Source organism: Mesoplodon densirostris, chromosome 6 (assembly GCF_025265405.1).
Source record: "Mesoplodon densirostris isolate mMesDen1 chromosome 6, mMesDen1 primary haplotype, whole genome shotgun sequence".
In the NCBI taxonomy this organism is placed as follows: domain Eukaryota; kingdom Metazoa; phylum Chordata; class Mammalia; order Artiodactyla; family Ziphiidae; genus Mesoplodon; species Mesoplodon densirostris.
In genome coordinates, this window is record NC_082666.1 from 30428446 (window position 1) to 30716803 (window position 288358).

The following is a 288358-nucleotide window of genomic DNA, read 5'->3' on the forward strand; positions in this document are numbered from 1 at the left end:
CAAACCCCTTCAGGCTGAAGGGGGAAGGAGGAAAAGGTCAACCAGCAGCTAGCAACAGAACTGGCCTCCCCCTTTTTAACGAAATACGCAACCTCCCAGCATTTTGCAGACAGAGAACCTTAAAGAGGGGCCCAGGGTGCCGGTGGTGAAGCAGCCTCCCAGCTGCTACTGTCTCCTGAGGTCAGTGCCCAAGTCAGGCAGGTAGGGTAAGGAACCTCACAGTACATAGGACGACAGCCTCATTTAAACTTAATGAGAAATGTACAAATAGACAGCTTTAACTGACGGGAATTGGTCTAATATGCGCATCTAACCAAAGATTTTTCTCCTTTTGTTGTTTAGGTTTGTACTCCTTTCTCAAGGGATAGGCCAGGAAGGGGATTTACGTACAGACTGACTTTCTGTAAAGACTAAAGAGGAGCCATAATGGCTCCATCACTCAAGATTAGCAATACAGCCTTTATACTGATTCTCTCTACCGGGGCAGGACCAAAATTATTCCTTACAACTTTATTCTGAACTTTGACTTTACTAAATGTCGATCAAATGCTCTCTTATAGGTGACTTGGAAGTTACTGCTGCTGAAAATGAGCCCTGACACGAGTATAAGGGAGCTTGAAGTACTCATGATTCTTCTCCCAGCACAGTTCTAGTTTCTGCCCTGCAACAAAAATCACCTCCCCCCAGCACACACATTCTTATCTCAACTGCTGTTTAACCTTTCCCTGGGCTTCCTTTGTTACTTGTTTCTTTCTCTTATGGAAGATAACAAAATTATGTGCCTTGACCACATACTTGTTTCCAAGTATCAATACAAATTCCTGAAAAATCAACTAAAAAAGCAACTGTTACAAATACCCCACTGGCTCATTTTCTGATATATATTATTTATAATACTTATTAAACTATTATACCAGGCAGTTGTTTATTTGTGTAATATTGTCTTATTAGAATTTGGTTAAAATGACACAAAAAAACATGTCCACCAAAAGTAGGAGTAGCTGCAGTTGTTTTTGGTGGGAATACCTGCTTTCATTGTAAGCTTAGACACTTGGGCAATAGGAATATAACTCATAGGGGACATGAGTGGAATGAACTCAAGTAGATAATTATAAATATGACATTATGCACAATTAAATCACATACATAGGCAACTGTGTGTTATAACCAAAAATATGTCAGAGAAAGGAGCCTACTGGTTTCATTTGACATACCAGCTGGTCAACATAAGCCCCAAATTTGTCCATAGCTTTGTTTGTACCAACATTTGTATTAGATAATTCTGATTAATCAGCTTCAGGAATTGGCACATGATATCCAAAACTACAATAACATGAAATTGTAAACACAAATGCCATATGAGTGTGTGTGTATACATGTGTGCATATACGTATTTACATACACACACATTTGCATTCACGGGATAATTTCTGGCAGGTAATTTCCTACCTAAAGTTAAGTTCACTAAGACTCAGAAGATTAAACACAGCAAAAATTTATATAGTGACCATACCTCTAATACAAAAAGAACTAATGGTTCTTAAGGGATATTTCCATCAACATTCCATTTATGTGTGTGTGTGTGTGTGTGTGTATGAATGACATGAGAAAAAGGAGACCAAAATGTCATATATTTATGTGTATGTATGTACATGTACATATATGTGTGTATATGTATATTAGAAATAATGCATGTGCATGATTAACAATTACTTCCTAACACTCTAGTCAAGTATACACAGCAGACAGATAATTATACATAACTTAACTTATTTAATAAACACTTATTTGGGGCATTTAACTTTTAAAGTTGAAAGTGATTGCAGTCAGAATTTCAGAGCATTTTTTGTGGCAAACTAAAAAAATGTATGTAAAGTTTACCTGGAAGGATAAATGACTAAGAATAGCTAATAAAATAGTTGAAAGACACATTATATCCATCTGCCTCCTCAACTTCCTTACTTGAATGTCCAGTGGACATCTCACACCTAACATATTCAAAGCTGAGCTTCTGATCTTTACCAAGAAATTTAACTTCTAATAATACATCCTAAGAAAATTATCAGAATATACAGAAAAATTTATTTTCAAATTGGAAAATACATGAAGAGGAGAAAAATTATGAAAATTATTAGATGTCCATCTCATACCATATGCTAAAAAATAAAATTCAAATGGGTTACAGATTTCAGTGTAGAAAAAAGTTATAGAATTACTAATAAAATATAGATGAATTTATTTAATAATATGAATGACAACTATATGTCTTAAGCCAAACTAACAAACAAATGAAGAAACAATGAAGGAAAAACAATGAATTGATGATTTTATTATAAAAAAGCTCAATTTTTCTGCATGCCCCAAAACACCGTGAATAAAATCCAAAAGCAAAGAGAAACATAAAAACTTATGCAAAGGTAGATGTACAGATGCCTACTGAATATATATTAAAGAAGATGCAGATTAAGACAATAATGAGAGCCATTTTCACCTAATAAAGACATACTTTTATAAATATAGTACTAAATAGGCTGGGGAAAAATAAGTACCCCTACTGTGTAGGGTACACTGGCTTAACCTTTCCCCTCCACAAAATTTGGTGATATAAATTAAAAGCCTTAATTTTTAAATTATTTTCCCCAATATTCTAGGAAATATGCATAGTTGTATAGGTGTGTTCAGTTACACAGGAAGGAAATTTGAAAGATTGTAAAACATATAGTGGTCATTTGAATGATGAAATTAATATTTATTAAGTAGTATTTTAATTTTTATAATTGACATATATAACTTTTATAAGAAAAAATTGAAAATGAGTAGGCACATTTTTTAATCTTAAATTCATTGTCAGTGGAGAAAAGGGAAGAGTAATATGTGGAGTATAAATCAGTGCATCGTTTCTGCGTGACAATTTATAATATGTACACCGTACATATGTAAGTATATATAAGATATTCCCTTTGGTTCTCTCAGTTTTCATTTTAAGAGATTATACTGAGGAAATAATGAGATCCAGACTGCCTGGGTTTGAATCCCAGCTCCATCGCTTACTAACTGTGACTTGGAGTGAGTTACTTAACCTTTCTGTGCCTTACATTGCTCATTGATAAAATAATGATAATCATAACCTACCACCTAGGATTCTTGTGAAGACTAAATGAGTTAATACATGAAAAACGCTTAGAGCCAGGCCTAGCACATAGGAAGCACCCAATAAATATAAGTAGTGATTTGTCTTTGACATTGTTATTTTTATAAATATACATGATAGGTGCTGCTCTAAGGAAGTTTTTTGTCAGCATTGTTTATGATAAGGAAACTTTAGAAACAATGTGATATGACCCTATGTATATAATATACTTGTAATACACAAATAGACACACATAAATCATATACATCATGTATCTTATATAAGCATAAACATATATTCTGTGTGTATATAAATATTTAAACATATAAAAATAAATACATATATACATAAATATGGAAAAGATACACCAAAATTGAAAAGTAGTTATTTCAGGTTGGTAGGATTAGAAATGATTATTGTTTTCTCTTTTTGTTTAACTGCATTTTCCAAAATCTATACAGCTAACACATATTACTTATAATTACTTTTTAAAAATTTAAATAAGTACAAGAACACTTATTTGAGTATTTTGTAGAATACCACACTATTTTGAATATAACAACAATATATATTTTGAATATAACAACAATAATGTGTTGGGATAAAAAGTTGCTATATCTATAAGGAGGAATTCACAGAGCCATTAAAACTTAATATCACTGCCAAAGAAAATACTCATTGTTGATTTTTAAAAATCTATTTCTAAGCATAATATACAGTAAGACCCTAATTTTATTTTACTCATATTTTTTGAAGGAACTATACTAAATATTAATATTAAAAGAGGTTTTCTCTAGGTGGTTAAGATTATGGCACTTTTTATATTCTTTGTATCAGCCAAATTTTCAGTAGAAAACACAATTTTTTTATAGTCTTGTTTTTTAAAGTAAAGTAAAAGCCTTCTGTTTCTTCTATAAAACCAGTTTGACTAATTATCTTATAACTTTCTCTCCCAAATCTCTGACCCCTCTGAAATCTTATCACTAACATACTTAGTGTTACCTTGTTGATACTCACTATTTTGATTTAAAGAATAGGACTTTCAGTTTCTGATGAATATTTCTGTCTTTCTTATTTGTAGTAATGCCACAGTTTTTAGAATCTATTTCTGGTTTATTTATTTCTGCAGTTCATGTTCTATGGTGGAACGAGAGTGCAGATGGCCGAGCAGCTGGGAGACATCAGTCTCATGAGGATCCCAGAGTTGTAGCAGCTGGTAGGCTATTTCAGTAGGCACAAGTTATTCTTAGAACAAATTTGATTTAGTCAATAACTTTATATACCTTATGAACTTTTTTCAGTTCGAGAAAGTGTCAATTACCTAGTGTCTCAGAAGAATATGCTTCTGATTCCTATATCATTTTCACTGTTGAAATAGTTTTTCCACAGAAATATGAAGCATTTCATGAACTGCCATAAGATGTGTCTGCTAATGGTTAGCATTTTAAAAGCCAGTTCTGTCCATTGTCACTACCACCTCAGGATAGTTCTGTTCATTTTCCCCTTGGCATTTCAGTATCTATTATACTTTAGAAATATGTAGTTGCCACTACTGCTTGATCTTGATTTTTCATTTGTTTCAGAATATCTCTTCTTCTCTATTTTAACAATATTTTGCTCTATAGCATTTCTTATATTCATATAATGATTTTACATTTCTGTGACTGACAATATCTTTAAATTATTTATATACAGTGTCTATCTTTTAATCATGTCTGTGTTATCTGAGATTTTAAAAACATTTTTGCCCAGTAAAGTTTATTTTGTGATATCAAATGGAATTCAGAAGAATATTATATCAAATATATTTCTTTACCTTAGGAAAGTACAGTATAACCTGTGTCACCTGTTTTAATTATGGTTTTCACATTAATTACTTATAACTTTCACTTGGAAAATAATTTTTTAAAAACTTCAGAAGATTTGTTTTGTGTTTACACAAAGACTTGAAATGTGTTTACAGTTTTATTAACTTTTGTTCATTTTGGATCACTATTTAACGAAGATCCTTGGGACATCTATTTGTTTTAAGGAGAGCTTTATGTTTATGGAAATGCTTGCCCTAATAAAAGCCTACATATCCATTTTGTTTTTTTCTTAATTTGCATTTTATATTTATAATCGTATCTGGAGCTTTTACTGTGTTACTATAGGATGGTGACACAGTAATAATTTACCAACTTTATTGTAAACATTATGTTATATCAAGAAAATAGCATGATAGTAATCCCAGAAGGAAGGTTTCTTCAGTACCACCACAGATACGCTAGGGTTTTCCTTGAAACACCTTTAATTTCCATTTTAGTTGTATACCTCTGCTTTCTAACACTAGGTTTTGTATTTCCAAGCTCTTTTGATAGTCTATATTTTACGTTTCTAAGACATATTATAAATTTATAGCTGTATTATTTTACGTTTCTAAAACATACTGTAGTCTATACTTATATATTATTTTACATTTCTAAAACATATAGTAAATTATGAATTAGTTGTCTAAAGGGAATTTGGAAAACAAGGTACAGTGTGTTAGGCTCCTGATACAAGAAATGTCTAAAGGATTAAAAAACAAACAAACAAAAAGTCAGAAGGGAAAGGTGAGATGGTGCTCAGGTGCAGCCTATACTATTAACAGGCAAGAAAAGAATCCAAATAGAAGTTTTGTAATCCAGCTATTGTTGTGTTTTCTGTTTCCCTTCAAAGCAAAACTCTCTGTAGAGTTGTGTATACTCACCGTCTTCCCTTCCTTACCTCTTATTCTTCCCTGAAACCAATCCAGATAGGCCTGCAACTTTGTCAGTCTGCTGAAATGATTCTTCTGAAGGTCACCAAGGATCTCTGTTACCAAAATCAATGGTCTTCTGCTGCCTTTACCTTGCTCATCTTCTCAGCCATGTTGGACACAATCGACCACTTCTTACCTTCCCAAATACACTTGATTCTGAGCTTTAATACAAGGCATCTCACTCTTAGATTTCCCTCCTCCCCACTGGCCAGTCCTTTTTTTCTTTGCTGGTGTGTCTTCTAAATGTGGGTAGCGTCTCAGGCCTCAAGAATATTCTCTCTTCCCTCTCTCTAGGTAAGCTCATTCAGTCCAAAGGCTTAAGTACCATATATGTGCCGATGATTCACGCATTTTTATCTTTTTTCCCATCCTTGCCTCTGAGCTGCAGACTGAAATACTAACTGCCTTTTGAACACAACCATCTTCCTAGTTTGGGTCACAAATTAGAAGTCACCTAGATATCTCTCTTTCCCTCATCCCCTCTGCAGCCCATCAGCAGGTCCTGTTGGCTGTATCTCTAAAATAGATCCTCAGCATTACAATTCCTTCCTATGTCTGTTGCTACCATCCTGGCCCAATCTACCATCCTCTCCTACTTAGCCTCCCTACTGTCCTTTCTCCCCATATAACCAGCAAAGTTCTTTCTGAAACATAGATCAAGCCACTTCCTTGTTTAAAACTCTCCAGCAGCTCCTTATTGCACTAACAATAAAATCCAGGTACCTTACACTGGACTACGAGGCTCCACAAGTTCTGGTTCCTGCCATCTCTGATTCCATTCCCTACAACTCCAGAGACACTGGAAGTCTCTCCTTGCTCCCCAACTTGCCAAGATTTTTCCCACTTGGGGCTTTTGCACCGAGTGTTCTTTCTTCCAGGAACATTCTTCCTACCCACCTTCAAATGTTGGCTTCTGTTCATTTTATTCACATCTGAGCTCATATGTCACTCCGCAGAGGCCTGACACCTCTCTGTGGTTATTGTTACTGTGCTGTATTTTCTTCTTAGCACTTAGTGCTGTCTGAATTTATTATATTTCTTTACCCACACATCTGTTGTGAATATGAATATAACTTCTCCATTGAAATTCAAGTTCATTAGAGCAGGAATTCAGCCTTCTTCAACACTGTATCCCCAGAACCTAGAAGAGTATCTGGTGCATGAGAGAGTTCAAGAAGTATTTGTTACATTGTTGCATAATGATGCCAAACTGATTTTATAAAGACAATTTTAACTGATACCCAACTTCACCAAAAGAACCCTCTGCCAGTCACTAGCTGTGTCACTTTGAACAAGTTCCTTATTCTCTGAGTCAGTTTACTCATATGTCAAATGGTACTACTTACCTCATACGGCAGGTTCTGAGGATTAAATGAAATACCTGACAACACAGTTAAACCCTTGAAAAAGGTAGCTCATCTTCTCAAGCTTTTTCTTATTCAATGTATACATTAGCATTCCAAAGTTTCCAGGGTTTTTTTGAACCTGTAAATGTTTATACAGGCTTTTTTCCTAGACAGAAGAATATTTTGGTCAAGACTCATAAGTAACATATTATCTTAACTAACTGCCTTTTATTTTTTAGTATTTTTTTCTCTCCCTCAATTGTCATTTTTCACAAACACAATTTTCTGTCGTTTCCTTGAAGTGACTATAATGTGAACTTCAAGGGGGAGAGACATAACTGTGATGCTGATACTGGGCAGTCAACCAGGCTCAGTCGCAAAGCCACAATCCTTCCGCCCGCAAAGTTCAGATCCACACCTTAGCAAAGGACTGCTCTCTACCTGTCGCGGCCATCAGGAGGTCACAAGTAGAGCCACGACTCCACTGTGCTGCCTAAGAGGGCCTGTTTGACAGGGGTTCTTCAAGGACCGAGATAGCAGTCAGTCTCAGAAACAATGCTTATGAGCTATGACAAATGTACCCACATATCATAGCACTACATAATCTTGGGTGCAGACTGCACAGCACTTTTGACAGAAGAAAGGGAAGGCCCCTCCAACATTAGTATCGTTTCTCCTCCCACGTTTGCCTATTTTTCCTGCATGCTCACTCTTGCCAGCATCTTGCGGGTACACCTGCCACACTGTGTCCTTGTATTTTGGTTGAATAAACAAAAGAGCACTGAAGGCTGCCTTTGAGCTTCCTCAGTGCCAAATGAAGTAATGAGGTTTTTATTAAATGGCTTAGCTACAGAGTATTTGCAGAGATCTCTACAGCTTCATAATCATTAAGCAAAATAAGTTTATCTAAAACCTCTTAAACTTAGTATCAGTTACTACCAAAACTGAACCATGAAAGTGCAAAACACCCTTTATTTTCAAGTAGTCCCCTCGATTTTCTTTTGTGATTAACAGGACATTTAGTTTTTTCTAAATTTCTACTTTGGGTCCAAGCGTCTTCCCTTCTATAAGCAGACATTTCTTACTTCTGTAATGACTTTATAAGCTCCAACAGTAGGTGGTGCTATGAATGCACGAAAATAAATTAGTACAGACCACAACAGAACTGTCACAGGTTTATTTCGTGACTTATTACAACATAGAAATATGCCTTTTTAATACTTCATATAAAGTTATTGACAATACAAAATTTTTTTCTTTTTTTTCTTTTAATGAAAATGATTTAACTTAGAAATCTATTGTGAAACTTTTGTCTAGTTTTGCAATTCTCAGATATTCCAGTGCAAAAATAGATCCCATTACAGACAGCATAAAGTGCTTGGAATGAAGGGCCAATGATAAAAGAAAAAGCACAAAAACATAGCTTCATCGTAGGGTGTAAGACGGGAGAACAGAATACTTAAACCTTATGGAAGGTTAAACATTCTATAAAAAGGGATGCAACAATTCTGAAGAGAATTACAACAATATGACTATAGCACTATATTATTACTAGTAAATAGGAACAAGGGTAGAAATTAATATCTCAGCGTCAAAGTGGTTCAATATAATATGACACATGGCTCTTTGGAAAAAATTTTTACCTGATATATACAACCACGAGAAGAAAACAGACACATCCCTTTAGTCAATGATTAGTATACAGTGAATGCTGTGCAACATTTAATAGTCACAATGCATATGCCTTCAGTACAGGTATTGAAATACAGTAGTTTGAGGTTTGGTTATTTGTTTTTTAACAGTGACCTATGCTGGCATTTACATATAGAGGGCTTTGTTATTGTTTTCTTTTGTATTTTTCACATTCACAGTTAATAAGGTTTAAGGTGTCCAAAAGAAGCAAAAGCCAAAATCTTTAAACACTTTTGAAAATTTCTGAAACTCACATGGTTACATTTCCACAGGGATTATATAGAAATTTTACCTGACTGAGCAGAAGGTTGTAAAAATTTCTACTATAATTAGGCTTACACAGAAAAATTTAAAAGACTGCTGTTTGGATAGTCTAAAAGGTAACAATATTAATGAAGTAGATAGGTAGCTGTAGACTTTTTCTAGCTTAAGAGAACCTTTAAATCTATATTGAAATGTTGCATTTTTTTCAAAGTAGTTCACAGTATCTTTTGATTTTTTAAAATATGGCCTTGAAGTAATCAAATAAAGGAGCTACTCATGGTTTTAATATAATACAGATTTAGAACATGATTCTAGTGAAATGGGAAAACAGAAGTTTGATTTTGAAAAATACTGAACAAGGAGAAACAATTATTCTATGAATTTTATATCATTAAAGATAGCATAAAATATGAGCTCATGCCAATAGTTATTGGGAAAATGCCTTCATTACTGGTTTATCATTTTAGAAAATATCAGCATTCATTTCTTTTTTTTTAAAGATTTTTTGATGTGGGCCATTTTTAAAGTCTTTATTGAATTTGTTACAATATTGCTTCTGTTTTCTGTTTTGGTTTTTTGGCCGTGAGGCATGTGGGATCTTGGCTCCCCGACCAGTGATCGAACCCGCACCCCCTGCGTTGGAAGGTAAAGTCTTAACCACTGGGCCGCCAGGGAAGTCCCCTAAAGGTCATTTTCTTTTTCCAAGCAACAAGTTGCATGATAACATACAGTAAATTTTAAAAGAAAAAAATACAGATTTGGATAGATCTGAAATCTTGCACCTTTAGAGTTAATATCTAAAATTTTTTAAAAGGAGAAGACACTAGTAATGATATTAAAAGATGACTTTACCAAACAGTATTTCTCTCATAATTTTGTTGCCTCAAGACAGATGACATTAAGCATTAGTGCAATATTATTTTTAACAAGTATTTACTGACTAAAAAAATTAAACTGGGCTAGAAAAGTCTGAGATAATCTTCACGTGGGGGCATTTGCTGTTTTTTGTTTGTTTGTTTGTTTTCATGATAGGTTAGTGATTGAAGAGATGAAAAATTTGGGATTGTCACAATGGGGTATCTGAGATTTTCAAAGTCAATTATTCAAAGGTACTAAATGCCATAAGCACAGTTTTATGTTATTCAACAAGCTTTGAAGCCAGCCGTCTTCTCTGTGAAAGTATTCATTATATAGTCTTGTGATCCTTATGACATTTAAACTTTCTTGGCTTTTGCATTGTTGCTATTTTCAAAAAGTGGGCTGCCCAATATTCTTTCAGTGGGTTCCCACAACCACAACAAAACCTGTATTTGTAAACCAGCTAGCTGACAAACATGGCACGGGAAATCTACTGAGAGTTAATATCTCCTCACCGCATCCATCCACACTCAGTTATAGCATACACTCGAAAAATACTTGATTAATGCACTGATACTAAAAGTATTCTAAACGATCTTAAAGAAACTTAAATACAATGTTGTCATGAGATCTTGGCCATCACACTGTTTTCTAGTCACTAGGCATTAGATGATCCATTCGCAAACTTACATGAAAAAATAAAGCTAGCGCGGCAGTGTGGCTGTACTCCTCTGTGCCACAGGGTTCTACAAAGAGGCCATTCTAAGGTTTCAGAAGTCACTGACAGAACTTACAATTCCAAATAACATTAAAAGTACAAAGATTTTTTTTCTCAAAATACAACTCCATCTTTTCATATTCTAGATTAATCCAAAAAGCCAGAAATAATACTATGCTTGTATCAAACAACAAGATCTTGAGATGCACTGTACCGTGTTAGCAGACAATCAGGACAAATGGACACAGGCCTCCCTTGGTTTGAACGCATCATCTCCTTCATGCCACGCCCTGGCTTCCACAGCCTGCGGCCCCAACAATGCGGTTGCTGATTCTTTGCTTCTTAACCAGGATCCAAGTATACTTAAAGAGTCCCAGAAAGATAACCTTGGAGACTCATGGTTCCAAGCAAGGACAACAACGAAACCAAGCCTCACTCTTGCACGTTACCATGCAATTTGCATGTTGCAATTTGTATGTCACCACCATCAGAGCAGCTCATCAAAGAGGGAATCAAAGCAGGTCTTTCCCCACACATGGAACCATTTTGTCACCTGATATTTGATTATGTCAACAGACTCTGAGTAGAGCAGCTTTCACAAAAGTGTGCATGACACACCATGGTGCTTCGGGCTTTCTGAGCAACTTGGCATTAGTCATTCCAGTGCACTCACTGCCGGTACAGGCTGTGTCACAGGGAAACCAGTCTCCTGGCTTGGCACGGCTTAATGAATGAGGATGCCTTTTGATTTTGATAAACAATCACTGGCCATGATTACTTGATGAATTATTGTTGCAACCCCAGTTAGAATACAAAGGAACAAAAAAGTATGTCAAACCCATATGTCCACTGGGTTCCATACTAGAGTTTCACATAAGTATAAGGTAAAAAACTAAATTCAAGTCTTTCTCACTCGAGAGCCATACAAGACATAGGCTACAAAGGCACTGCCCTTGTAATGGAATTTTGTTTTCATTGCATTGAATTGCATTGCATTGAATAGTATCAGTACAGTATCCAGTTTACCTCTTCCCACAAAATCTTCCAGCTCTTTCCTCTGGAACACTTCACATAGTGCAAAGGAAGGTCTAGTTCCTCCTTTCTTGTAGCCACCCTGTATGAACAGGATTCTTCATACATAACTTTCTTTCACTTTCTCATCCTGCAGAAAAGATGTGAGAACTGCAACATCCACTACTGTCTGGTTTTTGTGTAATGACAGGTCCTTTAAGTGGTCATCATCACTTTGGTCCTTGGCAAAGTTTACAAATACCTGTCAAAATAAAGGTGGACCTTTATAAATAGCTCTAACTTCCTCTCATTATTCTAGTTGCATTTTTCCCCACGTGAAAATTAGAGAATACGAGATTGAATAAATAGAATAAATAGATTAACTAGAAAATTTTGTGTGGGAGGGAGAGGGGAATACTTAACAAAGCATTAACCTAAAAAACTCACTTTCTATTATTGCCCCCCAAATCACCAACTGCTCAATCATCTATTTACTTTGACTCATACAGGCCTGATTAAAGGGAAGAGGGTTGAAAACTAACATTTACTGAACACCTACTAAGTGCCAGGATCTATTTGGTACCTGATGTTATCTAATTTAAATGGGATAAGGCACCTGGCATAATACCTGCCCATGGCAGATACTCAATAAAAAACTACAGTTTTTATGATTATTATGACAATTTATTCTCACATTAACCCTATGAAGTTGGTAGTATCATCTCCCTTTTCAGATTCAGGGAGGTTAGGTAAAAAGCATAACTAGTAGTAGAAGATCAGGAGTTCATGCTCAGCTCATCTATACTGTGCTAGGGCCCACAATGGGCAGGGGGTGGAGAAGTGGCAGGAAGCCTCACCCTGAAAAGCAAATCTATTTTTGACACTCTAAGCTTACTTGGTCAAGTGTTGTCTGAGAGACAGAGTAGTCTTCTATGTGGAGTCGCTTTTTGCTCTGGGAAAGGATGCTGAAAATCCTGGCCAGGGAAGACAGTGAAGAGGGAAGCTGGTACTGCAGCATGTTCCGGTGCTTCTCCTTCAGCACGCTTCCTGGGAAGGCGAGTTCAAAGAACTCCTGGACAGGCTTCAGGTCAGGGTTGGACCCTGCTATTCGTACGACTATTGTATAACCATCTCCAAACCTGAAAGCAGGAAAAAGAAAGTCCAAATGGAAGACCCTCGGGAAACTTCTCAAAAGATATTTAACTCAGAATCCCACTTGGGCCATGAAAGAGAGAGGTCCCTGCCAGAACCAGAAATAAGTTTCAGAGAGCAGGAACCAGTGGTCATGTACTGAATACCTATTCTATGTGAGCTGCCTTGCTGAGGGCTTTAGACATGACTTCATTTAATCCTCACCTAGACCTATGAGGTCTGTCAGATGTTACAGAGAAATTGAAACCGAGAGTGTTAGTCACTTGCTCGTGGTACGTAGCTCAGAAATGGTAGGGCCAGGGTGTGGACCCAACTTGTGCTTGAGCCTATGCTCTAACCTTACTGACACATATAAATCTTCCCATTACACCTCTATAACAAAGCTAGAAAGTAGATACTTCTAGAACACTGCCTCTCAGAGAGGTTAAATAACTCGCCGAAGTGCATACAACCCATAAAAGGTAAAGATAGAATTTGCACGCAGCTCTGCTTGACCTCAAAGTCCTCATTCTTTCCACTATACCATCTTGTTCAGTTTATTTCCCTCTATTTTAGAGCCACCATGTATACACTCACAAAAGAATAAATACACAATTTCTCAGTATGTGGGATCCCAAAGATATCATCTTTGTTACCTATTTTTCAGATGTTGGACACTGCCAAGGCACCTGAACCGCCCATTGACCATAATTGCCATCCTAGTGCAAAGAGCTTCACATTCTTCCATACTGTGGGAAAACAGAATGAGGCTTAGTTTTAGAGAGATGCTCCTATAACCATCAGAACATCACCATGACATTTGGCATTTCAAAGAAACAGATCCCCGGCTTCCTAGGGCGTAACTGCATCCTGTTACAAATACATGAAGATGTAGGGAAAATGCTGTTCACTGCTGTGCCGTTTATAATCGTGAAAAAAGTTGGAAATGATCCAAATGTCTACACAAAAGGGGAATGGTTAAATAAGTTAGGGTATATCCTAATGGAATACTATTCACTAATAGCTATAAGAAATGATGACACATCTAAATTAACTGACTTGGAATAATGTTCTCAGTATTGTTAAGGGAAAAAGAACTTAGTATATATGCTAAAGCTTGCATTTTTGTTTGTAAAAAACATACACTGTGTATAGATTTGCATAGGGAAACTCTGCAAAGATATATTGCTCGATGACAGTAATAGTTGTCTACTAGTGATGCAATGTCAGGTGATCATGATTTTTTTTTCTATTTGCCTTTCTGTGTTTTCTATTTTTTATACAATGATCATATATAGTACTTGGAAAACTTAAAAGTTACACAACAAAAAAGCCAAGCTAAGTCTTCACTACAGACCTATGAGACGTAAGCACTACTGATCTCCCTTCCTTGATGATACTTAAGGCACAATTCCACAAGAATCGCCGGGCTTTGGGGTCCATGCCTGTGGTCGGTTCATCCTGTAATTAGAATAAAATAAGCCCTATTATGTGCTGGGAAAAAAAAAATCAAAGATAGGTTTGGTTTTAAATTCAGAAGCATCTCTGAAATAGCCTAAGTTTTAACTTACCATTCTATTTATTTCTTGATGGATCAAAGAACCAGACCTTACATACAAGAATATTTCATACTGTTTGCAACCAGTTCACTTTTACACATGTGTCACTGAAGTAGAAAACTCAAATTTAATTTTTTATGAAATGAAATTTCTCCAAATAAACAGAAAGGGAAGGGGAAAAGTCATTTAGTTTCAACCATCTTTTCATGACTGACAAGTATATACTAAAAATTATTTTTGTCTGATACTGAAGTCAGTTTAAGGTTTGGGTAGAATTCCTTTTCTTTTCTTTTTTTTAAATTCCAGTTCACTCTGGCTTAGCCAGTTATACTGTACTTGCTAGTTTTAGAGAAACAAATTCCAAATCCAAATAGTCTGGATAACTTTAAAGTCTCAGCCCAAGGCTTCTTCCTGTAATAACTTCAGTGCTAGTCTCCTCTACAGAAGAAAAAGGGTCAAGGGCCACTGTCAGTCTGACCTTCTGTTTTCCATTTATCTGTATGTAAGGAACTATGACCCAGGTGCTACCTTGGGGATCCTGAAGCTGTATCCACACTCTCAGTCTTCAGGGGATGAACACATAGATGGCATATAGAATGGTCCAGAGAAAGGTCAAATCACACACCCAGCCTCAGCTGCACCTGTTGGGGTTCTCCATGCTAGAGAAACAAGGTGTCTGGAGTATCTCCTCCTTTGGAGCATCTGAGGGCATGTCAGAGCCACCCCAATGTGTGTCAAGGAGAGGGGAGAGGGAGCTTTCCTCTGGTTCTCTGAGGCTGCCCTGCTGTTCCTCGTCGGGGGAGGGGGGCTTGCCATTGCCAAGCCAGTCATGCATGGCCTGGACATCGAGGACTTTAGAAAAGAGGTGTCTTCCATTCAGTCCAGAACAAAGTTTTCCATTCACAGTCACACTCACCAGAAACACCACGGGAGGTCCGCCAATCAAAGCCATGGCCGTCGAGAGCTTGCGCTTGTTGCCTCCGCTATAGTCCCCAGCATATTTTTCTCCATACTTCACGAGGCCCAGTTTCCGAATTGCCCACTCACCAACCTAAGGGTGATAAAAAGCATCTTGACCTTTGTTGGGTTTGGGAATTTTATCATGCTTTCTTACACTTGCGTATGAAAACTCTTTCACTGAGTAGGACCAGGTTCTATACAATCACGACCTGGCAAGTGTGGAGGAACCAACAGCAGGGGGGCAGGGACTCGCGTGGGTAGGAGCGGCACACTCCCTCTCTGCCCGCCGGTGTGAGCCAGTTCACCTATCCCTGTCCTACCGCCACCACGGCTTCCCACCCTGAAAGGAGCTGCGAAGAGCCAGCACTTCATATTGCTGCATCCACAAGGAAGAACAGCCTGAAGCCGATGGTCATGTGTGAAGGTCACAGCCGTAAGGTACCCTGTTAGGATGCCAAGGGAGACAGCCTGGCTTTCCGGTGCCCATGGTACCTTGCCGACTTCTCTCTCCGGGACGCCTCTCAAGAGTGCAAAGAACTCCACGTGTTCTCTTCCAGTCAGCAGCTCTGTGATGGCATCGAACTGAGGGCAATAGCCCATGTTCTGATGTACTTCGTGGATGTTTGATAAGATACTGCAAAGAAAAACAAAACTGGTCAGGTTTTTAAGCATTTAGATACTCTGATCAGACCATCTTGCCTAATATTCCTATAAAGAGTGCTTGTGCATGACCAACATACCAGCGAGCATACCTGCTATAGCTTGAAGGAACAGCCTTTCTGCCCCCAGGATGCCAGCCCCTCCTGGAAGTCAGGGTTCTGGCCTACACTCTGCCCAGTCCTTGCACCTGGCTCCCCCAGCACCTCAATCTGCAGGCTCAGTCCCATTTCAGAATTCCCAAGTCCATCCCAGCTGCGGCACCATCTTTATCAACAGCCTTAGTCACACTATCCTGGGACTTTAACACTAAGTGTCCATCCCTGACTTGATTCTGTGGCCCAGTCATATGCACCATGTGCTCTGTTGCTCCATTCATGTCAGAGGAGGCTCAGCAACTCGCTGTGACTTCCTCTGCTTTTTGCTGCCCATACATTGACTTGCACATAACATGATCCAGACCCCTTGGTCCCACTAAATACTCAACCCAGGAATCTTCCTGGTTTTGAAGGTTTTTTTGATCACAGACCCTCTGAGAATCTGATGACAACAAAAAATATACCTACAGACGCACTTTTACATATATTGGTGGGGGTAGTTTTTAGGCCCTATGAAGCCATTCTCGGGTTAAGGATCCCTAATGTAGGAGAAAGCTCAGTGTCACATCCAGTCTGATAGCTGCAGATTAGCCACCTCTGGACAACCACGAGTTTGGCCTATCAGCAGTATTCATTCCTCTCTGCATATAAATTAGTACTCCCAGATCCAGCCTTTTCCAGAATTATGATTGAGGCGCTCACAGACCCTGTGCCTGGACCTCACAGCTACACTGCCCACACCAGCTCTCAGAGCCAGGCACTGTGACGCACCTTAGTCTGGGCCAGTTATTGCTGCCATTGCTATGTGCCCCAGGAGCCTGGTACTAGGAACAAGACGGGGAAAGCAGGTGTGTACCCTTAGGCCAACTATTCTAGAAATTCTGTCCTCTTAAACCTCCTTTACACTGCTACTGAAAAAACGTGTAAGATGCAGAGGAGAGCCATGAGTACATTAAGTTCCTTGCTCTTTTCAATTTTATTGGCTAGCATCCCCTTGTCCAAATTGTGAGTCACCACCCATTAGTACATTGTGAAATAAATTTAGTGGGTCACAACCAGTATTTTTTAAATAGTGTGGTAGAGAGTAGAATAAGAAATATCAGAGTGCATGGCAAGCAGGAAAAGTAGGTAATGTTTTACAAAACTTTTATTTAAGCTACATGCCTGTTTATGTGTTTTTGTGTATTTACTCGGTTGAGAGGTAAAATGTATTGATTTTGGTATTATGGATCATGATCAAGAGTTTGAAAGCCACTGCCTTGTACCGTCTCTCCATATAAAAAGTCCAGAGAAGTCCCACATATTTCGAGTGCTCGAGCGTAACATTGCCTAACAGGACTCTAAAGTGTACTGTACCCCTTATGATCAGACTGCTTAGTGATCTGTGCACTCTCGGATAACAGCCCATGGTGACACCAACAGCTGGCACACCCTTTAGCAAGGGCAACTTGGCAAGTATATAGATAACCTTTTATCTTGTAGGAATTTTCCCTGAGGAAACAATCAAGATGAATACAAGGACATATTTAATGAAAAACAGGAACAAATGTCTAACAATAAGGAATTGGTGAAATAAACTATAGGTACATGTACATAGATGCATTTTATGCAGCAAAAATTCTACATCTTAGACTATGTAACCCATTGGGAAATATAATACAGTCATTAACAACAAAAGAACTAATTTAAAAATCTAGATGTAGTATGATATCAATTTTATAATATATTTATATGTGTATATAAAGTAGAGAGATTTGGGGTGATGGGAATGTTCTAAAGTTGTATTGTGATAATGGTTGCACAATTCTGTAAATTGCCTAAAAGTCATTTGTTGTACTCTTAAAACAAGTAAATTGTACGGCATGTAAATCATACCTGAATAAAACTGTTAAAAAACAACAGAGTGACACTAAAATGAAATGTAAATAGTAGTTATCTCTAGGTACTGGGACTATGGATGACTTTTATTTTCTTATTTACAGTTTACTATATTTCAACATTTTTAGAAACTACACAGTACTGTTATAATCAGAAAAATAACAACATATTCATTTAAATAAGGTTTAAAAAAAGTCTGTGGCAAAACAAAGACTTCTTTTCTCACCTATTTTTGTTAAGAAAAGCATCTCCTCTGGTAACAGTGGTATCTCCCGTTAACATCTTGAAAGTTGATGATTTCCCAGCCCCATTGACACCTAGAAGTCCAAAGCACTGAAAAAGATTGGGTAAGTTGTATAAGTAAACTACTAAAAATCTGAATATAAATGACCCTTATAAAATAGTCACCTCAGCTTCATTTTCATGTAACATGATCCTAAAACATCCTTCTTAATGAAGAGTCAACTATTTTCTTGGTTTTAAGAACTCATATAGATATTTAAACATATGTTTTATAATGAAACCATTTAAAGTGTGGGTGTATTTGTAAATATTATTTGAGTCATCAGGTTAAGACCAAAGTTAATGTGTGAAAAACAGTAACGAAAGCCAACAAGTCAAATTTCACCATCTAATCTGGCTAAAGGGCATGCAAGAATACCCACATAAACGAGAAAGGAGAAAATCTATCTTTTAAAATCTATTTGAATTTCATTATCACCTGAAATGGATCACAAAATCACATTTTGGATGTGCATACTTTTCTTACATTGCCTGAGATTATCCCAAATTGCTGATATATGGGGCCCCCATCCTTTCAATGACTGATTGCTCCACACAGATATAAATGGAGAAGCCTTTTAAAACCACTTTTAACCCCTTACGGACATTATTGTTTGATTGCAGTAGAGACAGTCTGAATTAATAGGGGCAAACACAAGGTAGACAAAGTGTCTTTACCTCGCCAGGAGGAATGCCAATGCAAATCCTGTCCACCGCAGGTTTCCTCTTCCTTCTATATACCTGCAACAAACAAAATGCAAAAATTCATGAGCTGCAGTGACTCACAGCTGTCCTAGGCAACTGTGGAAGAGGGAATTATGACCTAAACACACCACAAAATAAGACTCATCGATAAGACTAAGTCACACATGTGATGTGCTAAAGCCTTGGTCTGTCTCTGTGGCAACTGGCTTCTGAACGACCTTGAAGCTCAAAATACAAGTGAATTTCTTTTTATTTTTTAATCTAATGTCAGACTTTTAAAAAATATATTGGTCATTAATATTTATGTAATTTTCATTTAATATGTAAAGACATTGTAGATATTTTAAAAACTAAATTTTACAGGGTAATAATTTGTTATCAAAACATTGCAAATATTGAACAGATTACAAAAAAGTGAATTTGTTGGGATTCTGGCACCTAGAAAGGGCTGAAACAGACCCTCTTCTTAAGCAATGGAGATCTACCAGCTTTTTGGACCATGAAACTCAAAATCAATCATTATTCTATCAACTTCAGCTTTGCCTCGATACACAATATTAGATGTTTTAATAACTAATGCATAAATGTGTGAAAAACAAATATACTCAAGAATGAGAATTCACAGTATAATTATGTTCAGTAGGATTTCTTTAATTAAGAAGTCCCCATGGTGTATTTTAAATAAAATTTAATTGACAGAAACTTGGTACAGATGCACATTTTAGGAAGCATGCTCTTTTTATTGAGTCAGCAAAATGCTAGTTTCCAACAGATAAAGCTGAAAACATTGAAGACAAGTTGTTACAGCCTGTCCTCACTGCCTCACCTTAGTCAGCTCCTTGACTTCCAAGATGTCATTCTGTCCTCCGCCATCAAGAATTCTCTGTCTCTCCCTCCTCACATCTTCATCCTCATCATTCAGAGGAGGAAGCTTTGCCTTTACAGGTCTTAGGGGGGAAAGATTAAGAAAAAAAAAAATAAACTTTTCAAGTTATTTTCTAAGTCAAAGACCCAGTTTCTAAAGCAGTCCTGTAAAATCCATACTCCAGAGTTGTCGGCAGTGCTGGGGGCCGGGAGATGCCCACGTTAGGAAAATCAGTTTGATTATCTGCTTTGAGTTCAAGTCAATCCAACCACCACCGGCGAGTGTTTCCCTGTGTTCCTCCTCCGTGACCATCAACCAGGTACTCTGTGAGTTCTGAGAGAAAGCTCACCTGGGCCTGATGAAGAATCGGTACTGGATCAACACAGTGATGAGGAAAAACACCACTCCTTCCACGGCCATGGCAAAGAGGTTTCGTCCCACCAAGTCCCAAGACAGTGGCGAGACAAAGCGATTCTCCCCTGGTAGACATAATGCAGAGATCCAGTCAGAATGGAGGCACCAGAGACCATGGCCCTTCCTCAAATTCAGGCCTGCATTCCTAGAAATACCAATGTTTATGGCCCGTGGTCAGGAGGAAAAAATAAGGGAGTCACCACTTTCCAAATCCGATTTAGGGTAAGGTTTTGGGGAAACATACTGTGAAACAGTATCAATCAGAATTTCAGAGATAACATGTATTTGAACTGTAACTTCATCTAAGAAATCTAATGTTTCCATTTTTCTTAAAAGATTTATTTATTTACTTATTTATTATTATTATTATTTTTTTTTTGGCTGCGTTGGGTCTTCATTGCTGTGCACAGGCTATCTCTAGTTGTGGCGAGCGGGGGCTACTATTTGTTGCAGTGCACGGGCTTCTCATTGCGGTGGCTTCTCGTTGTGGAGCATGGGCTCTAGGCACGTGGGCTTCAGTAGTTGCAGCACGCAGACTCAGTAGTGGCAGGCGGATTCTTAACCACTGCACCACCAGGGAAGTCCCTAATGTTTCCATTTTAATGAGATATGCCAAAAATCCTTTGTAAAAAGGCAAACAATCCAGGGTAATTTTTAGGGTAATTTTTAGGGTCAGTATTTTAACAAATTATAAGCTTCACTAAGAAAGATTAGAAAGCACATTTAAAAGATGCCCCTTTCAATAGCATATAATGTAACCTGGTGACTCAACTCATCTGGTTTTATGTAAATATTCCTTAAAATCCTTATATATCTCCTTGTACCTCCAAGTTTAAAAAAAGTCCCTCTTCTATGCCCATTAAATAACATGGCCCATCTAACTATATGAGCCAGTCAATAAAGAACAGTAATGTGGCCACAGGAGAAATAAATTTAAAGACTCTAAATGTAGAAAGAGCTGCAGTAAATTACCTTTTTATAGACTGTGTAAAAGGTAATATATGACCCCATCTGCAGGTCCATGATTTTCCCAATAGAGCCGAAGTTTGCATCTTTCCTTCTGATTCTCTGGCCTGTATCTAATTCTCAAAGCTGTGGTTTGACTTTTCCAATGACTCTGGCAAACCCCACCAGTGGTATCAGGCACTGGGTCCAAGCTTAAGCCAATATTTTCCTCACCTCCAAAATTACTGTCTCATCTTTCAGACAAATGGTTGTGTCACATGACCCATGTCACAACCAGCTGTACTGACATGAGCCCTATCAGTGAAGTCCTGTGCCCAGTCACCACCCTCTTTCCAAAACAAAGGCCAAAGTACCAAGGCCCATGCAAACTGCCATCTCTATTAAAACATCCTACAGCCACTACTGTCACTCACCAAACCTTTCCAAGGCATCAGCCATTGCCTGGTTTTTCACCATGTCAATGAGCCCCCGTCCCAGGCAAAAATGTGGGAAGATCAAGAACACTGACTTCAGGATATCATTGATGTTATTCAGCTTCTAAAAAATAAGACAGAGAGAGACTGTCTTTCATGATTCAGGCTAAAAATTTACCAAAGTCTAAAATATGGAAGTGAAAAAAATTTTGATTCCCTGAGGTCAAACTGAATCTTTGAATTCAGATACCAATAAATAGCGGTAGCCATAGAGGATGATATATAACGTAATAAAATTCTGCTCTTTAGAAAATTTGGAATAATGCTATGAGTATGGGAGAAATATGAGCAAAGTTTAGAAACATGATTATATTTAATCAGAAGCTAATCCATCATAAAATATTTGCTTAGCATTTTAAAAGCAAATTGCTCATATCTGGGTCAATACTTCAGTTTCACGATTTTGTTGGAGTTAAAAAAATTCTTCTCGAATACATCAATCCAGCAGTGGCCAAATACCCAACAACTGAGTAAGTTGCTATGTGCTGGATGCACTGTGGCAGGGCACAGGAGAGGCAGAGATTAATAAGAAATAGTCTCGTCTCTACTCTGAGGAAAAGAAACATGGAAACAGGAAATTACTACATAATTGGATGTGTTGTACTGGAGGCATGAACTGTGTGGGCTTTGGGAGCACAGGGAAGAGAGAGCACCTCCCATAAGGCAGGTGTGGAAAGCTTCACATTCAAGCTCAGTCATGAAGGGTTAGTGAGATACTACCCGATTCTGTGACAGAGGAGTCACAGAATCGGGTAGTATCTCACATTGTTGGTGCAGAGCTCCAGCGCCAAAGTGCCACACTGCCATTGACGCCCATGAAGAGGTTCATGCAAGTAAGGACCACGTCGGCTGTGCTGGGGATCTTGAACCAGGCCTACAGGAGCATGGAGGGTTGAAGGAACTGCTCGGCCACAGCTTACCATGTCTTGGGAAAGAATGTGGTGGGAACTGTCAAGGAAGGGTTGTACACCTCTGAAAGGCTTTGTGGGCTAAGTTAAGATGTCTGGGTGAAGGCAATGACAACAAGAATGGACAAGGAACCTTGTTTAAGAGATCTGTAATGGGAGGAACTGGCAAGGTAACCATCTGAATGTAGGAAATAAGCAAAAGCAAAGCATATAAAATGGCTCTAATATTGCCCCAGCTGGGGTGACTGGGCGGATGGTAACGCCATCCAGCATAACAGGAATGGCAAGAGAAATACTGGGTTCTGAGGGGAAGATGACTCAGGACATGGCCAGTCTGGGGTGTCCTTCCGTTAATCTAAATGGAGCCATCCACTGGGCAAGAGAGGACATAGAGTTCAAAAGGAGAGTCGGGGCTAAAGGTATGCATGGATGCGAGAGAGAACAACATGGGGCACTAAGTGGTGGTGGTGAAATCTTGCAGCATGAATGCCATCGCCCAGAGAGAGCTCCTGAAGTGGGAAACAAGATGCCAGAGAACTGAATACTGGGGAAAGCAACATTTAAACAGAAAGGAGTATACAAGAACATGTCAAAGGAAACAGAAAAATGTGATCAGAGACATATAAGGAAAAGGATAAGCGAGAGATGGTATGCAAACCCATCTCTCTGCAGACTCTGCAAAAGGACAGAGTGGTCCCTGGTGTCAACACCGCAGGCAAGCAAAATAAGATCATGACTAAGCACTACGCTCATCCCAGCATCCCTTTCTGCAGAACTCACATTGTTGGTGAAGAGCTCCAGCACAAAAGTGGCCACGCTGCCATTGATGCCGATGAAGAGGTTCACGCTGGTGAGGACCACGTAGGCTGTGCTGGGGATCTTGAACACGAAGGAGGCTGGGTACATGAGAGGTGTGATGGACCACCTGGTGAGGCACAGAAACACAGGTCCACTGGGGGTCCCCTGCCTTCCCCCTGACATCTGATACCATAGGCCCCATCCAGAGGTGCCTTACCCATACAGCAACAGTAGAAGGGCTAGCACAGGCAGGTTGGTGGAGGACACGTAGGACTTCTGCTGGAAGCAGATGAAGATGATAATGACCAGCGTGGCAGGGACCACATAGTTGCACTAAAAGTGAAACGAGGAAATCAAGGTCACCCCTAAGTCAAAGGTACAACACATCTCAGGTCTTCATCATCATCAGACAAGAAAGGGCAGATAAACGTATTGAAGAAGAACTTTGAATTAATGAAGCCACAAGAACTATTAATCAAAATACTGGACAATACGTGTTGACAAGCATTTTACCCCCGGCTGATTTTATAAACTGCACATCCTTTCTGTCTTTCCAACAGATAAGCCAAGGTGCCACGTTCAGTAAACTTACTGAACGGTGGATTCCCAGTCAGAGTAATTTCCATTTCCCAGGTAGCAAGTAAGCTGCTGTTATTCTTCCCAAAGACGACTGTGTCTCTTTCATCATTAATGCTGTATTATCGTCTGCCCAAGTTCAAGCTCATTTGTGATCTATTTATGAGGTAAGCACTCATAACATGAATGTCAGAACTGTTTCATCACACTGAGACTAATTTTAAAGTCTGTCTTGACAGTGTCTCAAGCATTAAAATGCAGAAATAAAGACTTGACCACAGGACAATTACAGGAATTCATAGCTGGCAGAGCAGAGCAGAGGCAGGGAGGTGGTAGTGGGCTTGTCAGCTATTAGAAGTATTTGTAGCTTCAGACTACAGGGCTCTCCATCTCAGTCTCATCCTACTCAAATGTGCTTTTCAAACAACTTAGATGAAGACAGGCTTACAGCAAATTTCAGAGGTTCTAAAGCAGTGAGGGACAGATAATACACAGGAAGATAAGTGATATTCTTGAGTCAGGGACTTGATCTTTTCATCTCTGAATCTGCAATGCCTGGCAGAGTCAGACACGTAGTGAGCAGTCAGTATGTATGTGCTTACTCAATAAAGCAATTACTGGATCAAGATAAAACCAAAACAAATGGACACTACATAAAATTCAGTTTAATGGGGATTAATATAAAATTTTATATATGTTTTTAACAACCTTTATATTTATATACAAAGCTATATATAAAGTTTGATGTATATATATCAAGTTTTAGATTCGTACATAAATATAAAGGTTCAAAAAAGTCAATTGCATTAGTATACAGTGAAAGAGACCCCATAAAAAATACCTGTGAAACGGTTCACTGCCAAGTTGCCAACAAGACAGTGCTGCTTCCAAGATGAAATACCCTTGGGCTGAGTAACAGGAATATGGGATAAAGATCAACTCCCTCTAGACTCATAAACATTCAGACCACAGCCTGAATATAATGTTAATTCTGGGCTTTGCTTTTCAAATGGCTCATTAACAATATGGAGCATGGCCACAGAGAGGCAATCAGGTCAGAACAATGACAAGTCTGAGAGGCTTGCTATAATCAACACAGACATCATCATCATCACTCACATTTGTACAGTGATTTAGAGATTACAAAGTATGTTCTCATATATCATCTTATCTGGGGAAGACTTAGGATAAATGACAGGTGTCTTCAAATGTCTGAGGGGCTGTCCAGTGGGAGAAGAATTAAATTTCCTTTGTGTGGCCTACAAATTAATGGACCTCACAGGGAGATACATTTCAACTCCACTTTATAAAAATTAGAACTTCAGAATTCTTTGAAGTCCTCCGTATTGGTCCAAATAGAAGTAATATATTACAGCTGGCATGAAAACAGATTTGCAATGGATGGATAAGCTTCCAGTAAAACATATAAAGTTTTCAAATGACAGACTGAGTTCCTAGTAAGACAAAGAACACCCTGACTCTGGAGGTTAAAGCTCTATCAGACAAGTTAGAGGCACTGGCTTTGAGTTTTGACTAAGTCTTCCACCTCAGTTTCTTTGAAAAGTTGTCACTTAGGGAATGAGGTGGTGGTGGTATGAATTGCAGTCCATGTGGACAGATTTCCTCTGGTGTGAGATCAGTCCTGGGCTTAAGGCTGTGTTTGGTCACATGAAAGTGTAAAACTGTGCCTGCCTTTTCCTCTTTTGCTCATCTTTGGACTAGCTAGAACACCTCCTGCTGATGGCCAGGAGCTCTTTCATCCACCCAATCCAGAGCCCTGATGGAGGTTTATATAGCAGCAGCAGACCGGCATTCTTACCATGTCCCAGACAAAATTGGAGAGCCAGTAGATGACAGGCTTCACTCCGCTGATGAACTGCAGGTGCTTTGCTTTGCTGACTCGCTCCTGGATCAGGAACACGACAAAGCTGGCCGGGACGAAGGACATCGCAAAGATGACACAGATGGACACGAGGACGTCCACTGATGTGGTCATCCTGAAACAGACAGACAGTGCAGCTGAGGACTCAATCAGGGACATATACACACACAAATATTTGAAGCATAGCCCAGGGGAAAAAAATCTCTTCACCACATATATTTTATTCAGGGTTAAAGATGATTATTTTCAAGAAAAAAAAAACAAAAACTCGATAATTCAGATGCAAAACTGATTCTACTGAGGTCAAAAGGGTCTACTGCCAAAATGAAACTATTAAAGGGAGTCTAACAGTGGCCTAACGGCATTCACTTTGTTCCACTATTATTGACCTTCTATGAGCAACAAGTTGTAAATTTTCACACATAAGGGAGTAGTGTAGCTTGAAAACTTAATAAAGCAGAAATATTAGTTTGAAACTATTCAAACAACAATTTTTGGCTGTAAATAAGTTTGACAACAAAAGCTCGTGGCATATCAACCTAACACATACAAAAATTCCATCAGATCCTTATTATAAGAATAGTCTTATAAGTCCATTAAATGGGGTATAATATCAACTATTTCTCTGCATAAATGTTATATAAGCTTGGTATAAAGATCCTAGTGACATATATTGATATTCTATATGAGTAAAGCAGAAGTAATAACTGTTCCATGCTCCACATACAGAAAAGGAACCTAACGTGTGTTGAATATCAACCATGTGTTGAAGGCCGGACTTGGCAATTTACATGAATTGCCTCACTTAATACCATACATCTGGAAAGTTTAGAAACCAGATTCAAACCCAGATCTCTATGATTTCAAAGGCTATACACTCTGAACTAGATTATACGGGTTTTAACTTCACACTCACACACACAGACACACACACACACAGACACACACACACACACACACTCAAGGAATTAAACACAAGCCGACAAAAGCATGTTTCGCCAAGTTTAAAAATAGTGATTTCAAAACAAATGAAACTGATTTTTTTATTAAACATTGTGTTAAGGGTGAGTTAAAATATTTTAGAATTATATTAACAATTTAACTTACTTTATGTGAATTCACTAAATGTAATAATGGCTTTAATATATCAGAGTCATATATCTTCTGCAGTTTAATCCCTGCCCAGCCAATTCATAAACTGATCATTTTCTGTCCAGAGCCTGGACCAACCCAAACACACCATAACAAACCTGTTTCCCCAGCTGTTACTCTACAACCAGCTTCATACTTCCTTCCCCTGCTCCATGATTCCTCCAAACACCCTCTCCCTCTCCCGATTCAGACACAGTGATACTTACAGAGCCACTTCCGAGAGCTGCTGCTTGGTGAGGTTCAGGGGGTGATTGAAGGCAGTAATCCCATACTCGCTAGGGTTCTCTCCCTTCTGCAGGTTGGCCCGGAGAATGGCATTGTTGATGACATTCAAGAAAGAGCTGATGGCGTGCCAGCCCTTGTTGTTGAACCACACCTGAAACAAAACATACCAGGTGCAAGGTACTGCTCCCAAACCCTGCTCCCAGAAGTAGGTGCACACACACAAAACATGCATGTGCACTCCAGAATTCCAGTCATACCACGAGACAAAACATGATCAGAGAACATGGCAAAGAGGTAACAGCGGCCAGGGTGTGCCCAGAACTGACCGTGTGGCCAGGCACTGTGCTATCTTTAACTCATTTAACCCTCACACCATAGATTTGCGGTAGCCACGATTACTGCCTGCATTTTATAGATTAGGAAACTGAGGCTTAAATAGGTTAAGTAACTCGGTCAAGTTCATAATAGTTCCCCTGGTGTGAATGGTGGCAAAGTAAGTTCTCTTCATCATCATATTGTACAGCCTCACTAGTAAAATTAAGAGATATTTCTGTCATGAATCAATGTTATCATGAGCTGAAAGTACTTCAGGGGAACATAGGGATTATTGTTCATCAAAAAGCTATTGGAGGGGGCTTCCCTGGTGGCGCAGTGGTTGGGAGTCTGCCTGCTGATGCAGGGGACACGGGTTCGTGCCCCGGTCCGGGAGGATCCCACGTGCCGCAGAGCGGCTGGGCCCGTGAGCCATGGCTGCTGAGCCTGCGCGTCCGGAGCCTGTGCTCCACAACGGGAGAGGCCACAACAGTGAGAGGCCCACGTACCGCAAAAAAAAAAGCTATTGGAGGGAATTCCCTGGTCCAGTGGTTAGGACTCGGTGCTATCACTGCCCTGGGACTGGGGTCAATCCCTGGTTGGGTAACTAAGATCCCTCAAGCACCAAGGAGCGGCAAAAAAAAAAAAAAAAAAAAAAAAGCTATTGGAACAAAGGGCTTTACCTTGACATTATTTTTCGTGTCCAGTCCTGTCATGAACCTTCCCAAGCTGCTGAGAAATCGATCTGCAGAACTGTCCTGTGAATGATAGAAAGCTGCCTCAGCGGGATGGTTCACAGGGGAGGGCAACAGGAAGTCTGGAGTCTGTGGACAATGGGACCTTGTGAAGGGCAACACTGCCACTGCATTGTTCATTGAAATGAACCTTGAAGCCACTGAATAACTGGCTCCTGAGAAACAAGGGACCAGAAGTCTAAAGCAGCGTTGTTGCCATGAGCCACAGGTCTTAAAAGAACTAGAGGGAAACCCTGTGACTCAAAGTCCCAAGATGTAGATGTCTGGCTGTAACTGGTGGTGAGGATTCTTCACGGTGCTCCCTTGACATCCTCCTAAGACCCAGAACTACACTCAATATGCAGATGCATCAGACATGGGGTCTGTGCCTCAAGGGCAGAGATTCAGACTCTAAGACAATCCCTGCTGTCTGTGACCCTAGAGGCCATATCATCTGACCCCCACCAATTCAAACTTAGAAATGGGGAACTTGAGATACAGATAAATGAAGTGAATGCTTATTAGGTACTAAAACTAGCTGCCAGCTTAAAGAAAATGATTCATTTCCTGTTTAACCAGAGATTGTTTCAGAGAAGTATGTTTGATGCCCAGTTTATTTATCCACTGGCTATGCTTAAGTTATTGAGAGATTTAAAATCTCTGCATTTGTTTTTCATCTGCACTTTCAGATAGTAAATAACATACTGAGTAGCTCAGTCTTGGCTGGCCCAAGATCACTAAATGCCCAGTGATGGTTTTGTATTTGAAAGTCTTAAACAATAAGCTGCCAGGTGATCATCTACCTGCCAACTACTCCCATGTACTAGCAACTCATTTTCTGTCTGACATGTCTTGGGATGGATACTGTACCTTGGCCACCTTCAAGTGTTTCTTCATTTGCTTGATGGCATCATTAACTTCTTCACTTGGAGGAAGTGATTGATAATTACTGGCACCCAGGGAAAATCCACCGTACCTAAAAGAACAGCCTGATATTAAAACACAGGTGGTGTGGGGTCCAATAACATTCAGCAGCAGACACCACCTAAGTATGTAATGCCTGTTCAAAGTAGGACCCGAGTAAGGCTCAGAGAAAGTTTCACCTTGGCCTCCTCTAATGGATTCTGGTAATCTCTTAACTCTTCTGTCTCCTGCCCAAGAGGGAGGGACCTGGGTCTGATTACACATAGAGTGAGACATCTGAGATGTTGAGGAAAGAATGTTCATTCATCTCACAGATGCTCCTCTCACCCCTGGTGGCTCAGGCCTGAACTTGGGTCTCGAAGCAAGCAGATATGAAGTCAGAATGAGCAGTGAAGACACTGACCAGAGAGGCCTAAAAGGGTTTAGAGACAGGCCGTGGCTCTTCCATAGCAGGAGAACCAGGAAAAGTCCTGCATCCGCCCTGCTCAGTTACTCAGTAAGTCCTGGCTCTTGGAGAAAAGGCAAAGAAGGAAGATGGGAGGCAGGGACAAAGAGCCAAGTTTTGAGGCAACCATGTAAGGTATCTCATTTCTCATGAGAACTGATGGACTTCAAGGATCCTTCCTTCTTTTCTTCCCCAGTCCCATCTGCTCCTTCAAAACTTAGAGGGATACGGGCAGGCGTGGAGGTGGAGGGTGGGTCAGAGACAGCCTGATTGCAGCAGAGGAGAGAATGATTCTTGCTATCCTGATGGAACTCTGGTTTTATTTTCTAATAGAAACATTGTTATTTTAAAAAAACTCAGAAGGGGCTTCCCTGGTGGCGCAGTGGTTGAGAGTCTGCCTGCCGATGCAGGGGACACGGGTTCGTGCCCCGGTCTGGGAAGATCCCACATGCCGCGCGGAGCGGCTGGGCCTGTGAGCCATGGCCGCTGAGCCTGCGCGTCCGGAGCCTGTGCTCCGCAATGGGAGAGACCACAACAGTGAAAAGCCCGCGTACCGCAAAAAAAAAAAAAAAAAAAAAAAAAACCTCAGAGGGATAAATGAGTTGAAATACAATGAACATAGATGGTTTTGATGCCTCTTATTTCATCTAAGACCTCCTTGGTTATTCCAATGACCTGAAAAATTGTCCTTGAGTCACTAGGACTCCTAGGAATTTGATTTGGTAAGTTTAACTAGCATAGGTTTTCCCTCAAAACATCGTGCTTCCTGTCAAGTCCCTAGAGACCCACAAGGAACTTCTAAATCTCTTCAAGGACACCAGTGTGCCAAATATTCCAAAGCCCTCTGAATTGGCAGCTGGGCACTGAGCAGAAATGCTAACGGCAAAACAATCCCTAAACTAACAACTTCCCGGGATCCAAGAAAACTACATCAAATTCATCCTCCTGAACTTTAGGAGTCAAGGAAAATGAAAAGAAGGCACAGCGAAGTCAACTTACCTAAACTCATTCACCCAAATCTTGTTCTTTAAGCTGCAGAAGGCCAAAGACAAAGAAACCAGAAATCAGTCCAAAGAAACACTGATCCTATGCCTGATGATGCAAAAGGAGTAAATATCTACTTGAGGATACAACAAAGGGACAGAAATAACCCTGCGGTCGGGCTGGTGCTGTAGGGTCTTGCCAATGGAAAGAAGTCCTAATCAGCATGTCTTTCCTTCTCCCCATATTAAAACCTTATGATTTATATGAAGGTCATGCCTTATATTAAAAACCGCTCAAAAACCAACAGAGGTGATCAAACTAGAAACTTTTAAAAATTCAAAATAATAGGTCAATTATGGATGACACATGGAGAGGTTATGCCTCTTTCTTGGAAACTCACAGTAACTGTCATTCAAGCATACCCTTGTCATTAAAAGTCACTAGAACTCCTAACGTAGGGGCCCAACTAACCAAGCTGATAGGAAGGAATCTAGAACAAACATTTTCTGAGCATCAACTAAATACAGCAGTCCCCCTTTATCTGGAGGGGATACATTCCAAGACCCCCAGCAGATGCCTGAAACCATGGATAATACCGACCCCTACATATACTATGTTTTTTCCTATGTCTCCTGTTAATTTCTTTGAAGGTCAATAGGGCCACTATTATGTAAAATAAGGGTTACATGAACACAAGTACTGTAATACAGTGACAGTCAATCTGATAACCAAGAGGGCGTGTGCAGGTAGCATTTGTGGCACGGATATGCTGGACAAAGGAATGATTCCCATCCCAGGCCCCAGGAAGCTATATGGCTCTTCCAAGGCTCACAGCCAAGAGAGGCCGTTAAGTTGGGCCAGGGCTCTCTTTATAATGCCATGTAGTATTATTCATTCCATCCATGAGAGGTACTTCACATGTATCGTTTCATTTAATCCTCATGACAAACTAATAAGAGCAACATTATTATCACATTTTATACAACCTAAGGCTTTAATGGGATAACTGGCTGCCCGTGGTCAGAAACGCTAATAAGCAGCAGAATTAGAATTTGAATCCAGATTTATTTTCATCCTGGAACCACGCAACCTCAGTCTTGAAGCTGAATGTTCATAATACTTCCCATCATCTTTTCTAGTTTGAAAGAATATCCTAAACTTCCAAAAGACAATATCAGGTCAAAATGTGATGTTCTCCCCCACTACTCAATCTACTATTTTTTTTTTTGGCTTTTACGTTCTCTGATCAGTAATGATTAAGCAGGCGCCAAGTTTAGTAAATAATGACCTTTTGGCTATGATCTGCACATATGTCTTCACCAGATAATCCGAAATGTTTCTTCCCGTCAGGTTCTGAAGGATGTCCGCAGTGTTCTGTTTTCTCTGTTATCACAGAAAAACCAAGTGCATGTGTCTTTATGGACCAGAATTGGAATAGAAAACAAATCAAGGACAACAATGACACATGTCCCTCAAACATGTACCACAGTGTGACCAGACTCTGCCCACAGGGTCCAGGCTCTGCCATCAGCCAGCCACCAAGGTCTGGTCCATTCTGCTCTCAGCAGGGCCATTTATTTATGGCAAGCCAAGGAGAGCCCCAGCAAATTATTCTGAACAACTAAGCGTTGGACCGTGAAGTATCATTCTTTATGGTTACAGAAGGTTTCTAGGGAGCAGCACCATTGACTATGCCTAGTGAATTCTTTTGTTCATTGGAGTTATACTGATGAAGAGATGAGCTCTTATTTTAAAGAAATGTAATTAGGAAGGACTGTTTTAAGTTTTCAACACCATTTGAAATTCCTTCTCCTAACCCTGCAACCTGGATGCTGATAAGGCAGCAGAGAGACATCAAAAGCAAGCCTTTTCCTGAAATCATTCTCAGAAAAAATGGCTCAGAACTGTTTCCCACACTCAGAGTTTCAGAGGATGTCAGAATTGTAAGACCCACAGAAGTTTTATGGATGAGCCTCCCTAATTCAGCAGTGAGGAAACAGGCCCAGGGACTCAGCGTGACCTGTCCAAGGTCACCAGCTCATCTGTGGCAGAGGCAGAGATGAAGCTGAGCTTGTCAGTCTGCCCTGTGACACCAGAGAGTCCACAGCGTGCCTTCCACAGCTCATTGATCCAGAGTGTTGTATTCTGGTTGTACCTCGAACCAGTAAGGAAACTAGGCTGACTTCAAAAGAGAGAAGCAGGCTAAGCTCCCTCAGATACAGGAACAATGTGCTCCAAGCCCCCTCCTCTCAAAACTCACATGCTTTTCCCTATGACAAGAATCAAGACTGAAAGAGACCCTCCTGACACGGCAGGTCACCCATTCCTTCTCTCCAAGCCCACCCTGTACCTCACCTGAACGATCACACCCTGAAAATGACTCACTTGTGGAGGAGGCAGTCCCCCAGCCCCCAGGGGACACACGGGCAGCATCTTCTTGATTTTGTCGCTGCTGCACTGGCAGGTGGGGGAGGGGTTCTCCATCGTCCAGTTCCCATTTCTGAAGAGGTCCGTGATGGTCTGGGGGACTGGGGTGGTGGTCCACTCCTCCTCCCCCACCGAGCAGGGCATGTCTCTGCAAAGGGACGTTAAAGGTAGGATCACCCAAGAGGGCCTGGCCTCTCCTGTTGCCTCAGAGCACAGGACCAATTAATAACAACGGCAAACATGCATCTACCACCTCATCACTTGGTTATCTGATCCGCCCCACAGACTTGTAAGCTACAAACTCATTTACAGTGAAGGATGATGGAACACAAAGAGGGCCTAAACACTCATATACTGAACTCAAGTCAATCCAATCTACCGCCCATGTCTTCACTCAACAAACATTCACTGAGCATCTACTATGTGCCAGATACTGTCCTGCATATTTGAGAATTTGGGGTGAGATGACAAAGTCTCTGCCTTCATGGAGTTTGTATTCCCAGGAAAGAGTTCGATAACAAACAATTAAACCATATGATCTTAGATAGCCAAAAGTGAAGCAAAATAAAGGCAGAGTGACTGGTGAGAAAGGACCATGTGAAGAGGGAGTATACTTCAGCCAAAACCTAAATGTTGGGAGAGAACAAGCTAGGTAGGGATTCAGGGGGAAAATATTACAAGCAGAAGCAACCGAGCACAGGTGAAAAGGTCCCGAGTGTTCTACGTTTAAGGAACAACAGGAAGGCAGTGGGGCTGGAATGTGATGAGCTACGAGGGAGAGTGATGGGAGATGAGGAGGAGAGGGAGGCAGGAGCCACAGGACACAGGCTTGGAAGGAGTCTGCATTTTATGCTCAATATGCTGAAACCTGGTGGAGAGTGTCAGGATTCACTTTACGTTTCAAAATGAGTAGAGAATTTGGGGGAATGAATAGGGGTGACAGTTGTTGGCCCATGAAGAGCTAGGTTGTTTGCAAGCATCTCAGGTAACTAAAGACAGGCCTTTACGTCTGACTTGAGCTCTGAATTACTGTGATACCATCAGTAAGTCACTTGCCCTCTCAGGGCCTATTTTCTCCACTAGTGAAACAAAAGTATGAAATGACTTGTCTCAATAAGTCACATTTCAACAAGGCATTTCTAACATCCCTTCCATTTCAACAAGGCATTTCTAACATCCCTTTCCTTTCAAAACTCTACAATTTGAAGCAGAGCCACAGTCTTTAGACGATTCTTCTATCAAATGAACAGTTTTGTGGATTGCCCGCTAGTTCTCTCTTTAAAGCACCTGGACTAAATGGAAAAGTCAGACTAAGATGGTGCCGTCCTGAAGCTCACGCTCTAAAACCTTCACAAGATCACTGGCTGAGATCAGTTTCACTACTTTCTGAAAAACCTAAAAGTCTCCACGGTGGGGCCCTTACATCAGACGGGCCCCAGTACACGTCAGTGGGCGCTCTGCCCCCAGGCCGCGAGCCTGTGATGTCAGGCCTGCACCTCTCAATGCAGACCTGGCTCCTACAGATCCTTCCTCGGCTGGCATCCATCTATGAGTCCATACTGTTGAGCTGCCATGTGATGAATCCACCTACCTGTGTTATTACCTCATCTCACTCTCCTCTCTAGCCTACAGAGAACTTCCAAGTGGAATCTCATCAAAAGTCCTGTGAAATCTCTGACCGCCTCCACCTTGGTCACCTTGTTTTTCAGGAACTGATACTGTCAGGATTTATCACTTAGCAAGTATTAAATGCTAACAAATGTTCAGTAAGTACTCAACTGATAAGAGCTAACAAGTACATAATGGCTATCCATTTAGCAATCTGTTCTAAAACCTTGCACACACAGGTGGTATGCTCACTGGTCTGTCTTCTGCAGGCTCACTATCTTCCCTTTAAAACCTGGAATTCAAGTTAGGACTTCTCCAATCTTTCCACACCTTCCCACTCTCTCCATAATTCCTCAGTCTGTGGTTAACAACCTACTTGAGCCTGGAAGCTTGAACCTGTCTCTACCATCACTGGGTTCTCTCGGAAGCTCATCACCTCTCTTCATTGTCTTTACTCACAAAGATCTCTGGCCATGCCTTCCTCCCATATACACTTAGAGTCGTATGGGTATTTCACTGAATTTATTTATACACTGCCTACTTTTTTTTAAAGGACTTTGAAGGAGAATATGATAAAAATATGCAACTCTGAAAGGAGAAAATGTCCATTTTTATAAAAATGATGCCATCTTTTCAGGCTTTTAGAGCGAAGAAGCTGATAAACAAAACTGCAAATTATACATAATGGGAGCCTGTCTCTGCACTTAGGTATAGGAGCTGGAGAAAAGGGATCAGTATAAAGTACTATTTAAATTAAATATTCATTTCTAAAGCAGTAAACAAATGTCTATAGTCATTTGCCTGGCAAGATGCTAGACGACTCTCCTAGTCTGTTATGTTTGTTCCTAGATGGTCTGATTAAATCACTATATTAACTTTTTTAAAATAAAAAATGTTTCAAAGGGCAAATGATGGTAGTCATCATGTGGCATACATATGATAAAAGCAGTGTAGAGATCAAACCAAGTGACAGGCACAAGAAGCCAGCGCGGAGGGGCTCACAGATCAAGTGGCACTCACGGGATTGGGTTTCCTTCCATACATCGGGTCCCAAAGCCAGGCTTTCCGGTGAGAGCGCTCAAGAGTTCCTGGGTGCTCACGTCCTCAGGAGCATCATTACTGTAGGTACATGAGAGGCAGCCAGCTCAGCAACTCATTAAAACCATGAATCAGGAGGAGGAAGGTGATTTTTTTTTAATTAAACACTTTATTAAGTACTTCCTGTGTGCCAAACTCTTGAAACACAAATGAATAAAACACAGAACCCACCCACAAGGAACTCAGCCTCTGGCCATATATTTGTTATCAAGGTAAAATACAGCACTCCAAAGTGGAGTTCGTGTAAATAAGTTATATGTATAGAGATGTGCACACGCATGTGTACACACCCACCCATATATATACACACATTTACGTATATATTTTAATGTGAAGTACATGAATTCATTAAAGATCAGTATTTCAAAAGTACTTTCACAATTATCCATTAGGCATAGACAACAGGGATTTTCTAGGAAAGGGCAGGCTGATTTTATGGGCTGAATGTTTGCACGGATAACTGGAATACACAAACAATGATGGGTACAGGTTACAAACACAAAACAAGCCCATGTGTTCCACAGCCCCGGGCAATACAAGGTCAGCAGCTTGGAAAGGAAAGAAGAAAGTAAACCTGCACTAAATAGGAAGGAAGCATGGGATTAGACAAAAAGAGATTGATTCACATGTTCACATATATATTTTTTTTTTTCTTTAAAGCTTCCCTTTGACATCACTGACACACTTCCCCGATCGAAAGATCTGCAAATACTATGAGACTGAGGAAAACTCCTGCATAACGTGATGCAGAAATTTCTTTGTCCTTTTGTTTGAAGCGCTGGATTGTTACAGAGTAGCTGGTATTTTGGTCTAAAAAACAAACGCTAGCTAGCTATTATCTATAAGCTAAAAGACTAAATAATAAATACACGAATTGCATCATGCAGAAAACAAGAACCTGGAGGTGCGATGCTCTGAGTGTATGGAAGCCATGTGTTCAACTACAGAATAAAGACATAGCTATGAAAATCCAAATATATTATAGCTCAATCATAGATTTTTTTGCAAGGGCAGATTACTTACATAAAACACATATATGTTCCTCACAACAGCGTATAAAGAGGAATGGAGTTTAAATGCGGTAAGAGGACTGGCCTGTTAGTTCAGGTTTTGTTCACCGCGGTCCGTTGCATCTAACATGAGTTTGTGTGAGGGCTGTAGCCACAGCTGATAAATCCATGCCCCTGTGTAACTCTCGAGTCCCCCTCCCCTTGGCCCTCAGCACAGTAAACCTGGTCGGCCTGAGGTCTCCTCCCACCTTGGGCGCAGAAGGCAAACGCATACCTGACAAATGTGTACTGTTCGTTGTACATCCAGGGCTGAAGTTCCAGGCTGGGGTACTTGCCAAAGGGTGGCACGATCAAGCTGAACACCAGGGCAATGCAGACAAACACAGCCGGCAGGACAATCTATAACCAGGGGGTAGGAGGGAAGAGAAATTGCAGGCGAAGGACAAGGGTTAGAAAGAAGGCCACAGGGCAAGGCCCTGTGAGTCCAGCCAGCCTCTCAGACCAGCCATCACTCTAGTGTGCACAGGGCGCAGCTCCACCAAGGCATTCTTGGCAGGCTGGAAGCAATGGAGACTGAAATCTAAACCTCTTCCCTCCGGGGCATTTCTGGAAGCTGGCAACAAAAGGCCAGAGGCTGTGGCCCCCTGACAGGGGCACCGAGCTGAGAACTTCAGAGTAAACAGTGGTCACATGTCAGGGTGACTTAGAACACCAGGTCCCTCTTCTCCCTGAAAACCTGAGAAAGACCACACTGGCCATGAGCCCAGCTCAGCTCAGACGAAAGCTGAGAGCCGAAGCCTGGACCAGAAGCCAGAAGACCTGCAGTTTTGTTCTGTCTCTACTACAAGTGTATCCATGTGAAGTCACATCCCCTATGGCTTCAGTCTTCTCATTTGTAATCTGCAGACAGACTAGGTGACCCATTCAGATCCCATACTTTGATAAAACCACTCTACAGCACTGTCTCCATGGAAAGGGAACAGCAGCTATTTCTTCCCCCGATGGCCTCAAAAAGCATGATTAATCTAAATCCTTACTAAACCACCTTAAACTTTACACCTGTACCTTCTCTGAAAACAATGACTTGTACATACTTTATAAGCAAACTCTAAGCTCCTTCCATTTATTCCTGAGTAATTTATCCGTTTAAAAAAAAAAAGATCCAAATGATGCCCCTGGTTCTAATGTTCTCGCATTTCAATGCAGAAAATTAATCACTAGGTGATTAATTCCATGGGGAAAAAACTGTATGAGCATTATCTCATTTAATTATCAGTACAACCCTAAGTAGTAATATCATTATCACCAATCAACGAACAAGGTAACTGGGGCACAGGGAGACCAAGTAACTTGCCCAAGGCCAAAGAGACAATAAGTAGCAGAACCAGAATTCAAACCTAAGCCTATACGCTCCAAACTCATATTCTGTGCATTACTCACATAGTCTGTAGAGAAGAATCTCTGTAACTTCTTTATACTTCTTGATTTTATAGAGTGGAATAATTTCATCCCTCCTAACCCAGCAAGTTAGCGTGCAAACACTGACATGCAGGCAAGAGTGTAATGAGTCTTCTCTGTTTATCATTTTTTTTTTTTGTCTGACCTCTGGTTATCTTTTCTATCAGTTTTCAGATAAACATCAGCTTAGAGAAAAATCAAGTTTCCAATAAGTTCATATGTTGAGTGCATCTGGGCATATCATCTCTGAGGTTATGAAAGTTTAATTTGCCCAGACAGTTTTTCTAAACTTTGTCCTTGTTATACTCTCCTTTACGATAAAACTAACACACAAGGTAATCACTAATGTGAGGTCCATTCTAAGCACTTACTCATTTTAATCTTCATAACAATTATATCATAGGAACTATTATTATTCCCATTTTACAGATAAGGACACTGAGGCTCCGAAAAGTAACCTGCAACAGACACGTGAGTGCAAGAAGCAGAACTGGGATTGAAATACAGATAATCTGGCTCCAGTGTCCATCTTATAACAATGATGCTACCCTGTCTTCACTGGTCAGGGAGCCTGCAGCCCATCAAGGAAGCCTGAGTCCTTGGCCTGGAACAGCACTTCTCACCTGAGCAAAGAATCCCTTCCGACTCCGTCTGGCAATCAGCAGCCTCTTCCACAAAAGGGCCCCAAACTGCTGCTGTGTGAGTTTCCAGCCCTTCACCTGGTAGGAGCCTTTGCCGTCCATCCCGCTGAGCAGGTCTGTTTCTCTGGATTCTGCAGAAAGCCAACACTGAAGGTCACCTATTATATCAGGCATCTTTGACATCCCATGCTCCTCCCTCCAGCATCTTCAGCAACCACCTTGGAGGCTTGCGTTTGAAGGTAAAAGTAAAGGAGTAAAGGGCCTTGGTGACAAATTCACATCCAAGGAAAAGTGATGACCCCAAACGTATGACAGCAGCAGTCCCTGCCTTTGGGTTCTTATCTGAGGAGCACAGAAAAATGAAGGTGCCTTGAGACAGCTGGATAGAGATGTTCACACATAATGGTGCTACATCAAGCCATTCAGATGAATCAAGTCATCCTCAATTTCTTACAGAACATTCTACAAAATAGGCCATGTAAGTAGGCTGACATACTTGTGAACACACAATAGCAATTTGTCTCCCATTTATTGTATTTTTGGTAAAAGGTGGACACATTCCAGTGATCTAAGCACTAACGATGTATGAAGTTAGGGAGAACATGAGAGTCACACACTCACGTGGCACAGGGATGGGAGAGTCAGGAAGGTTTCTGTTCCGAAAAATTTTTATAGAAATCCTTGTCTTAAACAAACCATTTCTAACTGCGGTGGCTTGACATCTTACCAATATTTGCTTCATTTTCTGCCTCCCCCTTCTCCATCCCAGTCAAATAGACAGGGACACACTCATCCAAAATAGCTAAGTCTAAGGGTCCAATTAACTCTAAAAGCAAATTCACCTCGCTCTTTCAAAATCTTCCGTCCATTCAGAGAACATTTATTCAACAATTAAACACCTAATGAATGCAAGAAAAGATAAGAAATGGATTCAGAGGATTGAGGGGCCATCTTTTGACGTGTGTGTATCTTTTTTTTTTTTTTTTTCCAGTGCGCAGGCCTCTCACTGTTGTGGCCTCTCCCGTTGCGGAGCACAGGCTCCGGATGCACAGGCCCAGCAGCCATGGCTCACGGGCCCAGCCGCTCCGCGGCACGTGGAATCCTCCCAGACCGGGGCACGAACCCATGTCCCCTGCATTGGCAGGCAGACTCTCAACCACTGCGCCACCAGGGAAGCCCGATGTGTGTGTATCTTGAGAGAGTGATCTCAGTGCAGTGAAGGAAGTGGTGAGGACAGGCTCTTTCAGGTTTGACTGTATGCACAACCCTGAAAAGGGGAAAGTGGCTTTTCCCATTCTCTCTCTTCCCTTTGGACCCTGTAGGCATCTATCATCCTGGTTCAAGGACCTCGAAAGATAACACCGGAGAAGAACATAAGAGAGAAATTCACTTTCTAGCAACGGAATGAAGATCTTGCCCAAACGGACCTGGATCTATGTCGGAATCATTTGGATCAACAGCATCATCTTCAGTAAATGGGCGAAGACAGCTCTGCTTGTCCCCGAAGACCCGTCTGTTTCGTCTTGCCGGTAGGGTGCCATCTGAAGGCAAAAGGAAGGAATCCTATGTTTCATTTTATTTGTAACAAAACAAACTCTGAATCTGTAACAAATCTATACACTAAAAGTAAGAATGTCATAAAACAATTTGAAGGGAAAGGCACAAGCCTGGTGAGCTAAGACAGCCTACAGGGGGCAGAGCCCAGAGAATGTGCAGCCCCCCTGGAGGGTCACCTGAGGTCTCAGCATCCACCCCACTCTCTTCAGCCACTTTGAGAAATATCTGAAAAACAAGAGTGAGTGAGAGTGTCATAAGCACCACATTGTGAGAGCAACTGCCATGATGATTACATGACTGAATGGTACGCTAGCCCCTAAAGACAAAACGTAGAAGACTCATTTATTGCTAACACTTTGTCAGAGTCACTTGGGAGAGAAGCCGTTTTTACCAGAGAACATTTCCCCAGTGGTGAGAGCTATCAATCCAGACAATCATTCAAATTAAAGCTATGACATGAGGACACTGCGGAAGGAGGAATTTGCTCTGAACCTACAGGGAATGAGCCAACTGGCTTCTTCCAAGTCTATGGCCCCAAATCCTTGAGTAGGCTAGCACTGTGGTAGGTTATCCGAGACAGGATGATCAAGAGAGGAGGGGTTCCCATCACTAGAAATGCTATGGCAGGGATTCCAACATCAGAAAACAATCTGAACTAGACCAATGATTCCCAAACTCTGATCTGTCCAGACGCTGCCCAGGAAGCATGCAATAAAAGCACAGACATCAAGGCCTTACCTCCAGAAATTCTGATTCAAAGACCCTGGAGCTGAGCCTTGGAAGTTTTATTGTCAATAATATTCTCAGATGATTCTGTTGCACAATCAAACCTGGAGACTACTGGGCCAGACAATTTTATACCCCTTCCAGCCCCTGAGGTCTCTCTAAAGAGAGGCACTGCTTACACAGTAATAGAGTATGAGCTTTGAAGCCCAAACCCCTGATTCTGAATCCTTGCTTGGCGTCCCTGAATGTCAACTTTCTCATCTTGTTATGAGGATTAAATGAAGTTACAATGATTGAAAAAAACAAAACACACCAAGGTTAGCACATGGCACAAGTAGATTTTCCATAAATGTTGGCCATTTCCGATGCATGGTCATGACACAGTCATACCAGGGAGCAATCCTAATACTTCTTTCCTACATCTCCCACTACAACCTTAAAGGGCTAACTGGAACCAACATAACCCAGATGCCAACAACCTAAGCACTCAGTGCCTAGGTCCATGGTGATCCTATTCCCAGTGGGCACGCAGGCTGCCTGTCTGGCGCTGGGATCGTTGGCCCTGCTCTATTCTGACAGCCAGCCACCGAACTTACTTCTTCCAGGGTAGTCTCTGAGATTCCATAACTGGAGATGCCCAGGTCTGAGAGCCGGTCATCAATCTCATGGAAGAGTTCCACAAAGGCTCCCTCTTTGGCGGCTTCATAGGGCAGCACGTAGGTCAGCTCATGCCCAATGTCTTCCACCAGCCGGGCCTCGGCCACATGCTTCCTGATGAGGTTGGAGATCGCGGAGACATCTGTAGGGACCAAAGAACAGACGCGGCTCAGCCAACTCCGAGGCCCCCCCATTAGGGGCCGGCCACTCTCCACCTTCTCCCTTGCCTACTCCTTAGGAGCCCGCTTGCCCACACAACACACATGGCCCAGACACTGAAGTCATTCCACGTGTTCATCTCTGGCCTGAGAGTTCCTGGGGGCGGGGGCGGGGTCTTCTTCACCTTTGTATCACCAAAGCCAGGCACAGTGTAGGTCCTCAGTGCGTGGTGGGTAGCCGGCTGGCTGGACGGCCTTCTGAGGTTGAAAGCCTGGTGGCTATTGCCTAAGTGTTAGGATTCTTCAATGGAAAGTTTGACTAAAGGAACTGTAAACGAGTCTTCACCTTTCTCTAACCTTTTAAAGGAGGCTCCTTCTATTTACCTCAATAGAGGGTTAATCAAACAGGGCATGGAAGGAGAGCCAGAGCCTTCCTGGGAACAGCCAGCTGTTAGGATGGGGAAGACATGGCCAGGGTAAAGGCTTCTGTTCCATATGTGTAATTGGTGACACTGGCCTCCTATACACATCTCCTGAGGGAAATCCAGCGGGCTGCTCCTCTCCTGGGCACTCACCCTCCCTAGGCACTGAACCCCAATCCCTCCACCATCAGCTCGGCTACTCAGCTCCTCACCCCTTGTCTCCAGTGTCCAGTGTGCGGCCAGACCCACTCCCCTAAGGGATTCCCCAACCCCCTATCATCTCAGCGCTCTGGGACACTGCCCTGTCAGCTCCCAGACCAAGCCCCAGGCTCCCCGGCAAGCGTTAGGCCGATCCGCCACCAAGCTGCACCCTCTCCCGCAGCCGCCCAGCCCCAGCCCAGCAGCAAACCTTGAGTCAGCGCCACCAGCCTCTGCACCTCTCCTCCTCTGCCTCCACTCTGCCCAGCTGGGGGAAGCTCAGGCACCACCTGAATAAGAAACCCCAGAGTCCTTACCGATGGTCAGCGTGTCACTTTCATGGTCGCTGCCCAGGCCAGCATCAGAACTGCTCTGAGAAACACTGTCCTCCTGATGGCAAAGAAGGAGGTAAGAATGGGTCAGGGACCTAGCAAGGTGCAGCTCCACCACCTTCACCTGGGGGCTTCTGAGAAGCTCTATTGTGTGAGAACTGGAGCAAAGAGCTTCTTCTGGGAGGCATGCAACTGGGCTGCCTTGGCTTCTGAGGCCACTGTCTGATCTGACACGTGGGCTGTGTGCACGGGAAGCAGAGCTCTCAAAAGAGCTGTGGCCTGCCAGTGAGTGCCGTAACCAGGCCCTCCTCAACCATCTTGGGCATGGGATTTACCTGCCTGGTTATCTAGCTCGGTGCTTCTCAAGCTTTAATTTGTGTTTCCTCACCAGAGGACCTTGTTAAAATGCAGATTCTGATTTAGTAAGTCTGCGTTGGGCCCAGGTTTCTGCATTTCTAATGAGCTCCCAAGTGATCCTGATGCTGTTCGTCTCAGACTGAACTTTGACTCACAAGACACTAGTTAAAAGGTAAATAAGTGGACAGGAGGTCAAGGTTGGGATGTAAGTGTTTTGGGTGCCAGTGTTTGAACACACAAATAAATCTCAGCCTTGTACTGCAGCACGGGGGAAAATGTACCTGGTTATTGGGCTCTGGTACCACCTCTGTTATTCACTTGCTGGGTGACCTTGAATAAACTAAATCCCTACAAGCTTCACTTCTCTCATCTGGTATAATAATTGCAATACCTTCTTCCCAGGGTTGCTCTGTACTTTGAGGTGATAGATTAAAAAAAAAAAAGTTTGCAAATGACAACAATGCTGCAACTATTATCATGATTTTCTTTTATGGCCAGAGTCTGCCAGATTGAGTGTCTGGCATGAAATCGGTGCTCAATATACATTTGCTGTTTTGTAGTTTAAAAGTTAAGGTCAATAAGATTTAAAGGTAGTGAGCAGGCACAGCAGGGCATTCTTCAGCTAAGGCTCTTAACTCTTGGTAAGTCTTTCTTCTTCAACAAAATTAAGTCCTCTAAGGGCCTTCTCCATCACTCACTGTGTCTCCATAGGAAAAAGGAAATGGGATTCAACAGAGCTAGCACGACGGGAACAGAAGTCTCCAGAGATTTCCACGTAGGAGGTACGACGTGACTCCAAAGGGACACAGAGCAGGGAGATGGTGGCGTCAAGGTGGCAGAATGGGGCAGATGTGGACAAGCCACTCACAGCCAATGAGTCCCGACTCCCCGGACCCGGCACCAGCCCAGCAATGAGGCTGCAACTCACCTTTTTCAGGTACGACACAGTGCTACTGCTATTTCTGCACGAGCTGAGGGAGGACTCCACGTCCTTCTTGACCAGGGTCAGGTAGTAACCTGTCCCCAGCTGGTTCTTCAGGAACAGGGAGGAGCCCACGCAGCACAGCTTCCCATGGGAAATGATGGCAATCCTGTCCCCCAGGATGTCCGCTTCATCCATGTGGTGTGTGGAGAGAATAATGGTGCGGCCTGCCGGGAACAAACACAGGGACGAGGCACAGGTGAGGCCTGCTGTCCTCGCTCATTGCAGTGGCCAGAACTACAGAAATACGAGCAGGGGAAAGCCTGGGATAAAGACCCCGAGGCCTGTGTGCTCATGAGCCCCAGGACGGCAGTGCTGTGAGGACGGCTGCTGCACCCTCACAGAATGAAGGATGGGAATGTTTATTTGGGAACTTGCTACATACCAGCAGTGTGCTACGTGGTCTAGGCGCATTCTCATTTAACTTTATCCTCCATAAGGTGGGCACTCCCACCATTATAGATAAAGAAGCTGAGGCAAGTTAAATGACTTTTCCAAGGTCTCGAGCCAGCTTGAGCTGACTTCAAACCCGTGCCCCTCGTACTGTACCACCTTGCATACCTTCTACCCCTCTAAGCTGACTGCACCTCTCCCATGCATTCATGTATTCATCCACTCTGTCAGCACACAAGTTTAGTGCACCACGTGGGGCCAGAGATGAAGGACAACACAGCCTCAGCTCTTGGGAATCTCAGCCTATAGGAGACCATAATTATACTATACGTGTGAGAGTTCTAGGCTGGAGGGAGCCCTGGGGGCCCACAGAGGATGCCCTTTATCCCCATTTCTCTTCTCCTTGCAGGCCCCTAGGGAATGAAGTGTAAACTTGAAGGGTCTTGGAAACCAGGCCTCCCACTTGCACACCAGGGCGGAGCTCAGAGCTCAGCTCCACGTTTTCCTGGAAAGCAATTCTGTTGCTCTAGCAGGAACAGCCACGAGATACTCTTCCAGAGGCCCTCCCTCCCTCTCTCCCTCCTTTCCTCCCTCCCTCCCCCTCCCAGCCCAGAAGGCAGAGTAAATACACATCAGTTACCATGTCGATATTTCAGCAGCAGCTCCCATATTCCCCTGCGGGAGTACGGGTCCACGCCAGCTGTGGGCTCATCCAGAATGACAACCTTGGATCCCCCAACAAAGGCCAAGGCCACAGACAGCTTCCTCTGCATTCCACCTATGGGAGAGAGGAGACAGGATCCAGGGCCAGCCCCAGTGAGTGACAGCAGAGGTGGCAAAAGAGGGATGGAGGTGCCCACCTGGGGACAAGCCCGGAACACATTTCTGACCCACCCTCCCACTCCCCCAGGAAGCCGGGGACACAGCAGTAGCTGTATTTCTTGTGTGTGTGTAGTCGGGGGCGGGGGGGTGCGCTGGAGGAGGAAGGCAGCTCTGGGTCTCACCTGACAGCTGACTTGTTTTGCTTTTCAGTTTGCTTGGCGGCAAACCAACATCCAGGGCCATCTGCTCCATGTCTGCTTTCACGTGCTTCTCCGAGAGCCCTTTCAGGCGGGCGTAAAACCAGATGTGCTCTTCAACAGTCAGCCTGGGGACAGAGGGGCAGGTCGGCTCCGGGCCCCCAGGACACACAGAACACAGTGCCTCCTCCCCCAGAACACGACAGGCACATTTTTCTTTCTCCACTTTTTTTTTTCTAACTTTATCAATTTCTGAAAAATAATCTCCAGGAAGGATTCAAGGTAGAACAGCAGTGAGCAGTCACATGAGCTACTTGAGAAGCCAAAGCAGCAAGGCGACAGGTCACGTCCACCCGATTCCCCGCTGGCCTGGCCCCCGCGCATCAGGCAGTGGCAGGTCCTCAAAGGGCGCCCTCCCCAAGGCCCCACCAACCAAGAAGCTGCCTCGGCCTTAGCCTGGAGCAGCCCTCCTGAACCTCGAAGGACTTCAGCCCTGAGAGAAGGGGGGGCCCCTGTGGAGGACACAAGCCCGGGCTGCTCACTGTAGATGAGAGGAAACTGGGGCCCAGAAGGGGGATGCCCTCGCCCAAGGTCACAGAGCTCATGTCTCTCTCTGCTCACCATGGCAGCTCCCTGCTTGGTGATGGGCAGGCTGAACGGGGGCAAAAGTTCTGAGCAGGAAACATGGGACCCATGTATCAAGGGCCCTGAGGTACTGCCAGGTGAGAACTGTGGTGGTCTCAGGGAGGGTGTGCGGGGAGAGAGGATGTCCTTACTCCAGAAGGACAGGAACGGAGAGCACCGTTTCCCAGGCCTCCATCCACCAGCTGGACTGATATAACATCCCCCACCCCACAATTCTCTTACTTTTCCAACGTCAAAGGACGACCTGGTCTCAACACATCCAGGAAGGTGAGGCCTGCTACCCCCAAAGGTGGTAAAAGGCTGAAGCCTCACTCTACCCGTGACTCATGACACACCTCCAAAGAGGGTGTGCTGGTACTCACATGTCAAACAGCACGTTATGCTGGGGACAGACCCCCAGGTTCTGCCGGATGGTGCTCATCTCGGAGCGAATGTCTTTCCCCAGGATGTAGGCAGTGCCCGAGGTGGGAGGGAACAACCCGGTCAGGATCGACCTAAGGACAAAAACGTTAAGGTACAGGAGTCAGCATTGGCCCTCCTGCCCTGAAGCTCCACTCCAGGCTGCAGCGTCCGGGCAGACGGCAGAGGCAGCAACCCTCCAGCCCCTTTCCTTCCTAATGGACTCCAGCAGACCCCGACACAGCGAAGGAGTCTCTGCTTCATTGAACAGCTAGGAGTGGGCCTATGTGTTGGAAATGGCAGTTTCAGCACAAGCATTTTTTAAATGAAGATTCCAATTTACAATGGGAAGTACACTTTAAAGCATATATACTTTTTATGCTTAAAATCATGTCCAAGTAAAAGGGACAAAGCAGAACAAATGATTCAAAGATAAAAGTAATTTGTGTGTTTGGCAGTTAGGATTTTTGTGCACCTTTTAAAGAGTTTCTGCAATGTTCATAATATATTGATTTTGTGTGTTAAAAATATATAAAAGAAAAACAGGAGGAAGAGATTACCTCCTCCCCCACCAAAATGCCCTCTGCAATGGCTGATGGACCTCACTGAAAGCCACTGAGGTAACTCTGGTGTGTTTATAGCCTGTGCTCCCTTCTGAAGCTGTCCATTATAAGGTCCTTATAGGCCCCAGAGAAGGCAATCATACAGCCAACCAGCTGCCCAGCTGTTGCTCACATCTGCTTAGAGACAGAGTTCCTGGAAATCACTTCCTCCCACCAGTAGAGCCAAGCTTTCTTCCCACATTCTTGCCTCACAGTTCTGACCAAACCAACTCCAAAGGAGACCCTTTCTCAGACTTGTCACAGTCTTAGGTTCCAAAAACACTGCAGAATTCTGAGAACCGAAGGGGAAAGGTCATCTAAAGGCCCCCAGCCTATTTTAACCTGAAGAAATAATATCTAGAGAAAAACCAGCATTTGGAAAGCACTCTCGTGATTAGATAATATTTTTACATTCATCAATTCCTCATATGCTCTGCCCTCGGCCCGGTAACCAAGGCAGTGTTCTTAGGTATGAATTTCTAACTGTAGGACAGAAGCTTCCTGTGGCTGATTCTGAGAAAGCCACACCCTCTTCTTACATGGTGGTGGTCTTCCCAGCTCCATTGTGGCCCAGGAAGGAGGTGATCTGGCCCTCATAGAAATTCAAGGCCAGGCCATCAACTGCCACCTTCATGCCATCTCGGTAAACCTTCATCAGGTTCTGAATGGACACGCCCAGCTTCAGGTGGGTGGGTTCCTCCTCCATGCAGACTGTGAGAAGACACAGGATGGAAATGAGCCCACAGAAGACACTGACGAGTGGAGTGTCAAGACTCAGGGGGCGGTGCTTGCACTTTTACAAGTGTCCTCTCTCCACGGCTATTTCTGGTTTCTCAGGCAGACAGGCAACAAATATTTATCTAGGGCCTATCTGGGCACTAGTGTTGGTGATGGGAATACAGTGATAAAGGTGCAGAGAGGAGGCTGGGGAAGAAGAGAAGGAACAGCAGGAGAAGCAGCTGGCACAGCGGGCAAGGGAGGGTGGTAAGGAAACTCGTGAGCTATGCTAAGGAACATCATACTGCACCACTGGCAACTGGGGGAAGGGCACAGAAGAGATCAGCAGGGGAGCGACTTATGAACGACTTAGGAAGCTATACTGAACACAAAGAGTTCCCCTCGTCAGGGCTTCCCTGGTGGCGCAGTAGTTGAGAGTCCTCCTGCCAATGCAGGGGACACGGGTTCGTGCCCCAGTCTGGGAAGATCCCACATGCCGCGGAGCGGCTGGGCCCGTGAGCCATGGCCGCTGAGCCTGCGCGTCCGGAGCCTGTGCTCCGCAGCGGGAGAGGCCACAACAGTGAGAGGCCCACATACCACAAAAAAAAAAAAAAAAAAAAAGAGTTCCCCTCCAAGAACTTGAGCAAACAAGCCCAGAAGGCAGAGCCTTTGCTGAACTGTGAGCATCACTACCTACAGTCAGAAGCCAGGAGAGGATGTGCGCTCTGGGTAATGCAGGGTGAGAACATTAAGAAGCACAGAACGAGCTCTGTGGCAGCCACTTGGTGTCAGCCTGCACAGGCTCGTGAGTCTGTCATCAGGACAAGGCAGGCAGAAAGGTTATGGCTCCATAACCACGGCTGTCTTTACCTCTTCTTTCTAGCTGTCAGGATAGTATGAAAAGAATGTGTATATGTGTTTGGGGGGATGGGGTGGGCGGAGGTGAAGGCAGAGATCAAGAGCCACTTTATTTAGAAGCCAAGAGAACAAAGGAAATGCCCCTTAGAAACCCAGATAGTGACTCCCCGGTAAGTCAACAGCACTGGACACAAATGCATGGGAGGATTTGGAAAGGGTCACTTCAGGGGCTTTCTCCACCCCTAAGGTGGTTTTAGGCTCTCCAGGCCGAGAGCCACCCCTTGCCCCCCACAGCCAGCAGGGGCAGCAGCACTGCAGTTAAGGGGAGGGCGGGTCAGCAGAACTTACTTTCTGATGTTCCCTTTTGGCTGAAACCAGGCTGGCTCTTCTCATTGCTTTCCTCGCCAAACCAGTAGGACTTAGTACAAGGGAAATACCAGGGCCTGGGGATTCCATATTGGCCTGAAAGCAAAGCACAGGTGTAAACAAAGCTCAGCAACGCCCCAGCATCCCCGAGGTGTCCCAGCCAGACATAGCCTCCTTGACTCTCTCCTTGACACAGCCTTTGGAGACAGGACAAAATGGACTGGAGGTGGGGGAGGAGAGGCACTAACATTTGCTGAGATCTCCTGTGTATGACAAACATCTTGCACTTCTCTGAATCTTTCCAGCAACCCCACAAGGCAGGTATCATCCCCACTTTAGAGATGAAGAAACTGAGGGATAAGTAGCCTACTCAAGATCACTCAGCCAGTAAAGTGGAGGACCCAGAATTTGAACCCAGATCTGTATGATACAAAGTTGCATATCCAATGTGGGAAGTTCAGGTAGGGTACGTAAAAAACATTTCACATACACTGCCTTAGAGAAAAATCAGTAGGTGAAACCAGAAAGAGTTAAACTTCACTCTCTCAGAATTTGATCTTCTATGAAAATGTATCCAAGGCAGGTCTTGGTCAAGGAGATTTATTAAGGGAAGTATAAAAATGAATTTTTATGAATAATAATTCGATTAAAGCACAGGCAAGGGCTGAGAGCCAGTGTATCTTATTATTCGCAAGCTGTACTCAGGAAGCAGAACCTTTGCTGGTGTAATTCAGGGGATACAGAATTAGAGACCTGGGTCAGCATTGGGAGGACTCTCCTGGGCTGGCCGACCCAGTGTGACCCACCTGGGTTCACCTCCAAGCACCTACTCTTACCAGCTTTGTGGCCACAGGCAAGTTGTTTAACTTCTTTGGGTCATAGTTCTCTTATTTGCAAAAACTGGCTAGAACAGTAACTCCCTCAGAGTAGTCTTCTGAGGATTAAATGAACCAAAGTATATAAAACACTTTGCACAGTGCCTGGCACACAGTGCTCAAGAAACAAGAGCTAGGGCTTCCCTGGTGGCACAGTGGTTGAGAGTCCGCCTGCTGATGCAGGGGACACGGGTTCGTGCCCTGGTCCGGGAGGATCCCACATGCCGCGGAGCGGCTGGGCCCGTGAGCCATGGCCGCTGAGCCTGCGCGTCCGGAGCCTGTGCTCCGCAACGGGAGAGGCCACAACAGTGAGAGGCCCGCGTACCGCAAAAAAAAAAAAAAAGAAACGAGCTATGTCAGTACTAAGAACTGTACATTTAACATCAACTGCTTCTCCTTGGAGACTATGTGTTTGCCATAGGTCTAAAGCCCTAACCACCTTCCAAGGAGACCCAGGCCCTGCAGAAATTCCAGCACAAAGGAAGGAAAGCACTACAGCTAGAAATTTCATTTCCCTGGCTGATGTCTAAAGCAGTGTGGAAGCTCAGTGTACCTGGAAACACAGCCTCGGTGTACCACGTCATCACCCCGTAGAGGAAGGTGTCAAAGAGCATCATGGAGACCGAGGTGGTGAGGTTGAAGCCATCTTCCTCCACGGGGCTCTCAAAAAGGTTGTCCCATTGCACCCCAATGCCCTGCTCCTCAAAAAGGGCAAAGTACTCACAGCCAAACCCAAAAGCCACAGGAGACAGCAGGCTCTGTGAGAAAGATGCAGAAGTCACTCATCCATCTCCTTGTTTCTCATTTTCCTACCACTGCTAATGTAAACGTCACCTGGAGAAAGGTGAATTTGCCAAATGGATCAATTGCAAGATATGGAAATATTTATCTACAGAGTCCCTTTAGGGGAGTGGGCTCCCTGGCAGGATATAAGGTGATTCTATTTATAAGCACTCATTATGCTCACACATTTCAGAAATGCATGTATGATGGAATGTAAAACTTTTAGAATTCTATGCTTCCAAAGATGCCTCAAGGGCTCAGCAATCCTGTACCTTTTACACACACACACGGTCCTCTCAAGCTCCCTGCTCGGCCAGTGATGGCTCAGTGTCATAGGAGCCTGTCTGGGGCTGCTGATGTCTAACGGGTCCAGACAGAGGCACCTAGAGCATCCTGCAAAAAACTCAGGACAACTCAGTCTTATAAGGACTTGCACACCCTCAAAGGCCTCTCCTCCTCTGTACAAGGGAGGGGAGTGAAGTCCGGGATTTGCAGGGAGATGGAGCACCTGCTCCTCAGTCTTGAAATTCAGAAAATATTACTCAAGTGAAACCCCATACTGGACACGAGGGAGACAAGAGTCCAGAAGGAGCCATCTCTGATCTCAAGAGCTTTCAGTTCTATCTGTGGCTGTGACTTTGTGGCGAGCTTAACATGGCCAACAGAGCTGGGAGACAAAAGGTAGAGCTGGCCTCTATTGTCTAAAGGCATTCCCCAGTGCCACTGACCGCATGCAGCGCAGTCTGGCTCCCTAAAAAATACCATTTGATTCAATTCAACCAGTGTTCACTCAGAGGACTAAAAATAAACAATTGAATGAGACACAGTCCCTGCCTTCAAGGAGCATAGAATCCAGAACTGAGGTTCAAGTCCCGTTGGAAAGAGAATCTCCTATCTTTTGTTCTCAGCTTGGACTATAAAGCAGAAGTGAAATAACAGGTGCGGCTGTGACTGCAGCTACTGCATAAGGGCCAGAGTTACTCACCGCAAAGATCTTGAGTGTGAAGCCCACGTAGTCTTGCCACGCCACGCACAGGACGTAGGGCAGGTACAGCATGAAGTAAATGATGCCTCCACAGGCTGCCGCCAGGTTGGCTCTGGAGAAGAGCGTGCTGATCAGAAAGCACTGCAGGATGGTCACCACGGCGAACACGGACAGAAAGATAAACACCACACTGGGGTCGCTGTAGGGCAGCAGGTTTCCTAACTGGGAAGGAAGAGACCCAATAAGACTGTCAATAAGCAATGATCTATGGGAAGCAGCCAGGGCTTATTCCTGCTCATCTTAAAGACAATACAGAGGAACAGTGCTGTTCATTTTTCTGATGAGTGAACTGAAATCTACTGAAGGGAAATGACTAGCCCAAGACCACACATCAAAGTCATGGTAGAGCCAGAAACAAAACAAAGTCCAGGCTTGATATTCACCAAGGTTCATCTCAACAGACAATTTTATTCTTTGTTTTTCCAAGAAATAGTATCATCTGGATTCTCCTTCTTCTATAAGGACTAGGACTCTTGGCACCAAGAAAGAATTGTGGGAGAAAACATCCCACATGGCTTCTCCCTCCGAAAGCCATGGAAAATGGTCAGGCCATCTTAACATCCCCCATGAGAACCTGCTATGGATTCTGGATCCCCACAATCATCCAAACTCTGTGGACTCTTCAAGTGTCTCTCTAGCAGTTGGTTCTATTTCAGCAGGACCCACCAGCACTCAGCTGTCACAGAGTGGCTCTCACCCACCAGCCACAGGACCTCCACCCCAGCCACATAGCTCAGCCCTGGCAGTCAGACATCAGAGCGTGAGGGGGGCTTGACTTGAGCAAGAACTGCTCTGCCACAGTGTCGGGTGACCCCAGTGAAGTCCTTAACCTTCCTTGGCCTCATTTCCTTGTATGTTAAATGGGTTATTTAGTGAGGATATCACAAGACAGCACACGTATGTGCTTTACACAGTGCTTGGCAATCAGTAAGTGCTCATTTGTAATGAATAGTAGCTGGTATTAAATTAAATGTTACTTCCTTTCCCTTTGTACCCCTCCGCTTTTAAAAACATTTATTTTTTTAAACAATGCATCCTTAAATGAAACGATTGTGGAAAAAAATGGCATTTAAACCTATTAACGTAAGGGGTGGACACAGAACTGCACTGTACAGAGTCCCCTTCAAGGAAGGACTTGTTGCCTGGCTGTCAGCAGACAGCCTCAGGTGTCAACCCCTCTAGGTTTGTCCCAGCTGCCGACAGCTGCCTGGCCCTGGGGCATACCCTTCCAATGACTAATTGAAGGGCCTGGGTCTATGGGGTGTCAGGGAGGGAGGCCTTGGGGTAACCTAAAGGGCTGGATGTTTCAGCTCCGCGGGAAGAGTGCCCGGGGGGTTGGCCATGCGTCACAGTTCAACTCCTCCCTCTGCTCAATCCTGTATCCTCCCCATCCCTTCTAGAGGTGTGGATCCCTAAGAAATACCCATACCCAAACTCTGCCTCAGCCTCTGCTTCCAGAGAAACCTAACGTGCAACAATATGCTATGCTTCTGAGTATGGTTTTTAGAAATTCTGGCAGAATTACCACCTAATACATCTAGGAAAATGAGTAACTCTCAGATGCTGCCATGAACCATTGCCTACAGCATGGCGTAGTTACGCTTGTGCTCACCTGGGACACAAGACCCCTAGGTTCAGTCCTGCTTAGCTGCTAACCAGCTGGGTTGACGCTGGACAAGTTGCTGCCCTTCTCTCAGTCTCCCCTTCCTCAACTATAAAATGAGGGAATTGCAGGGAACAGCACATATGACCCCTTCCCTTCCAAAGAATCCGTGCCTTTCTTCTGCTCACATAGCCCACGGCGGGCAGGGAGGGACCGGTGAGGCAGCCTTACTTTCAGGATGACCACCAGCAGGCCGGCGCTCACGAGCAGGGGGATGAGGCTGCTGATGAACCAGCTGAACCAGAGGATGCTGTTGTCTAGGCCCATGATGCGCATGGTCTCCTTCAGCCGCGCCTCCTTCTCGTACACGATGCCCTTGATGATCACAGCCACAGAGTAAATCCAGGCCAACGTCATGAAGAGGGGCATTGACCGGCTCATGACCCGCAGGAAGCTGGAAGGGCGGCGGGGAGGAGTAAAGGTGAGTGTAAGTCAGGCTCCTGGGCCAACACCTCTGGGTCTGCGTGCAAGAGAAAGCACCAGTACTGCACCCGAGACGGGCAGACCTGTGCACCCTGACAGTTACGCTTCGTGAGTGGGGTAACGCAGTGATGAAACTACTAACAAAGTGATGCCAAAGAAAACTTCTTTGAGGGCTGGCTTTAGTAACCAGATAGCTCTCAGATGTCACTAAGCTAAATGGGGGTGATTTTAAAGTACTAACACAAACCCAACAAAACCAAAAAACTGACTCATTCTGTCATGAAAGTTCAACATCTTCAAGGTCACCTCACTATCAGCTTGCCTTGCATAACTGTTAACGACAGATGGTGCAGAAATACACTTCAGGCAGCTCTTGTCAGTAATATTTCAGATTTCCAAAGTAGAACAGGAAATGCAGTGAAGTAGAAGGAACACAGAATCTGGACTCTGAAACTCAAGGTTCAAGTCCCAGCTTTACCACTTATGCACTTACTGGCTACGTGACAACAGGCAAAGGCTCTGAATGCCTCTGACCTCTCATCGTGTTCCCATCTTAATATATCCTTTCTAGAGTAAATCTTGGTTTAGGGGGTCTTTGGAAAAGTCTTCCTTTGGAAAATACTGGCTAATCTTTCTGAAGGTGAAAAACAAGATAAATCCAGGTGACCTAGAAGAGCTAGAGTGAGCTTTGCAAGGAAATGGGTTGTTCAATGCAAAGCAGGGAGAAATACAAGGAGAGGAACCCTGCTCCTTCTGCACTCTGATCTCTACATACACACTCTCCCTCACACAACAGAGAATAAGAGAGTTTCCAGAATTCAGAAGAGACATGACATATTTCAGATGCTTGCAATAACTACACCTCTGCCTATTCTCTCTCTCTCACAAGAAATCACTGGCTCCAAAGGCACAGTCCCCACAGTGAGAACCTGGCAGCACAGTGACTAAGCACTAAAAGATTATCTAGGGCTTCCCTGGTGGCGCAGTGGTTGAGAGTCCGCCTGCCGATGCAGGGGACACGGGTTCGTGCCCCGATCCCGGAAGATCCCACATGCCGCGGAGCGGCTGGGCCCGCGAGCCATGGCCGCAGAGCCTGTGTGTCCGGAGCCTGTGCTCCGCAACGGGAGAGGCCACAGCAGTGAGAGGCCCGCGTACAGCAAAAAAAAAAAAAAAAAAAGATTATCTAAAATGTCTAAGATAAAAAGGCCTTGTTCGGTTTTATTTGCATTGTTTGAAAATGTGGTTTACCACTTATAGAGAGGAAGAAGAAAAACTGACACAAAGTCTGCTTGTATAGGTCTAGAACGCTGTGCCTCTGTGTCTGGGGGACGTGAGGATGTGAGGATGTGTGGATGTGTTTGGCATGTGCTCGTCATGACACATTTTAAACTTGCAGATTGGGCTGATTTTGACTGAAAGGATAGAGTATAGAAAAATAAAAGTTCTGGTAACCATGGACTAGAAAGGAGTGAGGATTACTGGTGATGGGGCTCAAACTGTCAGCTACCTACATCTGGCACCTTATTTCCTGAAATTTGCACAGAATTTCAAAAACATTTTTTTTTTTGCAGTAGCTGCAATCTTGTTTTAACCAATTTTTTGACCCGTGTCAATACACATATAAAATAAATATAATCATTCTGTTTCCTCCCTTGACGTGTGTGTGTGTGTACACACCACCTGGGGACAGTGTTAACCAGTTAAGCAAAGGTGGTGGCTCGCTGGTAACTTACATGTCATCAACGTAACAGGGGTAAGGCATCTGCTGCATGTAGATGCCAGTTTTCTTCTCTGTGCCCGTCAGCACCCGGATGATTGCCTGCTCCACCACATCCTGCAAGTACGCGAAGCCCCCCCAGACGTACCGCATGTCCTCAAAGGGGTCAGCCCGAGGACCGGGGTCCCAGTACCTTAAATCAAACCACAGGCGATCAAGCATTCCTTAGAACCATACAATAAAAAAATTCAGTCACCCACAATCCTACCACCATTACGGAGCCACTTTTCTTATTTCTGTGTCTTACTTTCTGGTCTCAGCTGACACGTACACATGTTTTTAAATATAATCAGAATGAGCAAACCACTTGCTGGTTTGGGTTTTCACCCCCCTCCATTAGCTCCCTAACATTGCAACAAGTAGATGGGCCAAAATTTACTTAACCATTCCCTTTTATCTTGCTTATTTGCTCCCTTTTATAGAAAGGGATAGTGCTAGCACAGAGAACCTAATGTCTTTTTTTCCTGTTGATTTAATTCCTCAGGACTAATTCCCTTGAATGGAAATGCTGAACCAAAAGATAATAATATCTTAAGACCTTTGAAATAGTTGTCTCCACAATGAATGAGCCAGTTACACCAAAATCATGCCACCAATTTGAGTTATACTTTGTTGGAAATTTTTACCAAATTATTAGTTAAAATGAAGTACCTCCACTCACATTAGCTGCTCTTGACTTTCCCAAGACTGGCTGGTATGATGGGGGGATTCAACTTACCCATCCTTGATCTTATTCGTCCTCTCCACATTGTCGATATCCATCCGGATCTTGTACTTGACGTGATGGGGCAGCTCAACGCTGCCAGGAGCAATTCCAGTGAACACGATCCCAGCCCAGAACTTCCGCTCATCCAGTAGCTCCATGGACTTGTTGATGAGCAGAACCTCTGTTGCCACTGGTTCCAGCTTGTTCAGGTTCACACACTGAAGGAAGAACAACCATCATGAGAACGCCGATGGCCAGGAAAACAAGTGGTGGCTAAGGCAGAATCCATGCTAAGAGAGAAGCGCTAAGTGCATGACTTTTTTTATCCTCACTCTCTACTCCTCTCTCAAGTCATTCTCCAATACTCAATTGAAAATGGGTTGTTTTGGTTTTTAACTGCAATTTAAGGGAAATGTTGGAAGTATTTAGAGGTAAGTTACCTATACTGATTTTTGTGGAGGGAAAGGGGTTTAAACCTCATTTTCGCTTCTGTTTTCTTAGTTAATTTTGACTCATAACAACTAAACAAACAGAACAAAAAAACCTTTCATTTGTCCCTATTAAGTCACATCATTTTTAGAACTCAATTTTTAAAGTGTAATCGGTCCTATTAGGTTTTAGATAAGTTTCGTAAGTAATGCTTTTTTAAGGGAATGCTTTGTTGCCATTAGGTATTGGGATATCAAAACACAGGAAAACCTAGAAAACGATGGATAGAGACATTCTTGAGTCAGATAGAATAAAGCTAGAGGTTAGGTCTGTTGATTTACTCATTCAGTCATTTAACTAACATTCATTGAGTACCTTTTTGTACATTACACCCTGTGTTAGGTGGAGGGATACTACTGTAAATAAGATGACACATTATTTCTAAACTTTACTCCAATCCAAACCTTATTGCACCATCTCAGAGAAAGAAGCCAAAGCCTTTTCTAAGTGGTCCGCAGAACAGTTCCTCACCTCCATGAAGCGAGAGATGGTCTGGATTGCCTGGTTGGTCTCATTGAAGGCTTCTCTCCAGGTGTACACAGAGCCATTAGTGGACTGCACTTCCTCTGGGTGCTGGGCCAGAAATGCCACGATATCTTTGGCTGTCCAATCTAAGCCTTCCAATCGCTGTTCCCAAAAGTGGTCATTGCCTCTGCTGTCCAATAGCGTCTGCCATTCCAATGACAAAGTACAAGTAGTAAACACCAACTAAGTTTTGATGAGCACTATATGGTTTACAAAACCTTTTCACATACATTGTCTTTCTTTAAAATCTCCATAGAAAACTGTGAGATAGGTAACCCATTTTACAGGTGAGAATACTGGGCTCTCGGATTCTACTGCACCTTCCCACTGCATTATATCTTCTTCCTCTTTTGAGACCCAGGCTGATGACTCCTCATAAAGACCCTAATCTCTAGATTGAATTAAGACACACCTACTTTTGCTGTTTAGTTTGGGAAAAGAATTCTGCTGTTAAACCAATATGATCTTTTCCAGTTGCAGGATGCATGGGTCATGATGCAAAGGAGGCCTGTCTTCCATTTCTTATTCCCTAGCTGGCTGGCTCTCCACGTGGGTCAACATGGAAGAGAAGGAAAACCAATCTGGTGCTCAACCAGCAGGTGCAGAGGACCAGGGCAGAGGCCTGCACAGATGTGCTGCCAGAAAAATGGGTCTGTTTCAACCTCAGCTCATGGAAAGGAGAATCAGCTGCAACTCCTTTCACACCTTTGAGAATGTACATGAAGCTCTGGCTCTACTGAAATGGAATCCCTAAGGGGCCAAACTCTGCTATTTTTAAAATCAGTCTTATTTCTACTAACATGTAAGTTTTTTCCCCATGTGGCTTTATATTTATTATTACAATGGGAGCATAATAGTTTTTATAGAGTATATAAACTATAATTTCATTAACTATTCCCATACCACAGCATTTAGTCTAATTTCTCACAATAACAATTATTATAGCAATAACATTCTCTCTCATATGGTGACTTCTTTCTTTAAAATTATTTCTGTATGGGATACATCCCTGAGGGTGTGTGAAATGCAGATACACAGGATAGCACATTTTTTATGGCTCTTACAATTTTCATTCCAAATTGTTTTCCTATAGGGAATAACAATTTATACTGTCATCAGTTAAGATATGTGTTTTTGTTAACAAAATAGGTATAAAACTGTACCTCACAAAGGTTCACAGGGGTATGGGTTAGTGATTCTGAAATGACTTATTTGGGACTTGAACTGAGCAAATAAGACCTGAGTGAAGACACGTGGCATTTGGGGTGAGGCCCTCCCTGGCCAGTGTGGCTTCTCAGCAATATGGCCTCTCAGCAATATGGCCAAGGAGGGCAGCAAGGCTGGAGTGACATGCCCAGTGAGATCACTGATCACACGGCTGTTCTAGGGCACGAGAGGGGCCGGGAGACCAAAGATCCCCCTCAGGAGCAGTGGCCAGGGAGAAAGCAGAGGCTTGGGATGAAGGAGACAAACAGCAGCTCAGAAAGGAGAACAGTTTAATATCGGTGGGTTACATGACTCAATGGAGAAGCGCCTCCAGATATGTGGGGTGATGCGACGGGTATAGACAGAGCCAGAGACAGCAGAAGATAAGAGCTACCACAGAGTAGAATGGTAGCTGCCGGGGGCTGGGGGAAACAGGGAGGTCAAAGGGTATGAAGTTTCAGTTTTGCAGTACAAAGAGTTCTGAGGCCCTAATGTACAGTGTGGTAACTATAGTTAATGATACTGTCCTGTATACTTGACACTTGCTGAGAGGTAACTGTGTGAAGTGAGGGACGTGTTACTCACCTCCATTATGGAGGTCATTTCACAATGCATACATGTATCAAAACACCAAGCTGTACACCTTAAATACATACACTTTTAATTTGTCAATTACACCTCAATAAAGCTAAAAAAATTTAAAAAAAAAAAAAGAAAGAGCTACCCCAACAGACGCAGAAGTCTCAAGCATTGCCTTGTGTACCAGACACAAGACTGCAGGGGGTACAGAGGACTGAGTGGCCCAAGCTTGTGGGGTGAACAGTAGAGAAGAGAAAGCAGCTGGAGGAGGCTCCTTCGACTTCCGCCCACAGGCTGATGAGTCCCCATTTGGTGTCTCAGCCTAACCAGCCCCCTACACTCCAGGCCCCAATACCCACTGGCCTGTTGGACATCCCCACCGTCCACCAGCTAGAAATCAAGAATCATCCTGAAGCTGCCCTCTCTTTCACCCCTCCACAATCAAGCAGTCACCAGGCTTTGCCTCCAGCCAATGCCTTGGCCAGCTACTTGGAGAGCCTCCGCCCTGGACTCTGCCTTCCACCTTTCCCCTCTTCAATCTACCTGTCAAACCAGAGTAATAGCTCCCCTTGCCTAGCACCTTTTCATGGTGCTCCAGAGCTTAAAGTAAAGGTCCTTGGCTTCACGCCCAAGGCTCTCCAAACCACATGCCATGCTTTTCTCCCCAGCCACAGCTCCTCCATTTCCTGTCACACATCCTGTGTTCTCCAGCAGGATTCCTAATGAATGCCACGGCCATGTTGGCAAGCGCCTTGTCCCAGAAGAACTGAGAGCCTGTGAGCTGCTGGAGCATCCAAACCAAACCCTCTATTTAAGAGTAGGGGAAGCATCTATCTGCCTACAGACTAAAACTCATGGAGTTCCTTCAACAGGGACCCTCACCATCCTCTGAGACGCAGAAGGAGAGAAGTCCAACAAGTAGAAATGTACATTCTAAGGAGAGGACCAAGAAGAAGACACCTGAGACCACACCTAAGTCTATGGCACTGTCTGTGGCTGGACCACTTGAATCCCTTTTGGAGGAGAGACTGGAGTCCAACAGAGATCCATCCTTGAAGGGCATAAGTTGTTTTTATCATTATTAGTCAGAAGTATTCAGTCAATCCATACAAATTATTGTTCATGTTTTTCTGACTAAAGTCCCTTGGTTTTTAAAGGCTCCCAATTTAAGAATTAAATTGCAAGACTAGCGCAACAAAGATGACTCCAGCTTTCCCCTCATTGGAAGACCACCTGCGTATCGTCCCTCCCAGGGCATCAAGGGACAGTCCTCAGCCTGGGAGAGCACCTCTCAGGGTAGATACCTCCTCTAATACCTAGCTGCCCCTCCCATCAATGAGGTGTCAAGAAAAGAAACCTGGCAAAATCCATTCGTGCTTCTTAATAGCAGCAGGAAAAAAAGGAAGAGGCCTCTCTCACCATGGAGAGAGGAAATAGTCTAATGATTCTCTGACTCAGCCCAAGGCAGGATGATGCAATTAAATGGCACTCAGGCTCAGGCAAAGGAGACATTCCATTCTTGCTCAGACTCCTCTGCTTTTGAATCCAATTGTCTCTAGAGCATTTATCCCTTTTCAAGTGGTTCTGAAGCACTAAGTGCAATTCCCCTCCATGCAGCAGCTCTACACTCACACGGTGCCTCGGGGAATGAGTATCTCAGGTCAGACCAGACCTTTGCTCACATACACCTCTGTCCGAGACCCACTAGGACATAGTAGGGCTAAGTAAGATGCTGTGGCTCTAGAGTCAGAAATGAAAATAATCAAGGTCCTGTAATCACCAAACTCTTGCTCCAAATACCAGCCCTAGGTTTCTTGGAAATCTGATTTTGACTATCAGATGCATTGATACTGATGTGCATGAAATGGTGTGATTTGTGCACCGTCACCTGTAGCTCTGCCAAGTGATGGGCCTGTGGCTTGAGCGATGCTCAGTACGCCTGCACTGGTTCAATGTAAAGAATCCTCATCTCAGTGACTTCTGGGAAAGTAAAGAGCATCAATCAGGTACACGGTAATCAGAGGGACACTCACCCGGACAAGGTCCATTTCTGGGCTGCTCTCCATGAAGGTCCAGATCTTGGGGCTGAGCTCTTGCCACATGCCTTCCAGATCATGAAACACAGCCAGTTCCTGGAAGGTCTTATTCACCTGGAATCAAACGGGGAGCCAAGGGCAGCAAAAAAAAAAAAAAAAGAAAAAAAAAAAGAGAGAGAGGGAGGTAGAGACATGAGAACTCAGCTGCTCCCTGCAAAGATGTTCCATCACAGAAGCCCTTTTCCAGTCCTTCCCATTCCCAAGAAGTGTCTGCCTGCAGCAGTGATTCAAATACCCAAGAGAGAGAGCTGGCCCTCAACAGTCAGCTTGGGCCTGAGTCAAACTGGAGGTTCTCACTCTGGAAATCCCAGAAGAGCCATGAGTATACTCAACACACGCCATCTGAAGCCACCTTTATATTTTGTCCATAATTCTAGGAGGATTCTGTAGAGCGCCTCTTGGGCCCAGGCAGCTTACCTCAGCCATAACCTGCCTTGTGACTGGAGTGTCAGGTGTATACAGGATCTTCCCAACAAGCAGGGGCTTGAGAGCTTTCCATATGATGCGGGAAAGAGGACTGGACTCCAGATTCTTCATCAAATCATTGCAATAAGGAGCTATGAAGAGGATGAAAGGCAAATATTTGTATGCATGCTCATGTACTTGTAGGAACTAACAAGAGCTTTGGAGCCAGCTGGTCAGTCATGGGTTCAAATCTCAGCTCTGCCACTTAATGGCTATGTAACAACATCACTTGTCTAAGCCTCAGTTGGCTACTCTGTAAAAATAAAGTTAATGACATCTACTTGGCAGAGATGCAGAGAGGATTAACTGAGATGCTATCTGTGGAGCCCCTAGAACAATACTTGATAAATAATCATAGCTCATTGTAACACTGATGATGGATAACTCACAACTGAGACAATATGGAAGACTGTTTTTTATTATGCACAATCCTTTATAACTCTAGATTTATAACTCTAGATAGCTTGCACCAGTCCTCACCACTTTGTTTTTATTGGAAACAAAGAGCTGAACTCAGACTTTAGTTTTCAAGCAGAAATTTTAAATGTCCCTTTAATTAATAGGTCTTATCACAAGTATATGTAATAAATGTAATAAACATCCCAAACTGAAAAATCCAAATTTATAACAGACAGTAGGGTTTGATTATCCAGGAGGATTCCTGATTTTTAAAAAATTTTCATTCTGGGGCTTCCCTGGTGGCACAGTGGTTGAGAGTCCGCCTGCCAATGCAAGGGACATGGGTTCGTGCCCCGGTCCGGGAAGATACCACGTGCCGCTGAGTGGCTGGGCCCGTGAGCCATGGCCGCTGAGCCTGTGCGTCCAGAGCCTGTGCTCCGCAACGGGAGAGGCCACAGCAGTGAGAGGCCCGCGTACCGCAAAAAAAAAAAAAAAAAAAAACTTCATTCTGGGTTCTTTTAGATACTAAGTATCCTCTACATGCTACAAACAATTTTTTTTTAAAGAGGATTTTCTCACAGTTATATCTGTTGTGAAAATGAAGATTCCCTTGGGTTGACTCACAAAGTGAGGGAGCAGAGGGGATGGCATTTCAGAAAACTGCCTACAGTTCCCTTCCCTTCAGGCTCACAAAGTAACCTGCCATGTCTGGAGTGCTTCACTCCAGACAAGAATAAAAGGTTCTTGTGTCACAATAACGCACAAAAAGCCACCTCACTCAGTGTCTGAAAGGCACACCTGCAGTTAGAAATGGAGAAAGGCTCACTTGCATCATATTTTCAATGAAAACGATGCCCTTGTCTAAAACTGTAACACTGGCTCCTGGCTGCCACCAGGCACAGGACACACATGCCCACAAAACTGCCCGAGTGTGGGAAACAAATATGGAGTTACAAGGTTCTTCAATGTCACCTTGCAGCTAAGAACCACAAACAGCAGATCACATGTCCCAGTCTGATGGCACACACACACCACCATGAACAGGTATTTTGGAGGCCACGTGGTTTACTGAAAAAAAGCATGGAGCCAGGCAGATCTGGCTTAATCCTGGCTCTTGCCGATTAACTATGGTGTGGCTTTGACCAAGTCACTGAAACTCTCTGAGCCTATAAAATGTGGGGTTATAAAACCTTCCTCGCAGGGTTATTGTAAGGGTTAAATGAGATAAGTTAAATAAAATGCGTAGTACATAGGAAATGTTCCCTAAATGTTATCTTTTAGTATTGCTGTTGTTATTGTTAAGTATTGTAAAGCATACCTCAAGGAGAGCGAGGGGAGAGGGGAGGGGCAAAGGAGAGGAGGAGAAGAAGGAGAAGATACTTGATCACTTTGGGAACCACCCTCCGACAACCCCCAGAAAACTGAGGAGACTGGCTTTCAGTCATCCATTCACTTGATAAACACACTGTATGCCAGGGATGTGCCAGGCCCCGTTCACACAAGCGGGGACAGTTCACTGATTAGGAGAAGATTCCCTCCTCTAGGAGCTCAGTCTGGGGGGCAAACAGACAGGTAAATACACACCCACCGCTGCTATGTAGGGTGAGGATAAGCACGAGGAAGCAGGTGCCACAGGGGAGGCGGGGCTGAGCCTGGAACCGAGGCGGGCCGGGCCCAGGGCTTGGGTCGGCACAGACACTCACTGGTAGAGTTGTCATAGAAGGTGACTCACTGGTAGAGTTGTCATAGAAGGTGCCAGCGTCGTCCTCAGTGCCGTTGCTTCCAAAGAGGGCTTTGTAGTTGTTGTCCTCATACCAGTTCAGGGACTTGATCTTCAGGCCCCCACCCTCGGGATGGCCGCAGACGATGCGGGACACGGCCTGGTAGATCTGGGTGGGGGAGCTGGAGCTGTTGGCGTTGGTCAGAAACATCACCTCCTGCCGCATGTCAGTCCAGCTTCTCATGCTGAAGAGCTGGTGGGCAGATCAGGAGGAAGAGCAGAGGGAAGAGCAGGGCGGGTTGAAGACACAGAAGAGGAATGAACAGGTTAATGTCTTGACCTCACCAAAGCCTCAGCCCAGAACATATCTCGTCTGGTGTCGCCTCTCAGAGGGGCATCGCTCTGTGATGGGATTGCCAGAGCCTTGCTACTCCTCTGTGGTCCAGGGACCAGTGGCATCAGCGTGACCAGAGAGGCCGTTGAGGTGCAGATTCTGGTCTATCTATCTACAGTTCAAATCTGCGTTTTCACGCGGTGCCCGGGTGACTCCTAGACACATTATTAGAGACTGAGAAGCACCACTTAGCAGTCAGGGGAGCCCCTGGTGATGGGCTTTATCTCATTTGGATGATCACTGACTTCACAGAAGAGGATGCCTTCTTTGAACGACTGTGTGTTCATAGGCGTACATCAGGAACCGCTCACACCCTCGGTCACTGCCTCATTTCTAAAACACCTCAAACTTCAGTGAGGAAACTGAGGGGCCCTCTGCCCCCAGGCAGAAGAGGTGCTGTGTGTGAAGTCCCATCCTCATCTCGGCTGAGTGTCGGGCAATGGAAAGAGCGCACGGTGGGGGACCGAACGGTGGGGGACCGAGTTTGAATCCCACTTATGTCTCTCATTAGCTCACAGCCTTCGGAAAGTCACTTCTCTGAGGGCCCAAATTCCCATCAAGATGGTGAAGCTAAAACAGTGTGGCGAGGAGAAAATCACACGATATCTGACATCCCAGACAGAGAGGGCCCAACACCGAACAGTCACTGCCAGAAGACCCAGATGCCCCAGGCAGCGGGGTGCTGAGTCTGGGACTCACACGACGTGACCAGCTCTTTGTCTCACACACCAACGTACTCCAGCGCCATGCGGACTTCTTGGCCCAGTGGCTCTTATAACTCAATATTTATAGAGCACTTTGTATTTCCACGCATTTCACAATAAATCATTAAAAAAACCCTACATTCCTTGACATGTCACTACATGTCCTCACCGCCTGGAGGGCTGAGGCGTGGTGAGCAGAGGGGAGTGCCTGAGGAACCCTGCACTTGCCCCGGGGGTGGAGTAGGTTCGGACTCCGAGGGCCCAGTTTTCCATCTCACAGAGCCTGCTGGCTCCAGTGAGTGACAAGGTCCTGGGCGCCACAGAGCCCGCCTTTGCCTCCTGCCTGCAAGGGGAACCAGGCGCCCCAGAGGCGGGCAGAGGTCACAAAGATGCCTCCCTCCAGAGGGAGCACCTAACACCGGGAGAACACAGTTAGGCGGCCCGCTTTTCCTGACTTTATTTTCTCAACACCTGTATGAGGTATACAGACGGGGAGGGGAGAGGTAGTCAGACCACCTCTCCTTTCGTTGGTGGGTGCAACAGCCCTAGAGATTTTTTTTTTTTTTTTTTTGTGGTACGTGGGCCTCTCACTGTTGTGGCCTCTCCCGTTGCAGAGCACAGGCTCCAGACGCGCAGGCTCAGTGGTCATGGCTCACGGGCCCAGCCGCTCCGCGGCATGTGGGATCCTCCCGGACCGGGACATGAACCCGTGTCCCCTGCATTGGCAGGCGGACTCTCAACCACTGCGCCACCAGGGAAGCCCCCTAGAGATTTTTAAACGACAGCAAGAGCCACTCACTTCTCTTTCTCACCACCACCATCCCCCAATCAAAAGGACAAATTGCTCCCCACCTAAAGCCAGCACATCTTTGGACAGAAGCACCAGAAATGACTGAGTTATTCCAAGCTCTGGGCTCTTCCCGGAACCTGTCTCAGGGGCAAACTCTTACTCGTTCTTCTACACCTCAAATCCCACTCCACACCTCCTCCGTGAAGCGCTCCCCCTCACAGGGAAGGGGGCCGCTCACCCTCCAGCCCACAGAAGGTGGCGTCTGATCGTCATCTGTGGAGTGAAGAACCGCTGACTCACTTTCTCAATCCGCAGCAATGGCCTCCTCCTGCCCTCACCCCCATCACAGTCTCCTAGCCTAACAGCCGAACCATAAACGACCCTCATCCTCTAGGTCACACCAGGTGCCCCTGCTCCGGACCCTCCACTGGCCTCCCATCTTACTCAGTGTAAACCCAGCCTTGGCAGCCCTGCACGGCACTCAACTCCTGCTGTGACCTTACCTCTGACTCCCCTCTCACTTGCTCTCTTTGCTCTGGCCACGGCTGGGCTCCTCCCTGGTCTTTATTTTATTTTATTTTTTTAACATCTTTACTGGAGTATAATTACTTTACAATGGTGTGTTAGTTTCTGCTGTATAACAAAGTGAATCGTCTATACATAGACATATAACCCCATATCCCCTCCCTCTTGCATCTCTCTCCCCACCTCCCTATCCCACCCCTCTAGGTGGACACAAAGCACCAAGCTGATCTCCCTGTGCTATGTGGCTGCTTCCCACTAGCTATCTAGTTTACGTTTGGTAGTGTATATAAGTCCATGCCTCTCTCTCACTTTGTCCCAGCTTCTCCCTGGTCTTTACATACATCTCTTCATCATGCCCTACATCAGTGTCTTTGGATTTACGGTTCCTCCTGCTTGGAGTGGAGGCCCTAGTGTCACTCCCTTCAGGCTTAGATGTCACCTGACCAGAGAGGACTTCACAAGTCAGCCCCCTTTAAAACACCACCTCATTGCCCTCCAGCCTCTTACCCGGCTTTATTTTTCTTCATGGCAGGCATCCCTGCTGTCACATGATATACAGACCTGCTTATTTCTGTCTCTCGCCCCATGTCAGTCCCACGAGAACAGGGAAGTTAGTGCGCTCGCTGCTGAGTCCCCAGCACCCGGCTGTGGCAGGCACCTGGTGGGTGCTGGGCAGATAACGGAGACACTGTTTCCTGCCCTGCCTCCCCAGGCTCACCTTCCCGTCACCCAGATGTGAAGCTCATGTCCGTTCTCACTCATCTGGCTCCAGAAGTCCCCATTCCCAGCCAACTGCCAGCCCTGTTAATCCATATTTTCTTTCTTTGAAGAGTCTCCTTTTTATTCTATTTATTTATTTATTTATTTATTATCTATTTATTTATCTATTATTTTATTTATTCCAGTTACCATCAGGGTTCAGACAAAAAGAGGGCTTAAGTAGCAAGAACATGGGCTTTCGAGGCCAACGGTCCTGGGTTCGAATCCCAGTTTTGCCAATTAACTTACTAGGTGACTGTGGGCAAGTTGTCTAGCTTTTCTGAGCCTCAGTGTCACCTGTAAAATGGGCACAGGAGGACCCACTCACATCTGTCATGTGGATTACACAGGGAAATTGGGTGAAACTGCATGAACCAGGGCAGCTTAGCTCCCTTTTCCTTTTCCTTTTAAGGGTTGTGCTTTGGTCAAACAACCAACCTTCTTTCCAAACATGGAGCAGATCAACAAGTGCACTTATTTACTTATCTTCTCCCATTTGTCCCAGAGAAACGGCAAGTTAGACAATGAGTCACTCGTGGCAAAAGTGACTTGACTTAGTGTTCCATTGAGAGGAACAGGTGGCCCTTGCTGTCCAGGACGAGGGAACAAGCAGGGCACAAGGAAGCAGCTGCCAGGAAAAATGTATATTGTTCAGTTGGAGAGGTTCTACCACATGAGTAATAGAAGCATCACATGCTTTCAATTTTTCTTTTTATCCCAGACAAAAGGCAGGCCAGTGACGTAAGAGGAAACAGCTGCAACCAGACCGTGAGTTTAGAGGCAGCCTTCCATGTTAGAGTCCCTGTTTTGCTTTCTCTAAGGCTGGCAGGGACCTCAGAGTAGTACGGGGCATATCAGTGTCAGCTAACGGGGCCCAGGAGAAATGACTTGCAGGGCAGGTTCTGTTTCTCATTCTGCCTCCTGGAAGAACCCTGGGAGACCCAGCTTCTCCACCTACAGAGCGGTCACATAACCAGAAGAACAGATGGCAGCCTGGAACAGGGCTTCTCCTCCTGAAAGGGACCCAAAAGCCAGGCCTCTCCAGTCAGACACACATGAGCAGAATTGAAAAACAGAACAGACCCAAAAGTAAAACACTAATAAATCAACAGTGTTGAATCTCGGTGTTTTCTGTATTTTCCAAACGTTCTGCATTTCCCATGGTGACCATGCAAGCCTTTACTCTTAGGAGACATAAGTGAGCTTTGATATTTGAAGAAAATGATACAAACCCCAAAAAATGACTTAGAGAAGCAACTCATAATAAGACTGGACCAAGTCTGAGAGAATTTCACCATGAATTATTCCTACCCAGTGTCTTAAACATTAAGGCCTGCATGGTTTCTGACCACCATCCCTCAAGCTTAGCTCTTTACACACCTGGCTCCAAATGGTTCCCCCTTTCCAAGTCTAATGTGAAACAAGGCTGGGTGTCAGAAATGTGAGCACATGCTGACTGGGAGGCAGAGGAATGGTTAATTGCTTTTTGTAAGTTAGGCCCCCTGATCCTGTGACAAAGGTTATTCTAATACGCTTGTAAACATGTGGACCCGAAAGGTAAACTCAACTTTTATCAGGAGACTACATTCCCATAGTTGAACTGAGGGCCCATATATTTATAAGGGAAAGATCTGAATTAGGGGTACCATGTTCTTCCCTTCAGGTAGCAAACAAATGTTTTGGTAAAAAGACTGTCTTGCTTTGCTTCTGAAAAAGAAATAAGGATGGGCTTCCCTGATAGCACAGTGGTTGAGAGTCCTGCGGGGGACATGGGATTGAGCCCTGGTCCGGGAACATCCCACATGCCACAGAGCAACTGAGCCCGTGAGCCACAACTATTGAGCCTGCGCTCTAGAGCCCGCAAGCCACAATTGCTGAGGCCCGCATGCCTACAGTCTGTGCTCCGCAACAAGAGAAGCCACTGCAATGGGGAGCCCATGCTCCGCAACAAGAGAAGCCACCGCAATGAGAAGCCCACGCACTGCAATGGAGAGTAGCCCCTGCTCACTGCAACTAGAGAAAGCCCGCACACAGCAACGAAGACCCAACTCAGCCACAAATAAATACATAAATTTATTTTAAAAGATAAATAAATACGGAGAAGTTGCTGGTAAGACAAATACAGTACACAAAGGATGAGGAGGAATCATCCTCTTTACAAATGGGTCACTAACTAGGGGCCAAGAGTAAGTATGAGAGAAAGTTCTAGGCTAGATATCAGGCCTTCAGCCCCTAGCTAATTAACCTTGAGACATCTATGAGTCTTGGTTTCCTCATCTCTAAAGTAAGGAGATCAAATCAGGTAATTTTAAGATCACGGATATAAAGCTGATTTTACAGTTCCTATGATATTCAAATCAAAAAGACCCTCTGAGCCAAACTCAGGGTGGAAAAAAGTGATAGTGGATGATATGCCTTCTGGGGCTGAAAAGAAATGACTTACCTCTTGAGCCACAATCCCAAGGCTATCCAGCAAAGCTTTTGTGGCTTCAGCCAGCTCCTTGCTGGGGAAGGGAGATGTGGAGTTTAGTTCTGTCTGCAATGAGAAAAAAAAATACTTTGTTTCTAAGGTCAATGTAAACCTGAAATCTGTATTTAAAAATAAACAAGTTAATTAAAACTATTCACAATCTTGAGTTTAAAACACAAGAAACCCACTCCTAATCAAAATAAGACACTAAAATTATTCTAACTGTATGTTTGCAGGTTGTTCATCTCAGATAAGAATTACTAATTCTTTGATGGATGCTTTTAAAGGGTATAGAAATGTGTATTTTAAACTAGTTGATATGCAAGAGATAAAAATATCTTGTGTGTGTGTGTGTGTGTGTGTGTCCAATGCAAAGTTGACCATAAATTCCCAACTCTGTCTATGATTCTGCAAGAAAGACAACATAGGAATGGCCTTGAGAAATGTGTGTGATGGCTCACAAAAAATGAAGACAGTACAAAGTTGCCAAAAGCATGGAAAGAAGGAATTCTCTTTCATTCCACTCAAGTCAGCACTGTTTCTAACACTGGAAATTAACTTATTTTTAATATATTAAAGTTAATTTTAAATAATTTAAAAATACTTGTTTTTATGTCTAGTTTGAGTCAAATCGTAATATGCCGCCTAGCTGCATGGCAAATATAAGCAAATAACTGAGGCCCAAGGAAAAGCTAGGTTAGGGCAGAAAGCCTAAGCTAGAGAAGAAATAGAGCAATGATGCACAGGCTCTGAGGCCAGAACTGCTTCTGAGTTTTCAGGCTTCCAAAGAAAAAAAGACACAGGGTCAGTTTCATCACTCCTATTTGTCAAATAGGGGGAAAAAGTCTCCAGGGAAAAACCCATCTTTCCTTGTTGCTTCTATGGGCATCATTTTATTCAATATCAGACCCTCAGAAATCTAGAGAAGGCTGAACCATTTTGATATTTGTCATATATCAAAGATTGCTGTGAAATCATAAGGCAGCCTGCATGGAAGATGGCTGAAAGTAGATGGAGCTCATCATTATCTCTGGGAAACAGCAGCCTGGGATGTTTCCCTTTAAAAAGAACTCCAAATGCAGAAGGCTAAGTTAGTATCATGATCTCATCATAATATCCTAGCATAATCCCAAATGTACATTTCTGATAAAATCTGTCTACTAGGTTCTCTGGAAGATTTCATCCAGCCTGATTCATGAGCTCTTCTAGAATGGCTCACTCGCCAGAGACCAACCTTCCCACACTCCCAGCCCTCTGATGGGCCCATGCTTTCCGTGAAATGCTACACTCAGGTAGGTCTCTGTGACACAACTAGCAGGATGTGTTAATGATCATTCCTTCCATGAAGTAATTATAAGCGAAAACAGGTGGGGGAATTTTTGTTTGCTTTTTCTTTCTCTCTTCAGGTTCACATTACACCCGAAGGCTACCACACTAAAAGTTGAACCTACAGAGACCTTGGTAAGGAAAACTTTTTATATAACGAGAGGTCTTAATTGGAAGACACAGGAGGTAAAAACTGTTTCTGTGCTCACCATGAGGCTCACAAGAGGATACATGTTCAGGATTGCACAGCAAAACAAAAAATGCTAAATTACATTAATGTAAACATTTAAAACTTAAAATGTGGTAGTTAATGCATTTCTTTTTCAAGTCTGCATTGAAATAAGATTCGTATCACTCTAGGGTGACCCGGAGTGACCACAGAACCCTGGGCAAGTGGCTTCAACTCCCCATGCCTCCACTTCCTCAACTCCACAGCAGAATAAACGATAATGTGCACGTGTCACAGCGCCTTCAAAACATTAAACCAGAGGCCATGTGCAAGTCCCTGCACGGTGCCTGGCACACTGCTGATCCTTATCATTATAAACAATTCCATCCTTGCCTTTCTCTTCCCTTCCTCCAAAGTTTACTACCAAAACAGAAGGGCTAGTCCTCTGCACACAGGGTTTTCCAGTTCTTGAAGGGACGTGCACCCTCCCTTCTGTCTGTCTCTGGGTGAACTTTTCCTCTTGTCGAGGTGCCCTTCTCCACGAGGCAGACAGCTAGAGTTGTCAGCTCGAGGCAAGAATATCAGCCACACTCCAGTGTGCTATTTCTAAAATTATAAACGGTCCTCAGCACAAAACCAAGACATCCTCATCCTTAACTCCTGACAGCCTAGGGCAAATGCTTCTCTTTCCCCTATAACCCTTTTTCTTAGTGTTTGCCAAACTGAGAAACAAAAGATAATATTAAGTGGATGACAGATATACTTATATTGGTATATATTTATACTATATACACAGAAACTTTCCCCAAACTTGACATTTAAATGGAAAAACCTGAAGCAAAATCATTACCTATGATTATGTATATATATATACACACACACCTTTATCTTAATGTATATTCATGTATACCCTCTATGTACAGTAAGTGATATTGATTTTACTTTTATAGGAGTAATTCAGTTTCCTTTTCTTTATACAAAACAAATGAGTTGATTAAAAGAAAATATTAAATTAAAAACCAATTGCACTTGAATACAACCTAAATCATGACAGAGGATTGAGAATAACCAGGTTTCACCAACACAGTGTGGTCTCAGGAACTCCTCATCAGAACCACCTGAGGTGCTTGTCAGGCGTGCCCACGCCCAGCCCCCGAGACCTGAGTGAAAAGCTAGACGTAAGACCCACAAATCCTTAGGAAATTTTTTGCACGCTGAAGTTTGAGAACCACTGAGGCACAGCACCTGGACAATATCCACACCTCTTTTTCACAGTATTCTTTGCACGAGTGTGGCTGTTTGTGCATTCTATATCTGGTCCACATGATGCTGTCTGCTTCAGATTGTGAAGCAGTGACAAGAAGCCAATCAGTTTACCTGATTGGTAACGCATCTGCAGACAGGTACGTCACACCAATTGTGTACACAAGTCACCAAGTGCAAAAGGCTAGCTCTCTAAACCCCCAGACCCAACACTGGCCGGTTGTCCCCACTAGCAAGCATTCCCCTGAAGGAGACAAATCAATGAGCAGTTCATGTTGTTCTGAGTATATGTCTTCCCCATCTGAATGAATTTAAATCTTCACTGGGCAATGATTTTTCCTTCAGGTTTTTCCATTTAAGTGTCTTAACTTTGGAGCAAGCTTATTCTTCTTGTTTTAGAAGCTACACAATTCAGCAAAACTCCACACACACAGCAGGGCTTACTGCATGGCTGTCTCACCCATGAATATAGTTAACCATGGACATAAACATAAAGACCTCATTGAATTTACTGTGGATTTCAGACCTTTAGATATTCAAACTCCATGCAATACCGTATCTTACTATATGAACTTGTTGTCAATAGACTGAACTTTGGTTTGTTTGTTTAATTGATTGATTCAGGTTGTGGTCCCAAAGAGAAAAACACTGGCTAAACCCATCCATAAATCATAAGTAGAATAGTCAATTCCATTTTTTTGGATCCTTTTTACACTAATCATTGTTTGAGATTAAATGCTCAGAATTCATTAACATAAGTATTGGCAACCTGTAATCAGTACCAACTAATTTCCATTTTCAAAGGAGTGCTGATTGGAGTTACACATATAGGTGTGGGTTGACATCACAGGGTTAAAAACACACACAATTCAAATTCAACATCAAGTTTAAATCTTACATTATCCAGGTATTTTGCTCAAGACTCCATTTCACTTTTTTGTGCTTGGACACTATAAAATACAGAGAGGAGACTGATGTAAATCAGATTTAATATTACAAATTAATGGGAAAAGGATGGGCTGTTCAACCAGTGTTGCTGAGACAAGTAGTTACTCATATGAGATAGTAATTTTTTGGTTTGCTCACCCCCCAGCGCGGGCAGGGGCTGGGAGCTGAGGCTCAGGCTTTGGAGGTCAGACCCCAGGGAGAGGACAGAGGTTGGCTATATGAAGACAGCCTGAAGGGGGCTAGTGTGCCACAGATAGCCAGGAGGGAGTCTGGGGAAAAGTCTGGACCTGCTGGAGAGGCAACACAGCATTGTTTCCAGGTGTGTGAGGAGAGGGGATTCCTGCTCCGTGTGCCCACAGAAGGCAGAGCACCACCTAAGCGAGCTCCAGAGACAGGCACAAGCCATGGCTATCAGCTCAGACCCCAGAGATGGGCATGAACCGCTAACGCTGCCGCCACTGCCACTCAGAATCCTGTGTGCAACCTCAGGTCACTACCCACACCCCCCGAGGAGCCTGTGCACCATGCCACTGCCAGGGTCCCGTGATCCAGGGACAAATTCCCCGGGAAAACACATGGCACGCCTCAGGCTGCTGCAACGTCATGTTGCCGTCTGCTGCCACAGGCTCACCCTCCATTCCAATTATGACTACCGTAACCATCCCTTTCCCTGGCCTGAGTGAGCAAGAGAACCCTCATCAGCTGCTGCTTTAATCCCCTCCTGTCTGGGCAGAGAACAGATGCCTGAGGGTGGCCTATATGCAGAGGCAGGGCCAAAACCAAAGCTGAACCCCAGGAGCTGTGAGAACAAAGAAGAGAAAGGGAAATTTCTCCCAGCAGCCTCAGGAGCAGCGGATTAAATCCCCCCAATCAACTTGATAAACCTGCATCTCTGGAATACCTGAAAAGACAATGAATGCTCCCAAAATAGAGGCAGTGGACTTTGGGAGCAACTATAGACTTGGGGTTTGCTTTCTCTGTCTGATTGGTTTTTGGTTTTATGTTTATCTTAGTTTACTTTTTAGTGCTTGTTATCATTAGTGGATTTGTTTATTGGTTTGATTGCTCTCTTCCTTTTTCTTTTTTTTACTTTTTAAAATTTTTTATATTTTTTATTATTTTTTCTATTTTTATTATTTTTTATTTTATTATTTTGTTTTTTCCTTTTTTCCCTTTTTCTGAGTGTGTATGTTTCTTTGTGTGATTTTGCTTTTACCATTTGGTTTGGGATTCTAGCTGTTCTTTTTTTTTTTTTTCTTCCTTTTCTTCCTAGCCGTGTGGCTGGCAGGGTCTTGGTGCTCCAGCCGGGTGTCGGGCCTGAGCCTCCGAGGTGGGAGGGCCGAGTCCAGGACACTGGAACAGAGACCTCCTGGTTCCATGTAATATCAATCGGTGAGAGCTCTCCCAGAGATCTCCATCTCAACACTAAGACCCAGCTCCACCCAATGGCTAGCAAACTCCAGTGCTGGACGCCCCATGACAAACAACTAGAAAGACAGGAACACAATTCCACCCATTAGCAGAGAAGCTGCCTAAAGTCATACTAAATTCACAGACACCCCAAAACACACCACCAAACGTGGCCCTGCCCACCAGAAAGACAAGATCCAGCACCACCCACCAGAGCACAGGCACCAGTCCCCTCCACAAGCCACTGAGCCAACCTCACCCACTGGGGGCAGACACCAAAAATAACAGGAACTATGAACCTGCAGCCTGCAAAAAAGAGACCCCAAACACAGTAAGTTAAATAAAATGAGAGGACAGAGAAATACACAACAGATGAAGGAACAAGGTAAAAACCCACCAGACCAAACAAATGAAGAGGAAATAGGCAGTCTACCTGAAAAAGAATTCAGAATAACGATAGTAAAGATGATCCAAAATCTCGGCAATAGAATGGAGAAAATACAAGAAACGTTTAACAAGGACCCAGAAGAACTGAAGAGCAAACAAACAATGATAAACAACACAATAAATGAAATTTAGAAGTTCTCTAGAAGGAATCAATAGCAGAATAACTTAGACAGAAGAACGGATAAACGACCTGGAAGATAATATAGTGGAAATAACTGCCACAGAGCAGAATAAAGAAAAAAGAATGAAAGGAATTGAGGACAGTCTCAGAGACCTCTGGGACAACATTATATGCATCAACATTCGAATTATAGGGGTCCCAGAAGAGGAAGAGGAAAAAAAAGGGTCTGAGAAAATATTTGAAGAGATGATAGTTGAAAACTTCCCTAACATGGGAAAGGAAACAGTCAATCAAGCCCAGGAAGCACAGAGAGTCCCATACAGGATAAATCCAAGAGGAAACATGCCAAGACACATATTAATCAAACTATCAAAAATTAAACACAAAGAAAAAATATTAAAAGCAGCAAGGGAAAAGCAACACATAACATACAAGGGGATCCCCATAAGGTTAACAGCTGATCTTTCAGCAGAAACTCTGTAAGCCAGAAAGGAGTGGCAGGACGTATTTAAAGTGATGAAAGGGAAAAACCTACAACCAAGATTACTCTACACAGCAAGGATCTCATTCAGATTCGATGGAGAAATCAAAACCTTTACAGACAAGGAAAAGCTAAGAGAATTCAGCACCACCAAACCAGCTTTACAACAAATGCTAAAGGAACTTCTCTAGGCAGGAAACACAAGGCAAGGAAAAGACCTACAAAAATGAAGGCAAAAGAGTTAAGAAAATGGTAATAGGAACATACATATCGATAATCACCTACCTTAAATGTAAATGGATTAAATGTTCCAAGCAAAAGACAAAGACTGGCGGAATGCATACAAAAACAAGACCCATATATATGCTGCCTACAAGAGACCCACTTCAGACCTAGGGACACATACAGACTGAAAGTGAGGGGATGGAAAAAGATATTCCATGCAAATGGAAATCAAAAGAAAGCTGCAGTAGCAATTCTCATATCAGACAAAATAGACTTTAAAACAAAGACTATTACAAGAGACAAAGAAGGACACCACATAATGATCAAGGGATCAATCCAAGAAGAAGATATAACAATTGTAAACATTTATGCACCCAACATAGGAGCGCCTCAATACATAAGGCAGATGCTAACAGCCATAAAAGGGGAAATCGACAGTAACACAATCATAGTAGGGGACTTTAACACCCCACTTTCACCAACGGACAGATCATCCAAAATGAAAATAAATAAGGAAACACAAGCTTTAAATGACACATGAGACCAGAAAGACTTAATTGATATTTTTAGGACATTCCATCCAAAAACAACAGAATACACTTTCTTCTCAAGTGCATTCTCCAGGATAGACCGTATCTTGGGTTACAAATCAAGCCTCGGTAAATTTAAGAAAATTGAAATCGTATCAAGTATCTTTTCTGACCAGAACGCTATGAGACTAGATATCAATTACAGGAAAAAAACTGTAAAAAACACAAACACATGGAGGATAAACAATATGCTACTAAATAACCAAGAGATCACTGAAGAAATCAAAAGGAAATTAAAAAATACCTAGAAATGAGTAACAATGAAAACACGACGACCCAAAACCTGTGGGATGCAGCAAAAGCAGTTCTAAGAGGGAATTTTATAGCAATACAATCCTACCTCAAGAAACAAGAAAAATCTCAAATAAACAACTTAACCTTACACCTAAAGCAATTAGAGAAAGAAGAACAAAAAAAACCCAAAGTTAGCAGAAGGGAAGAAATCATAAAGATCAGATCAGCCACTATGGAGAACAGTATGCAGGTTCCTTCAAAAACTAAAAATAGAACTACCATATGACCCAGCAATCCCACTACAGGGCATATACCCTGAGAAAACCATAATTCAAAAAGAGACATGTACCACAACGTTCACTGCAGCACTATTTACAATAGCCAGGAAATGGAACTAATCGAAGTGTCCATCAACAGATGAATGGATAAAGAAGATGTGGCACATATATACAATGGAATATTAGCCATAAAAAGAAACAAAATTGAGTTATTTGTAGTGCGTTGGATGGACCTAGAGCCTGTCATACAGAGTGAAGTAAGTCAGAAAGAGAAAAACAAATACCATATGCTAACACATATATATGGAATCTGAAAAAAAAAAGGTTCTGATGAACCTAGGGGCAGTACAGGAATAAAGATGCAGACATAGAGAATGGACTTGAGGACAGGGGGAGGGGGAAGGGTAAGCTGGGATGAAGTGAGAGAGTAGCAGTTACATATATACACTACCAAATGTAAAATAGATAGCTAGTGGGAAGCAGCCACAGGGAGATCAGTTTGGGATAGCAAGGGTGGGAGGGAGGTGCAAGAGGGAGGGGATATGGGGATATATATATATATATACATACATACATATAGCTGATTCACTTTGTTATAGAGCAGAAACTAACAACACTGTAAAGGAATTATACTGCAATAAAGATGTTAAAAAAAAGACAGTAATTTTTCCATCTCATACCACTATACAAAATTAAATTCTTGGTAGATTGAAAAGCTAAAACTAAAAATGAAAGTTTAAAAGATATAGAGGAGAAAATGTACTTATGAACCTAAGGTAAGGAAGGCCTTCTTAAAATACAGAAGTCCAAACCAAAAATGGGGACTAACGACTTCAACTTCTGAAAGTAAAAACTATGCACAAAAAGATACCATCAGCAATGTGGAAAAACAAGCCAAAGACTGGAAGAAGAGTTTTAAAACAAATTTTTTAGAATAAAAATGGAATACCATGCAGCAGTTAAAATGAACCAGATGCCACATTTATCAACATTGATAAATCTCAAGAACATAACGTTGAGTGATAAAGACAAGTTGCAAATCAACATGCACACCTATACAATATGAACACATGCAAACCAATACTCTATATTGTTATTAACAGAATGCAAATGTATATATGGTTGCATAAAAATATGCCACTGCAGGATAACGGTTATCTTTGAGGAAAGAGGGGGATACACAGGTGACATAAACTGTATCTGTAGTGTTTTCTTTCTTGAAAAGAATCTAAAGCAGGCATGGTAAAATGATGGATGTTGGTACATGAGCGTTCTTTATGTTATTTCTGTACCTTTTAATATATTTGAACTAGTTCATAATTTTCTTTTTAATTCGATGAAAGATAAGAGAGAGAGAGGGAGGAGGAAAGGAGATTGGCAGGAATGAAGGAAGGGTAAGAATATAAGTTGGCTTGAGTACGTATCAGATCTGAAAGATATCTAACTTCCTTGAACAAAATTAACCCCAGCCAATATGCCTTAAAATGAGGCCACACGATGAAGTCTGAGAACCATGTGCCTGCACCTACTGTTAACTGAGGTCTCCGGCTCATACTTACTGGACAAAGGCAGACAAAACTTGCCAATAGTATTTCCAAAGAGCTCTGGTAAGCCATTCACAGTTTGGAATTCCTCCTACTATTTTTCTTAACCAAAAACATTCCCTTGGCTATGAATTCATACAGGTCCCCATTGACCACAGGGGGCAAGATGTTCTTGTATGAAGGCAAATGGGGAAAAAGAGGGAAAATAAAACCTTTGGTGAAGACTGTATGTTCTGTGTTAAGCTAACAGGAATTCATGTATTATTCAATATTTTTAGATCACAACTAGATACTGTACTATCATTAATGGAAGAATAGACAAATGAGTATTACTCAAAAGCTCCTACCCATTTCTGCAAAATGTGTTAATCACAACATTGAAACATTTCCTAAAAGCATGACATTCTGGGGCACTGGCCTGAGAATGACCAAGTCCACTGTGCCATCTTTTCTGGGCCTAATAAATGACTTCATTATATTCTTTCTATCCTCACTAGGTTTTTCCTTCCACACGAATTTTATGTTTTTCTTTTTTAAATTGAGGTAACAATGGTTTATAACATTATATAAATTTCATGTGTACAACATTATATTCCTACATTCTATAATACACATTATATTTCTATATACGCTGCAGCATGTGCCCCACCAAAAACTTAGTTTAACTAAGTTGTAAAAGACTGAAACTTAAAAAAAAAAAAAAAAAAAGCAATAACCTAGCAAAGTCAATTTGACTTTAATTTCTGAGCTGGTGTTTTATTTCAACTCAGTGTCCAGCACAGTTCCTGGCACATAATAACTAGGTGTCTAATAAATACGGAAGAAAAATGAAAAGCAAAGGGAAGAGTACATTAGGAGGGTGAGAGATGGACTGGTGTGAGTGCTGCTTCAAAGGTCATTCAAATTCAGATATATTCTGTTTCATATTCACCTCATCAAGTCAAAGACCCTTCAAGACAAGGATAACTCTTCACTCCTCCTCCACCTGCTCCTTCGATCCTTGTGCAGTCCAGCTGTGAGCCCACTAGTCCTCTGGGCACCTCAGAGCACCATTCACCTTACCTCCTTTGCCCTATGAACTGAGTTCCGCCTCTGCAAGAATGTGTTACACGCATCGGAAGACACAGGAACAGAACACTTTGTTCCATGGAGATAGAGCTTTCCCTTTTCGGCTGAAAGTATAAGTCAAGGCAGTCTAGCCACATGGTCGTGCAGTGTCTAAGATGTTAGTAAGATGGAGGTCAATCTGCATGCCTGTCCTTGCTAACTCGAATCAGACACCCTTTTCCTCACCTCAAAAACCAGACACCGGGCTTCCCTGGTGGCGCGGTGGTTGAGAGTCCGCCTGCCGATGCAGGTGACACGGGTTCATGCCCCGGTCCGGGAAGATCCCATATGCCACGGAGCGGCTGGGCCCGTGAGCCATGGCCGCTGAGCCTGCGTGACTGGAGCCTGTGCTCCGCAACAGGAGAGGCCACAGCAGTGAGAGGCCCGCGTACCGCAAAAAAAAAAAAAAAAACAGACACCATCCTCACATCACAGACAGGACTAGAGCCCAAGCCTACTTAACCACACAGACTTTCACTAGGGCTCACAGTGTCCCATATGAGACAAGACTGTTGTCAGGGAGCTGTTGGGAGGGCAGCCCTCACTTTACAGAACCCAGAACTCATGAAGAATTCCTCAAGTTTCCAGTCTCAGCCTTAAAGCTGGTTCTCAGTGCCCTATGGAATGAAAGCTCCACGTGGCCCTTGTCTGCGTTGTTCATGGCTGAACCTTCAGTGCCTTAGAACAGTACCTGGTACAAAGTAGACAGACAGTAAATATGCGTTGGTTCTATTGATGAATGTCTCATGCCTTGTTCAGAGATGCTCTGCTTCCCAAAGTCACTGCTCTTTGGTTTGTGCATTACAAACCTTAATGAGTAGTGTCTACTGTACTTTAGAATCCCTCTCAGAATATGAGCAAAAAAGTACACAGGGCTGAAACGGGACTAATAAAAAAAAGCCAAGGACACTGAAGAAACACTTCAAAGACAGAATGAAATATTGTTCCAATATATGTTCCAATCCAAAGGCAGTTATGGCAGAAGGAATGCCCTCCCCAAAGCTGTCCACACCCTAATCTCTGGAACCTGTCAATCAGTTACTTCACCTGGTAAAAAGCACTTTACAGATGTAAAAAGTAATGAATGTGAAAATAGGGAGATTATCCTAGATTATCTGGATGGGTTCAGTCTAATCACGAGCCCTTAAAAGCAAAAAACTTTCAGGCTGGAAGCAGAGAGATGTAGCAGAAGAAAAAATCAGATTTAAAGCATGAGAGGGGCTCAAACCACTGTGGCTGGGGAGGGACCATATGAAAAGCACGAGAAGGAATGCTGGCAGCCTCTAGGAGTAAAGACCAGCCCCCAGCTGACATCCAGGAAGAAAACAGGGACCTCAGTCCTACAACTTCAAGGAACTGAAATCAGCTACCAATCCGAATGAGCTCAGAAACAGATTCATGTTCAGAGCCTCCAAAAAGGAATACAGCCCTGTGAACACCTTGATATGCAAATTTCATACCTTCATTTTATGCAAGGTATAACCAAGGCATAAACAAATAATCTACAGGATAAGAAGCCTTGGCAATACCTAAGCAAAGAATGCAATTTTTCATTGAAACATTCTTCAGGATTACTTTGCTTGGTATGACTGATTTCTAACACTGATTTCTAAAAGAAAATTTCTACCTTACCAGCCACTGCTTTCAGCATATAATTTATATTACTCATATCAATTAAATTATTAACTTCTATTTATTGAGCATCTAATGTGTACCAGGCCTTATGCCAGGCTCTTCATATACCTGAGCAATAGTCACAACCAAGGGTAAACTACGTTATCTGTAGGTAAAAGCCTCATTATCTGAGGCTTACAGAATCTAATGTATCCAAGGTCCCACAGCTGGTAAAATGCTGAGGCAGAATTTGAACCCAGATGCAGATGACCCCAGGCCTACACACTTCCCCACTTCTGTCAAAATACTGGGCTCCAAGTGGTCATCAGGGAACTGAAGGAGACCCAGGAGAAAGAGTCGGAATACTCTGGCTGAAAAAGAGAGAAATAGCCACATCAAAAAAAAAAAAAAGAAAGAAAAGAAAGAAAGAAAGAGAAGAGAAATGTTTCAAAACATGTCTCTCCTCAAAATCCACTTTTAGTACAGAAACGCGGGCGGACATAACAGTTTCTCTCCCCTCCCCCACAATGTTGGTTGCTGCTCCTGTTGTATATCTTGGCGCAATTAACTGCCCACGTGCAACGAGGTCTCACGGAACACCCATCTACCATCACCCATGTCAAAATTCCACCCAAGTGGCAGAAGCAAAAGGCTGCTTAATGTAAATCAAGTATCAATCCCAGTGCTCCAATTAAGGCTCTGCTGTAAGAGTCACATTTCAAAATGTTTGGAAGTCACTTCATCCCAGAGGTATCCCCTAAAACAACTTTACCCAGAGCCATTCTGACCACTCATTATGTTCTAATTCAAGAGCCCCATTTTCTGATTTTAGGAAGATCTCACAGCAACAGCTGACAGGCAGGAGCAGAACCTGAGATGCTCCTATGCCCAAGAGATGGGCAGGAAGCATATGGCAGCTACCCTAATCAACACCCGCCGTGAACCAACTGGTCTACAAGGCACAAACACAGCATGACAGGATGGGCTGTGATGTAGCTGACAATTTTGACAGTGCATTTCCATGTCCTCGATCACACTAATTTTCCCTACTAGGGAGAGATTTTCAAGTTGAACCCTAAGCTGCTGACTGTCAGATTATGAAGGCTGTACTATCATTCTACTTAGAGCACAATTCAGACATTATATAATTAGAGGGATTTTACTGGGTTGTGCACACAATAGGTGTTTAATGACTAAACAGAAGTGAAACAATGAATGGGCACCAGAATAAATTACTATGTCTTCTAAAAGCACCTATCTTTCCAAAGTCTGAATCATCCCAGCTGAAAGGGTGAACATTTCTATCTTGTTGTGAAATAAAGCAAAACAGCCAAAACAGTGCTAGGAAATGGTCTACCATTTGTAACAACCTTGACCCTCTGTCTCACAATGCAAAAAGTGCCGACAGGCTGCAAGTGTCTTCACAGATGAGCTTATCTGGTTATTTAGACCAGTTATCTGGGGCTGCAGACATCTCCATACAGAAACATATCTTACTAAAATTATACTCTAGAAACATTACCAGTGGAATCACAGAGCAATGAAAATAACTCAGTACATTTTCAACCACTGAAACAGAAAATACTATTTCTGGAATAAAACAAAAACAGATCTTAAGCATTAGGCCTAAGCCCTTCACACTGATGGGATCACCATCAACCCTGCCACAGAAGCATCCAAAAGTCACAGTTTGACTACTACCTTCACCTCAGGCAGAAGCTATAGCATCAGAGAGTCAAGCTGGACACAAGGACTCCCTGATGGTCAGTCAAGAGTGTAAACCCTGGCATGTGTTTCTAAGGAATATTCTAGGGTATCATCCAGGTACAGGGTCCAGAAACAGAACCTTCTTAGTTCCCCAGGAGGGCCCATCTTTCTCTAGAGAAATCATGGTGTGCAAAGTCTCAGAGGATTCCAATTTCTTTCTATTAAAATGAGGAACATCTCTTTCCAGGCACATCCTTCTTCTGGGGCTTTTTCCCCGGTTTTAAAAGAAACTACTGACAAATCGGAGAGCTCTATGGTAAATAGGAAACCTGAACAGTGAATGCTAAAGGATGCTGTTCAAGGGGCATTCCACCAGAGCTCCAAGGAAACCCAAAGAAATATACCTGTTCTGGAACAAGACATAACACATAGATGACCAGAATGCTCAGACTCATCCCTATTCTTGGATGTATTCTCATGGACTGCTTCTCTGAACTAGTGATTCCCAGCTGATGACTGGGCTTTGTTGGGATTATTTTTTTCTGTGAATGCAATTTTGTCATTGATTAAGCTAATTATTGAGTGTGCTCCCATCCAATTCCAGGGTTTTCCCACTGAGACATCTCGATGTCTCCTTTCTGATAGTCTTTTTAAAATGAATAGATATCCATCTTCCCATCAATGGTTTTGAGAATTTTTTTTAAAAATCTGTGGAATTCCTTCTTCACATGAACCCTTTCAATATTAAAAACCATAAAAAAGGAGGTTTTCTCTGATTGAAACAGGCACAAGGGACCTTAGACTTGGACTCAGAGCCACACCCTACTTACTCTTCCCCCATTTACTCTTGGGGAGGTGGCCCAAAAGTTTGAAAGGATAGTTACAATACCACTGAGCCAAATTATGTCTCCAACTCCCAGCCAGCACTATATTTCTACAAAAACAAAGTCATGTTGCCCAAGGAAAAACGTCACATTCCAAAAGTATTAGTGCTTGAAGCTTCTCCACACAGCAATCCTACTCACCAGGATTGGCTTCAGAATGTCCAGGTTGGAATGAAGTATTTGCTCTGCTGCATCCAGTTTCTCCTTTGGCAGGCTGCAAAGCATGGAGACTTCTTGGTCACCAAGTTGAATCAGCTCTCTTAATTTTGATCCATTGCACAGATTGGTCAAATGTAACTGGTAGCCTTGCAAAAATACCTGGAAGCGTTTCACGCAAAGAGAGAGAAGCAAAACTGGATTACAAAGATGGGAAGCAGGGTCTTTGAAGCCTTTTGGGGGACTTCACATCAATACAGCTTTGAAGAATGGACACTGCTGGACTCTATCCAGTGCATAGGGTCTCTACTGAACTTTAGGATGGATCAAGGCATGATCCTACAGGACATTAAAACTGGAATGTGGCATTTGACTTATCACCTCCACACTCTTGTCCTTGTGAGGGGAAATCCTGAGTCCAACTCTTTTTCTCAAAAGTGGGACACGTGATTCACCCAGTAGGAATCTAGAGTCTGAACTCCTAAAACCACTTTTATTAAAGAAAATAGAAAATTCTCATTATTTTGGAATGCATGATATCTTAACCTGGGGTTGGGCTGAATTATGAAAAAAAAGGCATTTATACTATTTATTTGTAGATACAGATATTTAACTGATGCAAAGAACTATGTTCAAACAATTTCAGAATGTGGAACTCTTCTTTTTACTTGTATCAGAGCAGAGTACTAGAAAGTCAAGCCCCTTACCTCACTGATAGTCCAGTTCTAAGTCTTTTTGGTTTTTTTTTTAACGTTTATTTATTTATTTATTTTCTTATTAGTCATCCAGTTTATACACATCCCAATGTCAATCCCAATCTGCCAATTCATCACACCACAACCACCACCCCCTGCCACCTTCCCCCCTTGGGGTCCATACATTTGTTCTCTACTTCTGCGTCTCAATTTCTGCTCTGCAAACCAGTTCATCTGTACCATTTTCTAGGTTCCATATATATGCATTAATATACAATATTTGTTTTTCTCTTTCTGACTTACTTCACTCTGTATGACAGTCTCTAGATACATCCACATCTCTACAAATGACCCAATTTCATTCCTTTTATGGCTGAGTAATATTCCATTATATATATGTATCACAACTTCTTTATCCATTTGTCTGTCCATGGGCATTTAGGTTGCTTCCCTGACCTGGCAATTGTAAATAGTGCTGCAAGGAACACTGGGGTGCATGTGTCTCTTTAAATTATGGTTTTCTCACGGTATATGCCCAGTAGTGGGATTGCTGGGTCATATGGTAATTCTATTTTTAGTTCTTTAAGGAACCTCCATACTGTTCTCCATAGTGGCTGTATCAATTTACATTCCCACCAACAGTGCAAGAGGGTTCTCTTTTCTCCACACCCTCTCCAGCATTTGTTGTTCGTAGATTTTCTGGTGATGCCCATTCTAATTGGTGTGAGGTGATACCTGATTGTAGCTTTGATTTGCATTTCTCTAATAATTAGTGATGTTGGGCAGCTTTTCATGTGCTTCTTATGTCTTCTTTGGAGAAATGTCTATTTAGGTCTTCTGCCCATTTTTGGATTGGGTTGTTTGTTTTTTTAATATTGAGCTGCATGAGCTGTTTATATATTTTGGAGATTAATCCTTTGTCCGATGATTCATTTGCAAATATTTTCTCCCATTCTGAGGGTTGTCTTTTCCTTTTCTTTATGGTTTCCCTTACTATGCAAAAGCTTTTAAGTTTCATTAGATCCCATTTGTTTATTTTTCTTTTTATTTCCATTACTCTAGGAGGTGGATCAAAAAATATATTGCTGTGATTTATGACAAAGAGTGTTCTTCCTATGTTTTCCTCTAAGAGTTTTATAGTGTCTGGTCTTACATTTGGTCTCTAATCCATTTTGAGTTTATTTTTGTGTATGGTGTTAGGGAGTGTTCTAATTTCATTCTTTTACATGTAGCTGTCCAGTTTTCCCAGCAACAATTTTTTTTTTTTTTTTTTTGCTGTACGCGGGCCTCTCACTGCTGTGGCCTCTCCCGTTGCGGAGCACAGGCTCCGGACACACAGGCTCCGCGGCCATGGCTCGCGGGCCCAGCCGCTCCGCGGCATGTGGGATCTTCCGGGATCGGGGCACGAACCCGTGTCCCCTGCATCGGCAGGCGGACTCTCAACCACTACGCCACCAGGGAAGCCCCCAGCACCAATTTTTGAAGAGACTGTCTTTTCTGCATTGTATATCCTTGCCTCCTTTGTCATAGATTAGTTGACCATAGGTGCGTGGGTTTATCTCTGGGCTTTCTATCTTGTTCCATTGATCTATGTTTCTGCTTTTGTGCCAGTACCATATTGTCTTGATGACTGTAGCTTTATAGTATAGTCTGAAGTCAGGGAGTCTGATTCCTCTAGCTCCATTTTTTTCCCTCAAGACTGCTTTGGCTATTCGGGGTCTTTTGTGTCTCCATACAAATTTTTTTTTTTTTTTTTTTTTTTGCGGTATGTGGGCCTCTCACTGTTGTGGCCTCTCCCGCTGCGGAGCACAGGCTCCGGACGCGCAGGCTCAGCGGCCATGGCTCACGGGCCCAGCCGCTCCGCGGCATGTGGGATCTTCCCAGACCGGGGCACGAACCCGTGTCCCCTCCATCGGCAGGTGGACTCTCAACCACTGCGCCACCAGGGAAGCCCTCCATACAAATTTTAAGATTTTCTGTTCTAGTTCCGTAAAAAATGCCATTGGTAATTTGATAGGGATTGCATTGAACCTGTAGATTGCTTTGGGTAGTATAGTCATTTTCACAATATTGATTCTTCCAATCCAAGAACATGGTATATCTCTCCATCTGTTGGTATCATCTTTAATTTCTTTCATCAGTGTCTTACAGTTTTCTGCATACACATCTTCTGTCTCCCTAAGTAGATTTATTCCTATGTATTTTATTCTTTTGGTTGCAATGGTAAATGGGAGTGTTTCCTTAATTTCTCTTTCAGATTTTTCAACATTAGTGTATAGGAATGCAAGAGGTTTCTGTGCATTAATTTTGTATCCTGCAACTTTACCAAATTCATTGATTAGCTCCAGTAGTTTTCTGGTGGCATCGTTAGGATTCTCTATGTATAGTATCATGTCATCTGCAAACAGGGACAGTTTTTACTTCTTCTTTTCCAGTTTGTATTCCTTTTGTCTCTTTTTCTTCTCTGATTGCCGTGGCCAGGACTTCCAAAACTATGTTGAATAATAGTAGTGAGAGTGGACATCCTTGTCTCGTTTCTGATCTTAGGGAAATGCTTTCAGTTTATCACCATTGAGAATGATGTTTGCTGTGGGTTTGTCATACACGGCCTTTATTACGTTGAAGTAGGTTCCCTCTATGCCCACTTTCTGGAGAGTTTTTATCATAAATGGGTGTTGAATTTTGTCAAAAGCTTTTTCTGCATCTATTGAGATGATCATATGGTTTTTATTCTTCAGTTTGTTAATATGGTGTATCACATTGATTGATTTGAGTATATTGAAGAATCCTCGCCTCTCTGGGATAAATCCCACTTGATCATGGTGTATGATCCTTTTAATGTGTTGTTGGATTCTGTTTGCTAGAATTTTGTTTAGGATTTTTGCATCTATATTCATCAGTGGTATTGGTTTGTAATTTTCTTTTTTTGTAGTATCTTTGTCTGATTTTGGTATCAGGGTGATGGCGGCCTCATAGAATGAACTTCGGAGTTTTTCTTCCTCTGCAATTTTTTGGAAGAGTTAGAGAAGGATGGGTGTTAGCTCTTCTCTAAATGTTTGATAGAACTCACCTGTGAAGCCAACTGGTCCTGGACTTTTGTTCGCTGCAAGATTTTTTTTTTTTTTTTTTTGCAATACGTGGGCCTCTCACTGTTGTGGCCTCTCCCATTGTGGAGCACAGGCTCTGGACGCGCAGGGGCAGCGGCCATGGCTCATGGGCCTAGCCGCTCCGCGGCACGTGGGATCTTCCCGGACCGGGGCACGAACCCGTGTCCCCTGCATCGGCAGGCGGACTCTCAACCACTGCGCCACCAGGGAAGCCCTCGCTGGAGGATTTTTAATCACAGTTTCAATTTCATTATTTGTGATTGGTCTGTTCATACTTTCTATTTCTTCCTGGTTCAGTCTTGGAAGATTATACCTTTCTAATAATTTGTCCATTTCTTCCAGGTTGTCCACTTTATTGGCGGAGTTGCTTGTAGTAGTCTCTTAGGATGCTTTGTATTTCTGTGGTGTCTGTTGTAACTTCTCCTTTTTCATTTCTAATTCTATTGATTTGAGTCCTCTCCCTCTCTTTCTTGATGAGTCTGGCTAATGGTTTATCAATTTTGTTTATCTTCTCAAAGAACCAGCTTTTAGTTTTATTGATCTTTGCTATTGTTTTCTTTGTTTCTATTTCATTTATTTCTGCTCTGATCTTTATGATTTCTTTCCTTCTGCTAACTTTGGGTTTTGTTTGTTCTTCTTTCTCTAGTTCCTTTAGGTGTAAGGTTAGATTGTTTTGAACTTTTTCTTGTTTCTTGAGGTAGGTTTGTATAGCTATAAACTTCCCTCTTAGAACTGCTTTTGCTGGATCTCATAGGTTTTGGATCATCGTGTTTTCATTGTCATTTGTCTCTAGGTATTTTTTGATTTCCTCTTTGATTTCTTTAGTGAGCTCTTTGTTATTTAGTAATGTACTGTTTAGCCTCCATGTGTTTGTGTTTTTTACGTTTTTTCCCTGTAATTCATTTCTAATCTCATAGCATTGTGGTCAGAAAAGATGCTTGATATGATTTCAAATTTCTTAAATTTACTGAGGCTTGATTTGTGACCCAAGATGTGATCTATCCTGGAGAATGTTCTGTGCGCACTTGAGAAGAAAGTGTAATCTGCTGTTTTTGGATGGAATGTCCTATAAATATCAATTAAATCTATCTGGTCTATTGTGTCATTTAAAGCTCGCGTTTCCTTATTAATTTTCTGTCTGGATGATCTGTCCATTGGTGTGAGGTGTTATTATTATCATATAACAATAACACTAGTATTGTGTTACTGTCGATTTCCTCTTTTATGGCTGTTAGCAGTTGCCTTATGTATTGAGGTGCTCCTATGTTGGGTGCACATATATTTATAATTGTTATATCTTCTTCTAGGATTGCTCCCTTGATCATATTTTAGTGTCCTTCTTTATCTCTTGTAACATTCTTTATTTTAAAGTCTATTTTATCTGATATGAGTATTGCTACTCCAGCTTTCTTCTGATTTCCATTTGCATGGAATATCTTTTTCCATCCCCTCACTTTCAGTCTGTATGTGTCCCTAGGTCTAAAGTGGGTCTCTTTTACACAGCATATATATGGGTCTTGTTTTTGTATCCATTCAGCAAGCCTGTGTCTTTTGGTTTGAGCATTTAATCCATTCACATTTAAGGTAATTATCGATATGTATGTTCCTATTACCATTTTCTTAATTTTGGGGGGATTTGTTTTTGTAGGTCCTTTTCTTCTCTTGTGTTTCCCACTTAGAGAAGTTCCTTTAGCATTTGCTGTAGAGCTGGTTTGGTGGTGCTGAATTCTCTTAGCTTTTGCTTGTCTGTAAAGCTTTTGATTTCTCCATTGAATCTGAATTAGATCCTTGCTGGGTAATCTTGGTTGTAGGTTCTTCCCTTTCATCAATTTAAGTATATCATGCCACTCCCTTCTGGCTTGTAGAGTTTCTGCAGAGAAATCAACTGTTAACCTTATGGGAGTTCCCTTATATGTTATTTGTCATTTTTCCCTTGCTGCTTTCAATAATTTTTCTTTGTCTTTAATTTTTGCCAATTTGATTACTATGGGTCTCAGCGTGTTTCTCCTTGGGTTTATCCTGTACGGGACTCTCTGCACTTCCTGGACTTGAGTGGCTATTTCTTTTCCCATGTTAGGGAAGTTTTCAACTATAATCTCTTCAAATATTTTCGTGGGTCCTTTCTCTCTCTCTTCTCCTTCTGGGACCCCTATAATGCGGAAGTTGTTGCATTTAATGTTGTTCCAGAGGTCTCTTAGGCTGTCTTCATTTCTTTTCATTCTTTTTTCTTTATTCTGTTCCATAGCAGTGAGTTCCACCATTCTGTCTTCCAGGTCACTTATCCGTTCTTCTGCCTCAATTATTCTGCTATTGATTCCTTCTAGTGTAGTTTTCATTTCAGTTATTGTATTGTTCATCTCTGTTTTTTTGTTCTTTAATTCTTCTAGATCTTTGTTAAACATTTCTTGCATCTTCTCAATCTTTGCCTCCATTCTTTTTCTGAGGTCCTGGATCATCTTCGCTATCATTATTCTGATTTCCTTTTCTGGAAGATTGCCTATCTCCATTTCATTTAGTTGTTTTTCTGGGGTTTTATCTTGTTCCTTCATCTGGTACATAGCCCTCTGCCTTTTCATCTTGTCTATCTTTCTGTGAATGTGCTTTTTGTTCCACAGGCTGCAGGACTGTAGTTCCTCTTGCTTCTACTGTCTGCCCTCTGGTGGATGAGGCTATCTAAGAGGTTTGTGGAAACTTCCTGATGGGAGGGACTGGTGGAGGGTAGATCTGGCTGTTGCCCTGGTGGGCAGAGCTCGGTAAAACTTTAATCCACTTGTCTGCTGATGGGTGTGGCTGGGTTCCCTCCCTGTTGGTTGTTTGGCCTGAGGCAACCCAATACTGGAGCCTACCCGGGCTCTTTCCTGGGGCTAATGGCAGACTCTGGGCAGGCTCACGCCAAGGAGTACTTCCCAGAACTTCTGCTGCCAGTGTCCTTGTCCCTTGGTGAGCCACAGCTGCCCCCGCCTCTGCAGGAGACCCTCCAACACAAGCAGGTAGGTCTGGTTCAGTCTCCTATGGCATCACTGCTCCTTCCCCTGGGTCCCAGTGCACACACTACTTAGTGTGTGCCCTCCAAGAGTGGAGTCTCTGTTTCCCCCAGTCCTGCCGAAGTCCTACAATCACATATCGCTAGCCTTCAAAGTCTGATTCTCTAGGAATTCCTCCTCCCATTGCCAGGCCCCCAGGTTAGGAAGCCTGACATGTGGCTCAGAACCTTCACTCCAGTGGGTGGACTTCTGTGGTATAAGTGTTCTCCAGTCTGTGAGTCACCCACCCAGCAGTTATGGGGTTTGATTTTATTGTGATAGCGCCCCTCCTACCGTCTCATTGTGGCTTCTCCTTTGTCTTTGCATGTTGGGTATCTTTTCTGGTGAGTTCCAGTGTTTTCCTGTCGATGATTGTTCAGCAGTTAGTTGTGATTCCGGTATTCTCGAAAGAGGGAGTGAGAGCATGTCCTTCTACTCCGCCATCTTGAACCAATCTTCCCTAACTCATTCTTATCTATTCATTTCAGCAAAGAACCTTTCCTTGGCCATATCTTATTTAATTAGTTTTACTGGACCTAAATAAACTGCATTTCTTCATATATGGTCCTTACTGTCCATTAGACAATAAGTTCAGTAAGATGAGGGTCTTCGTTTTTCTCGCTCTCTTTGTGTCCACAGTGCTGGAACATATGGACAGTAAATATTTGTTGAATGAATGAATGGATGATTCAGACTCTTTATTGCTCCGTTACTATTTCCTCTGTTTGTTTCTATTAGTGCAACCTGACCTGCTTGTAGTACAACCTAGTGGGAGTGATGGACCAAAAGCCTTTCAAGACCCATGCAGCTTTCTAACCCTGCAGAACACTTGGTTGGCCATGGTTTCCATTAAGTTTCCACCTACTGCCAGATACTCAAGTACACTTCACTTTTCCTCCTTTCTCTAACTAGCCCTTGCTGCCAGCCTACCTTTAGTATTTGGTTTAAGAACACTGACTACACAGAGACTAATTACCATGCAAGGACCACCTCTGTACTTAGGATGTCCCTTATTTTAAACTGATCAGATGTGACAGATAAGAAATTGGTGGAGGGCAATGGAAATAATGCTAACGATTTTCATAAGCCTGCTGCCTTTGGCCCATCTCCCAACCACACAATTGGTAAACTCAAGGCATATTTTCCCAGTTTCATAAGGGAAAGCAGTAAGCACATTTTTCGAATTTTTAAAATTCTAGATCATGTAAAGCAAAGATCTTATTTTCAGTCATAAACATTTCCTCTACTTCTGCTTACTGCAAAGACAAGCTAGTATGTAGACATGAGACACAATTAGGAAGCAGTTCCCCTTTCTGCCAGAGAATAAATTTGAGACACTTCTCTGAAAATCAATAACCATGCAATCTGGGTCTGCTGTCCACCACACAGGAGCAGTGTGATTATCTAATAATGCCAGTGGAAGTTTCTGAAAATCTAAGGTTAAAATTCGACATAAACACTAATATTACTTCCTGGTTTTATAATTTTAAGAAAAAAAATTAAGCATTTTCTGCTTATATATCTTTCTCGTCTATCTTTTTTTTTTTTTTTTTTTTTTTTGCTGTACGCGGGCCTCTCACTGCTGTGGCCTCTCCCGTTGCGGAGCACAGGCTCCGGACACACAGGCTCCGCGGCCATGGCTCGCGGGCCCAGCCGCTCCGCGGCATGTGGGATCTTCCGGGATCGGGGCACGAACCTGTGTCCCCTGCATCGGCAGGCGGACTCTCAACCACTGCGCCACCAGGGAAGCCCTTTCTCGTCTATCTTTAAAGGAAGCATTACATTTTGAAAATCTCCTGTCTTAGATTTTATAGACAGAGATACTCTAGGTAATAATCCTCAACCCTGGTTATTGTTTCAGAACTGTGAAATTTTAAAGAAAATGTTTAATTCATCTTAAATTCATCTCCCCTTTAGGGAGTCATTATCAACAAATGCCAACTGATGGGCAGGAAATCAGTTTTATTTCAACCAGCAGGCCCGTGACGCCAGGTTGTACATTCCACTCTCTGGATGGTTTGGCAATGCCAGCCTGAGCAGGGAGGAAAAGATAGGTGAAGCTGCATTGGAGCCAACAACCTCCTTCAGCGCCATTACAAAGACAGGATTTTATTCACTTCCCTCCAGGCACTCTCCAGCAATGTCACTGCCATCAGCCCCACCAGGGAAAGTGACGGTCGCAGCTTACCTTGCGGAGATTGACACCAGCCCCCAGTATCTTGTCCACAGTTGGCCTTGGCAGAGAGAGGTTGTGATGCAGGAATCCAGAGAAGGTTTCATTGTCTACCAGGAAGTCCTGAAACTTCAAGCCTGCTGGAGAAATAGCGTTTTATTTTCATTTCATAAGTAACTCAAAAAATAAATAAATAAAAAGCATGACGGAGCAAACTATCATAATATTGACTGCCTCGTTTTAAACCGATTGATAACCACAGGCCTCTGGCTTAAGCACACAGAGAAACAAAGTTCAGGGAGCTTCGCTTTAACAGCAGAGACAAGAAAAGACTGCTTTCTGAAGCCGTGGAGTGTGGCACTGCTGTACGTGTACACACACACACACACACACACACACACACAGCTTTTCCTTGCTTTTCAAAGAAAAAATCAACCCACCTGAGATTTGTGACCCTGACCCCACAGCTCCCGTCTCCCCAGTGCCATCTCAGACAGCTAAACTCAGAGATATTTAAAGCCTTTATTCCCACAAGCCTCGGGGGGCTGGTTTCCTCTTGATGCAGAGCAGTGGTTCTCAAACTTGAGTGGGCAATAGAATCACCTGCAGGACTTGTGAAAACAGACTGGTCCCCTACCCCCAGAGTTTGTGATTCATCGGCCTGGGATGAGGCTGGAGAATCTGCATTTTTCTAACAAGCTGCCAGGCGGTGCTGATGTGGCTGGTCTGGGGCCCACCCTTTGAGAACCAAGGATGTAGAACATTATGCATATCAAAGCGGTTTCACAGACTTGGTCTCATTTCAGTTCTAAACGTGGAGCACATGATACAGACCTCCAACACCCAGGTCTGCCGTCCTTTAAGAAAACACATATGCATACATTTAAAAAAATCAATGCTACCAAATGATTGGATTGCTGCAGGGTGTCATACAGACTCCCTTTAAATAATTAGCCCTTCAGGTGCATTTAGAAAAGGTTCCAATCCAGTGCAGTGAAGTGGAAAAAGCACTAGCCAGAAATCCAATTTTAGTCCCCAGAGTTGGAGGCTGTGCCTAGTGGCATCACTTGGGTATTTCACATCTTTCTGCATTTCAGCTTCTTCATCCCAAACATGAGGTTTCTGGCCAGATGCTTGGCAGGTCCTCCCCCTTACTGAAATGCTCTCATTTTCCTGCCGTATTTCATTTGAGTGTCCACTTCTCCTTCTGCCCCTCCCTCTTAATAACCCAACTTCTTTCAATAAAGAGAAAACCAGCTCATCATCACCTCATGACCAGGTAGACATCACTGAGAGACTAGCCCACAGGCCCAGGAACGAACCCACCTCTCGGGGGCAAACCTAGCAAACCTAAATCACTTAACTGATGAGAAACAGATGTCTGACCTGAAAGTGGGGCTGTGAGGTGAGCTTAAAGAGGACAGGAATTAATCCTGGGATCTATGGGGGTGATGTGCAGAGATAAAGTAGAAGGAGGGCTCAAAATCCAACCAGACTCTCATCACTGCTTCCTGATCCAGACATGTTCTGCTAAAGCAAACTTTAATAATACAGAGTTATAGAAGGGATACACTAAGCATGATTCGCGTCTCTAGAGAAATGATTCTCTGGCTACACCTTATTTGACTAACTCCTAGTTATTCCTCATGACACATTCAAGAAGCTGGTCCTGGCCCTGTCAGCACCCCTTGTGAGAACAGGTGCTGGTCCTGGCCCAGCACCCCGTGTGAGAACAGGTGCTCCTGCAGGCTGACACCTGCCTGGTGCTCCCTAACACATATGATACTGCGTTCTCACCATCGTGTTCGCTTCTATAGCTGCCAAACCTCAGAGCATCTAAGATTCACTTAGGGACATGCTAAAATGCAATTTCTTGGGCCCAATTCCCAGAGATTCTGAAACAGTGGCTCTAGAGTGGGGCCTAAGAATCTACATTTTAATAAGCATCTCTTGTATTTCTAATGTAGGGGGTCTGGGGACCATCCTTTTAGGAATGTTGTTTTATTTACATATTCTGTCCACCAGACTATGCCTCTGGGACACAGACTGTGTCTTTTATCCTTGTATCACGGTGTCCAGATCAAGCAAAGAATTACTGATCAGTGAATGATGGCTGGATAATAAATACTAGGAGATGGGATCAGGGCTGGGAAGATTCCAGAAGTATCCGAGCAACATCACAGGAGATTTCCTTTCAGCTGTACAGGTCCGAGAAGGGCCCAGAGGTATTAGGATGATCCCCAGGCTGCATCCCAACAGTAAGCAGGACTCCTAGTCACTAGAACTATATTCCCAGAGACGCCAAGTGACATCCTGAGTGTCCCAGTATCCCTAAGGTATCCCTAAGGTAAACGGGAAGAAGGTAGGAAAGCTGGTGGCTTCAACTGAGGTCTGGCACAGAAAGCCTGACACTAACCACTGTGGAACAATGGGGCTCAGAAAACTGGGCTCTGTATCCATTTATTTGCCAGATTATTTCACCTAGCTGTGTCTCCACTGCCTCACCTGTCAAGTGAGGGACGAAGAAACCTCTCTGAGCTCCGGACAGAACAGAATATACACACAAGCTGAGCCTCAGTGACCAGGCGGGTACCACACCCCTCCTGAGAATGAAAAGCCGGAGCAGCACTCGACACTGGGCTGAGCCAAGTCCAGAAGAGCCTCCCCGCTCCGGAGCAGGGCTGCTGAAGGGTGGGAGGACGACCCCACTGCACTTGAGATGGGTCTAGGTCACGAGCAACACTCTTGAGACCAGGGAGCATGCGCAGTGCATTTACAAGCCGTTTCTGGTAAGTCAACTGGCTCTGCGGATGAGAACAGCTGGATGTGATCAAACTCCAACTGCCTCTCACTGAATCCTCCGAATGAGAAAGAACCAAGAGGCTGATAAAACAGTCAACGAACTTTTTTTTTTTTTTTTTTTTTTTTTGAGGTACGCAGGCCTCTCACTGCTGTGGCCTCTCCCGTTGCGGAGCACAGGCTCCGGACGCACAGGCCCAGCCGCTCCACGGCATGTGGGATCTTCCTGAACCGGGGCACGAACCCGTGTCCCCCACATCGGCAGGCGGACTCTCAACCACTGCGCCACCAGGGAAGCCCAGTCAACAACCTTTGACAGTGCACGTGCATGTGGTGGTGAGGCCGCCATGCGGCAAGGCAGCAGGGCGGGCCAAAGATCCCTGGCTACAAAGAACTTGAATTCTGGTCACATGGATACCACACATGTGGATGCAGATTCACACACCACCACCACCAAGCTGCAGCCAATGTGTGCGCAGGAAAGCAGCGCCGTGGGGCGCACTGGTTCTCAACCTTGGCTCCCGGGAGACGCGATCAGAACTTCTGGGGCTGAGACCCAGGCATCAGAATTTTCTAACACTCCCCAAGGTGATTCCAGCCAAGTTGGGGAAACAATAGTGCAGTGAAAAGATCAGGGGTGTGGGACCAGAATAACCTAACTTTGATGCTGGACTCTGCTGTTTATGAACTGTGTGGCTTTGAGAAGTTCATTTTGCCTTCCTGAGCCTGAGATTTCTTACCTAAGAGGTAAGGGTAACAGTACCCACTTTTCGAAGGTATGAGGATTAGACATATTTACGTGTAATGCATGAATAGTAAGCAACGGGCTCATTGTAGGTGCTCAAAAAATGATAATAATTTTGTGATTATTGAGAGGGTTTATTTCCCTCACCTTTACTAGTGTACCACCATGAATTGTAGAGAAAAGGTAAGGACACAGGCACTGCCCTCAAGGAACTTCCAAGGATGATAAGGGAGATGAAGAGGCAAATCAACAGAGAAAGCAGAGGGATGAGAGAGCCAGAGGAAGGCAGCGGACGGAAGCATTTGACCCAGGTGAGGCTTATCATCTGCAAGTGTTTCAAGGGGGAAGTCAGGCTGAACAGGCCGAAGCTAAATTCTGGAAAAGGACAGGGAGCCAGAAGTCTCCAGAGGCTGTGGCTGGTGAGGAGAGGGTAAGGAAGGCCTCCCGTGATGGCAGGGACAGGATACCCTGTAGTCATAGTGCTGTGTACACCAGGTTCTCAATGTTTCTGAATGAATAAATAAATGTACAAGCAGATAAACATAGAGGAGATTCCTCAAAACCTAAGATTTGGGGAGTAGGATGGGAGAAGGAAGAGGACAAGGTATAGTATAAGGCCAGAGTTGGGTGGCTTTGTACCTCTGGTCTCAGTTTTCTCCATTTTGTTGTTGGCAGGAAAATGAGTGGAGAGGCCAAGAATATCGAGAAAGCCTGATGTCTGAAATGGCCCTTCTCCTCTTGGCCTAGCTAACTCCTACCCTTCTTTATGACTTGGGCCATAAGTCACCTCCTCCAGGAAGCCTGCCCTGATGTTCCGCCCTCAAGCTGAGTCAGGTGGCCATCCTCTGTGCCCTAACAGCCTCCTAAGTGTGCTTCCCCCAAGCTGCAGCTGTCTGAGACCACATCTTTTTCCCCAGAAGAACAGAAGTGCCTGAGGGCCAGGACTTTGGAACTCGAAAGCACAGCAGTGCCTGGCACAGAGAAGGCTACCTGGCAATGGTGGATGATGGAGGAATGGATGAACACAAATGAGTGAATCAAGTAATGAACTGAGGTGACTGCTGCGGATAGGGAAGGGTGAAACAGGACCTGAGTGTGAAACAAACCAGGTCAAGATAGCGTTAAGAGTTTCTCTAAGCCCCCTCAGCTGCATCAGCCCAGGTCAGGAAGACAGTCAGGTGAGTGGGAGCTGGAAGCAGAGTGTTGGAAGTGTCAATAACAGGGTAAATGGGGATGACAGCAGCATCTACGTCACTGCACTGAGCTGGGGGTTAAATGAGAAAATGCACCTGAAGTCCCAGCATAATGCCTGAAACCAAGACAAGTTCTCAATAAGGACGGCTAATACCATCATCACTTTCAGGAAAGACACCTCATTAGCTTCATTGTTAGTTTGATCCTAAAGCATATGCTTTCAGAATAGATAAGAACATAGAAGTGACTTTGCCAACTAAGTCAATACTGAATTTATGATCTAAGGTATATGCACGTGTGTGTGTGTATGTGTGTTATGTATTTGCCTGGCTGAGCTCCTGAGTCAGACAGAACTATTGAATTCTTTCTGCTGACACTGTCTATAAGGTGAAGAAAAGGTTAAAGCTAACCAATTTGCCTATTCAAAGCTTTAGAAAAGAATAAATAAATCTAGCATTTTGCAGAGAATCAACGGAAATGATTGCCTCTACAGGATCACTGCAAGGATGGGCATAGATGGAAGATGACCAGTAAGAAAAACCAGTCATTGGAAACAAGACAGAGAACACAATGGAAGAGACAGTCACTTACTTGGCCATTTAACTTTGCCCACATGAGCTGACATGACCTTGATTTTCTTATCTGTAATGTGTAAGTTGTAGAAGATGATCTCAGAGGTCTTCTTAAAGTTGGTACTGAAAGGTATACTTGGGGTAAAACTAAATCAGCACTGGACATGGCATCAGAAAATGTGAATTCAGGTCCCAGTTCAGCTGTTTCCTAACTGTGTAATCATGAACCTCACTTTTCTGAATCTCTCTTGGGCCTCAGTTTCCTTAGGTGTAAGAAGGGTTAAAACTATTCACAGCTTGTTGTGAACACCAAGATCAAGAAAGTGAAAGTACTCTTCTGGAGGGAAAGGGCCTCAAGAGTTTACAAGGGTAACTGAGAGGATATAAATGCTGTCACAGAATATGGTCATCAGGGAGCTGGACAGGTCACTAAACTATACATGAGTCCTTGCTGCCTGCGGAGAAGACCAAAAGTCCCTGTCCGGCAAAAGGCGCCTAGAGCTTTCCTGTTGCCGTGTCTCTGATATGGACCAAAATACTTGAGGAGCCAGCGGCGGCCTGTCCTTTTCCACAGAGTTTTGCTTTGGGTGCAGGGAGGTAGGGCAAAGAAAAGGAGAAAAAAAAAAAAATTCAGGAGCTTGGAGTCTAAAGAACAAAACAAGTGAAGTGTGTGTTTGTGGGCTGAGGACAAACAGGACAGAATCCTCAGTTCCTTGCCAGTCCTCTGGGCCAGGCAGGCTAAGGAAACGCTTCCACGGCAGGAGAGAGAGGGGTGTGGAGGGGAGGGGCACTGCAACGTTGCGGGGGTGGGGGATACCTTCATGGCCACGTAGTGTTCCTTCTGCTTCTTCCCAGCCTGCCTGCGTGCCGTGGAGAAGGAGGGGAGCAGGGAAGAGGGAGGGCAGCGGCCCCGGAAGGCGGAGGAGGGAAGCCCTCAGCAGAGCTGGCGGCGGGGTTACTCCCGGTCAGTGCCCTCCAGTCCCCAGCTCCGGTTTCAAGATCGCTGTAGTCTCTTTTGTTCAACATGAAAAGAAACCACAGGATCAGCTGCTTGAGAAGTGGGTGGAGGAGGCAAACGAAAAAAAAAAAAGAAGTCCAGAAAGAGATCGCATCAGCTTCCCAGGCCCAAATACTCTTCTTAAAAGGACCCCAGGAGGGTCTCCCAGCCCTGACCCTGTCAACAGCCTGGAGGGGCCACGGCCAGATTCTCGCTCCTGGCTTGACTCAGCCTAAGCCGGGCCTTCTAAACAAGACTCCAAAACATTTCTCTGCCAGAAAAGGGCTGGGAACAAACATACTCAGGTGTCTTCTGGGGTATTTTTTGTTGTTTTGGTTTGTTTTCCTGATGCTAGGGCTCCACTTTCTTCTTCAGGGATAGCTCCCGCCTGCTTCACTGAGACGGCTGGACCCTCCCCGGGAAAACCAGGGCTTCTCTGGGAATTTCAGGGCTCTGAAGAGGGGGGTAAGGCAGGATAACCTGGCTGCTTCCTGGAGTGACTCCTTAGGGCCCATGAGAGGAGGCCGGGAGCCTGGGGTACACACAGCCTCAGGACTTCCCTGCTGGTCATCTGGGCCCAGGGTTCCCTACCCAGGAGAAGTTTCCTTCTCTACAGTGAGGGCTTGCTGACGGACACCAAGACACCCCTGAAAGATCCCAGGTTCTGGAGTCTGGCAAACCTGGTTCATATCTCAGTTCCAGAATTTTCCAGTTATGTGGCCTTGGAGAAGTCACTTCGACTCTCTGAACCTGCATTTTTCTATAAATGGAGATCGGCCATACTAGGGGGTGGGTTAAGTAAACACTAACAACACTGAGTGAATACTGACTCACACACACTGCAAGAGAAAATACAAGCTGAAAAATTAAACAAGTTCAAAACAAATGTTGATAAAGTCTTGGATGACACTTATGTGAAGGGTTCCACAGAGAAACCAGAATATTTAGGGTCACACTTCCTGAACCCTTTGTGGCAAGTCCCGGGAAGCCAGAGTCTTCTCCTGAGACCAATGGGAGTATCACAGCTTCAGCAACCACATGTTCCTTATTCTACATAGAATGGAACTTGCATAAGTTCAACAAACTTCTAAATGGCTACTGAACCCAAAACGCTAGAGCTATGGTTCCAAGTAGCAATATTTCTTGGCACTCCTTGAAGGCAGGAGCCTGTAATAAAAGAGATGCTGTATAAAGACAGGATCCCTGCCCTTGCCTTCCAAGAGAAGGTGGACAGAAGGTCAGGTGAGCAGAGCCGTGAGCCTCCAGCCCACTCTGCCACTCCAGAATCAGTCAACATTGAAATCGGGGGATGGGAAGAGACACGCCACATCTTTCCCAGATCCATCTGCTACGGCAACAGCATACCTGTGTCTTACTGAGAAGTAGGCAAGGTGGGAGAGGTGGTCAGGAGCCCCTGGAATGAGGACGAACATCAGCTGATAAGAAGCTGAATGGTAACCAGGCCCCCAAAGAGCCAGTGAAGACCGTGGACCTAGAAGGGGAGGTGACCTGTTCACACTGGCCAGGAGCTCTGCTAATGCAATGCAGGTGGTGGACACAGTCGGGCTGGCTTGGGAAGCCCAGAAGGAAAAGAAAGATAACACTGGCGAGGTAGCATTGGCCTCAGTGAGTTTGGCACCTAAAGAGAAAAGAGGAAGAGGCAAGGAGCCATCATTAGACAAAGCAAGAAAACAGCTGGGAGAACACTACATGGAGACCCCTTTGTGAAGGCCAGAAAGGTGGAGAGGTGTGGGAGGGTGCCCAGATGAGGCAAGGAACAGAGAGAAGGTGAGATCAAAATAAGAGGAAAGAGAGTCTAGAAACAGGAAAGACCACATCAAACAGAAAGGGCAGAGAGAAAAAGAGCTGGGAAAAAAGAAGAGAGTTGGAGGCATTCAGTTCTCACTGACGAGCTGGTCTCTGACTGAAAATGAGACCAGAGGCTCCTAACACAACAAGTTAGGGATTAGAATCAGCATGCAGGGCCGTGAGAAGCCCAGGAACATGGGAAAGGAAGGGTAGATGAATTTATCAATTAGGGGCTGAGAAGGGGCTCTTTCCAGGGTTGGAAAGGAAGAATTGTTCATATATATAAGGTATAAGTTACTTCAGTTTTCTTACTTTTAAAATTAATAAAACGTATATTAAGGGACATGGTAGTGCTTTGTCAGCAGAGGAAGGGGATTAACGTGTACCGAGCATCAGATACATTGTATGTATTATTTTCTTTCTTTTTTAATACACAGCCATTGTATTTTATTTGGCCATGCCGTGCGGCATGTGGGATCTTAGTTGTGCGACCAGGGATCGAACCCATGACCCCTGCATTGGTTGCCCGGAGTCTTAACCACTGGACTGCCAGGGAAGTCCCTGTATTATTGTCTACAATTCTTAAAATAAGCTTATGAGAAGGGTATTATTTTTCCCATTTTTCAAATAAGGAAACAGACCCAGAGATGTTAATATCCTGCTCAAGGTCACAGAGCAAGCAAGTGGCAAATATGAACCCAATCAGCTCTGGCTTACAAAGTTTTGGCTCTTTTTGCTCTATAGGAATTAAATGAATCATTTTATGCTTTTAAAATGCTTCATAATGATTTTGGCATCATAAGCTGGTGACACCACGCATGCGTCCTGGTACTGGAATAAGGCGAAGTGGCAGCATGGGATGGTGCAAGGATGCTGAGCCTTGAGGTCAGAGAGACCCTGATTAAATTCACAGCCTTACTCTGTGACCTTGGGCAAAAGATGTAACCCTGTGAGCCTCAGTTTCCTCATCAATAAAATGGGGACGATAACACCAAGCTGGTGCTGTTGTAAAACTTGAATGTCACAACATATTTAAATGTAAAACGGCATCATAACCTGGTACAGCTTAGTGTGTTGGATAAAGTGTCACTCTAAGATTGCCTTTCTGTGCCTCAATGCAACAGCGATGAGAGGGCTAGAAATGCGAAGATTTTAAGGAGAAACAAACTGGACTTCCAAACTGCTCTTTGCCACCCACAAGGTAAATAAATCTCATACTGGAAAAGCAAGAGACATGAAACACTGCTGTTGAGGTTAACAACCCAAACTCTTTAAAGGCAGCCTGATATTATGTGGCACATGCCTTCCTGGAATCATGTACAACTGTGTTTTCTATTCTTGTCTGGGTAAAGCTGACCTTTGATTTGCTTTATTTTATTTTATTTTATTTATTTATTTTTTTTTTTGCGGTATGCGGGCCTCTCACTGCTGTGGCCTCCCCCGTTGCGGAGCACAGGCTCCGGACGCGCAGGCTCCGGACGCGCAGGCTCAGCGGCCATGGCTCACGGGCCCAGCCGCTCCGCGGCATATGGGATCCTCCCAGACCGGGGCACGAACCCGTATCCCCTGCATCGGCAGGCGGACTCTCAACCACTTGCGCCACCAGGGAGGTCCTTGATTTGCTTTAGTTCAAGCAATACTTCAACACAGCAGTGCAGCACTGAATCCCCCTGATGGCAGACCAAGCTGGGGCCAAGCCCTACACTGGATGGAAACCAACAGCCTAGGCTTTGAGATGCTGCCTGGGTTTGACAGGTCTGGGAAACTTTCAAACTATGAAACTCTAAGGCTTCAAATTAGAACTTCTGGTAAGTGCATAGGGATGTGAATTGCAATCATCCAAAGATTTCAAGGAATTTCCAGTTTGATGACATAATGTTGACACATAGGTCAACTGATCTCCCAAGATGACCCACGGGGGCCCCACAAGGACAGAAAACAAAGTTCGAGGCTGCAGCCTCAACTTCAGCAGCTGCCCAAATGGAAGGAAGGGGTTTAGGCAGGGAAGAAGTGGCTGTGAGTCACAGGATGTTCTTTGTACACGGGCTTTGGGGAACGTTCCGCCCATGTCTGTTACCACGAAGCTGGGAAATGGAGGAAGCCTGGCATTTCCCTCGGAAGCCCTCTTGCCTCTGCTCTGATCCCAGTCCATCCATGCCCAGTATCTTGTGACCTGGGAACTTTTCTGGCTACCCTGGGCTGCTCTCTTGAGGCTGTAATAACATACTAGCAGAGTATGGAAGTCTGAAGTTCTAGTCCTATTCCTCCCTTTCGCCAGCTGTGCTTCCTTAGGCAAGTTACTTAGCCTCTCTGAACTTCAGCTCCTTCGTGTGCACAAAAAGGAACAAAATTCCCTATCTCACGTGATGGTCCTGCAATGAAGTAAAGTCTAAGCCTGGTGCTCCTGATGTGCCAGATACGGTACTAAATGCTTTATGCTTATCTCAGGATTCCCCACAACAGCCCTAAGAGAGGACTGTTATCCCCATTTTGAGGAAACTGACACACAAAGATGCTCCAGAATTATCTAAGGTCACACAGCCGGTAAGCAGCAGAGCCAAGATCTGAACCAAGGCAGTCTGGCTGCCAGGTATGCTGAGTCTCTTAATACTAAACTGTACTGCCCCAGTGGATGTTTACAAGATGCTAACTTTACAACCCTTTCCCTCAACTCCCTGCCACAGCCAGTCTCCAAAGCCTGCCCTGCCCTCGGGGGATCAGGTCTTTCTGACTTTGAAAGATCAAAGCAGAATCAAAGGTCCATGCAGTGAGTTCTCAGTATTACCAGTAAACCCAACAGCCAGAAAGTTATGATCCATTTCCCTAAGGAAAGTCCAGCACAACCCTCAGGACTTATTTCATAAAAGTCTTGGTCAGAGCCACATCAAAAAGGTCAAACGAGCCAGATTTGTACCATGAGTATAGAGAAAATGACAGCCATTCCACTGACACTCAAAAATGTCACCAAAGGGATGGACAAACTCAAGACCCAAGTCAGGGTGTCAGGATGCAGGCAGCGCTGCCCCAGATCTCTCCTCCAGTCCTTCCCCTTCCAACCCGTGACCTCAACGATGTGGGATGTCTTCAACCACTACATACGATACAAACTCGAGAGGGGCCTGGGCCCATGATGCCACCTAGAGATGAAGGAGAGCTGTAGTCTGGATTCCAGGATTTGGGGAAGGAGCAAGGCACTGGGGCAGACAGGATGTTTGAGCTGAAATGTCCAGCAGGAAGCAGGCTAATGAGCCATTAGGTATCGCTAAGCAACACGTTTAAGTAGCTCTACAGGAAGTAAACAGTAAGAAAGCAAAGGGATACCTCCTTCCCTAGCCCAGTCCTGATCTGAGCAGCACCGGCCCTACTGGGAAGGCCTTAGCTCTGGCCTCCCTGCTGGTCACCCAACTGGAAAATGCCAGATTCCCCAAAGAGGATGCAGTGGGCTGGAGTAGTGAGCAAACCTGGAGGGCCAGGTGGAAGAGGAAGCAGAGCAAGTAAGTAGGCAGTGCTTCCTGTCCCCCCAAGCCTCTGGCAGGGGCAGATGCAGCTGTGTGAGGCCTGAGGCTGACACAGTTTGGAGGACTCTATTTAAGAAAAAGAATATTTTTTTTAACATCCTACTTTGGCAATTTTTTGATTGCTGAGATCCCTACCAGCGCCTTGGAAGGGGGCTATGAAAGTGAAACTTCTTTAGCTTCTCAGTAAATCCACTTCAAGCCTCTGGGTTCATGGCAGCCCTTCCAGCAAAGTTCTGGAAGGTAAACCTTGTAGACGAAAGAAAGCCAAGGCTGTGCTTAAGATCTTTTGTCATTATTAGTAATTGAGACCCCTGGTGACTTGGGTTCACACAGTGGATCAACTTGAAATGACATGTGCTGGGATTTTATACTTTTCAAGGTGCTTTCATTTGACCCTCAGAATACACTGTGAAGGAGAAAGGGCAGGTATTATCTCTAACCTTCATTCCACAAAGACTCACTGGTTGCTTACCATGTGCCTGATTGTACTGCTATCATGCTGATGCTTGTGACAGAGCCACAAGCAAGGCCCAGTCCTGCCCTCCAGGAGCTACAGGCAGGGGACGGCCCACATCACAAGTCAGTCCCAGGTGATCCCTCGCCCAAGTACCGACCAAGTTTCCAAGACGAAACACGTTCAGGTTGTTTTGCCAGAGTCCCAATTTCGAGGCAAGGAAAGCTGAGCCCCAGAGAGGATGAACAAACTGGCAAAGCCAAAAGGCAGCCAGGAGCAGACGGGGAGGTAAACTAACTCAGATTAATTGCATGTCAACTGTGTGCTGTGACCTCGCTATCAATCATCTACAATGTCATCTGATTTAATGCTCAACAACCCGCAGAGCAGCTAATCTCCACTTTTCAGGTAAACTGAGGGTCAGAAAGAATCAAAACATGCCCAAGGTTCACACTTAATGAGGCACAGAGCCTGAACTTGCTCTCCAAAGGAATCTCCTTCTGAGGGGGGAGCAAAGTCAGCAAAGACCTATTTCACCATCTTGGTGACATCACTCCCCCAAAACAAATCTTAATACAAAACCCCAAACGCTTTCTCTGACAGCAGCATTTTCCAATCTTCCAGCATTTACAAACCACTCTCACAATTTTCACCACATCCACATAAAACGATGCCTTCTTTAAATTAACTTCAAGTAATTTTTTCCTATTTAACAGCCTCCTAAGCAATAATACCCATGAAATTGCAATTTGAGATGGGTTAAAATGAAAAGTTTTCATCTGTGTACTGATCAAAATCATCTCAGATACCACACAAAGACTCACTCAGAGAAACACTCCTCTTGCCAGACTGTATCTCACAGAGACAGAATCTAGACCTGTCACTTGTTCTAGAGTTTTTGAGAATTTGTGCAATTTTTACACTTCCATTGGACTGTAGTCATGGCAGGGACTTAAGAAGAAGGAACGCTCCTCACCTGGACCCCCAAACATTAATTTAGCCCCTACTTAACTGGGTGGTTGTAGGTTTAGGAAGAAGATAATAAAATGTCCAAAAAGTTCCAGTGATAAGAAAACTGAGTGAGGGGCCCCTCTGTAAAGCTTCCTACATGCGTTTCTTATGAGGATGGTTTCAAGGATAATTAGACTTGTCTATGACTTAACTCTTAAAACTGGTGGTCTTCCCAGTTGGGAGATTAATAGAACAGCACAAGAGAGCTCTGTAGAAAGAGCACTGCACGGGGCAGTGGAGGTTTAGCTGTGTTCAATTCCCAGAATAACCCTCTGGTGGCTGTGCAAACTTGGGAAAGTCCCTCCCCGCTGCTGGATCAGAGTCTTTTCTAGAACAGAAGTTCCGTATGGACAGAGGCCATATTTGTTTTGTACACCTCTGTGTCCCAGCACCTAGAACAGTGGTTGGGACATATTACATGTTCAATAAATACTGGCTGAACGTTTGAATCAATGAACCCATTTGTCTATAAATGAACTAACTGGCCTCTAAGGTCTCGTCCAATAAGTGGAAATAAAACAATGCCCTAGCCCAGAAAACCATGGGACTAGAAAAGAGTATTTGAGCAGACACTCCCCTATCCACAAATTATCAGTGGAGAGGCCAATGGATTTAGCAGGTGAAGTGGAAGGAAAAAGCAAGATGAGTCCTCTAACCAGATCACAGGAGCCCGGTAGCCCAGCACAGATGACAACATGGGTTGGGAGGTCTATAACAGCCTGAATGGCACTGTCCAAAGGGGCTGTCAGTCTCCAGCCTTGGACTGATCCAAGCCTCCAGCCCTGGTCCCACAGTCTCCAATGACTTGGATGAGAACAAAGAGAGCTATTTATCAAATTCCTACATGACAGGCAACAAGCAGCAGCAGCAAATATAACATATGGCAAAACCAAAATCTAAAACGGTCTGGGTAGGAGGAGATGACACAGGGAATCTAAAAATGTAAACTAGAAAAGAGATAGATATTCTCCCTTTAGGTTCAAGAAGCCAACAGCACAATTCAGAAATGGAGAACAAGTGACTTGCAATACTGTATGTTTAAAAGGCTCTGTGGTTTGGGTTGACTGCGCATGGAATATGAGTCAGCAGTGTGACGTGGATGCCAAGAAGCTCACTGCATTAACTGAAATATGGTGCTCAGAGCAAAGGAGACAAAGCTCTTTCTACTCTGTGTTGGAAGACTGTTGTAATTTCTGATAAACTTCAACAAAGACGCAGACACACTGAAACACAACCAACCAGAGAAGAGGCAGAAAAGGGGGTGGTGGTGACATTCCAGAAGAGGAATGGAGGCCATTTAGCCTAGAAAAACAAAAAATTTCAGGAAGGTGGGGGGAAGAGCTGTCTTTTAACACTTCAAGGGAAATAGATTAGCCTTTTTCTCTGGGAGATAAGCAGACCAGTGAATAGATTCTGATAATTAGAATACCAGTATTCTAATATTGGGTATCCTGCCAATACCTGAAATGAGCTGCCGTGGGAGAGGCAGTTTCCCTCCTCAGCTAGGTAGAGAAGGTTGATGAGGGCAGGACTCTGAACCAAGGATCTTTCCCATCCGCAGAGTGACAGTGCAAGAGAGCTGAGCCCATCACGCTGTAAGTAGGGGTGTCGGGGCAGAGAAACAGAGGTCTCCAAGTCAGGATCTACACCAACGTACCCCAGCCTCAGACGCTCTCTGAAATCTAGAGTGCTATTCAAATTCAGCAAAAAGTTACTGATTTCACCTCGGAAGAAGCACCATTTCTGTTGCACTTCCCTCTGGACTGAGGCCTGGCTCAGTGCTGCAAGACAGGCAAAGAAAGGTGGAAGCTCTTAAGAAGTAGCTGCAGGGCAGATAAGAGACCATACTGGGTGAATGGAGAGATAAGCCTGGATGGGAGACAGTCATACTCAGAGATCTCTCTTCAGAGCTGTGCAGAGAAAGTTGTTTGAATGCAGGTTTGGTTTCTCTTCTCTACCCTGACTCATGTCTCTAGTTGCTCTGTGTCTAAGGAAGCACCATCTGAAACAACACCCGCCCCCACCCATAGTCTGTTTCTCTGGCCGTGCAGTGCAGAGGCAGAAGAGCAAGGCCAGGTGCTCAGAAATGCATCACTGACACACAGGAGTAATATTGGCTCCCGTTTATTGAACACCTACTATGTGCCAGAAACTGTGTTAGGGTTACATTTCACATTGCAGGTTACTTATTATTTACAGCTGAAGAAATTAAGGCTCAGAGAGGTTAAATGGCTTGGCCAAGACGGCACCACTCCAAAATAATCATAGCTCATATTCACTAAGTGCTTCCTATGTGCCAGATGCGGTCTTTCAGCAATTAAATGGTTCATCTCCTTTACTCCTCACAACAATCCTATGAGCTAGGTTCTCCTATTGTCTCCATCTTACAGATGAGAAGAGTGGCCCCAAAGGGGTCTAAAGGACTGATTCACAAAGTCACCAAGCTACAAAGTAATACATCGTAGCACTCTTTCCTCTTGGTCACACTGTCTCTGCAGTGGAAGAAATAACCCTGACTCTGTCTCTGGTCCACCAGGCAGGGGGCCCCCAGCAGATAAGGAAGGACTAATGCTTTGATTGGTGATTGCTACCCCTCTGTGTCCTGTGCTGAGACAGACAGGTGTGCAGGATGGGGGCCTATAGGGCAAGAAAACAGCATCCGGCCTGACTGTGCATCCAGGAGTGTGGTCCAGCTGGGAGCTCCTCGAAGCTGACCCAGGAGCCCAAGCACAGTCACACCTGTCTCTGATGTGAAATGACCCCTCCCCCGCACCACCCCACACTGCTTGGCCTTCCTTTGTTGGCAGATCCCACCCTGCTCACTGCCTCTTTTCCTGCCCAGGGAAAGCACAGTCTGGCTTCCCAAGAGAAAGTTCCAATCCAAGCCTGGCTTAAACTCCAGCACTTTATACCATTTCTTCTTTCGCCAAGTGGATGGCAAACTGGGAGTCCTCTCAGCAAAAGCTGGCCCACCCCATTCCTCCCAAACACCAAACTGAGAAAAAAAGTACTTTCCTGGAGCAGTGGCAGCAGCTAACTCCTGATGATGGCTGCAATTTATCATTCATGCTGTTTAGAACCACCGGTGCATGGAGATGATAAAAAGCAGACTGACTCTCAGTCAGCTTCGTTATTGCTTTTAAATTCTCTACAGACCACGCAGGCCAACACGGCCTGCACCCAGGGGTCTGCTCCCACCGTCCCCTGTCCCCACGTGGTAGGCCGCGGCCTGGGAGGCTGCTCCATGGTGACTTCTGCAACCAGTGCCTCGGCCAGCAAGCTGCCTGCTCTTAGATGCTTCCTAGATGGCATGCAGTAAACTGCCCGGGCACACCCCGGATCAGAGATAAAGGTGTCAATTTTTTTTTTTTTTAGAAGATGTTGGGGGTAGGAGTTTATTAATTAATTTATTTATTTTTGCTATGTTGGGTCTTCATTTCTGTGCGAGGGCTTCCCCTAGTTGTGACAAGCAGGGACCACTCTTCATCGCGGTGCGCGGGCCTCTCACTATCGCGGCCTCTCTAGTTGCGGAACACAAGCTCCAGGCGCGCAGGCTCAGTAGTTGTGGCTCACGGGCCTAGTTGCTCCGCGGCACGTGGGATCTTCCCAGACCAGGGCTCGAACCCATATCCCCTGCCTTGGCAGGCAGATTCTCAACCACTGCGCCACCAGGGAAGCCCAAGGTGTCACTTTTTAAAGCTCAGAGTTCAAGTACCCACCAGACTAAATCAAATGATCTGGGGGAAGATGAATTGCGTTTTCCTTTTAGAAATGAATGCTTAACTTTCACTTCTCCAAATCAAGTTGCAACTTTAACTGCTCTTACATGCACAGAAGTATCCCGTCTGTAAATCTTCTTATTCATGGCAACCATATGGCCAACTCCAAAAAAATGAGGTTGGCAGCAACCTGCCCCCCTAACGGTCCTAACGCCAGGCCAGTGCCATTCCTCTCTGGGGGGTTTTCTTCTGTGTCCCCAGAGGAGGCCAGCACACTCACTGAGTCCCTAGTTTCTTCTCAAATACATCCTGCAGAGAGGCCTTACAGCCCAGCCACTGAGGAGGAAAACCCCACAGGGAAGAGCTAAAAGGAACAAGAGCCAGGCCGCCTGGGCTGCTGTCTCTCCCTGGTGCGGGTTAACTTCCAATTACGAACCAATTCACGGAAGGCTTTTGCTTACCTGAGCTGGAACGCTCGATCTGGTACAATGTCCTTAGAACTTGGCGTATGTTCTTCATGCTGGTGTCTCTGTGGCTGTACAAAAGAAGTCGCCGAGCATCTGAGAACAGGCGAGACACACTGCAGGGGGTGCAAGAAAAGTAGAAAAGCCCTGGTTAGGCCAGCTGTCTCTCCAGCTTGAACACAGTACCTGCCAGGAAGACCCAGCCTGGCTGCAGGGTCCTCCGGGGGCCGGCCCTGACCCACTCCTGCTGCCCCCTCCTCCAACTTCACTGAGACCCTATGCTCACAGCCACCCAGCCAGCAACCCTGCCCCAAATGCTCGTCCTCATGTGTCCACACAACCAAATCTTACCAGCCGTCAAGGGCCAGCCCATGTTGCCGCCTCTCCAGGAAGCTCTCTCTCTCTCTCTCTCTCTCTCTCTCTCTCTCTCTCTCTCTCACACACACACACACACACACGCACGCACACACGCACACAGGTCCCCAGGACCAACTTATCCAAAAGACACAGCAGACACAGTGCCTAGGGCCCAGCATACTCTTATGGGTCCACAAAAATTTTTAATTTCTTTTAAAATCAGAAAAAAACAATTCAGAAATTCAGAATGAATGCATATGGTAATGAATCCAGCCTGGATTATACTCATCTTTATACCAACACAGTTATAAAATAAAATTTTTAATATTGTTGCAAGGAAGCAGGGGTTCATGAAAGCCACAAAGCCTAAGGTCCATGAACATTATCACGTGGCCCTGACTGCCTGGCGGCAGCGTCCTCTAAACTATCCTGCTACATCTCCTGCAGTTCTTAATCCTTTCTAACTCATGCCATGGTTCTGTGCCTTCCAAGAATCTTCAACGGCTCATTTGGCAAACACTTATTCAGCCCTAATGTCTGTTGTTGGAGCCAGGAGCCAGGAATACAAAAGTGAAGAAAGCAGCATCCTGGCCCTCAGGGAGCTCACACCCAGGGCTGAGAAAGACTTGCAGATGAAAGACTGCTGCAGTGTGATAGGTCAGCAATGGAGGAAGAGAGGTGATCTGAGAGCAGAGAGGACCAAACTCTCCCAGCCTTGGCTGTGAGCTCCTTGAGGACAGGCCCCTCCCTCTGCACAGCTCTGTATCCCCAGCTCCTGGACCAGCCGTTTCCCACACACAATAAGTGTTTGCTAACTGAGTGTTTGCTCATTAACGGATGAAGCTGATGTGCTATGTCTCCCTTCTCTACTTACCCGCCAGTTTTTGGAGGAAAAGCCCCCCAACCACAGGACTTTCATCTACATAACGTTACTCCTAAAATGCACGAAGTGAGGTCACACAGTCTTACGTCCTGGCGGCATTTCTCTCTGGTCTCATTCTTTGGACTTTATCACACAAACCGTCACAAAAGAAGCTTCACTCAAACCCAGCCATTCAAAATTCCCCGGAGGTTGAGAAGGGAAAGGAAAAGTATTAACTGACAAGTTTGGGAATGAAAACCTGATCCGGTACTTACATGGACTTGTTAAAGTTTCCAACAACCCCGGGAGCCTCACCAGGAGTCGGATAACGGAAACAGGGGTTATTGGCATTACAGATAATCCCCTGAACCCAAGGAAGTGTTCCTGCAGAGGGCATGGCTTTGTTTGGAAAGTGGCCTGTTGAAACCGAGGAGAAGAAAAACAAAAGGAGAAACATTAATTCTTTGAAGGATCTGGGACTTGATAGGAACCTTTATCTCTTTTGGTTCCACCAAACATTGCTCCATCCCAAATCCGTCTGTCCCATTCCCCACATCCCTGAGACCTGCCACCCTGGACTAATCTGACCCTGAGCTGGAAATGTGGCATCAGATAGCGGTTCTTAATCTACTTGCTATAGTCTGTTGAGAGGGATTCATGACAGCAGCCTTGGGGAAGTGACCAGAGGTCACTTATATACAGAAGGTGCCTGGAGGGCAGCAAGTACTGGCTCCTCATTCCTTCATCTTCTACCACTCACCTTGCCTTTCAGAGACACAGAGGCGCCCTGGAGAGGACCTAATCTAATTCCTTCACACTTGAAGGAGGAAACCACGGCTAAAGTGGCTGATGAAGAACACTCAGGGAGTCAGTGGGCAGGATGGACCAGGGGTAGAACCCACATTTCTGTGATCCCAGTCATGCTCCTTTCCTTCCACCTGTGGCCTCCTTTATCCGCTAGCTTTTCTCAGTGCCCCTGGTACTGTCCTCTGTGACCTCTGTTCACCTTCTCCACTAGCTCCCAAGGTCCTCAAAGGCACCTAATGAACATGCTGACTTGGGGTCAGATGCCATCTCTGAAGCTATGTTAGTTGCTGTTGCTGCTTCTCCTCCCATCAGAGCACCGAGCCCCATCCAACAGGCCATCTCCTCTCTGTCCCCTTCCCTTCATTACGGAGGACCTTCTCACAAACAGCAGGACTGCATGTACAGGAGCTGGTGTGCTACGTCAAAGACCATGGGGCTGCTTACGGGGATCAAGATAAATGTGTCCTGGAACCAGGGGCTCTTAACCTGAGACCAAGCATGTGTGGATTCCTGTGACGGAAAGGCTGAGGCTCCACGCTCATCATATTCTCAGGGTTATCTGTGACCCCAAAAGAGTTAACAACCATTAAGAACCATGGCTCTGAGTAGTGAAGAGCCGTATAGCTTCACAGGCTTTAGGGTCAAACCAACTGGGATTTACATCCAGTCTCTGCAACTTGCTAAGCAGTGACTTTGGCCAAGTCACTGACCCCTTAACCCTCAGTTTCCTCATCTATAAAATGGTGGTTACAATACAACCGATTTCGCAGAGCTGCAGTGAGTTTTTACAAGCAAAGCATGCCGCAGAGTGCCTGGCAGAGATTAAGGCTCAGTGAATGGGCCCGTTAGGGTTACTGAGGCGCTGTGGTGGTCAGCCTACAGTAGTACTTCCTTGGCTCTTGCCCAGCCAGGAACACTCCTTCCATCACACAGCGCCCCCCCCACTCCCCCAGGCAGAAACCCAGTTTTATTCAGCTTACTATTTTCATGCAAATGGGCTATCAGAGTCTCCCCAGAAGTTCACCCACAGCCAGGACTTGTTACACTTTGCATTTCAATATTGGGGTCCATCTATCTTTTCTTTTTCTTCTATCCACATTCCAACAAGAGAGGCAACATCCAAAGCAAGGATGAACCAAGATCTGGACTCTGTGGCCACCCTCTGCAGGGACCCTGGCCTGTTGAACATTTACTCAGTTAATCCCCTTATCTCCCTGTTAATAGTTCAAGGAAAACCAAACAAGGTCCCTTGCCTAAGTCAGCGGCTCCTCATTCAGGGGAGATTTATGTAAATCCAACCAAATACTCAAAGGACCAAGGGATTCTCCCCTTTAACCTCCAGGAAATACTGGCACCAAAGGCAGGGTGATGTTGGTCCAGCACACCAACAACGTGCTTCAGTCTAAACCTTGGTGAGTGAAGAAAAGACCCTTCCTCGTGTGTCATGTCCCACCTGATTTGCAAATAAAAGCAGGGTGAGGACTTGGCATTGGTGCACAGGATGACAATCAAGTAGCTTAATGGAGTCTCATGACCCAGGGAAGTGATTAGGACCTTGATGGGTCTGGGTCAAACTGGGAAAGATTTATGGGGAAGAATTATATACCTATCCTTTGTTCCTAGAGACAAGACACCTCTGTAAGCCTCACCTTAACTCTCTGCCCTTCCAGCTAGGTCCCTAGAAGGCGGTGAGAACAGGAAGTAAGGTTGCAGTAAGTACACAGATGGAGGGCAAAAGTCTTATCTATCTTCCATAGGTATAGGAATTTCACAACATTTCTGAGAATTGATGGTCTGGATTCAGAGAGATTTGGGTCAAAATTAACAACTTGCCCAAGATCACAACCTCAGCAAGTGGCACAGCCAGGATGCAAACAAACCCGTCTGCCTGATACCAAGGTCTGCACTATTTCCCTTACACCGTCTTGTCTGCTTGTGATAATTGCTGAGAAAGAATAGCTTATCAGATGAAAAAGCTGAGTTTTCCCTAAAATGTGTACTTCAGTGGGGCTTAGGGTAATGCTTATACAAAATCAAATACACACTTGTTCATCAATCTTTGAGGTTCCAAACAAGAAAGCAGTGTTACCTTCCAGGCCCACAAACTGAGTGTGTATTTCATTGTAAGCTCTTTTTCTTTTTGGTGAAATCAGAAAATCACACCTGGTAGAATGTTTTGACGTTTCGTGGGGTTTTTTAAAACTTGAATATGTATAATGTGTACTAGCAAATTAGCAGGTAAATAACTGCCACTACGTGCCCTGAGAGACACGGAACCAGACCAAGAACACAATTCAAAGGTGACCCCAGCCCTACCTCTTCCCTGGAGAACTGTATCCTGCACACCTATAGGGCTGGTGGGATGTGGGTAGAGCTGATTAATGACAGGAAAAGTCACTGGAGCCATGGAAGAGAGGTCCCAGCCAAACCTCCCCCACAAATGCTGATCTTTTAGACTGGGACATTTTTGCACTATTAATCCATCCAGCAAGCCCAGCCAGGAGAGAAAGACTGTGACTGTGGGATAACACAACAACCATATGGGGTAGGTCTTATTATTCCCTTTTTATAAATTTATTTATTTTTTATTTTTGGCTGCATTGGGTCTTCATTGCTGCATGCAGGCTTTCTCTAGTTGTAGTGAGTTGGGGCCACTCTTCGTTGCAGTGCGAGGGCCTCTCACTGCAGTGGCTTCCCTTGTTGCTCAGTAGTTGTGCCTCATGTGCTCCAAAGCGCAGGCTCAGCAGTTGTGGCACATGGGCCCAGCTGCTCTGCGGCATGTGGGATCTTCCTGGACCAGGGCTCGAACCAGCGTCCCCTGCATTGGCAGGCAGATTCCCTAACCACTGTGCCACCAGGGAAGCCCTATTATTCCCTTTTTATAGAGATGAGAAAACCCAGGTGCAGAGAAGCCAAACCACTTGCCCAAGGTGACATACCTGTGTTGAAGCTGGGATTCAAACCTAGGTAACCTGACACCTAGAGCTTGTGTTCTCAGCCACTACTGTATTCTCTATGCTCACTGAAAAGGCCGTCATCCAAACACATGATTGGGAGTCAGATGACCTGAGCTTTATTTCATCACTGTCACTTGATACATATGTGACCTCGGGCAATTCCCTGCACTCCTCTGAGCCCCAATTTACTTATCAAGAAATTAAAGCAAATGATAGCAATTATAAAGTCCATTATACAAGGTTGTTATGAGAATCAAATGAAATAATATTAGTCAATCTGAGATGTTCTACACAAATGCTGCTTAAAATTGTATGTTCCATGATTTGCAACTGTGTGATAAAGACATAATGCATATGAAAAAGCCCGGCAGGGACCAGATGATAGTGGTATTAAGGTATTGCCTTAGGGGACTTTTTTTTAAAATTTATTTATTTATTTATTTATTTATGTTTGGCTGTGTTGGGTCTTAGTTTCTGTGCGAGGGCTTTCTCTAGTTGCGGTGAGCGGGGGCCACTCTTCATCGCTGTGCGGGGGCCTCTCACTATCGCAGCCTCTCTTGTTGCGGAGCACAAGCTCCGGACACGCAGGCTCAGTAGTTGTGGCTCACAGGCCCAGTTGCTCCGCAGCATATGGGATCTTCCCAGGCCAGGGCTCAAACCCGTGTCCCCTGCATTGGCAGGCAGATTCTCAACCACTGCCCCACCAAGGAAGCCCAGGGGGCTTTCTTAATTACCCCTTTCTGAGCTATCAGTAAGGTTATTTTACTTTCATGATTGAAAATGCATGAAACAGATGTTGGCTATTATTATAATTACTATTATCACCATCTACTAGGACTGAAAATCGTTTCCTGAGCTCATGCCTCATCAAACAATTGGAAGCCTAGCTTTTCTGTTCCAAACCACTTGCACTATTTCCTAAAGATAGCATCTTGGGAGAGGTCACATTTAGCCCATGCCCATTGCCTGGATTCCGCTTGCCAGCATTAAGTCTCAGGCGGGATGCTCATATACTCACATTCATGTTGTTCATAGGGTGGGTAGCTCAGCCGCACGGAGATCAGGATCAGGAAGATAAACAGAGGCCAGGCCACTTCCAGCAAGAGCTGACACTGAGTGGGAAGTAAGACAGAGCACCGTGAATTAAACAAACAAAACAACATGGAAGCCTAATGCTATTGAGTTGGGAAATCCACAAAAAAAGTTAATTAAACAATTGATCAGGACTTCCCTGGTGGCACAGTGGTTAAGTATCCGCCTGCCAATGCAAGGGGCATGGGTTCGAGCCCTGGTCCGGGGAGATCCCACATGCCGCAGAGCAACTAAGCCTATGAGCCACAACTACTGAAGCCCATGTGCCAAAACTACTGATGCCCGCGCACCTAGAGTCCGTGCTCCACAACAAGAGAAGCCACCGCAATGAGAAGCCCGCACACCGCAACGAACAGCAGCCCCCGCTCGCCACAACTGGAGAAAGCCCACGCGCAGCAACAAAGACCCAACGCAGCCATAAAAATAAATAAATAAATAAACAAACAAACAATTGATCAACTTCTCCAGCCTCTCTTACCACTCTCTAAGCTTTGATAATACTGAATTGTTTGCAGTTCTCACCTTATAACTTACTATTCCATACCTCTGTGTTTTCCCTACAAAAGGGAAGATGCTTCCCACCCTGCTTCATCTGGCTCACTTCCACTCATCCTTCAAGATTCAACCAGGCACAATTTCCTTTACTAAAGTCTCAGGCTGAGCTGGAAGCCCTTCTGCTGTGCTCCCAGAGTAACCCATGCATCCTCCTCCCATAACAGTTTCCCTGAGCCCCTGAAATCATGTTTTTATCACTGACTTCCTCACTACAATATGAGTACCCTGAAGGCAAGCAGTGGATCAAGTCATCTTTGCATCTCCAGCCTTAGCATAGTGTCAGGTATGTTATGACCATTTGTTAAAAGAAGAGGGCCAGGGCAACCTGCTGTGCTAAATACACACCACCTTGGCTCTAAAGGAACACACAAAGTTGCCCCCTGCAGGGCTGAGAATAGGGCTCCAAAGGACAATGGAAATTCACATGCAGTTCCATAGTGACCTGTGTGCCCCCAGGACTGGAAAGATCTGGGAAGAGTGCAAAGTCCTTCCCCATCCATCAAAATCTGGTCACCACCTTCTCCAGTGGGTTAGAAGATCATTAAACATATGTAACTGTGATCCACCAGTTAAAGCAATGGGGTTTCTCTAAAGGAAAAACCTGCCTCAGTGAGTTACCAGGGGATAAATAAGCACAGGGACAGGATGGAAATCATGAGACATAATCTAACTGAACCTGTGGTGTTCGGACAACTAGTTCCACGGCCTGAAGCCTCACCTCTTTCATTCCTTTCAGTTCTGGACTCAGATGTTCTAATTAGGATGAACACCAAAGAGCCCAGAATAGTCACGGGCCCTTGTGATTGAGAGTAACTACAACTGTGGCTTCAGAGCCAAGAGAACACTGCTATGAAATCCCTCCTTTTATTTAAACAGAATTTTTTTTGATCCCCAAGTCCATATATTTTTATTGTGGAAATTTTGAAATTAAAAAAAAATACAGAAAAGTAGAAAAAAATAAATATAAATCACCATTAATCCTACTTCCTGGAGATAATCCCTAGTAAATTAAGCTAACAATGGTTCTCCATTAATATTTTTTGTCTTTTTTTCCTATTCATACATAAATAATAAATTTTTCTCTACAAAATTGAGATTATACAGCATATATAATTTTGTATCTTGCTTTTTCATTGAACATCATACTGGGAGTGTTTTCCATGACATAAAATACTCTCTTAAAATATGGATTTCAATGGCCACTTGATACTCCACGCTGTGAATAGATCATAATTAATTTAACCTTTCTGCTTCAGATTGGTTTTAGCTTTTGTTTATTATTTGTCACTGGATTTCTGGTATTTTACATTCCAAAGACCTTTGATATGGTTCCACATTAAACTCTTTTTTAAATCTTCTTTTTAGAAGGAAATACATGGATGAGGACAGTGGATGTCCTAGGATGATAAGAACATGGGTGATTTTTTAAAACACCTTCCTATGTTTTCTAAATTTTCCATAACGAGCATGTATTACTTCTCTAGTAGAACAACAACAACAACAAAAAACCACTGTTACCATATAACTATGAAGAATAATTTGCTCTAGATAGCACACCAGGGGGAAAAAAAAAAGACAAATGGGTCCTTCTTTGGAAGAAAGCATGCTGTCAATGGGGTCTCCGAGACCAAAGATGGGGCTGGTCTTGCTAAATATTTCTGTAAATAATCCCAAAGAGGCAACACACAGTGAAATCTCCAAGCTTTCAAATGACATTCAGCCTCCTCTACCAGTTGAGCTGCAAGTCCCTCCTTGGGCTCCCCAAGTACCCTGAGCCTCTACCAGCACTGGGCATAGCAGGGGCTCCTCCTCCAGTGTCCCTTTCTTCTCACTGAGCCTGCCGCATGATAAGGGCTTTAAGAATGTGTGTTGAGTGAGAGAATGAACTGAAGTTTACAAAATAATAAAGATGGAAATGTAAGTCAGTTGAGCCCTTTGGGAAAGCAACTTGGCCATATGTATTCAAAAGATATGTTTATTCCCCTTGACCAAACAATATTCCTAGAAATTCATCCCACAGAACTAAGTTTAAAATACCAAAAAGCTATATGCACTAAGTTACTCATTCATTCAAACACTGTAATTGCAAAATATTGGAAACAACTTAATTGCAGAACAATAGAGAAATGATTAAATATGGCACATCTACTCAACAATACATTATGCAGTCACTACAACAAGGTTTATGAAACACAGACACTATTAACCATATAATATTAAGTGAAAAAAGTGGAACACAAAATTGTATGCATTTCAAGCTTACAGCTAAATAAAATCACTCACAGATGTTAACAGACGGGAGTAAAACTTCCAAAAAACGGTTTAACTGTGAATAAATTCAGAAAAGAATAATGAAATAGGAAAAAAAACAAAAACCAACAAAACCAAAATTAAATGGAGAGTATGAGTAAGATAGTCATCAACCTTGAAGCTCTGAAGCTACTATGTGTACTTTTGCGATAAATAGTAGCTACCATTTACTTTTTTTGAGTCAAGTGTGTAGCAGGCACATTATATATGGATTATTTCATTTAAGCCTGCAAACAACCCTGAGATGTAGGAACCATTATTGTCTGTATTTTATATGTGGCAAGACTAAAGCTCAAGGAAGGGGAAGTCACAGAGAAAGTCAGTGGCAGGGTTGAGATTAGCAGCTAGTTTTGCCCAACTCATGTGGCCTAGGTAGGAAATGACCCCACTAGGCGGCACAGTCAAAAAATACCAACAGGTTCCACAGAGGTAAAATGAGCTCATGGCCTATAGGTTTATGATAGTTACAGCCAATCCTGAGCACCTACTGTGTACCAGGGATTTATATAACTCATCTCTAATATTTAGATAGTGAAGAAAGTAAGATTGGGGCAGGTTATGGGCCATACATAGCCTAGTAAAAGAGTGCACCAGAGTTTGAACCCAGATCTACTGACCCCGACGTGCTTTTGCACCCATCATCCTGCCTCTCACAGAGCCATGTATGAGATATATACCTTACAAGATGGCCACTTAAGAGGAGTCTGGCACTCACCAGCCCTCCTGGGCACTGATCTGACCCAATGAATCAAAGTTTATGTTCCTGGACATCTCTGTAGCCCCACATCTAGGATCCAATAGGGGAGCAGATGATCAAAATATGTTGATTGATTGAAAAAAAAAATGAATGGATCTTTCCCACGGCACTGATAGCAAAGAGCACAAAGAAAATCTTGCAACTCATTTTTAGCAACTGAAGCCAGTGCGTGTAAGCAGACTAGGGAAAGAGGTAAGGAAAAGATTGCCAACCATGACAGCTAACACTTAAATAGGTCTTACCATGTATCAGTGTTCTAAGTGCTTAACATAGATGAACTCATTTAATCTTCAAATAACCCCATTAGCACTATTATAATACCCAGTTCACAGATGAGGGAACTGAGGCTGAAAGAGTAAATAAATTGTCCAAAGATACAAGCCTGGTAAATGGCAGAGCCAGAATTCAAAGCCAGTCCAACTCAAGGGTGTGTTCTTAGCCACTATGCACCCCAGCCTCCTTACCCCCTGCCCCATCTAGATACCAGAGTATCTAGATCTTGATCTTTATTTTTATTTTTATTTTTTATTTTTTTTTTTTTTTGCGGTACGCGGGCCTCTCACTGTTGTGGCCTCTCCCGTTTTGGAGCACAGGCTCCGGACGCGCAAGCTCCGCTCACGGGCCCAGCCGCTCTGCGGCGGCATATGGGATCCTCCCGGACCGGGGCACGAACCCGTGTCCCCTGCATCGGCAGGCGGACTCCCAACCACTGCGCCACCAGGGAAGCCCTAGATCTTGATCTTTATAAGCCAGGCTGAGCTGAGATACTAACATGTATGAATGAATGAAGAGACCATATCCAAGAGCCAGCACTCAAACCAGAGAACTTGTGACACACAATTCTCTCCGTGCACTTTTACTCTGAACCTCTAAAATTATTTCTGTCATTGAACATAGAATTTGCCTTCCAAACTCAGGGGGCTGTTCTAGGTACTTCTTTTCCTAATAGCCTCCCTCTAGAAACCCAATTTGACTTCTGCCAGGAATGCCATTCTGGCTCCACTCATTGTCAAAATCAGATTTCTCCCCCATCTCTAAGCTTAGCTCTTTTCCTTCAGAATAGGTCCTCATAAATATTTGGGTTGGCCAAAAAGTTCGTTTGGGTCTTCCATACCAGAGGGAAAACCCAAACGAACTTTTTGGCCAACCCAATAGCTTGGAAATAAGACTGATGCTTTACTGCTACACACTCCTATAGAAAACTAGAAAACTCTTCTAAATCTTAGTCTGATGATACCTACCCACCTCCCTCCACACCTGCCCCCACCATGAGGCAGAGGAGATGGAGAGGAACACCATGTTCAAAAGATGCTTCTTACCAAAGTTAGAAACTCAGAAGCCTTCTTTTAGGTTGGGTATTAAAACAAAAATTCTGATGTTTCAGTAAATTGCTACACTGAGCTGCTCTGGGGACTTTCCACCTTGTTATTCCTCAGCAACAACATGGGGATAATATGAGTGGGCGTTTCTAGAGCAGGGTTTCTCTCAACAGCACTATTGACATTTGGGGCCAGATAAGCGTTGTAAGGAGCCCTCCTGTGAATGGAAGAATGTTTCCCCCATCCCCGGCCTCCGCCCACCAGAACCAACAGTACCAACCACCCCTGGCCAGGACTGTAACCACCAAACAATGTCTCTAGACATTACCCAATGTCCTTGGGACATTAAAATAGTGCTAGGCTACTTTTAGAACTTGATAAGGTAATACAATTCAATGGGGAAAAGAAACAGATGAAAATATGAGAGACTATTCTGAGAGGTTAAAAAAGTAAAATGTGAGACAATGAATTTTCCCAGTTAACGGGATGTTCATCAAAGCAGAAGCACACTCTAGGCTATATCAGCATCACGATGAAAAATACTTAGCGATATATACCTCAATTAAGTCTGGAAAAATTAAAGTGAAATCTTAAAGATCAAATCAGAGAAATGCTGGAGGGAAAAAGAAATCTGAAAACCACGCCTGCCCTCCCAGAACTGTAAAGTCTCATGTGGTGATGGTGGATTTTTAAATTGGTTTGATCCTTCAGAAGGACATCTGATCCTATATGTCAAGGGCCATTTCCTTGGACCTAGGAATCATACTTCTGAGATTTTGGCCTCAGGGGGATAATATAAAAATAAGAAAAGGCTATGTGTATAAAGTCCTTATAGTAGTTTATGTATAACAGCAAACACGGGAAACATCTGAATGTTGGCAATAGGGTATGAACTTACAAAATAAAAACTGCATTGATGGATTACTGTAACGCTACCAGGAATGTCAGTGGCATTATCCCATGGCAGATTTGGGATTTACTAACTTATAACACTTTCTTCACCTGTGGAACAGAAATTGTAATGCATACCTCTCAGAATTGCTGTGAAAATCAAGAAGATAACGGATACAAAAATACTTTCAAAAGTACAAAACACAGCCTACACATCAAGAATCATTATTATAAATATGTAAATTATTTGGAGACATGGCAACATATATGCCAAATGATGTTGAATGAAAGAGGAAAACAGAGCACAAAATGGTATGTATGTATGTATGTAATGCTTATCATTGTCTCCTTGGGCTCTCGTCCTTCAAGCCCCTCAGTGCCAAGGACCACACCCTCTGACCCTCGTCATCATGACCTATCTACCTCAGGGACTCCTTCTGCACATAAAATAAAATTCAGCTGCCCTTGCTCAGCTCCATGGCTGCATGATCTGCCCCTGCTGACTCCCAACTCATCCCCAGCCAGTCTTCCTTCAGTGCCACTGGCTTTCCTCTTCTTTGACTCCAGAACGTGCGTTAGGCCCGTGGCCTTCACACCCTCTGTCTCTCTGCCTGGAATCCAGTGGCCTGACGGCTGAGCTCCCGATCTTCCCCTGGCTAACTGCTGCTCGAACTTCAAGGCTCTCAGCTTAAATGTCATGACCTCCTATTCTAAATTAACTCCCTATCCACAGCCTGGTAGTACCTAACATAGCAGGACAGTTTGGTTTTTTTCCTTCATAGCACTTATCACAGTTTGTTACGAGATTTCTACTTATGTGATAATGTGCTTCATATCTGCTTCCCTCACTGAACTGTAAGCTCTATGAGGGCAGGGATCCTGCCTGTATACCCAGTACACTATCTTACGTGCAGGTAGATGTTCAATAAATATCTATCCAAAGGAAACAATAAATGGCTATTTGTTCTAACTTTCCTCATTCTAAAGAAGTGGAAACTAAAACTCAGGAAAAATGTGTTTCCCTGAGCCATTGAGACATAGAGTGGCCAAGCTGGAATGAGAATTGAATTAGAATTAGATAATAATTAGAATTCTTATCAGGATTTGAACCAGCAATGCCAGGCCAGGACTAAGGACAGGAAAGAAATGTATCAGGTGAAATTGGAAGCCGGGAGGAGGTGCAGAAAGTTTGCATCTATGCTATGAAATTCTCTAGTGGCTCTTAAATGAGGAGTCTTAATTTTTATTTATTTGATAGCTTATTCCTTGTCATTAAACAATCCCCAAATATTGATATTCTTAATATTGATATACGCAGAAATTAGAATTATCTATGTTCCCAGACACATAGCTAGACAGATCTAAATGAGAAAATTAATGGCAAAGGCAAAAAAGAGAGGCCATATGGCCGTACTCTGTCCCATCTGTTCCGTGGGGACCTTGGCCTCTGGCTCGACCTAAAACCAGATGAGGATCCGGAGAACTCTGAAGCCCCTCGCCCTTCCTGTCCCAAGCCCTGTTTGTGCTCAGTGACTGCCACCCACACAAGTTAACCGTTACTTTGGACCCAAACTGAGCTTTGCACCCAACTTATGCAACTCAATTTCAACGTATTCTTTGCCCAACAGGAACAGTGGAAATCTACCCCTGGCTGATGGTCCCCATAAGTCTGCATAATGGGAGCACAAGAGAGAGGTCCCCAGGATTCATTAGCAAACAAGGACACAGAGTGAAAGGGCAAACGGCCGCCTTTCAGAAAGGTTGCTCAGGGTTTACTGTTCAGCACCCAGCTTTTACATCTTTCTTCCCATCTCCCTGCACACAAGGCCCCTATAGCAGGGGAGCCTCTTTGAGACCTGTAAACTAATGGCCCATTTAATGCATTTACCCCCTGTTCAGCAAATACTTATTAAGCATATCCCCGGTGCCAGGCTCTGGGGCCATGTGTGTACATCCAGGATCTCAGAAGGAGGAAATCAGGCAATGGTTTCCCATACACTGTGGGAAAGAACTATTTGGAGCTGCTAACTGCTTCCCCTGCCTACTGGGCAGAGCTCGTTCTGACTGTGTGAACTAACAAAGTGGTACCAAAACCCTAAACAGGTTCAACTGTCTATAAAACAATATATCTAGAGATCCAAGCCAGGTGGATTGGGAAGTAGCTACAGCCAGCACTTGAGATCCATGGGCATTAAATATTTTATGCAGATAAGGCAAAGCCTGCTCAAAAAGGGCCTGTGCCTGTAGGGCCACCAGGAAATTGGTTCTGGTGCTACTTCCATGACCCACCCACTCTGGACCCCTGTCCCCTACCCCAAACCCCAATCCCATCAGCTGTACAAGAAGCAGGTCAGATCTTTCCAGCTCTGACAACCTAAGCATGTGCAACCTGAAATAAACCACCCTTTGTTTCTGGTTTGGCAAAATACATTTCCTGTAGAAATCAGGAAGGGAGGACAAGCTAGCAGGCAGTAGGTGTTAACACCTAGAAAAGCCCTTTTGTGTCAGGATACTGTCTCCCTCTTACTCTTTCAACAAGAACTCTGCCACAAGGCCAAAAATTGCCTTTGACTAAGCCCGCCTATCTCTCTACTCGTAATGCTTTTTAAACTGATAAGCAATATTGAGCAAGAAGCAGCAAGACTAGTAAAGACTGGCCCAGCCTGGATGGCCCAATCCCAAATCCTGTTCCAGGACACTGTGCTCCTGATTCCTTGGTTGACCTTGAGGAAATCCCTTCCCTGCTTTGTGCCTCAGTGTTCTTATCTGTAAAATGACAGGCTTGGGTTGGACTGCCCTTGAGACCTTGCATCACTAAGATGATATAGTTCCTTCCACTACTCGCCAGCTAATGGACACAGCACAGCAGAGACAGTTGCCTATCACGTGGGCTGCTGCCACCATGATGAGAAGAGGCAGGGGACCTGGACCACACAGTAGCTAAGAAATGAGACTAGGAGGTGAACGTATAGGTCTTTGGAACACCAGGACCTGGGCAGAGCCATGGCAGGCAGGGGCAAAGGCAAGAAAGAGGTTAGAAACTTCAAGACTGAAGATAGAAAAAATAATAATACCACTGAAGAGCAATCTGACATAGTGGTTTAGAGAACCAGCTCTAGAGGCACACGTATACACACATATCCATGAGGGATTATATATGAGTTCTACGTCAGGATTTTAAAATTTTGTGTTTTCATTTCAATGGTCATCTAAGCAAATGTGAATAAACATATCTGGATTTTTCTGAATGCTTACTTTATAACCAAGTTCTGGCACAAGATTTCAAGCCTCAGTTTATATTTGTGTTTGTGACTGTGTTAGCACCAATATAATTGTAGCAGACTAATGAGAAAGGCACAGATGCAGATGCAACTTGTGAATGATGAGATTGGACCAAATGAAAGCCAAATGATATCAAATGAAGGTCACTGGAAAAAATGATTGGAGAATTGAATCATTAGCACATAGTAATATAGACTGTCCAAACTCAAACGAATAAGGATTCACTACCATAGTCACATTGTTACCTATAATATGGCTTCAGCTATACAGTGTCAGCTGCCTTACCACATTGACAGTCCTGGTTTTGCAATTTTGTTTGCAGTTAATTTGTAAGTTTGTATGGGTCATATGGCCTGTAAGAATAAGGGTTTATATCTAGTTTCACATATGTTCATATTTAAGTAACATTATAATAAAAAAATAAATTTAGTGAACAGAGGAGGACCTTGACATTTTTGTTCATTTTTTTTTTGACATTTTTGTTCTTTTAAAGAAGGGCCAGGATGTGGGAACAGATGTATATGTATGACTGATTCACTTTGTTATAAAGCAGAAACTAATTAAAAAAAAAAAAAAAAAAAAAAAGAAGGGCCAGCCAAGCATTAGTCTAGTTTCAGAAACACTGAATTAAGTTATATCCAAGATCCCTTACAGCTCTTTGAGTCTAAGAAAGATGAGCATTTTGCTTGCAGATGTGTTAAGCTTCATGAAGACAGCCAAATGGGGATGTAGGTTTAGAATTCAGGAAAAAAGGCAGGGCAGGAAACAGACATTTAGAAGCCTACTACAGAGAGGTGCAGCTAAGCCCAGGAGACTGGACGGGAACTCTAAGAGTGTTCAGAGAGGGAGAAGCCAAGAGCTGATGTTGGAGCTTCAGAGAGATCACCGGGCCTTATAGCCTTTATCTTCTCACGGAAAAATACCATTCAGCTGAGAGTTAAAGATGTCCTTCTCGGGATTACTGAAAGGATCACTGTCCCATCCAGAAGTGAATGGCTTAGAACCCTCCACAGAAATAAAACAAATCTCAGTTTTATATTCCTCCAGCCTTGCAGTCAAAGCTGACAGGAAAGAGTCCACACTGACACTAACAGATCCAGCCTCTGATCTCTAAGAGCTGGGCCACGAACTCACTTCATTTCCACTGCCCAGAAACCATTAGATACTCTTGGAGAGCCAGGTGGCCCCCAGGGCTGCAGCAAAAGTTAAGAGGAAGATGGCAAAGGGGCAATTCTGTGCCAGATTCCAGAGGTCAGAACTCAGGCCTGGGTACTAGCACAAACCAAAGCTATCATTTCTGCCTGGTTGCCAATCTGCCCCCTACGATAAGCGACGGGGCTTGATCAGGACCCTACATACAGTCCCGTGTCCACCGGGGCCAGATTCATTCAATCGCTTTGAGAAAACCAAGAAGACTCCCTTTCCCCCCTCCTCCCCTCCCAACTCAAAATCAGGAAGAAAAGCATGAGAGAACCCCCAGAGAAACCCAGGCTTACTGTTTGTCTTCTTCTGAAAGTGAGGTTCTTCCACAGCAGCAACCTCAGCTGAGGCCAACAAGCCATGTTACCTCAGCCAACACCACAGAGCCTGCGTGAGGCTCGGGAGCCCGTGGAGGAAGTGGCTGGAGCTCACAGTGGGGACGCTGTGGCTGGTCATTAACTGAAAGATAAAGCAAGAGGGGAGAGCGCCGTCAGTTTTTGCTGCAAAGCTATACGCCAGTGAGGGCTGTTGCACCAGCCCTCTCACCTGAGCCCTCAAACCCAGCTCTGCCTCATGACTACTTCTCCATAAGGCATGAGTCCCCAACTTCTAGCCTTGAGGTCTCTGGGAAACAGGGATTCTGGAGGTTTTCTGGCAGTAGCCTGGGAGTGAGTCATTATTATCCCAATCAACTGAGCTCCACTGGTGTGATCATTTGGAAATGAAAAATGCACTTATGAAGCCAGACCCACGTGAGCAACCTTAGGTGGCCAAAACCCTGAGATTGCAAAGGGCATATTGGAATCCCAGAGACCTGCCTCCCTTCTCTAAGAAAATGTCTCCCCTCTCAGAAAATGTCAGCAGCATTTATAAATTTTGCCTTGAACCTGGAGTGACTTCTGCTATTCCCTGAAATTTGCTGCAAACTACGCTTTCATCTAGCCCCAAAGCTGAGTCCTTCTGGTGATAAACGGCACCATCGATAAAGCAGTTTCCTAATCTGGAAAAAGTCACAGCGTGTCTTAGATGTGATGATGTCTTAGATGGTGTGAGTAAACACCAAGGAAATGCCATGGACACCTGGCTCCCGGGTGATGAGGACAACACCAGTGCTGTGTGTGTGTGGAAAGAAAACAACATCTCATTGAGAAAAACAAGGCAGCTAGGGCAGACGGAGAGCATCACCCGTGAAACTGACAAGCTCCCATTGTCCAGACATATGCACACTTCTGGCCTTGCTACACCTGCACCTGCTCACAGGGCCCACCTACTCCTCGTCAGGTGTCACAGGTGCCTCCTTGGAGGACGGTTTTGCCATCCTGGGGGTGGGGGGGTTCTCATAAACAGGGGATACAACCTTCTGTGTGTCCCTGCTGCCCCCTCAACAATGGTATTCATTTAATTCTGGAATAATCCCAGGTAGTCATACTAAAATTAAAGTTGGGGAAAGGGTGAAAAATGAAAACTGGAAGAAGGGAGGGATGCACAGGTCAGAGCTAGGCCCTGATGCCACTTCACAGTCATGAACGCTTCGCAGAAATCAGAAACCGGCTTTACCTCTAAAATGGCTCATTTAATCATTGTGGCCTCTGGTGGAGTAGAGGTGGGATATTAGGCCTGAGGAACAAACAGCAACAACAGCTAAGAATGTAGTGGCCACTTGTGCATACAAAACCAAGTATTGGACTAAACGTCTGTGGGTCCAAACAGACCTCAATGCAAAGGGTGATCTATAGCAGGATTTTACCGTCTTGGTCCCCACCCAACAAGGACCTGGATTAAAAACTTCTGCAAAAGAAGAGGGAATGGAAGGAGTCTGCAGTGTCTGAGAAGAAGGACTGACTCTACTATTACGTATTTTAATTAATTCATTGACAAGCCAACGAATCAGGGATTCCTCTGAAATAGTCAAGTCTTAGGACCTATTTCTTTTTTCTTTTTATTTATTGATGTATTTATTTGGTTGCACTGGGTCTTAGTTGCGGCAGGTGGGCTCCTTAGTTGTGGCTCTTGGGCTCCTTAGTTTTGGCACATGGGCTCCTTAGTTGCAGCAGGCGAGCTCCTTCGTTGCGGCTTGGAGGCTCCTTAGTTGCGACTCACCGGCTCCCTAGTTGTGGCATGTGAACTCTTAGTTGTGGCATGCCTGTGGGATCTAGTTCCCTGACCAGGGATTAAACCTGGGCCCCCTGCATTGGGAGCGCGGAGGCTTAACCACTGCGCCACCAGAGAAGTCCCCCTATTTCTTTTCTTTATCCTTTGCTCAGCAAACCTCTAGATGGACACAGATGCCGCCCCCCTGAAAAAAATTCTCACTCCAAAAAGAAGAGTTAAATCAGCACTGTGTCCATCCACAATTTGTTGTTTAAAGATGGCAACTGGCCTCCAAGCGCTGAGAGCCAGAATTCGATTGTGAGCTACGTGCTTGCAATCCCAAATTATTTTGAAAGTGGCCTAGGACAGGGCTTGCATTCCAGAAACACAGAAATAAATAATTAGCTATATTTTTCTCATGCAAAAGCTGCTCTCCAGGAATCACTCAGTTAATTTAGAAGCTACAAGAATCTTTTCAGATCCCCAAAGTAACAATGAGGAGGTTGAAACACAAGTTTGAAATTAAAAAAGGAATATTAACTTAGCAGAAAGAGAGCCTAGACAGGAATTAGGCCCAGCTTCCGAACTATGTGCCCTTGGCCATATCTTTATGCTCTCTGAGCATCAATTTCCTCATTATAGAATGGGGGTGACAACACCTACCTTGCATGATATTCAATAGATTCAATGAGACAATATAAGTAAGTCCCCAACAAAGTATATGGCACACTGTAAGTGCCAAAGAAACGAGTTCCCTTCTCCCCACTTTTCTTTCTCTGGTCTATCAGTACCCTCTAACAGACAAATGGTTATATCCTGTCTAAACAATCTTTTCTACTCCATTATTTCTAGCAAGTCCGATGTGGGTTTCCAGCAAAGTAGGAAGGATGAAATCAGAATGGCCTAGTGTTAGAGACCCCCAGGCCCAAACAAGGACACAGAATCCCCTCAATCTGAGTGGAGAATCTCAGAGGAAAAGAAGACACGCCTCTATAGAATGTTCACGAGAAGAGAATGGCCAGGAGGAGGTTTTTTGGAGAGTATTTTCCTAAAGCAGAGCTTCTGGGTCTCCAGACATGGATTCCGGCCTCAGAGACCCTCCAGGAGACACGCAGAGAAGTCAGCGAGAAGTAGCCTGGAGCAGCAGTAGAAGGTCCTGCTCTGGCTGTGCTGGGTACCAACAGGCAGGCTTCTTGCCCCACTTCCCCTGCCCACCTTGACCCAGCCCTCGGCCTCCCGCATAATCCCCTCCTCCCACCTCAGGACACGGTGACCACTGCTGGGAGCAATTTTGCCCAAAGAGGAGGGTTTGGCAATGCCCGAATTCCCCTGCTCAGGTAACTGAAGCCCAAGGGACATTTCTACATCAGTTTTCCAAGGAAGCAAACAAACAAACCAAAACCAAAAAGAAGGCCGTATTATGTACTAGATTTCTCAATGTTTCAAAGCTAGTAGCACACTCGCTTCTGCCCTTATGCACATTTCCACATTTCCAGTTACTGGCTGGAAAGGGTCCTACTTCACAATCACGGCCAGTCAATAGGCCACCCTCTTCTGGCTCCTGCGTGACCAAAACAGCCACTTCCCTGGGTTCCCTGCCTCCGGTCTTGCCCCCTCCATCCATTCATCACAGAGCCACCAAAGTTAGTCCACTAAACCCAAGTTCCAGGTATGCCACTCGCCCACTTAAAACCTCTGCCAGCAGCCCACCGCCCTGAGGATAAAGTCCAGTCCTCACCTTGGTTTAGCTGGTCTCCCCGATGACTCCAGCCTCCTCTCTCACCACTCCCCACCTCCTAAGCCAGGTCCCGCAAAACTACCCACGGCTCCAAATGGACGGCCCTCTCTCCTACCACAGGGACTCCTGTGCACTCCCAGTCCTGAAGCTGCTGCTCCCAGCACTGTCAGCCTAACCAACTCCTCCTCAACTTTAGGATCCTGTCCTGACCACACTCAGTTAGGAGCCCCTCCTAGGTGCACCCAGGGCAGCCTCTGTCTTCACTTGCATCGTTTCTGCCACTTTCTGAGTCCACGGGACCTCTTTCTTCATAGCAATTTTCCCCAGCATGCAAGACAGTATCAGGCATAGAGTAAGCCCTCAGGGAATATTTGCTCAATTAATTAACTACAAGATGGGCATGAGAAATAGGGATTCAGGATGGAAGGGTGGTGGCATTCCTGGGCCCGTGATAACCGGTTTCTCAAGCTTGATTAACTGATTCAGGCAAATTGTCCCTAGGGAGGGGGCTCTATGTTCACCACACACTTGTGACGGCCACAAGGACTGCTGAGCTTCCCAGGTGACTCCTGGGACACCTGGGAAAGTGTAACTGAATCTAGCTAGGCTTCCCATTAACAGGTTTAGCTAAGGCCCTCCCAAGGCCAGAAGAGCCATGAAACCTGCTTTCTCCCCACCTTCATGCCAAGTCCTAGGTGCTCCCTCTCTAGGTCTTTGCATCAGTCACCCAGGTGGATCATGCTTTGCCAAAATTCAACATAGTTCCATACTCTAACCTTTTTTGTACAGCTTGACCTTGAGGAAGCGACTGTTCAAATCTTTGGCCAATTTAAAAAAAAAATTTCACTTCAAGTGCCACTGATATTCTAAAATTATTGATACCTAGAGAATACCACAGCCTGCTGAACCATGACCTTCTCAAATAAGCAAAGATCATTAGTTGCAGAGAAATGCAAACTAAAACCACAATGAGATACCACTGCATACCCACTAGAACTACTGCAATTTTTAAAATTGAAAAGTGTTAGTATGTGGAGCAACTGGCACTCTCATACATTGCTTGTGGAAATGAAAAATGGAACAGGCACTTCGTAAAATACTCTGGCAGTTTCTTGTAAAGTTATGCACAGACTTATAACCCAGCCATCCCATCCCAGGTATTTACCCAAAAGAAATGAGAGCATATGTTCACACAAAGACCTGTATGTGAACATCTATAGAAGTCTTATATAGAATAGCCAAAACTGGAAACAATCCAAATGTCCATCAATTAGTGAATAAATTAAAATGGAGTATCACTCAGCAATAAAAAAAAAGGACTACACTATTAATACATGCAGCAGCATGGGTGAATCTCAAAAGCCTTATGCTAAGAGGAAAAAGCCAGACACAGTAGACTACATACCATATGAGTCTATTTGTATGACATTCTGGAAAGATGAAACAATGGGGACAGAAATCCTATCAGTGGTTGCCAGGGGGTGGGGGAGAGGACAGACTGCAAAGAACATTGAGTGGTGGAAATATTCTACACCACGACTGTGGTAGTGATTATACATATACTATACACATTTATCAAAACTCATCTAACTGTACATGCAAAAAGGCCAAATATAACTGTATGTAAATTATATATCAATAATTTGATCTCCCTCTCCCCAAAAAACTTGTGTTCTATGACAATAATTAACATACTCCACAAGTCAAATCATGCCTTGGAAGACCTAAGTACTGCATAGTGTAAAGCTTGACTATTGTGTGATTCCCTAGGAAGGTAAACAGTGAATAAAATCTTCACCCCCTGTTCATTCCACAAACAACTGCAGCCTTAACTCTGCAAGGCTGCCATTAGCCACAGCAAATATTAACTGAATGCCTGTTATGTGCAGGTGCTGTTCCAGACATTGGAGATTCAGCAGTGAACAAAAGTGGCAAAGTTCCTGCTCGCATGGACCTTCTATTCTAGCAAGGAGGTATAAAACAGACAAATAACAGTGTGTTGTTAAGGCAGTGGGTGATAGGAGTAATGAAGAAAAATAAAGCAGAGTAAGCAGGCAGAAAGTAACTGAGGGGTGGGTAACTCCTTTCTTTAGGACAGTGAAATGAGAGTGTGCCATATGCTACTGGCAAAAGGGTCACCAAGTGACAGCTGGGATCGTGAATTCTTTTAACTTTTCCCTAAACCAAAACCTGAAATGTCAGACAGACTCAGTGATACTGGCGAAAGAAAAAATATAGGTTCATAGGAAGCCTGGTGCCATGGGGGGAAATGATGACCCCAATCAGCACCTACTGCACTGCTCCCCCAACCCCCTTCCTCACCAAAACATTTGGCCCTTTTGAACTTCACAGGTAAGTTTCAAAGAGCATGAGAAATATAAAGAAGAAAGGAGGAAAGAGGAAGAGGCAGACATGCTAGAAAGACAAGGTGGGAGGGTTTTTTCCCACTTAGTGAAGTCAAAAGGAAAACAGGAACTACACCCCCGTGACTGCCTTCTACCCTCCTAGAGCATGAAATCTGTCTACAGAAACAAAGTAAGGGAAAAAACTTCATGTGTTTACACTGCTACCCGAAACTCTTAGTTTGTGCAGTAACCAAGGGTTGGTTGGTCTTTTTCCTTCCTGCAAGAACGCTGTGAGCACGTGAGACTGAGCTTCTGTCAAAGGGTGGGAGCCAACCCTCTAGCCTGCTTGCTCCAGGAGAGGACGGTCTCCAGTGGGGACCACACAGCTGCCGTTTCTCACTGGAGCAGAGAAGTCGGCTCCACAAAGCAGAAGAGGACAACCTTGCGCAAGGCCATCCCCCAGCTGATAGAAAGAGTTCACTGTGGCTTTGGAGACCCACTCCCACCACACCCCAATCTTATAGAGAAGCCAAGGCCCCAAAAAGCAAGTGGCCTGCCCAGACTCACCCCCTAGAGTTAGAGCTGGCCCCCAGGTTTCTCAAGAAATAACTTGTCAACAACTGTTCCCACTTTCCCACTACTATATTCCTCCTACAATTCTGCTTCTTCTTCTGAACACATTTTTCCTATCAGTTCTACCCAAAGAGTTCATACAACGCAAATATGCAGTCAGCAATTAATTTTCGTCTTCCAAAACCAGTGGTTTTATGACAGCTATTTCTCTAAATTTTAAACAAATAAATAGATAGATAAATAGATAAATTTGTGTGTGTTCTTCTTTGTTAGACAAATTTCCCCACAGTCACCAGAAGTGAGATAGAAGTTGAAATCTGTGACAACAGCGATCAGCATCTCTCCTGACAAAACTGTTTCTAGATGTCTTATCTCAATAAATAACTAGCCGTTAACAAAAGCAGGAGGTGGATTTATGGCAGGATTTAACTCTATCACATATGAATTGTAGTAAATGTGTTGGCGGTAAAGCTCAACGAATGGCCTCTTCATGAGATGCTGATGCAAATGCAAGGATCACAGGTGTTGCTGCATCTCATCTCCAGAGAGATGTAGAGGGTCCTGAAGAATGAAGATATGAAACCTGTAAGCCCACCAGAGCATGCTTGCTTGGAAAAGGTCTGTTCTTTAATTGCCTCTCTGAGTATATGTCTCTGGATCAGTAGCCACATTCAGGGAAAAGGCTGGTGAAGTTATTGACAGTCAGAAAACCAGGCTGGAACAGGCTCATTGCACCCATGACTGAAGACAGGACACGGCTGCCGTGGTGGAAGAAGGGGCGTCGCCCCGTGGAGTCGCCCCGTGATCTCTCCCAGGCTGAGCCATCAGTTTTATTAAGGCTGAAGTTAATTTGACTGCCTCAGTTTCTTTTCCGGTCTCCAGTTGCCACTGAGCTCTCTACCTGTAAGGTCGTTCATGCTAATCCTGAAATTCTACCCCCTCGCATTCCCCAACCATATTGCAGACCCAGAAACTCAGTGAAACTGTCCTTAGTTGCCACTAGACCCTTAGAGGCCTGCAGAAAGGCCGTGGGCTGGTACTCAGTGACCCCTGAAACTGTGTTCCTACTTAAACCATAACATTTTAATACTCAAATTTAAGGAGAAAAAAAGATGTAAGAAATCCTCCAAGATAAAAGTCAAGGATAAAAGGAAGCCATTCTATCATTCTCGAAGATTCCTGTCATTCTAGAAGAGGCTCTGCTATCACAATACCTGTTTAAAAAATACAGATCCAATGAATTTTATCAATTCTAACAATCTGTAACTCAAGGGGATATTTTTTAAAGTACCAAATGTATCATACTTACTTATTAGTAACAATAAGTTTATAGATAACTGCACATTCTTGTTTCACCCTGAAATATATATTCAATTACCTGGACAAAAGTATTTGCTAATAGCTAATTTTCAAAATGAGAGTTATGACATGAATACATAAAAATGTAAAGCTAGAAGAGATACATGAATACTGTACAAATCTGTAACAAGCCTTTGAGAAGCATAATTCCTCATGCTGTCAACAATTCTATTTTAAAGGAGATTCAAAAAGTGTAAATCTATTTCTATCACGTCACTGATATTTGGACAACCAAAGATCCTATTTATCACTCTCAACAGTCCAGTTGTTACCAGCTAAACAATCTCAGGACTTCTAAAACTGACAAGATCCAGGGTTTCTGAAAGCAAATCTGTCCTGTCCCCAAGTTCTTGTTTCATTGTTGTAGAATTATGGAGGAATTCTGACAAAATGCTGGAGATAACCCTTCTTCCCCTGCTGATTTCCACTAAACAAACACAGAGCAACCTTCAAAGGAAGACTTCAGCAAACAATACAACTATTTGCTTTTTCCCTGGTTGGGGATGTGTAGCATATAGAAGAAATGAACCTTTCTCCTAGCAATGAAATACCTGTCAACATTACATGTCATAGAAAAAAGAAATTTCTCAACCATAATCATAATGCCAAAGCAAGAGGGCCCTGCAGGGAAGGAACTATCAAAGTCACAAACACCCTGAGTGATACAGAAACACAAGCAAGCCCACCTCCATGAGCAATCCTTTATTTGCGGAAAAAACTTGACTGGGTAATATTCCCTGTTGTTGGAGGAGGGTTTTCCAAGAGAATTTTATGATAAAAGGCTTGGTGACTGTATCAACAAAACGACCGCTTTGTTTGGTTTACATCTCGGAAGGGTCAACATCTTCAGATGCTCAACCTTCTCCCAGGCTAAAAAGTTTTTTTTTTGAATTTTTGAATTTTATTTATTTTTTTATACAGCAGGTTCTTATTAGTTATATCTATTTTATACATATTGGTATATATATGTCAATCCCAATCTCCCGAAACAGTGCTCAAAGGACTTGGGGACAGACAAACCCAAATCCCTTCACTGCCTTCTACTTCCTGCAGGCCAATGTCGCTGTGCAGCAAACTTCCCCAGACGTCCTTAACTCTTATTTTCTTGAATTAACTGGCCCGGTAGACAGAAGGGAGGTTTTGGAGTCAGAGGAAGCAGGTTCTGAATCCTGACTCTGCTCCTCACCTGCTCTGGGACCCTAGGGATTCTGAGTCCCTGTATCCTCTCCATTAAATAGAACAAATAATGTATATAAAATATTTAGCCAGTTCCGGGAACAAAGGAAGTATCCAGCAAACGGCAGCTATTTACAATGATTAGTGCTGCTGACTTCACAGGGTAAAGCATTCATCAAGGATGGGGCACAAAATGGGCAGTTTATTAAAGGAATCTCTCTTCTCCCTTCTTTGTCCACAGACGGCATGATTTCCCCCAAGGGCTTTTCCAGAACACACTGGAACTCTCTGCAGTGCCCAGCTCAGTGGGAGATGTGAAAGGGTTATGCTGGTATCCTCATGCCACTTCTGCCATTGTTGTACCATAAACCCCCGTTTGGGGACCCCACCACCCAGTTATACTATTCTCCCACTCTGGGGGCAGTCAGCTCCCCTGTTCCATGCAGGCCGCCGTCCTCCACATCTTTAGCACCCAGCACAGTTTTATTCTCCAGCCCACTTCCTCCAGCCTCCAGGTGAATTACCTATTTGCAATCTGGGCCTTCTAATTCCTCCATCTCTTCAGCTCTCCCTACCATCTCCTCCAGTGTACCAACTTCTCAGCTGGTCCCTGCTAAACTGCAAGCCATGTGCAGCAAGCTACGGTGTCTCAACATCTTACCATCCTCTGCCACACTGAGCCCAGAGCCCAGGACCACTTGGTGCTTGGAAACACTTGTGGAATTTGAAAGCCTCTGAAGTCAGACCTCAGGGATGAGAAAAATTAGTTAAAGCAGGTTCACCACGGTAACATGTCAGAAATGTCATTGAAAGTACAGGTTCAGGTAGCCCAAAACCATGACAAAATTTCCAGCTGTGTTCAAAGAAACACAGGTTAAATAGGAGTACATTTAATTTGGTTCTCCCCAAAGCCACTCTCATCTGTTGGGAAGGACATTCATTTTCATGGACTTCATGTGACCAAAGGAGAATCTGTAATTTGCCAGACTGAGGCTCTAGAACCCCTGTAAACATGGCAGCAAACAAGTAAACATGCCAGCTAACAAGAATACCTCCCCTAGGGGCTCAGCCACTGATACAGGACTGTCAGCATTGTTCAGGTGCCTTGAACTCTAAACCCATAGACTCAAGTCAAGAACTCACTCAATGAAGCATATCAACACCTGGATATAATTTTTCCACCTCAACACTTTATTCCTTTTACTGTTGCCAAAACAAGTTATCTTATCTCCAGGCTCTTTTCCATTTCTAGCTCGTAGAGTATGTGACCAAACCCAGCAACCTTCTCCAGAACCTCCTCTTTCACCAGCCAGCCCTTGAGACAGTGCAGGCACATGTCATGTGTCCGAGATGCCTCTGTCCCTGCAGCCCAGTGGGGACCAGCTGACCAGGTAGGTGAGGATGTCATCAGGACTCCACGGCAGGCACAGAGGTACAGGGTCTGAGCCCTGCCCTTCCAGCTGCATAAATGAACTCCTTCTCTATAACAACCAAAACAAACCACTTTGCTGGCTGCCTCACTGAATTAAAGAGGAATAAGACCACAAGTTTAAATTCACCTACCTGTGATTCTGAGAAACAAAAAATGAAGGATGGTAGCCTTTTAAAAACAAATAATGGCAACATGAACTCCATTATTTGAGGTCTGGGAGGATGCTCCCAGAGGAAAATGATCTCTATTATTCCAATATTATCATAATTTTGAGTATTCCTTCTAGAAAGTGCTACTGTCATTAAGATCTTCACAAATCAAATATTTTACGTGCCAGATAAAAAAGTGCTTAAGGAAAGATGAAACTAAACTACTGAGTGGAACTCCTGCTAGCCTCTTTTTCAATTGCGGTTGACAATGGCATTTAAAAATGCACACACTCTCATCTCCCAAGCGACTGTGTGCTAAGTGTCTACATCAGGTGAGCACAGAGTCCCCAGTGGAGCTCCACCTGAGGACAGAGTGCCTTGCTGGTCTCTGCAGCCTCCAGGGGCATATCCACTCCCCTCAATGGAGGCCATTGGAACCTAGTGTAAGACAGCCAAGGAGAAAGCCACACTGTGATCATGTGAAATGGGACTGGAGTTGGAAACTGGAAAATGGCACTAATTCCACTAAATTTGCAAATCCAGCAACAGGACTGACAAATGAATAAACACTACTTGACCAAAGGCTTTCTTTACCTTGAGCTCAAGGTCCTTACTATAATTAACACAATCATTAAAGTTAAAAAAAAAGAAAAAAGACCTGATAAACTGCCTTTAATCACAATTAATCCTAAATGGCCAAAATTAGCATAGGGTTTTTATACTTTTGCATAAAGGAAACGGTCCCCAGGAAAGACTCAACCTTTAGGACTTCTGTGGAGGTTTCCTTCTGATTTGAAAGGAAATCAGAAGGAAATTACAACCAAAGAGCAATGTTTATTTAAGGGAGTGAGAAAAAAAAAATCCAGTTGAAAAACCTATTAAGATTCAAATTGGACCAACAGACAGAATAAATGAGGTCAGCTCAATATTCAAAGATTCAGTGTCCATTGTAAGCTGAAAGGACAGACTTATAGACCCAATTTCTTTTTTCTCTCCTAAAAGGACACTGTAAACACTACCCTAAATTCTGGTACAGTAGCGAGAAGCCTGGATTAAAGAGGCAAGAAGCTAAGGTTCTAAGTTCCAGTTACTGACTGCTGGGGAGTCAATTTAGGTAAGACATTCTACCACTCTGAGCCACAGAACAGAAAACAAGCTTTTATGATAAATAGACTGGAGTAGAAGGTCTTCTGAGTCTAAGAAAACTGCCTGGAGCTTGGGTTTCAGACACGAGTTTGAACCCCCGGCTCTGCCATTATCGAAGCGTGTGAACCAGGAACAAATTATTTAACTAGTCTCTGTATCAGGTGCACCATCTGAAAAATGGGGCAACCTCAATATTTCCCCAAATGCAGGAAAGCTACACAAGATGAATTTAAGCAGTACTTAAATTCCATGTAGAGGATTTTAGGGGATGGACAGGCACAGTATTAAACACTCAATCACACAATGAGAAAACATTCTTTTCAGCACTTCTTTAGCCTTTGTAAAAACTGTATTACATTAAGGAGAAAGTTTCTGTTTGATCTTCTCTTCAATGTCTCTTTAACACGTGCTTAATTTCCCTTTTTTAACAAAGTGAGAGCAAGTCTCAGAGTCAGTGCCTTTAGAAAGCAAGTTTATTTTATAGACAGACTGTTTAAGAAATAATTTGCTTTCATTCTAATTATTTTAAAAATTACCTTTTATTTGAGACAACTGATGTCAGTTTTCAATTTAGAGAACCAATATAAAGTTAACTTTAAAAAATATATGTATTGATGATTACAGAAGTGTGAGTCCATTGAAATAATCTGAGGGGCTTACACGCTGCCTACCGCAGGATCCAGTTAGGAGAAAATATGGTAATGCAGGGCAAGGCCTAGCCCACACCGAGCTCATCTACCCACGGTCGAGGGGCAAAATTTCCGTCAGTGAGGAATCAGAGTAGAGGGTACAGTGCAAACAAAAGCCGACCACGAAGCATGGCTGTGAGATTCCAGAACGATGAGAAGCCAAAAAATAGCAGGAAGGGGTTCTCAAAGTAGAAATCAGAGAAAAGAGGAAAACCCATAGAGGGAGAGTCAGTTAACAGATAGTTACTGAGTCAGACTACATGCTCATCACTGGTGAGAAAATCCAGAGCAGTGGATGCCTCTTAAAGTCCAGGACAAAGCTGTCAAAATGGTCAGTCTTATGTCGAAGAGCCTTGAATGCCAAGCTAAAGATCGTCATGGTGGCAGATCCTTAAAGTCTTTTGACATTTGTTCAGCACCTGGTATTTACATGGTGTTTGAAAAATATTTGCTGAAGAAATGAATTTCAGTTTAATGGTATTTTTTGTACATTAGCCATAGACAGATATACACACACACACACACACACACACACACATTTTTTAAATATTATGTCATCTTCTTCCTTCCTTCGTCCAGTACCAGAAATCACACCTCACCCCAGCTAAGGTAAACTGCCACTTCCATCCCAAGACCCTGCATCTGAGAGTGGAGAAGAGTCTACAGATCAATCTAAAGCCATCAGTCTGTGGGACTTCCTTGGTGGTCCAGTTGGTAAGACTCTGCAGATCCTGCGTGCATGCTGCAACTGAGTCCGCATGTTGCAACTAAAAGATCCCACATGCCACAACTAAGACCCAGCGCAGCCAAAATAAATAAATAGAGACAGAGAGAGAGAGAGAGAGAGAGAGAGAGAGAGAGAGAGATTTAAAAAAAATAAAATAAAGCCATCAGTCTGGGCCTTTACATTCTCTCTGCTTTTCCAAGGAAAGCTGCTGCTTCCATCAATGCTGCCTTTTATGTCAAACTTGGATCATCTAAATACCAGATCCAATTGAATTCAAGCTGTCATCCCCTTGGGGACTTGCTTCTTCAAGAAAACAAGCTTGGCTTGACTCTTGGCAAAAACTATTCCCAACCGGGCATCCCACAGAAATTTTGCAAAGCAAGTGTAAATAGGGATATGAAACCCAAACAACTTCTTAGCAGTTCCTTCCCTCCTCCCATGCCTGCCCCAATCCTGAAAACTCTTGCTCTTCTTTTTTCCCCTTCTTCTTCCTTCTAGTCCTAATCTACTATGATCTCTGAAACAACTAATTCAGAGCAATGCTTTAGAAAACTTTGTGTCTTGCTCATCGACCCCCAGTGAAGGTCTTCTGAGATATTTAGAAATATTTTCATAAGGTTAGTCCAATTCTCATCCTTTCTTGGAGGATGAATGAGTCTTAAAAGTCAGCTTTTTTTTTTCCTATCATGTATTGGCTTAACAAGACTGCAATATAAGAAGCAAAACCTATACTCAAAATGGAGATGTCCAGGATGGAGAGTTCAAATGAATATTTTCTTTTAGAGAGATTCTCCAGATGCTGAGTCGGAAATGAGACAAATGTCTCACTGTGTCTCACTACATCATGTTTGTTCCATTGAAATTTCTTGAGATCAACCAACCCCTCCTTCCCTTGCATTTCGGATGAAACTCCCCTTTTGGTTCTATGATTCAAGTCTTCATCCACCTAATGCAGATTAAATAGGCAATTCCAACACCCTCAGGCTTCTACCTTTCTCTCCTCCCACCATCTTCTTTTCTTCCATCATCACTCTCATCAAAACACTCATTAAAAAAAAAAACAGAAACAAAACAAAACAAACAAAAACGCTCTTTATGCATTCCCTGGGTATTTCCACTCCACCTCTCAAAACCCACAGGATCGATCTGTTACACTAATGCTGAGCCTGTCCCTCAGGACATTTCTCTGGGCAGCTCCAATCAAAGAATCATCCTTTTTCCTGAATACAGACATAGAGTTAGAGGACGTAAAAGCTTGAATGGCTCTTTAAAAGTCATGTACTCAGCCGCTTTCATCTCATCAACCAAGAAACTATATCTCAGAAAAGTAAAATGACTTGCCCAGGGTCACATGACTCCTTAGTGTGTTTCTCAAATTACATGTAGAATATAATTACGTCAAATTGTATGTAATTATATGTAAAATTTGGAGTGTACATGCCTGTGTATATTTTTTCTTTAGAGAGAAACCATAGCTTTCATCATATTCTCTATGTAGTCAAAAATCCTCTTCCAATAATTGATAGCCACTGATTAGTTTTTTATATACAAAATTCTTCCTAGGAAGTGTCCCGGACTAAACACCAGTTATCATAAAACATCTTGACTTCAAGACTAGCCAAATAAACTGTTTTGACTTCCAAATGCTTCTTGGAAGTTGGATTTGGCATAGAAAATGTTGCAGTTCTAAACAAATACACACACACAAACAAAATGAATAAAAGAAAAGATCCTATGCATAAAAGGTTATTTTGGGTTTTTTAAAAACTAAATTCTATTTTTAAGTAATTAAATTCTAAACTACTTAGTGAATTATCTCATTCTTATTTTTAAAAAATAAATTAATGTGCAAATAGAAGTAGTTTAATGTGAAATGTCACAGACTACAACACTTTCTCAAATCACAGCTGCCTCAAGAAGAGAAATGAAGCTGAATGGAGTCAGAATTGTTTGTTCTACAACAAGTAAACTGGCCTAGGTACATACTAATATTTCTCAGTCTGTCATAAACCTAAACTTAACTAGAGTTTTTCCTCATATAATTCTATTTCTAGAATACAAGAATTTAAAGCATTTTATAAAATTTTTTTTGTTTTTTGTTTTTTCAGAAAAAGAATCTTTATTTCCAAATGAGCAACTAAACACACAATGGACTCAAATGGCATGTTCCTAAAATTTTCAAACCAAATCCATTTACAAGGCACAGCTTGTCTTGGAATATTTCTGATTTCCTTAGTAAGCACCTTGGTATTACATATAGGCACTATTTCATACCTACTATGATCTACTAAAAAAACAAGTACTTTCTCATCAACACACTTTTTTTCTACTTTGGATCAATACCACTTCAAAGTTTTTTTAGATTCTACCAAGCATTCTAAGCCTTTTTCAATATTTTCCATTGATAAAAAAGAGGGTTTTTTTTACTTCTTTAGTAATTAATACTGTTAAATCTGATAAAATCTTTTTATTTTTAGATAACTTCACATAAAATGTCCCACATTTTGAAACATAAAGTATTTCAGCCTTTTCAAGTTGTCCAGGTTTTAACTCTTCAAAAGGAATATTAACCAACCAGCTGTTGGTAGGATGGTTGAAGGATCATAGAACCTTCATACTCATTTGATCGTCCTTTCTTCATTTCTTTATCCATAGGGCTCACTTTTTGAGAGACAACCTTAGGCATTTGCAATACTGTTTTCTGTAGGTTCGAACATGCTGTCCATTTAAATAGTTCATTAATGACACATTTTTCATCACAAATTATATTTACTTCCCATTTCTGTTCATGCTTTTTCAAAAACTCACAAGAAACTGTTTTATTACTTACTCTTGAAGCAAAATAATCCACAGTTTTGCTGTCCCATATTTCATCAGGCTCATTCCACTTTACTCCACTAAGGAAAGAATGAACCCCTAGTTTTTCTGTGATTATCCCATCATTTTAATTCATCTTTAGAATATAGAAAACCAACATTAGTTCCCCATTCTCTTTGACTTGTTTAAGTCAGCATTTATTGAATCCCCTTCCATATCAAGGAGGGTGAATTAAGGACCAGGAGAATGAATCAAAGCCCTCCTGGAGAAGCACACACTCAAGAAGAAGACAAATAAATGTCAACTATAACAACAACAATGAAAACAACAACAAAAACGCAATTAAACCCATGACATGAATAGTGCTGTGATCCAATCCTATGGGAGCAAAAAAGAAGGGGATAATTAATTTTAACTGTGTGTTGGCAGGAAGGTGTGAATTCAGGAGAGCTTATGAGAAGGATGGCATTTAAATCAGTTCTTAGAGGAGATTTTCAAAATGGAAAAAAGACAGGATTTCAAATTTTCTTTTGTTTTAGGAACCAAGTCTTATGCTCCTCAGAGTAAATGATCTTTGCTTTAATACAGCTTATCGTCTCAACAGAATGCAGAACAACCAAAGGCTCTACCTGAAAGCAATTTTACATATGAGATTTTCTTCCTCTGGCTTCAAATATTTCCAAAATGTGCCTCTTTAACAACACCTAAGCTGGTTACCTACCCAGGGAACTATTTGCAGTCAGAAATACCCAAATGAAAAGTGAGACTCATTTTTTGCCTTTTGCTAGTATTTCATTTGTCAAAACTCTGATATTTTAATGAAGTCCTTACCCTGCTATTAGTAAACTCATGGAAACCAGACTGCCTGGGATGCAGCCTCAGCTCCTCTACTTACTTACAAACTCCATGATCAGGCTACTTACCCTGTCTATACCTCAGTTTCCCCATCTGTAAAATGCAGATCATAAAAGAACCCACCTCATATGGTTCTCATGAGACTGAACTAAATTATTACATGTGAAATGCTTGAAACAACACTCAGCATAAGGTAAATCAACAATAATGTAATTTTTTTATCAAGAAGAAATCTTTCCTAAGAGTTTATTTCTAAGGTGCTACACCAATTTAATAAGAAAAAGAGTTTTCCATCCTGCTTCACTTTTATTAAGCTGACTTTGAAACTGTATGTACTTTCTCTTTCAGAGAAAGATGCCTTAAGAAAAGGCTAAATTTGATTCCTAGACAGTAATGGCAGTAACAGAAAAACGGTTTATTTCAGAAGGTCCAAGACATAATTAGGGATAAAACAAGCAGAAGTCATATTGTACAACAACCAGTTTTTTAAAATCACCAAAATTAAGACTGACAGCTAACTAATAGTTCTCTTCACTTTTTCTCTCATTCATTCATTCATTCATTCATTCATTTATTTATCTATCTATCTATCTATCTATCTGTGCCGAGTCTTAGTTGCAGCATGCGGGATCTTTAATTGTGGCATATGGGATCTAGTTCCCTGACAGGGGATCAAACTTGGGAGCTCGGAGTTTTAGCCAGTGGGCCATAGGGAAATCCCTTCCCTTTTTCTTTTGTTCCTTATCCTTTTATAGCCAAATCCTCTGTCTATCCATTTTCTATGCATCACACAGGAAAAGATTTCGAGATCATCATAGACCTACTCACAAATACTTGACTAAAACGAGAGTAAATTTTTCATTTTAAACCAAGTAAAGAATTAGAGTTGAGCAAATTTTATTGTCTGTCCTTTCCATGGTGTTGCAATCCCTACACAACCAATGTCCCAACAAGCTGAAGAGAACTTGGCTGGCCCACTCATAGCAACAAGGGAAATATAACACAGGCTGCAGATTCTGATAAAGACTAGAGCAGATGAATATACCAGAACTCAGCAAGCATCCTCAAAAAGTCCTCTGCCCATAGCAACTGAAATTGTACCACCTCACTGCTTAGTGTGGGAGTCAAAGAAATCTGGGGCTCACTGGCTGGGTTCAAAACTTAGCTCTGCTGGGGCTTCCCTGGTGGTGCAGTGGTTGAGAATCTGCCTGCTAATGCAGGGGACACGGGTTCGGGCCCTGGTCTGGGAAGATCCCACATGCCGCAGAGCAACTAGGCCCGTGAGCCACAACTACTGAGCCTGCACGTCCGGAGCCTGTGCTCCGCAACAAGAGAGGGCACGACAGTGAGAGTCCCGCTCATCGCGATGAAGAGTGGCCCCCGCTTGCCACAATTAGAGAAAGCCCTTGCACAGAAACAAAGACCCAACACAGCCAAAAATAAATTAAAACAAAAACAAAAAAAAAACCCTTAGCTCTGCCACTTGCAAGGTGTGTGTCTGGGGACATGTTCATTACCCTCTCTGTTTCAGTCTGCAAAATAGGGATAATAAGTGGATTTGTTGTAAAAATTAAAATAGTATTTGAAAAACATTTGTATCAGTACTTGGTACCTGGTGCTATTTAACAGTGTCTATTAAATAAATATTGCAATAACTTTGGCACTTATGATTATTTCCACATGCAAATATGAAGAAGGTTTCAGTTTCAGTGTAGGCCCTCTCCCAGAATAGTTAAATTAAAACAAATTTTCAGCAAGATCTTTAAAATTTGATACTGAGGTAATTGACCGTAAGGAGCATTATACTTTCATTATTCCTTTAACATCCAGAGAGTAAATAAAAATGTATTTGGATTCGAGAGTATTTTAGAAATGTAAAGACCACACGTCTATTGGTATTTTCTAGATTCTAAAAAAAGTTCATAATTAAGGAGTCTAAGGTAATGTCCATTTATCTTAGGAGCTAAACATTAAAATAGCAAAGATATTAACAATTTACAGTCACTCTGAATACAGCATAAGCAACTTGGTTTATGCGAAGGAAGATCCCCTAAAAAAATTTTTGATGGAAAAATATTCCAACTTCTCTCCATATAAGGTAAATACTACAGAAGATAATAAAAAGCTGTGTTGCTGAGTTTCATTCGGTTTCATTCATTTTTAATAACATAAGCATTAACGTTTCCTAGAGCAGAGGTTGAAAACAACCAAACCCTAATAACCCTTTTCCATCCTAAACTACTGTCTTACACTGTCTCACATGAACTGTAAATATGCCCTAAGTCAAAAGGTGTCCAGGGTCCCTTACAGGCCTCTATTTAGATGTAAACTGAGGGTTGAGATTTCAAGTGCTCATCTGGAGGGGAGACACATATCACAGGTATCCCCTTCACAATCAGATATGTCATTCTGGAACACTAGGCTGGTCCCTGCAAGGGGGCTAATGAATTACTCTGACTACAGTAGAAATTCTTACCCCTTAAATGAACTGTGGTCATCGAAGGCTGGTCACTCTGATTCTACTGCTTTTTCTCGAGTAAATACTAATGTGTTCTGTGTATCCAATGTTTTCCCAAAACTCTATCATAAATTAATGCATTAAAGCTCCTATAAAAGGAGCACTTGGGGAACAAGCTGACAATGAAAACTTTGTACTTGAAAATTATTATACCATCAGAAGAGGTTCTACTCCGGAAACTTCTCTGTGCTTTCACACTTTCTTTCATTTGGGAGAAATGCCTCAAGAGAAAGATATGAACAAAAGAAAGCCTCCGTTAATTTGTGATAGGTATGAGGAAGATGGGCTGAAATATTAATAAAAGGGGAAATGAGAAACTAAGTACTTTTTTAGTTGGGATTTAAATTTTTTCTGAAAAGAAGATCAAAACTTGGATTTGGGTCCCAAACTATTGTTAAAAGAACCAGTAAAACTCTGCTTTTGAACTTGCAAAATTTTGTGAGGTGTTCTTTGTTGGGGAGGTGGGGACCGAGCCTTAGAAAGTGACTTGCTGATTTTCATCACCAAAGAATTTTTTTAATATCAAATTTGTCCTCTATTATATTAATGTATATACTACTCGCTCAGTTTGTTGTGTCACTGAAAAGTGTTGGTTTTAAAAGCTGATGGTATCGCTTTTGTAGTGCCATTTCTTTCTCTCTCGCTTTTTCTTTCTCTCCTTATTTTCTTTTATCTTGTTTATTCCCTTCTTTTTGGTAAGTGTTGAAAAAGAGGCACCTACACACAACCCTGGCACTGGCCCACGCCCCAAGAACCTTCCATTTAGCAACGCTCTGGGAGTTGGGAACCATTGTAACAAAACAGAACCAGACGCGCTTTCGCCTGTTCCCCAGGTTTCCTCCCAGTCTGCAAACACCCGTCTTCACCGCATCTCGGTCGGAACCCTCGAGCGACAACGCCTCGTACAGCCCGGCCTCACTCCGGCCAACGAGCCGATTCCCAGGCCACCCGGCCAGGAGGCGCTGTGGATCAGTCCCCCCGTGGCCACCCGCAGCCGGCGCCCAGCCATCCCTCCCCCCACCGCGGAGCGCAGCCCGCCAGCGGAGCTGCGAGCTCTGCACCGCCCGCCGGGGTTACTCTCGGTCATTCCGCTACACCATCCCGCCCCAGCTTCCCCATCCGTGCCCGGCCTGAGGCTGCCCCAGGAGACAAGCAGCAAAGGGCAGGAAGATGGGGCACAGGGGAATGGGCACCTCAGCTCCAGGTTTCCTCAGGCCCTCCTTCTAAGTCTAACGTTTTTTTTAAAGAAACAGAACTCTCGTCGCCCCAGCTGCGTCAGGGATACCAGCTCCGGGGAGCGTACGGAGACCTAGAAAGGACCCAAACAAAGCCCCCGAGGCCTCAAATGAGCACTAGCGCTATGGACCCGGTTTGGTGCACCTCCCAGTCGCGTTCTTGGAGAACAAGAACGCGCCGCCCCAGTCCGGGGGCGCAGGGGACCGATCCTCAGACCAGAGTCCAACTCGCAAGAACGGAGGGGAGACTGAGGGCTAGCATTTGTCCGGGTGGGCGCCGGCCGACCCGCAGCCAGAGAGGATTCCAGCCGGCTCAGGCGCTTCCAAACAAAGGGAAGAGCTCAGTGCCAGACCTGCCACTCTCCCCACTCCGGCTGCAGCGCCCCCAGCACCACCAGGAGCCCCCGATTCCACTGCGCCCCAGGTACTGCGCTCGGGTCTCCGCGCCCAAAGATGCTCCCCGGTCTCCACCGCCGGGCGAACCCTGAGCACAGCGGCGCCGCGTCTTTGGGTCGCCAGAGCTCGTCCTAGGACGTCTCCCCCCCTTACACCCCCGCCCCATTTGCGCTGCAGGAGGTGGAGACGTGGGGGGGGTTCGGACTAAAGTCCCCGAAACCCAGCGTTTCCCAAGGTCCCCTTGGCCCTGAAACAAAACAATAATCCCAGCCCAAGTTTCTGGAGAGCCTCTTACCTATTTTCCACTTCTTGTTCCCGGCTCTTTCCCCCACCCCTTGAAAAACCCTTCTGGGAAAGAAGTGGGGGAAAGGGAGCAAAGCGCCGCGAGAAATGGGCTGTGGCGGCGCTGGTCACGCGGCGCCCCCTGTTCTGCCCACCTGCGCCCGGGGAGAGAGGTGTCGGCGCCGCTCCTCCGGCCCCGGCCGCACTCACTCTTCCTCAGAATTACCGGGGTTTTGCCGCGACTAGTTCCTTTTATAGATTCCGCTGCGCTGAGCCCAGGGGTTACTATCGGTCAAAGCCTGTTCTCTCCCTCCTTCCCCGCCCCCTTTCCCGGCCTCTGTTTATGTAGTTCAGTCACTCAGCAGAAAGCACGTGGAGCCGCGCCCCGCCCCTTAAACGGGCGACGTCCTGCAGCGCGCGGGGTTGGGGGCGGAGGGTGCTGGTGGGGGTCTGCGCCCCTCGCCCGGGCCTGGGTCCGCGCCCCTCGCCCCTGCCCGGACGGCCAGCCCAGGACCAGCGGGAAACGCCGGGCTTGGGGCTGCGCCTAAGAGAGACTCTCATCCAGGTTCAGGGCAGCCAACAGCACGAGTGGACATCGCTTCCTCTAAACTCTTGCTTTCAGCAATTTTTGTTTCCTTTGTTCATTTACTCAGTCGGAGGGACTTAGGGGGCGGAGGGAGGAGGAGGAAGGGGAAGAGACCGCGAGGCTGCAACCCCTCGGGATGCCAACCCTTTGGTCTTTTTTTCCTTTCAAGTGCCCAGGGTGTGGGAGAGGGTGGATAGTCCTCTGGACAATTGGCTGGTGTTGTTTTCCACGACAAACCCCGACTTTGGAATTCAAGAGGCGACTTACTGCCTTTGGGGTTCCCAGCCTGGGCCTCCCAGATCCCCAGGAGGACCCCTGAAAAGCGTCTTGCTCCTTCTCTTAGCAAACTGGGTGGAGGAGAAAGGCCACAAAAAACCGAGCAATGTGGACCAGCCCCATTTTTATTTTCATCATATTGGTCAGCGTCCCAGTGATAGATACACATGGCTTGTATTTAGGTTTCTACAGATTCGCAAAGTGCAGCTAGAGAATCGTAGTCTTGTAAAATTACATAACCATTCCAGTTCTCCACCTTCTTCCTCTGGCTTTGGCTTTGACAATCAGGAGCAAGACGGCCCGTAACATTTGAGGAACAGTAGCAAGAGTACAACTGGAGGCCCACATACTTTAAGTCTAAATATTTAACTCATAAATCAAGCCAACCAACTGTAAAACAAGTTTCTCCTACCTGACAAAGATACCTTTGGAGCAAACTGGAAGGGAGGATTCACATTCAGACTCCTCACCCTTTGACTTAAGTTTTGTCAAGAAAGTGGTGGAGTGGGAGAGCTGGCCCCCAGCCAACTTCTCTTCCCACCCCCAGCTCCATCATACTCCAGAAGAACCTCCAGGTGTGCATGTGGGCCCCTGGCTACACAAGCCCCACCATGCTACAGTCCAGGCTATGATTTGAACCCAGGTCCACATGTCAGTGGTTCTGTCAACACTCAGGACGGATCCAGGGAGGGGGGCCATGCAAGCCCTGGCAGTGCACTTAGGGGCCTTACTGCAAGGAATTCTGGGGTCCCAGCAACTCATAACTGTGGTGGCCTGCCCCCTAGGTCCTGTGGACTCTTCACACTTAGGAAGGGGTGAGGTTTGAGGCGGGCCACAGCCAAGCCTTCTGCAGCCCAGGGCCCACGAGAGGAGTCCCTCTTGCCTGGGTCAAAGGACAACCCTGGTCAAGAGAATGGGTTTTGGGGTCAAATTTGACTGAACCACATGATCCACAACTTTCTGCCTCCATTTCTTTGTCCATAAAACAGAACATATATGCTCTCCCTGCCTCACAGGGGTTTTCGGAAAGCGCATTTTGTTCATTTGAGCTCCTAGGAAGAATGGCACTGTAAACAAAGAAGGTGTTGGTAGCTGACTATTGATGTCATTTTCTGGTACCAGAAAATGGCCTATAAAGATTGTCCCATGCCAAAATTTTAAAACTCCAGGTCTAGCCAAGAGCTCAAAGTAATCTTTCTGACCCTCTGGATATAAAGGAAAGCTCCTGGAGGAGGTGTTACCATTCCAAGTGTGACTTATGGAAGTGCTTATGTCTATCTGACTCTCCACTCCCTGCCCACCCACCCCACCATCCACCTATCACAGTGCTTGAAATCCCACCACCAAAGCATTCTTTCTGGAACTGAAGGCTATAGTTCCCAAGAGCACCCCCTACTAAAGTAATCCTTCAGATTGTTCTCTTGGGGAATGAGTGACAGTAAGTTCTGTACAAATGGGACAAAGATAGACTGTTGGAGGAAGGAGATGAGGCCAAGAAGGAGATGAAAGCCCCAGAGAGGACAGCCACTGATTCTGAATACACAGGTCTATGGCCCCAACGCCAAATGCGATCATTTTTAACTAAGAACAACCTATGGTATCAAGAATCTGCTCACCTCTGCAATGAATACATGAACACACCATAATGTTTGAAATATGCTTATTAGTCATGTTGATTTCTACCAGTAAAAGAGCCCAAATCCCCAAAAGAGTCTAAGTGATTTGGCCAAGGGACACAAGGACCTAAGTCTGCTGACACCAAGCCCACACTTTGCAAATACGACAGGTTCACATGACAAAAATACTGAATTCCAAAAGTTAGAGGTTAAGAGAATGTGTCCCTTGAGAAAGTGTAAAAGCATGAATTATCTCCCTTGAATGTCACAGGTCCAGAGTATGCTTCAGCGAGCTTTCCTCCAAGTCCTTCAATTCCTGCTAACACCAACACCAACACTCCAGGTCCCCACCCTAGGTGACCCTTTCCAAACAAGTGGAATGGCCCTTCTTTGTTGCTGTGGCTCTGGAGAAGCTGATTCTGTCAATGTAGCCTGGGTGTCTTGAAGTTCTATTCTGAGATGACCCTGGAATCTTTTAACTACAGAATTCAGGCAGCTGTGGCCTTGGAGACCCTGCTAGAGGTCATGAAGCTACAGATTTTCATTCTGTTGAGACTTTTAAATTAGGGATTACCTAAAAGGTTTTGCTTGGAAATTGCTTTGATATATAATATCTGTTAACTTGTCTACATAAATGTACATGCACACATTATTTAAAATATAAATGATTTTCACCACACATGTGTATAGCATACTGTTTGATTCCTAGAAACTCTGAAAAAAATAGAGTATTACAGGAAGTCAATAAAGAATAAAACAAAATATTCTAAAAATAACTTCTCAAGCAGAATTTGTTACAATTAAGACCTAATGGCTGGACTTTTTGAGAATTCCTGGAGAATGACAGGTACCTCAAAATTAAAGAAAAAAAATAGGTAATCCTTCTTTCATATGAAGTGGAATAAAAGGACGTACAGTTCATATTTGAGTCAGTTTAATTCCAATTCATGGTTAGAAACAAATTCTCAAGCTATAGATATTCAAGCAAACAAACAAAAAATACAAGGAATCACCATTATTTGTGGAGTAAACCATGTATTGCATAGGCTTTCAATACCTACAAATTCAATATAATTGGACCAATGCAATCCCCTTCTTTATTAATGTGACTCCTATTGACATGTAGCAAGATTCAAAAACATTACTGCTTCTGGACTTGAGTAAGATGTTTGTTCTGCTTGTCATTGGGATCAGCAAGTTAGTCTGGATTATAGACAGACATATTCCCCTGAATTACTAGTTGATCAATGAGCTATAATTCTTTTTAAAAGCCAGCCATCCAACCTGCCTCCCTTCAAGCTCTCCTGCCTTTAACAGCCAAACTACTGAAAAGATTTCATCTGTTATCCCTCCCTTTTATTTGCTCTCCAGCCCATTTCAGGCAAACTCTGGCCCCCAGCACTCTCCAGATTCATTAATGACCTCCTTAAAAAGAGAGAGAGAGGGGTATATGTGCTTTCTTTCTTATCATTAAAAAATATTTTCATGTAGAAAAATAGAAAAATACCTCAAGTGCAGAAAGACTGCTGAATGGGTAACGCTGATGACCTCCTTTAAGTCCCTGGGCTACCTGATCTCTGGATATTTGACACTACCCACCACACCTTCCTTCCTGAAACAAGTTCATCTCTTTTATTTCCTAAATCTGGTTCTCTTCTGACCCTCCTGCCTCTTTAACGACTCTTTTCCTGACTCCTCTGTCCTTGTATAATGTCTCCTAATACTGGTTTTCTCTTTTTATTTTTACATGATCCACTCCCCTTGGCCTCACGTAAACCCTGTGTCACCAGCTCTCATCTCCTTGCTGGGCTCCGGGACAGTATGCCCCCCATACATGGAGGGGCATCCAGTGGGACCAGTGGTGTGTTCGCTCCAGCTCAGAACACCTGACTGTGTGTGTATATCTCTTCCCGATTCTGCACTAAGTGACTTCCACAGGGTGAGCTTAAAATCAGCCCATGGTTTGGAATATTAACACCATTGAAATCTGATACAGTCAGGGCTTTCTTTTCTTCCTTTTATTTTATACTTTCTTTCTTTCTTTCTTTTCTTTTTTTCTTTCTTTCTTTCTTCCTTCCTTTCTTTCTTCCTTTCTTTTCTCTCTCTCTCTCTCTCTCTCTCTCTCTCTCTCTCTCTCTCTCTCTCTCTCTTCTTTTGGAAAGCCAATTTTAACATTTACCACCACAACACTGAATAGGACATTCTGCAACTAAACCCCATACTTATTTTTTTATCTTCCCTTTAAATCTCCGGCCTCCATATGCATCTTATGATTTAATTTCATTTAATGACATCCTCATCCACACATTGTGGGAAATCAGAGTCATACTTGTTTGACTTTTCATCTCTCTGACCTCATCTTTCTCTTCTCATCCTAAAAAGCACCCAAGTCAGGCCAATTGAATCTCCTAAATATCTCTTAAATCTGTCCCTTACTCTCCATCCCCACTTGTCTAAATCCAAACCAAAGGACTGGGAAACCTCCGAATTGCTATTCCTGCCTTTAGTTTCTTCCTCTTCCTATTTATCTTTCCTTCCACAATGGAGCGATTTTGGCTTGAAGGGAAAAAAGCTAAGCAAGCCAACACAAAAACAAAAAGTATCTAATCATATCTTTCTCCCCTTCAAAATTTCCTATGGTTCTCCATTGCTTACAAAGAAACAATCCCTCAAAGTCCCTTAAGAAAACCTACAAAGACCTTTGCAAACATGACATAAAAGGCCTTTGAAGCCTCCTCCATCCCCCCATCCCTATCTACCCACCCCCCCTTCCACAAACTTTCTGCATCTCTGCTCATGTAGTTTCCCTACTTGGAAATCCTTCTTCTCATCTCCACCCCTGTCCTCCTGTGTAAGATTATTGAAGGAGAGGGATGGGATTAAATGACTAACTCTGCTGTGCTGTTATTCAAGAAGCAGGAGGGACAGAGAAGAGAGAGGATTAGAATTCATTAGATAAAAAGGAAAGGGGTAGAGGGTAGATGAGAGAAATATTATAGGCAGATATTTTTTAAGTACTCAAATTAATAGGCAAATACCCTTAATTTATAGGGCAGACAGTACCCTTAAGTTTGAAAAGAAAATAATTGGACTCGGGATTAAAAGAAATCAAGCATTTATTATAACAGGAGTGATTTATCTGCATTTTTCTCTCCTTACTCAGAGTGCTTTTCTGACACTTGTTAAGAATCCATATTCCTGGCTGTGATTTCTGGGATGAGGGACTGTTATTTCTTAGCCAGGAGCTCTCCTTCTCTCTGACATATTAATAAGAGGATAAGTCATTAAAAAACAAAGAAAGCCAAGGAAATGTTCCAGATTTCCCTTTTCTTTTGGGCCGCTAGAGAGGCAAGCCTCTCTTTTTCCTCTTCAGCATTGTGGAGACGATTCCTTCTGTAGTGCATGGTCCTCCCTTTGTTGTTGTCCCCTTGGGGGACTTGACTCTTTGGTTTGACTCGTCCCTGCACCAGTGCCCTTCATAGCTTCTGAAACTGTCCTGATAGAACGAATGTTTGTGCCCCCTCAAAGACAACCCTGTCTAGCTGTTGTGCTGTGACCAGGCCATGGAAGCTGGCCTTCATTTCCCTTCTTCATTGCCATGCTTCCAGTGACTGATGCTGTCCAGTGAAATCTGAGCAATTTCTTAGCTTGGTTACTTGTCCGGGAAACCTACCCGTGAAGAATCATCCACGGTATGTAAATTAGTGGGGATGGGCTCCATTCCCAGAGGCCTGGGGCTTCCCACAGGTCAGTTTAGCTGACCCTAAAGCCGGTTCCTCTGGATTGGCTCCGTTACCCAACAAAGCTCAGCAGGAAGTCCCCACATCTGGCTGCTTACTGCTGGGGATGGGAGGCCCTCAACACACTACTAGAATGAGAAAAGATAGCTCAATGGAGGGCCCAGTCCTGACATACAAGGAAATAAACTGAGAGGTTAAGGAAAAAGGAGAGTGATGTAAAAGTGAAGATCATAAAAACTGAGGGTGTTAGTGGCATGTGAGTGGCCCAACATTCTGACAGGCAACGTAGCAACATGTGTTAAGAGCTATTGACCCAGTAATTTTACTTGGAGGAATTTGGTCAAAGACATATTCAAAAATATGGTCAAAGACTTATATTCAAAATGTCAAAGACTTACATGGTCAAATATAATGGTCAAAGACTTATATTCAAAAATATGGTCAAAGACTTATATTCAAAATATTTGTACTATGTTATTTCCAGGAGTGAACATTTTTAAAATAGTAAATCATCTAATGGTTAATGGTTATTAATCATCTAAGGTTCTAAAATAAATTCTGGTAAACTCATGATAGAATTCTATGTAGTCATTAAAAATAAAAATAATGTTGTCAAAGGTAGTGATATGAGAAACAGCTCATGATAAATGTTAACTGAAAAAAGCAAAACTATAGCTATGTGTATATATGATTTATATTCCGTAAAAATAGTTAGCAGTGTATTTGTAGTCTTTTTCATTGACTATATGTGTATAGAAAAGAATGGAAAGAATGCCACCTAAAAGTTAACAGCTATTTTCTGTGGATGGTGGGATTAGGATTAATTTTTTCATACATGTCTGTATTTTACAAAATTTCTAGGATAAGCATATGGTATTTTTTACCTAAGAAAAATGGCATTAAGAAGAGAATTTGTAGATTAGTAGTGAGAAGGGATAGTTCACAACTGCAGAAAGGCAAACCATAAATCACCACATGGAAACAGTAAAACCTGACATATTTTAGAAGAATGCATGCGCAGTAACAAAGAACAGAAGAGAATATGGAGAGATGAAATTGTTAAGACAGCTAGAACTTTTTGGTGAGTAGGTTTATAAATTTTTTTTTTAAGTGAGAGAATTTTAAACCAATCCTAGAAGGCCATTGCTAAGTGAAAACTCCTTATTTGTACAAGATGTCTGTGTGTCCTTGGGCATGTTAGTTCACCTCTCTGTGCCTCAGTTTACTCATCTATCAAATGGAAGTAATAGTAGAAACTACCTTATAGGGTATCTATGGGTATTAAATGAGCTAGTACATGTGAAGTGCTTGTACTGTGCCTGGCATGTGGTAAGTGCTCAATAAAAGACAGCTGTTGGGTCTTCCCTGGTGGCACAGTGGTTGAGAGTCCGCCTGCTGATGAAGGGGACATGGGTTCGTGCCCCCATCCGGGAAGATCCCACATGCTGAGGAGCGGCTGGGCCCGTGAGCCATGGCCACTGAGCCTGTGCATCCGGAGCCAGTGCTCCGCAACAGGAGAGGCCACAACAGTGAGAGGCCTGCGTACCGCAAAAAAAAAAAAAAAAAAAAAGACAGCTGTTGGGAATTCCCTGGCAGTCCAGTGGTTAGGACTCCGTGCTTCCACTGCAGGGGGCACGGGTCCAATCCCACTTGCCCCGAGGCGTGGCCAAAATAAATTAATAAATAAAAGACTGCTGTTGTTATTATTAATGCCATTTATTATGTTACTATACTATTATTCCAAACAACAATATAACCTTTCCTCAATGTCCAATAATAACTTAATAAATATGACTTTTTTCCAAAATTCCAATCTGTGGATTTTTAAATTGATATTTTCAATTAGATTAAGCAGTATAAACTACTTTGCCAGCCTAGAGTTCAAATACAGTCATATCTCTTTTTCATCTTTTATTTAATTACTCAAATCCCCACTTGCCTACCTATTAGCAGGAAATCCAATATCTCTTTCTTGAGATTTCCTTCCTCCCCTCCCTCATCCTGACTGCCTAAGAGCCCTGGGGGCTTCCACAGAGATCTAGAGAAGCCAGTCAGCCTCTAATTTTCAGCAGCCAATTGCCCTGTCACTAGCACACAGCAGTACCACTGAAGTACCACTAATTGGTGCCTCAAAGTCCCACATACCCTTGCTCACTGCTGGGATTGTGTCCATGCTGGTCCTGACCCCGGAACAGCCTCCATCAGCACCCTGCTTTTGGACTTCCAAAATGTATGCACTTTAGTTTTTAATCAGAAGTTGCACACTGGCAGCCCATAGCCACATCCAGCTCTCTGACACGTGGTTTGGGCTAAAGTGTGTTGGTATTTCATTGGAAATAGTTGATGAGATTGGAAATGTCACAACAAAAATCTTTATTTCTTGCTTCTATTGGAAGGGTGGAAGCTCTGACCACCCGAGGCCCATTCCCACAGAGCAACAATTGGCCGATGCTGGAAAGAGGCTCTCTCTAGGTGGAACATGCTGTCTCTACCTTGGCCAAGTCCCCACTAATCCGTTTTTCTTAAACAGCCTGATTTACTCTTCTGTTCCACCTGCTCAGCCTGTAAAGCCTTCTGAGTTTGTGGGCCCTGGGCCTGGAAGTTCTTGGGGGAGTGTGGGGGAGTGGACACAGTAGTCCATTATACATCCTGAGAATGTGTTGGGAGAAGTGGCTGAGAGTGTGAGTGTAGTAGGCAATGAATTACCTAAATCTTGCGAAATCAAACCTAGATGAGGGTTCTTATTTGCTATTTTTGCATCAATAATAAGAGTCACATTGTTCCTCGAAGATCAAAACCCTGGGTTTCTACTTCTGCTAGTTTGAATTTGATTTTTTTTAAGGCACATCTTTGTGATTGTAACTGAATGTGCAACTTGAGTCACAAAGCAACAAAAGGCATTACCACCTCTAACAAAAGCAAGACCACTTCCTCAAAAATCTCACCCTTTACTAGTATCAAAGGCCTAGTAAAATCAGCAGGGAAGAGTCAAAGAGGTCAGAAGCAACACTCCCTTCTGGTAACTAAAACTGAGACCAAAGAACACATCCAAACCCATAAGAGCCCAAAGTTTGATCCAAGCCACTTTGTTTATTGAATTAAACCCTAGAGATAAACAAAGGAAGCAAGATGAAAAACAGTCAGCATTCCACAGGGGGTGGTCAATAAGGCAAAGTTGGAGAAGAGGTGGATCAGAAAAACATGTGGGCAGCTGGGGAGACAAAAGCATTCTCAAATGAATCTTCAGTGTGTGGGAGATGGTTTTGAATGACTTGGGATTCAATGAGATAATGACAATGATTTCTTCTGCAGACAATTTGTTTGCCACCTTATATTTCTATGAAATGACCAGGGTGTCATATAAAATATGATACAATGAAAACTAAATTTGCAGTTTCACACTCTTCATTTTCTTAAAACCATACAAAGGCAAACAGAAATTTGAGACTCTGAGACTTCAAGGAAACTGTAGACTCACAGTAATTTGATTCTAAAAACAGATGCTTGACAAGAAGTTATATTTAAATCAACCATCAATCAGGACATAATTTCTAAATTTAGTAATAGATAACCTTTCCATTTTATCCTCCCAATCACCATATCCATAGGATCATACTTTATACTAAACAAGGTGCATTATTTGATTTTTAACCATATAAATACCTTGAGGTTATGTTCCTTGAGTCCAAGAATTACATTTTAAATATCAAAGACAAATCCCCAAAAATGAGGAAGTGTGTTAGTAGCCCACACATATTGGCGGGTGAAAAGTTCAACAGTGGAAATAATATTGCTGGTGTCTGCAGTCCTAGCAATAAACAGCTAAATGCTCTCTTTTATAGTAGATTTGGACAGGATATTTTTGTGGAGTACATAATGTTTGAATACATCTGTTTTGACTTGGGAAAATTTTATCATGGTCTAAAACGCAAACCTTCAAACTTTACATGGGTTTTTGTAAAAATCAAAATAAATGTTAAAAGTGCATAGGTAATACATGCTCCTAGTCAAACGTTCAGACTATAACAAAAGTATACAGGTAAAAAGACTATGAAAAAGGTACAAAGAGGAAAGTGAGAATCACTATAAGCCCACTACCCAGAGATGACTTCTGTCAATGTGTCTGGTGCACATTCTTCCAGATTTTTTTTCATTGAATAAATTTGGACATATACTTCTCATTTTAAAAAACAAGTTCATGCCATACACATTATTTGTAAACTATTTTTACGTTTTTACATATTTGCATAAACATACTTTACATAAACACACATATTTGCATATCACTAATAATTTGTAAATTATTTTCACTACATAATATGTTATAGACGTTTTCCCATGTAAACAAGTATAGATTATACCATTTTAAATGTATGCTATTCCACTGTATGTATTATTATAACTTGAAATCAAATCCCCAGAGATAGACTTATAGTTTGTATCTCTTTTTTGCAGTCATAAACTTGCATGGGTGCAAAGATAGTACAAGAATGTTCATGGCTGCACTTTTCCTTAGAATATTTCAGCAAGAGTGGGATTGCTAAGTAATAGAATAGACATATTTTATATTTGATACATATAGCTAAATTATCCTCCATAAAGTTGGCACAATGCACTCTCACGAACAGGGTGTGAGAATGCCTACTTTTTTTTTTTAATCATCACAGAGTAACATTTACATTTCTTTCTTTTGAGACACAGTTCTATAAATCTTAACACATATACAGATTTGTGTTACCACCACCATAATCAGGACACAAAAATGTTTCATCTCCCCAAAAACTCCCTTGTCCTATTTCTTTATAGGCACACTCCCCTCCCCTACATCTAAACCCTTGGCACCACTGATCTAGTCTGTCCCTACAATTTTTTGTCTTTTCAAGAATGTCATACAGATGGAATCATCTAAAACATCCTGAGACTAGCTTCTTTCACTCAGCGTAATGCTTTGGAGATTCATCCAAAGATGATTCCATTCATTGTTCTGGGGGGGGGGTAGTTTATTGCTAAGTAGTATTTCATTACATGGATATACCACAGTTTGCTCATTCATTCAGCCACTGAAGGACATTGCTTCCCAGGTTTTGGCAGTTGTGAATAAAACTGCTATACAGTTTTTTTGTTTGAATATAAGTTTTCATTTCTCTAGCATAAATAACCAGGAGTGAGAGTACTAGGTCATACGGTAGGTGTATGTTTAACTTTACAGGAAACTTCCAAATTGTTTTCCATGGTGGCTGTTCTATTCTGCATTCTCACCATCAGTGTATGAGGATTCCAACTGCTGCACATCTTTGTCAGCACTAGGTATTGTCAGCATTACTTTAGCCTTTCTAATAGGTGTTTATTGGTATGAATATATCTAGTTTTTCATCTTTCTATCAATATTCTTATCAGTGTTAAAATTATGTCCAATCTAACTATTATTGTTTTGATTTATATTTTCTTTGATTACTAATAAGATTGAACATCTTTTCATATGTCTATTGACCTTTTTAATCCAAGTGTTCAGCTTTTTCTTTGTTAAACTCTTGTAAACTAAGTGTTTTAACTCCTCAAATGTTACACGTGTTGCAAATATTTTACCCAGATTGCCATCATTTTTTTTTTTTTTTACTTTGTTAAATCTATAAGTCTTTTCCTTTAGGGTTTCTGGCTTTGATGTTTACAGATTCCTTCTCCATTTCAAGATTATAGAAATATGCAAAAAAATTTCTTCAAACACTTGCATACATTAGTAAACATTCAATTTTATTTTTACCAGTTACCTTCACCCCAGCCCATGGGGAGAGTCTCAGAAGTGGGGTAAGGGTAAGAGCAGCCAGCTTACACTCATTGTTTGAAAATTAAAACTTTTTTCAAAGTGTTTCTCTATCAGCAGGAATCAGTTTTCTACAACCACATCAAAACATTATGTAAAATGTTCTGCTGAGAGTTAAAATAAAACTGCCAAGATATTTCATGGCTAAGGAGATTGTTCTGATTGGGGAAGGATAGAAGTGAGTGTGGAGAGAGTCTCTCCCTCGTGAAACTTTGCTAAAAATTCCATCTCTTCCCCTTCTCACCCAAGCCCAGAGAGCAAGAAAATGACCTTTCTAAAAATCAAGAGTTAATTACTAGAAGTCCTGATTTAGATGCCGCACACCCCAAAGGACAGTTTTAGTGAGTAAATAGGATTACACTGAGCTAAGCAGAGATGGCCTTAAAGGTGATCTGAAGGATAACCATAGAGGAAGAGGGCTGCAATGCTGGGGGTCCAGTTTTGGGGAGAATCAAGGAAACAAACCACAGGAGAGAAAAAAATTAATATGCAAGAGAGTAAACTGAACAAGGGAAAAGAACATAGTAAAGAAAAACTATGAGTGGAAAAGGAGTCTGGAAGTATCTGCAGCAAAACAAATGACCAAATATGAAAGCGTTGCAGCAGGAGATGGTAAGCTCTATGACAAAGGAGGAGGAAAGATAAAAGAAGTTGAGGGACCTGAGCCACAAGGACCCAGGCGTCCTTGACCAGGTCAGCGACCGTTTAGGGAAGAAGCAGAGCTATACTTGCAGCAAAGGCAGAAATTATAATCAGTTGTGATTTTCACTCTTTAGTAAAATCAAGCAGTGATTTCTCTATATTTTATAAATTATTCTCAAACAAATCCCACTTTGAAAGACTCTGTTTTAGAACCTCCAATTCTCATTAGTTGTGTCAAAAATTCCAAACTCCTGCCATGTCCAGGATAGAAACAACATATCTTCCAACAGGTTCCACCTGAATACCTGCCTACCTGGTAGAATGAAAAGGGAGGGTGTCATGGTTGGCCCTGAAAATAAGGGTGTTACTTGTGTGTATATATATACATATAAACACATGTATGTATACACTTTATCATCATCACCATCATCAGAGTGATTGCTTAATTCATATGTTAGTATACTCTCATTATCAAAGAGTCAAGTGTTTATAAAGTCAACAATTTATGCAAACAAGCCAAAATAAGTGAAAGGATTGAAAAATTATCAGGATAATTAGAACCCAAAATAAAGTTCTTTACATAAGCCTGAAGACAGAATCTCTGAGTGCCCATTATTACCTAATGATGGGAATGTTACCCAAAAAGTGGGTTCACCTCTTGGTGGGTGTCAAGCCAAAGATAGGGAGAAGGATGGATTTATTACTTGCAGCAAGTAAGGAGAACACCAGGGATCTTTCCCAAAGCAGTATGTCTCTGAATAGCAAAATTGGCTAAGTTTTAAACTAAGGGTACATGCACATTCATGAAGGGGCTGAAGCAGAGGAGAATTTGGCATAGAATTGGGGCAAAGGTTGACAGAGTCCAAGCTTTAGTTGACTGAAGTCAGGAGGGTCAGAAAAGGTCAACATCATTATTCCTTAGGTTCTGACCAGTCTCGGATCTCAGCATGTAGTTACCATTCTCCACCTCCGTGGGCGCCTTAGTTCCTGCAGAACTCAATGATCTTTATCAGATTATGATGTATATGCCTTGAGGAGGAACTAGGACTCTGTCTTACTGCTGCTGAACTTTGGTTTCTTGACTGTTTTTCCTTTGTCCCTGCTTTCCCTCACTTCCCTTAATATCATTCATTACTGAGACCTGTTCAAGGGCAAGCACTGTGGCCAGGCTTAGATCACAAAATAGCTTAGGCCCAAAATGGCTTCTCTTATGTAAAGAAAGCCATGACTGATTCTCTTGCTCCAGGGATCCCCTACTCTATCTGCTTACAGGAATACTTGCTTTACGCAGTTTTTTCAAGAAACATTTATGAAGCACACACTCTGCTAGATGCTACCATGCTTTGAAGGAGCTCACAGCTTAGTGAGGAGAGAGAAAACAGTTTCAATATTATTTCAAGAAACATTTATGAAGCACACACTCTGCTAGATGCTACCACGCTTTGAAGGAGCTCACAGCTTAGTGAGGAGAGAGAAAACAGTTTCAATATTACCTGAAGCAAGCTGTTAATGAAAAAAATAAAACAAAAAACTCAGGCCCAAAACGGCATCCCTTGTGCTAAAGCCCATGATACCAAAACTAGATTTCATACCTAACATAATTGCAGTTTCAACTTACACCAGAAATGTAATCAATCAACTGGTCTGGAATTTTCTATTCAGCACCAATGAAGTAATCTACCACTTCGGCCCTCTCCACACCCAAGAGGAAGGAGAATCAGTCTGCATGATAAGACACTTGCTGTTGCATCCCACCCCCAGAAAGATGTCCTGGCCTAAAAACAATTCTTTCTTTTCTTTTGCTAATAGCTCCCTCATCCCACCCTTCTTCTTATAAAAACCTTCCATTTTGTACAACCCCTCAGAGCACCCATCTACTTGCTAGATAGGATGTTGCCCCACTCATGAATTGCTCAATAAAGCCAATTCGATTTTCACATTTACTTGGCTGAATTTTTGTTTTTTAACAAGCTATGGCAAAGGGATAAGCCAGGTGTTGAGGAAGCACAAACAAGCAAAAACCCAGCATGAAAAGTCTGAGGAAGTTTCACGGAGGAGTTAACATTTGAGTCGAGTCTAAAAAGCTGAAGATTTCTCCAGACTTGGAAGAAGAGCTTTCCAGGAAGGGTGCGTAAAAGCATAAAAGCACAAGGAGTTGAACAAATCAAGATAGGTGCAAGGTCTCCTATTGTGGCTGGGGCCCAGGAAAGTCACCCAGTTGGGGTGGCAGCATACAAGGTGCAGAGGCTGCCCAAGGCTAGCTCATGAGGGCTGAGAAGCCATATCAGAGGGCTTGGATTCACTGTGGCCTCTCTTTCTCTTCTTATTTTTTCTTTTTTCTTTCAGTCTTATTGAAATATAATTGACATATAGCACTAAGTTTAAGGTGTACAACATACAGACTTGACTTACATGTATTGTGAAATGATTATCACAATAAGTTTAGTTTACTGCCATCATCTCATATAAATACAAAAAAAGAAAAAAAACATGTTTTTTTCCTTATGTCTCCTCCACTTCTAATTTGGCCTGAAATATAATTAACAACATTCCTTTCTATATTTGCCACATAGATGAAAACATCCTTACTCTTAAAAAAGTAGAGCAATTAAGTGTGAACACTGAAACTAAATGGTCTGGTTTCAAATTCAGGTCTTGACTCTTCAGTAGCTGTGTGGTCATTTAACATCTCTGTGCCTTGGTTTTGTCATTTATAGAGTGAGGATAACAATAGGACCTGCCCCGGTTTGTGGTAAGGATTAATGAGTTAATATATGTAGAAATTCTCAGAACATAGCTGATAGGCAGCATTCAATAAATATTAGATAGTATTGTTATTAGATTGTATTGGCATATTCAGAAATTACTAGTATACTTTTAAAAGTATACTTTCCGGGCCTCCCTGGTGGCGCAAGTGGTTGAGAGTCCGCCTGCCGATGCAGGGGATACGGGTTCGTGCCCCGGTCTGGGAGGATCCCATATGCCGCGGAGCGGCTGGGCCCGTGGGCCATGGCCGCTGAGCCTGCGCGTCCGGAGCCTGCGCGTCCGGAGCCTGTGCTCCGCAACGGGGGAGGCCACAACAGTGAGAGGCCCGCATACCGCCAAAAAAAAAAAAAAAAAAAAAAGTATACTTTCCCACTCACTGACCCTCTGATTAGACCACGTGTGATTTCTGTTTGCTTTCAACAGCCCTGCTGGGCACCCCTAGGACAACATCCTTCCTTAAAAATACTTCTGAAACAGAGCAGCATGTTGTATTGTCAGAATGGTCTTGTTTGATCACTATCCAGCCTGGCTGCCAATCAGAAATAAATGGACAGTTCACAGTCAGTTCAGCCGTGCCACCCAGATCACAACCTGGGCCAGGAGAGGCAGCTCACTTGGAGAAGTCTTAGCCTAGGGCCCCCAGATTATGGCACTGTGGAGGTGGACTTTCCGCTCTCGGGAGCAGGGACACCATGACGTCACACCTCCACTGGAGGCACGCCATTTAACTTTCTGAAACAACAATTGGCCAACTCTGTGCGGAGTAAACATAATAAAAAGGTGTCACATAAGCATGGGACGGAAATCAATCAGAGGCTGGACAGGGAATAAGCAGACAGCTGCAAGAGGCATTTTCTATTTATTTACCTATCTATCTATCTATCTATCTATTTAGTTATTTTTATTGGAGTATAGTTGCTTTACAATATTATGTTAGTTTCTACTGTACAGCAAAGTGAATCAGCAATATGTATACATATATCCCCCTTTTTTGGATTTCCTTCCCATTTAGGTTACCACAGAGCATTGAGTAGAGTTCCCTGTGCTACACAGTAGGTTCTCATTAGTTATCTATTTTATACATAGTATCAATAATGGCATTTTCAAGTTCTCCAAACTAAACACAAATGGGTACAGTTAGTTGCCAGTTTGGCAACCTATGTTTCATGCTCAAATTTATGATTTACAATGAACTCAACAAAGGTATGGTGTCTCAAGGACAATAAAACACCAATTTAAGAGTTGTCTCTCCACAGATGTAGAGAACAAACGTATGGACACTAAGGGGGGAAAGCAGCGGTGGGGTGGGTATGGTAGTGTGATGAATTGGGTGATTGGGATTGACATGTATACACTGATGTGTGTAAAACTGATGACTAATAAGAACCTGCTGTATAAAAAAATAAATAAAATTAAATTTTTTTAAAAAAGAGTTGTCTCTCAAACATTTAAGATAAAGTTCCAAAGAAGACATTCACAGAAGCTGCAGCTGACACTCCTTTTCAATTCCACTGTGTCTGGCCATAACCTGACATTTTACCCAAGAGCACTGTAAGAGAAAGAGGATCCCAAGCCCACGGGCCCCTTTTGAACTCCAAGGCAGGAGTCACATGGTGGGACATTCTCTAGGACTCCGTGTGTCCAACAGCAATTTCTGGAGAAAGAACTCTGGTTATCTTAATATTCAAAAAGAACCTAAGCATTCATCTTGCCCAATGAGGTCATTATAAGATGAAGGAAACTGAAGCACAGAGAAGTCAAGTGACGTGCCCAAGATTATTGTTAGTGACAGAGCTAGAGCCCAGGATAATTGACTCCCAGGCTTTTTGCTGGACAGGCTGATTAAATCACGTGGATGCCAGCAAGCTTAGAGCAAACATCACTTAGCTAAATAGCCCAGGTTTCACCTACCTGTGAGTACAAACTAGGTCACATGGCTAAAGTCTCCTAAACTTTGTCAGTCCTGTGCCTCTACCTGCTCATTCAGGAATTTATCCCCCTCCCAAAGGCTTCCCTACCCAGGGTCCTGTGCTTTGTCCTGCTCAGAGACAGGCTGCAGCCCACCAGCCCCTTATGGGAGATGCAGACTCTCTGTTAGTCCAGCTGCCATGTCCTGCCCTGGGTCTTCCCTGAGGCTCCACCAAGTTCTGTGCATTTCTGCAGACTGGTCTCTGAGCCAGAACAAGTACTGTGGTCTGGGGACTGGGGCTGGGGCTGAGATGGGAAAGGAGGGCACAGGGCACGTGTTGCTCATTGTGTGCTGCCTTTGGCCACCTTTGTCCTGAAGCAGGACTGTGTGTACTCCAAGCTTCCCAGTCTGTCTGAACACAGACTCTGTTACTTGCCCTGGCATCATTCCCACAGGGGCTCACAGCCAGGTCCTTAGCCATAGGCCCAAGTGAAGGGAAAGTCTGAGAAAATTATCCAGCCAATTCTTGCCTTCCTATCCTTCCATGGTTTTTATCTTCCTTCACACCTCCCCAAATGCCTCTCCACCAAAACCAAAACAAAACAAAACACAACAAAACAGGAGCAACAACATCCAACACCTCTTTCCTCAATCACCCAAAACAAAAAGTGCCCACATGTATGTGTTTGAACGTGTACAAAGAAGTCTTTGGAAGGATGTAACTGTCTAACCCTGAGCACCAGGACATCTGAGTCCCAGATCTGTCTCACAGAAGACAAACCTTTACAGCTAATGGAATCATATCATAAGCTGATCATAAGCTTAAATAAATCGTATGTGGGGTGGGGGTAGGGAGAGGAAACACCATTTGTAAGCAATGTCTGCCTTAGTTTAAGTTCCTTCGGGAGTGGGAGCTGAAAAGGAAATGAGTGGAGGTACTGGTTTGAAAGGCAATCCCAGGATGCACCAGTGAGACAGTAGGGAAAGTGTGACAAGGAAAATAGAAAAATCAGTAAAAGGTATGTTAATAAGTAGGTTATTAACTGTGAGCTACTGGGGCTCAGTCCTTCTAGAAACCCTCTCAGAAACTGTGAGGAACTTGCCTCAGAATCAGAGCCAGGACCAAGGAGGAGTGAAAAAGGCAGCCAGGGTGCAAAATTTAAGGGGGCCGCTCACTATTGTTGAAGAGGAGTATTTTCCCTCCACCCTTCTAGGTTCCTCTGGCTGACCTAATAATTAAATTGACACAAGACAAATTAACAGGAGAAAACCCAAATTTATGTATGCACAGGGACTCCTTAAGAATATAAGGCCCAAGGACAAGTTAGGCAATTGGGACTTACATGTCATCTGAGAGAAGGAGAAGGGGTTAGGGGTTTGGGGCTTCTAAGGGAAGGAAAACGATTTACAGGAAGATGGGAAAAACAAATGTTTGGTTAACAAGTGTTTGTTATGCCGTGCAGAGACAATAGGACACAGAGAGGACTTTGATCTCCAGGCCCTGCCAAGGTCCCCCTGCCACACGGAGCCCATATTCTCTGTAGATATCTCTATTGATAATGCCCTTCCTGGACCAGGCCCTTTATCTAAATTCTTTTAGGCAGTTAAGGGGGAGGTAAAAAGAAAGACTTTTCAAGTCTTCTGTTTCTTAAAACAACCAGCCTAAAATAATCCTCCTGACAAAGAGACACATCTTGGGGGCGGGGGGGATATTTTATTCCCCTACAGTCCCACCACTGAAAGTTCCCCAAGAAGTTTCACAGTCCAAAAGTTGAATTGGTAGATTGTTTCATCTTACTGAATCAGTCTCTTAGTTCTGACAATAGATTAGTTCAGTTAAACTCATTTCAGGAGACATTGATGTAGTGAGGCTCCCCAAGTTAGGTCTATGGTAGAAGCAATCAGGTTAATTAGAGGCATTTCTATGGAAACAAAACAATGGTTAGTGATTGGAGCAGACCATAATCCCATTTTCAGCCTTCTGAAGGCAGCCAGTTGAGAGGATTTCTAAATGTCCAGCTTGAAGCATTTTAGATGGAATGAGGGCAGGCAGTGGCAATCAGATTTTCCTGGTTTATAGATTGAATGTCTCTGATGATGTCATCAAATGTACTGGTAAACTTTCTGACTGGCTCACACAGCAACAGGCATGAAGAAGATTGTCTAAACATGAAGTGTTGGGATGATTTCTCTGAAGTTTTTATCATCATCTAGCTTCAGTTTGCAGGACTTCAGAAAAAAGGGCAGTTTTAGTTCTCAATGATTTCAAGTTAAAAGGACGGGAGCCACTGGAAATGTTAGCTGAGAGGGCTGTAGCCAGATATGAGGCAACTAGAAGAATTCAGGATCTAGAACAGCTTACGTGTAGAAAACGAACCTCAAAGACAATAGACAATATTAGAATCTAATATCTACAAGCGTATCACTGAAACTTAATTTTTCTCTCTAAAATCACCCTCATTTTTACCAAAGACAGCCAAATTAAGACTAATTTGTTGGCAAAAATAGGTCTAGTTTCAATAAACTTGACCTGGTCATTTTCAAAAGTGCAGCAAGAATAGTAATTGATCATATAGACTCTTTTATATCTGCTTTGCTAGAATTTTTCATAAGGAATTTCACTTTGCACTTTTAAATGCCTCTTGAGGCCAGGAAGCCAAGCCAAGAATTCACCACTAGACTTGCCTGCAATACCTATAGATTTGGCTGAATTACTCTCTTCTTGAGGTCCCCAAAATAGCTTGAGGTTCCTTCACCTGCCAGGGAGTAACCTTCCTTACTCACCTGGTAAGACTGCTGGGAACCCTAAGCAAGGTACTAGGCTATTTTTTCAAGGGGCTTTATTGGCTCCATAAAGTCAACCTTAGTTCCTTAAAGCTGTGTGGTCATATCTGAGTCTATGAATGCTCTCTCATATATGACATTCCAGGGCCTCCCTGGTGGTGCAGTGGTTGAGAGTCTGCCTGTCGATGCAGGGGATATGGGTTCGTGCCCCAGTCCGGGAGGATCCCACGTGCTGTGGAGCGGCTGGGCCCGTGGGCCATGGTTGCTGAGCCTGCGCATCCAGAGCCTGTGCTCCACAGCGGGAGAGGCCACAACAGTAAGAGGCTCACGTACCGCAAAAAAAAAAAAAAAAAAATTATGACATTCCAGTCAAAGTCCTGGTAATATAACCAATGTTTCCAACTGTGTCCTGTTTCAAGAAGAACAGATTCTTACTGAACTTATGCAAATAACTACATTGCCATGAAAATAAGAATACTCATGGAGAATTTCTGAATTCTGGAGGAATCAGGTAGGGAGAAAAAGATAAATGTCTCAATTCTACTTATAAAGATATAATTTACCAAATTGATCTAAGTCATAGTTAGCTTACGAGGGAAGGCTTCCTTATATCTGGAAAACAAAATATTTTTAAAAATCAGCAATATTTCAAACAAAAAGAAATCACAAAAAAATTATAATCAGTTCCTTCAGCCCCATGTAATTAATTCTTGTTGATCTTGATCTTTTGTTAGCAGTTTTATGAAAGCTGTCAGTTTTTCCATTAGGGTTCTGTAAATTCTTACCCAGTTCAGTGATACAATCTGAAAGTTCATCAGAAACTTGTATTCTGGAATATGTGTTAAGAGTCCCTTCCATGAATCCCTTTGAAGATGAAACATATTTGAATCTCTTTGAAGATGAAACATATTTGCAAGACAGAGTAAAATAATAACTGCCTATAAATAATAAAAGACTTAAAATGCCTATTGTTAGAGCTCATTTGATAAGGAAGTGTCGTTATTTTTGTGATGTACAACATTATAAGATACCTGAAATTATGATGACAATATTATACCAGGACATATCAGATTTTTAGGAATTTCACATAATTTCTGGAACACATAACGTATACTCATAGAGATAAAACATACAGAAGGCTTAGTATTGCTTCTTATTTGACAATGGTTTAACATACCAAATAAGACTAATTAGTTTAACATGTCCCTTTTTATAAGGAGAGAGAACACATCGTTTGAAATATTCCAGGGACCCTCTGGAAAATTTCAAAGTTAGTTTGAGGTCAAAAAGACTTCATTTAGAATTTGGTTTTGGGAAGTTTGTCAAGAATATCAAAAGGTTTTAAAACAGTTGGTCAAATAGGATCACAGATCACTGTGAAAAATGTTAGTTATCCATTTAACCATAGTGGCAAAGATTTTATAGGCAAATATAGAAAGTTACATAGTTCTGAGCAAAATTTAACTCTTTTAATATTAGGAAGATTTGGTTTACTTAAGTAATCAAAGACCTGATGAAGACAAAAAACACAGGAAATTATTTTGACGAAACATAGAATCCTTGTTTTCTAGGCAGGTTATTTTAAAAAATAAAGAAAAGCCTTTTACAATTTCTCGTCAAGAGTAGACCAATAGTCCAATAAAACTTTGTTCTTTTAATAGAGAAAACCAAGTTCTAATTTCGTAACAGATTACTTTTGATATTAAATCTCATTTACTTAAGTAAATTCATTCCAATCTTAGACCTGACCACACATACAATTTCTTTCCAGATATTCCTTTTTCCACAAATCTTCTACTACTTTCTATATGGCCATTTTAGTTTGTCCCTTGTTTTCTTTCCAATTTGGAAATAATCAGTTTTAGGACAAAATCGCTTACAGTTCTCTCAACAAAGAAAGTATCTCCATACCTCACACCTTTTCTTACCCCCAAATATATTCTACTTTCCTTGCATGCAAAATTGTTTCCCTTATTATTTCTAGTAGCTTTAATCATGTATATTAATTAGAATACTTAACCCTTAGAAACCTTAGTTTCTAGTGAAAACTAAGAAGTAAGCAACTGTGAACTGTTATACCAGCATTCTTTTGATTGACAAATGTATGAATACGTTTAATAATTTCTAGAAACATGTTTCCTCATAACACAATTTTTTCAATTTGGCACAAAACAGGTTTACAAGCATCTTTAGTTCCTCTTTAATAAGAGGTCAAAAGTAAGTAAAGTTAGACTTGTTTAGCAATTAATGTTTCATTATTTTATCTTATTTGGAAGTGATTTAGATATTCAAGGAATTTAACTTAACTCATCATTTAACTCAACTTAGCAGAACACTAAGGTTTCTAGTAACCAAAAAGATTTTGGAAGCTGTTTTTTTTTTTTTTTTTTTTTTTTTTTTGCAGTATGTGGGCCTCTCACTGTTGTGGCCTCTCCCGTTGCGGAGCACAGGCTCCAGCTGCACAGGCTCAGCAGCCATGGCTCACGGGCCTAGCCGCTCCGCGGCATGTGGCATCTTCCTGGACCAGGGCACGAACCCGTGTCCCCTGCATCGACAGGCGGACTCTCAACCACTGCGCCACCAGGGAAGCCCCTGGAAGCTGTTTTTAAGTATATATACCATAACACATAATTATTGTTTAAAATTTACCTAAAAACATTTATCCTACTTACATCTATTTAATTTTATTTATTCTAAACAATTATGTTTAGATTACCTATGGAAAAAAAAAAACTTCATGAGACATTAAACAAAGTCAACCATCAACTCAAGCTTTTTTTTTTTTTTTCCTGGCTGAGAAATTTTGTGATAGAGATAACATAAGCTTATTTGTCTTTTAGTAAACCTAGGTAGAATAAAAATAACATACTTAATGCTGATAATGCTAAAGACATGCTTGTTTTAATGAAACCAATAAATTTAAACTTACTTTTATCTTCTAAAGATTAATCCTAGATCACATGAACTTGAAAAACATTTGGGTTACTTTTCATTACATTTTTCAGAAATTTTTATAAGCACTTGTTTGTTTAAACCAATTAAAAGAGCTCTTTTACAAATTAATTTTAGTAATACCATCCAGAGTTAGAAAACTATCACACCTTTAAAACATACATATAAAGACACATACATAAACATATAGATAGACACAAACATAGATCTTATAGCTTTTGTTTAAAAAAATTTTAATCATGAGACAGGCACAACAGTACAAAACTTACTGGTTTACAAAAGAACAGTTGGATGCAAATTTTGTTTTGGCAACTGGAAAAAGCTAAGTTTATCTGCTCAGATGGCTAAAACTTTTTACTATTAATATTGGTGAAGAAGACATATGAATTTTCATTCATTTAATTTTTCAAATGACAATTTCCCCCCTTTTGTTTTTCTTCTCATAAGAATTACCTCCCTGAAGTTTGTAGAATGTTGACATCTCAGAGGCACAGGGAAGGAATGCAAGTTCCTCCAAGAAAGAATTTGGTTTCCTAAAACCAGAATACTTATAAGCCTTTTGAGACAAATCTGTGAGGTGAGTTGCTTATCAAAGGACTGACATATCTATCCACTTATGTTGGAATATTCTTCTTTCTCTCTGGGTGCATTTAACTCAGGGGACGAGGCCTACATTTTTTTTTTATTAGCTCTGAATATCAGCTATGGTCATGAGTTCAGTCAGACCAGTGGACTTCTAGCTTATTTTCTGCCTGTTATAACAAATCTTTCAACAAAGCTATTTTGGAATTTAGAAGCCTTTTGAAGTTTCCTGCATACAATTAAAATATGTATCCCATTCTCTTTGTCTGATTTGGGAGCCCTTGCTTTTAAGTGAACCCTTTAAATGATCTTATCTAATTGGAATGTTCCTCATAATGGCCATTATAATTCTAGGTTGTAATTTCCTTGAGGGCTGGCTGCAGTTTGGTAGGACCCTAGTTACAACTGGGGTTTAACCCACATTTTCTCTTCATCTATATCCAGCGGCAAATGGGGTGGAACACACATTTTTGTCTGGTCATCTTTTTTTTTTTTTTTGGTAGATATTTATAGCTTCTAAGACCATAGTTCTTAGATGTTTAAAATTATTTTTATTTGCCCAAATTTCCAAATAGTTCCTCTTGTTCTTTTTTCTCCTTTTTCTTAAGTACAGGACAATTGTAATTCCAATGTTCTGATTTTTCACAGTATCTGCAAATATCTGAAGGCAAATCTGAAGGGGTCTAAGTAAACTTTTATTTTTGTTCTAATTTCTGTCCTTCTACCTTATTAAGGATGTCCCTAAGGCTAGCTGTTATATCAGTAAGAAAATTGTTTAGAATGGGAGGTCTCTAAAAAATTATTTTCTTCTTTAAAATATAGCCAATTCAAAGGATCCATTATCTGGCTATTGATGAGTAGGATCTTATATTAATCTGAAATAGCAACTCAAACCAATAAACCTTTTTATGGTTTAACCAAAGATGCAAGAGGCATCCCACAAGAGAGTGCAAAAGATGCAGCTCTTATAATATCTAGGAAGTTTACTCCCAGAATTAGTCTAAGAAAGCAAAGACCTTGTTGTCACATGAGCTAAGAACGGTGCAGTGCAAATGCTATCCTTGGTTTCCCACAAGAATATGAGTCATAGACCCACTAATCTGTGACAGCAGGCAGGCACTGTTGGAATAACACTTTTCCAGCATTAACAAGGCAACAAAGGTTGAGAAGACAAGTCCCCTTTTGGACTTATGACAAATTCCCTCTGAGAGCAAGCACTGTCGAACAAAAGAGACCCCAGTTGCAAGCCCAGGTTGCTACCTGTTCTGACAAACTGGCTACAGCTGTTTGGAATCCCAGTCTACTAGACTGACCACCAAATACATGCTGGTACCTGCGTTTTCCAGCTGGTAGAGATCAGAGAGAGTTCTCACTGGTCATAAAGCTAAGATCTCAATATATAGAACAAGACAAACAACACAACAGACAGAGACAAAGAAAATCAGTGACCATCTTTGGGAGGAAAAGGATCAATAAAAATCAAGAGTAGCCATTGACCAAACTTTTACCAAAGTCACTGTGACCTAAGGAACTAGTTTCACAAGTATTTTCTCCTGCTAATCTAAATTTAGAAAAAGGAAATAAAGCACTCTTACCATTCTGGCTTCCAACAGACCCTGTAGGCAGAGATTTGGGAGACTGACGTGGTAAAAACTCTTACATTCTTCTGGCTGGATCTTTTAGCAGTAGTAGCCTCAGAGCAAGTAGTGTCAGCCAGTGAAGTTAATCCTGCCAGCTATGCCAACTCTTGTGGGGGAAAAACTTTTCCTCTACCCTTCTAGGTCCTTCTGGCTGGCCTAATAACTAAACTGACACAGACAGATTACAGGAGAAAAACCAAGTTGATGTACAAATGGGAACTCCATAAGAATATGAGGCCCAAGGACAAGTCAGGCAATTGGATTTACATGCCATCTGAGAGAAGAAGAAGGGGGTAGGATGTTGGGACCTCAAAGGAGATAAAAACAATTTTAAAGGAATATGGGAAAAACAAATGTTTGGTAAATATATGCTTGTTACGCCTCACAGAAACAATGGGACACGGAGAGGACTTTGGTCCCCAAGCTCTGCCATATTTAGCCCATATTCTTTGTAAATATCTCTGGTGCTGGTGTTCTTCCTGGACCAGGCCTTTTATCTAAATTCTTTTAGTCAGCTAAGGGGGAGGTAAACCAAACAACAACAACAACAAAAATTTCCTGAGTCTTCTGTTTCTTAAAACAACCAGCCTACAGTAATCAAGACAGTATGGTACTGGCACAAAAAACAGAAATATAGATCAATGGAACAGGTTAGAAAGCCCAAAGATAAACCCACGCACATATGGTCACCTTATCTTTGATAAAGGAGGCAAGAATATACAATGGAGAAAAGACAGTCTCTTCAACAAGAGGTGCTGGGAAAACTGGACAGCTACATGTAAAAGAATGAAATTAGAACACTTCCTAACACCATACACAAAAATAAACTCAAAAGGGATTAAAGACCTAAATGTAAGGCCAGACTCTATATAACTCTTAGAGGAAAACATAGGAAGAACACTCTATGACATAAATCACAGCAAGATCCTTTTTGACCCACCTCCGAGAGAAATGGAAATAAAAACAAAAATAAACAAATGGGACCTAATGAAACTTAAAAACTTTTGCACAGCAAAGGAAACCATAAACAAGATGAAAAGATGACCTTCAGAATGGGAGAAAATATTTGCAAATGAAGCAACTGACAAAAGATTAATTTCCAAAATATACAGTACCTCATGCAACTCAATATCAAAAAAACAAACAACCCAATCCAAAAATGGGCAGAAGACCTAAATAGACATTTCTCCAAAGAAGATATACAGATTGCCAACAAACACATGAAAGGATGCTCAACATCACTAATCATTAGAGAAATGCAAATCAAAACCACAATGAGGTATCACCTCACACTGGTCAAAATGGCCATCATCAAAAAATCTACAAACAATAAATGCTGGAGAGGGTGTGGAGAAAAGGGAACCCTCTTGCACTGTTGGTGGGAATGTAAATTGGTACAGTCACTATGGAGAACACTATGGAGGTTCCTTAAAAAACTACAAATAGAACTACCATATGACCCCGCAACCCACTACTGGGCATATACCCTGAGAAAACCATAATTCAAAAAGAGTCATGTACCACAATGTTCATTGCAGCACTATTTACAATAGCCAGGACATGGAAGCAACCTAAGCGTCCATTGACAGATGAATGGGTAAAGAAGATGTGGCACATATATACAATGGAATATTACTCAGCCATAAAAAGAAACGAAATTGAGTTATTTGTAGTGAGGTGGATGGACCCAGAGTCTGTCATACAGAGTGCAGAAAGTCAGGAAGAGAAAAACAAATACCATAACACATATATATGGAATCTAAAAAAAAAAAAAAAGTTCTGATGAATCTATGGGCAGGACAGGAATAAAGATGCAGACGTAGAGAATGGACTTGAGGACACAGGGAGGGGGAAGGGTACGCTGGGACGAAGTGAGAGACTAGCATGGACATATATACGCTACCAATTCTAAAATAGATAGCTAGTGGGAAGCATGTGCAAAGCACAGGGAGATCAGCTCTGTGCTTTGTGACTACCTAGAGAGGTGAGATATGGAGGGTGAGAGGGAGGCGCAAGAAGAAAGGGATATGGGGATATATGTATACATATAGCTGATTCACTTTGTTATACAGCAGAAACTAACACAATATTGTAAAGCAATTATACTTCAGTAAAGATGTAAAAAAAAAACAATAGCCTAAAATAATCCCCATGCCAAGGAGACACATTTTGGAGTGGCAAATTTTGCTCCCCTGCACCCAAGGTCAGCCAACTTCAAGTCATGCAAAAGCACAGTCAGCCCTGCCCAGTATCATTCCACTGGTGGAGGGGAAGACTGAAGAATATATCCACTGACTTCCATCTCCCATTGGTTGAGAACTGCCCTCTGCCCCAGGGATGCTGATGCCCCTGCACTTCTGGGCTGAGCCAGTTTGAGGCTCTGCAAGCTCTTCATGGTGCCAAGAAAGCCCCTATGCAGAGAAAAGGGAAGCAGGTGCTCGGGGTGGGAATCTGTCTATGCTCTGGAAACTCTCTACAGCAGGTGCCAGTGAGCATAGGTAGACAGAGGGGTTAGAAGCATGGCATCAACTGCATCTGCAACATGCTTTACAAGTGCCAGCAGTTTCTTGAATACACATCAAAACTATGAAACTCATGTGCAGACCCCAATATTGCTCAATATTTGGGCCTCCTATAACTCAGACAATCTCTCAAACCCAAAACAGGTTGAAGGCAAAAAAAATTCTGCACTTAGAGGTACAGGACTTAAATGCTAAATCTAAGGTTTCAAATATATGAACTTTAGAAAACTAATATAATTTGCAGCATCACTTGGGTCTTAATGGTTGCCTTGGAAGAAAGAGGCCATTTTTTTTTAACATCTTTATTGGAGTATAATCGCTTTACAATGGTGTGTTAGTTTCTGCTTCATAACAAAGTGAATCAGTTATACATATACATATGTTCCCATATCTCTTCCCTCTTGCGTCTCCCGAAAGAGGCCATTATTTTTAAAGTCCTACTCTCCAGGACTTTGGCACATGCAATGGGTTCTATATGATTCGCAAATGATATGTATGCATATACCTATCTTATACAAAATTCAAAGTGGGAGAAATTCCTTTATCTACATTCTTTCTGTTCCTCTTTCAAATCAGACCTTGACCTCAGGGAAAGGAAGGCTTAACAAAAATACAAAGAGAAAGAAAAAAAGAATCGTTCATGCCTATTTTTTCCCCCATATTTTCTCTTCAAATTCAGCTATACTACAGTGGGCACTCAGTAAGTGAGTGAGTTAATAAATTAACTAAGGAAATTATTGGACCAGGTCATTATAATAGTGGATTGACAGTAAGAAGGGATTTAGACATTAATAAAAGAATTGTGTAAGGATTAGGGTCTCAAATTTGCAATGCTGGAACTGGACACAGGGGAGTCTAAACTGATGGTGTGAGTTGATTGGAGGCCTCTAAATACAAAGACTCACATCTCTCCTGTACTGAGTCACTCCACTTAGCTCTTTCTTGGTTTACTCTCTTTTTGGTGGAGTATATCCTTCAGTAGCTTCTTGAGAAAGGTTGCTTTGGAAGTAAAATTTTAAAGATCTTGTGTATCTTTATTCCAGCCTCATATTTTATTGGTAGTTTGATTGACTATAGCATTTAAGGTTGGAAAACATTTTTCCTAAGAATGTTGAAAACATTGCTGCATGGTTTTCTAAAGTCTAGGGCTGCTGCTGAGATGTTAGTTGGCATTCTGGTTCCTAATGCTTTGTAGGTGATCAATTTCTTATTCTTTCTCCTCTCCCTCTCTCACTGGAAGATTTTAGGAGCTTCTCTTTGAGCCAATGTCCTGAAATTTCACCAAAATGTGCCTTGGTATAGATCTTTTTTCATTCATTATGTTGGACATTCAGTGGGCCCTTTTATCCTGGAGACATAGACTTCAATTCTGGGATATTTTCTTCTATTTGATAATGCCCTTCTTCTCCTCCTCCTCCTTCTTTTTTTTTTCTTTCTTCTTTTTGGTTCTTTTTCTGGAAGTTGCTTTTACTCAAATTTTCACTGTCTGGATTGATCTTCCCTTTTTTTTTTTTTTTTTTGCTTATTTTTTCCTCCTATTTTTATCTCACTGAATTTTTATTTTACTTTAATAGATATTTCCAAAATTGTATTCATCAAACTGTCCACTTAATTTTTTATTTCTGCCTTCATATTTTTAATTTCCAAAATATTTTTATTTTCTGACTTCCTTTTTTAAAGAATTTTATTTTTGTTTCATGGTTACAAAACTACTCTTATTTCTCTGAAGCTAGTAACTAAAAGGCTTATGCATAAATGTTTCTCCTGCCGCTGTGTTGTTTCTCTTTTCCTTTGAGTTGCTTTTATCTTTTTCTGTTTGTTTGTCTATGTCTTTTGGAGATTCAGCATATGGAATGGTGGATTTCGCTATATGATGATTGTACCTGGCCACAGGGATTGTGTTTGGGGGACTCCAAAAGACAGTATCACTAGTTATTTTCTTTGGGGTAGACGAGTGTCTCCAGAGAAGAATTCTTGAATCTCCTATCTGGGAGATATAACCCTGGCTATCGACATTCAGAGAGTCTTTCTTAAGGAGAGAGCTGCTAGTTGCTAGGGATTGGGGGAGTTCTCACCAGCTTGTAGATCTGCAATTAATCACCCTTCCACTGTGTCTGGTATTCCCAAGATTGGCATCTCCAGTCTCCTTACAGGGGTAATAAGAGAGGTAGTTCACTTGGATTCTTGTCATGGAAGAAGGAATCTGGTGATCTAGTTCAACCAATTTCTTTATATTTTCAGCCTCACCCCAGTGCTTTCTGCCTCTAATTCTTGAGCCTTTTGAAGACTCTGCAACTCAAGTCAGCTGCCTTCTTGTTGGCTAGCCCCTCTGTTGGCACCTAGGTTTCATCTTTCTCCTCTGTAAGTCTGTAAGTTACCTTTCATCTACCAACTTTCTTTCAGAATTTTGTTGACATTTCTCTCCTACTGTCACCTTATCTCTTTTTCCTTGTGAATTTCTGCCTTTTTAATTTTACAATTGTGTTAGTTTGGGTCCTTTGAGAAGCAGATGTCAAGATTAGATCACTCCCTAACACCACACACAAAAATAAGCTCAAAATGGATTAAAGACCTAAATGTAAGGCCAGAAACTATCAAACTCTTATAGGAAAACATAGGCAAAACACTCTATGACATAAATCACAGCAAGATCCTTTTTGAACGACCTCCTAGAGAAATGGAAATAAAAACAAAAATAAACAAATGGGACCTAATGAAACTTCAAAGCTTTTGCACAGGAAAGGAAACCATAAACAAGACCAAAAGACAACCCTCAGAATGGGAGAAAATATTTGCAAATGAAGCAACTAACAAAGGATTAATCTCCAAAATTTATAAGCAGCTCATGCAGCTCAATAGCAAAAAACAAACAGCCCAATCCAAAAATGGGCAGAAGACCTAAATAGACATTTCTCCAAAGAAGATATACAGACTGCCAACAAACCCATGAAAGAATGCTCAACATCATTAATCATTAGAGAAATGCAAATCAAAACTACAATGAGATATCATCTCACACCAGTCAGAATGGCCATCATCAAAAAATCTAGAAACAATAAATGTTGGAGAGGGTGTGGAGAAAAGGGAACCCTCTTGCACTGTTGGTGGGAATGTGAATTGGTACAGCCACTATGGAGAACAGTATGGAGGTTCCTTAAAAAACTACAAATAGAACTACCATATGACCCAGCAATCCCACTACTGGGCATATACCCTGAGAAAACCATAATTCAAAAAGAGTCATGTACCAAAATGTTCACTGCAGCTCTATTTACAATAGCCCGGAGATGGAAACAACCTAACTGTCCATCATCTGATGAATGGATAAAGAAGATGTGGCACATATATACAATGGAATATTACTCAGCCATAAAAAGAAATGAAATTGAGCTATTTGTAATGAGGTGGATAGACCTAGAGTCTGTCATACAGAGTGAAGTAAGTCAGAAAGAGAAAGACAAATACCATATGCTAACACATATATATGGAATCTAAGAAAAAAATGTCATGAAGAACCTAGGGGTAAAACGGGAATAAAGACAAAGACCTACTTGAGAATGGACTTGAGGATATGGGGAGGGGGAAGGGTAAGCTGTGACAAAGTGAGAGAGAGGCATGGACATATATACACTACCAAACGTAAGGCAGATAGCTAGTGGGAAGCAGCCGCATAGCACAGGGAGATCAGCTTGATGACTTGTGACCGACTGGAGGGGTGGGATAGGGAGGGTGGGAGGGAGGGAGATGCAAGAGGGAAGGGATATGGGAACAGATGTATATGTATAACTGATTCACTTTGTTATAAAGCAGAAACTAATACACCATTGTGAAGCAATTATACTCCAATAAAGTTGTAAAAAAAAAAAGATTGGATTGTATATACAAGAGATTTATTTGGGGGAAAGGGGAGCAGCAGAGGCTTCCAACTGCCATGTCGTTTGGATGCCTGCAGGGGGAACGAGGGAAGGAATTGAGGACTGAGTAGGAAGAGTCAAGAACTACATTGTGATTCCAAGAAAGATTTGATCGGGCCAGGGAGAGCCTTCAAGCCAATGTCTGCCACTGGAGGAGTCTCATGGTAATGAGCTTGCATTAGTATCCCTACCATGTACCATCAGGTACAGCTCACAGGAAGTGTGGCCTTGGCATCAAGGCAGTGTTGGATCTAGAGGGGTAGCAGCTAAGGCCATTGGTGAGTTATGCTCCTAAGAGCAGGGAATCTGAAGAGTACATTTTCATGGAAGCCACAGCTGTCATTTTAGTGAGGTTTGAAAAGGGAATGGAGTTAAATGTATATGGTTAGTCTAACATGTTTAACAAGAAGTCTAACTTATTTTTAACATATGTAATGTGCCCTCCATCCCACTACACTAAAATTGTTCTTGGCCTAATTTGTTTTGAAACTCCAGGTTTCTAAATGTAACCATTACACTTTAAAAATTGTTTATTACTAATGGCCCTACAAAACAAAGTGCAAAGGGGAGAGAGGACAAGATAAAAAAAGAGATAAAATATTGGAGGATGGTGGTACTGAAGAAACTGGAGAGGCTTGTGCATAGAGAAGAGAGAAGAGGTAAAGGAAGAGAAATTTTGGAGAAAGAACAGAGCTGGATAAAGAAGATTTTCATCAAGTTTTGCTAGGTAGTATGTAACTACAGCTCCGCCTCCCCACAAAATCTTCAGTTAAATTCCATGTTACTTATTGATGATATTGGAGTTGATTTTGACAGTTACATGGGATACCCCATTGCCCTGAGATTAACCTCATAAAATGTGTAGGAGAAAACAGAGAATGTCAGGGGCCCAGTTGTCTTAGTTACCCAGGAGCTGTTTCAGTTCTCAAGTTATTTGACTTCTCTATAGCCTCTATTACTGAAACAATCTTCACATGGCTTCCATGATGCCACACTTCCTGGCTATCTGGCTACTTTCTTGACTTATTGTACCATCCATTTTGTGGGGTTCTCTTCCTCTTCCCCATTCTTTAAATATTGGTGAACCTCAAGGTTTCTTCTTTTCTTTCTTTTTATTATGTTCATCCAAGTCTGAAATTGCCATTTATAAATTCTATATGCTGATGACTCTCAAATCTTTTTTTCAAAGCCCAGTCTTCCTATATAAGTTCTATTCACATATCCAACAGCCTATTGAATACTTCCATTTGAATGTCCTACAATCACTCCAAATTCAAAATAGCATCCCATAATTCCAAATACATGAGTATCCCATAATCCCGAATTCATGAGCATCCCATATTCCCATCCCCCCAAAACTGTTCCTCTTCTTGTGTCCCATATAAGAATGAATGATATCACCTGCTTACTCAAGGCAAAAATCTTGTTCTTACCCTTGACTCCTTTCTCTCTCTCCCAACAACCAACCATTAATTACCAAGTCCCATCAGTTCTAACTCTTCAGATCTCCTGACTTTGTCACTTTTTTTCCACCCCCATCAAGATGACCTTAACCTACTCCATCATCATCTCTTATTTGGATACTCCAACAGCCTTTGACCTGGTCGTCTACTGCCAGTCTTACCCCCATCCCTCCTCTATGATAAATTTTCTACACTACGGCTGAGGTTTTTTTTTTTATAAAATACAAATCTGATCATGTTATTTCTGCTTGAAACACTTCAATGACTCCTCCGTGGCCTGCAGGATAAAGTCCAGACCGATAAAATGATTTACAAGGCCTTTCATAGTCACCTCTCCAGCTTCATACCTTGTCACTCTTTCTCAAACTTTACATCTGGCTCTCCAAAATTACTTGTAATTATGTAAACTTGCTCAGTTTTTTATTACTCTTCTCTACATGTACCACTCTTCCCAACATGCTACCCCATTCTCCTGACTAATCTCAACTGACTCCTCAGGAATTAGATTAAATATAATTTATTTTAGGAAGTCCTTCTTGCCCCTCCATCATTGAATTAGGTGTTAATCCTAGGTTCTGCCCAAGCCCAGTGCTTACTCTTTCCACTTTTCTATCTCATGGTAATTGTCTATTTTCTTGTGGTAGTTTCAAAACATGTCTATATATGGACACTTGTCCAATGAAGAGCTGGAGTCTAATTCCTCTCCCCCCTTGAACATGAGTGAGCTCTTGTCACTGCCTGGAGGAACAGAATGCATGCTGTTGTGATGCTGTATGACTTCAGAAGCAAGGTCAGAAAAGGCCATGCAATTTCTGCTGGTTTCTGCTGGGCTCATTCTTGGAGCCTGATCACCAGGCAGTGAAGAAGTGGAAGGACTATACAGATGGGCCATATTGTGGTGCTATAGCTACTGCCCCAGCTAGGATGTCAGCATACAGCCAGCATCAACCTCCATACAGGTTAATGAAGAAATCTTCAGGTGATTCCAGGCCCTGGCCTTTGAACTTCCCCAGATGTCGAACAGAGATGAGCTCCTGCTCTGATCCTTGCCAAAATTAGAGATTTGTGAGCAAAATAAATTACTGGTTTTGTTTTCAGCATTAATTTTGGGTGGCTTCTTAGGCATCAATACATACTAGAAACACTTGTTAATTTTCCCAGTACCCTCTTGAAGATAAGGACAGTGGTCAGTTAACTAATGTATCTGCAGAACGTGGCATATGATAGCTGCTCCGTATGTAATGAATGTGGTTGAAAGAATAAAATATGGTTCCAGATTCTGAAAAGCAGTTTCAGAGGATGAACTTCACTGAAAAGATGGAGGTCATCTCTGAGACTTGGGATTTATTTTGAAGAAAACAAGTACCATTGACATGTGTCATGGCAAAAAGTGGGTTTCTGCTTCCAGCACCATTTCACATTCATGGGAGAAGAAGCAATATGCCCAAGCTACACTTGACTAAAGGTTTGTCTCAGTGTCTTTAGCTATAGAACTCAGTTGCCCAGAATGAAGAAAATTACATTCTCCTATAAAGTCACGGTCTCAGAATGTATGAATGTGAGTCTGAGGAACAACTTGTAAAATAATCCATTTACTCTAGATAAGAGGGGCAGCCTTAAAAGACTGTATAAAATTTAAGAGTTATGAATTGCTAAGCAAAAGCAGGGCCCTTAATAGCTCCCATAGCTTTGGGGGCCTTTCCTTGCTTTCTCAGGATAACTCATAGCTACTGTTTGTCAACTTCCTTCCAAGAACATCACCCGTCCCCTTCTTGGTCTATAAAATCTTGGCTTCTGTTCTTTACTAAAGATTCTTTTCATGAATATGTCAGTGGTTGTGTGTGTGTGTGTGTGTGTGTGTGTGTGTGTGTGTGTGTGTATGCACAGGTCGCAGCTTTACAGGTTAACACTTTTGGTAAAACTAGGAAAAGCACCCTCTCCATGCACTATCTAGTCATGATGTCTTTATGGCACACCCAAGAGGCACCTTCTCGGAGGAGAACCACAATGTCAAGGCTTCGTCTGGCCAAGCCCAAGCCTGACCTTCATGGATCAGTTGGTTACTGAGTGCCTCTGGGTGTGCCTGAATGCCTCCAGCCTACACTTAGAAATGGCTAAAGGAATCCTGAAGATTTTATATTTGCCAAAAAGTCTGACCAGAAAGAACAAAAGCTGTTGCTAATTGGAATTCACAAGGGTAGCTGTTTAGTGAGTCAGTGCATCACAGGAAAGGAAGTTACATATCCCTCCTGTGAGAAGTATCCTTGGCAGAATTCTATTATTATTTATGACTTAGATTCCAGGATTCACTAAGAAGGGACAGGAGACTGGGTACACACAGATGAAAGAAACGACACTGCTTCAGAGCCAAATGTTCAGTCTTCCCAACACCAATCAATATGTAGTTTGATTGCTATAGTTACTGCTAATGCAGTGTAATGTATCTATATATATTTTTTCAGCTTATTAGGTTCATGAAAATTGAATCGAGTTTTCAGAATTTTATTTTTCCATGATCAGTTAGAAGATCTGAGTCCAATTAATACATTATTTTAATTCCTTCCTCATATATTCAGCAAACATTTGGAATGCCCATATGTATCAGGCACAGAGTTGTTCATTTGAGAAACAAAAATGAGTAGGGCAAAATTCTTGCCCTTAGGTAGTGTGGCGTTTTACGAAAAAGCTAAACTTCTGAGGAAAAATCTTAGGATAATTTTAGAAGCACATAGGATCTTGGCTTATTAGGTATTTCAATAAACCACTGAATGAATAGTCTTTATAAGCACATAGTAGGTATACAACAAAAACATTTCTGTAATCACATCAAGCAAATCACAATATCTGTTGGCCGCTGTTCACTCCTCCTGTGTGGCCTTAGGGTGTGGTTCAATTCTTAGCAGTAGCAGTATCCTTTCTGCAAGTTAATTCATCTATGGATAACGAGCAAATAAAACAGAAGTAGAGCTGCTCCACTTGAAGTGTGAGTAAGGGAGGACGCCAGACATCTTCTGATTCGATCTCCCTCTCACACACAGCAACCCTTAAGAATGCTTTGCAAAAGGCCAAGGATTCCACCAGGCACTGTCTGAAAACCATGCACTAAGCAAGTGTCCAAAATCCTCTCCAGCTCTGAAAGTCTGTGCAGATGACTCTTAGTCACTGTCCTGAGGACTGAGTGACCCTAGACTCCTAACTTGGCTTCTCAGCTCAGTGGCCCGACTTGCAGGCACCATGCCCATTTTCCCCTCCAGACTGTGAGCTCATTTTATGTAGAAAATGGATTTATTCAACCTTGTATCTCCAATTCCTACCATGAGGTTTGGCACTAAATTATTGACAAGAGTGAACATGGAATGATGAGGACAACTTGGAGTGTCCTGAGGGAAGCCATTATTGGAGTAGGGGACAAGGAGCACATGCTGCTATGGACTGGATGTCTGTGTCCAACCCCACCCTAATTCACAGGTTGAAATCCTAAGCCTCAAGGTCATGGTATTAGGAGGTGGGGCCTCTGGGAGGTAATTAGGTCATGAGCGTGGAGTTCTCCTGAATGGGAATACTGTCCTTATACAAAGGACCCCAGAGAGCTCTGTCACCCTCTTTCTGCCATGGGAGGGTACACCAAAAGGACAGCAGTCTGCAACCTGGCAGAGGCCCTCACCAAAACGTAATCATGCTGGCACCTGGACTGCAAACTTCTAGCCTCCAAAACTGTGAGAAATACATTTCTGTTGTTTATAAGCCACCCCGTCTGTGTTATTTTGTAATAGCAGCACAAATTGCCTAAGACATACACTCTCATCATCATCTAGCTACCTACTTATCTGCACACACACACACAAGCACACACACATGTGCACACACATGAGCACACACACACAATCCTCACCCTTATTCAGGGCAAGAGAGGAGTAGAATGTCCTACTTGACTCTTTCCCTGTCCTGGATAACTTGTGTTCTGGAGCCACTTCCTACACGGTTACTTATTATTATATTTAAACCCGTAGGAAGCTCACCTATTCTTATTCCATCCTCCTTTTTACCTCCAGCCTTTTTGCCTTCTCTCTTATGCTCTAAGTAGACATTCAGTACATGTTGCTTCTTTCCCCCTATTTGTCCCATGATGGGATCTTCAGACTCAAATCAGCACAGTCAGATCCTCAGAATCTGCTCCAGTTTGTTAATGTCTTTCCTAAAATCAGACACATGGTTCTAGAAACAATTTTACTGATGCGTGTGACTATTAGAAAGTACAGCGGGAGACTTCCCTGGTGGCACAGTGGTTAAGAATCCACCTGCCAATGCAGGGGACATGGGTTTGAGCCCTAGTCTGGGAAGATCCCACATGCTGTGGAGCAATCAAGCCCTTGCGCCACAATTACTGAGCCTACGCTCTAGAGCCCACGAGCCACAACTACTGAGCCCGCGTGCCACAACTACTGAAGCAGGCACACCTAGAGTCCATGCTTTGCAACAAGAGAAGCCACCACAGTGAGAAGCCCGTGCGCTGCAATGAAGAGTAGCCCCTGCTCGCTGCAACTAGAGGAAACCCGTGAGCAGCAAGGAAGACCCAATGCAGCCAAAAATAAACAAATAAATTAATTAATTTTAAAAATCCAATCCTTTAAAAAAAAAAAAAGAAAGTACAGTGGGATGGCCATTTCCATCTGATACCAATACTATTCTTCTATTATTCAGCAACCATTTTATACAGTTGACTCACATTACTTTTGAAACTGACTTAAATATCCATGTCTTCTTTTCATGAACTAACAAGAAGTAAATTACCCCCATTCTATACTTCTGCATTTGTTAAAGCACAGGTTTAGGACTTTACATTTGTCTTTATTAAAAATCTTTTATTAGTTTGGGGAGTTGTTCCAGTCTGCTTTTTTCTTCTTAAAAAATCTTGATGTTGATATTCATTGTACTCAATATCTCTGAAAACGTTGAGTAAAGGTATGTACAGATTTCATTCAAGTTATTGATAAAATCAGGGAACAATCAGAGTCCTATGACATACCACTATATACCTCCCTCGAGGGTGCCCTGGTTCATTAACCACTTGTTTAACCAGCAACAGCTCTACTGCATTACCATCTAGGTGCCTTTTCTCCATCTTGTCCTCAAGGAAACATTTTAACCTTACTGAAATCAAGATACACTGATTTTAAGGAATTTCTCCTTTCTATCGGTGTCAACCCTATCATAATCGGAAACAAGGTTGGTTTAGCATGGCTTGCTCTTAGTAAACCCATGCTGTTTTCTTTGCTATGTGCTTACAAACCATCTGTTTCACCACCTGATGCCAGAGATTGTACATCAAACCCATCACTTTCATGAATTTACTTTTTTCTATATTAAAAGTTAGATTTATTGCATGCAGAACTGAATTTTATTTTACTTTTATTAATAAACCATAAGACATTTGGGTAAGACTTTGTATATAATACATTCACAAATAAAAATATATATTAATGTCTTGTCGGGGCCTTGATTTTGTCACAAATTGAGAGTTGAGAAAATACAGGGATCTTATGCATATGTTGTCCCCATGCGTCACCAGGCCACTATCTCCATCACTGTGTTTATATAGTGTTTCCCTCGGTGCCCTTCACCGCTCCTCTGTCTAATACTGGTGATAAGCACAATGGTGGAGCCCCAACCAGCAGGCATACATAGCGGTTTGATGCAAATGATTTAACAATAGGCTGGGAAAGCAAGGTGACATAATGGAAAGAAGTTAACTATACTAAGACAGCACCAGCCAAACAGCAACTATCCTAGTCCAGAGAGGATGCACAATAAATACTACCAGTGAAGATGGAGGAGACAGGAAGCAGCCTATGTTTCACTCCATCCTTATCCCCAGTAGGTAGTGTTATCATTTCCATACTTCATGGAATGGAACAAAACAAATCCATATCCCTGAACCCATTTTTAATAAATAATAATAATATTTATTATTACCAGTAATAGCCAATAATAGCCAAAGGAAATTTAAGGTAAAATCCAGCTCTCGTACCATCTGTTTTTATAGTTAATGTGTTCTGGATCATGAAGAACCAGAGTAGAGAGGGTGATGGAGAGTTAGGCGATGAACTCATGCTGTGCCTAGAGCTGGCCTGTCTGCCTCATGGCGTTTGTGTGCATCCCAACAAACCCACAGGTGTTGGCTTTCCTTTGCATGCCTCACAGTTTTATGTTTCAGGAATTTTATGTACCTTTATGTATGAAGTTGGCCTTCATAAAAGAGGACCCTTAGAGTTTTAATAATTTTTACGTGCTTCGCTGTGCTTCCCACACCCTTCTTGTCTGCGCTCTTTCAAGAAAATCCTAATGGAAATCCATGAAATGAGCTCTCCTCTTTAGTTCAGACTTAATTTATAACATTTCTAGAAAAACACAACACTGCCTCTTTTCCAGACAGAATATTGCAAAGCCGGTCTCCTCTTAGAGTCAAACACACAATCATTGCCACACAGGAAACAACTGCAAAGCTGCCCCCAAATTCTTAAGCAAACTGAGGGTTGGGACCAGGAGAAAGAGAAACAAAAGTTGCTTCAATCAGGAAAAATATTTTGAGAAGCATTAGGAAGATGTGAGGAGTCTGGCACAGTAAATTTTGCTTGACTAGAATATTCAGGGAATAGGCTCTGGCTTTGTTCTTGTTGGCTCGCTTTGTTTTAAATCCCCTAATTAAAAAGCTGCTATGCTACTATATAATTCCACTTGCATGTCACTCTGGAAAAGACTAAAGAGCAGAGACGAGAGCACTGGCTTCCAGGGTTAAAGGTGGGAGGAAGGGTTGACTACAGAGGGGCAGCACAGGGTACTCTGGAGGGTGATGGATCGGTTCTGCGTCTTAATCTTGGTGATGGTTGCATGACTCTGTGTGTTTTTCAGAATCTATAGAACTGAACACTAAAAAGAGTGAGTTTTGATGTATATAAAAATAAATGAAGCAAGAGTTTAAGTCGCTGTGTGAGGTAGAAGGAAGACTGCTGGATTGGGATTCCAGTGACTTACCTTCCACTTCGGCTAGCTGCATTCCCCTCTCTTGTTATTTTTGCTTTCATTCTCATTACTAGAAATTGTTCTGAAATTACTAGATGTGCCTGCCCTAGGAAGCAGAACACGCAGGGGGAGAATGTCAGCCTTCCTTGGCCGGTGTAAATATCTGTGCCACATCCCGGGACACGGAGGGTAACAACCAGTGTGGTACCATAGCCCTTCCCAGCTGAATACTCTCCCTTCCCTGTCCTCCTCTGGTGCTTTGCACCTCCACCAGCCATCATACTTTAATAGATTTTACTAGAGTATTAATGCATTTATTTATTCATGCATTTCATTATAAGCAAAATTAGCAGTTATGTTCTTAAATGCACTGAATGAGTTCAATAATCAGGCTCTTGAGAGAGCAACCTATGGTTATTTGTGATTAGATTCAGCCACATAGAGATGTCTGTACTGAGCTGTCTTCCTGTGCATATTCTCTGCAGCTCTGAGCTCTGCCTGTGTCTCCTGCAAAAGCTCTTATGATAGAGTAAGTGCCTCAAACAGACGGTCCAGAGAAATCCTCCTACTGTGCCAATCTTTAGTGTACACTTTTAACCCCTGCATTGAGGTGCTCTTTGTAATAACAAATATTTATTGCAATGCTTTTCCAGGTTTGCTCATGATTTGTCCTCAGCATTTCTATATGATTGGTCCCAGGGCATTTTTATGTGTCTCATTTCCAATACCTTCTCTCTTTCATCAATGTTCTCTGTCTTTAGAGTTGGTCTCCTGGACTATCTGATTGTTTTGTGTTTTGCTAGTTTTTCTTATATGATTTTGGGGGTTCAAAAATTTAGTTAAAATTTATACTTTTCAGCCATTTAAGCTTCTTATAGCTTTTAATTATGTAAACTGATACACAATCATTGTGTGGTAGCATATTGGTTGACTATAGATATCAAGTGAAACTTTGCCCAGCAGAACCTTGGGGCGGCATGTCTATGCATTATAAATTACATGTAGAAAGACTGCAGTACTTACCACATTTTGTTTGTTTCAGGTGGTACCCAAGTTCCAGAGTTACTGGCAGAGACTGTAGAACTCTGCAAAATGGGGGAAGAAGGCTTCCAGTCAGAAGTTATCTTTGACTCCATCACCACCCTTCACCTACTACTGGGTGTCATGTCTTGTCAGCTCCCTCATTTCTCTGCCATACCCTCTATCCCCACTGCCCCTGCCCTTGAATAGGCCTCCACCCTCTCTATTCCTGGACCATAACTACTGGTCTAAGGAGCTTGGTGCATAGAAAGTACTCAGTCAATATTGGGTGGACGGTTGGGTGGATGGATGGATGATTAGGTGAATGCGAAGGAAGGTGGGGGGAGAGAAGTAGGGGAGAGAAAAAATGGAAAGAAGAAAAGAAAGAAGGAAATTGTTCTTTTTTATATCACATGAATAGAGTGTTTGCAAATCAGAAATGACCATGCTGTGAAGCCCATTTAATTTCCTAGCTCCCTAAATGGGAGAATGAAACCAAAGACATAAATTCTCCCCTCCCCCATTCACCATGGAGTCCACTATGCATGTGGAGAGTTGGCATCTGATGACTAATAATACTTTACATTCCACCAGCAAAAAATAGAGAAATAAAACCGAACTCTCACAACTTCCTGGGAAGATGACGAGGCATCCAGTGCCTTTTGCTGACAGACCCCTTCTAACCCCACACACGGCTGCACAAGTCACCATGACCATCAGTAACAGTTGCCTGACTGCCTGTTCTTTCAAACTAGAAAGGCCCACCACATCAACTCCTCGAGAGAGCTAAGTCCTTCTCCTCACTTGCCTGGGAGTCTGAAACCATGGAAGTCAGGCTCACCAAGAGAGAGGCAGCCTGGGCTATAAATTGATTAACTAAAGTAACAAGCTGGAAGATAGAAACCCACTCTTAAAAGACCATCACTCTCCTTTTTTGGTGGAAATCGAATCCTCATATTAAACTGTGTTTATCAGGTCTCTGTTAACCAAGAACATGTTTTCTCTAAACTGCTGGTATTTATTTCAGTTGTATGATACTAGAGCTTAATCATGTTTATGCAGGTGAATGCTTTGTGGCTTTATTACTTACAGGAAAAAGCCCCATAAAATGAATTCAAGTGTGTATGTGGTGCGGGGTGGGGTGGGGGGGTTATTAGCTCCAGGTCCTGCCTTTGTGACTTTTGCTTGGTGGAGCTCTATACTGTGGTCTAAAATGGACTACTTCCCCTTCCCTGGGTGCAACTCTATGGAAACAAGCTATAGCTGGCTTTTTGCCCATAGAAAACCATGTGATTAAAACCAGCTGAGAAGGTGGGTGGGGTGTTGAGCAAACTAAGTGAAGGAGATTAGGAGGTACAAACTTCCAGCTATGAAATAAATCATGGGGATGTAATGCACAGCATAGGGAATGTAGTCAATAATATTGTACTAACTTTGTATGATGACAGATGGCTACTAGACTTTTGGTGATCTATTTGTAATGTATGGAAATGTTAAATCACTACGTTGTACACCTGAAACTAATATATTGTCTGTCACCTATACTTTAAAAATTAAAAGGAAAAAAGTAAAAAATACTAAAAAGAAAAACAAACAAAAAAACAGCTGAGAAGGTAAAAAGCCAATTGCCCATGGCAAAGGCTTAGTAGACTCTTCCTAAAGACAGAGAAGCTCTTTCCTACCACCTTCAGCCAAAGTATCTAGTGAATGCCTGCTTCATGGCTCAGGGAGGTGGTGGAGACCCTACAGTCCTGGGTTCAAACATCTCCAGCGATCTGGAGGTTAGGAAGGGGTGAGCAGTGACAGTGTGGTCAAAGATGAAGAGCCAACAGCCTGTACAACTGGCACTACTTAAGTTTATAGCCCTGTGAGGCAAAGACAGTGTCTTTTTAAAACTTATCTATCAGGTGCTCAGTGGAGCATTGTGCCAGTGTGGGTGTCTAATTAATAAGCTTTGTTTGCTGATAAGTGGAAAAGCATTCCAAGGTCATATGCATCACTTGAGAATCCAGGAGGACCTGTGAGTCAAGGTATGAAAGTGAAGGTGGTAAAGAGCCAATACGTCCTATGAAGTGCTCTTGTTTTGGGCAAAAAAAGACTGGATACACTTTTCAATAGCCAATGATAGTGACTGTGTGCTGCCAAAATAATAAGAAAACAAGGATTAAAACTTTTCAGCCAAATTGAATTTTCACAATTAAGTATCTTTAGTAAAGCAAGGTATATTATGTTCTCTGCAGGTGGCTTTCTTGTCATTTCAACCCTTTAACAAATGATTCTAAAAGCACCTTTTTAAAAAATGAGATATAATTGCCAGATAACATAATATTAATTCAGGTGTACAACATAATGATCTGATATATGTGTATGTTGCAAAATAATCACCACAAATAAGTCTATCACCATACATAGTTACAAAAAAATTTTTTTCTTGTGATGAGAACTTTTAAGATCTACTCTTAGCAACCTTCAAATATACAATACGATATTATTAGCTATACATTGCCGTACATTGCATCCCCAGGACTTATTTATTTTATAACTGGAAGTGTGTACCTTTTGACCACCTTCACCCACTTTGCCTACCCCCAAAAGCACCTTTTCTAAAACTGAAAACCAATTAAAGAAGGGGGAAGAGACCCTCATTCAAGAATTTGGCTCAGCTGCCATCCCACTAGCATCTGGGATTCAATAGATTAATTTGCCCATTTTGATTGGAAGATGCCTACAGAGAGATGAGGTGTTTAAGTGCTTAAAACGGCAGCTTTTATCGGCATCCACCAGACATCAGCGGTAGAGAGCCATGCTCTCAGGCTGCACCCATCCTGCTCCTAGAATAAGGATTCTCAGCCAGATTTAAACTCCTCAATGCCAGCTAAGCATGTTATCTCCACTAGTCCCACTGCGTTGTAGAAATGTGGAGATAGAAAGCTGGGCAGATGGCTGTCAGCAAGACCCCACCATGCCTTAGTCCTCTATGCCAAGGGATCCTACAGAGAGAGAGTGATGGTTCATTGGATTGAATTATAAAGGAAACTCAGAAAGTTATTTGAAAATGTAAGTGTAACTTCAGTTCACCAGACAGGTCAGTCTATCTTTTTCTTTCCTTTTTTTAATGGACAATTTCAAGAAATAAGGGAATAATATGTTATAAACACATTTGAAGCTCCTTCCAATTTTACTTCCTTCCTTCCCCTTGCATTTGGTGTTTATTAATCTTACGTATTTTTTATACTTTCTCTACATATGAAAGTGTCCATAATCAATAACTAGTATTGTTTCATATGTTCCAAACTTTTTGTAAATGGTAACATGCTGACATTGTATGCATCATTCTATAACTTGTTCTTGCACAAATTATATTTTTTGAGATTTATACATGTTGATAATGCAGTTCTAATTCATTCATTTTCACTGCTTTAGAGTATTCCATTGAATGACTTGGCTTACTCATCCATTCTTCTCTTGAGGGACACTTTCATTGTTTTCTATTTTGGATTATCATCATTGCTGTTGCTATGAATATTTTCCAACATGTCATTTTATGCATACATACAAGAGTTTCTCTAGAATGTATGTCCAAAGTGGAATTGCTTTGTAATCTTGACTTTTCATGATACTGTCAAACTCAACCAATTTACACTAACATCAGCAGTAAATGAGAGTTCCTGTTGCTTGACATTTTTGACAACATTGGATATTATTGGTCTAATTTTTCCAATCAGATAAATGTGAAATGATGTCTTCTTGTTGTTTTAATTAGTATTTCCCTAATTACCAGGGAGGTTGAACATCTTCTCACTATCTATCAGCCATTCGGTTTTCCTCTGCTGGGAATTGCCAAGTCATATCTTAGTTCACTATTATATTGTATCATTACACTGTAACATTTGTCTTTGTTTTAAGTGATTTTTAGTAGCTAAATGTTCTGAATACTAATCTTTTGTCTCTCTTTGAGTTGTAAATGTCTTCCCAGTGTGTGCCTTGCCATTTCACTTGTGTTTTCTAATGTACAAAAGTTTTGTTTGCTTACTTGCTTTTATTTTTTATTTTATTTTATTTTTTTTGGCCACACCGTGCGACTTGTGGGATCTTAGTTCCCCGACCAGGGATCAAAACCAGGTCCACAGCAGTGAAAGCCCAAGTCTTAACCACTGCACCACCAGGGAATTCCCACTTACTTGTTTTTAATATACTCAGATTTACCTATCTTTTCCTTTATGGTTTAAACTTTATGTAGCTTGTTTAAGAAATCCCTTCTTAGACCAAGTTTATAAAGATATATAGCAGAACATCTAAAATTTTTAAAGTTTTGCTTTTCAAACTTGTCTCTAATCCATCAGAATGTATTTGTTTATTTAGTTAGTATGTTGAGAGAGAGTTTTTCTTTTTTCATGTGGTTAACTAAATGTTCTAAGCACCATTTATTGAATAGTCCATCTTCTCCCAGTGACATATCACATAAGTCCTCCTATATGCACAGGCCCTGACCTGTTCTCTATTTGCCTATTCCAGCAACAATACCACATTGTCTTATTACTACAGTTTTATAAGAAGTCTTGATATGTAGTATCAAGTATTATTCTTTAAAACTTTGTTATTCATGAACTATTGATCTTCCAAATAAATTTTAGAATAAGCTTGTCAAGTCACACACAGAATTCTCAATATGCTAAATATTTACTTAGTGTATGTAAACATACATACACTAAAAATGCAATAAGAATTTGATTTGGGTTACGTTAAATGTATAGATTTGTGGAGAATTGACAGCTTTAAGAATATAGAGTCCTTTCATCCATGAACACAATGTATCCATCCATTTATAAATGTTATCTTAATGTTTTTCAACAAAGTATTATACTTCCCTTCATTAAAATCCTGCACATCTTTTTTTTAGATTTATTCTAGGTTCCTAATGTTTTTGTTGCTACTGTTAAGTGGCATCTTTTGTCAAATTGATGTTTGTCCTTTGTTGGTGGCAATGGGAATAAATTTGATTACTATATATTGCCCTTATTTCCAGCTGCCTTCTCTTAAAAGTGTTAATACTCTGTCTGTACATTCTCTTGAAATTTTCTTGTACACAATAACACTGTCTTATATCTTATGCTTTCTTGTCTTATTCTGCTGGCTAAGGCTTGATAAACTGAATGTTTAATAGAAGAGCTGATAGCCAGAAAACATGTTCTGTTCATGACTATAAAGAGAACATTTGAGATCTGGGGAAATTTTAAATATTACCAAATATCACGAGTATTGCTTTCTCCCCTATTTAATGTTTCAGAATGTATGGAGGGTTTGTTTAGAGCACAATAGCTACACTCTAGTCTTCTCAAAAATCACTATACACCAACTATTATTACCAGTTTTCAGTATGCCTATGGCTGAGCTCCCCCCACACAAAGAACAAATAAAAATTACACAGATTGTTAATTTTTGGCAAAGTTGGCCAATTTCATATAATCCTCAAATGCCACACTACACAGACTGAAAAGATAATCATAAATCTCAGCAGGCTGAAGTTGAGACATGCCCCTACCCCCCAGAAACTCTAAAACTATTCTGCATTCAAGCTCTGAATTGATTCCCTTTGAGGCCTTTAAAATGTATTTGTTTGCAAAAAACAAAAGTTCATTGTTGGCATTTGGAGGTGGCTTATTAGTGGCTGTGAGAAATCAGGGTTAGAACTTGAGGTAGGAAGAGAAAAGGAAAGTTCTTAAATTTTAGTGCCTTAACCCAGTAAAACTGTCAGTTCTTAATACAAGAAACTACTTTGTTCAAGAAACCCAGTATAGTCATGAGGACCTAGGACCCCAATAGCACTGTTCTGGTAGCTATTCCTCATGCTAACAGTCATCACTTTTCTCTTCCCTACAGCAAGAAGCAGAGAGTAGGAGTTTTAAACCTCACCCCTCTACATCCTATTCAAAGATTAGGTTACAATTAAAAGTACATTTTAAAATCTACACCTTAAAACATAATTTCAAGTATGCTGCATTTTAAAGACACTTCATTACAAAAGTTAAAACTTAGAAAATTAAAGTAGAACATTTATCAATCAACAAATAATCTTTTACTTTTTCAGGATGATTTACTGCAAGATTTAAGACTCCCCTCTTATTTATTGAGTCTTTACAAGAAAAAAAAAGTGAGACTAAACATCAGCCACTGCCACCTGCAAACTAGAGAATAAAGTTGCTCCTACATGGTTGGGAAAATAATTCATCTTACAGAAATTTAACAAACGAGCTAACTTTTAGGTTCTCATTTGCTAAATCGACAATTCAGAATTTGTGAAGCAGGATCAACAAGCTGCCGAACCTGAGAGAAGCCTCTAAACGCGCTTGACTGTAGTTTATTTGTTTTGTGGTGTTTGCTAGTTCGGGTACAAAGTGGCAAAAACGGAAAGCCATCACCGTTTCCCCACTCTGCCCAGCTCAGGACAGAAAGCGCGCGCTCAGCGCCCAGCAGTTTCGGCGAGGAGATCTCGCCGCTTTAAGCCGCGGGGGACCCTCGGGCCCGCCCACAAGAAGGCGTGGCCGACCCGGTGTCTGCTGGGAGTTGTAGTTCTAGGCCCAAGCGTTTCTTGACTCTTTTCTTCCTACCTCCACAGCGTCCCGCCGCCTACGGACTTCTGAAGCTGCTGTGGCTTTAGCCCGAGGCACAACAGGAGATAAAAGGAGAGGCGATGGGCTCTGTTCAGTGTTTGGCCGCAGCGGCGCGCATGCGCAAGCCGGCCTGCTCCACGCGCACCTCTCCGGGCGCGTTGGGGGGCAGGGGACAGAGGTAGGGCCCTAGGCCAGCTTGAGGTGGTACGGCTTCCAGGAGCGCGGTTGTCAGCAGGGCGATAAGGGGATCCGTACGACTGTCTTCTCGCCCTACCTCATCCTGCCTTTCGGGACTCTCCCATCTCCTGCCCTTGTCCAATGTGCAGAATTGTAGCCACACGCACACCCGCCCTCTCCCATCTCTCCTTGGGAAGCCTTTCCCTGCTGTGTTGTGAAATCTGTTAGAGCCTCTCAGCCAAGGCCTTTTAGCCCGCCTGGAATTCAAACTGCCCCCTCCCTGCCAAATCCATGTCATGTGAGGCAGCAAAAGGCTTGAGGCACAGGCCCCACAAAGCAATGCTCTAAGCAGGTCTCTGAAATTTTCAGTCACCCCGTCCTCCTCCTGCAAAGCTGGAACCAGCTAGGTGATACATTAGATAGATAGATAGATAGAAAGATAACGCTTTTAAGTTTGAACAGGGCTTTCATAGCTTTCTTTGCTCTGGAAGGTGACATCAATATACGAAAAGACACCGAGTGACCCAAGAACTCACGAATGTAGTTGGTGACAAAGCCTCAGGACCACAACCTCCAGGAGTTCTAAATCCACTGCTTTTTCCACCACTTCACAAATGTCTCACAAACAGCTAAAGGAGGTAACCAGCTGAACCTGATGCAAGTTGCCTTTCCAAATGGTCAAGCTTGGGTTCACCACAGCCTCTCTTAAATTAGTGAGCAGTTGCCCTCAGCTAGTGAGCCCTACATCAAACAGAGGATTTTGCTGAGGGAAATGTTTAAGATTAAACACATACTTTGTGCTGGGCTCTGGAAAGATATACATCACATTTTAGCTTACAAGGTGCCCTTCCCCAAAGACAGGTTGAACTATAAATTACCCTGTGTTTCCCAGAGGATAGCACTAGGCATGCTACGTCTTGTTTGTCTGCCTTTCTTGAGAGTCTGCAGCACTGTTTTGTTCACCATGGTGTCTGCGGTGCTAACACATGGTGGTCTCTTGGTAAAGGTCCAGTGATTACATGCATGAATCCAGTGTCTGCCATTCAGGTCTGTGCTCAAAGTCTGTTGGCAGAGGTAGAGATGAGAGTAGAGACACAGATTTACACAAAGCTTTGGGACAGGAAGGAAGAAGCATGTAACTGCCTGGAGAGGCCCCTGAGGCTGCATGGAGGAAGTATCCTCTAAGCTTTGGAATTGCCCCTCATTGACTTAGCAGATGGGAAGTTATCACACCAAAGCCTTCTCTGTGAGCTTTGCCTGACAGGGAAAGGGACTGATTGTTTAAGAGCCAACTAGGACAGGAACACAGATGCTACCCTCTTCCAGGTGGTCATCTGGAGAAGCCGTGCTTTCCAGGGACCCTGGCTTTCTTCAGACATCTCTGGAATGCTCTTTGTGGAAATGCCTTTTGAGTTTTACAGCACATTCTTTTGGACCTCCTCAGCACTGGAAGGAACATCTCGTTCCTTCAGGGATTTGATATTTGGGAACAGCCAGAAGTTATTTGGGATGAAAGTCTAGAGGATGAGGAAGACAATCATGCTGCATAATAGTTGCTGAAATTTGGGGGAAGGTGTTTGTTTGTCTGTTTGTTTATAGGAGTTCTCATCCTGGTGTGTGTGGAAGTTTTGAGTGTATGTGTATTTTCCTGAGGGATCATGTCTTTAGCTTTTATCAGATTCCCAAGGACACCATGATTTTAAAAAGATGAACAACTACTGCTATAGAGTTATAAGATCACTTCTGTGGCCTGTAAGCTCCTCGGAAGGAGAATCACGTGGAAGGAGAGCAGAGGGGGAGGTTTCAGCTGCTCCTGTAATTTTTTTTTTTTTTTTTTTTTTTTGCGGTACGCGGGCCTCTCACTGCTATGGCCTCTCCCATTGCGGAGCACAGGCTCCGGACGCGCAGGCTCAGCGGCCATGGCTCACGGGCCCAGCCGCCCCGCAGCATGTGGGATCCTCCCGGACCGGGGCACAAACCCGTTCCCCTGCATCGGCAGGCAGACTCCCAACCACTGCGCCACCAGGGAAGCCCTGCTCCTGTAATTTGATGTGTGGTCTCAGTGGGTTCCAAAGCTCCCGGAGCCTTAGTGTCCCCACATACAAAGTGGAACAATAGCAGAATCCCTGGACTAGACATGTAATGCAAACTTCTCAGGTGACTCCTTCAAATGACAGCCCTAATTTGGATGTGTGTTACTGCTGTTGTGCTTGTTCGAGGAAATCATCCTCCTGATGTCAGAACCAGGGATCAGCGAAAACAAAGAGGCCAAATCAGAGAGGGAAGTTGGGGGCTCAAAACCCAGCAAGACTTGCTGAGAATAGTACAAATGGTCAGGGAAGGGCTCATCAAGAAGGGGGAGCCTTGGCTTCCCTGGTGGTGCAGTGGTTAAGAATCTGCCTGCCAATGCAGGGAACACGGGTTCGAGCCCTGGTCTGGGAAGATCCCACATGCCGCGGAGCAACTAAGCCCGTGAGCCACAACTACTGAGCCTGTGCATCTGGAGCCTGTGCTCCGGAACGGGAGAGGCCGCGACAGTAAGAGGCCCGCGCACCGCGATGAAGAGTGGCCCCCGCTCGCCGCAACTGGAGAAAGCCCTCGCACAGAAACGAAGACCCAACACAGGGGGAAAAAAAAAAAAAAAGTGGAAGTGTAGCAGTTACATAATACAATATCTTAAAAAAAAGAAGGGGGAGCCTAGGAAGAGGGAAGAGGGTGCTGGAGCATCACCCTATCAGGGGCAGAATCAGCCCAGATAAGCAGCGCAGGAGGCCAGAAACAAGGATTCTGCCTTAAGAGTGAAGTGAAGGCTCTGGTAGAGAACTCAACCTCCAGAAGGGTCACTTGGAATAAGCAGAATGTAAGCAACACTATTTGGCAGGGACTGAGCTGCAGGCAGCAAGAGCCCCATTCTATGAACAGGGTGACCTGAGACTAGGTCAGGAGTCATGGCCCTCAGGATTGGTCCCAAAGCCTGCGCTAAAGACTCTGACTTGGGCTTCCCTGGTGGCGCAGTGGTTGAGAGTCCGCCTGACACGGGTTCGTGCCCCGGTCTGGGAAGATCCCACATGCCGCGGAGCGGCTGGGCCCGTGAGCCATGGCCGCTGAGCCTGTGCGCGGCCCGCGTAACGCAAAAAAAAAAAAAAAAAGACTCTGACTCCAGCTGTGGGAGCAGAGAGCCTGGGGGGAAGCTGGAGCTGGGAAAGCTGAGGAGCGAGTCAGAGTCAGCACAGCCTAGGGCTACTCTTCCCTCCTGCCTTCACTCCCTCTCTCCCTCCCTTCCTCCCTCCTTCCTTCCCTTCTGTCTTTCTTCCTAGTCTCTATGAGAGGGAAGAGATTTTTTTTAAAAAAACATCAGATGATGCTTTCTGACTTTAAGGGGCTTGCAGACTTGAGAGAAAGATTTCCCACTTCGGAGTAAATAGCTAAGTGCTTAGTCGGGCAGTAGAAAATAAAAATCCCACAAGGCAAAAAAGGTGAAGTTAGTGTGAGTGTGTCTGGTGGGATGTGGGGGGCAGGGGGGCGTCCATAGCTATTCCCTGCTTCTCACATTCCACAGAAAGAAGAATTTCCAAGTCAATTCCCCGAAATGGAAAAGTATGAAGGAACTCTCCGGCTTCTCCCTGCCCCAAGGGAAGGGGTGACTTACCCGACGGGTGAATCTGCCCCTGCCTTTTCTCTCTCTGTGAATCCTTTTAGAGCCAGCCTGTCCACAGGACACCTGCATTCTGTTCTGCCATGTGAGTGTGGCTAAGCCAGCTTTGAAGGGTAAGCAAAGATGAGGAGGGGCATTTCAGGAACCCAGCTGGCTGCAGGTCAGCTTTATCAATAAATAAAGCTGATATTTTGATCTCCAGTGGTCTGCCTCCTAGTCTTATTTCTCAGTCACTTCCAAACTCAGAAGGAGAAAACAGACATGTTCCTTTTTGGCCTCCCCAGCCGCCAATGCAGGGCAGAGGTTTTGGTATAGGTCAGTCTGCATTGGAGCCTCAGGGCCCTTTCTGTCACAGGGCTCTAAAGCCATGTGATCTGGCAGCCTTAAAAACCAAGTTTGGGGGCCTTCCCTGGTGGCGCAGTGGTTGAGAGTCCGCCTGACAATGCAGGGGACACGGGTTCGTGCCCCGGTCCGGGAAGATCCCACGTGCCGCGGAGCGGCTGGGCCTGTGAGCCATGGCCTCTGGGCCTGCGCATCCGGAGCCTGTGCTCCGCAACGGGAGAGGCCACAACAGTGAGAGGCCCGCGTACCGCAAAATAAAATAAAAATAAAAATAAAATTAAAAAACCAAGTTTGGTTTCCTAACTTCAAAAAAGTCTGAATCCCCAAGACTGAACCTTGAAGAAGAGAGAGGAGTGAATGGGGGCTATCCCTGCTGTGTTAATTTGTACAGTGGTCAGAGTCAGGGCCAGACACATGGCATGTCTGGAATTAGACAACACAGGAAAAGCTGCTCCCATAGGCTTTCACTACTCTCTTGAGTCGTATGTATGTGTGAGCTTCCTGCTTTTGGCTCAAGCTGTTTTCTCTTCTTGGAATTCCTTCTCTCCATTATTTGCACCTATCAAAATCCAAGAAGAGGAAACTTCTTCCTGAGGAATGCTGTTTCTTCCTAATTGAATGCTTTTATCTTTCTGGTCTCCTAACAAGTTCCTTGACATTCCATTCTTCTAGCTGCAGGGCTTCAAAGCCCTCCACAATCTAGTCTCCATCTCCAGTACATCTTGACTCTTGCTTCTTATTCCAGCCGGTTGGTACAGCCTGCCTCAAATACCCTTCTCTCTCTTTATAACTACCTGGCGAAGTCCTTCATCCTCTAATATCCCCTCCACTGTGTTCCCCTCAGACTTCCCTAACCCCAGGAAGAATTAACTGTCCCTTCACCCTCCACCTTCTGATTTCACAATTAACATTGGCACCTAACACACTGGATTGAATTTTTTTGTTTATACGCCTATCACCTGAACTATATTATGGTTCTCTTTACCAGAAGGACCATGTTTATTTCATCCTTGAGCCTGGAACTTAACAGATAATAAATGTTAAAAAAATGAACGAATGGAGGAATGTTATCGTTTGTTTACATATGTGTCCCTCCCACTTTATTATTAAGTCTTTGAGGTTAGGAATATTGGGTCATTTATCTCTTATTCTTAATAGCTACCTTAGTGCCTGGCTTATAATAGGCACCTAATAAATATTTTTAATTGAATGGATGAATGGATGAGCAAGTAAAGTCTTTTGTAATATCTCCAACCTGATATACCCTTTCCCTCCTTTGAAACCTCAAGCACTTTCTTGTGTTTCTCCTGTGACATTTTCTTTAGCTTGTTCTTATCTCTGTGTCTAATTCCCCCTACTCTGTAGTCAGCTCCTTGAGGGCAGGAGTTGAGTCTTACTTCCCTTGTTGTCCCCTGCCGTGTCTACAGCAGTACCGGGCATATAGCAGGAGCTCAAAATTGAGCTTTTCTGAGAGAGATAAAAGTACCTGTTATTGGGCTTCCCTGGTGGCGCAGTGGTTGGGAGTCCGCCTGCCGATGCAGGGGACGCGGGTTCATGCCCCGGTCCAGGAGGATCCCACATGCCGTGGAGCGGCTGGGCCCGGGAGCCATGGCCGCTGGGCCTGCGCGTCCAGGGCCTGTGCTCCGCAGCAGGAGAGGCCACAGTGGTGAGAGGCCCGCGTGCCTCAAAAAAAAAAAAAAAAAAAAAACCTGTTATTCAGAGCCCCTGTTCCAGAAACAAGATGCCCAAGTACATGAGCTACACACATTGGGTCATCTAACCCACCACTTCACCTCACACACACTTAGTGTTGCCAACTCCTGGGTGATAAGAAAGCAAAGTTGAAAAGACCATGTTGTTTCAATATTGTGTTAGCCGTAATTCTCTGTACTAGTAGGTGCCCAGTAAATATAATTTTCAGATTAATAAAGGCTATGAAGCTCATCAAAAATGAATGAACCCAAGGATACAAAGGAGCAGTTGAAAGATGGAAATCACATCAGCCGATGGAAAGGCAAATCCGTGCATTCCCCCTCAGAGTAATGGCTTAAAAAGAATTAAAAAGCATGTTTTTCTTCATAAAAGGAAGAGTGCACTGGAAGAATTTCAGCTTCAAAATGTAAAAGTCCCTCTAATTTCTCCATAACTAAATAGAGGAGAGCAATCCTCAAGATTAAAAATGGTTAACAAATGTGGGGATTTTTCATCCATTTGTTTTTAGCGGGCCTTCACTCCTCTTCCTTCCTCTTTCCTTTTCTTTTTCCTTTCCTTCTTTTTCTTTCTTTCAACATTTTTATTGAGAAGTAACTATGTCCTTGATACTCATTCTTCTAAATGCTTTATGTTCATAATCTCTCATAACCCTATGACAACTCTGCAATGTAGGTATTAGTATCATCACTTAAAATGTGACAAAAGCTCACATAGGCTCACAAAGGCTCAGCTTAGTTGCCTAAGGCTTCACGGCCAGTTGCATAAGGCTTCCCAGGCGCTGGGATCATAATCTGAAGCCAGGTTTCATAAACTCTGACGCTTATATGTTGTTGCTTAATTCCTACATTATAATGCTTTTCTATGCCGTTCAATGGTTCTGTTCTCACATAGCTACAGACAACTGGAAGACAGAAAACGTAAGTCAAATATAGGGTCAGAGGTTAGCAAAGGATAACACTGGAACACTAAGAAGGCCATCTATGTCAGGGGGAGAGTAGGAAGATCAGCGATGGCTCCTCGGGGGAGGGGTCATGAATTGAGAGCTGAAGGATAAGTGGGAGTCCACTGGATCAAGCCAGGGCCATCACCTAGACAGAGATACAGCAAGTGAAAAGACCTAGGGGGTGGGAAGCAGCCCAACACATTCAAGAAACTGTATGTATTTCTTTGGGTAAACATCTTAGTCATTCTGTTTTCAAAGCTGTGTGTGTGTGTGTGTGTGTGTGTGTGTAACTCACAGTGGCTAATTGTCTTTGCTTTTGTCTAAAAGTGCTGAAGTGTGAGGGTGAGTGGTCACTGGAATGACTTAGGGTTTTCATGTTGATTTCAAATGCTCTTGAGGGGACCAGTGTATTCTGATATCCAAATGACATAGTGAAGTGGCCAATGCTATGTGCACATCTGTGAAATCAGATAGCTGTGAGAGTGCACTAGGACCCCTTAGGGACTAAAAAGTCCCAAATGTGAAGACATATGTATTATGCTTTTTTAAAAATTATCATTTATAATTTCCACAGAATATATAAATGTCAATCATTTTATTCTTATGTCAGTTATAAAATCTGAAGTCAATTTAAAAAGAAATTATTTCACTAGTCACCCTGAACATTCAAATGATACTAAGATCTAAGGTGGTGGGTCCATGGGGATCCATTCATTATACTATTCTCTCTAATTTTGTATACATTTGAAATTTTGCAAAATAGCTTAAAAATTTTTAATAGACTATTTTTTAGAGCAGTTTTTTTTTTTTTTTTTTTGCGGTACGCGGGCCTCTCACTGTTGTGGCCCCTCCCATTGTGGAGCACAGGCTCTGGACGTGCAGGCTCAGCGGCCATGGCTCATGGGCCCAGCCGCTCCATGGCATGTGGGATCTTCCTGGACCGGGGCACGAACCCGTGTCCCCTGCATCGGCACGTGGACTCTCAACCACTGCGCCACCAGGGAAGCCCTAGAGCAGTTTTATGTTCACGGCAAAACTGAGTTCAGGGTAGGGAGTTCTTATATACTCCTTGTTTACCTGCCCCAAAACACACAGCCTCTCCCACTATCAACATCCTGTACCATAATTTTTAATCTAATATTTAAATCTGATGTATATCATAGATACTTTGTTTATTTATCAAATACATAGTATTTCACCATTTGCTTGGCATTTTCCTAGGTCTTAGGGTTATAACAGTGAGCAAAACAGACATAGCTCCTGCCCTTATGTTGTTCATAGTCTAGTGGGAGAAAGAGCCATTAAAGAAATAATTTTATAAAAACTAGTTACAAACTGTGGTGAGGAAAAGCAGAGGATGCTACAAGTATGTGTTCTAGGAGAACTCCCTTACCCGGTGGTCAGGGAAGGCTTTCTCAGAGAAAATCAACAGGTAAACTGATATCTGAAGGATAAGTAGGAGTGGACTGGGCAAACTGACAGAGGAAAGCGTCTTATGCAAACAAAGTAACGTCTTCAAAGATCTTAAGGAAAGAAGGAGCCTGGCATATTTTAGGAGCTGAAAGTTGGTGGACAAGGACAGAGAGATGGGGCTGGAGAGGCAAGTAGAGGCTAGAACACATGGGCACTGTCGGCTCTGTTAAAGTGTGATCTTTGTCTTTACCCTGAATGATGGGGAACGGGGAAGGGTTTTACATAGGAGAAGACATGAATGGATTTTGTTTTAAATCGAAGGCCCTGACTGCATGGTAGAGAATAGATGGGAGTGGGGCTTCCCTGGTGGCGCAGTGGTTGAGAGTCCACCTGCTGATGCAGGGGACACGGATTTGTGCCCTGGTCTGGGAAGATCCCACATGCCGTGGAGCGGCTGGGCCCATGAGCCACGGCCGCTGAGCCTGCGCGTCCGGAGCCTGTGCTCTGCAGTGGGAAAGGCCACAACAGTGAGAGGCCCACATACTGCAAAAAAAAAAAAAAAAAAAAAAAGAATAGATGGGAGTGGAGTAAGAGTGGAACTGGGGAGACTCGCTGGGAAACTACTGGAATAGACCCAGAGATGATGGTGATGTACTAAAGTGGAGAGACAGAGAAATGCACCGATGCCATATTTATGAGTTATAAAGTCAGCAAGATTTGGTGTGTGCTTCAAAAAGTTAGGAGGGTGCTGGGTTTCTAGGCTTGCAAAACTGGATAGATTATGGTGCATTTACAGAGATGGGAGTAAGGGTGAAGAGAAGATCAGGAATTTACAAGGGTTTTATAGCTATTTTTTTTCTATTCCAAATAATAACTACCCTGCGTTAGGCACCGTGCTAAATGATTCACATTCAGCATCACAGAAGTCCTTTTATCTAACAATAGGGACTGGCAGCAAGTGGGTTGATTCCCATACTACCACAGCTCAATGCACCTTAAGAGACTGTATTTACTGTCCTGTGTTATCATGTCAATTGCATGTTGTTTATTACCTATGCACATCCTATTGGTATATGGATATCTGAAGCTCTAAGAATTGTATTGTTTCCAACTTCCTCCCCAGTTATTTTCTCATGTGACTCATTGGGAAACTCCTACACCTTTTTTCTTCTCTCAATACTGTGTCTACTCCATGGTAACTTGATTAACAGGTTGATCTAGGCCTTTCTCCCTCCCCAACCAGGGTTAGTTTAAAGTCCTCTTGATCAGGGCAGGTGGTCACTGGGCAATCATGTTTGCAAACCGAACATGGTGGAAGTTCACCTTTGATTCATTATTCCAAATCCTCTATCTCATTGACTGTTACAGTTCTAGTCCTCCCTGGCCTCACTTCTGTTCCTCCGGCACTGCAGTGACTTGACCACTGTTACAGGGAGCAATCCCCAAGTTCTCACCTTGCATTCCAAAGCCCTTATCAGAACAGACTATGGCACTATTTCCATCTTCTCCTCAGTCTAGACTGCCTCGTCTATTCTCTGAGGCCCCTCTATTACTGGTTCTCTTGAGTAGCAACCAAGAGTGTACCAGATGCTTTCATATATGTTGTGCCATTTAATTCCCACCATAGTTCTCCTTAGTTCCTGTCCCTATGTCTGGCTGATGGTAGTCACCTAACTATTTGTCAAATTAATGAATGAACTGTGTTACTGGAAAAGCAAAGAATGCCTTATTTGGAGGGAGATCAGGCCCTAATTTCTGTTTTTTAAGATGAATTTTAATGTTTTTAAAATTTTCATGAATAACAGCTCATCTGTAATCTATTACTAATTTTAAACTATTAATTCATTTATAATAGTATAATTCATTCTGTATAAATGACTTACTGTAAGTATGAACCTGATATTCTCAAGTGAATTATTGTTTAAATCAGAGGTAAGATGATACCAAACACCACTAAAAAGTAACAATTAAAAATGAAAAATTAGGGCCTCCCTGGTGGCGCAGTGGTTGGGAGTCCGCCTGCCGATGCAGGGGATACGGGTTCGTGCCCCGGTCTGGGAGGATCCCATGTGCCGCGGAGCGGCTGGGCCCGTGAGCCGTGGCCGCTGGGCCTGCGCGTCCGGAGCCTGTGCTCCGCAGCAGGAGAGGCCACAGCAGTGAGAGGCCCGCATACCGCAAAAAAAAAAAAAAAAAAAAAAAAAAAAAAAAATGAAAAATTAAAGTTTTCCAAAACACAATGCAGATTTTTGGCTTTGGGTGTCCGTTGAACATAGCTAGATGACTATTTTACAAGACTTCAGTGCCTCTTCTAGAGTTGCATTGAATGGCATATTTCAGACAAATGGAGCCACCTCATTGTTTTGTGCATTGTGGTAGCACTTTATATTTGTAAAGTGCATGACAATCATATTCATTAGTATTTCTGCAAAGCCCTCCTATGAGGTAGCTCAGCATTACTGAAGCCAAGCAGAAAAATAAGTGTGCATTTATCAGGAAGATGCTTATAGGATCCAAATGAAATGCCAGTGGACACTAATGCACACTATTCAAAATGGCACAGTTTGTCTAGATACATTTCAGCAGAACTATCAAAAGCTCTTTCCAAATTATTTGAATTTCCAACCCTAGAAGTGAATCCTAATTTTGAACGAAATGATCTATATAAGATTATTATATTAGATCTTTAAGTGTTAGGGTTTATGTTTCTATTTAAAACTTAAATGCACAGAAGTCTAAGTTTATGAAGACAATGTTTAAATCAGTATTTCAGGTGTAAGAAATCATTTGCATTCTTTACCAGAGCTATTTTCTAAGAGTCAGATTAAAGTAAAAATTAGAATCTCTTGTGACAGAGAATCTGAATTATTCAATTAAATGGTTTGGGGATAGCCTCAAATGGCCTGGAATTTACCATATAAAGATCAAATTTTAGTTAATTAGCCAAAACCATTCACCTATCATCACCTATATTCAGACCAGCACACTCCAAGAATCTGTTCTAGTGGAAGGGAGATCTCCAGTCCACAATAGACTGAAAGAAAGATAGGGCAAACATGAGTAAGTGAAGTGAAATTCTAAGTAGCAGTTAGGGATTGTATTTGCCTGCATGGAACAGAAAGCTGACAGTGAAGGCTTAATCAAATACATGTTTCTTTCTCTTGTGGGTGCTTGGGATTGTATGGAGGCTCCACAATGCCATCAAGTACTCAGGCTCCCCATCTGTTTGCTTCACCAGACTCCACACATGGCCTCAGTTTCATGGGTCAGTGCATGGGCCCTACCTCCAGCCTCTCACCCTTGTTTTAGATAAAAAGAAGGAGGAGGAAGAGGAGGAGAAAGAAGAGAAAAGGCACAGCACAGGTATCAAGAAAGCAAGATTTTCCAGTAGCTGCCCAGAAGACTCCCCTGCAGATTTCCAAGTAGCCTCACTGGCCAGAGTCCCCCCCAACCCCAACCCTGCCCCCAGCGCAGCTGCAAGGGAGATAGAGAGTAATGTGTTTGTTTATTTTTTTAAACTGGGCATGCTGCCATCCCGAACAAAACTGATGTTCTGGTAATAACGAAAGAAGGATGAATGGATATGAGACAGGAACCAGCAATATCCACCATGCCAGTTGTTTTCAGTGTGATTTACAGAAACACTTGAGTGTATGATGCAGAGAAGGAACATGCCGAGTGGTGATAAGAACAATTGGAGGAAGATGCTAGGAGGGTTTCGTGGAGGTTACTACCCCTTCAGGCAGCCTCTTGGGGTTGTTATAAGATTTCAAGGTAGAACCATGTATGTAAAGTCCCCTTTATAATTGTGATGAAGGTGGTAAACTTTATGTACAGTGTATTTTAAATTCCCCCAAGTGTGCACAAGGAGCTATATCCAAGAAGGTTCATTCCAGAATTATTTGTAACAGCCAAAAATTTGGAAAAAACCTAAATGTCCATCAACAGAAGAATAAATTTTGGTTTATAAAAGTGTGAAATACTTTACAACAGTTAAAATAAATAAAATTTGAAACAAGGCTCCATTGTATTTGTTATATTATTCATTTTGTTTTTCTGTATGGGATTGAAATATTTCATATTTTATAAATTAGCAAAGTAAAACAAAACTTGGGCAGTGTTTCTCAATATGTAGTCCATAAATGCCCTGCACCAAAATCGCTGAAAGTATATGTTAAAATGCAGATTCCTGGGGGCCCCCTCCCAGGCCTAGTACTGGAAACTCCAGGCATGGGCCCAGCAGTCTGTATTTCAAAGAAGAGACACCACAGGATTCTTAGAGGACCACTGACACAGGGTTCGGGAGGGGAAACGAGTTTAGTGGAAAACAGAAATGGAGAAGACCTCCAGAGATGTGACCCATGTAGAGTCTGGAGTGGGGCTGAAACCACCATACTTCTCAGAGGTTGAGGTGGAGCACACCAGCCACCGCCCCTCGACACGAGCAAGGAGGGGAGTTTAGTGGTGAGCAGGACCAAATAGTTCGGGTTAAACTGTGAGAAATGAAGAAGCCAAATATCAGTGGCTTAAACAAGCACACCTTGCATTTCCCGCTCATGTGGAAGAAGTCTGGGGGCAGTCAGTGCAGAGCCGGTGTAGCTCTCCATGGCACCAGGAACTCAGGCTGGTTCTCTGCTGTTGCTCTGCCATGCTCAGCATGTCACATCTGCCTCGTGGCCTGAGGCGACTGTTGAGCTTCAGCCACCATGACTACACTGCAACCAACAAGAAGGAGGAAAGAGAGAAAAAGGGTATATCCCCTCCCTTTAAGGAATCTTCCTGAAAGTAACACAAACCACTTCTGCTCACCTCCAGAATGTAGTCTCACGGCCATACACAGCTGGAAGGGGGACTAGGACATGTCTTCATGCCACGGGGCCAGATACCCACTAAAGGCGGGGAGGGGAGGCTCTGTCACAGGGAGAAAGGGGTAGAATGGACATAGGAGAGCCTCCATCAGAGAGGGCCAGGGCTGGGGGCCTAAAGCCCAGCTGAAAAGACTCAGGAAGCTGCTGCGAAGGCTGCAGGATCAGAGCCGTGCTGGTCAGGTGGTTTCTGGGGTAAATCACAAGCTAAATTCTCGCTTTTCAAAGCTTGGTCCTTGGGCTAGCAGCATCAACATCACCTAGAAGCCTCTCAGAAATACACATTCAGGCCCCGCTCCAGCCCTACTGAATCAGAATCTGCATTTTAACATGCTCCCCAGCACTGCACTAGAAGATTTCAGAGAAGAGAAAGGTGAGAAACTGGGGAGACTTGTAGCACAAGACAGGAACTAGAGGGGAGAATGTTCTCGGTAGAGTGGTGGCTGAGCTCCTATGCATGGCAAGCCTGTTATGGAAGTGAATGCAGAGGCAGGCCAGAGAACTGAAGGTTCAGACTTGACTCAGGGATGTGAGTGGAAGAGACTGCCAGCAAAGGGGAACATGGAAGGGGAAGAGAAGAGATGCGTGAGAAACTTGGAAAGAATGTGGCCTTGAAAACACACTTTAAAAGAGTATCAGTGAAATACAGATTCAACTACCCTGTATTGTGCACTAGGCAGCTCTTAATCCTCATAACACCCCTGAGTGGTAGGAACTTCGATTCCCATTGGAGGTGATGAAATGGAGGTTTAGAGCTGCTGACTTGCCAAGGTCATACAGCTAGACATTTACATAGCTTACAAGAATACTTTGTAGAGATCTGGCCAGTTTCCAAAGCACTGTTATATGCATTATCTAATTTAATCCTCACAATGACTCTGTGAAGAACACAGAAAGTGGTTTTTATTTTAATTTTGCAGCTCAGGGACTCCAGGACTTTCTCGATCTATTTTTTTTTTTCATGTTTGTTTCCTGACTTTCTTACACATAATGCTAATGAAGAAGGGATGGGAGTGAGGGAGTTCACCAGACCTGATTTTAACTGTGTGAGAGTCTGGCCCCATGATAGGCATATAGTAGACCTTTTAATATAACTAATATTGTTATTATTATAACGATTGGGTTTGTTCAAGAGGAAAGCAGTATTACAAAAGTAGTTTATTGGAATGAGGAGTACAGACCCAGATATGGAGGGGGAAATTGACGATCTTGTGTCAGCAACAAGGGAAGGAATTCTAAATAGTGGTGCAGAGCAAGGATTCTGGAGCCAGACCAGCCAAGTCCACTTGTCAGCCCTGCTACTCATGAGAATGGTGACGTTGGGGAAATTACTTAACATCCCCTTGCTTCCACTTCCTCATTTTCAAGATTGAGAGAAATAATACTTTATGTGTGTAATGGTATGAGGATTAAATGAGCTACAGTAAGTAAATAAGCCCAATACTCAAGAAGAAAACAAATATTCAATAGCTAGATCTATTATTATGTCTGGTTATGGATGGAAGATTCGAATGGGGTGGAAGTTAAAGCAATAGCACGTTCGAGTGGTACTAAAGTGAGAAATGAAATAAACTACCCTAACTGTTTTGAGTGTTTATCAGTTTATAGGCTTCATATCGACTTTAATTTTTAAAAAGAATACTCTCTCTTCCTCAGGCCCACAGTCTTTACACACTGAGTACAATTAATTTGCCTTCTGATGATGCTGCGTTCATGACTGATGATTCCAAGTTGCGTATTGTTAAGTTCCCATATTTCCCAAAAATGTATTTGGTAATTCTGAATCTAGCAAATGAATACAAAACAAGTCATCACAGCTCTTTACCTTAAATGTTCATGAAGCGAAAGAAGTCAAGGGAAAATGCCAACGAACTTTGATTGTCTCATTATGAGAAGCTTTGGCACAGCAACTTTGATTTTCTCATTATGAGAAGCTTTGGCACAGCTTATGAAGGTGACAGATGTTCTGCTTCCTAGAACCTTTTTGTTCCACCCCAGAAATCTATATTTTCCTTTAGTATATTGATTTCTTGTTATAGAGCAGGAATGGCTATTAAATATCTCTTTGGGAGCTGGGGGTGCCAGAATGTGAGAGGGAAAAAAATGCATCACTGCTGAAAGAAGAGTTGATGGGATGGGTGGAGGAGGACTCAAGAGATGGTAGTCTGTATCTGGGAAATTATTTACAATTTGAATGAAGGACAGAGAGACTTGTCAGAGGAAGAAAAGGGGGAGCAAATGAAAAAAGCATCCAACTGCAGGTAAGCCTTTTGATGGATGAGGAAGATACTTTAATAGATGAGAAAGCACTTTCCCCAGTGGCCAGTTGACTCACCTCATCTCTCTTTTTGGCTTGTAGCACAGTGGAAAGATTCAGTGTAACAAATTATGAAATATATATATAAGATAGTGAACCAGCTGATGCTACTGATTTCTCTTTTGAGGTGATGTTAGATATTCACTACCAAAATATAGCTGGAAATTGAGATGACTGATTATAAACAATGCCCCCAAAACGGTTTCTCAGCAATAGAAATAACATTTCTGTAGTGTATTTATTTCAAAACATGCTCACCTGCAATGTCTCATTTTATCTTACAAATAACCCTGTGAGTTAAGTTTCATTATCTTCATTTTATACTTGAGAAAACTGAGGTTTAGAGAAGGTAATTAATAGCAGTATCCACACCCGGGTCTGTCTTACCATACTACCTTTCTTTGACCTCTCCAATAAGTGTCAGTCTACGGCTACAGTTGCCACCAGGGCTTTGTGTGGGGTGGGAGGGGGGAGGCATTCCCTAGGTCTCAAAAATGTTTTTCCCTCCAAGTCCATTCCATGGCCCTCGACAATTCTCAAAGGCCTTAAGAGCCCACTTGAGGTTGCTTTGGGGGACCTGCAATGAGGGCGGGTGCTAGGAGTGGGACAGAGTAGTGCAGTCCTACTAGCAGCTAAGCTATAGCTTTCCTGGGCTTTGGAGGACCCTGTGTCCTTGGTGCCCCCCGGTTCCTCTGCAGCTCACACCTCCTACAGCACCCTCTCACATGTTCCCCTAGAGCCCCTGTGCTGCCCTCCACCCATCCTAAGCATACTATCCCTCAAAAGGCTCTCTTACTTCTACCACCTTTGGGACGTTTCAGCAGTGTTTGGAGACCACTCACTTATTGCAAATTACCTTCTCCTTGAGAGAATTTCCAACATGGGGAACAAACAGCCTGGGGATAGGGGGTCTTCCTTAACCATACCAATACATGCTCCTTCATCCGTGGGCAGAAAGCCTCCAAACTTGAAGCTACTTCTCCACTTTCTTGTCTGATAACTTCCTGGTCTGAGGGAACCTCTTCTATCACCAGTGGTCAATGAGCTTAGAATTGTGCTTACAAGCAGAGGAGAGGGAGCAGCCTTGCCTCAGTTTGGCAGTGCAAAGTAAAGCCAATTACAGCTAGACAGACTTTGATAGTTCCTTGAATTCCCAACAGTACCTTATATTTCTTCATTAGCTCAGGCTCTAAATACCAGCTTCTTCAGAATTATTCTGTTTGAGGACTCTTGTTCTATACATTGTGTCCCCAAATGTTTAACTCAAATTAATATCCACACAAAGTTTATCAAGGTGTTCCTATATGTAGCAAACTTTGCTGAACCTTTGGGAAAAGGGAGGGTTATGTTACAACACCCAATCAATTTTAAATTCAGTATCAGTCATCCCTATTCTTTATAATGTCTTTGACCACATCCATATTTTAGGATTCAGCCTTCTTCCAGGATCCTAAATCCTCCTCTCTCTTCCCTTTCCATACTATCTCTCCTCCTCAATCCTTGCCTCAGATTGCCTGAGACTCCAATTCTTGTTCCATTACACAGACAAACCCATTAAGTTCTTTCCAGTCCACTACTTAAAAAAAAAAAACCAAAAAACTGGCTAAACCCTTAAAGATCACCACTTCAGCCTCATAAATACCTTGCTGAAGATGTGAAATTATCCTTTTTAAGGACTTCATTAAACTATTTGGCCAAAGATTAAAATCATCCTTGCTTGGTGTTTGCATGGGGGTGGGAAACAGGGAGAGGATGGTTACTAAACATACATTATCTCAATAAATTCTCACAGCAATGCTGCAAGGTAGGTCTGATTCTCCTCACTTTATAACTGGGAAAACTGAGGTTCAGAGAAGTTAAGGAATATACCGAAGATGATCTAGCTGGGAAGGGATGAGCAGAGTCAAAACTCTGTGGATCTGGCTCAGAATCCCTTGCTGTTATCACTACAGCACATTGCCTCATATATTGTGCTTGGCCTTGGGAATGTAAAGTGTCCCAAGGTGGTGGCAGAGGTCGGAGGAGCCAAATGCAGCTCTTCCATGGGCCCTTCTTCTTGGATAACCCCCAGCTCCTGGCTGTCATCTTATGGTAAGTGTCCATGTCTTCATAGATGGTGCCCAGATCTAAGCTCAGCCTCCCAGGTGGCCTCTGACCATCACATAGGAGAGTAGGACACGTCACTTCATTCTTTACCCTGTATTTCTAGTCACGCAACCTGAGGTCCCTTTGAGCTCACCTTCATTGCTAATTCATCCTGAGTTTTCAGCCAAGGGAAACCCCTAGAACAAAGGTCCTCCTTGAGCTCTGGAATCAGTCCCAGGGTGAATCCTTGCTTCACCACTTCCTGTGAGAACTTGGACAACTCACCTCTCTTTTTTAGGCCCCAGTTTCCTTGTCTGCTCAAAAGAGCCAATAATATTATTTAGGTCCTATTTCTGAAGAAGAGAGAGTGGAAGGTACACAGCAGAGTCCAGAAGAAATTTCATCCTGGCGAACGAGAGACTCCCTCTTGTGAGACCACCGGAATCAGAACTAACTGCTGAACAATCATCAACAGGAAGACACTGGAACTCACCAAAAAAGATACCCCACATCCAAAGACAAAAGAGAAGCTGCAATGAGACAGTAGGAGGTGCACAATCACAATAAAATCAAATCCCATAAACACTGGTGGGTGACTCATAAACTGGAGAAAAATTATACTACAGAAGTCCACCCACTGGAGTGAAGGTTCTGAGCCCCACATAAGTCTTCCCAACCTGGGGTTCTGGCAACAGGAGGAGGAATCCCTAGAGAATCAGACTTTGAAGGCTAGGGAGATTTCATTGCAGGACTTTGACAGGACTGGGGAAAACAGAGACTCCACTCTTGGAGGGCACACACAAAGTAGTGTGCACATCAAGACCCAGAGGAAGGAGCAGTGACCCAATAGGAGACTGAACCAGATCTACCTGCTAGTGTTGGAGGGTCTTCTGCAGAGGTAGGGCTGCTGTGGCTCAGCACAGGGATAGGGACACTGGCAGCAGAAGTTCTGGGAAGTACTCCATGGTGTGAGCCCTCCCAGAGTCCACCATTAGCCCCACCAAAGAGCCGGGTAGATGCCAGTGCTCAGTCACCTCAGGCCAAACAACCAAAAGAGTGGGAACCCAACCCCATCCATCAGCAGGCAAGCAGAATAAAGTTTTACTGAGCTCTGCCCACCAGAGGAACACCCAGCTCTACCCACCACCAGTCCCTCCCAACAGGAAGGTTACACAAACCTCTTAGATAGCCTCATCCACCAGAGCGCAGACAGCAGAAGCAAGAAGAACAACAATTCTGCAGCCTGTGGAATGAAAACCACATTCACAGAAAGACAGACAAAATGAAAAGGCAGAGGACTATGTACCAAATGAAGGAACAAGATAAAACCCAAGACAAACAACTAAATGAAGTGGAGATAGACAACCTTCCAGAAAAAGAATTCAGAATACTGATAGTGAAGATGATCCAGGACCTTGGGAAAAGAATGTAGGCAAAGATCAAGAAGATGCAAGAAATGTTTAACAAAGACCTAGAAGAATTAAAGAAAAAAGAAACAGAGTTGAATAATACAATAATTGAAATGAAAAATACACTAGAAGGAAACAATAGCAGAATAACTGAGTCAGAAGAACAGATAAGTGACCTGGAAGACAGAATGGTGGAATTCACTGCCACAGAACAGAACAAAGAAAAAGAATGAAAAGAAATGAAGACAGCCTAAGAGACCTCTGGGACAACATTAAACACAACAACATTCTCATTATAGGGGTTCCAGAAGGAGAAGGGAGAGAGAAAGGACCCGAGAAAATATTTGAAGAGATTATAGTCAAAAACTTCCCTAACATGGGAAAGGAAATAACCACCCAAGTCCAGGAAGCACAGAGAACCCAGGCAGGATAAACCCAAGGAGAAACATGCTGAGACACACAGTAATCAAATTGACAAAAATTAAAGACAAAGAAAGATTATTGAAAGCAACAAGGGAAAAATGACAAATAACATACAAGGGAACTCCCATAAGGTTAACAGCTGATTTCTCAGCAGAAACTCTACAAGCCAGAAGGAAGTGGCATGATATACTTAAAGTGATGAAAGGGAAGAACCTACAACCAAGATTACTCTACCCAGCAAGGATCTCATTCAGATTCGATGGAGAAATCAAAAGCTTTACAGACAAGCAAAAGCTAAGAGAATTCAGCATCACCAAATCAGCTCTACAACAAATGCTAAAGGAACTTCTCTAAGTGGGAAACACAAGAGAAGAAAAGGACCTACAAAAACAAACCCAAAACAATTAAGAAAATGGTAATAGGAACACACATATTGATAATTACCTTAAACATGAATGGATTAAATGCTCCAATCAAAAGACACAGGCTTGCTGAATGGATACAAAAACAAGACCCATATATATGGGGTCTACAAGAGACCCACTTCAGGCCTAGGGACACATACAGACTGAAAGTGAGGGGATGGAAAAAGATATTCCATGCAAATGGAAATCAGAAGAAAGCTGGAGTAGCAATACTCATATCAGATAAAATAGAATTTAAAATAAAGAATGTTACAAGAGATAAGGAAGGACACTAAAAAATGATCAAGGGATCAATCCAAGAAGAAGATATAACAATTATAAATATAAATATATATGCACCCAACATAGGAGCACCTCAATACATAAGGCAGCTGCTAACAGCCATAAAAGAGGAAATCAACAGTAACACAATATTAGTGTTATTATTATATAATAATAATAACACCTCACACAAATGGACAGATCATCCAGACAGAAAATTAATAAGGAAACACGAGCTTTAAATGACACAATAGACCACATAGATTTAATTGATATTTATAGGACATTCCATTGAAAAACAGCAGATTACACTTTCTTCTCAAGTGCACATGGAACATTCTCCAGGAAACATCACATCTTCGCACACAAATCAAGCCTCAGTAAATTTAAGAAAATTGAAATCATATCAAGCATCTTTTCTGACCACAAGGCTATGAGATTAGAAATCAGTTATAGGGAAAAAAACATAAAAAACACAAACACATGGAGGCTAAACAATACATTACTAAATAACCAAGAGATCACTGAAGAAATCAAAGAGGAAATCAAAAAAAACCTAGAGACCAATGACAACGAAAACACTACAATCCAAAACTTATGGGATGCAGCAAAAGCAGTTCTAGGAGGGAAGCTTATAGCAATACAATCCTACCTAAGAAACAAGAAAAATCTCAAATAAACAATCTAATCTTAAACCTAAAGGAACTAGAGAAAGAAAAAACAAAACCCAAAGTTAGTAGAAGGAATGAAATCATAAAGATCAGAGCAGAAATAAATGAAATAGAAACAAAGAAAACAATAGCAAAGATCAATAAAACTAGAAGCTGGTTCTTTAAACAAAATTGATAAACCTCATCAAGAAAAAGAGGGAGAGGACTCAAATCAGTAAAATTAGATACGAAAAAGGAGAAGTTACAACGGACACCACAGAAATACAAAGCATCATAAGAGACTACTACAAACAGCTCTATGCCAATAAAATGGACAACCTGGAAGAAATGGACAAATTCTTAGAAAGGTATAATCTTCGAAGACTGAACCAGGAAGAAATAGAAAATATGAACAGACCAATCACAAGTAATGAAATTGAAACTGTGATCAAAAATCTTCCAACAAACAAAAGTCCAGGACCAGACGGCTTCACAGGTGAATTCTATCAAACATTTAGAGAACAGCTAACACCCATCCTTCTCAAACTTTGCCAAAAAATGGCAGAGGAAGGAACACTCCCAAACTCATTCTACGAGGCCACCATCACCCTGATATCAAAACCAGACAGATATACGACAAAAAAAGAAAATTACAGACCAATATCACTGATGAATATAGATGCAGAAATCCTCAACAAAATACTAGCAAACAGAATCCAACAACACATTAAAAGGATCATACACCACGTTCAAGTGGGATCTATCTCAGGAATGCAAGGGTTCTTCAATATATGCAAATCAATCAAGGTGATACACCATATTAACAAATTGAAGGATAAAAATAATATGATCATCTCCATAGATGCAGAAAAAGCTTTTGACAAAATTCAACACCGATTTATGATAAAAACCCTCTAGAAATTGGGCATAGAAGGAACCTACCTCAACATAATAAAGGCCATATATGACAAACCCACAGCAAACATCATTCTCAATGGTGAAAAACTGAAAGTATTTCCTCTAAGATCAGGAACAAGACAAAGATGTCCACCCTCACAACAATTATTCAACATAGTTTTGGAAGTCTTAGCCATGGCAATCAGAGAAGAAAAAGAGATAAAAGGAATACAAACTGGAAAAGAAGAAGTAAAACTGTCCCTGTTTGCAGATGACATGAGAATCCTACATAGAGAATCCTAACGATGCCACCAGAAAACTACTAGAGCTAATCAATGAATTTGGTAAAGTTGCAGGATACAAACTTAACGCACAGAAATCTGTTGTATTCCTAAACACTAACAATGAAAGATCAGAAAAAGAAATTAAGGAAACAATCCCATTCACCATTGTAACAAAAAGAATAAAATACCTAGGAATAAACCTACCTAAGGAGGTAAAAGACCTGTACTCAGAAAACTATCAGACACTGATGAAAGAAATCAAAGATGACACAAACAGATGGAGAGATACACCATGTTCTTGGATTGGAAGAATCAATATTGTGAAAATGACTCTACTACCCAAAGCAATCTACAGATTCAATGCAATCCCTATCAAATTACCAATGGCATTTTTTACGGAACTAGAACAGAAAATCTTAAAATTTGTATGGAGACATAAAAGACCCCGAATAGCCAAAGCAGTCTTGAGGGAAAAAAATGGAGCTGGAGGAATCAGACTCCCTGACTTCAGACTATACTATAAAGCTACAGTCATCAAGACAATATGGTACTGGCACAAAAACAGAAACATAGATCAATGGAACAAGATAGAAAGCCCATAGATAAACCCACGCACATATGGTCAACTAATCTATGACAAAGGAGGCAAGAATATACAATGGAGAAAAGACAGACTCTTCAATAAGTGGTGCTGGGAAAACTGGACAGCTACATGTAAAGGAATGAAATTAGAACAGTCCCTAACACCATACACAAAAATAAACTCAAAATGGATTAAAGACCTAAATGAAAGACTGGGCAGTATAAAACTCTTAGAGGAAAACATAGGAAGAACACTCTTTGTCATAAATCACAGAAAGATCTTTTTTGATCCACCTCCTACAGTAATGGAAATAAAACCAAAAATAAACAAATGGGACCTAATGAAACTTGCAAGCTTTTGCACAGCAAAGGAAACTATAAACAAAATGAAAAGACAACCCTCAGAATGGGAGAAAATATTTGCAAATGAATCAAAGGACAAAGGACTAATCTCCAAAATATATAACAGCTCATGCAGCTCAATATTAAAAAACAAACAAGCCTATCAAAAAATGGGCAGAAGACCTAAATAGACATTTCTCCAAAGACATACAGATGGTCAAGAGGCACATGAAAAGCTGCTCAACATCACTAATTATTGGAGAAATGTAAATCAAAACTACAATGAGGTATCACCTCATACCAGTTAGAATGGGCATCATCAGAAAATCTACAAACAACAAATGCTGGAGAGGGTGTGGAGAAAAGGGAACCCTCTTGCACTGTTGGTGGGAATGTAAATTGACACAGCCACTATGGAGAACAGTATGGAGGTTCCTTAAAAAACTAAAAGTAGAATTAGCATATGACCCAGCAATCCCACTACCGGGCATATATCCAGAGAAAACCATAATTCAAAAAGACACATGCACCCCAATATTCATTGCAGCACTATTTACAATAGCCAGGTCATGGAAGCAACCTAAATGCCCATGGACAGACAAATGGATAAAGAAGATGTGGTACATATATACAGTGGAATATTACTCAGCCATAAAAGTAACGAAATTGGGTCATTTGTAGAGATGCGGATGAAACTAGAGACTGTCATACAGAGTGAAGTAAGTCAGAAACAGAAAAATAAATATCATATATTAATGCATATATGTGGAATCTAGAAAATTCGTACAGATGAACTGGTTTGCAAGGCAGAAATAGAGACACAGATGTAGAGAACAAATGTACGGACAGCAAGGGGGGAAAGTGGGGTGGGGGTGTGGGATGAATTGGGAGATTGGGATTCACATATATACACTGATATGTATAAAATAGATAATAAGAACCTGCTGTATAAAAAAAAAATCCAGGGCCTCCCTGGTGGCGCAGTGGTTGAGAGTCCGCCTGCCGATGCAGGGGACACGGGTTCGTGCCCCGATCCCGGAGGATCCCACATGCCGCGGAGCGGCTGGGCCCGCGAGCCATGGCCGCGGAGCCTGTGTGTCCGGAGCCTGTGCTCCGCAACGGGAGAGGCCACAGCAGTGAGAGGCCCGCGTACAGCAAAAAAAAAAAAAAAAAAAAAAAATCCAGTACAAGGACACGTGAATATTACCATTATATGGAACCTTATTTTATATTTTGTCTTCAGAATAAAATCTTACCAATTTGAAAAAAATAATATTATTTACCTTATAAGGATGTTAAAAGAATTAAATGACTTCATGCATGCAAGGTGCTAATGCAGTACCTGGAACATTGTAAAGTTCAATAAATATCAGCTGTAATAATAATAATTATAATTATAAATGCCCATCCTCTGCCCACCTCCAGACAAATCTGTTCTCTCTACTTCTGCACGCTCCCACCTCGGCGATCGCCTGAGCACGCACACACACACACACACACACACACACACCAACCCATTATTGGAAGGCACTCACCTCAAACAGAAGGCCTGGTCTTAGAAACCCTAGAGTTCGTTTATCACATGCTAGTTGTGTGACCTTGGGCCAGATGCTCAACCTCTCTTAGCCCACGTTTCTTCCTTTGCAGAATGGAAACCATTATTTTGTACTCAACTCACAGCATTTTCATAGGTATTACATAAGGTAGAAATGTAAAAAAGCTCTGTATTTATTGCTACTTTATTTCCATCCTCCACATAAAGTATGTCAGTAAATTTTTTAACTAAGTGCTGGACTTTATACTAATCTCTGTTAAAATGTATAGACTCATTTAGGATTTATCAGATTAACATTGTTCTAAATGGTTTCTCTATGTTCAGCCTTCACATTTTTTCCTCTCGTGATATATTTATCTGCTCATGAGTTTTAAAAATCTATTCATATTAAAATGAAAGCATAAGATCCCTATCCCTGCTAGTCACGAATTTTCCTTTACTCATTAAGAGACTAAACTGGCTGCATTATACACCATGCTGGAGACAATGGCAGAGTTGAAGAAATATAATTTGGGGTAGGTGATCTCATGTCTATTAGTACATTGGGAAAATGACCTAATATACTTAACCTTAAATGTGATGTGTTGAGACAGTTACACAACCTTTCAAGGAAACCTAGAAAACCTCAAAATGTCCAGTCACGGAACAACGTTGTAAGTCTGATGGTGATTCTCTTTAACAGCATTCCCTGCTAGCCCTGTGTGAAATTGAGGAGACATAACATTATGAAACTGAAAATCTTAGGATTCATCACCTAAACTTTAATGTTTAGGTGATAGCATTGAAAGGCCTGGGATCATCCGTACTAACCCCTACATCTTACACGTGAAGATACCCATCCTGGAGAGGGAACAGGGCTTACCCTAAATCACTCTGGTCGATGGTTGGGTTTGTTACTGTACTGCAGGAACCAGAGGAAGGAAGACGGGAACAGGCCACAGGAAGAAGAAGGATGTCTTTTGCACGCATCTGGTTCTTATTCTGTATCTTAGATCGTGTTCCCTGCCCCTAAATCGGTGGCATGTCAGGAGAGGGAGGACCCTGAAGCAGAAGAGATAACAAGGACTCCTGAAAACCGTCGTTGACATTGTGTGATTGGGAACTGAAAACCTCGCCAGATGATTGAAAGCGTTTCTGTGACTGCGGCGTCTGAAGGCGAGGAAGTCTTTCCCTCCCCCAGCGCCGCTCACGCCCCGCCCGGTGCCCGGCAGTAACCCCGAGGCGCGCGGCAGCCTCGGCTATCTTCAACGTAGCCATTTGAAAAGCGAAGAAAAAACAAACAAACAAAAAAACCCCGAGAATGTGCTCCTTTTCACTTCAAACCCGTCGTTAAGAGTCCGGGCCCCTCCCTGGCAGAAATGGGAACTTTAACTTTGTGCCCACGTGGCTTTTCCGCGGGCGTGTGCTCCATTCGGAAGCCCGGAGCTCCTTTCATAACCGCGTTTTGTGGAAAACGATGTGCCTAGAGGCCAGAGCTGAATCGCGGCCAGCTGTGGAAGAAGGCGGAACGTGAAGACAACAGATAGAAGGGGGATGAGAAGTTATGCGGTGTCCGAGGCAAAGGGATGCGCGGGGGTGACGGCTTAGGGGGCCTCAGTCGCCCCGCCGGCCTGAGATTGTGCCCAGCCTCGACAGACCTCGAAATTAGGGCACATCCACAAAGCCCACACCCTTCATTTCAGAGGGGAACGGAAACCACCAAAAAATAGACATTCTGGCCGCCCAGCGGCGGCTGGGATCGAGCTGCGCGCAGGCGCACTGGGCTCCGCGTCTGCCCTCGAGTTACCCCGCGCTGCTCGCCTGCCGAACTAGGTGAAAGGTAACTAGCAGGCGCTGATCCTGGCGGCGGCCCATGCACGCGTGCGCGGGCTCCGGTGGCTGGTTCCCTTCTTCGCAAGTTTCTCCAAGTCTGCATTTCTTCGAGCTGCGGATGTGGCAGGGGGCAGGGCAGGAGGCGATGGGGCGGCGGGGGCGTCGAGCAGACTTGGAAAATGCTTGTCACTCAGTCCTCCATGGGGAAATGAGGTCAAGGAATGGTGCGGGGGAGAGAACCACCGCCTGAGCGCCATTTATGTACCCGACACGGTGCTGGGCATGCCACGGCATTATTTTCAATCTTGCATTCGAACAGACAAAGTGGCCTCCCATTTACAAAAAAGGAAACTGAGCCACAGCGAGTTCATGCTCAAGGTCATCCAATCAATAGAGGGCAGTTTCTACAAATGGTCCCTGGTTTGAGGTGGGGTTTTTTTGGCCGTAGTGCTAATAACCCACATGTGTAGAGCATTTTACAAGGCACCCTCCTGGTTCCATCCTTACCTGAAACCTGTGAAACTAGTATTACTATTTCCCTTTTGCAGATGGGGAAACTGAGACTCAAGAAAGTTGTGCTGTGATCACAGAGAGACCAGCAGAGTTGAGATCTTGTGCCCCATTTTAGAGGGATAAAAAGCTCAAAGCTCAAGGTCAGGTTCCCCCATCCCCTGTCCCACAGACCTATGTGAGAGCTTCAAGCTCTATGGGATGAGTGGCCCAGGCATGAGGAAGAGAAAGATGTTCTCATCATTAGAAGTTTCCATTGACTGCAGGTTTCCATTACAGAAGTACAAAGTGACCACCCCTTCTAGGAGATAGTTGTCTTGTTAGCTCATTGAGGGCAAGGACAGAGTGCACTGCTCATGGTTTGTTAAGTATGGAGTTTACTGGGTGAGTTTATAACTGAATGGACACATTTTCAATCCCAGACTAGCCCAGAAGGAAGCTGCAATTGTGTCTGCCAGTAGGTGAAGTGACTTCTTTCTTGTGACTTTTCCCAGATGAGGACACTTCCATTCATAAAGCACACATACTGAGCACCCACACTGCGGTGGACACAGATGGAAAACAGGATGGGAGCTTCAAAGGGCAGGAATGCCTTGCTTTCCTGAAAATTCCATTCTGAGTCCTAGACATCAGGGAGTTGGCCCACCTCCATGCATGTGGAAGGCATAGGGTTTCCTGTGAGGCAAAAAGTACATCCCCCAGGGAGAGGCAGGGGACCAAACACACTACTCCTGTCCCTACCTGCCCCTCAGTGCCCCAGCTGTTCCTCAGAATCACAAAAACAAAAGCAGCTCAGCTCTTCTGAAGAGGTCTGGGAAACAGGCAACTACCAAAAGGGAAATGCAAGGGGAGCAGAAAAGGCTGCAGATCTGCCAGTCAGCCCCCTCCCACCCTCATCTCTTTCCAAGAACCCCCTTCCTTGAGTGTTCAGTCAGGGAATTGGAATGTCACTGCCTTGTGCTCCACGACTGTGTTGCTGCTCAGGCTGATAAAGACAAAGGCTGTGACTGGACTGTCTTTTGCCCTAACGTAACCCTGCCTCACAGCCTCTCTGAGGTGACTAGGGGAGATCATGTGCTGCCCGATGTTGTCAAGATGCCTCCGAGCCGCCTGCTTGGTGGTGTTGGCAGGAAGAAAGCTGCTTGGGGACTGACATCATCATCTCATGTGCTGAGAACTTTGGCCACATTGAGCCCTTTGCTAGAATAGACACTTTTGCTTGAATTCCCATATGATCCTCCACAGCCCTATGCAGTAAGTGGTGTAATCCTCATTTTGCAGAGGATAAAACCAAGACTCTTGAGACGGTAAGTGGTTTCCCCACATCATACAGTCAGTAAAAGGCATGGCTGAAACTCAACTCCTTTCACTGCTGTGTGCATTTGGACCTAACCACACCTCTCTCCCCATTGCCATCTCCGTGGGGCAGGTACTTGGAGCTGGTTGGGAAAACTGCCACTAAATTTCTCACTTTCTTCCCTAATTATCCCAGAGATAGTTCAATAAAAATGTAGAACAAATGAAAATCCATGCCTTATACACAGTTAATAATAAGTGACTTCAAGGAATGAATGAATGGATGAAGGAAGGTGGAGGATGAGATGGGATGAAGTGCCTAGAATTGTTCCTGGCACATGGTAGACAATAAATATTTACAAAATGAATTAATAAAGGAGGAAAAATAAAGTATAAGGAATGGAAGAATTTCAATGTGAGGTGCAAATATTTTAGGAAAAAGATTTCCCAGCCTTAAGCACACAGATGAGGTTTATAGTCCCATTGGAACTGGAAATTCTTCGTTTTGAATCATTGGTGAAAGGTTTACTGGCCCCAGAAGGTTAGCAGTGGGCATACAGAAAATGGATACAGTCAAGCCCTGGTCCACAACCCCCTTCCTATTGAATCGCCTCTCATGGTGCTTCTTGGGTGTGATTTGTGCAGCTGGCTTCTATCAATAGGAAAGCCCTTTCATTCCATTCAGTAAGGGATAGGACTCTTTATGAAGTAGTACATAGGTTACAAAGTGCATGAGATATGGTCCTTGTTCCCAAGTGGGGAAAACATGAGATTTGGGGTCAAACGTCCCAGGTTTGAGTCCTCGCTCTTACCGGGGTGTGTATTTCAGCACATTATTTAACCTCAGCAACCCTTGGTTTTCCCATATGTAAAATGGGTGCAAAATTAGCTCACAGGGTAATTTTAAAGATAGCAAGAAAATGTAATAATATATATTTTAAAAGGAGGGATTGATAAATGGCAAATGCTATTGGGCAAAGGGTATTAATTTTATTTTATTCAGAGAGAATACGGGGCATGTCCTCCCCAGGCACCAAGCCTAGCCCTCTCAAGGGAAGGGGAACCGAGAGCTATACACTTGAAACCTAAGAATGATTACTGGCTGGCGGGTTTCCAGGCAGCACAGAGCATGGAGGAGCAGAGTTGTCCTGCCCAGAAATAGTAGAGGAGCTCGGCACGTGCCTCCTGTGTATTGTGCCTGAGACTTGGGCCTGTCTATCTCTTCCCTACTGAGCTATGGGTATGTCACTTGGATCCAGGGGCTGTAGGAGGAAGGAGCCTCCCAGAGCAGCTGAACCCATGAGAACTCTGCTGTCTCACGGTGCTCACTGGGCCACTGCCCTGCTCAGGTCAGCCTAAATTCATTACAGCCAGCATTTATTGAGCCTTTACTAAATGCCAGACCCTGAAAATTCAGAGCAGGTCTGATACATATATGGAGTTTATAAACATAGAAATGACCTGAATGTTTAAAATGTTGTATCCTAGCATACAGTGGAATGAGAAATTCCCAAGGAGGTGGACTTTGGCAAAGATGTGAGGGATGGAGCCTATTTTGCCTGGGATAGGAAAAAACAAAATGGGTTTATATCTTTTGGCAAAAAAAAAACACAATAAAACAAACTAAAGAAACCAAGGTAGACTCCTACTTTGGTCATACCAAATGCTTTCTTTGATTTATCTAGATTATTATTATCTAGAGGATTAGAAAGGAAGAAAACACTAGGAAATGTATCTTGGTCATCTTGGAAGTAGAGTAGCAGCTAAGGTTTTATGGCTCAGGTTTGACTTGTTTACCAGCTCTGTGGCCTTGGCTAGTCACCTCCCCTCTATGCCTGTTGCTTTGTCTATAAAATGAGCTTCTTCCTCCTTCCTGGAAGGTCAGAGCTCAAGAGGGCTGAGCTCATACATTTGCATTTAACCACACAGCCCTCTTAAAATTATAGGCCCAAGAAAGACTTCCAAACATCCTCTTAGACTTGGAAATGTCTGCTTTCTTCCTTCTTATCCACCGAAAAAGTTGTGCAAGTGTTGATCCTTTGGGAACCAAGCAACTCTGTTAATTAAGTATAACCCTATTCTGTCTGAAGACTGTAATTACCCTTCTGTGTCGATATCTCACCTTGAGACTTCCACTGCTCCCTTGAGACAGAGTAACCTGTCAGAGCCCTGCCTCCTTAGGATGAAGATGCAGAAGGGCTGGGATCTTAAAATCTGTTCACGGAGGACAAACGCTGATCCCCCTGGAAAGTTGTTGTAAATAATTAGTGTGAGCCCCATTTCTTTCCCTGGCCTCATGGCAATTCCAAGAGCAACAATACAGAGGAAAGCCAAGTCTCTAAGTCATTTCCTGAATAATCCAAAATGCTCAGATGTCAAGGAATTTCCCCACACAGCATCCAAGTCTAACCTGTTCTGGTCTTTGTCCCATTTCACACTTGAATACACTGTAGTGGGTACACAGAAAATTTGCGTTCCCAAAGTTGTTGGTTTTTTTCCAGAGTTGATTGTCACTGGGAAAAAATTGTCAAGGCTATAAAAAAGAAACAAGAAGTTTTAATCCAAGCTAAACCCATCTCTGTGGCTTAATGTACCTTTGTGGGAACCAGTAGTCAGACATTTCAAGAGCTTAGAAGGGGAACTAGATGACTGGGGTCCAACCCTGTTTCTACCTCTAACACAACATGCAGCCTTAGCTAAGTCATTTCCTTTCTCTGAGCCTCAGTTTCTATACCTGTAAACTTAGAGTTTTGGATTAATCAATCTTTAGGTTTCTTTCTAATTATTAGTCACCTCTGGTATGTGTTTGGAGTTATGCTAACTGCTGCCAAAACAGGGAGCGTTTTGAAACTAGAAGCCAATATTTCAGAAACCTCAGAAAAAGAAAACCTGTAAAACAATGACATTTGAGGCAGAGGAGATGAAGAGGCATTTTTCCAAAGACAACACACAGATTGCCAAGAGATGCATGTAAAGGTACTCAATGTCACTAATTATTAGGGAAATTCAAATCAAAACCACAAGGAGATATCACCTCACTCCTGTCAGAATGGCTGTTATCAAAAAGGCAAAAAATAACAACTGTTGGTGAGTTTGTGGAGAAAGGGGAACCCTCATACACTGTTAGTAGAAATGTAAATTGGTGCAGCCATTATGGAAAATAGTATGGAGATGCCTCAAAAAATTAAGAATAGAACTACCCACTTCTGGGTATTTATCCAAAGAGTATAAAAACACTAATTTGAAAAGATATATTCACCCCTATGTTCATCACAGCATTATTTACAAAAGCAAAGAAATGGAAACAACCTAAGTGCCCATCAACAGTTGAATGGATAAAGAAGATGTGATACATATCTACAAAAGAATACTACTAAGTCATAAACAGAGATGAAATCTTGCCATTTGCAATATGGATGAAACTAGAGGGTATTATGCTTAGTGAAATGAGCCAGATGGAGAAAGACAAATACCATATGATTTCACCCATTTGTGGAATATAAAAAACAAACATATCCAAAATAAATGAACAAACCAAACCAAACAAAAACACACAGATACAAAGAACAGAGTAGTGGTTACCAGAGGGGAAGGTATGTGGGGACAGGGAATGGGTAAAGGGAATCAACTGAATGGTGACAGATGGAAACTAAATTTTTGGTGGTGAGCACATTGTAGTGTACACAGAAGTAGAAATAGAAGGTTGTACACATGAAACATAATGTTATAAACCAACGTTACCTCAATATAAAATACATTTTTTTTAAAAACACTGACATTTGTCAAAATTCAAGCACAATCACCAACCGCAATCCATTAACGAAGTCCAAATCAGGAAAATATGTACTTGAGCACAGTGAAAGTGTTACTTAGTTCTTTGCCAAAAGTTGAACTAAATTTAACTCGTTTTTTCTTTTGCTAAATTTATTTTACTTATTTTGCTGTGTGTTGAGTATATTTTTTAAAGGAAGCAAGCACATTTTATTAGAAGATAATACTGTGCCAACCTTTATTATTTAGGGGAAATGATGAATTTATTTGCTTACCTTCCTGCACATATATGTATATTAGATAAGGAGTAAGGAATTTTAGAATCAATAGCTAGGAAGAACAATGAGTATATTTACAAATTAATTCTTTTATGTGAATAAAACTAGGAAGTGGTTGAGTTGGTGTTTTGGACACTGTTGGTGTCCTGTTGGTGCCTGGCTATCCCCCAACTGCGGTGCATGTTCACTGCTAATGACTTACTATGGTTCCTGTCTCCAGAAACTGCCCTCTGCAGCACAGGAGCTGACTCTCCTAGGAGGTTATGTTCCCCTCACTCTCAGCCTGCAGCCCCAAAACTGATTGATGAGGGGTTAAAATATCCAGCACCTCACCTCAGGATGGGACCAACTCTGTGGTGTGATTTATGCTCCAGAGCTCCCCTTGGGTGAGGCCAAGGCTAGACTTTACCTGAAGTGACATCTTTACCTGACTGCTTGCTTGTCGCATTCTGCTTCCTCATTCCCTTACAGACAGGGTGGTGAGCATGCCCTCAGTAAGTCCCTCACACCCAAAACCCTGTCTCAGGCTCTGCTTCTAGAACACTTGACTTAAGACAAGGATGTGATATTATTATGAGTGACCAGTAATGAAAACTGCATTTAAATTTTTTCATTCATTCATTTATCCCATCAGCATTTGTTGAATTACTTAGGACGGGTCAGACACCATTTCAGATACTGGAGGTACTTATAACGGGCAAGATAGACATAGCCTCTGCAGTAAACAGCAACAAATTGCTGTTGATTTTATAGTGGAAAGACACATCGTGATAAATGAAATAAAATAATCATATTTTTAAATAAACAAGATATTTAGGATTATTATATTTTTTATTATTATATTTTATGTTTTTTAAAAAACTGTTTCTGGATCATGTGCTATGATCATTAAATAAACGTTTAAAATTTGAGTATGTATTTTTTCTGTATAAGCCTTTGACTCAATGATTCTATATCAAGGAATTCACTGTACAGATATGCCTGTACCTGTGCTTAAAGACACATAGACAAGGCTGTTTACGGTAACATTGTTTGTAATAACAAAAGATAGTAAACAACTTAAATCCTCCATCAATAGAGGATTGATTAAACCAATTATGTTTCCATTCCTTCTAGGGAATATTAGGCAGCCAACTGAGTACCTGTATATTTACTAGTGTGGAATGATCTCCAAACTGTACTGCTAAGTGAAAAAAGTGAAATATAAAACAGTATTTGCAGTATTCTTCCATTTGTTAAGGAATGAATGTAATACACACACATATATATACCCACACATGACACCCCACTCCTACAGCATAGACTCTCTGGAATGATACACAAGAAACTGTTAATAGTGTTGTTTATGTGAAGAGGAACTAAGTGTCTGGATTTCTTTTCATTCCATATTTAATTTTGTAAATATGTACATGTATTATTTAATAAAGGTAGTTGATTTAAAAGGTACTACAGGGCTTCCCTGATGGCGCAATGGTTAAGAATATGCCTGCCAATGCAGGGGACACGGGTTCGAACCCTGGTCCAGGAAGATCCCACTTGCCACGGAGCAACTAACTAAGCCCGTGCGCCACAACTACTGAGCCTGCACTCTAGAGCCTGCAAGCCACAACTACTGAACCTGTGCTCTAGGGACCATGCTCTGCAACAAGAGAAGCCACCGCAATGAGAAGCCCGCGCACGGCAACCAAGAGTAGCCCCCGCTTGCCACAACTAGAGAAAGCCCACACACAGCAACAAAGACCCAATGCAGCCAAAAATAAATAAATAAATAAAAATTAAAAATAATAAATAAATAAATAAAAGGTACTACATACTTAGTATAGAAACGATATAATATACAGAAAAATAAAAATCACTTATAATCCCACCTCTAAATATACCACTGTTTATATTTTGGTGTATTCCCTTTCAATCTTCTATTTGAAGACATAAAGTTTTTCATATAAATGGGATCATAATGTGCATGTATAGATTTGTATTCTGATTTTTTGACTCGGTGTTATAAGTATTTTCCCACATCAATAAATTTTACCCGAAAATATCATTTGTAATGGCTGTGCAGTTTTCCACTGTATAAGCATACAATAATTTTTTAAATCAGTTCCCTGTTGATGGGCATTGAGATTGTTTCCTATATTTTGCTATAGTATACTGCTGCTAGACAGCTCTGAATATCTTTGTCCACGTGTCTCTAATTATTCCCATACAGTAGATTTCTAGATGTGGATTTACTGATTAAAGGAAATAGATATTTTTTAAAACTTATAATAATGAAATATTAAATTGTCCTCCCAAAGAGTGTATCCATTTACAGTCCCTGCAGCATTATATATGAATATTAAGCAGCACTGAGTACAACAGTCCACTGGCATTCTTGGGTTTATCATTCTCAAATCTCCACTCCTCAGGAGCTTCCCAGATGGCTCATGACAGGTAGTTATGGGTAGTAGGTTGAGACAGGACGGGAAACCGTTGGGACTGGCTGAGAAGGCCACTCAGCACCCAGTAAGTAAGTCTAGTTGAGGGCCCAGAGTCTGCAGTTAGTGGGGGAGCTCTGTACAGGGCCTTGCTGACTTCATCCTGCCGTGTGGCCACTCCTGATCACTGCTCCATCCATCAGCCCTTCACTGGGCAGCAGCAGTCATTGGCACCCATCGTCATCCCTGAAGTTTTGTACATTCAGGTAAGCTCAAGGTTTGCTTTGTTTCAGTAATAATATTAGCATATAGTGTCAACTTTATTTCTGTGGCAGTATCTATTTTAAAAGTCTAATATTTATAGACTTTATTAAGGGTTTTATGGGGTTATTCAACTCCTCGGTTATCCTTTAATGCATTTTCTGGAGGAAGTTATATTCTGCAGTGATATTTGATAATTTGGAATCTCCAAATTCTGGAGATATTCCTTATAGATGTCAAGGGGCTTCTGTTATTCCAAATGAAATGGAATTTCAATACTTGGTTGCTTTCGGTGGGCACAGAACCCATGACAGTAAGTGCTTCTAATGTTCCCATCCTATGTCTGTTTCACACCACATGATCTGGGTGTATTTGTGACCTTTAAGAACAGGCTTCTAATTAGCCTGATAGATGCACAATTCTCCAATCTGAAGTTCCAGGTTCCAGTGCCAGTCTGGCCCTAACAAGCTGGGAGTCCTCAAGCAGCTCACTTCTCTGAGTTTCAAGTTCCTCATCTTTAAAGAGAAGTTTATTCTCAAATAGCAATTCCCTAGAAACTCGTGGGAGTCTTTTTTTTTGTTTTTTTGTTTTTTTTTTTTTTGCTGTACGCGGGCCTCTCACTGCTGTGGCCTCTCCCGTTGCGGAGCACAGGCTCCGGACACACAGGCTCCGCGGCCATGGCTCGCGGGCCCAGCCGCTCCGCGGCATGTGGGATCTTCCGGGATCGGGGCACGAACCCTAGTCCCCTGCATCGGCAGGCGGACTCTCAACCACTGCGCCACCAGGGAAGCCCCGTGGGAGTCTTGAAAGGTAGTAATGAGTATTCACAAGCTAAAGTATTTCTAATATTTTATTAGAAACCTAATATTATATAGAAGCCTTTTTAGGTTTGACAAGATAACAAAGGGGCCTTTTTCTTTTTGGGGGCTACAATAATGTAGGAATCCTCACAACTCTATGAGAAACGTACTATTGTTATCATTCATGTACAGATGAGGAAACTGAGGCACAGAGAGTTAAGAAATTTGGTCAACGTTGCTCAGCTAGTGAATGGTGGAGGGAAGATTCAAACCCAAGTAATTTGGGTTCCAGAATCAATAGCCACACTGCCATAATTCTAATTGCCTCATGATAATTGGAAGCCATGATTGGCAGTAACATCTTTAATGAAAATGAGAAAAATGAAATATTAGTAATTAATAATGAAATACAGTTTGGTATGCAAAAATTTTCCAGAACCTTGGGTCTTCAGAAAAGAGGCACTTGTTTTTTTTAATTGGGAAAGGTTTTTTGGGTTTTTTTTGGCTGCTCCGGGTCTTAGTTGTGGCACACGAGATATTCATTGTGGCAAGCGGGATATTTAGTTGCGGCATGCGGGACCTTTAGTTGCAGCATGTGAGGTGTAGTTCCCTGACCAGGGATTGAAACCAGGCCCCTTGCATTGGGAGCGCAGAGTCTTAGCCCCTGGACCACCAGGGAAGTCCCTAGGCACTTTCAAACATTATGCAAAGAATGGAAATGTTTGACCAGCATTAGGTTAGATGATACCCAAGTACCCTTCTAGTTCTAATGTTCTGTGAGATTGAGGAGGAAATATGGATATTAAAGAAAAACAACTCTATGAAAGATCACTCGGAGTGGAGCATTTATATTCTAAGAGGAATCAAAACACTATTTCTCTGTTAAATGGTGAAAACAAGTTTAATTTTTAAAACTGATAATCAAATGAGAGTTGGTGGACTTGTCTATTAAGAAATATTAAAGTCAAAAGCAAAAGGGCCTTAGAAATGCAATTTCATGGTTGATTTTAACACATTAATATTGTGCTGGAGACTAATCATACAGAGTTCTTACATAGTGCCTATCAAAACATCTGAATGCTATATAAATATTCTCTTCATTCCCCATGGCAAATCTGCAAGTTTAGTGACCAGGATAAATACAATCAACTTGGATTACTTAATAGCAAGAAAGAAAAAAAATGAAAGCAAGGGCAGGGTCTGTCATATTTACCTCTTATCAGCCATTTCTACCATAGAGCTGGCACATGATAGAAGCTCAGTAAACATTTGTTCAATGGATAAAAAAATTCACCAAGGTGCTACTGGACTTTGGCAAATCTCTATTCAGCTGTCCTATATCCACAGTGTAAGTTTAATATAACATAATGCCAACCAATGCAATTAATCTTAAATAGCCATAAGTAGTAGTGTAACGTAATTGCCACTAAGGTCAGACAATTTTCTAAAAACTTTTGTGACCTTGGGAACTATAATCCTATCATTTATTCCAGATTTTATCTTCCCATCAGTTCCAATAACCCTTGTCCTGCTCAGAGTTTGCATTTTATTTTGCATATGTATAATGATTCAGATTCTTATCCTGACATTCTTGGTAAAACAGAGAGGGCTGGATTTGAGGTAAGTTGTGAATTAATGTTTTTTATTCAGAGGTAGGTGAATGACTTCTGGTAACCCTGACTGATTTTAACATTGAAAGCAACCCCACCCTCAGATTCATTGTGCAATGGGGAAGTGGTTTGCTGAACAGGTCTACATAAAAAAGGCAAGAACTGTATTGTATATTAAATGCTTGAGTCATATCCCTTGCTCCTTGGTCAAGAATTGTATCTTAAACAAATGATAGAATGCATGGGCCAGACACTGCTGGGGTTTCAGAGATGAATAAGATGCAGTTCCTGCAATCATATGACTGGGGCGCTGCATGAGGGGGTGCAAGGGTAAATTAAAAAGAAAAAAACACTCACAAATAACTACAGTTCAAGGCAGAAGGTGATCAGAGCACTCAGTTCTCACCAGAGGGAAAAATTATTCCTAGTTAGAGGATCAAAATATTTCATGGGAGAAGTGTCGTTAGAACTGGAATTCCCCACTTTCTATAGGCTTTTATTGAGCTCTGCTGTTCGCCAGACTCTGTGCTAGGCACTGGGGATACAGAGATAAAGGTGGCACATTTGTGCTCATGGAAAAGCTCTCAGCCCAGCTAGGGAAGAGAAACTTATAAAAAGAAAAATCTCAACCCACCCTGGCAAATGCTCTCGTAGGAAAAAGAAGAAAAAGCCACTGGAGCACCGAGGATTAAGCAGCTAGTTCTGCCTGGGGACCATGTGGATGTCACAAAAAGGGGTAAATAAGAGTTCTCAAGAGAACCGACATTTGACCCTCACAGTGAAGTGGGTGTTTTGCTTAAGGCCGTAAGTGCTTTGTCCCCTTGATCCTGCAATAACCCCTCGAGGCACTACTACTTTTCCCACTTTATGGATGGAAAAACTACAGTTCAGAGTTTCAATTACTTGAAAGTTGACTAAAGGTGTACAGCTAGTAAGCAAAGAAGCAATGGAAATTGAACTCTGGGTTCTGTTGGCTATCTCCAGTTGCCCAAAAGGAAAGGGAAGAAAGCTAAAGAAGAAAGGAATCTGAAACCAAATTGGTTAAGGATACTATGCCATTGACTCATTCACTCATTTAGTTAATACTTAATACTCAAATATTTCTTGAGCACTTACAATTTTTGTGCTACCTGTGTCCATGCCTGCAAGGAATTTTAAGTGTGAATAATATCTACTCATCAAGATGTAAAATAATGTAGACATACAGATGGCCAACAGGTACATGAAAAGATGCTCAACATGACTAATCAGCAGGTAAATGCAAATCAAAATCACAATGAGCTATTACCTCACACCTGTTAGAATGCAATTATCAAAAAGACAAGAACCAGCAAGTGTTGTCAAGTATGTGGAGAAAAGGAAACCATTGTGCAATGTTGGTGGGAATGCAAATTGGTATAACCACTGTAAAATATAGTATGGACACTCCTCAAAAAATTTAAAATAGAAGTACCATACAATTCTGCAATTCCACTTCTAGGTATTTATCCAAAGAAAATGAAATCACTAACTGGAAAAGACATATACACCCATGTCCATTGCAGCATTATTTATAATAGCTAAGGTATGGAAACAACCTGTGTCCATCAATGAATGAATGGATAAAGAAAATGTGGTATGTAATATATACAATAGAATACCATTCAGCCATAAAAAAAGAATTAAATCTTGCCATTTGAGACAACACGTATGGACCTTGAGGGCATTATGGTAAATGAAATAAGTCAGACAGAGAAAGACAAATACTGTATGATCTCACCTATATGTAAAATCAAAACAAAACAAAATCTCAAGCTCATAGATACAGAGAACAGATTGGTGGTTGTCAGAGTTGGGGGCTGGGGAGTGGATGAAATGCAAAAAAGGGGTCAAAAGGTATTAAAAGAGACTGTAGTTTCCACAACTAAAACCAGGAGTTCAAGCAGTGTCCTTGAGCTCCCGATTTCTCCTTCCACCTCTCCCTCTGCTCTCTTTGCATATGGCCTCATTCTCTCCTAGGGCAGAAAGTTTCACAGTGGCTTCCAGCAGCTGGCACTTACATCATCCATATAGCCTGCACCTCAGAGGAAGACTTTTCTGTCTTTCCTCATAGCCCCAAGAAAAAACCTCCAGTTTGGGTCATGTGCCCACCTCTGAACCAATCACTGTGGCCAAGGAGATGGAAGAGTCTGGCCAGACTTGGGGCTGGGGTGAGCTAAGCCCTAACTGAACAGCGTGGAAAGTGGAAAACAAAAAGCTGTGTGCCATCAATAGTCAGGATGGCTGAGGAAGATGAGGAACAGCAGCTTTGATAAGGAGTCCACCACGGTGGAGGTGTAGGAATTAAAAGGGAACAGCCCAGGGCCTGAAAGTTGATCTCAGATCTGAACAAAAAGATAATTGTGGTTCCATAGCGGCCTTAAGCACCACACACTTTAAATTCAGCAGATAATCTCCTAGAGGGGCCCAGAACAAAGCTGTGGACCACTACAGGCAGCCACAGGCATGCACCAAGCCAGCTTTCTCCAAGTTGACAGATACAATCTCCTCTTTTGCTTCAGACCAAGTCCTAACCACTACTTGCCATCACCTAAACCATTGATTGTTTCTCAAAATTCTCCCGTCTAACACATGTAAAGGAAATGATACACTTCTACCTGTAAAGTGGTTATTTTATCAGTGATGTGGAAGAGAGAAGATGATGAGATTTTTTTCAGAAGGAAAAGGCATGCCCCATGCTGCCATGGCAGGTGCATAAGGATGCTGAAAAGAGGGAAGAGGGAACAAAATTTTTAAAAAGCTCCCTAGGTGATTCTGCTACACCCAGTTAGGAAGGCATGCCTCCCTCTCCTCTATGTTGCAACTGAGAATCAATATTATTCTAAATCCAGAATATTAACCCTGTAGGTCATCTCCTGTGATACCACCCACCTACACACAGCAATTGCCAACAAGGCAGCCCCTTGTAGCAAAATCCAAATCTCCATATGTCCAACGTATCCTGTGGGGACACTTGCAAACAGTGTTAAATTTCTTAACATTATGCCCACCCTCTGACCCAGTAAATTCACTTCTGGGGATTAACTCTAAAAGAAATGGAAATCATCCATACAGAAAGAGCTTTGCAGACAAGATTTTCACTAAGGATTTACATAAAACAATGAAAAATGAAGTAGACTAAATTCATAGGAAGAAATTGATGATAGCTGCTAACACTGATTAAACACTAACCATGCATCAGGCTCTGTGCTCATCAACTCATTTAACCCATTTAATTCTCACAACAATCCAGTGAGGTTGGTATTATTTTTATTTTACGTATTTATTGTTTTACAGTTAGGAATTCAAGGCACATTGTAGCAAACACAGATTGCAGTTTTATGTAGTGATTAAATGCAATAATTATAAAGAGCTTGTAATAACATAGAAAAATTACTTGGTTGCAATATTGAGTGGAAAAATAAATAGATGGTATATCAATTATAAAAAATATGCACACTAAAACGACTTGACAACATATTAAAATGTTACCAATGTCTGCCTTTGGATGACAAATTACCTTATTTGTAATGTTCTATATCCTTTAGACTGTCTATAATGAGCATGATTGATTTTTAATATTAGTAAAAATAAAGCAAATTGATTGCTTAAAAGTTACCTTCATGTACACTAAAGCATTACAGGGGATATCTCTGGGTAAGTGGAATTGTGGGTCTTCTTTTTTGTAGTTTCCTATTTTCTGGTAATAAATATTCATTGTTTTTGAGAAAAGAGAAAAATAATTTTTAAAACATATTTAAAAAAGAAAAAAGAAATGTCACTTTAGATGCTATAAACCCAATAATTCATTCAAAGCATTTAGGGTTTCCTTCCTCGCTCCTTTTACCACCCAATTCTTTGTAACTTAAAACAGGAGACCATTATCAGTTTTTGCCTCATAGAAAGTCATCCCTTGCAGCATTGTAAACCACAAACAGCAGGAAGTCACATTCACTGAGCTGCGCATTTGCAAAATGCGTGAAGTCAGGAGTCAGTGTGAGCACTAGCCCTGGTTTGCAGAAATGTTTTACCAGTGCATCACAAATGTGGGTGGTGGAACTGAGTACAAAGACATTTTCAAGTCTTTTGAAAGAAAAGAGTATTCAACTTTCAGAAGCCAACAGAGAGTTTAAAAGATTCCAGAAATAAGAATCTTCCGTAAGACCTCTCCATTCTCAGACAGCGAGTTGCAATTACTGTGGCACTGGAAGAGGCAGATACTAAGGTCACACAGCCCTGCCATTTACACCACCGAGAAACAGGTAGGTCTACCACCTTCCCTCGCTCCTTAATACAACCACCCAAGCCCAAGCTCTGGTCACCTCCTACCTGGATTCCATGTCCTCCTTACTTGTCTCAGGACTTCCACTCTTTCCACTCTCTAACCTTTTCTTCACAGAAAAGTCAAAGTGATTATTTAAAAATATAAATAAGACCGGGCTTCCCTGGTGGCGCAGTGGTTGAGAGTCCCCCTGCCGATGCAGGGGACGCAGGTTTGTGCCCCGGTCCGGGAAGATCCCACATGCCGCGGAGTGGCTGGGCCCGTGAGCCATGGCCGCTGAGCCGGCGCATCCGGAGCCTGTGCTCAGAGAGGCCACAACAGTGATAGGCCCACGTAACCCCCCCCCCCAAAAATATATATATATAAATAAGACCATTTCACCTCCTGCTTAAACCTTTGATGGCTGTCCAATTCCATGGCAAATAGAATGCATATTCCTACCCATAGTCTAGGAAATTCTGCAGCATCAAAGCTGCCTTCTCTCCACCCTCATCTTGGGCCACCCTGACCTCACCAGCTTCCCTGCAGCCACATCAGAGTTTGCCAAGATTTTTCCCATTACAGGCCTTCAAACCAGCTGTGGCCTCTGCTGGAAGAACTCTGCCTACTCTTTTCATGCTTTCAGCTAAATGTCAGCTCCTTTGAAAGGCCTCTCTGACCACCCAATCTAAGCAGCTGTCTTCCTCACCCTGCCCCCCAATACTCTCTGCCATTGCACCCAATCATTTCCTTCATAGCACTTGTCACAATTTGACAAATTATGAATATCTACATTTATTTATTTATTTATTGTCTGCCAGTCAGAGTGTAAGCCCCATATCTGGTTTACTTACCATTGTATTACTTCCCAATGTGATTCTAGAATAATGGCTGGCACTTAGTAGGCCCTCCAAGAAAAACAAAACAAAACAAAACTTGTTGAATGAATGAACTCATTTCTATTGCTTATTCATTATGTGTCCTTGCAGAGCTTATTTAACCTCTCTAGGACTCGGTTTCTTCATGTGTACAATGAGGATACTAGTTACATATCTATGGATAAATGCTTGTAAAATGTCTGGCACAGTAGCTGTACAGACCAGGCTCTCTTAAAACTATAGCTCTCATGATGAAGTTTATTATGGGCTGGGCAGTTAATCAAGAAATCCCATTTTCATCTTATGAACTGACAGGCAGAGCTTGTTCTTCTAACTGGTGATGTTAAAAGAAAAAAAAGTACAGTGCCAGGCACAGAATGGAAGCTTGATAAATGTCTGATCAATGAATCAACTGTAAGCTAAAAACTTTAACATTCTAAAATTTAAGGGCTTCCCTGGTGGTGCAGTGGTTAAGAATCTGCCTGCCAATGCAGGGGACACGGGTTTGAGCCCTGGTCGGGGAAGATCCCACATGCCACGGAGCAAATAAGCCCGTGCGCCACAACTACTGAGCCTGCACTCTAGAGCCCGTGAGCTACACCCATTGAAGCGCATGTGCCTAGAGTCTGTGCTCTGCAACAAGAGAATCCACCACAATGAGAAGCCCGTGCACCACAACGAAGAGTAGCCCCCGCTCGCCACAAGCGCAGCAACGAAGACCCAACGCAGCCAAAAATAAATAAATTTATAAAATTTTAAAAGTTCACCATGTGCATTGTTTACAATTTTAAAAATTGAACACAACTTAAATGTCAATCAATAGGAGAATAGGTAAATAAGTCTAGTACATCCATACAATGGAATTGTGTTCCTACATAGATTGGGGTATAAAAACGATTAGTTTTTGACATCTATAGATGAAATCACCAAGGCATAAGGAAAAGACGAACCTGAACAATTTTTTTTTAATTTTATTTATTTATTTATGGCTGTGTTGGGTCTTCGTTTCTGTGCGAGGGCTTTCTCTAGTTGCGGCAAGTGGGGGCCACTCCTCATCGCGGTGCGCGGGCCTCTCATTATCGCGGCCTCTCTTGTTGCGGAGCACAGGCTCCAGACGCGCAGGCTCAGTAATTGTGGCTCACGGGGCTAGCTGCTCCGCGGCATGTGGGATCTTCCCAGACCAGGGCTCAAACTCATGTCCCCTGCATTGGCAGGCAGATTCTCAACCACTGCACCACCAGGGAAGTCCCTGAACAATTTTTTTAAAAGTGAATTTACTTTAAGAAAACAAGTACACTTTTGTACCGATATGTCCAGATTGGCTATGAACTACCTTCAGATCTACAAAGGGAGCTTGAGTAATATAAGCATTATTCTAACAATCAAGGCCTGGCTTCTCTCATCCTGGGTCTGACATTAGGTAGCTACTTGACCTTGGGTGGGTCCCTGCCTCTCTCTCTCAGCCTCATTTTGTAAAATGAAAGGATTGGACTAGATGATCCAAAAGGCTCTGCTGAGTCTAGCATCCTGAGACTGAAATAGGAGTAAGATATATTCCTTTAATGAGGGTACAGGCCAGTGAGAAAACACTAAAAAAACAAAAACAAAGTAAAAGATAATAATAACAACATGAATCCAAAAACATGCAGCATAATTGATGGTTTAAATGGAGGTATAAAGAGTCCTCTGGGAGCATTAAGTCCTGTCTAAGTACTTGAGAAAAGACTCATGGAGGAAGGGACATAAACTGGAGAAATAAAAATCCACTATATAGAGAAGGGAATTCTAGGCAGAGAAATAGTATGCTCAAGGCCACAGAAGCTCTCATGACTAAAATTAGGTGAGGGGTAGTATAGAGAGTGACATGTGGAATGCTGGGGGGTAAAACTGGAAAGGTGTTTGGTTGAGGCAGAGTGTGTCTTTAAAACAGTTACTCTGGGAGTAGGGTATTTCCAGAATAGGAATGGAAAGAAGGAACTATGCCAGATAATTACAGTAATCTGGGCCAAATAAAAGCTCTGAACTTAAGTATTGGCAGTGGGAATGGAGAGGGGGAAATGGATTCAAGAATCATTTAAGAGACAGAAAAAAAAGGATTTGTATCTGTATTGTGTTTGCCTGTTGGCTTCCTTTGCTGAACTGAGCTGCTTATATTCAAGGTCATGTCTTAATCATCTTTGTCTCTCCTGTTACAGCACAATATCTAGCAATGGTACATAGTAAATGGTAAGTAAATGTCTACTGAATGAGTGGTGCAGGGTCAAGGAGAAGGAATTGTTGAGGATGGCTGCAGATTTTTTAGCTTGGATATTTGGATGGCTGATTGAACGAAGAGATTAAAATACAAGAGGCAGAACAGCTTGAGGTAGAGAAAGTTCTTAAGTCCAGTATGGGACATGTATGAGGTAACTGTGGGACAACCCACAGTTGGATATCTTGGGTTGGGGCCCCATAGAGAAGTATGGATTAGAAAATTGGTTTTGGAATTATGGGAGAGAGAGATACCCGGGGAATGAGGCAGAGACATCAGATCTCTCATGCATAGATGGAAATTTGAGCCTCTCTACATAGACTCTTCAAGCTCTCCTCTTTTTTTATTACCTACCTGTGCTCTTCCCCCTCCCCTCATCTGGGTACAAGCTCAACCCTCTTAGATGTCAGCTTACTCAAATTCCCCATATGAATCTCAGGAGAAACACCCCAGTTGGTCCTGTAAGACTTGGATAACTCCCTCTTCTTGCTCATGACCCAATCATTATAAAGTCTAGATACAATAGAAGACTTAACCACCACCTCCACCATTCTCTCCATCCTTAGCACTCCCACAGCTTTCCAGTGGATTAGGAATCTCACAAGGGATAACATAAGAACGAGAACTGAGAAGCCCAGTTTCACAAGAGTAGAATCAAAAATTGTCCAAAAACCAAACCATACACTCTAAGAATTCCTATATAGAGGCAGGAAAACTGATGTTTAATGGCAACAACAATGAAAGGGTAATAGATCATCGATGGCTCCACTCTCCTTGTGAAATCAAAAATTAGCAGCCCTCTTCAAGCACTCTCAGAGATCTCAATTTTGATATAAAAAGTGAGATGACTTAACCTTTTCAATTATAGATTCCCAAGTGATTCTCTAGCTCATAAAAATAATATGGCCTTACATTTAGCAAAGCCCATTTTATTTCAACGAAAATCAAACTGCTTTTTTAAAAAATATTTATTTATTTATTTATTTATTTGGCTGCGCTTGGTCTTAGTTGGGGCATGCAGGATCTTTGTTGTCGTGTGCGGGATCTTCATGGCAGCATGCAGGATCTTTTAGTTGCAGCATGTGGGATCTTTTAGTTGTGGCATTCAGGATCTAGTTCCCCAACCAAGGAATCGAACCCAGGCCCCCTGCATTGGGATCACAAAGTTTTAACCACTGGACCACCAGGGAAGTCCCCAAACCGCTTTAATAAATTTATCCCACTGTACCTCAAACCATTCCTTGCTGGCAAAGAGAAGGCAGAGGTGGTTACCTCCAATTTTGTTGGACAAACCTAGCCACAGAGTTATCGAACAGTGGTCTAAGGTTGCATTTCAAGACAGCACAAAATTAATATCTCAATACTCAGAGCAGAGGCTGAACACCTGGTTCAGTACTTTGCCCATAAGGCCAGGCTGGCTTTCAATCTTCTAATGTTCCTAAGAAACTACTATCCCATAAAAATCATCTTAGTCTTTTGACTAGAAGAAAGGAAAGAAGGAAGGAAGGAAGGAAGGAAGGAAGAAAGAAAGAAAGAAAGAAAGACCCTTCAAGAGTCTTAAAAGAAAGGGTATCTATACATCTATGACTAGGAAACCAAGGCCCAGACATGTGAAGTGATTTGCCCAGATTCACATGGATATTGAGAAGCAGGGCTAGGTTATAAGCACAGAACTTTTAATTCATTTTTCAAAAGCTGTGGCTCTTACTATTTTTATAAAAATCACAATAATGCTTAACATCTACTAAGTATGCATTAAACTGCCAAACACTTGTTCTAAGGATTCCCCTGCATGAATTTATTTAATCTTATGATTATACTAATTTTACTGATGAGGATAGTATAAAAACAGGTAAAATAATTTGCTTAAAGCTACATAGTGGGGACTTCCTTGGTGGTCCATTGGTTAAGAATCCGCCTTCCAATGCAAAAGACGCAGATTCGATCCCTGGTCAGGGAACTAAGATCCCACATGCCACGGGGGCAACTAAGCCCACGTCCTCTAGACCCCGCACACCACAACTAGAGAGCCCATGTGCTGCAACTACTGAGCCCGCGCTCTGGAGCCTGTGTGCCACAGCTAGAAAGAAGACTGCACGCTGCAATGAAAGATCCCTCACGCCGCAATGAAGATCCCATGTGCTGCAACTAAGGCCCGATGCAGCCAAATAAATAAATATTAAAAAAAAAAAGCTACATAGCTAATTAAGTAAAGGATCCAGAATTTGAACCTAGGTCTGTATGATTAAGCCCAAATTCTTTACCACTATGCAACGCTACCCACAATGTCTTACAATTTCAGAATTTGAAGGAACCTTATTGATCATCCTTCTCAATGCCCTACCACCTCCATGAACAACCCTCCATATCTTTGATACCTAATGATCCAACATTTTCTTGAACACCCAGTGGTGGAGAATTTACTGTCTAAAAAGGCACCTCATGTTATTTTAGGGTAGCTGAACTCACTTCCCTAAGCCTTCTACTCACTGGTGCAATTTCTGGATAATAATGGATGGAGCAGTGTCCCTGAAAGACTTTAGAAAGAAAAGGAAGGAAGGAGATGGCAACTCCAAGTGTACCTGAAAGTGGGGTCTGGCTGCTTGCTGCTCAAAAGCCAATAAAGAGGCAAGCTGGTGGAAAGGAAAGTTTGCTTTATTTTGGATGCTGGCCATGGGGGTTATGGGGGGAGGGCGCATGCAGACTCCTGTCCAAAGGCCAACTCCCCCTTTCCCCTCCCCACCAACAACCAGTGGACAAGAGCTTTTATAGACAGAAGGAGGGGGCTACATGCAGAAACAGCACAGTCAGCTCTGACAGTCATGTTGAAATTGGTCATCGGTGGTCTGACCAGCATCATCTTGATTGTGTTAGGTACAATTAGTCTTCAGTTCCAGGGTCAGTTTGTTTCCATTTCTTTGAGGTAAATTCTCGGAATTGTGGCAGCTTATGTCATGGCTGCAGTCTAGTCATCATGTAGTTAACTTCTTCCACCCAGTGGGGGTTTCAGTATCTATAAGACAGCTCACAGTATATGGCTCAGAATATTATCTGTAGCACTTGAGGAGGAACTACAGGTCTTTGACTATGCTTAATGACTAAACTATTATTATTTGGTCTCCTTTGACTGTTTTCCTTTGTTTCTGCATTTTCTCATTTCTCTGATTAAACTTATTCTTTGGCTGAAGTTTTTTCACAGACAAAAGGCAGGCTGAGGACATGGCAGGCAAGGACCATAGGGTCCTGCTCCATTTCACAAGGACAGTTAGTTTAATTTATGTGGTCAATGTGCAACCAGATGCAACTTCTCTAGTTTTATTTCTCTCTGATCTCATGGAGATATTAATCCAGCAACAATCCAAAGAAGGTACTGCAATGTGTAAGGAAAATTTCAGCCAGTTCTTGTGCTATGAACAACTCACAAACCCTGAAGGAATATTCAGGGACATGTGGAGCCTCTCTCAGCAGGGGTATCCATAACAGCTTTCCAGTCACTTCCTGGAGAGAATGTGTGGATACAGCCTCCAAAAGCTCCCAAATTCACCAATTGGTAGTGGATATTTTTTGAAAGCCATCTGGCTTAATTTGAAAGTTAACTGAAACCTGCTGACAGGAGTATGAAGACTCTCTGGTGGCTCACAATTACAAGATCCAACTAAAACCCACATTTCATTCTCCCCTTTTGCTCTTTCTTTAGAGCCATTAATGTGCCTGTGATGGGGCTTAGAAAACACTCAGAGTGTACATAAATACGTAATAGCACATAACAGACCTAATAACACTGGGATTGGGAATTTAAATTAGTCTTTTTCCAGTTTGGGTTTGAGGGTCTTTGTAGAGTTTTATCTAGAATAGAATTATCTATTTGGGAATAATAAAAAAAAGTTTTTGAAATAGTTATGATGGTTGCACAACACTGTGGATGCAATTAATGCCATTGAATTATACACTTACATTGTTAAAATGTTTAAAAGAGAAATTTTATCTTTTATATTTTTTGTATATGTATTTTATATTATGTTTTGTGTTTTATATTTATATATTTACCACAACTAAAAAAATTAACAATGCAATACACCCAAAACCATCAAACTGTACACTTTAATGAGATGAATTACATAGTATGTGAATTACATTTCAATAAAACTGCTAAAAAAATAACAAATGGAACCTCAGAAATTATTTAGTCCTAGAAGCTCATTTTATAATTGAAGACATTGAGGCCCAGAGAGGGGAAGGGACTCTACAAAGGTTGTACACATTTTTCATGTTAAACACTAGTTCATTTTAGTTTTGTATTACGTGTCTTCTACCATGATAAAAAAATATTTCATTTTGTATTTGTAATAGAGAGACTCATAGAAATCCACTTCATATTAATAAATCTTAGTGAATAAAACTATAAAATATGACTGACTTATTAAGATTTTCTTGATCTGCAGACTGCTGGAAGATGTCTTAAATGAGAAATATCTGAATAACTTCTCTTTACTAATAAGCTGTAAGACCACTTGAACTCTAAGACAAAGGAGAGAAATTGTAGTTCCCTAAGAAGAGAGGAAACATGTTCACTTACAGCCTGACACCCTCTTTTTAGGGCCTTCACCGAAGAACCCTGAGGTCTTTGGCCTTCTATCCTTTGTTAGATGAGTATCACTAGTCTCCAAATGGTGTTGACCAAAAAGAGGCCAATCACACCCCATGAACAACTTACATACCAATGGTTAGTCAGAAAATAGAGAGCTTATGAGCCAAATGAAGAGCTGAGAAAATGTCCTAAATAATTCAAGCTAAAAAAGAAAAAAGAGGGGCTTCCTTGGTGGCGCAGTGTTTGGGAGTCCGCCTGCCGACGCAGGAGACACAGGTTCGTGCCCTGGTCCAGGAAGATCCCACATGCCGCGGAGCGGCTGGGCCTGTGAGCCATGGCCACTGAGTCTGCGTGTCCGGAGCCTGTGCTCCGCAACGGGAGAGGCCACAACAGTGAGAGGCCCGCATACCGCAAAAAATAATAATAATAATAAAGAAAAAAGAAACAGTTACATAGGAAAATAAAATGGAAAGTTTAGCAAAAATTCCTAAGCTGTTTGACTGGCTCAGTAATTCCCAACAGTAGTGTCCCAGTATACTTAGGTGTAGACGTTCGTTGAGAGATGCCTCATTGTTATTAAAAATTAAAATATCAATGTTTTAAAATAATTTCTTTCCTTAAAAAAATAAAGTAAATAATGTATGTAAATCATCTGTTGCTTAAATCTGTGAAAAAAAGTTTCTTTTGGGGGAAAAGTGTGCATTTATAAGTGTTGTGTAGGAGCAGGTGTTTTTATTGTGCTGATGTAATTGTTTTTAAGTGTTCAGTGTCTTCACTGCAGTATGAAATTCATTAAAAATCCATGTTCTGTAAAAAAAAAAAAAAGGGACTTCACTGGTGGCACAGTGGTTAAGAATCCGCCTGTCAGTGCAGGGGACACAGGTTCGATCCCTGGTCCAGGAAGATCTCACATGCCACAGAGCAACTATACCCGTGAGCCACAACTACTGAGCCTGTGCTCTAGAGCCCACAAGCCACAACTACTAAGACTGCATGCCACAACTACTGAAGACTGTGTGCCACTGCAAGATAAGCCACTGCAGTGAGATGCCTGCACACTGCGACAAAGAATAGCCCCTGCTCGCCACAACTAGAGAAAGCCCACGCACAGCAACGAAGACCCAATGCAGCCAAAAATAAATAAATAAATTTATTTTTTAAAAAAGCTTTATGTAGCTTAGCTACATAAAGCTAAGTCACGTCATGGTTCAGTCTCCACATAAGTTGCATTCAGCTATCCAATATAAACATGACAGAATGAAAATGTATATTTAGTTTCAGTCTCTCCCCAAACCCAAATAAACTGATAATAAAGGAATAAAAAAGTTTTTAAAAAACTCACAAGATGGACCTAGAGATTGTCATACTGAGTGAAGTAAGTCAGATAGAAAGACAAATATCATATGATACCTCTTATATGTGGAATCTAAAAAAAATGGTACAAGTGAAACTATTTACAAAACAGAAGTAGAGTCACAGATGTAGAAAACAAATTTATGGCTATGAAGGGGGATAAATTGGGAGACTGGGACTGACACATACATGCTATTATACATAAAATAGACAACTAACAAGAACCTACTGTATAGCACAAGGAACTCTACTCAATACTCTGTAATGACCTATATGGGAATAGAATCTAAAAAGAGTGGACGTATGTATGTGTATAACTGATTCACTTTGCTGTACAACAGAAACTAACACAACATTGTAAATCAACTATACTCCAACAAAAATTAATTTTAAAAAAACTCACAAGAATAAAGACTATGGAAAAAGTAAGGATAAATGAGACCATTGAATTTTTGGAAGATAAAAAACAAATAGAGATGCTTTTTCTTCAGTGACTTAGCAAACCAGGGGAAGTTGTGAACAAAGTTGCTGAAGATGGAGATGTTGATAACATGTGAACTAATTTTTTAAATAATTTTCCCAGAAAAGTCTTAGGGCTTGGAAACACCAGGCATGGCAGCAGGTATTGGTCCTAAATCTGTATGCAACTCCCACTTCCCCTTAGGATGTATAAAACTACAAAAAAAAAAAAAAAAAAAAGATTTCCAACCCTTTAAAAAATCTTTTAAAAACGATAACTCTTTTTGAGAACATCAAAGAGCTCAGTTCACGAGGCAACTGAGTAACACGAATTCCAAACAAACTCCTCCAAGGAGAAATAAGACACATAAACATTTGCTTTTGGCAGAGCATGGAAAAAAATGGTGGTTGCCAGATAAGCAGGTAAAAAGAAATCAACTGAAATGTTAATGAACTGTTGAAGAGCAAATGATGGGCAACATGTCAGCTTGGTGTAGCTGGAGGTCCCAGACACTAAGGCAGTTAGTACAGCTCACAATCTGCTCTTCATGGGCTTCTACTGGGTTGTGTTGGTAATGGACTCTTTCAATCTGGAAACTCTGGTTCTTCAGGTCTGGAAATTTCTCTTCTATTATGACTTTTATTCCATCTATTTTTTTCTGTTTGTCCATCTTAGATGTCAAACTTCCTGGACTGATTCCCTAGTTTTATCATTTTTCTATTTTCTGTTGCTTTATCTTTTTTCCCATCCTATTCTCAAAAGATTTTTTTCAATTTTGTCTTTCATTTTTTTCTATGGAATTTTCAGTTTCACTCTTCAGGAAAGAGTTAACATAGCAAATCTGATGGTGCTATCTCTAGGAGGTTTTAAAGATGGCTCCTGGGAACTTGGTCTCTGGTATGCACTCCATGCTACTAAGTGATAAAAGCATTTTGAGTGCCTGGGGCACTGAATTCTGTCCTATCAGCCTTAGATTGTTTGTGCAAACAATGTGATTTAGGATGAACACCTGCTTTTCTCCTGAGAGTATGGAACTTTGGTAATTGTGGCTGGTTGCACAGGCAGAGAGTACTTGAATGACTAGCAATAAAAGCTGTGAACTGTGAGTCTTAAGAAGGCTTATCTGGCAAAAACACTGTACAGGTTTCTATATTTCACTGCTGTAAGCCAAAGCATGTTCTCTACAGCAACCCCATGCTGCCCAGAGGAAAAACTTTGGAAGCCTGAGCTGGACTCCTTCAGACTCTGCCTGATGTATCTTCCACTTTATGATCCTGCTGTGTATCTTCTGTTGTAATAAATAATAGCCATGGTTACAACCGTCTCAGAGTCCTTCTAGAGAATCACTGAATGTGTGGGTAGTCATGGGAATCCTTAAAACTTTCAGGTACCATATTTTTTTATTTCTATATGTTCTGTTTTGTTCTCTGATTGTACCTCTTTTGTTAAACCATGGCACTCTGCTCTTGTTTAAGGGATGCAGTATCTTCTCTTCCCTTTTAGAGAATTTTAATTCTAAACTTTTTAGGTATTGCTCCATATATTGTATTTTTTTCCCCTCTACTTGGTTTGGTCTCTCTTTTTAATGTTGGAGGCTTTCCCTAAATATTTTGCGATACTTGATTGTCCATTCATGGTTAATCATGAGGAACTAAAATGCTGACGGAGGTTGTTTTTGCATGGCTAAGGCTTGTTAAATGGTGGGCTTGACTGTTGGGCAAGCTGGCTTTCTTCACAGGGGGTGTCAGTATATATAAGCTTTCCACCTCTGAACAGTTTCTCCAGAGAAGAATCCTTTAATTTTCCCCTTATGAAGTACATGCAGGGCTGCTGGATTTTTGTGAATAGAGTATGAAGTGGTTTTCAAACTTTAGTGCACATCTGGAGATATGTATAAGGGCCTCTTGCTGTGAGGCCAGCAAATATTTGGGATGGGCCTACCCCATATGTGTCTGCCCCCAACTCCTACCTCCTGGTAGGTAGAACTCTCTTGCTTCCTTCAGGGTGGTCATTCCACCCCTGTCTCCTTCTTGTGGCCCTAGGGGTTGTCTGCTCTCTACTCTCTTTCCAGGCTGTATGCCCCCTCTCTAGGGTTGCCTCCCACTCTCACCCCTATCACATAGGTTATGAACAGGACACAGTCTCTTTGCCTCCCCCATTCTCTGCTTCCCCAAAATATGCCCCATTTTTCATAAGTATACTCCAAATCAAGTGAGGGAAACAGAAGAATGACAAAAATAACAAATGTGGGACTAGGACAGCAGTTTTTGAACTCTTACGAAGTTCTGGAAATTGTTGCCCCTGATTTTTAGTTCCTAATTCTACTGGCCCCACCCCCACCTTGTCACCTCTTCCACCCCATTCATATTGTACTGTAAAAATAATAATAATAATAACCTTTTTTCTTATTATACAAGTAATATAGAGTTATAGTGGAAAATTGTATAGATAACATTCCAAACACCACACCAAACACCATAGCTTAGCCTAGCCTACCACAAACATGCTCAGAACACTTACATTAGCCTACAGTTGGGCAGAAGCATCTCACATAAAGTTTATTTTATAATAAAGGGTTGAATATCTCATGTAATTTATTGAATACTATATGAAAGTGAAAAACAGAATGGTTGTGTGGGTACAGAATGGTTGTAAGCATATCCATGGTTTCCACTCGTGATCGCATGGCTGACTGGGAGCTGCGGCCCCCTGCTCTGCCCAGCATCACGAGAGAGTATCCTACTGCATATCACAAGGCTGAGAAAAGACCAAAATTCAAAGTTCTATGTGTTGTTTCTACGGAATGTGTATTGCTTTTGCACCATTATAAAGTCGAAAAATTGTAAATTGAATCATCCTAAATCAGAGACCATCTGTAATCTGCTTTACTCCAAATCTATTGATTTAAATGTTAATCTCATCTAAAAAATACCTTCAAAGAGACATCTAGACTGGTGGTTGACCAAATATCTAGGTACTGTGGCCCAGCCAAGTTGACACATAAAATGTACCATCACAGTGTAAGTCATGGATCTAACTTTATCTTTGCCCTATTCTTTCTGAAAGTGGACCCCACAAAGCCCTGATTACTTCATATGCTCTTGTTATTCTGAGGAGGCTAAAAGCAAGTGTTGAACACATTTTTTTCTCTCTCTGAGCCCAGCCTTACCTTCTCTAGGTCCTGCAGATGTCTTTTCAGGCCCCTAGACCTCAAATGGCAAATAGAGAAGAGCAGTGAGTGTGATCCAGTGTCTTCTTGTCTCCAAAAGTGGGGAGCTTGAACCACAGCAAACAAAAGGCATGCTCCATCCTGATATCTGCAGGGATCTTCACCCATGACACTTCCCCTGTAGAAACAGCCACAAGCATGTTAAGTTTCTACTTATCTTCACACTCTATTGAGCCCTCTAACCATCGTTTCTCAACTACAAAGCAGGACCCAACTGCTCTAGAGCTTCCTAGCCATGGCATTATGGGAACATGGAGGCCACAGTGGAACGTTCTACCTAAACATATGACATTATTATTATTAATAAGCACTAGCCATTAAGCACTATGAGAGCTTCAGAGGAAGGTTTTACAAACAGGCCAGTGTCATATAATAAGGATTATAAGCTTGTAAGTGTTTCACACTTGCTTTGTGATCAAAACAGAAAAGTCTGCATATATACATTATTAATCAATTCAGATGCCCCTTTAAAGGTGATTAATTGGGTCTGAGTTTCCTTCAGATGCTGTGATTCATTGCAGATTCACACCCTGCTCTGCCTGTTCCAAAACCCCAGGCTTTTTGACCCTTGACTTGGCAGGAATTTACGTGTAAGGCCAGTCCTGGCTCTGAGTGTGAAGGATCACAAGTGGAGTATCATCCCTTGCATTTTGGAGGGTGCTAAATGCCAACTCCCATTACATGGGGACCAGAATGGACTCAGGGACATTGGTAGCAAGCCAGGCTGCCAGTCTTCCAGTCAAGCAACTCTGCCAACCTGCAACAAACGCTGCCTGGTCTAGCTATTTAGAACTGAATAATTGGCACAGACATAAATGCCTGCTGACTTGCATTTGGTGCCCCCATTTGAATTTTAATTCTTTCATTATACCACAGAGCATCCTTTTAAAAGATCCAGATCTTCCCATAATAATTAGACTCTTCCTAAAGTACCAGGAAGGCTGAATTATTCTTCATGCCTCCCTGATCTGGTTGCATTTAAATAAGGTGGTACTTACTTTCGGAGTCAAGGAAAGAGATAAGATGAGTAAGGCTCAACTTCCTTTTCAAAAGTGCAGACAACACTCCTAAAAATTCTTCTTGATATCTAGATCGCATAGATGTGCTTTCTTGGGTGCCACAGGAGGGGAGCCTTGAAAAATTGGGCTTTTGGTGTGTGCTTCCCAGTGAATCAAGGCACTAACAGCCCTGTGAGGCTCTGTAAGGTTGCAGTAGTGTGGTTTGTGTGCACCTTGATAAAGGATTCTGTTACTGCTTCAATGCATTTACAAGCCCTTATTAAGATAGCAGGTGACTAGAGGGGAAAGGAATCCTCTTTGGTGTATTTTTTAAAAATCCTTTGGAAAGCTGCATCTAAGCACCCAGGATAAATAGAAATGTAATTGTGATTCTCAGCAGGCTGAAACTCAGTAATAGAGAGCCAGAATAACAGATTTTACACAAGCTATTTATTCATTAATTCCTTTACTGAGTGCCTCTGTTATATACCAGGCTCTGGATGGGATCCAGTCCCTATCTTCAATGAGCTGGAAGTGTTAGTATGGGCAATAATTGGTGGGGGTAGAGAACAAAGGGCAGGGGAAATAGATAAGTAAATAAGTTATTGATATATTCTGATAATTGTTAAACAGCCATGGGTACAAGTACCAAAATTCAGATGAAGAAGAATTTATTAGGAATGGTGCCAGAAAAGGCTAGGAAGGAAAGGAAAGGCTTTACAGAGGACAGGAAGGTTTAGCTGAGTCTTGAATATGAGTAAGAACTTGTCAGGCAGATGAAGTAGGCAGAAAAGAAAGGCACTAAAGTCAGATAGAGGAAAATGTACAAAATAAAGGGGGCATAAAACAACCTAGTGTGTGCAGGCTACTACAGGTTGGTATGGCTACACCTTGGGAGCATGGGAAAGGGAGCAGCAAAAATGAGACTAGAGAGGTAGTCAGGGGCCAGATCTACAAGGATCAGTACCATGGATCACATATCCCTAGAGCAATGAGTTCAATAAGCTGTACCCTGGAACTTGGGGTCACTTGGCACAAACCATGGTTACCCACATCTATCACTTCATTAAAGCCTATGGACCAAGTAGATCTCCCAGAGAGCCGAGGGTATGGCACATTCATTGTCTGATCTGGTTAATATGCTAATAAAGTGTGTACAGGCCCAGGCCCAGGGCCAATGTCCTGCAGTAGCCACTGGGTATCTGCTTTCTTATCACTATCCATCCATTAATTGTTATTCACTGGACATAATTATGCAGCCACCACATGATATCTGTATCCTGCCCATGTTTCCTCATCTTGCCTTCAAGGATGTCACAAGAGACATGCCTTGCTGTCATCTGGATATTCTGTGCTCACTCTACAACCCTGCTCAGCCATTCTAATGGCCCTAATCAAAAAAGGAAATTAGATTACTCTGGCATGACTTGTTCTACTGAAATGCTACTGACTTAGAGGCATTTCTGCTTAATTTGTAAGCACTCATAAGGCATTAATAGAATAATCTTTTATGGAATTTTGCCTAGGATTGGTGCCAAACTCATGAATTCATAGTTCATGAGTGTGGGGAGGGAAAATTAATTGTATTTCCTAAAAATCAAGATACGTGCCCCTACTTAGTCCTTCAGTATGATTCCTATTTTCTATGAGTCCCTCAGATTATCAACAGTGGTTGCATGGTCTCACCAGCAAATCTCCCAATAGCTCGTGCAGTGATTTGCTTAGTCCAGGTGACAAACTCTTTTAGGACAGCCTTTACCCCAGATCTCCCCTCTCAGGGGATTTAGTCCCTTTTATCAGTTTGTCCCAGTCTTTTTCATCAGAATAACCCTGTCCTTGACAGAGAAGAAAGAGCAAAACTGGAGTTACCCATTAATCTTTCTGATTCTTTTTTGTTGTTGTTCTGTTTCTTGAACAGCTGTTATATGTTCTTGATGACTGTAAATTTTTTTTTAAGTTTGGCTGGCTCAGAGCATTAACTCTCATTTTCCATATGTTTTGTTTCAATGTTTAACATTCCCCAACATTCAAAGTGCACAGGACAAGTGCTTCCAAAGAGACAAATGATGGTCCCTGAAACCAAACATTTGAACTCAGTCTGAGTCACAAGTGCAATTTAGTGCTTCAGAAATTCTCTCACAGGTAATACATCGTGAGGAAATCTACAGGGGCAAGAATCTTGTAAATCAACCTTGGCAAGAAAGAGCCTTTGAACTTATCTACTCTGTACAACTCCACTTTGATATGTCTCCTTTGCATTAGTTGAGTATAAAGATAGATTCAGGGTTGAGAAGACAGATTACCTATATGGCCTTCATTAATTTATAAAATGAAGAATTTTGGTAAGATAACTTCTAAGATCCCTTCCAATTGGAAAGTTCTACACCCCCAGAAAACCGAAGAGAAAGAGAACTAAAATTCATAGAAGACCTACTAAGACTATGTATCATACTAAACTCAATACCTGTGACCTCATTTAATGCAGACAACAATCTTATGAACTGGCCCTATTTGGCAGATAAGGGAGCTGAAATTTATCAGGCACCTTGTCCAAGGTCACAGAACTATTAATCCTGAATAAGAGGCAGAGAAAGAATTCAAATATTAATCCATCTACATCATTGGTTCTCAACTGGAGTAATTGCCCCGACCCCCCGGGAACATTTTGTAATGTCTGGAGACATTTTTGGTAGTCACACCTAGGGGACTGTCACTGGCATCTAGGGGGTACAGGCCAGAGATGCTGCTAAACACCCTACAATGCATAAACAGCCCCCCACGACAAGGAATTCTTTGGCCTGAAATATCGATGTGCTGAGGTTGAGAACCTCTCATCTAGAAAGCAGACCCAAGTGGTAAGTAAATAACCTAAGTCACTTTTTGAATTAAGAAAACATTAGTCATTGCTACACACAAAGTTTTCTAGCTATAGAGAAGAACAAACACATATCCCCAAAAGAGATGTGGCCATTGTCCAAGTATGAGAATTTTGCACCATATTCCATAATAGGCCCACAATTACGTAACAGAAAACAAAAATTTCAAAGGCTTTCCTTCCAAATCTTTGGGTAAAACCCTGGAAGACACACCATGCTTATCCTATTGCTTGTCATATACACTAGTCTAAAGCAAAAATTATAGTTCTTAATGTAAACCTGTTATAAAAGACAGAAGAGATACGAGTGGCATGTGAGGAAAGACCTCAAAATCATCTACTATTTTTTTATATCGTTATTGGAGTATAATTGCTTTACAATGTTGTGTTAGTTTCTGCTGTACTACAAAGTGAATCAGCTATATGTATACATATATCCCCATATCCCCTCCCTCTTGAGCCTTCCTCCCACCCTCCCTATCCCACCCGCTAGGTCGTCACAAAGCATCGAGCTGATCTCCCTGTGCTATGCAGCAGCTTCCCACTAGCCATCCATTTTACATTTGGTAGTGTATATATGTAAGTGTTACTCTCTCACTTGGTCCCAGCTTACCCTTCCCCATCCCCATGTCCTTAAGTCCATTCTCTATGTCTGCAACTTTATTCCTGTCCTGCCCCTAGGTTCTTCAGAACCTTTTTTTTTTTTTTTAGATTCCATACATATGTGTTAGCATATGGTATTTGTTTTTCTCTTTCTGACTTACTTCACTCTGTATGACAGACTCTAGGTCCATCCACCTCACTACAGATAACTCAAATTCATTCCTTTTTACGGCTGAGTAATATCCCATTGTATATATGTGCCACATCTTCTTTATCCATTCATCTGTCGATGGACATTTAGGTTGCTTCCATGTCCTGGCTATTGTAAATAGAGCTGCAATGAACATTGTGGTACATGACTGTTTTTGAATTATGGTTTTCTCAGGGTGTATGCCCAGTAGTGGGATTGCGGGGTCATATGGTAGTTCTATTTGTAGTTTTTTAAGGAACCTCCATACTGTTCTCCATAGTGGCCATATCAATTTACATTCCCACCAACAGTGCAAGAGGGTTCCCTTTTCTCCACACCCCCTCCAGCATTTATTGTTTGTAGGTATTTTGATGATGGCCATTCTGACCAGTGTGAGGTGATACTTCATTGTGTTTTTGATTTGCATTTCTGTAATGATTAGTGATGTTGAGCATCTTTTCATGTGTTTGTTGGCAATCTGTATGTTTTCTTTGGAGAAATGTCTCTTTACGTCTTCCGCCCATTTTTGGATTCAGTTGTTTGTTGTCAAAATCATCTACTTTGGCCATTTCATTTTAGAGAGAAGGAAGCTGAAGCCCAGAGAGTTCAAATGACTTGCCAAAATACACAGCAAGTAATGGGCAGGTCCAAAGATCACATGGCACTCAACACTAATTAAAATATATATTTCTTAAGCAAATAAACAAATCAGCCTAGACCAGAAGCCCAGTATCCTGATGCCACAGTCTACTGTGGCAAACCCTATCTACTGCCTACCCAACAGCCAAACTTCCACACACCCCCTTCCTTGATCCAGAACCCAGATTTTGTTCAGGTCTTAGGCAGATAGCAAAGTACTCAGGGAAGGTAGGACTAACCCTTCTCCAAGTGATGAATTATCTAAGCCATTCATGATAATCTCATTCCTATTTGTTGGTGACGGGTTTAGGAGAGGTCTCAAAACATAGGTATGGCCAGTGAGACTTTTAGAAGTTGAGTACCTTTTTGGAAAGGAGGTTTTGCTGTCACACCCAACTTCCCACTTTGAAAGCCGCCTTGAAAAAGCACAATGCCTGCAGCTATATAGGGCAGCCATTTTGTCAGCCTGAAGCTAAAAATCTAATCCTCTGTGAATGCAGAATAGAAAGATACAAAAGCCTGGATCTAAGATAACCTGGAGTTACTTAACCAGACTTGGAACTGCTTACACCGTTTTCTTGATAAATGACATAAATATCTGTAAGATTTAAGACACTACTTATTGGGGCTTCTGGTGCTTGCAGCCAAACACATTCTAACCAGTACAGCCTGGTACCTGCTTCCTAGAAATGGAGGGATTTCAAGGATGTCTTCTTGCTCCATTTAATCTCTCTCTCTCTCTCTCTCTCTCTCTCTCTCTCTCTCTTTGGCTTAAATGACATTTATTTTTCTCACAGTTCTGGAGGTTGGGAAGTCCAAGATCAAGGTACTAGCAGATCCAGGGTCTGGTGAGGGTCCACTTCCTGGTTCATAGATAGCTGTCTTCTCACTGTTTCTTCATATGGCAGAAGGGGCAGGGGATCTCTCTGTGGTCTCTAAGGGCATTAATCCCATTCATGAGGGCTCTACTCTCGTGATCTAATCAACTCTCAAAGACCACCCCCTCTTAATACCATCCCATACCCCCACTTTCCCTAGTGAGAGTAAATCACTCTCCACTTGGGGGTGCAAAAAAGGAAATCAGGTATGAGATACAACTTGGACTGGATGAACTATAAGGCTGCATAAACGATGAGCTTCTCTAACACCAAAATAGTTCAGGGTAGTTATAAGAGTGTCAGATTTGGAGTCAGACTGCCAGGGTTCAAGTAGCTGTTCTAACCCTTACTAGCTGTGTGACACTGGGATATTTCAGCTTCCGTTCCTCATTGGTAAATTTGAGATAATTTGTGCAAGAAGCAAATGAAGTACCTGCGTAAAGCACTTATGAGAGTGCCTGGCACAAAGTAAAGGCTTACTCTATATTTGTAATAATGATTGTGCTGCCATCATGTAACTTTTACTTTGAGGTAACCAGTTACCTATTTTAATCAGAAGGAGGAGGTTTCTGTTGCTTGCAGCCAAACTACCAGGGAGAAGTGTATCACTTAGGGATTTTAGTTGCAAACAAAACCATTTTACCTAGTTTAGGCAGAAAAGAGATTTATGAAAGGTTATTAGAAAACTCATAGAATGCCTGGAAGGGCTGAAGGTTATGTCTCCAGGAATAACCCCCCAAACACACCACAGAGCTGCCCTGAGGAGACATAACTGTTGCACCACTGGGTAGAGACACCAGCTCACTTCATGGAAAAGGCAGGGTCTGGAGGTCATCTCTAACACCTCTGCCTCTGACCCGTCTAGGGACTGCATCTACCAGAGACCACCATCACCAAAGTGGATTTCGTGGCACCCCTTCTTCATGTCACTAGGCTCCAAAAAAATTCTAGTATCTCTGATAAGTAGAGTTGGATTCCTGTGTGTGGATCCTGGCTGCAAAGGAGGCTGAGAAGGCAAGTTTCTGGCCTTTCCCTTGGATTGGTATGGACCTAAAAGGCAGAGAATTCACCAAAACCGGTAAGGATTTAACTTAAGGATGGCTACACCTTTAAAGAATAAAATTAGTTTAATCGTCATCCTGATGTTGTCAGGAAGAAGTAAGGGAAAGGGAGATGCAATTTACTCACTTACACAGTTACTCAAGCAAGGAAACTCCTTACCACCTCGTCCCGCTTATCTTAAGTCTTACAAGTTTTACCCTTGAACTCTGTCTAGTGTCAGATCCCTCTCTCCATCCCCTCTGCCCTGGTTTAGGATCTTATCAGTTCTTACCTGAACAGCCACCTAACAGGTCTCCCCACCTCTAGTCTAATTCCTCACATTGCTCCAAGAACGATGTTTGTGAAACAGAAATCTGATCATGTCACTCCCCTACTTAAAGAATTTAGTGGTTCCCATTTCTCACAGGATAGCAGGCAAAGCCCTTCATTACCTGATCCTGCCCATCTTTCCAGCTTCATCTCCTGTCACACTCATATACACCCTAGTGTAGAGGACATATACCCCAGTCACAGGGAACTTACCAGAATCCATTATGATGGTTTTTGTTCACATGACTTTCTTTCTGTTTTCTTTGCCTGAAGTTCTGCCCCATCTCTACCTATGAAATCCTCCTGTTGACTTATGACCTGGTTAAGTGCCATTTCCTGTGTTCCCAGAGAGAATTTGGGATTCCTTTCTTTATGCATCTGTAGCATCTTCCATCTAAGTCTCCTGTAACATCCATCTTGTGGTGTGCTTCTGGCTTGATTCCATGGGTGTTCCCTCACTAGGTCATGAGCATCTTAGGGACAAGGGTCTGATTTCAGCATCCACTGAGCTCTTATTGACTGACTGAATGGATGATGGTTGTAGTACATAACGAAACAGGTAGCACTTTGGATTTGATCTGACCTTCCTTCATAGAGTATTCTAGGTTTCTCTTGGGTGGGGGGAGCAGGGTTGAGCAGAGTTTAATTGTATTAAATGAATTTAATTAGCTAGGTTTGATATTACTTGAATCAAATGACCCATTACAGGTACAGATGAACCGGTTTGCAGGGCATAAATTGAGACACAGACATAGAGAACAAACGTATGGACACCAAGGGGGGAAAGCGGCGGGGGGTGGGGGTGGTGGTGTGATGAACTGGGAGATTGGGATTGACATGTATACACTGATGTGTATAAAATGGATGACTAATAAGAACCTGCTGTATAAAAAAATAAATAAAATGAAAGCATAAAAAAATGACCCATTACAGATAGATGATTGATAGATTGATAGATAAATAACATGATACCTTTCAGAGTATTCTAGTTTTAAGATAGAGGGTTTTGAAACTACTGTTTTTAGGCAAACATTAGTTCTGCTGGTCATAGAAGGCCTCTCTGAGGAGGGTACCTATGAGCAGAGACCTGAATGATGTCGGGGAGGGAGCCACAAGTATCTGGAAGATGAGTGTCCAGCCCCCACCTCTTCCCCCCACCCCAACTGCTTCCCTAGCAGCTAAATTATTAAGACACAAAAGTGCATCTTATTCTTACTTCCACAGCGCCCCTCGGAGATTTGCTTTAATTTCTAATATTCAGATATCAGGGGGAGGTGGATGCTCCTCCAATTGTTGGTCTCAAAATCCCCACTCAATGTCCTAAGGCAGTTCAAAGGCCTCCTTGAGATTTCGTGGCTCCCCAGGGGCTCCCAACATTCCAAGGTCTCCCCTGGATCTTATTTCACACCTGTGGTCTCCAGGGTGATCCAGGTGTTCAACTTCAAAGCCCTTTCCTCAGTGCTGCCCTCCCCACAGGCACACACACAAACCCACTCACACAAATATTCCTGAATACTGATACACTTTACTGACAGTTGAGAAAATGGAGGGAGAGGACATTGAAGTGGTTTGCCTCACTTAAAAATGAACAAACTGACTTGACAATAAATGTGTAGCCTCTCTATTTAAAATGCCTTTTGGGCACCCCATTGTAGGAGACTCTCAACCACCTTCCCAGCTTCTCTCACTCCCTCCCTCCTGTGGGGATAAACATGGAGGGGTACTGAGGAGGGGCACTCAAGCCAGTCTCGGTGGAGGTGTTGAGGGGAAGGCATTGCAGAGGAGGTAACAACAAAAGGGGGAGTAGGAGTGAGCAGGGCAGAAAGGGAGATGACACAACGCACGGAGTTTGGCAAATTCAGCATGTGATAGAGCAGAACATGCACGTGGGGAGGTGAAGCTAGAGAAGCAAGCAGGGGCCAACATAAGAAGTTTATATACCCTGAGAAAACCATAATTCAAAAAGAGTCACGTACCACAATGTTCATTGCAGCTCTATTTACAATAGCCAAGACATGGAAGCAACCTAAGTGTCCATCGATAGATGAATGGATAAAGTAGATGTGGCACATATATACAATGGAATATTACTCAGCCATAAAAAGAAATGGAATTGAGTTATTTGTAGTGAGGTGGATGGGCCTAGAGTCTGTCATACAGAGTGAAGTAAGTCAGAAAGAGAAAAACAAATACCGTATGCTAACACATATATATGGAATCTAAAAAAAAAAAAAGTGGTTCTGAAGAACCTAGGGGCAGGACAGGAATAAAGACACAGACATAGAGAATGGACTTGAGGACACGGGGAGGGGGAAGGGTAAGCTGGGACAAAGTGAGAGAGTAGTACTGACATATATACACTACCGCATGTGAAATAGATAGCTAGTGGGAAGCAGCTACATAGCACAGGGAGATCTTTGTGTCCACCTAGAGGGGTGGGATAGGGAGGGTGCGAGGGAGACGCAAGAGGGAGGAGATATGGGGATATATGTATATGTATAGCTGATTCATTTTGTTATAAAGCAGAAACTAACACACCATTGTAAAGCAATTATACTCCAATAAAGATATTAAATAAAAATAAAAGAAGTTTAATGCCTCAGCTAAAGGGTTTTCATTGCATTCAGAAAGTAATGTCGAGCCAGTGGGAAGATTTTAAAGGATAACACAAATATATTTGTACTTTTTTTTTTCTTTCTAAAAATCACTGCAAAGACTCCTTCGAAGATAGATAGATTGGAGGAAGGGAAAGAGCCTGGAGGCAGAGTGCCCTGGACTGGGGAAGGGAGACACAGTGCCAGAGTGCTGGCCATGGAGATTCAGAAGAGGGGACTGCAGGAGAGCTATGGAAGAGGTAGACAGGACACAACCTAGTGACTGACTGGGCAGTAAGTCAAGAGGATGTGAGGATTTGAGGATATTAGGATCACAGCAGGTTTCCAGCTGGGCAGCTGGTGGATGGTGCAGCCATCCACTGGGAGGTGGGACACAGAAACAACCACACACAAGTTTGAAGGCAGGTGATAGATGGATTCCCTCTAGTTTTCCCGTGCTGCCCATGGTGACTTGAACTCCCAGCCTACAGGACATCTGCTCCCTCTAACCCCCACCCCATTGCTGTCAGCTTCAGGAGGAATGGCAAGCCCCCTGAGCCCTGCACCAGCTGCAGCTGGGCATCTTTTGAGCACTTCCTCTCTTAGCTGGTGGTGTGTGGCCTCCCCACGGGAAGGGGAGGCTGGACCAGCTGAGCAGAGGCAAGAGGGCACAGGAGGCAATTCGACAAACTCTGAGCTGCTTGATAGCTGTGTGACCTTAGGCAACTCAGTCACCCCTCTGAGTCTTAGATACTCTATCTATAACTTGGTGATGGGGGAGAGTACTTACTCTAGACTTGTGTTTTAAGGATTCACATAAAGCATATTGAAGTGATCCTGTAGAGTGTAAAATCCTATAAGGGGGGTGAAGGGAACTAATATTTGTGGATATATGAACTGAGAATCTCTACCCACCACCAATTCCTCTCAAGGAAGATCTAGGGGGGACAAAGACAGGTTTTGTGGACGTCTCAATTCATCTTCATTGACTCAGAGTCCCTTTGCAGTGAAAATAGACCCTGGGAGGAGGAGAACATAGCATTAGCACAGTAATGTCAAGGTTAATATTTCACGTCTAGAGTCAAATCACTTTAATTGGAGGAATTTTATGTTATACTGGACTGTATGATCTTCATAAGAAAATAATTCTGGTACAGACATTTGCCTTAAGATTAATCAGGAAGAAAGAGGGCTCAGTCATTACTTGCAGAGGGACACCAAACTGAAGTCCAGTTCTCACCCTCCCCCCTGAGCCCACCCCCAGGAAGCTTAGTCTATCGCCTGTCCATGCTACCTACTCCCTTGTCTTTAGCAGGAACCTAGGCAGAGGAAACCTCTGTTCACATCCAGCTGCAGCCTGCAGTGCAGCGTCTACAAGATATGAGAGACAAGGTCTGGGAACTCTGTCGTGTGGGGAGGAGGAGACAGGAAGGTGGGGCAACAAGGGAGCACCCAGGTGGGACCTCCTTCAAATGCCTAAACAGTGAGAGCTTCCCTGGTGGCGCAGTGGTGAATCTGCCTGCCAGTGCTGGAGACACGGGTTTGAGCCTGGTCCGGGAAGATCCCACCTGCCACAGAGCAACTAAGCCCGTGCGCCACAACTACCGAGCCTGCGCTCTAGAGGTCGCAAGCCACAACTACTGAGCCCGTGTGCCACAACTACTGAAGCCCATGTGCCTAGAGCACATGCTCCGCAACAAGAGAAGCCACTGCAATGAGAAGCCCGCGCACCACAACGAACAGCAGCTCCCGCTCACTGTAACTAGAGAAACGCCCACGTGGAGCAACGAAGACCCAATGCAGCCAAAAGTAAATAAATAAATAAATAAATTAGTTTTTTTTTTTTTTTTTTTTTTCTTTTTGCGGTATGTGGGCCTCTCACTGTTGTGGCCTCTCCCGTTGCGGAGCACAGGCTCCGAATGCGCAGGCCCAGCGGCCATGGCTCACGGGCCCAGCCGCTCCGCGGCATATGGGATCCTCCCAGACCGGGGCACGAACCCGTATCCCCTGCATCGGCAGGCGGACTCTTAACCACTTGCGCCACCAGGGAGGCCCTAAATTAGTTTTTTTTAAATGCCTAAACAGTGAAACTTGTCCCCACCCCCTGGTGCAATTCAAGGGATGATGTAAGCCAGAGTCCCAAATCTCTGTCCTCCATCCTGGTGCTCCTTGCAGGGATTTATATGCCCTTTAGTAAGAGAACAGCTCAAACCTCCAGCAGAACTTGGTGAGGACTCCATTTTTAGGAAGCTGGGCCTCTCCTGTACCTCGTCTCCTGTCAGAAGCTCCCCTGCTGCCCCCGTGGGTTTCCAGGCACAGAGGATTAAGGAGCAGCAAATGCCCGTCCCAGCCAGGAGACGCTGAGCCAGTCTCCTTGTTCCCCTACCTCCTTGCTCCCTCATTTGGTAAAAGACACTCACAGTGGGACAGACAGGAAGGCTCTCACCCTTTCTACCCAGGACAGACCAGCACACGGGGGAACGATTCCTTCCCTTTAGGGATGAACAGGCTCAGAGGAAGAGCGTGCATGACCACCATCTCATCCACACAGTACAAGAGGGAGCAAGCAGTCAAGGCCACGTCCAGCTGTATTCAAAGCCTTCCTGCTACACCAGCAGTGTACACATTTGCTAAACAGGACAACCAGCCTGGCACAGTTGCTCCTTTCCAGACAAGGTTGACTCTGGTTCCCCTTCCCCTAAAACTCCTTACACACACACACACACACACACACACACACACACACACACACACACACACACACACACACACACACACACACACACACACACACACACACACACACACACACACACACACACACACACACACACACACACACACACACCATGCTGCCACTGCCACCTCCACCCACAACACCAAGTTCCAACCCAATAACCACAAGAGGCCTTCTCTCAGGAAACATGACTGTCCCCAACACCATCCCTGGCCCTGAGCTGACTCAGGATAGTGGGGGACCCCAAGCTGCTCCTGCCCAGAGGAGCTCTCAATGTAGTAAGGAGACAGTCCTCGAGGCATGTGACACTGACTTGCTCTCAAAGAACGTCTCAGTTCTGGGGTTCTGGGACCACTCCACACTGGGACCACTCCACAAAAACCCAACTCTCCTCCCTACTCCATCCTGGGAAGTGGGAACTTGGGAAGAGGGAATGTTCCCAGGTGGCAGAGAAGTTATGTGGGGGGCCAGTGGGGAGAGGGAGCTGAGAGAGTCTCCCTGACACCCTGATTATCTCCACTTCACTGGGGGCCTCAGGTCCCCTCCCCCTGCCTAGCTGCCTGATGTCCTGGGTACCAGTAAGGGCTCAGGCACCTGGAGATGGTCACTGTGGCTGAAGGAGACCCACAGGGTAACCGCTGGTAACCCAGCTACACGTGATGGTGGTCAGTTGTCAGTTAGCTCCCTCCTGGAGGCTTCCAGCTGGTAGCAGCTCTGAATTCAGACAAGCAGTGACTCCTGGGCTTTCCCAAGGGATGGTAAGTCCAGGACCTACATACCAAACTGGTTTCCAACACCCACCAAGATAATCAGCTAGGTCCAAACAGGACTTCCTAAAGGCCCCAGGGTCTCAAGCCCGATGGTATATCTAGACTAGAAAAAGCAGAACATGTGAAGCTTACTCACCCCTGGCTGGAGCAGAGAGAAGAACAGTTCAATAATCAGTTTTCATTCCATTACGTCATTTCACCTGCCTAACAACCCTGAGAAGGATTCTGCTGACTCTGACCCTCGCCATGCCACGCAGCCCCTCTGTGCCTCAGTAACTGTCTTTGTAAAGTGGGAACAATAAAATCACCTATGTCACTTTCTAGCTATGTGTCCTTGGCAATGTATTTAACTTAACTGTGCTCCAATTTTTCTCATTTGTCAAATGGAGTTAAAAATAGAACCAACCTCATGGGACAGTTGGGAAAGTTAAATAAGTTAATTCAGTTAATAAGCTAAAACAATAGCTGACTACATAGAAAGTGCACGGGAAATGCTAGCAACAATTATTCTTTCTGTCGTTATTATTGATCACAGGATTGTTAGGATTAATAAAATAATAGCTGGCATTTGTTGCATACTAACCATGTGTCTGGCACTGGGCTGTCTTTTCTAGGAACTACCTTGTATGGTAACGTTGAACGCATGCTGAGTGCAGCACCTTACACATGGAGAGCCCTCAATAAATGGTAGCCACTCTCATACTTCACCTTTTCCCCATTCCACAGAAGGGGAAACTGTGTAGGGTTTTAATGACTTACCCAGGGCTACAAAGCTAATAAGTAGGAGCACTTTGACTTGAACGCAAGTCTTCTGGGAAATAAATCCTTATGATCATACAACCCTCACCTCCTCCTGCTTGGTCCTCAACATTTGCTCTGTAGCTAAAACTGGCTTGCCTTCAAGAAAGCTGCCAGAGGACACATCTGCTGCTCAGCTGGAAGGCACCTGGGCTGCTCTGCACACAGCTGCTCTCAGCGCTTGTACTGGGACAGGCTGTGCTGGCCTCCTAATGGCTATTCTCCTTCAGGAGCCAGGAGCCAGGCTCCAGCGGCCACAGGTGCGTGTGAGTGAATGCGATGGGGTCATGGACATTCCCAGAAAGCAGACCTGACCCCAAATCTAGCTCTGCCCTTCTACCCAAACATCCCCCTCCTGATATTCTGTGTTAGAGCACACCAGAAAGGAGGCCTGAGTCCCCCTAAATTGAACAAAACAAGTCCACACTGGCAGCAGCCAGCTGAGGGGTAACAGGTGTTTGCCTACATATTACATCTCAAAGGCAATGTTTCACTGAAGACATGACTTCTGGACTGTGGGCAAGTCACTTCCCCTTTCTAGGCCACAGTTCCCTCACCTGTAATACTGAAATACTAAGACCCATCTAGTTGGGTTGCTCTAAGGACCGCATGAGAGAATGGGTGTCAGAGCACAGGGCCTGGCACCCAGTAACACAAGTAGGAGGGGAGTTAGCACACAGTGTGCACTCCACAAATGCTCGCTGCACAGCTGATATCTGACAGCCCAGAGCATGGCAGTGGAACACAGTAAAGGGCGCATGAGCACCATGGGGTAGAGAATGTGGGGATGTGAGACATCAACCTCCACTGAAGAATAAAAGCATGTGCCGAATGCAGGTGGCTCTGACCTGGAAAAGGACACTCTCCTAAGACTTTACAAAACCCCACTTACTCCTGTCATGTGGCAGAAGGCACAGACGGCAGTCATGGGGAGATTGAGCAGTGAGGTGACAAGGAAGCAATGGAGCTGTCCTTACATTTGATCCCCAAGGATTCATGGAAGGAACTGGTCCTTGTCAAGGAACCAGCATGCACTGGGAAGGACCCAGTACCAGTGGTGTACTGCAACTGCTCACAAGAGCCAATTGTTAAGTTTCCAGAACTTTTGCTAACTGGCTGTTTAACATGGTTGTAAAACATTATTTAAAATTATGTAAACTTTCAGTTAAGTAACTTATATTAAATGCAATGATAATAAATACTCAAAACTCATCACTTCCTAATTATTTTACTGTATTTAGATATGCTGTTAAGGTTACTTACATCAATGCTATCTGTATGAAGGCAATACTATATCACAGTGTGCTACTTCTCATCTCTTCCCAAGCCCATGTTCAATGATGTCACATTTTAACTTAACTTTAAATCAACCACAGAGTATTTACACCACAGAAATAGGCAAACCTACAAATCATAATCTCCTCCCTGCCCTAGAGAGCCAGTTGTCAGACATTTACCAGCACACCACTGACAAAGAGCCTCCCCACTGTTCCAATGCCTCCAAGGGAATGGGATTCTGTGAGCCTTTGGGTCGTGTTGTGTTTAATGCTCTGGTTTTGTTTTCTATGTTAATTAAATCTCTTCCCACAACTTTGTATTAAGAGTGCTTACAAGGCATTTCATGAGTCTAATAGTCCCAGGAGTACTGAAAGGGCACATTTCTGTAATGACTCATATGATAATGCGGGGGCTTCATGAAGCGTGCTGCTGGAATGAAGTTATGCAGAAAGATACCAAAAAAAAGAAGATAATCTTAGAACCTTTTCTTGTCCTCCTTAACCTTCAGGACGTTTCTACAAGTGTTCAGTTCAATAAACAGTTATTCCATACTCACCACTGTCAAGGTATTAGGCCAAGGGGAGAGGAAGGAATACACATAGCCTTATTTCTCAGGAACTTGCTCTCTCTCATCATCCCATTAAGGCCTACACTGAACTCCCTATTTTATTTTATTTTATTTTATTTTAAATTCTTATTGGAGTATAGTTGATTTACAATGTTGTGTTCGTTTCAGGTATACAGTAAAGTACAAACTCCCTATTTTAAATTATAGCTCTCCTCCCCTGGCACTCCTAATCCTCGTACCTCTTTTTTCCCCATAACACTTGTCACTTTCTAATACTATATAATTTACTTATTTTGCATGATTGGATTTACTGTCTTTCTTCCCCCTCTAGAATATAAGCCCCCAAGGGCAAGGATTTTCCTTTGGTTTGTTCCAGTGCTTCACACATACTAGGCCGTCAAGATTTTAAAAAATATTTATACCTAACATACTAGAAAACACACTGAATCAAATTCTAATTTCTGCTCTACTACTTACTATGTAACCCTGGGCAGATCAGTGTACCTCTTGAGTTTCCGGTCCTCATATATAAACTACAGGATTTGGACAAGGCTACTTCTAAATTGGACAATGAAAAATTCAAAATTCAATGAATCTCTGCTCTACATGCCAATCAAGGCATGTGTGCCATATGCATAGCCATTTCTACAGGAAACTGTCTTTCTGCAGCTCTCAGCTTCAGGCAGCTATACCCAAATTCCACCATGCAGCCATCTGGCTTCCTTCAAACCTTCAAATTCTCCCTCCTGCCATACTAGCATGAACACCTGACCCCAAGGCAGACAGGTTTATTATGTGGCCCAGGAGAAAGATCTGCCAGATAGGGAAGACTGGACCAACTCAATTCTACTCTTAGGAATTTAAACTGGGAAATATAGATGGAATTGGGCAGTATACAGATGCTTAAAGGTCACAAGTTTGTGAGAAGCTGGAGAGGCCACAACTAGTGATAAATGGACCAAGTTAGAAGTCAGAAAAAAACCATGAGGTAGAGAAAAGACACAGAGTATACAGAGAAGAAGTCCATTTTTAGCAAGAAGAGAAATGGGCAGACACAGAGAAGCAGACCTAAGGGACAATGTGTGGCATTCCTTGGGGAACACTTTAGAGAAAATCCCTAAAGTCTGCTGCTGAGATCCTTAGAGGCACTGGTCCACTGTCCACCTCCAGTGCCATGCAGCTTGGCCCTGTTTTGCCTGCTGTTCTTGGATTTCCATGAGATTTTGTCCCCTTTGCCCCTTAGACATTTCTTGTACTAGCCTGACTGAGTCTCTATGTGTTGCAACCAAAAGAACCCAATGAAATGATGGAGGGCAAGCCCCACAGACTGGGTATGCTTGGTTGAGTTGTACATTCTACAAATTTGTGTCAATGACTTGTGTAATCCTGTAATTGTTGACCTCTTGATGATGTGTGGCTCAGAAATGAGATGGCCCTGTTTAATACACTTTCCTTACAAGACCTGAACAAAGAACAAAACGGTTGGGGATAGAATAGAAGAAAAGAGAATGAATACTTATTTAGCTGCCTTCCAGGCACTATACTAAGTGCATGTCACTTAATTTTTGCTGCAACCTTGTAAGGTAGGTATCATGCCCATGGTTGAGGTGATAAAATAGAACTTCCAAAAAAGTGACTTTTGTATTTCTTCTTTCCCATTGGGAACCCTGAAATTCCACTGTGTCTCTCTTCCTGGAGTTCCAGTTTTTATTCCAAGCTCCAATATGAAAGAGAAAATATAGGGAAATCCTCCACAACATTCTTCCCTCTTCTAGTCTCTAGGAGCCTAGGAGAGACTAAAGCTGTCAATGAATTTGGCCTGACGAACCTAAAGAGAGCTGAGAAGTTCTCCAGAGATTTTGCAGAGTACAGGGACCTATCACCCAGGGCCCACTTGAAGCCTAAGCCTGGGAGGGATGATTTGATGCTGAGACTGCAAGACATACAGACAAGGTGACTTGATCCAAAAGAATACTATTTATCAGTGAGCTGTCACTCTATTCTGCACCAGATGAATAACTCTTGACATTAAGATACCTGTGACTTCTGATGCCTTGCCTGCCCACATACAGCAGTATAAGCCAGGATGGAAGTTTGGGGAAAAAATTCAATGAATCTGCATTGTCATTCTAGAAATGAGATTACTTGATTTTCAGTGGTAACAAGGAACATCACCAACTCTCATCCTCCTCTCATTTTTCTTCTTTTTGCTTTACTCATCTACCTAATATTGAATCCATGGATGTCTCTGCCTGTGGGGTCAGCCTCCCAAACCAGTTCCTACTTCTAATAGGAGCAGGAGGTATTATCAGTAGCCTGTGTTCTCTTTCTCTCAATCCTATGAGCTTAGGGATCAGTCATACTCTTAGATTCAAGATCTGGTATCCTAGCCTCAAAACCACTGTGTTCCCAAGATCCCACCAACCAGAGACCTTCAAGATTTAGGGATAATAATGTAGGCTTTAAGGTTAGAGAGACTTAGACGCCAACTCTACCACTTGACCATGCACAGGGACAGTATATCAGTCAGGATAGAATAGGCAACAGTGCTAAAAACTCAGCAACTTAAAATAAGAAAATTTATTTCTCATCACAATACATGGGAATCAGCACTCCACACAGTCAATCAAGCTAAAGGAGGTTCTATCTTGTAATGTCACCATCACAACAGAACATCTTCAGGTATTCTAAGATGGTGGAAGGCTAAAAGGATCAAGCTTGAGTTTTTCACCATCTCATCCTGGAGATGACACAATGGTACTTCTGTTTGCTGTCCATTGGCTAGAACTAGTCACATGGCCCTGACTGCCTGCAAGAGATAAGAACACATACCCTTCTATATGCCCAGAAAGTGGAGAAAATTGGACATGACTGAATAATTCTACTACAGCCAGTTTCACAGTATGTGACAGTACTGTGTGATTACTTCCTTCCTTCCAGGTTCCTATAAATCCAACAGACCAAGGATTCATTAAGCTAGGGGAAATCCCTCTAGCTTATGTAACTACTCATCAGAGGACTCCATCCCCACTTCTCCCTCACCCTCTATGGCATGCACAATGAACAGGCAGAGTTCACCAGCTTGGGCTTAAGTCCAGGGAGTTTCTTCCTGGTCAGTCTTGCTCTACTGTCCTGCCTGATTTTCTGTCCTCCACCACCAAGCTTGATCTCTACCCTGAGAAGAAATCTGTAGGGCTGAAGTCTTGATGTCTTGTCTAGCTCTTGCCAGTTCTCTTTAAGACCAGTAAAGCAATGTTTTTAGCATGAAGTAATCTTGGATACTAAACTTTTTGGAGGCCAAACAATCCACTGTCACAACAAAGTTACTGCTGAAGATATAATCACTCAGCTATCACCAAAAAGTGATCAGATATGCAGAAAAGGATTATGTACAAAGATGCTTATTGAAGCACTGTTTGTAATAACAAAACGTTGGGAATAACCTAAATGTCTAGCAAAGGGGACTATTTATAAATACCAGTCATCCACTGATAGATGTACTGGTTTAGCCTGCCAAGTTCATCAGGGTAAAAAAAAAAAAAAAAAAAAAAAAGATGAACTCAGATCACTTACTGTGATGGGGTTAATGGGGAGCTTCCCTGTCACTGTAGGTCACAGTGTGACCTGCTCTAATTTTGTTTGTCCTGCAATTGTACTTTCCCAAGTAGATTTTACAAGTGAAATAAGCCAGTCACAAAAGGACAAACTATGTAAAATTCAACTACATGAGAGACCTATAGTAGTCAAATTCACAAAGACAGAAAGTAAAATGGTAGTTGCCATGAGCTGAGGGTAAGGGGTGATGAGTTATTATTTAACTCTGGGTCCAGAGTTTCAGTTTTGCAAAATGAGAAAAGTTCTGAAGATAAACAGTAATGATGGTTGCACAACAATGTGAATGTACTTAATACCACTGAACTGTACTCTTAAAAATGATTAAAATGGTAAATTTTATGTATATTTTACCACAATTTTAAAAAGTGAAAAGTGTGAGTGAATGTGTTGAGAGTGTGTGTGTGTATGTGTGTGTGTAGGCCTAGTGCTCTGCCTCTGGTAATGCAGAGAAAATGCTACAATTTCTTCCAAAATGTTCTTCCTTAACTAGTGCAAGGATTAGCAAACTGTGGCCCTCCAGCCAAATCCAGCCTCCGATCTATTTTTATAAAGTTTTGTCAGAATACACTCATGCCTATCATTTACATATCTATGGCTGCTTTTGTGCTACAGTGGCAGAGTTGAGTAGAGAGATAGTATTGTCCAGAAGTCCTAAAATATTTACTATGTGGCCCTTAACAGAAGAAGATTGCTGACTCCTGCTTCAGTGCATTGAGAATACATATGGAGGCCAGAAGAATGATCAAAACTTTAGTGTGGGTTTCAAGTCCTATATTTCAAATGAAACAGAGTCCACAGGCCTGGAGATTCCAGAGTTGGCATCTCTTCTCTATTCAGTTGTTCTCCAACTTCTCAACAGGTGTCAAGCCTTCATTCTAGACTCTCAGGATACCCCAGGAGGCTACCCTGGACCTGATAGGTGTAGGAGACAAAGAGAAGAGGCTCCTACCATAATCAGATCTATGGTAGATCTGATTCATTCTCTTCCTGGAGTTACACTGTTCAAAACCTTCCTCAGTTACTCCAAATTTGGAATGTACTAACAAGTTGGGGAAAGGACATCGTGTCACACTTGTAAATGTAGATATAGTTTAGAAATCTGGAAGGATGTGTACCAACAAGTTCACTGTGATATCTCTGAGTTGTGGTATTATGGATAATTTTTTAAGTATTCTCTATAAATTTTTGATTTTATTGTTTGTTACAATGAGCATGGATTACTTTTATAATCAGAAAAATTAAGTTATTTTCATATTTTTTTAATTATTAAAAGAAAGAAACAGGAGCATGGCAGGTTGAAATCCAGGCAGAATCACATGAGAGACATTTCAGCAGGGTCAGAAATCTGGGTAACAATTAGCCAATCTCAGCTTGTTTTCTTGATCTAAGCTCTTCTCAGAAAGAACTGAAATCTGGCAAGCCCAATATTTTCATGGCATGTTCAGCCACATGGCCCATAAATTTCATTTGTCCTGGTACTCTCTAGTCCCCTAAGAACTCCTGTGCCCTCTAGACCTTTAAAAGCAGCTTCTAATATGCCACGTTTTTTCTCCATTTGGCTACAGGTTCTCTTTTCAAAGGCCACAGACACTGGTTTTGCAGAGTCAACAAAGTCAGACAGACCTAGGTTGGACATGGGCTCTGCTACTTAGTTGAGCTTGGACCAGTTACTAAACCTCTCATCTATAAAAGGGAGGTAATCCTACCTTCAGGAGGAGAAGAAATTCTCCACTTTTCTGCCCACTTACCTCCCTCTTCTCCCAAGAGGACCAAACACTAATCTGAATTGTAAACAGTGTCTAGGTGGGTTCAAAGCTCATGTAGATGGGTAGCTCTCCCGCTCCAGCTCCTCCTTCCCTGGGGAAAGAGTGATCAGAGGAGCAGAGTCTTCGCCCATAAGGAAGGAGGCACAGCCATCTTGTATCCGTTCCTGTGATTTCCTGTGATATAGCTGGTTCCAAATTGGTGACATCCTAAGATTTAGGTTTAAATTTAGGAAGAGGAAAAAAGTTCTTACAAAACTTGAGATAATGTCAGCGCATTGAGCCCCACCACTACTCCTTCCAGTGTCTGCATCACAGAGGTATAGAGAGGACTAAGTGAAACTAAATGGGATAAAGCAGCTCATTCAGAGCCAGGTGTATAGTGGAAGCTCAATATCAAGGAAATTTTTCTTTGTCCTCTTCCTTGTTCTCCTCCTCCCTCCACCCTCCTCCTCTTCCTTCATTCTGGTCTTAGGACCCTTCCTCTAATCACCACATAATTTATCACACTAAATTATAAACACCAAATTTACTGGACTTTGAGTGCCTAGGAGGACTGAGTTGTATTTTTCTTATTCACCTTTTAATTCGAGAGCCAAGCACAGTGTCTGTTATAGAGTAGCTACTCATTTAATATTTGACTAATTGAAAGAAAGAATAAATGAAAAAAATAATGACGCATCACACTGATTCTCTAAACCTGTTCTTCCCATAGTATTTCCTATCAAAATTAATAGCAACTCAGTCTTTCAAGTTGTTCAGGCCAAACATACAGTTATTCTGATGCCTCTCTTTCTCTAATAATTTATATCCAACCATCAGCAAATCTAGTTGACTCAAATTATATCCTGAATGCAACCATTCCTCATTACCTTCACTGTGACCATCACTGCCAGGGCAAACATCTTCCCTAAGGTCCATTTTCAGTACAACAGCTAGAATGATTATTTTAAAATATTAGTCAGATCAGGTTACTTGTCTGCTCAAAACATTTCAGTGGTTCATCATTTCACACAGAAGATTAACCAAAGCCCAGTCCCAGAGTCTCAGCCTGAGAGTCAGCTTTCTAGGGCCACTCTTGATACCAATTGTCTTGGACTGGGTTGCCCCTCAAAAGCAGAGCCTGAGACAGACCTGTTAGGAAGCAAGAGAGAGGAACCAGAGGGAAAGAAACAGAGAAAGGAAAAGTCAAAGTGTTACCAAGTTTGTCACTACCTTGAGCAACCGGAGCTTAATCCAGGACCTTCTGGGGAGGCGTATAGAATGTGACACAGAAGAGAGGAATTGCCTGAGAGAGGGATGGGGGGATGCATTTATCCATCAGCCCCCATTCCCCATTGTCACGGGCTGCCCCATAGGGTGTTAAGGACTTCACACCTCCAGGCTGCACATGTGTGAGGGCCAGGCAGATTTCCATCGGGAATGGGAAGCGGAAGGAGGCAGAAAGCAAGGGATGCTCAATGCAGCTGAGGCCAGATGTTGTCAAGTTACACCTGTGCAAAGATGGCTGCCACAGCAGTGGGATAAAAAAATGGGCCGAATCAGCAAACTTTTTCTTTAAAAGGCCAGATAATAAATATTTTAAGCTTTTCAGTCACATATTCCTCTTTGCTATTTTATAATCCTTTTAAAAATGTTTTAAGAAAATTCTTAGTTTGTGTGCCTTATGAGGACAGGCCACGGCAGATCTGACCAGTGGACTGCACTTCGCTACCCCTTAGCCAAGAAGACGTTGGGTCTTTCCTGTCCTAATAGAGAGGACTTCCCTGACTACCTTAGTTATGAGTGCACCTGCCCCTTGCCCCTCCCGATCTCCCTTCTTGTTTGATTTTTCTCTTTAGCATTTATCACTTCCAAAATGTTATAGATAATTTACATATTTATTTAGTTTATTGTATGGATGCTTCAATAGAATGTAAACTTCATGCATGCAGGATCTTTCTTTCATCTGGTGTGCTCACTGCAGTATTCCAGCGTGAGTGCTTGACCCATAGTAAATTCTCAATACATTTTTGTTAAATAAATCAACACAACAGCATGCTTGTGTTTAGCACTTTACAAGTGACAAGTCTTTGATACACATTTTAATATTCATTTTTGTTTAATTTTCACAATGACCCTCTCAGGTAGGCAAAGCAGGTACTATTATCTTGATTTTGCAAATAAAGAAGAGAGGTTAAGCAATGAAGACAGCATTAGAATAGAAGAAAAATCAGGGACTCTGGATCATATAGACCTAGCTTTGAATTCTGGCTCTAACACTGCATGATCCTGCATAAGTTGTGTAACTTCTCTGCAATCAGTTCTTATCAGTGAAATGAAGATAGTAATACTTGCCTTACAAAGGCTATGTGCAGATTAAATGAAATAGTATATTTGGGGAAACAGTAGTAGAATTTAATTGACAGCCCTTGGGCAGGAGTGTGGGAAAGGGCTTTTCACAGAGTACTTGCATCTTTATGTGCCATTCTACAGGAAAGTGACGAAAAACACCAGTCTGCAAATTCTAACCCCATCCATAGGAAGAAAAGGCACAAACACATCACAATTGTCTACAGCTATCATTTCCACCACCTATGCCACTGCCCTTGGGCTGAGTTTTGTTTGGCTGCTTAATATGGTTTTGTCTACAAGTAGGTTAAAAGGCCGTTTCTTTACTTTAGGCAGGTGTTCAGCTTGGCTGCAATATAAGCTGCTTCTTGCCAGTTGTCTTACTCTAGCTTGATGCATTTATTGAACTTGTCTGGCCCCTGTAGACATTTTGAGTTCTATCCCCCTGGCTTAGTATTAAGAATTTTGGGCAGCAGTCAAACCTAGGTTTGAATCTTGACACTACCATTTATTTAATCTCTCTGAGCTTCAGTTTCTCCATTTATATGACACTGGGATATTTTGCCTCCCTAATGCTATGTGTTCTAAGGTATCACGTATTAGCATTAGGTAGGGCTTAAGCCCCCAGTTTGCAAGACTTCCAGTCCAGTCCCTTTCCTGATTTTCCAAAGCGACCCCAGCCTGCATATAAATGAAGGAAATGAAAAGCTAGTCCTGTTTGCTCTCAGTGCTGTAGTCCTGTCTGTAACAGAAACCTCAGCATTCCAAAGAGGTGTCTCTAATCCTTGCTGCTGTCACCACTGGTGCCAGAATAACTATCCCTGGAGCTTATGGTAGTTAGTCCTCAAAGACGGCCCCCAGTGACCCATCACTCTGAATATTAATTCTCTTAAATCTGGGCAGACCTGGAACTAACTTTTGACCAATAGATGTGGCCAAAGTAATGCTGCGTGTCTTCCAAGGCTGTCATAAAAAATGATACAGCTTCTATCTGACTCCCTTGGAAAATGTGTTCTGGGAGAAGCCAGCCTTCGTGTTAGAATTCTAACTACTCTGGGACAGCCATACTGTGAGGAATTCCAAGCTACCCATGTGAATATGTCCTGTGGAAGAAATCAAACCCCTGATGGACAGCTGCAGATTTATTCTTATCAACAGTCAGCGCCAACTGGCCAGATAGAGAATGAAGAAGCCATTTGGATGTCCAACTCACCCAAGCCTCCAGATGACCCTAGTTCCAGCCACCACCTGATTGCTACTGCATGACAGACCACAGCAAGAGCTTTCTTACTGAGCCCAGAACAATGAGAACTAACAAACTGGCTGTTGTTTTAAGCTACTCTGTTTGTAGGAGATTTGATATGCAGCAATAGATAGTGAGTACAAGATTGTACAGACCATTGTTGACTGGTACATCTGAAGCCACACAGCTTCTGCTTCTGGTTGCTGCCATCATTGCTGGTGGAAATTCCTGCCCAGAAGACACTGTTCCTCAAAAGGTGAGGGAGGCTGACTCTTCTCTCTGCATCATACTTGAACAAGGCTGCCCCATGACAAGATTGCTTCAAACCATTTCTCCAACTCCTTCTCCAGGTCATAAGCCTGCCACCAAGATGACTCAGTTGGAGCAGGTTCTAGGATCTACTGCTAAACTGACCGTATCAAGCAAGGTCCCAACAAAAAATATATATGGTACTTTCAAATTAGAAAAATAAAGGACTATTTACAGAGAGTGGGTATAGAGGACCCACAAGGAATAGTGGGGTAATCCCAAACTAGTAACCTCAGTGGAATGTTACTACCTCTATGCCCATAAGGATGAGAGAAAGGAGCAGTTAGTGGAACCTGAAAAGAGTCATGCAGAGAAAGTCACTTTGAGAGGAACTATGTATTTCAGTCTAGAGATGTAGCCAGCCCTAGGTAACACTTTAGAAAATGAGCCAGAGGAATAAATATCTAGAGCTCCTTCCCATTCCCTCCCTCTGATTTCCTGCTGGAGATTTTCACTGCCAAAATCAAGCAGAAGTTGGAAGTCGAGGAAGTCCATTGGTTTATTTTATTAGCCTATACAGGTCAGCCTCCTGGAACTTAGATCAGGATGAGAAAGGACAAAGGAAGATATCTGGCATGTAGACCTGGATCCATCATTACCTAACACCTTCAGCCCAACAGTCCATCTCTTTCTCTCCTAATGGAGATTTTATCCTAGGAATCTCAATGTCACTCCCTGCCAATCAGATGAAACCCGTCACCTTTCAATAATTTTGGCTCTTAGATAAGAAAAGTTCTGAATCCTTTCTCTTCCTAAAGGCCCCTGGGTTCCTTATACAAGTTTGTCCACTCCACTCTCCAGCAATTTTAAGGCTTCAATCACTTCTCTCTCTCTGATACCTTCTCCAAAAAAACTTTAAGCACAGAACATTTCTGGAAGGCTATCTAAGAAAATAATTATTGTGGTTACAGTAGGTCTGGGGTAGATAAGAACTTCTAATTGTCACTTCTTCTGTTTTAAAAAAAAATTGCCACGACCTTGAGTTACTTTTTACAATTAAAGTAAAATGAAAACAATAACATCTGTTTCATAGAAGAGAATTAAATGAGATAATGGATAATTCACTATTGAGCACACAGTAAGTATAGAGTTAATGACATTTTTCTTCTTCTCCTCCTCCTCATCTTTAAGTAATTTGCCCAAAGTCACAATAAAGGCTCAGATTTGACTTCAAGTTTCTGGATTCAAGTTCAATGTACTTTGTACTACATCACACCTTCTTTAATCATGCGAACAAAATCATTTCTTCCAAAAAATACAGGAAGAAATGACAGCCAAGGCCCACTACTGACCTCTGTATACCTGCAGACATGAGGTTTCATAGTTCTAGAACAGAGGCCAGGGAGATTCACTGAGCTCTGAGAACTTCAAGAACAGAAACAAGGAAAAGCAGACCACTACTATAATTCCTGTGGCTCTGAAGAAGGGCAAAGCAAGGAGGCAAGATCAGGATGGCCAAAGGGAAATGCCAAGGTCAGTGAAGTGCCACCTCCTCTAAAAGTGGTGTAAGAGTGACACCTGGCTCAGCAAACCTGATATTCCAAGCCACAATTACCTTCTTAACCCCTTTTCTTAAAAAATCCCCTCTTGGTCTTCAAGAGGTTCTTTCCAGTGGAATGTCTTTCAATTAAAAAGGAAAAGCAATGAACATAAATAATTTAGCTTCAAGAAACTTCCTTTGCCTATGACTCTACTGGAAGCCATCTATTCTTCATAGACCCAATTCAGTGGCCATTGATGCTTTCCTGATCAATGCCACTACAAAACCGCAGCCTCAAAAAGGCTGCTCCAGGGGCTTCCCTGGTGGCGCAGTGGTTGAGAGTCTGCCTGCCGATGCAGGGGACACGGGTTCATGCCCCGGTCTGGGAGGATCCCGCGTGCCGCGGAGCGGCTGGGCCCGTGAGCCATGGCTGTTGAGCCTGCGCGTCCGGGGCCTGTGCTCCGCCACGGGGAGAGGCCACGGCAGTGAGAGGCCCGCGTACTGCAAAAAAAAAAAAAAAAAAAAAAGGCTGCTCCACTCTCAGACCCTCAAAGGTTGTTGCAGAGTAAAGAGACAGGAGCCCATCTCTTTCAGCCAAACCCTGGACTGCCAGACATTGAAGGGTCACTGTATTAGTTCCTTCAAAGGCAGGTAAGCCCATTATAGTGTACAGCCCCTCTCTTTGCATTCCTGGAAGGTGTTGAGTCATTGGAGAAGAACTACCTGATGCTACACACATAAATGTCCCTCTCTAGTGACGCCAAGCCAGGCTCTAGATCAGGGCTCAGCTCCTCCTTCTTTTCTTTCTGTTCAACTAGGACATCCTGTCTACAGGAATGGGACAGCCTTTGCTCTTTGGTTCCATTTTCTGTTTAGAAGCTTTCATTAATTTATTTACTAACTATACAAAGTTTTTAAAATATATGTATGTGTATTTTCAGTCTAAAAGAGAAGACAGACAATTAATAACTAGAACACAAAAGGATAATTGTTATAAATGAGAAATATAGGAAATGAGGACCACCAACTCTAAAAGGATGGAAAAGTTTCCCAGAGGAAATATCTTTCAAGGTGAGTCCTGAAGAAAAATGAAGGTTATTTAGGCAAGTGTGTGTGTGTGTGTGTGTGTGTGTGTGTGTGTGTGTGTGTGTTGAGGGTGGGGGAAGAGAAAGTGACATATGTGATACAACATCAAGAAAGTACAGAGATTTTAAGAAATCAGAAGGGTTGAATATTGCTGGAATATAGCATGTGAGGTAGAGATGGACATGGTAAGAATTGTTGAACTGTACAGGTAAGCAAAGACCAGTCTCTGTTTCTCCTCTTTATTTGGATGCTTTCATATATTTATTTATTCAATAAATAATTATTAAGTTCTCCACATTTGGTTATTAATGGAAGAACGTGAAAGGCCTTGTAAAACCAGTTTAAGAAATTTTGTCTTTATTCTAAAGGCAGTGGGGTAACACTGAAGCATTTTAATCAAGACCAAGCTAGTGTCCTGGGAAAGCTGGTATCAATCACCAAGACCCCTTCAGGTTTTTTCTGAGGGAAGCCCAGTAGATTATCACTCAGATAAGATATAGGAGCCTGAGGAGAGTGCAGAGAACATGACCCTTCTGGGACTCTCGCTACACTATGACAAAGTAAATACCAAGTGAAAATGTATTAATACGTTAGAGATAACTATGCTCCCCACTTTCCTTAACCAGAGACTTCCTGGGAGACCTGGAGTCCCAGGACAGGAATCCCTTAGGGCACGTCCTAGGGTTGAGGTTCCCAAGGGTACCCAGAGCAGCTTTGTTATTAGATGCATAAACTTTTAGGATTGCTATGTCCTCTTGATGGGATGGCTACTTTATTATTAGTAAATGACTCTCTTTATCCTTAGTAATACTCTTTGCTCAAAAATCTACTTTGTTTGATATTAATTTAGCTACTGAGCTTTCTCTTGATAGTGTTAAAATGACATATCTTTTTCCATGCTTTTACTTTTAACATATTTATGTTTTCATATTTAAAGTGGGTTTCTTTTAGATAGCATATAGTTGAAATTTAAAAAAAAAATCAAATCTGATAGTCTTGGTCTTTTAACTCAGTGTTTAGATCATTTACATTTAATGTGATTATTGATATGATTTAATTTAAATCTACCATCTTGCTATTTGTTCTCAATTTTCCTCCTTGTTTTTTTGTTTTTTGTGTGTGTGATTTTTTTTTTGGCCATGCTGTGTGGCATGTGGGATCTTACTTTCCTGACCAGGAATTGAACCCACAGCCCCTGCATTGGAAGCACAGAGTGTTAACCACTACACCACCAGGGAAGTCCCTCTCCTTGGTTCTTTACTTTTTCCTCCTTTCTTCCTTCATTTGCATTCATAGATTTTTTTTGATTCCCTTGTATTTCTTTTGTTGGCTTATTAGCTTATTAGCTTATTATAATAAGTGGCTTATTACCACTTTGCTGTGTAATTTTGTTGGTTATCTTATGGTCTCTAGTGAATATCTTTAAAAAAAATTTTTTTATATTTATTTATTTATTTTGGCTGTGTTGGGTCTCTGCTGCTGTGCACAGGCTTTCTCTAGTTGTGGCAAGTGGGGGCTTCTCTTGTTGCAGAACACAGGCTCTAGGCACTCAGGCTTCAGCAGTTGTGGCACATGGGCTCAGTAGTTGTGGCTCATGGGCTCTAGAGCACAGGCTCAGTAGTTGTGGTGCAAGGGCTTAGGTGCTCTGCAGCATGTGGGATCTTCCCAGACCAGGGCTCAAACCCGTGTCCCCTGCATTGGCAGGTGGATTCTTAACCACTGCACCACCAGGGAAGTCCTCTAGTGTATATCTTTAATTTACCAAAGTGTACCTTCAAGTGGTATTATATCATTTCAAACATAAGGACCTTAAAATAATATATTTCCATTTCTCTTTTCCTGGACTTTCTGCTACTGTTGTCATATATTTCACTTCTAAGCTATCCAGTTTGTTGGCATCAAATTATGAGCTAAAAACTAATAGAATTACAAAGAGAAATAGATTACTCCATTTTCATAGTTGGAGGCTTTAACACCCCTCTATCAGAAATTCACAGATCCAGCAGGGAGAAAGTCAATCAGGACATAGTTGAACTCAACAACACCATCAATGGACTGAATATAATTGACATCCATAGTACTTCATCCCACAACAGCAGAATACACATTCTTTCTCAAGCTTACATGGAACATTCACCAAAATAAAACACATTCTAGGCCAGACAACACACCTTAACAAATTTAAAGGAACAGAAATCATACAATGTCTGCTCTCAGATTGCAATGGAATTAAACTAGAAACTAATAACAGAAAGATAACTGAAAAATCTCAAACTATGTGGAGATTAAACAACACACTTATGGGATTTCCCTGGTGGTCCAGTGGTTAAGACTCCATGCTTCCAATGCAGGGGGCACAGGTTCGATCCCTGGTAGGAGAACTAAGATCCCGCATGCTGCATGGCACAGCAAAAACAAAAACAAAACAAAACCTCCCACACACACACTTCAAAACAGCACATGAATCAAACAAGAAATCTCAAGAGAAATTTTAAAATATTTTGAACTAAAAAAATGAAAACACAGCTTATCAAAATGTTTGGGATGCAGTGAAAAGCAGCACTTCCAGAGAAATGTACAGTATTGAATGCATATGTTAGAAAAGAATAATGATCTAAAATCAATAATCTAAGTTTCTACCTCAGGAAACTAGAAAAAGAAAAGCAAATTAAATCCAAAGTAAACAGAAGAAAAGAATTAATAACAACTAGAGCAGAAATCGATGAAACTGAAAACAGGAAATCAATAGAGAAAATCAATACAACCAAAAGCTGGTTCTTTGAAAGGATCAAGAAAATCAATAAGCCTTTAGCTAGGCTAACTAAGGAAAAAAGTAAAGAAATAGTGTAAAAAACTCTATACACAAAAACTTGATAAACTAGATGAAATGGACTAATTTCTTGAAAAGATACAAGTTGCAAAACTCACACAAGAAAAAAATGACAAGCTAAATAGGCTTATATTTATTTTTTCAAATTGAATCAGTAATTAATAACCTCCCAAAACAAAAAGCACCAGGCCCATATGGGTTCACTGGTAAATTCTACCAAACACTTAAGGAAAAAAATTATCCCAATACTGTACAATCTCTTTCAGAGGATAGAAACAGAGAATACTTCCTAACTCATTCTAGGAGGCCACCATTACCCTAATACCAAAAACAAAGATATTATAAGAAAACTACAAACCAATATCTCTCATGAATATAGATATAAAAATCCTCAACAAAGTATTAGCAAATTGAATGTATAAAAAGAATTGTACACCATTAAGAAGTGGGATTTAGGGCTTCCCTGGTGGCGCAGTGGTTGAGAATCTGCCTGCCTAATGCAGGGGACACGGGCTCGAGCCCTGACCTGGGAAGATCCCACATGCCGCGGAGTGACTGGCCCTGTGAGCCACAATTACTGAGCTTGCGCGTCTGGAGCCTGTGCTCTGCAACGGGAGAGGCCGCGATAGTGAGAGGCCCGCGCACCGCGATGAGGAGTGGCCCCCACTTGACGCAACTAGAGAAAGCCCTCGCACAGAAACGAAGACCCAACACAGCCATAAATTTAAAAAAAAAAAAAAAAGAAGTGGGATTTATCCTACAAAGGTATGCAAAGCTGGTTCAACATTTGAAAAGTGATTAGTGTAATCAATCACATCATCAGGCTAAACAAGTAAAATCACATGATCTTACCAGTAGATGCAGAAAAAGTATTTGACAAAATCTAACAAGGATTCATGATAAAAATTCTCAGTAAACTTGAAATAGAGGGAAGTTTCTTCAACTTGATAAAAGAATATCTACAAAAACCCTAGAGCTAACATCATATTTAAGTGTAAGAAACTTGAGACTTTTCCACTAAGATCAGGTACAAAACAATGATATCCCCTCTCACCACTCATTTTCAACATATACTGGAAGTTCTAGCTAATGCAATAAAATAAGAAAAGGAAATAGAAGGTGTAAAGATTGAAAGGAAGGAAAAAAAATTGTCTTTGTTTGCAGGTGACATAATTGACAATGTAGAAATCTGAGTAAATCAACAACAACAAAAAATCTGAAACTAGTAAGTGATTAGAGCAAGATTACAGAATACAAAGTTAATATACAAAAGTCAATCTTGTTCTTGCATACCAGCAATGAACAAGTAGAATTTGAACACAATACCACTTAAAATAAAACACAATACCACTTACATTAGCACCCCAAAATTTGAATACTTAAGTATAAATCTAACAAAATATGTACAAGATCTGTAACAGGAAAACTGCAACACTCTAATGAGCAAAATCAAAGAACAGCTAAATAAGTGGAGAGATATTCTGTGTTCATGGACAGAAAGACTCAATATTGTCAAGATGTCAGTTCTGGGCTTCCCTGGTGGCACAGTGGTTGAGAGTCCGCCCGTTGATGCAGGGGACACAGGTTCGTGCCTGGTCCGGGAAGATCCCACATGCCACGGAGCGGCTGGGCCCATGAGCCATGGTCGCTGAGCCTGCGTGTCCGGAGCCTGTGCTCCGCGACGGGAGAGGCCACAGCAGTGAGAGGCTCGCGTATCCAAAAAAAAAAAAAAAAATGATGTCAGTTCTTCACAACTTGTTCTATAAATTCAATGCAATTTCAATAAAAATCTCAGCATGCAATATTGTGGATATTGACAAACTGATTCTAACATTTGTATGGGAAGTCAAAAGACCCAGAATGGCCAACACAATACTGAAGAACAAACTTAGAGGTCCGACAGTGCCCAGCTTTAAGAATTAATATAAAGCTACATGTAATTAATTAATTACTACTGTAATTAAGACTGTATAGTACTGACAAAAGAATAGACAGTAGACCAGTGAAAGAGAACACAGATCTTCCTTGGCTTATGATGGGATTATAACCCAATAAACCCATCAGAAGTTGAAAACATCATAAGTCGAAATTTAACTTAATGCATTTACACACCTAACCTACCAAACATCATAGCTTAGCCTAGCCTACTTTACACATGCTCAGAACACTTACATTAGCCTAGAGTTGGGTAAAATCATCTAATACTGACTCTATTTTATAATAAAGTGTTGAATATCTCACATAACCTATTGAATACTGTACACAAAGTGAAATACAGAATGGTTGTATGGGTGCAGAATGGATGTAAGTGTTTTGGTTGTTTACCCTCATGATCACTTGGCTGACTGGGAGCTGTGACTCACTGCCACTACCCAGCATCACAAGAGGATATCAGACTGCATATTGCTAGCCCAGGGAAAGATCAAAATCCAAAAATTGAAGTACAGTTCCAACTGAATGTGTATTGCTTTCACACCACTGTAAAGTTGAAAAGTTGTAAGTTGAACCATCATACATCAGGAATTGTCTGTAGAGAGCCCCAAAATAGAACCTCATAGATATAGTCCACTGATCTTTAACAAAGGAGCACAGAAAATATAATGGAGCAAGGATAGTCTTTTCAACAAATGGTGCTTGAAGAATTGGACATCCACATGCAAAAAATAAACTTAGACACAGACTTTAAACCCTTCATAAAAATTAACTCAAAATGGGTCACATATCTAAATGTAAAACAACATAACATTATAAAACTTCTAGAAGATAACATAGAAGAAAACCTAGACTACCTGAGTATGTTGATGACCTTTTAGATACAACACCAAAAGTAAAATCCATGAAAAAAATACTTGATAAGCTGACTTCATTAAAATTAAATTAGATTCTGCTCTGAGAAAGACAATGTCAAGATGATGAGAAAACAAAAGGCAGGGTCAAGACAGTGGGGTACAAAAACCCTGAGCTCACCTCCTCCCACTAATACACCAAAACTACAACTACATATAGAACAACTCTCTTTGAGAATGACCTGGAGACTAGCATAATGGCTCTTCTACAACCAAGAATATAAAGGGAAAACCACACCAAGATGGATAGGAGGGGAAAAGAAGCAATCTAGTCAAGATCCACACTGCCAGTGGGAGACTCAGAAGAGGAGGGGAGTATCACAAGCTTGGGGATCCTCCTTAAGAAGTGAGGGGTTCAAGTTTCACATTGGGCACCCCAGCCATGGGGTCCAGCACCAGGTAGATGAGCCCCCTTATCTGGCTTTGAAAGCCAATGGGGCTTACAACCAGGAGAACTGGAGGGCTGTAGGAAATCAAGACTCTACTCTTAAGGGTATACACACTTGCTCACTCCCAGTCCCAGTGCATAGGCAGCAGATTGAAAAGTGTCTGGTGCCTGGAAGACCTGCAAGGAGACCACCCCAGCACACACTCCCAGCCTACACTGGGCTCTGGCTCCAGGCCCTGTGGCTCCAGCCCCACTCTCCATCAAGGCAGAGCCACCAGCACACCCCAAGAGAAGCTGCAGCTCACACTAAGCTCCAGCTCTAGCGCTTCTTGTTCTGGTCTCACCTTCCACCAAGGTGGCAGCTCCAGCATGCCCCAAGAGAGCCCCAGCTCACACGGAGTTCCGCTCTAGGCCCTCTGGCTCCAGTCCCAGCCCCTGCCAAGGTGACATCCACCAGCATGCCCCAAGAGAAGCCATGGCTTGCACCAGGCTCCAGCTCTAGCCACTCTACCCACTGCTCCAGCCTGCCCCTGCCAAGACAACAGACCTGGCACACCAGGGGACAAACTCCAGACTGATCTAACCTCAGATAGAACTCTCCCACCAAAACCAATGGGCACATGCAGACTGCATACGGATGCTCCCACACAAAGACACATCTTCAAGACCAGGGTAGGAAAGTATTTCACCTACTTCATAGAGACAAACAGAGAAAGTCAAGCAAAATGAGGAGACAGAGGAATATTTTTCTAAATGAAAAAACAAGATAAAACCCCAGAAAAAAAAACTAAGTAAATGGAGATAGTAATTTATCTGATAAAGAATTTAAAGCAATGGTCATAAAAATACTCACCAAACTCAGCAAAAGAATAGAGGAACACAGTGAGAACTTCAGCAAAGAATTAGAAAATATTAAAAAGAACCAATCAGAGCTGAAAAATACAATAACTAAAATGAAAAATACACTAGAAGGAATCAATAGCAGATTCAGTGATACAGAAGAATGCACAAGTGACCTGGAAGACAAAGTATTGGAAATTATCCAATCAGAAGAGAAAAAAAAATTAATGAGAATAGTTTAAGGGACCTCTGGGACAACATCAAGCATAGTAACATTTGCATTATTGAGGTCCTAGAAGCATAAGAGAGAGAGAGAAAGGGGAAGAAATTTTATTTGATAAAATAATGGCTGAAAACTTCCCTAACCTAAAAAAGGAAACAGGTATCCAGGTTCAGGAAGCACAGAGTCCCAAGCAAGATGACCTAAAGACATATCATAATTAAAATGGCAAAAGTTAAAGATAAAGAGGAAACTTTTAAGACAGCAAGAGAAAAACAAAGAGTCACACACAAGGGAATCCCCATAAGGCTATCAGCTGATTTTTCCATAGAAATTTTTCAAGCCAGAATGGAGTGGTATGACATAGTGCTGCAAAGAAAAACCCTTCAACCAAGGAAACTCTACCCAGCAAGGTTATCATTCAGAATTGAAGGAGAGAGAAAGAGTTTCACAGATAAGCAAAGACTAGAAGAGTTCATCACCACTAAACTAGCCTTACAAGAAATGTTAGTGGGGTGGTGGTGGTGGGATGAATTGGGAGATTGGGATTCACTTATGTACACTAATATGTATAAAATAGATAACTAATAAGAACCTGTTGTATATATAAAAAAAGAAATGTTAAAGGGTCCTCTTTAAGCAGAAAAGAAAAGGCCACAAAAGAAATAAATAAGTGTATGAAGGGGAAAAAAATCTCGCTGGTAAAGTCAAAAATATAGTAAAGGCAGTGAATAAACCATTTTAAAAAGCTAGTATGAATGTTAAAAGACAAAAGTCATAAAATCAACTATGGCTACAATAAACAGTTAAGGGATACACATAAAGATGTAAAATATGACATCAAAACCATAAAACATGGGGAGGAGAGTAAAAAATGTAGAACTTTTAGAATGTATTTGAACTTAAATGACTATCAGTGTGCATATATATATATATATATATATATATATATATATATATATACATACATACACACACACCCCTCATGGTAACCACAAACCAAAAACCTTCAATAGGTACACAGAAATTAAAGACAAAGGAACTTAAATATAATACTAAAGAAAATCATCAAACCACAAGGGAAGAGACTGAAAGAAGAACAGAGAAAAACTACAAAAATAACCAGAAAACAAGTAACAAAATAGCATTAAGTACATACCTATCAATAATCACTTTAAATATAATAGACTAAATGCTCCAATCAAAAAAAATAGGGTGAAAAAAGCAAGGCACCATCTATATGCTGTCTACAAAAGACTCATTTCAGAGCTTAAGACACACACAGACTGAAAGTGAAGGGATGGAAAAAGATACTCCATGCAAATGGAAACGAAAAGAAAGCTGGGGCAGCAGTACTCATGTCAGACAAAATAGACTTTAAAACAAAGTCTGTAACAAAAGACAAAGGAGGCATTATATAATGATAATGGGATCAATCTAAGAAGAAGGTATAACATTTGTAAACATACATGCAACCATCACAGGAGCACCTAAATATATAAAGCAAATATTAACAGACATTAAGGGGGAAATCAACAATATTACAATAAGTATAGGGGACTTTAACAGATCATCCAGACAGGAAATCAATAAGGAAAGAGTGGCCTTAAATGATACATAATAGTAGATGGACTGAATAGACATCTACAGAACATTCCATCCAAAAGCAACAGAATACACATTCTTTTCAAGCACACATAAAAAATTCTCCAGGGTAGATCACATACTAGACCACAAAACAAGTTTCAGTAAATTTAAGAAGACTGAAATCATATCAAGCATCTTTTCCAACCACAATGGTAGGAAACTAGAAATCAATTACAGGAAAAATCACAAATATGTGGAGACTAAACAACATGCTACTAAAAAACCAATGGGTCAATGAAGAAATCAAAATGGAAATTTAAAAATACCTTTCAGATGACTGAAAATAGAAATATAACTTTCCAAAATATTTGGAACACAGCAAAAGCAGTTCTAAGAGGAAAGTTTATAGGATTACAGGCCTACATCAAAAAACAAGAAAAATCTCAAATAACCTAACTTTCCACCTAAGTGAATTAGAAAAAGAAGAACATATGAAGTCCAAAGTTAGTAGAAGGAGGGGAATAATAAAAATCAGAGCAAAAATAAATGAAAGAGACCAAAGAAAAAATCAATAGAAAAGAACAATGAAACTAAGAGCTGGATTTTTAAAGGTAAATAAAATTTATAAACCTTTAACTAGACTTATCAAGAAAAAAAGAGAGACAGCCCAAATAAATAAAATTAGAAATGAAAAAGAAGTTCTACTGATATCACAGAAATACAAATAATCATGAAAGAATACCACAAACATTTATATGCCAACAAATTGGACAACCTAGAGAAATAGACAAATTCCTAGAAACATAAAATCTTCCAATACTAAGTCAGGAAGAAATAGAAAATCTGAATAGACCAATTACTAGTAATGAAATTGAATCAGTAATCAAAAAACTCCCAACAAATAAAAGTTCAGGACCAGAGAGTGTCACAGGGGAATTCTACTAAATATTTAGAGAAGAGTTAATACCCATCCATCACAAATTATTCCAAAAGATAGAAGAGGAGGGAACATCAATAGATGCGGAAAAAGCATTTGCCAAAGTTCAACACCCATTCATGATAAAAACTCTCAACAA

General features: G+C 42.4%; 1 protein-coding gene across 4 annotated transcripts; it reads right to left on the bottom strand.

The window, feature by feature from the left end:
- Positions 1-8474: 8474 nt before the first annotated feature.
- On the bottom strand, positions 8475-148690 carry ABCA1 (ATP binding cassette subfamily A member 1). Of its 4 annotated transcripts, none has more exons than XM_060101130.1 (50): positions 148609-148690; positions 127222-127384; positions 116538-116631; positions 112031-112172; positions 110534-110652; positions 93270-93391; positions 84242-84418; positions 69726-69818; positions 64123-64363; positions 61944-62083; positions 61464-61580; positions 57592-57789; positions 56644-56849; positions 55882-56058; positions 53897-54119; positions 52003-52224; positions 50788-50992; positions 49342-49455; positions 47958-48129; positions 46780-46911; positions 45758-45900; positions 45394-45531; positions 44307-44527; positions 43007-43079; positions 41851-42053; positions 40705-40753; positions 40399-40512; positions 38954-39102; positions 37147-37271; positions 35785-35883; positions 33115-33304; positions 32018-32112; positions 30745-30777; positions 29247-29352; positions 28326-28400; positions 27312-27481; positions 25891-26068; positions 23713-23828; positions 23478-23622; positions 21730-21853; positions 20286-20415; positions 19898-20018; positions 19045-19107; positions 18311-18417; positions 15944-16085; positions 15408-15542; positions 14290-14393; positions 13589-13681; positions 12697-12940; positions 8475-12063 (listed from the first exon to the last, which is right to left on the bottom strand). In XM_060101130.1, exons 2-50 carry the CDS (start codon positions 127285-127287, stop codon positions 11923-11925), a joined length of 6786 nt encoding a protein of 2261 aa, XP_059957113.1. In that variant the 5' UTR covers positions 127288-127384; positions 148609-148690; the 3' UTR covers positions 8475-11922. The 4 variants fall into 4 exon arrangements, with proteins under 4 accessions (XP_059957113.1, XP_059957111.1, XP_059957112.1 ...); XM_060101128.1 differs by having other exon boundaries at positions 93270-93394; XM_060101129.1 differs by having other exon boundaries at positions 93270-93394; positions 148467-148678.
- Positions 148691-288358: the final 139668 nt, after the last annotated feature.

Coding starts and splice junctions, on each gene's coding strand:
- ABCA1 (XM_060101128.1), bottom strand. CDS start 127,287: ATGGCTTGTTGGCCTCAGCTGAGGTTGCTGCTGTGGAAGAACCTCACT. Junction 32,113..33,114: donor GGGGACTGCCTCCTCCACAA/GTGAGTCATTTT, acceptor CTGTGATAACAG/AGAAAACAGAACACTGCGGA. Junction 29,353..30,744: donor ATTTGGGTGAATGAGTTTAG/GTAAGTTGACTT, acceptor CTGTTCTTTTAG/GTACGGTGGATTTTCCCTGG.